General features: G+C 40.6%; 10 protein-coding genes across 14 annotated transcripts in view; 3 read left to right on the top strand and 7 right to left on the bottom strand.

The window, feature by feature from the left end:
• The first annotated feature begins 15,423 nt into the window (after positions 1-15,423).
• Positions 15,424-19,318, top strand: LOC139204342 (uncharacterized). 2 transcript variants are annotated; one of them, XM_070834353.1, is made up of 9 exons: positions 15,424-15,527; positions 16,425-16,448; positions 16,568-16,717; positions 16,848-16,968; positions 17,172-17,384; positions 17,565-17,648; positions 18,135-18,276; positions 18,507-18,669; positions 18,767-19,318. In XM_070834353.1, coding segments are annotated over exons 2-9 (1,110 nt in total). In that variant the 5' UTR covers positions 15,424-15,527; positions 16,425-16,446; the 3' UTR covers positions 19,002-19,318. The 2 variants fall into 2 exon arrangements, with proteins under 2 accessions (XP_070690454.1, XP_070690453.1); XM_070834352.1 differs by having other exon boundaries at positions 15,424-15,563.
• Positions 19,319-20,240: 922 nt separating this feature from the next.
• cspg4ba (chondroitin sulfate proteoglycan 4ba) lies at positions 20,241-44,539 on the top strand. Its single transcript, XM_070833775.1, has 10 exons — positions 20,241-20,392; positions 24,117-24,280; positions 27,162-30,734; positions 31,281-31,754; positions 32,455-32,631; positions 36,863-37,061; positions 38,165-38,296; positions 40,647-40,819; positions 41,297-41,480; positions 42,384-44,539. Exons 1-10 carry the CDS (start codon positions 20,311-20,313, stop codon positions 44,438-44,440), a joined length of 7,215 nt encoding a protein of 2,404 aa, XP_070689876.1. The 5' UTR covers positions 20,241-20,310; the 3' UTR covers positions 44,441-44,539.
• Positions 44,540-59,357: 14,818 nt separating this feature from the next.
• Positions 59,358-72,297, bottom strand: snx18a (sorting nexin 18a). The gene is made up of 2 exons (XM_070833626.1): positions 70,487-72,297; positions 59,358-60,850 (listed from the first exon to the last, which is right to left on the bottom strand). Exons 1-2 carry the CDS (start codon positions 72,012-72,014, stop codon positions 60,597-60,599), a joined length of 1,782 nt encoding a protein of 593 aa, XP_070689727.1. The 5' UTR covers positions 72,015-72,297; the 3' UTR covers positions 59,358-60,596.
• Positions 72,298-77,704: 5,407 nt separating this feature from the next.
• Positions 77,705-177,144, top strand: arl15a (ADP-ribosylation factor-like 15a). Of its 2 annotated transcripts, none has more exons than XM_070833631.1 (5): positions 77,705-78,015; positions 118,172-118,316; positions 119,726-119,785; positions 129,886-130,094; positions 175,190-177,144. In XM_070833631.1, the coding sequence occupies exons 1-5, from the start codon at positions 78,004-78,006 to the stop codon at positions 175,340-175,342; spliced, it is 579 nt and encodes a 192-aa protein (XP_070689732.1). In that variant the 5' UTR covers positions 77,705-78,003; the 3' UTR covers positions 175,343-177,144. The 2 variants fall into 2 exon arrangements, with proteins under 2 accessions (XP_070689732.1, XP_070689731.1); XM_070833630.1 differs by lacking the exon at positions 77,705-78,015 and adding an exon at positions 84,701-84,766.
• A 14,555-nt stretch (positions 177,145-191,699) lies between these two features.
• ndufs4 (NADH:ubiquinone oxidoreductase subunit S4) lies at positions 191,700-212,735 on the bottom strand. Its single transcript, XM_070833664.1, has 5 exons — positions 212,635-212,735; positions 210,097-210,175; positions 193,356-193,528; positions 193,050-193,123; positions 191,700-191,906 (listed from the first exon to the last, which is right to left on the bottom strand). Exons 1-5 carry the CDS (start codon positions 212,715-212,717, stop codon positions 191,803-191,805), a joined length of 513 nt encoding a protein of 170 aa, XP_070689765.1. The 5' UTR covers positions 212,718-212,735; the 3' UTR covers positions 191,700-191,802.
• A 948-nt stretch (positions 212,736-213,683) lies between these two features.
• Positions 213,684-219,897, bottom strand: fsta (follistatin a). Of its 3 annotated transcripts, none has more exons than XM_070833845.1 (6): positions 219,732-219,897; positions 218,366-218,563; positions 217,941-218,159; positions 217,570-217,794; positions 216,755-216,985; positions 213,684-214,797 (listed from the first exon to the last, which is right to left on the bottom strand). In XM_070833845.1, exons 1-6 carry the CDS (start codon positions 219,820-219,822, stop codon positions 214,709-214,711), a joined length of 1,053 nt encoding a protein of 350 aa, XP_070689946.1. In that variant the 5' UTR covers positions 219,823-219,897; the 3' UTR covers positions 213,684-214,708. The 3 variants fall into 3 exon arrangements, with proteins under 3 accessions (XP_070689946.1, XP_070689947.1, XP_070689948.1); XM_070833846.1 differs by having other exon boundaries at positions 218,372-218,563; XM_070833847.1 differs by lacking the exon at positions 213,684-214,797 and having other exon boundaries at positions 214,867-216,985; positions 218,372-218,563.
• Positions 219,898-224,065: 4,168 nt separating this feature from the next.
• itga2.2 (integrin, alpha 2 (CD49B, alpha 2 subunit of VLA-2 receptor), tandem duplicate 2) lies at positions 224,066-240,330 on the bottom strand. The gene is made up of 30 exons (XM_070834065.1): positions 240,233-240,330; positions 238,911-239,034; positions 236,660-236,769; positions 236,263-236,354; positions 235,625-235,739; positions 234,998-235,125; positions 234,692-234,840; positions 234,301-234,451; positions 233,927-234,092; positions 233,680-233,756; positions 233,225-233,363; positions 232,682-232,827; positions 232,418-232,561; positions 231,873-232,076; positions 231,605-231,735; positions 231,277-231,440; positions 230,593-230,744; positions 230,292-230,402; positions 229,824-229,909; positions 228,340-228,481; positions 227,913-227,996; positions 227,745-227,821; positions 227,569-227,652; positions 227,369-227,471; positions 227,166-227,276; positions 226,820-226,930; positions 226,307-226,420; positions 226,087-226,176; positions 225,571-225,687; positions 224,066-224,585 (listed from the first exon to the last, which is right to left on the bottom strand). The coding sequence occupies exons 1-30, from the start codon at positions 240,276-240,278 to the stop codon at positions 224,496-224,498; spliced, it is 3,558 nt and encodes a 1,185-aa protein (XP_070690166.1). The 5' UTR covers positions 240,279-240,330; the 3' UTR covers positions 224,066-224,495.
• A 6,369-nt stretch (positions 240,331-246,699) lies between these two features.
• paip1 (poly(A) binding protein interacting protein 1) lies at positions 246,700-254,141 on the bottom strand. The gene is made up of 11 exons (XM_070834143.1): positions 253,698-254,141; positions 251,690-251,841; positions 251,226-251,423; positions 250,934-251,046; positions 250,588-250,699; positions 249,922-250,047; positions 249,716-249,822; positions 249,377-249,494; positions 249,226-249,280; positions 248,662-248,740; positions 246,700-247,836 (listed from the first exon to the last, which is right to left on the bottom strand). The coding sequence occupies exons 1-11, from the start codon at positions 253,894-253,896 to the stop codon at positions 247,746-247,748; spliced, it is 1,350 nt and encodes a 449-aa protein (XP_070690244.1). The 5' UTR covers positions 253,897-254,141; the 3' UTR covers positions 246,700-247,745.
• A 3,966-nt stretch (positions 254,142-258,107) lies between these two features.
• Positions 258,108-264,163, bottom strand: fgf10b (fibroblast growth factor 10b). Its single transcript, XM_070834275.1, has 3 exons — positions 263,704-264,163; positions 258,660-258,763; positions 258,108-258,299 (listed from the first exon to the last, which is right to left on the bottom strand). The coding sequence occupies exons 1-3, from the start codon at positions 264,161-264,163 to the stop codon at positions 258,108-258,110; spliced, it is 756 nt and encodes a 251-aa protein (XP_070690376.1).
• Positions 264,164-271,974: 7,811 nt separating this feature from the next.
• The window catches only part of LOC139203684 (A disintegrin and metalloproteinase with thrombospondin motifs 12-like), a 17,754-nt gene continuing 13,836 nt past the window's right edge, over positions 271,975-275,892 (bottom strand). Inside the window, exons 19-24 of the mRNA XM_070833522.1 lie at positions 274,682-275,884; positions 273,918-274,070; positions 273,600-273,776; positions 272,949-273,095; positions 272,664-272,817; positions 271,975-272,562 (exon numbers count right to left, since the gene is read on the bottom strand). Of these exons, the coding sequence (XP_070689623.1) occupies positions 272,447-272,562; positions 272,664-272,817; positions 272,949-273,095; positions 273,600-273,776; positions 273,918-274,070; positions 274,682-275,884 (1,950 nt within the window). The 3' untranslated portion in view covers positions 271,975-272,446. The remainder of the gene's footprint in view (positions 272,563-272,663; positions 272,818-272,948; positions 273,096-273,599; positions 273,777-273,917; positions 274,071-274,681; positions 275,885-275,892) is intronic.

The raw sequence follows: 275,892 nt of genomic DNA, 5'->3' as shown, positions 1-275,892 counted from the left end.
TCATAGAAATGGCAGAGTTCGATGTTGGTTGATGCAGTTTGCATCCATTTTTTATAACCAGAACAGGAGAAGGGAGGAGATCGTCAGATAGACCGAGACTGACTGTGGAGAGCAGGAGAGAGACTGATTGGAAAAAGACAGCAACAGGTGAGTGTATGTGTGTGTGTGTGTGTGTGTGTGTGTGTGTGTATGTCTGAGCACAATGTGTGTCTGTGTGTGAACAACCCACATCAAACAAAATATTAACATTCTGAAAAAAAAGCTCTAGCTGCTTTATTTTCCATTTAATATCAGATGCTTTAAGGATTTTAGTCAAGTCATTTTTGGAGTGGTTGCTTTCAATGGTTACTTTTCATTTTCCAATAAGGTACAGTGGTCTCCATAATGAATTCCAGCAACTCTGTACATGCCCTGTATGATCTGTATGATTTATTAAAGAAAGAGAAAAAAACCCTGACCACCAAACCAAGCTCATGGGCGTAGGGGCGCATCAAACATTTGTGCCCAGGGGGGCTGTAACGTGATGATTCGGTCTGTAAGGTGTACGTCACCTATAACTGCAGGTAACCATGGGAACAGCTCTTCTGCTTTGTTGTATATTTAACTGTCTGTAGTGAAATGGAGCTAAACATGACCACAAAGTTTAAAGCTTGTGTGATAAGTTTGGTACAAAAGCAGCACCCCGGACAGTAGGTCAAAATTTCCAGTCTGTCTGTTGTGTGCTGCAGAATGGTAACAATGTTGGGCTACAATTTTACTGTACTCTGCTGTATATCATACATCAACACTGCTAAAAATAAAAGGCAATATCTTACAACAGAGAAGTACTTCTATGGAACTTTAAAAGATGAACCCAGCTTTTGGGTTTGGTGTGTGACCTTGGTAGAACTGTGATTATACACTCGCTTCCATCTGGTCCTCTTGGTTTATTTTTACTCGTACATCCCACAACTCATCCACCACCTCCACATTTCCAAAGCATTAAAAATGACATTTACAAAAACATGACACTCACTTGGTTGCCCTGGTGGCGTCAGGGTTGAAAGGCACTGAATGTCGTCTGCATAGTACCTGGTGTGAGTCTAGCTGGAATCTTCTGTTGCACGTTGTTTTCCATTTTTCTACCTTAATTTCATCATAGTCATCTTTCTACTATTTCAAAGGCATAAAATTAATAATTGCATTTTATCACATTTAAAAACTCAACAGTGACGTCTCTCTTATCAGAAACAGTGTCTGCAAACATGGTGAAAATTGTACTATATTACCAATAGATACACAGTATGCAGACTTGAATTATCAAATTGCCAAAAGCACATGGCATTTTGTCCATGATTATATAATGAAGGCAATATCAGCAGCAGAACGGAATGTGCTCATCAGATCAGATTATTTAGAAAAAAGATTGGCGCGCTTTACACCTTTGTTCTCAGCGACAAAAAGTTTGGCTGCAGACGAGGGTTCCCAGCAGACCCGGGTTATCACAGCGAGTGTGTGTGTGTGTGTTCAGCCATCTGAAAGATACACTTGATATCACACCACTCTGTCTGTCTGTCACGTAATTTGCCATGAAAAGCCGCTCTGACACCAACACATAACTGCAAATACACACACCTCCACTGTTTTGCTTGGGCTTCTCTGGCATGTTTTTCTTTTTACACACGCACACTCACATACAGAGATTCACAGCGCAGTCACCTCATACGCATCACACCACCTCTCACCAATTGGGTGTCAGAGTCTCTAGTAACAGCTGTTTAGTGTGTGTGTGTGGGGGGGGGTGTGTGTGTGTCTATGTAACTCTGAAGAGGTGCCCAGTTATGTGCCTGCTCCTAAAAATGTATGTAAAAACTCAAGTTTCATTTAAAATGCAAAAGAATTCAACATTTTTTGAATAATACTTAAATAACATCATTATGTGAATAGCAGGTTTCCTCTGTTTTCCACTCCTGAAGCTTTTCATTCCTTTTCAGGCTGAAGTTGTTTTGTTGATTTTTCTGTATTGTTTGTTGGTTTGTTTAGTTGCCTATATTCATTATCATTATTTAGCATTTAAAACGCTATCTTGGCTAATACTGCACCCTCTTTAATGTTTTCCAGTGCCTCATGACATCTGCTGCTCTTTTTTTGCGGCGTGTTTATCATTATAAATCATTATTAATATATGTGTGTTTGTATGTTGGGGGAATAGCAGGTTCAGACACCTCAGTCATGCACCCTCCAGCTCTCCATTCTTGAGCTGTGGGCTTCAAGAATTTGTTGATGTCAACATCTCAGTGTACAGATGTTCAGCTCTCTTAGATTTTTTTTTTTAATTGCATATCCCGTACAGTCTCTGTTGGTTCAGGAAAGACAATTTTGGTGTTGACCTCTACTAAAGCTGAAAATGTTGCCATGAAAACCGGATTGTTTTGTCTTCATCACCTTCAGTCCTCAACATGCCTGTAGCTGCATTCACTGACAACAATGTCTATATGGTCATCAAGTGGTTGCACACAATGCTGAGCATCTGGATGAACAGAAAATATCTTAACAAAGTCTGGTGGATTTCTCTTATTTCTGTAGAAAATGTTCAAGTCATTCTGTTTGGATAATTTAGAGAATTACAGAGCACTGTTCAGCCATTTGAAAACATCAACGCTGGCTTTGCTGCCTGGCAATGATCACTTCTGTCTGTTAGACTCTGATATTTGACGATCCCATCTATCACTGAAGAATCGAGACATTTCAATTTCTCCACTGATGGCAACCGCATCCACTCCAAAACAACACAGCCACAACCTACAGCTGTGGTTTGTGGTTTTAGGAAAGGGCTCATCTGTAATCATAAACACAATCAAAAAATCTCTTGAAAAAGACATTTTAATCTCAGTGAGAATTTTGCCTTTGAAGTGTAGACACAAGAGCTCCTGCACTGTTCTTTACCTTCATCAGATTATATTTCAAAATGATAATGGTGTCTAAACGCTGTTCCTAAAAAATCTTTTCTACAGCAGTCTGCCTATGGTCTCCTCTCACTGAGGTGTGCTAAAACTCTGTTTTTCAACCTCAGAAATGTAGGAAGTGGCCGACTTTATGCGAGGCAAGGATAAGAGAAAGTGGATACACAAACAGTAAATTATAGTACACATGGCCTGAGGGAAACTGTTTGCTCGTGCAGTCAACATACAATTGAAAAAACAAAAAAATTTGCAAAGACAGAGATAGCATAAAGTGCAGGTGTGGCCTGAGGTAAGGTATGGTTCAAGATATATGTTGTTAAACTATGATTTATGCTCAACACACTGAAAGTCACACAGAGCTTATACTGTAACTAAAAAATAAGAAAATAAGAAATGAACACTAACTGATCACTAATCAGTAATGATGCTGTAAGATTAGAAATTGAATGCCAACATCATTCAAGAGCATTTTCTTTCCTGATGTGTCTCAAGCTTTGTCACATTTTCTTCAGCAATTTTTCAACTTTCTGGCAGTGTGCATTGCATTGTGGGACAAAAGCAACCATCAACACCATTCAAGAATCAGATCAGTTTTGTGAATATCCTCTTGTGTTTATGTACAGCCAACTTCATCTCATCAGTCAAGTGTGAATGATTTACACACTTAAAAGAAGGCCATGGAATGTAAATATATACATATATATAAAACATATAGATAAGACACTGTTAAAGTCTTTTGTTTGTTTAGATAGCAAATATCTGACGGGTTTATATCTAAAAATATACAGGGTAATGACAGCTAAGTAATTCAGCAAATAGGAGTGAAGAGGTGACGGGTAAATATACACTAGAGCTTAGAGGACATGAGCGACAGGTGTGCAGGGAGGAGCAGGATCAGGTGATATACTGAGGCGGGAACATGCTGAAGGCACGTCCACACCGATGAGGCATTCTTTACTTTTTTAGAAATGATGCCACAAAAGGTACATGAAGATGACCCCTCAGTCATGACACCGCCAAGAGACAGCGCAATGTTTTTCCAAACATTTAATATTTTGGTTTTGTTTGTTTCCCAGGTTCTCAGAGCCGCCTCCTCCCCACCACCACTCATTAGTGCTAAAGGGCCTGTACACCTCATGTCTTCTGCTCTGTGGTACCCATTGCCATGTGTGGCATTTTACAGAAGAGAAGTGAAATCTCACTGAATGATTCCCTTTTCTTAGAAACAGCGACTCTCTTTGGTTTCACTTATTTTTTTTTGTTAAATTGAGTTCTCTTACCTCTCTGTGAGTACTTTCTTGGTATGTGATATGCGTTTTTTGTTGACTGTACTGACATTTGACACCAGTGACACCCCGCAGTGCTCTCAGTTTCCATCTCTCATCTGACACAGGTTTTGGTCTTAAAATATGCATTCACTGTGTTTCCAAGTGGGTCACTTCTAGCTCTGTGGAACTGGACAATTTAGCAATTCACTTATTAAGCTCATTAGGCCAATTGACTGGTTTGAAGGAACTGTAACTCATTCTTGTTGAATTCACATTGTAGGAAACACTGTTGAACATGCTGTGGCCACATAAGCAAGCATGAGGACATCACTTCAGTTACACCTCACAAGCAGATACGTCTGGAGAATCATGATGCTATTAATGGAGTCATACAGTGGATCTCATTTTACATTTACTTTTTAGGCTTTAAGCTGACACACAACTTAAAAAGAGGAAAGGGGGTAGTGTGTTGCCCAGGGGCACTTCACCAAGAACTGTGGCTGATGTGAGGTATCGTTAACCGCTAGGGTTCATATGATTTCTGAATTGACTGGATGACTCCAGTAATTATTGTTGTTGGTTGTTATTTGATCAGAAAGAGTCTCTTGTCTCTATATTGGTCATTTTATGACATCTTTGGCTCAGCTCTACACAGTCAGAGTCATTTTTCATCAGTCTAAGCAAGTGTTTTCATACTTGGGGGGTAGCAAGATAAATCTGAGGGCTTATGAGATGATTAGCAGGAGAGGAAGGAAGAAAAAACATATCTCTGCTACACAGTTGTTACTTTTTCAGCTTTTTCTTAAAAATGTTTTGCCTTTTTCTTGGGCTCCAGGACAGGGGAACTGATGATTACGGGTTGCAAGTAGACATAGCTTTGTTATAAAATGTTGCAGGCAAAACACTGGTCTGAACAGGACTTAATCAGTCCAGTGCCTTTAGCTGAATGCTAATAACAGTAAGAAAATTTGTATCACGTCAAAGAGCAGAGTTATGCTGCAAAGTTAGCACCAAGACCAACACAGCATCTACCACTGCCTCGGTGAGCAGGTCTGCCGCCTCACCAAGGCGCTGAAGGATGTGTGTGCTTCATTTAGGAGGCTCTCTGTGTCACCTTCACCGTAGTAACAGTCAGGTGTCAACATAGTTAAAAATTCTGAAAATGCACAGTGATACTGAAGGCAAGGCAAGTGTAGTTACACAGCACAATTCATACATGTCTGCAATTCCAAGTGCTTTACAGATGAGCAGATGAAAGAAAACAAGTGTGAAAATAAAAGCAAGAACAAAACAGTTCTAATAGTGCATTAAAATAAAAAGGAGAAGTGAATTAGATCAGCTAAAAGAGCAGACAAAGTAAAGAGCTTTCAGTCAGTTAACAGAGAGTAGTTGTGTTTTGAGAGCCATTCTATGTTCCTGTATCAGTGACCTTAACGTGCGTGCGTAGATAATGGGAAATACACTTTTTATTATCGTTTCAGCCAGTTCATTCTTAGAGTAACTAATAGCGAGGAGAATGGATGAAGTTTTCTCTATCTCTGAAAGATAACTGACATTTCAGCATGGGGACTTTTCTCTCTAATTTTCCCACTGCTTGTACAACGTGTACAGTAACACAATCTAATTTCTATTGACGCAGACATTCGTCATTTAACAGAGAACATGCACACAAACCTGAGAATCCACATTTCTTACTTACTTCTTTCTTACCAACACGACAATCCTATTGAGAAACATACAAACAGTTAATTGTTCATCTGTGATTCAATACCAAAAAATACATATCTGGATTCGTATGTGTAAAGAAATCTTTTTACATATGATGTTAATTATCAGCACAAACATTTTCAACTCCCTGAACAGTTAAGAGAACTGCAAAGTTGTCAATTAAAAGAATCACCATACAATAGAGGAAGAACACTGTGTGCCGGGTCACGTGGTTTAAGATTATGAAAATGCACAATGATACTCAAAGTGAGGCCTTATGTAAATGTGTTCCTTTGCCTGGATAAAATTCCAAAGCCATGAGAAACCTCTAGAAAATTCAGCATGTCACAATGAGTTCACTTGTTGGATTAAATAGTTACCTGTGTTTTAAAGGTTTTGCAATGTTCTTATGCAGGATTGGGCTGGGTGTTAATCTCTATCCCACAAGTGAAAATCCAGCATTTTTCTTTAAAAACATGTTTTGCAAAACAGAGAGACTTTGTGATTATACAGATTACTCTGTATCTGTTGACACAGTTTCTCTCCCCTTGGATGAAGTGAGTCTTTATGTCATTATTGGATGGAAGCAGCATGATTACCTGCTGGAAAACTATCTCACTATCCATCCAACGATGCTTACATAGATTCAGATGTGTAGATTGGTGTAAAAAGGACACATTTTTTTGGCTCTTTTCCTCCCAACTGTCATTCAGAGTCACCTGATCTTCACACCTACTGTCACACCTGATCCTCAGTCCCTCAGCAAGCCACACCAGTTTCTCTCAGTTTATATACTCTGTTAGTTTACCCATATTTTCTGTCAGTGTTTGGATTTTACTTTACCAAGTAAACCTTGTTTCAGCCGTACCTGCCTTCCCTTCCCGTGGTTGTGTATTTGAGTCCACGTTTATCAGAAAAGTCACAAAATACACTCATGTTTCATCATATTAGCTCACTAGCAGCATGTCTGTCCACCATTTTGGTCCAGAGTATCCCATCAGCAGCTATAGGATGGATTACCAATAGATCGTTACACACATTCATGTTGCCCGTTGGTGAAATGTAACAACTCTGAAGATCCACTGACTCTAACACCATCATCAGGTCAAAGGTTATCCTCCTCTTTATGATCAGTTAACTGCAAACCTGACATCCCCATCAGCCTTATCTGTGCTTTTCTTTTGCCATTTTGTGCTTATTAGCCAATGTTACCATGCGAACACTCTAAACTGAACTGTGCTAAATATTTTACCTGCCAAACATAAGCATGTTAACATTGTCACTGTGAGAATGTCAGCATGCTGAAGTTAGCATATAGCTCACACTCATTCAGCCTCACAGAGACGCTGACGCATGACTGCAGACTCTTAGTATCCAATATTAATTTTAAATGTTTTGATTGGAGAATCCATTCAACGTTAGAGTTTGCGTCTCTCTCATTTATAAATGTACCTCGTAGCCCTCTGCTCCTTCTGTCATCACCTAACTTCATCTGCTGAGGAAGACTGTAAGATGTGGTTGAAAGCTCTAGAAAAGCTAAAAAATGGGCCTTGAGTTAAGACTTTTTTTGAGTCAAACTTCCGCCCACCTGTTTAGTGAAGTTGGGGTGAACCTGGTGAAACTGGTTGGTCTCACCAAACACCAATATCAACAGACAGACCGATATTGCCATCCCTTGAGCCATGCTGCCACCATGGCTAAAAGAATGATGAAATATGATGTCTATTTTGTGACTTTTTTGGTAAATGTGGTGCAGACTCAAAGACACAAGACACAGATAAAACAATTTGAACCTAGCGATCAACGACGTAGTGACAAAGTGTGCATAGGACCACCTGGGCACAAGGTTGGGGTAGATGGAGTTTTGGTCGGCAAATGATCCAAACTACAAAATATGCATGACTCAGCTTTGTAAAGACTAAAGCATAATTTGCAAGAACGCAGTTTGCTGGTCACCTGATTGCACTGTTTTGATTTTTTATTGGGAGATCACTCTTTGATTCATTATTCTTTTCAGTAGAATGAAATTGCTAATTGAATGTTGAGACAAACCGAGGCTCCTCTCTCTGCACTGGCGGAATTTCATGCACCTAAATGTCAGCATGCCTGAGGCGCAGCTCAGTCTCTAATGTGTCGGTGCTGTCTCTCATTGTTAGCCTGTACAGTGAGCACTCCATGACGATGTAGATCAAAGAGAACAGTGCTGGAGTCATTAATTCGCTCCCCCTGTACACTTCACCAAGGTTTTCGTTCCCATGGGGTTTTGTAAGGAATCTTGCTCCTGGACAAAACAAACGGCCATGTCCAGTTTGAACACTGAAGGCCAAGCCGGAATAGTTTGGTGAAAGTTAAACCAGTATGTACGCTGAAATTATACACTGACATTTTTGTGTAAAAATCTATAAAATACATTATTTTGCCTCAATTTGAAACATAGTGTTTGTGTATTCCAGCTCTACAGTATATGATACTGGTTCAAGCTGTGGAAAGAATGTCTTAAATCGTAGCTGTGGACGCTGCACGCAAAGAGCTGAAAAGCAAACAAAAGGTGCTGAATTAAAGCATACCAGGCTGTGGCTATCCCATATTACTGTTAAAGCAGGTGTGTGTGTGAGTGTGTACGTGTACCTTTACCTTTTAAACAAAAAAAAAAACACCCTGGAACATCGATTAGGTTTCTTGGATTCAAGGACATAAGGGAACTGGAGCCAATCACACCTATCTTTCAAGAGGCCACCATGACAGACGGACAGACAGACAGACAGACAGACAGACAGACAGACAGACAGACAGACTCAGTGAGACTGCAAAGCTTCTCATTTAACCGTCATGTCTTTTGCAGACATTAAGTGAACTTGTGAGCTCCACAGTGAAAAAGCCTTGGTCGGTTGTTAGCCTCAAACCCACAGCCTTCTTGCTATGACTGCATTAATCTGCTCAGGGGTAAAAAAAAAAATTAGCTGCTTGGGCCCCATTAACTCCTTGTTCCTCCCACTTTCTGCTCAGTGTGTGCAAATGTTGCATGCTTTAATACCTCTAAGCCTCTGATTTGCTGTGTGGTAATATGAATACACATACTAAATCAGGAGTATGCACCATAAAACTAGATTTTGACACTGGGGCCGTGTTCAAGACAGGACCACAAGATAATAAAGCAGCCCCCCCACATTAAGGCTTTTATCACGTTGGTTTAGATTTTGTTTTAGTGCAACATATTCCAGGGACTGTATTTTCATCACTTACCTGGCTGGTAGCAGCTTTATTTTTACATGATTCTTGTAAATGATCAGCCCAACATACACAGGACTAACACAATAACACACTGACACACTGAGATACTTCCAGTGCAGCTACAATAAAGTTTGACTCAAATAAATGTGATGTAAGATGTGATCTGATGTGATTCAGCACCTGGAATGCAGAGAAACTAAGCGCAGAAGAGGCAGAAACACCAGTTTATGTATGGTAGATGCAATAGAGCACAATGTAGTCATTTGCAGCCGCGAGACAGTTTGCAGTTTGAGAAAAGAGCACAGCCGTGATCTTAGACACGTAACACACACAGCTGAACTGTGAGAGCGTCAGTCTATTTATATGCAGTTACAGTGGGGATACCTTTGAATTGAACAGTTTGCGCCTTTTTCCATGAAGGCTGTAAGAATTCAAATTAAAACAAAATAAAATGAAATGACATGAGTTTCAAGGAAAGTGTACCATCACACACTGATAATGTTTAATTATCAGGCTATCACGTTTTTTTCTCTCCCTCAGAAGTTCAGTCAAGGCTTTGCCCAGATGCCATCAGAAAAGTGGACATGTATACTTTGTATGTGCAGAGGGGTGACGTTTGCATGTAAGGAGGACATGAAACATTGTACACAGCTTTAGTGTGGCACATGCCTTTTACGTAACACATCCCAGCATGCATTTTTTGTTTTTTTTACCTTCACTGCTCAAGAGCAGTGATTCCTAACCGGGCGGTACTTCTGCAGTTACCAGGGGGCACATTTAAAAGTATACAGTCACTCAACTAATTTGATAAAACATAAATACGCACAGTGTATCCTCACATTCGGTCTGCTGTGACACCTGAACTATGTTGTGAATGACAGTGTGTGAAGACGACTTAAAAAATGGAAACTGTTCGCTAAAAGCTTTGGACAAATGTTTGAAATAGTTATCAACAGTAATAGATAAATTATTGAAATATCATCCAGTTTAACATCATTTCACATGAACACACTTGGAACATTACAGTTGGTGTTGATAAACGAGTATTTGAGCTCATCTCACAGGGCTGTTGGGTAATCAGGCAAAAAAGATTGGCAGCCACTGCTCTAGAAGGTGATCAATCATGTCGGGTTATGAATATTAAGGGGTTTTGAGGGCTGCACTCTTACCTTCTGTTGACTCAGTCAGTGCTGGAAAGAGACATGACGCACTGAAACCTGACTCTTTGCTCTCTGCAAAGAGCGTGGACTATATAAAGACGAAACCGTTGCACTAAGGTACCACTGAACCCCTTCAACCTGTTCGTGCGCATACACGCACACACTCATGCGCACCTACTTCTGATTTATTTGCTTAGTCAGTTTCCCTATCAACTGCCTTATCTTGCCAAACCTTTCCACTCTTTTTTTTCCTAAAGAATGCACTCTTGAGCATCTTTACAGGCTTGTTAGCATTCATCTGGCGCATCTGACAAGAATGGCCACTCTGTTTCTCTCCAATCAATCTGAGGGCCCCCTGAAAAACCGCATCGCCCTCTGAACGGCAACACCTCCGTCTTCGCTGCTCCTCTGGCGTCTGCGGGACGCGGGCGTGATTCTGGGCAAAGGGATACCTAGAAACTGGGTCTTGTGGTCATTGCCAGTTTCCATGGTTCCCCCCTGTCAAAGGGAGGTTCTCTCTGGGCCTGGTGTGTTTGTGAAGTCCCTGTGAAAAGATGGCTCTGTGTCCAGAGGTCCCGAGCCCATCGAGATCAGAATTCCTCTGTGACTCCGGTCGAGTTGGGGTTGTGCAGCACAGCGGATGGTGGGGAAAGCAGGGGGGAGAAAACACAGAAGCAGCATGTTTGGGTCCTGGCTCGGCGCCACGCATCAGTTAGGAGTTCGGGGGACTGAGTCACAGTGGGGGTTCCCAGGGGGGAAGTAAACACGCCAGTGTACACACATTTACACGAGCAAACACACTTTCAGCTGTGAGGATACACACAGGCACAGGTAGACATCTGTATACGTAACACTTATAGAATGCATGCACTCAGTATGTTGTCTCTCATGCCAGTCACAGTTTGAATTCAACATCATTAGCAATGAGACAACCTCACTGTTTGTAGGATCTGAAATATCATTCATTTAGATATTTTCCTTTTTTTTTTTTTTTTTTTACAGTTTGCAGCTTCCCATATTTACATATTTTTGCAGTGTAGTTTACATATGACTCATCTATTGCAAACCCTATTGGCACTCCCTCTGTTATCTTTTTTTCAAGTGAAGGTTTGTACACACAAAGTAGGAACCTCCTGTTGAAACCCACAATGACTCATCTGAAGGAGAGGATGATTAACCCTCCCAAGAGAGGAAATGGATTTACCTTTAATATGCAAAAATGGTTCAAAGGAGACCAGATGCCACTTCACGCCTGACGTGTCTCTGATGAACCGAAACAAACCTGAAAACAAAATTTAATATTAATTCATGTATAATTCTGAGAAGTTTTTACTCATTAATACCAAAATATGATATCAGGCAATTGCTGCACATCATTTTAATTTGAGTCTCTGCTACTCGCAGGGATTGGGATATGTGACTGAACTTGATTTTTAGATTTTCAATAGCAGCAGGCTACAAAAGCTACTTGTATTGGGGCCATGTGCAAAAATGACTCAACCATCTCATTTCAAAGGGACAACCAGTACCACCAGCCTTTCCAGTTAGAGCTGTGCACAAACTCCTGCGACTGATCACTGGTTTTGTCACCTGTTGCAGTAATGAACTGAGCACACCTTGTAATTTTACCAGGACAATTATTTACTTGACATTCTTGAAACTCAATCATCTCTTCTCAAAGACTTGACCTTGAAGGCATATGGTCACGTCTAGTTAAAACAATACTTCAGGTTTTTGGACAATAAGTTTGTTCTAAATACCAGACTCAGTTACATTTTGTGGTATGCTGAAGTAAAGCACATCGTGTCATGAAATCTCAGGCCCCTGATGGCAGCACTGATAATGCTCTCACACATGAGAGCTTGTAAGAAATCTGTTCTTCATACCATCATGATTTTGGCTTCTTGTTTTGATTCAGTATCTCAGTTAGCATGCAACATGCATGCGTTTACAAATGTCTAGGAGAGCTGTGTCACAAGTGTCCCTATGTAGAGGTCAAGCTGTTTTTATGTGTCAGCTACTGTATTTAATGAGTCAATTAGATCATCCAAAAGAAATAGAAAAAAATAAATATACAAACCAACACACAAACACTGATGGAGGGACTGATGCTGGTTTTCATCCATGATACCAGTTTTTCTCAAAAATCTTAAGACGTTTTTTACATTAAATGAATGAAGACAAACAGATAGGTACTTCAGAGCGGTGTGACAGCAGCTGGTGGAGATTCAGTGTCTTGGTCCAGGACGTGTTTGCCGCCATGATGCCCCGAGGATGGGCTGTCCTGTTGAAGGACGTGCAGAGTGATGGTTCACTGTCCTTCCCTGCACCATCCGAGGAGTCACTGACTCTCTGATTTGATCTGAAAGGCTCAGAGAGCAGCCAATATGATGATTGTGACCTCTTGTCACTGATGCTCAGTATTTGTACACTCTCCTTTAATACAGGCCTGAAGGCAGGCGCTGACCATAGTCCATAGTCTTATTGCTTCCCATGTTACTGTAAAATAAAATGAGTTTTAAAACTTTTTCCACAAAGAACACAGTTTTTCACGATCAAACGGCCCCTCAACAGACTCCTCTACACCTACACAGAATATAGGCTTGTGTACGTCAATTGTTATTATCTTAATACCACTATGCATACAATAATTCCCTCAAGGATAATATAATTCTTAAACAGGCATGGGGAAAATGCTGTGAAATTTTACCACAGAGTTTAAAACAGGCTGACTCTGCTCATACTGCCGACTGAATGCCTGACTTTGCACTCACTCAACGGCTCCGTTTTCACTGCGGCTTCTGAAAAAGCACCTGGGCCTCCCCACATCGTGGCAGATGGAGGACCAACCACACACCCACTCGGGGCTGGAGGCTCCGCTCGGTGGGGCCAAACATAACAATAACCCTCGGGCTGGTCAGCACTCGTACGCTGCTCTGCTTTCCATGAATTCGCAATGTTGAATCCAAGGTTTTCCATGGTTATGTCCAATAAAACCTCTGTCCAGTGCTGCTCCACTGACTTCACAGAGGATGAGGATTTAGTGCAAGATGGGCATTAATAGAGCACAGAGGTGTTATAATTGGACATCTATGTGGGGTAACTAGATAAAACAACATCTCTGTTCAATTACTTGATATAGGTGATAACCCAGTAATACAATATAACTATGGTATATAATAGTTAAAAGACTGAAATGTGCAGAACCATTGACATACACACTTTGAGGTGCAGTCCAGTGTCCAGTTCAGCTGTTTTATGTTATTAGAAACATATATTATTATTACTATTATTATATATCTCCCATCGATGTTTATCTTGTGTTTAGTCTCCTTTAATTCTTTTTTTTATTAAATTACTACATGCAAGACATTCAGAAATCAATGAAACTTAAATTCAAGGAGCAAATGACAGACTTCTTCCTCCCTCTGCTGGCCGGATGCTGGCAGTGCTGCTCTCTAGAGCTGCACTGATACATTATTCCTCAGCAGAAGCAGTTAAATGCTACTACATCTGTTACCAACTACCTTTTCTAATCAAAATCAATAAAGTAATCCATTGGATTACCCTAATTCTGACATTACATTTGAATTTACAAGGATCACGTGTACTCATTTGTAAGGATTTGCAGATTATCCGTTGAATTACAATATTACCCCCTTCTCCAAAGTCATATTAACATTAACAAATCTATTTTTAGGTAATGTTTGGATCTCATGGATGTTACATTTTTCAGTTTTAAACATGACTGAGAAATTTGAAAATCATCTCCATTTTACAAAATAATATTTAAATGGATAACTGCCAACTTTGTTAATGCAGTGAGCTAAACAGGTTGAAGGTTGAAGCAGCAGCAGTTTGATTTTTGATTTTTTTTTACTGGAAAACAGCATCAGATAAGACAAAACACATTCAGCGATAGTGATCACTGTGGATTTGGATTGACTTTGGAGTGTCTATTAATAAACTAACTGTGACCTGAACAGTATGGAAACATTCCTCTGCCCAACACTGTGTGAAAAATCCCAAGATGATTTACTTTAGTTTGGCAAGTAGCTGGAGGGGTAAATAACTGAGCACAATCGTGTGTGGACAGCCACAGACTATAAGCACCAGTGTGGTTGATGATTGAATTTTAAAGTTAAGCGTGCCAAGGTAGTAGTTATTACACTGAAGCATTTCTATACTGTTACGAGTAATCAGTATCAGTGTTGGACATATTAGTGGTCCTCAAAGAAGAAGCAGGTCCTGCAGGCCCAGATAGTCCTTAACTTGAACAGCATAATTTTACATGTATTGAATCTGCTACGAATGATTCAGTGATGATGCTTTTGATTTTTACATACCTGCAACAACTTAAAGCTTGACTTGTTATTCAGTATGAGCCTAATTTGTCAACATATGTGAACCCTTGAATAAAACCATTGATTTTCACAAAAAGACAAAAACAAATGCAAGCTTAAGATCCAGTTACTAAATTTAACATGAATGCCTTTTAGTGGCTGCTTTAGTTTCATCTGGTTCACCCCAACTCTGCTGTTTTTGAGCTTGGAAAACCTTAATTTGAGGTCCCCTTGAGCTTTCAATCACAGTCTTCCTCAGCAGATGGTCTTTACTGAAGGAAGACCGTGAGATATGACTGAGAGCCCAAAATGCTACTGAGTGAACCTCGAGTTAAGATTTTATTTTGATTAATTTTTTTCGTCAAATTAAAGTTGTCAGAGTAAAAAAAAAAACAGAGCAGCTGATACACAATCTGAATTTCTGCTATTCACCATGAGTGTATTTACACGAAAGGTGCTCATTCTTTGGCATTTCCGGGGTTTCAGAGCAGAGATGGTGACTATCACAAGACATAAATCCTCCATCTCCTTCTCAATTTCTCAATTTACGTGGGCACCCAAATGGGTACCCAAAGGAATAAATATCCAAAGCTACATTTATCTGTTAAGGATAATCGACATCTTATCAGCGATAAGACCACTCAACTGATGGGATTTATCTCGGACCAACACTGGAAGCTCGCTAGTTTTTACCAAAACGGAAGTTACGGAAGTGAGTTTCCTCTTTTCTCTTGCTTCTCTAAACCGTGTTTATCTCTGGAGGTGTCAGGCCGACACCGGCTAGTGGAGGACAGTCAGGTTGTTCATCCACAGCATCGGTTCACCTCAGTCAACGAATTTAATGACAAACCACATCAACCCGGGACATGGTCTTCGGTATTAAATGCTATAACGCTGTATGATAATATTTTGGTATGTTTACGTTTGCTTCCGGTGTTTTCCTGACCTTTCCTTTGTTTTTACGGGCTAATAACAAGACAAGCTAGCAAACATTTAACGCTAGTTAACCTTTACTGCTAACTGCTAATGTAGCTGCAACAGTTTATCTGTGTGTTTGTTCATATTCAGAGTGGTCTTTACCTCACTAACTTAGCCGCTAGCTTAGCACCGAAATTGTGGACAACAATTGACCACAACACATTTTTATTTGTAGCTAGCTAACAGTTTATGATGTCAAGTTACTGGCCCTTAACAAAGAGTTACATATTTGTGTGTTATTCTTAAACCGAGTAGAAGTAACTAACAGTAATGAAGCTTTACAAATATGTTGTATTGAAGGCCACTAGAGGACACCCTGCAACACATGTAAAGAAAGCTGGACACCACTCTCTAAGTCTCCCTTTATAAAGGCTGTATAAGTTGAGTTTATTAATGATATATAAACCATTTACTCATGCTCTATAGATAAGTCATAAGCCCCAGTCAATAGCTATTAATTAATGGTAACAAGTGTCTCTAATTAGTTTCTAGTCAGGCATCAATGAGCAGTTATAAATGTTGATAACTCAGTAATAATAGAGGCCGTAGGTGTCTCATTTTCTAATAAACCAACAGCAAAACCTAGTAATTCATCGGTTAGTAATTGTTATCAAGAGAGGATGTTGTCATGTTTTGTTATTATAAAATGGCACTGAAAACTACCACCACATCATACACTTTGCCTCAGATGCATTCTCATTTTAAACGCTGCCTGTTGTGTGTCTGATAACAATATAACAAAAGCTACGTTTTCCTGTCACTTACATTGTGTCCTTATTCTTTTAATCTCTGTAGGTAAGACAGTCTGGACTACAACATGTAAGAGCTTTTGAAATATAAGATTTTGAAGAACATTGAGGCCTCTGAAATTACTTTTGAAAGAGTCACATCTTGATACACACATATATATTTATATTTATATTTTTGTACTTTTGAAGGTCAGGGTTTAAATCCCACATGTCACTGCCTGTGGCGGTGGGCTTCCTGTTGGTGGGCCTCCCATACTCCATCTCTCTAGCTGCTCAGTGGATTTATGGCTGGCCCAACAAGCCTGGATATAAGAAGTACATGGAAGCTTTAAAACCAAGGTAATCTCTAAAATATGGTAAATATATTGAGTGTCCCACAAAATATAGTTTGGCCCTGTTTTTTTTTTTTTATACTCATTCCAAAGAGTCGTTTCTTAATCCCCATGTTCATGTTTTGCTTCTCCATCAGGCGAATATACTGTTTGACCAGAGCTGTGCTGGAAACTCTCAAATATCTGCAATATGGGAGACTTTACATTCAGTGGAAGTCGTGGTACAAGAACGACGAAAACCGTAAGCATTATGAAAAGGTGTGTTAAGGATAAGTTAGAAAGAAAATGTGTTTTATCAATGTGTGTCTGCATGGTGAAGACATTTCAGTTAAATCTATAATAAAATCATGACGGTTATGTTTGTCTCAACTTTCACCTCTTGCCTCGACGTCCCTTGAAAAATTGCACTGCAATACCAAAAATATTGTCAAAGCTCATAATTTTGTCTGGACACTTCAAAGGGCATCACATTTGGCCGCAGAGGCAACAAGCTGGACTTGTACCCCCCTCCAAACGTGTGCCGGTCTAAAGATGCACCTGCTCCGCTGGTGGTTTTCATCTACGGAGGTGCATGGGGCTCCGGAGAAAGATCCATTTACTGTTTGCTGGCCAGGCAAATGGCTGAAGAACTGAGTGCAGCTGTCATTTGTCCTGATTACAGCACCTATCCAAAGGTAAGAGCTTTAGAGCAGCACACAGTAGGTTTATTTATTATTAGATTTATTATAGCACATATGTAGTGCCTGGGTGACTGGAATATGAACAGAACCTCTCATAACTCTGTGAACTAAGAAATGTAATTAGAAATGTTACTGTGTTATCTGGACTGACTGCTGGTCTCATCTGATTGCCAGGGGAACGTTTTAGGGATGGTCCAAGATATTGCTGACTGCTTGGTTTGGGCCCAAGAGAGCGGACCACGGTTCAACTTTGACAAAGTAAGAGATAACATGAAGACTTCTTTGGAAATTAAAGGAATGATTCAAATATGATGATAAATCCCACCAAAGATGTAAAACTTCAAGGTGCCATGAAATCATATAAAACCCGCAGGTCGTTTAAGATTTCCTGAATCCATTCCAATTTACCGAAATCCTTTTTCACGCAGAAAATTGTCGAAGCACAGAGGAAAATTATGATCTTAAAGCAATTTCATAGGACCTCTGTACTCAGGGATTAAACTCTGTCATGTATACTTTCTGAAACATTTTTTTCACATTGACCAGCACTAATCCTGACTGTCTAATCTGATTCCAATTCATTAACAAAATGAATTACTGATTTTTTGTTGGAGAACACTGGTACTTACTACTACATACTACTTTATTTATGCTTTAAGATTTGAATACTGACTTTTTTCTTACGTCATTCTGTTCTTGCACATTCATCCAGTAGTACTGACTTCCTTTTTCTGGCTTTTATAGGACAAAATAGTGCTAATTGGCCATTCAGCAGGTGCACATTTGTGTGCACTGACCACACTGTTCCTCATTGAGACAAGAGAGGAGCTTTTCATAGAGGCCAGCAAGCAGAAGGACATTACACTGGCGATAAGAGGAGTTATTGGTAAGGATCACGGCAAGCTTCACTCACAGTTGTAGTTAGGCTAAAGAAAACTTTCATAAATATGTCTGTGTGCCTCTGTGTTGTTGTTCATGCTTTACTTGCTTTAGCTATGACAAATACATTTTTTCGAAATGAGTAGAGCTTTAAACATTTGCTCTTCGTATTTTCATAAAATTGATCACCAGGATTTTGTGTGAATGAGTTTTTTTAATCTCATATTTTGTGGGCAGGTCTGAGTGGGGTCTACAACATCATGGATCATTATGAGCATGAGCAGAAGCGAGCAGTTGAATACGTCTCCACCATGCACAAAGCCATGAATGGAGTGGAGAACTTCCCGTACTACTCACCAACACACTCACTGGAGAAGTTCAGCCAGGACAGTCTGAGCCAGTGAGACAACTATGATGTTGCATCTGTTACTGCATATGTTTAAATATGAATTTCTTTTTTTTTACCGATATTCTTCTCTTCTTGTCATTTCTGCCAGAGTGCCTCCGTTTGCTTTGCTGCACGGGACCAGTGACATTATCGTTCCTGTTGAATCCTCCACAAAGTTCTCGGAGCTCCTCACCTCGCTGTCCATAAAGGCGTCGCTCTACCTGCTGCCCAGAGTCGACCACACCGAGATCGTCACCGACCTCATGGCGTCAGACAGGCACTTCTACCATCCCATCTACAGCTGCATCAAGCAGGAGTTCAGAAAGCTTTTGGGAACCTGCTGACGTCCCATCAGATCAGAAAAACATCCCTTGATCACGAATATTTACTGATTGTGCCACACACTTACTTTGTTTACAGCATCTGCTCTAATACCTCAAAATGAAACATATTTAGCCTTGATTTTAACTTGACTCCTCGTTCACTTAGTAGTTTCTAAGTTGTGATTCCATAATGATTTATATTTCTTCTTTCTTCAGCTGTAAAGCTACAACAGTATTATGAAGTAAAGCACACTACTATAGTATTAAAATACCTCCGTTTTTAGCTCAAACTGTGCTCTATAACATTTCCATTCATTTACTAGCATGTTTTTATCAAATGAAACTTGACCTTAATTTATTGTAATATCTTGATTAACTATTCATTGATTGTGGCCACATTAAACTTACATGAAACAACTGATAGACTTTTTTGTCTTTATTAACTGATCACAAATCTGTCACACACACAGATATTAAACATGCATTTTTTTTGCCAAGCAACAAGTCATAACAGATGCCAATAGAAACACTCAAAATCATCACGTATATTGTAAACTGCTCAATGTTTCCTTTACATAGGGAAGCATAATGATCATTTTTACCACATGCTTGTACTAGACATTTAGAGAGTTCACTGGACTTGACTTAACTGATATGAGCAAAGTAGAAGAAGCAAGCAGCAGGTTCCTTTTGAAAGCATTTATTCTCTTTTGTTTGTAGTCAAGTGGTTTCCTTTCTACAGATGAAAGAAACATACAAATTAAGTTCTGTGTGTCAGAGTCGCCCAAATTATACTGAGCTAAATCTGATTTTTTTGCATTCAAAAAAAGCACAATATTTCCCTCTGAAATAAAGTGGATTAGAAGTATGAAGTAGCAGAAAACTGAAATATTAAAAATTACACATTTCCACATGCTGTTGTTTGGTTTAAAGGGCCAGCAGCACTTCTCTCCCCTTCTTCTTCCTCTGGCTTTTATTTTGAAAACTGTGATTTAACACGCTGCTTTTTTTCCCCCTTTGAGACGAACACACACACACACACACACACACACACACACACACACACACACACACACACACACGAGGCGGAGTTTAGTGAGGACCTACATCGATGCCTCAGTCCACTTCAGGGTCCGCTGCATAACTTCCCCCTCCCCTACACACACACACACACACATACACACATATACATACACTTTCTCACCGTTTTTTGGGGATTAGCTCGGCTGCTTGTGTTTGACGTTCCCGACGCGTGAAGAAGTGGAATCAGGTCTGTAAAAATGTAACTGCGCAGTCCGACAACATTAGCGTTTCCACCGGGAGAAGAAAGATGGACTCTGCCGCGGGGAGGAACAAGTTGTGGCTCCGCGGTCTGCTTTGGTGGTCGCTCCTGCTCGAGCTGGCGTCCGGAGGTAACGAAGCAACTTTCCGACTTTTTTTCTCAATGAAAGCCGACGAGAGATAAAGTTGTTTAATGTTGCAACAATGCACCATTTGTTAATAATGTAACCAAATCCCGACATTGGTCAACTTTGACGAGTTTCTTCGTGGGTTTTGTAGTTTACTGAGGAAATAGTTTGACCCTGAAGGCCACTTGCCGGGTTATTTCTAACATGACCACTTCAATTGCCAAACGTGATCATTTTCCTGTTTTTTGCATATGTAGGCTCCAAAAGCACGTTATGTGTTCTTGTTATGTGTTTTCTGTGCGTGCTGTTGAGTTGCTGCTTCACAGGTCTTTTAAATGTCAACCTCAGTAGCAGAAATGAATAAAATGTGAATGAGGACAGGCTGGTGGGTGTCTGGCTGTAGTGTTGCATCAATCCCAGCAACAGCATAAAGTCATTTAGAGCTTTTAAATATGCATTAGTAAGTCTAATAACATTCCCTTCCATGTCATATAAATGCTGTAGACGTTGGATGTATTTGGTGCACTCGCAGGATAGGCAGTGTGCTGTAAAGACCCCCCAGTGCCCTCACCTTATCACAGGCAGCAGCAGAGATGGGACTGTGCTGCCCACTGCACTGGAAGAACTATCTGTGACAATAGCACACTCAAATGGAAACAGAGAAACGGACAGCCTTCGCTGCGTTCAGACCTCCAAAGGGGGATATATGTGTTTTAGTGAGCCACAGATGTACATTATTTACATCCATGCAGGCATTCATTTGCCTCTCTGGCTGATTTGATCCTGTGCATGTGTCATCTAAATCCAGCGCTCACCCAGTCTTCGCCCCTGGGGATAATCAGGAATTGTTTCACAGTGACTCACACTCACCATATCCTTCTCTGAAAATAATTACAGTATGGACATTTGTTTTACTTGGGTGCATTTCAGAGTGTGTCCACCCTGTGTATTCCCGTAGCATTATAAAACAAGCCCTTACTCAAGCATCCACATCCTGGGCTTTGACAGTGCATCACAAAAAAGAAAAAACCCCAAAGAGGCACTTCAGTCAAGTTGCATCTCCGATTTGTTGTATGAACTGAGGGTGCAGGCAGTGACAAGCACTGGTCTTTTACCCCTCAAATTAACTGTAAGCGGGTGTTCACTAAAAGGTCACTGGCTTTGTTGTTGAAAGAGCGGTTTGTGAGATCTCTAAAAAAAAAAAAAAAAAGAAAAAAGAAATGTCCCTGACGCACAAAAAACTGCCCCTGCAGACACGTACATTACAGAACAACCACCAAACACCTCCTGTTTCTGCCTCTTTGGGCTCACAGTCAGGTGTACCCAGGTACGTTTATGTGCAGCTATTGTTTTCTGGCAGTCTGATGTGCTCTTTCATTTACATACCCCCTTCGATTACAGGAGCTGAGCGTCATCATAACAACACTAAAATACAATTGAGCATGTATGTCCATCCTTGTGAATTTAATTGAAAAAAATGTCATTTCATTCCTCTCGGCCAGTTTTCGGAAACACTTCATCGCCTGTTATGTACACAGAGCCAGTCGGATGAATGAGCATGATGTTTAAATGAGAAAGGACAATAAATCCAGTCAGTCGGACTTCTGGGTCAGAGGAAGGATAAATAATGCTGGATGCTTTGTGCCCGTAAGCCAATTTGTTCAATTCCAGCAGTAGTTAAAGGCACATTACACCTGACTGGTCGATTAATGACAGTTAATTTAGTTGAAACAAACAATGGGAATTATTTTCAGTTGTGCACAGTTGCGCACCAAAGCTCACCATAGTGGAGAATGTGGGATGGGAGGAACCATGTGAGATTCACTGGAAAACGTGTGGCTTCTTGATATGGAGGAAAGCTGGCTAACTACAAATATATTTATTTAGGATAAACTATGAATCTAATGAATTCATCTATTTTTCATTATTAATAAGATAAGTGGATTGAGGATTTGCAAGGATTAGGACTAGTTGGTTAAAAAAAAAAATCCAAATTCAGTTAATTTTAAGTCACTTTTCAAGCAAAATACTCTGCTGCTTTGCTTTGTCTTATGATAGCAAACTGGGTGTCTTTTTGTTTTGGACTGTTTCTCAGACAAAACGTCTAAAGTAAATGGCAGATTAATTGATAATGAAAACAGTTAGTTGTTAGTTGCAGCCCTACAAATGATTTTTGAAATTTTTTGTTGATTGTTGAGAGAAAACATGTTTGCTGAGAGTTAACAACATTGGATGACTGACATATGAACAAACACATGTATACATTCAGGATAACAAAGTTTGTATATAAAACTATGTGGTATACAGTTAAGCTAATAAGAAAAGATCTTTATGGACCCAAAGAAGATTTGATGTTTTACCATTCAACATTGAAAATAGACAGCTTTCAGTCTAGAAGAAGAAAAATGTGTAATTTCCATGGTACAGAATTAGAACAAAAGTAGATTTTTTCTCTCTCTCTCACTCTCTTGTTTGTTGTCTCTCTGCGATCACATCCTATTGATTGATGACTGTATATTGATAGGGCTGAAGGGCTGATTTACACGCTTTACTGCTTTAATTGTGTCAATTTACACTGCACACTCCTTACAAACTGGGTGCATTAACCCTTTTAGGAATAAAAACAATGCATTAACTCACATTAACTGTATCTAGCTTCCCCAGTGAGTCACTCTGGCCCATTAGCAGTAGCCTGTTGTTGCCCTCGGTCATGAACTACAAATTAATCAAACGTGGAATGAACGTGTTTCCTCACACAGGCGAAGACATTTGTCAACCTTTGAATATGCGTGGGTCTCTGGAGCTCATTAAAATCTGAACTGGTGGTGCGCGGGCACGGAGGCGTAGATGAGAAAGCTTCACAGTGCGTTAGCCCAGATTACAGGGTGATGTGAGATGGCTGGGAGCTGAGGTAGAAGAAACAGCTGGGTCCGTCCTCCAAACTGTTCCTGGAACATGGGGCCACAGACAATGTGGGGACGTCAGAGCCTTTCATGTTCAGGTTGAAGGTTCCTGTCAGGCCAGGGCAGGCCGAAACATGTCTGACTCCCTCCGAGCAACCTCCACATCCACTTCCTCAGTTTGTATACAGCTGTTTTGGCATTAAAGTCAAATACCTTTTTAAAATTCTGTTTTGTCATTCCGACAGTTTTGACCACACTGTGAGCAACTTAAAGCTACAAATGAGCAGAGTTTTGTTTCATCCTAAAGGTGGTTATCATTCTGTAGGGAAAGCTTTACTGCATCGTAATTGTACTCTTGTTGCACTTGAATTCATGTAAATAATTATGGTAGAGCACATGAAACACACAACTGGCCCACCAGGAAGGCTAAAGTCATCTTACAGGCATTCCTTTGAATCAGGTGAGGTATAATTTGTGCACATTGTTATAAAACTCTGAGTATGTGTGTGTGTGTGTGTGCATACTCTGACTGTGCTCTACTTGTAAAGAACAACCAGGATGATAATTAGCCTGGCTTTTATATCTAAATGTCACATGTTGGCTATATTAAGACCATAATGCTTGACTTGACTTGCTCTGTGTTTGCTGTATTCACTGCTACTGTACTTTCTGTTCCTGTTCTCTTTGAAGTTTGAGTTGTCTGATGTGAATGTGAGTGTTGAGCATTGATTTAGCAGCCTGCAAAAGACACATCAGTTCTCCCTCTCGTTGTCCATTTCATTTTTGTTTGAAAATCAATCTCTCCCCTATGTCACTCTCTCCAGTTTCCTTCTATGGCGATGGCTTTGTACAGCTCAAAGCAACAGAGTCGTCCAACCATAACACGCTCCGCATTCGCTTCCGAACCTCAAGCACCACTGGCCTGCTGTTTCTCGCTGCCGGCCGGACCGACTGCTTCCTGCTAGAGCTCCATGCTGGTCGCCTGCAGGTGGGTACATCCGTGGCCCCGGCACATGAGCATATGTGCTCAAGCATACATGGGCACACAGGCGCATATATGTATGGGACTACAATACACACAGATCTTTGTGCTTGACCACATGCATGCAAAAGATAGGACACACACACACACACACACACACACACACATTGACTACCTTAAGCTATTGCTCCATCTCAGTTGACAGAGTCAGTCTCTCAACACAGTAACACAAGCAGACAAGCCTGTGTGGTGTGAGCCGAGTGTCAACTCCATACCAGTCACTTCTTGTCACAGTGGAAACTAGGAGATTATGAAAGCAGCACATCTGTGTCTTTATTGTATTTGGGTAATCAAGCGGTCAGTGCATGATTATACTACACGTATTAGCCACATGATTCAGGACTTTGATTACAGTGTAATACACATTTGCCTCCGACTGCCAGCAAGTTAAAGATTTCTTATTATGAAAAACAACAAAAGTAATCAGTGTCCTGCTGGTATGCATCTGTCCTCTGGTTCTGTAACCACCCATTAATATAATATAATGTAATATAGTTCTGCAGCTAATATTTATTTTTATGTATTGATTAATTGTTGGTATAAATTACTTTGTACATAAAATGTCACAGTGTCAAGTGTTCATCACAGTTTCTAAGAGCCAGAATTAACGTCCTCAAATGTCCGACCAATTATATGCTAATACATCAGAATGATATAAAACAGAGCAAAGTAGCAAATCCTTATATTAGATAAGTTGGAGCCAATAAATGTTTGGTGTTTTTGCTCAAAAAAATTACTGAAATTATACATTTTTTGTTGAACAACTAGTCCATTCATTGGCTAATAATTTCTATGTAGTGGTCTTTATATAGTCTTATATCCTATAATATTAAAAGCCTGTTCTTTGTTTTGTGCAGTTTCTTTGTTATTAACATTGTCTCTGGCTGTAATACTGTCCCGTGCAGCCATGTGTCTGCACAGTCACTGCTTTGCATTTTGCTCAATTCAATCATGAGACGTAGCCCTTAAAATCAGCCATCAAAGCCTAGTCAGAATGTAAATTCCATAGTTATATGGTTATTCATAGTGATAGAACTGAAGAACGTGCCAGTCAGTTTTGCTGTTGATTGAGTCATAATGGATAATTGGTAATATCAAACAGTGTGTGTATTTCCCCATTTCTCAAGGCGCTGTGAATTCCACAGTAGAATAAGCTAAATAAACAACTAGGTCTGAAAAATATGAGAAGCCAGCTTCAGTGTTAAGTTCAATTGAAACTGTATGTCAGCAGTAAAAAAGGCTAATATTGCCGCAATATTCATCTGGCTCTATATAAACATAACATGCAATACACATGCAATTCTTCTGTGGTGAAATTTACTACTTATTTAATGACAAAAGAAGTTTACCTTAGACACACTTTTGAGATTTAGGATGGGTTTTTGTCCCGAAACAAGCGCACTATTTTTAGTCCACACCACAAGCCCTGCTGGGAGGATTTAAGGGTGAAATATATATTTTTTTCCTTCAAAACTGCTCCCAAAGCGTCCTGTAAGCAGCTCTGCCAGGCTAAATCAGCATACAGAATGGGCAGATGCACTGAAAGAAGCCTTTTTAATATGCAGACAAGATTCATAAGAAACAGAGGAAGGCTTGAGATATGAAATATAGCTTTTGTGCATCAAACTCGAGAAATCCCTGTGACTCAGCTTCCATTCGTGTTAGATTTTTGCTGTTAGGAATGACTCATGCTGACGACTGTGTTGCATTGTCGTACTTCAGTGAGCACGAGGAGTGAACCGTTTGTCCCTGTTCCTTAAACTGGCACAGGTCACCAAATATTTTTTGTTCACTCGCACAAGTTATCCTCAGGCTTGGGGTCTCATTCCATGTGAGTCAGTCATGAGCGTTGCTCCCTAGAAACCCGTGCATGAATAGCAGGGACTCAGCAGCAAGCCTTGACAAGCATGTCATCTGAATGCAGCATTAGTTTGAGATGGTGACATGATGCTCTGAGGACATAGCTGAAGGCAAAGAGATAATAGTTCTCTTCCTGCTTTAAATCACAGACAAAGCTCACTGTTATAACAACATGTGACATCATGGAATAAGTGGTCTGACTGTTTGTTTTCCTTTCCAGATGTCACCTTCTCCACAGTTGATTATTTGATTCTTAGTCTTAATGTCATAGATTCTATAAACAACTATTTAATGTGATAAAATGAACATTTTCTAAGAATATATTTTTTACCTTTGTAACACAATGTAAATATTCTAAATGTTATATTTTTTAACAATATTGTTGTCATGATCATAGTTAACAGCTGGAACCAGTATATGCATCTTTAAACAAGAGTCCACAGCTACGGTAGAGGCATCTCAAGGCTGTAGTAGGTTAAAGTAGGTAGTGTAGTAGGTATAATGTTCACCGTATTAGTTTAGCATGACTTGATAATGGTACAATGTAAAAAGATAAGGAATCCAAAGCCAAAGTTGTTATAGTTCATCCTGAGTGAAACATGAATGTCTTCCAAATTAAATAGCAATTCATCCAGTGGTTGCTGAGACGTTTTATTCAGAACCACAAACATCAACAAAAAAAGTCAAGCTATCACTAACAGTAAGTCAGCAAGATGTAACTTCTTAGAACCAAGAACGTCTAAACAAAATGTTGTATCAATCTATCAGCTAAATGTTGAGATACTTTACAGAATAAGTGACAACTTTGACCTGGTAGTGGTGCAAAGTGAATGAACTATTAGGTCATGAAAGTCACTTGGATTCCTCCTCTGGCACCAAGGATATGCTTGGATCTGTTTGTGCATTCACTTTTTACTCATTTAATTTAGCAGACTTTGTAATTCACTGTTTTTATTTCTTGTCTTAGCTGAAACTGGACCTTGGGTCGGGGGAGCAAGTGTTACAATCAGAGAGAGGCACCCAGCTCAATGACCTGGCCTGGCACTCTGTGGAGATTCGCCATGTGCAGCACAACATCACTCTGACTGTAGACAAGAATTCTCACACGAGTGCGAAGATGCCAGGCTCCCATCACAGTCTCCGCATTGTAGATGGTCTCTATGTTGGTGGCTCAGGGGGTCTGGACAGACTTTACCTCCCCAGAGACCCGATCGGCTTTCGAGGCTGCATGGACGAGGTGGTTTTCAATGAACATGACTTGCTGTCATCCTTGAGGCCATTCACTGGGTTCAAGAATGTCCACGAGGTGTCTTTAGGTTGTAGTCCCCAATTCTTTGCCACCGAGGAGGACCCTATTAGCTTCTTCAGCTCCAGGGCTTACATTTCTCTTCCAACCTGGAACGCCCAGCAGGAAGCGGTGTTTGAGTGTGTTGTGCACACTTCAGCCAAAGAAGGAATTATCTTGTACAATTCAGCCAGAGAGGGGGACTTTGTGGCTTTGGAGATTCAGGAAGGTTTTCCAGTGGCCATTGTTGGGAAAGGTGGAACCAAAACGGAGCTTCGTTCACTCACATTCATCAACGACAGGAAATGGCATTCAGTCAAGTTGCATTTCAGTCCCAAAAGCCTTGAGCTTACTGTTGATGGAGAGATGGTGAAAAGCAGCATTAGCCCTCGCTCAAGGGGGCTTCAGCTTAAAGGTTATCTTTTCGTAGGAGGTATCAATGACGGCACCAGAGCAGAAGTCAGAAAACTAGGTCTTGTTTCTGTATCTGGAAAGCGTATCAGAGGAGGTTCCTTTAAAGGATGTTTGAAGAACATTGAAGTCAATGGAGTGAAGACGGGTCTCTCTAATGCTGTAGTCACCAAGGACATCTCAGATGGTTGTGAGCCAGAGAAAGAACAAGAACAGGTGACCACTGTGAGTCCATCAAGTGCTCCAGGATCTCTTTTTCACTTGGTGACAACAACACCGTCACTTCACATGTCCACCCTTGCAAGAGGCTTGGACAAAAGGTATGGCTCAAATTTTGTGCAACTCAAAGACCTTGTGGTCCAGGAAGGTGGGCGAGCATCTCTCGAGGCCAAACACATCAAGGTGCTTTTGGACTTCAAGAAGCTTGGCATTCGACAGTCTCAGATTATGTTCCAAATTCAGGAGCAACCAATTCGTGGTCAGATAAGACTTGATGTTGATCAGGACCAAGAGGAGAATACCTTCAGCATGTTGGACCTTTGGCACGGACGAGTGATGTATATCCATGGAGGCTCAGAGGAACCAGACGACTTCTTCATGTTTTCAGTATATTCTAGCAGTAGAAAGCAAGTTCCTGATTATCTGAAAGGCAACAAATTGTACCGGTACAATATTACTGTAACACCCACCAACGATGCACCTGAATTGAGTCTCCCTGAAGGAAATCTCTTCGTCCTGTTGGAGAACTCAAAGAAACGACTCACTACAGATGTTCTGAAGGCCACAGATATTGACAGCAACTACACTGATCTTGTATTCTCTGTTCTTGGAAACCTGAACGCTGATGCAGGATATTTGGAAATTGAAAACAACCCTGGCAAGGCAGTGACCTCATTCTCATATTTAGACTTGGAAGAATTGATTGTGTATTACGTTCACACTGGGGTTCGAAACTCAAGGATAGTTCTTAGAGTCAGTGATGGCGAAAAGGTCAGCAATACTGTGGTTCTAAGGGTCATGGCTGTAGCGCTAGAGTATAAGATTGCAAACAACACAGGCATTGAACTCATTCAAGGAGAGACGGCTATAATTGGTTCAAAACAGTTGGCTGTGCAAACCAATGCTGTGAAACAAATTGTAGACGTCCGGTATGATGTGATCGAGCCCCCTCAGTATGGAGAACTCCAGAGACTGCACTCAAGCGGTGAATGGAGGCCTACTGACACATTTTCCCAAAGACTTCTAGAAAAAGAGCGTCTGAGGTATGTTAGCACTTTTGAAGAAATGCAGACATCCAATGCAACTGATTACTTCAAGAGCAAAGTTAATGTGGCTGCAAGGGCAACCACCGAAGTGCTCTTCCCAATCGCTGTGAAGTGGGTGAAGTACCACCTGGAGAGGAACGTTATGATAGACATGGATAAAGTTAGAAAAGTGACACTGAGCTCTGAGAATATTTTTGCCACAGCTGAAGGGGTGGCCCTTTCGGAGGATGACCTTTATTTTCGGGTTCTCACCACTCCAAAGAAAGGGAAACTCCTGCTCGACACCACAGTCTTGAGGAAGAACTCAACCTTCAGCCAAAGAAACGTGACAGATCTAAAAGTACATTACGAGCTAGTCGACAGGTCTTATGAGGATACAAGTGACAGGTTCAAATTTCAGCTAGTTTCCAAACATGCTCAGTCACAAAACTACGATTTCCAGTTTTTAATTAAAGCTGATGTCAATAGCGTGTTTATAAGAAATGATGGACTCTCACTTCAGGAGGGAGAAAGTAAACTTATCACAAAAGATGAGTTGTTTGCAGAGACTTTGAGTACAAAAGATATGTACTACACCATCATAGACAGCCCAAAACATGGAAAGCTAGCCCGTATTAGTCAGTCAAATTCCAATGCTAGCTACAGCAACATCTTAACCTTCAGTAATAAGGACATATTAGAGGAACGGATAATGTACATCCATGATGACAGTGAAACAACTCAAGACAAGTTCACTTTTGTAGCATCCACCACCCAAGGGTTCAAGACTACCATCACAGAAGATGAATTTGGCTCCAAAGAAGGAACGTTCAACATATCTATTCAGCTACTCAATGACCAAAAGCCGGTACGTGTTATTGATAAAATTTTCCATGTAGTCAGGGACGGACAGAAGTTACTCACCATAGAGGATTTACGTTATCATGATGCCGACTCAGATTTTGATGATGGCCAGTTGATTTATACTCGACGTGGAATCCCGATGGGAGACCTAGTGCTGGTTAATGACACTGCTCATCGACTGTTCCAGTTTCGACAGAAGGATTTGGAAGAGAAGCGAGTGTTGTTCATTCACAAAGGCGTGAGCACTGGCAGGTTTGTGCTCTTTGTGTCAGATGGAAAACATTTTATATCAAGCCTTTTAGACATCAGTGCACATGATCCTTTCTTGAAGGTTGGCAATAATACTGGCCTGCTTGTTCAGAAGGGCCAGTCAGTAACTTTCGCCACCAGTAATTTTAATGTCATATCAAATTTGGACATCAGAGATGACCAGGAGGTCATCTTCAAGTTAGACGAGGCTCCCAAGTATGGAGGACTTTATCGCAATGAAACAAAGGTGGAATCATTCTCACAGGCTGATATAAAGGATGGGCTGATCTCCTATCGGCACGATGACAGCAAACATCTGGCAGACTATTTCAACTTAACGGTGAAAGCTAAAGGTCTTCGACTCTTAGTGAGGATCAATGTGAAGGTTTACCTTGAAAGTCATCAGAGGCCACCCATTGTGCAGCATCACAACACCTTATTGGTGGAGGAGGGAAAACCAGTGAAGATAGACGAAACTAAACTAGAGGTGAGTGTTTCAGAAGAGTGACAGATTGTGTGTTCATGCAAATTTTATTTAGGTTCAAATAATATGATGGTCATTTTGAAAGCCAAAACCATCATTTATGCATATGGCAAGATTCTGATATTGTATTTGTATTTGAAATATCATCATAATTTCTGCCACAAAATTCTAAATAGTTCATGTTTGACCAGTGGTCACCGAACCTTTAAGACAATAATAATGATAAGAATTATAATTAATATATAAATAACAATAATGTGCATACATGTGTATATTATTACGTATTTATTATGAAAATGAATCACTAAACAACCTGCATCTTACGATGTAGTTATGGCATCAGAAGGGAACAATAATCTAAACTATAAAAAAAGAACATTATCCTCTTTTTAAGGCTGCTGAAAGGGTAGAAACTGAGTGCTGACCAGTGTTTGTTTTTACATTTTACAATGATGCCATGTTACATCGACAGCAAATTGAAAACTAAACTTCAGTGACAGATGGAACATTTCAAGTTTAACCACTGAATATGTTTTCTGATTGTTGCAGGTCACGCACGAGGACAACCTGCCATCTGAGATTGTATTCACAGTCAAGTTAGCCCCGTCTCATGGCATTCTCCGGCGTTTTGTTGAAGCGGAGGAGCGCTACATCGGAACTAAACAGTCTCCTGTCAAGACATTTACCCAAGAGGACATTAACAGTGGGAACATCCAGTATGTGCAGGTGGAGCCCAACAAAGCCAATGACACTTTGATCCTCGATGCCACCAACGGGGTCACTGATGTCACTGATATTAGGATGTCTGTTGACATCATCCCACGCCTCATCCCACTTCAGGTCTCCAATTTCACACTGAACGAGGGCGCATCCAAGGCGCTGACCCAGGATGTGTTCAAAGTCACCAACCGACACTTTTCTGGAATCAACTTCCTGTATAGTTTGACTGAGCCCCCGCACCATGGTCACATTGAGCACTCTCGACATCCCAATGTCCCCATAACCTCTTTCACCAGGAGGCAGGTGAGATATTCTCACAGACAGTTGGATTGATGGATAAATGATTTGATTTAGTGTGGCAGTAACACTTTTTTATGCCCATAACTAACACCAAAGACACAGAGGCTATGTCATTTTAGGTTTTTTTTTTGGTACTGCCATTGCCATTTTACATGCTGAATGATTTAGAGGAGTGGATGTTCTCTCAAATTTGCTGAAAATTTACAGGTATTTATACAATGTTTCTAGCTCAAAATGTATTCTTAATGAAATTACTGCTTTGCAGTATTTAGAATAATTCACTTAGACTGGTCAATTGATGGATAAATATTGATTATTACTGCAGTGATGTTTTTTCAAATCTGACCCTAATCTACAGGCATGTTTACAGCGTCTGTAATGTCAAATTCATCCTTTATTAAGTTCATTAAAGAAAAGAAAAAATAGCATTGCCCTGGCATGACCCCCTTTTCACTTCCCCTTACCCCAGCCAGAATCTCTTGACTGTGCTATTTTTTTCCATTGTATTTTTGCTCATAATTAATTTCTAAAATGTTACAAAGCACTAACACGTTTAGTTTTTGTCCCTGTTTGCATGCTGCGTGTCATGTAATAAGAGATGATAGTGACCCAAGTGTCACAAATCATTAGAGTGTTTTGTGCCTCTGTGTTTTGAATGAATTTTTGCAGATCCTGCCTAATAATTTCCATGGTCTTTCATCAGGTGGAGCATGAATTCATTTACTATGTCCACGACAGCAGCGAAACCGTAGCTGACAACTTCACTGTGGTGGCCAATGACACAGGCCTGAGGAAGCAAAGTGCAGCCCAGACGGTGTACATCCAGGTTACAGCTGTCAACGATGAGCCTCCTGTTATTACAGCCAACAGGGTCCTCAGGGTGAGTCTGCACTACAGCTCTATATTTAAACTCTGGACTTTTTTTTTTTTTTTTTTTAACTAGCAGGTCTGGCACCATAGCTTACCGTCAGACAATTTTCATGTGGGCAGTGTTGCAAGCTGCCATGGCAGGCTGGCTGGCTGCATGAAGGAAACTATGTTTGCTATGTGGAGGAGGGTCCAGGGGGGCTGGCAGCACAGAACAGACATTGACATGCATTTGGAAGTGCTTGGGACTTGTCGGAAAGTCTGTTATGGTGATAAGGTTTACATTTTCAAACAAATTCTCCTAGTATTAACATAAAGCACTGCTTTTTTTGTGGGTCTGTTGCAAGCAATGCTGCTTTAGTTTGGGTTGACTGAAAATGATTTCTTAAGCTTCTTATGCATACAAAATAGTTTAAATCAAATGGAAAATAACCCCCAGGCATGACACGGACATAAGGTCTTGCTGGAAGTATGTCGCTTGAATTTAGTCCATATCACAGCATCTAAGTGTTGAGTGACATGATGGCAGGGCCTGGAAATAGCAAACATGTGACCGCCTGGCCTCAGTTCATTTCACTTTCCTCTAACTCGCATATCTCTTCACTATCTGATTATCCAAAGAAATGGTTCTGGTTATTTGCTACCTGTCTGTGAAAAGCACTTCCACTTGCACATGTTTTAAATGTGTTACTCATAAATCAGAGGGACATTGTCGTGTGTGTTGAGCTGTTCTGACTTGTGCTGTGTCAGCTTTAGTGGCTGAAGGTAGGAGAGGTCCAGCTGAAAAGAGAGGCTGAAGTATAGGTCTCTATGCAGCTTTGCCCCAAATGCCTCAAATTCCTCTGAGATCCTGCAGACTCGAGTAAGAGCAACTTCTGCAACGTACTGCAATAAAGAAAACATCGGGAAGCCAGTGGAATTGAATTAGAAAGCTCAGTAATGTTTTTGAGAGGGAGCTTTTTATGATCTTTGGTGATGGTCATTAACAAAGTGGTCTGCTCATACTGGTGATGAGTTCATATATAATCATTAGTCATTATATCACGTTTTACTGGATAGTACGTGGAAGGGAACTGATTTCTCAGTGTCCACAAGGTGGCTCTCTGCCACTTCACTTCATGTTGGATCTCAGACTCTTACAACCACAGAGTCATGTATTCTCGCATATCATTGATTAGATAGTTTGGTGTGTTTTTTAATTTTTGAATCAATGTTTTAAATATTAATTTAAAACGATAGATTAATATTCTACTTATGAATGTTGCCACAAGGATTCATATAAGCTGGACAGTCCTGCAACAAATATCAGCTCCGCTAAACCAAATAAAACTTACTGTTAATGGATAAGTGTCTTAAAAATGCTTACATTTTTTGTCAAAAACGAAACAAAATAAAACAATACAGGCAGAAGAAACATCATCCAGTGAAGCCTAAAAAATCCACTATAGATGTCTTGATTTGTTATTGTGGCACTACAAAGTGACATTTGAAACATTCTTTCTGTTTTCTGAGGTCTGTACCAGACATGCAGAAATAATGCCATCACAGGGACACATGTCAGCAGTCTGTGATGGATTTAAAAATTATTTAACTGGATTTAGGAGGTTAAAGTGGGACTAAAGTTACTGAGTCTCCTGAAGTCAAATTCTATTCTTGTTAGGAACATCTTACATGTTCTTCTGACAACAGGAGGGAAGCTTAAGACCAAGCAACATGTGTAAATTTCCCCATTGTGGGACTAATAAAGGAATATCTTATCTTATTAAATAAAATTATTTGAAAAACATCTTTAAGAGAGAATGTTTATTCTGTGCAGTTAAGATAAAAACTACAAGTTTATCAAAACACCTCAACAGGTAAACAGCTGAGGTTTGGAAGACAAGACTCGCAGGCATTAATAGTGAAATATTAATGAAAAGTGGACCAAAGATGTTAGTGTGGTGAAGTTTGACTTGTCATCTCCTTCACTAAAGCTGAACCTGACACTCCGTCATGTTTGAAGGGTTGATCTCGACTTATGTGCCTCTTCTTTGAATTTGGGAAGCCACACTGATGTTGTTCATCAGATAATTTCCTGCTAGATGAACACACATTCGTGTGTGTCAAGTGTTCTCAGAAGGGGCGGCGATGAGTGTGTGTGGTGTCCCACGTGGTGGGTGGATGTGGCAGCGTTCACAGGTGTTAATTGAAAAAGCACCCCATGTTTCTGTTTCACTTAACACTTGCAGTCAAGTGAGGGGCCGGCTCACTGCCAGTTACACCTCAGCCTTTAATTTGGTCACTTAAGTAGAATTTGAAGGCCATTAAGACGTCAATGTCACCCAATAATTTGCAGTGTGAAAACATAAAACCCACTGTCAGATTCTCTCATATTTTTTATATATCATATGGTGTTTGTTTTTCTATACATCCCTGCAGCTGTTGTGTGGCAGGAAGTGTTTTTAAAAGTGTGTTTTCTTTCTTTCCCCCTACCCTGCAATTGTGATTTCTATGGCATCGCTGACATTTCTCACATTAACCATATTTCAGAGAGATGTCATGTGTGAACACTGAGCCCTTTGTATAATTACCTTTCAGCAAGGCCTATGAAAAACAGGAAATGTGCTTGCATTTGTATAAGAAGGACTGTCTGTAATTTGTCTGGTGTGTAAGAAAACACTCCAGACAATGACAATCTCGTTGTTTTTGTTTTCCTGGCAGCTGTTTTCATCGAAAAAGCTTCCAAAAACTCACTGTTTAGCAGCACAGTCAGACAGACAAAGTTAGCGTCCTGCTGGTGAACATAGTGGAGCATTTAGCTGCTTAACAGCCAGATCTTTCTCCCAGGAGTTGATGTTCATAATTTTAACATTAATGGGAGTTAATGTTAATGACTCCAATTGAAAGCTAATATTGGTTCATATCTTCTGAGTGTGTAAATAATCAATTGCTAGAGGTTTTTTAACCATATATGGTGAATATATGTCAGTGTTTACAGTTTGTTTCCATTGCTCTCAAATGGCCGTAACATCGGCTAATGAGGGTTACGACAAATAGAATTTTTACTCAACCTCAACTCATCCCAGCCTTAACAAAGATACAACAGGCAGCATGGTAATTTTGTTGGTTTTTACTAAATTATGTCATGTCAACCACATTTTAAAGACGTTTGGTTGTGATTTGAAAAGGTGTGCCTTTTCCATGGCAATTACTGTGACATTAAATTGCTAAAACAGTAGGAAAAGCGCAGGTGTTAATAATGAATGTCAAAATATCTGGTATGAAATAGCAGATTCTTTTTTTTAATCATTGACTATTGTGACTATCCAAACCTGTGTGAGGGACAGTGGCAAGTTACGCAATAGTTGCTCTGGCCTGGAGTACAGAAGCGCATCCTTTGTTGTCAAGTGTCTGCACGGCCCAGTAGTTTTGTATTCTGTGTGTCAATGAGTTCTTCTGTTCCTTCGCGTCAGCTCGAGGCTTTTTAAAATTCACATGGAAGCAGGACCTTAACTGTGCCTCTCACTCTGCAGTACATCCAACTGTGTATACAGTCTGCATGGCTATATTTAGTCCTGACATGTCCTTCATTTGAATTATGCTGTTGAATGTGACATACTCAGAGTGACATTTTTCTGTGGGTTGCTTTTGTCTTACCGTCTTTAGGTGCCTCAGTTAGAGATTGTTGTTAGAGATTGTTTTTATAGCATTTCTGCTTCATTGGATGACTTACTCCACAGTGGAAAATGAAGGGAGAAAAGAAAGAGAGAAAAACATGTGAAATAGCCTTGGAGGTGGACTCACACCCACGGCGTCCTGGGCCCATTATATGTGGTGATGAATGACAAGGACACATCATCTGTTTCCGTTGGTCTTTTGTGCGTCTTTCTTCCTTTTTAACAGTATTACATTTGTGCAGGTCGTGGGGTTTTAGCTGCTCTGTGCATTTAATTGATGTGAAAAGCACATGACTTAATTCTGCTCTGTCTTACAGCCAATTTTGTTTAATAACACTTGGATTTTCATCCATAAATGGGAATAAACTTTAATGAAGCAATTCTTTTTGCCCTATCATATAACAAAGTATGTCATTCCAACTATCAAAATAAATGTCAGTCTTGCATTTGGCTGTCAAATACTGCTAGCCTTTACATCATGAGCCATGTCCAACAAAGCATCTCTGTTGCAATGTTTCTTGAGGTCTGGATTTTTCATGTAGGTTTCTGATGGAACCTGCTGTGTCCGCGTCCATCTTGTGTTGTCAGGTTTGGGTGTCGTCAGTGACGGAGATCAGGCCGGAGGATCTGAGAGCGCAGGACCTGGACACGCCCCCAGAGGAGCTACACTTCATGGTGACACCACCCAGCAACGGACACCTGGCCCTGAAGAGTGCCCCCATGAAAGCGGTGCTCAACTTCACCCAAACGCACATAGAACAGGGACAGCTATTATTTGTTCACAAAGGTAAATCCTTTTTTCTATCACTTAACGAAGCTCAGACATCCCACAACACCGGAGAAGACAGAAGAGACTTTTTTTAATATCAGAGCCAGAAATTTTATGTCTCATTTATACAGATGGCATAAAATCAGAAAAGGGAAGTGAAACAGGTGTTTACAGGAGACGTCAAGAAGCCATAGACATATACAGTGGACTACAGTGGACTAATGAAACTAGATGAAAAACAATTGGTAAAATAACACTGATTAATGTAAATAGTAGCAATGGGTACAATAAACTTGTCAATAGAGCTGGGCGATAATTCGGCACTTAAAAAGTAGATTTGTAACTGGTCTTTCTGTTGTCCAAATGAATGATTTCATGCAAAATGCAATTAAAAACTAAAAAAGATGTTTAGTCTGATGTAATGAACAGTGCCAGTGGAACACTACATCGCTGGGACTGAGCAGCAGCCATACTGAAACATATATTAATATTGGAAAACATTTTTTTTTTTGATATTGTGGCATTGATTCTGATCATATTCCCCTATCCTAAATATAACCTGTGATTAATTGCTTCAAATGTGTTCAGCATGATTTTGCTCTCCCCATATGTTTTTAATTTAATGCAGTCATGCCAAATCTAGCTCGAGTGTTGGAACTAGTGTTTGTCGTTCCTTTTGCGTCCACTAGAAGATGCTGTTGACAGTTCCTAATGATTTGATGTCCTTTCTTCTTGTGTTGACTCACAGATCAGGTTTCTGCTTACTACTCTGATTCCTATCTACTTTTTTCTTTGCCTGTACTTGTTACCACCATGAAAGGTTGTAATAACAGTGTTCAAAGGACTCAGCCCATCCTATATGTTCAAGAATGTCTGCTTTTTACACACGTACAAACACTAGTATAGACGATCGATTAGCATTAAGTAATACCTTATTAACAGTTTATCACAGTTTTTAGAGCAGGGTTGCTGATTTGATACTATTAATGTGTATTTTGCAAAAACCAAAACTCAGTTGTTCTTTATTCACTGCAGCACACAGATTCTTTACAACTTTACCTCAGAGGCTCCTTAACAGTGTTTTAGGTTTAATCTAATTTCTTGTTTCATTGTACTTCCAGGTGCCATGTCCGGAGGATTCAACTTCCAAGTCAACGACGGTGTGAACTTCACTCCTAGACAGATTTTCAGCATCACTGCTAGAGCCTTGGTTCTGAGTTTAGAGAAAAACCGTCCACTCAAGGTGTTTCCAGGTAAATCGCCCTCTGAATAAAGCCTTATTATCAAAGGACAACAATTTTTTTTCCCCATTCTCATAAAATGAGATCACAAGAACCTTGGAAGTATGGTCTCTCTTTTATTTTTAGGCTTTTGGGTCATTATGAAACTACACAGCTGCCTCCAAAAAATGAACTGAAACAATATTTTTATCGGTCTCTCAGTCATCCATTCACACAGGCTCTTTTTAGCTGTACTATTAATAAGTTAAGTATTGATTTCCTCTTTTATGTCTCTTTTGTATGGTCTCAGATAAGATTAGATTGATACGATTTTAGATAAGATAAGATTTAAAGTGGGTCTGTGTGTGTGTTCCAAGACATTGCACTCAAATACCAGACTGGCAAATCACCTTAATGTTTTGATATACCGCATGCTGCCTTTAATACTCCAGAGCTAAAAATAAGCTGACTGGGTGTCGTCTGTGTCTGCAAACGCATTTCAAGATTTTGCGCCGATTACCAGTGGTCTGGTTTGTGAGTTAGAGGAAAAGGATATTGTGAGGGCAGCTAGCCGCCAACTGGCACGCTCTGCTGAGCTTCCCAGCCACAGGGCGAGAGGATACTTGAAAAGCTGTGCAACTGTCTGTCTGAAGCAGCCCTGTTTGTGCTTTGTGCCAGGCAGGGCAAAGGGAGGGGGTGAGGGATGGGTGGGATGAGAGCGTTAACTGACAATGAAGGGTTTTGATGGGGTGAGGGCTGACATGAAATACTTTCGCACTGTGGAGGTAAGATTAATGTTTTTGTTCGTCCTCGCGAAGTGCTCCAATGTCTGGGTGCTCTCGGTAAAACTGTGGAAAGACTCCTCACTAAATGGTTGCATATGTCTCATTAACAAACCAGCGTTTACCTGAAAGCACTCAGACAGTAAGTCATTGTGGTGTTGCCTGCAAATACCATGCAAGATTTTCTAAAGTGATTCTTGGGGTGAGGAAATCACTTATAATTCTACAAAAACCAAGTAATTTAATGCAATGTATTATCACTGCTACATGGTCACAGTGGGAGTATAAGAGGAGCATTATGCTATAAAAGAACTACTTTGAATAACGTGCTGCCGACTTAGTCAGAAGGCAGAAATGTTTGTAGTTGTCTTTTGAATGAGAAGTGGAATTAAAAAGCCATCTGGCACGGAGAGGGGGAAGACGCCACGTCGTTTAAATATGGGGATAACCAAGAACATAGTTTAGTTTCCGACCACATACACCCACAGCCTTCACCATTAAGGCAGGACGGCCAAAGCTCTTAACCTCAGACAAGCTTATCTGATGGAGTATAGTGGCGCCTAAATGATATTCTCACTTCCATGTCACTGTATTCTTCTAATTCCCTTTTATCTTTATCATTTTATACATTTATTATTATGCCATTAGGCTCAAAAATGTGAAGTGAGTAATATGGTGCGTTGGTTGTGCAGTGGCTAGCATGTTTCTTACAATGTTTTTTCAGTCACACATTATTCTTATCTTAACTAAACAACTCACAGGGGTTTTAAAAGTATTTTAAGTATTCCTGAGAGCATTTCTACATTTTACAAGTCAATGTGCCGCCATCACAAACTGCTGCACACAACAGTCTGACAATATAGCAAAACCCATCTTGTACAGATTTAGAGCAAGATGGGTTTTCATTCAAAAATGCAAGAAAGCCCATCTCTGCCTCTTCCTCTAAGAGGGAAATTTCCCATGAGACACAGACAAGGATCGTGGGAGTGCTCACGACAAGTGATGAATGAATTTCACTGTGCTTCGACCCCTCTTTCCCTCTATCATTGCCTTCCATCATTTATCAGCAGTCTTTTTTTAGAATCTTCACAATCTTCACAGTGGCAGCAGAGCTACGGAAATCTACGTAATTCATCTTAAGAAGAAAAGAAGCCCTCGGTAGTCAGTCTTCGTCATCATCCACAGGAGATTATTCTCTTTTCATTTTCCCCTGATGGGAGATTTCTTTGCCTGCAAGGAGCTGATGCACTTTGAATTTCTTGTTTGGATTTTATGTAACAACCCGCACTGCAGTTGGACAGTGCTGTAAAAAGTCTGTGATGTCTGCAGTGCAGCTTTAATTTGACACATCAAAGAACTCCCATCGATCTATTCCAGAGCTTGTTTTGCATAATTTGGATTCAAAAAGATGTGAAACTGCTCCAGAGGGGAAAGCTTGCAGCATATGATGCCGCAACACAAGAGTTTTAACAGTGTGGCCACAACTAAACTGAATACCAGACGAGAAAATTTTATTTTGTTGACAAATTTAGTTTCATGAACAATTATCCCAGCCACTTCCTCAGCGATGTTCTCAATTCCTTTTCACATCTTTCCTCCAGGCTCTTCGACACCAATCACCAATGAGTATTTGCAAGCAGTGACCAATGACATCAGCAACACCTCAAACCGCATCATTACATTCAGTGTGAGTCGGCATCCCAAACTGGGACGTCTGGTGATGCGGCAGCCTGATAATTCAACAGTGGACATCACCACTTTCACACAAGACATGGTGAGTGAACAAGTGGAGATCATATCGACACTTTCCTCTCGTTTTAAATGAGAATATTTTAAGTTGAAACACAAGGGATGTGAACCACTTTAAGATTAAACATCTGGGTTCCTCCGTCCATGTGGAAAGTTTCCTGATTTCCACGGTATAAATAATTGATATTCTGCATCCCCACTCAGGAAACTGCTTCTTAAGATGAATGGAACATGTAAGGCTTTTATGTAATCAATTATTTGATGGATTATGATATATATATACAGTTAAAGCTGTGATGCTCTGTGTACTTTATTTACTGCTGAGCAAAGCAGATTTAAATTAATGATGAAATCTTACACGTCCTGTAGTAATGTCTTTAGGATAGTAGTTATTAAACCATCATCAGTTCACTTAAGGGATGGCTGATCTGCAAAATTTGTTGATGTGAGTTTGTTTTGGATGATGGTTTACCTGAAGAACTGTGGTGTTTCTGTACCTCAGGTGGACAGGAAAGAGGTTGTGTATATTCAAACCCCCATCGAGTCAGTGGGTTGGGAAGCCATGGACTCCATGACCTTCTCTGTGACATCGCCACCCACTTCTCTGAACAGCCAGACCTTCAAAATCGACATTTCTTATGAGAATACTGGACCTGAACACAAATCAGTCTTGCTCGCAAACACAGGTATGGACAAGACTCTTTAGCCATGCCAGCATTTCTACAAGGCTGTCCAGTGGTGCTTTGAGCTAAATGCTAACAGGGGCATGCCAATATGCATGATGTATAACACGCTGATGTAAAGCAGGTCAGGATACTGTCAGGACATATTCTTAGTTCTGTGTCAAATGACCTTGTTAGCTTTTATCATATTTAGTAAATTACATCCTGGTTATTTTTAGTCCAGTATAAGTTGACTGGAAGTCGGGGTAATTTAGTCTTGTCTTAGACTAAGAAAGCCAAACTATTTTAGTTTAGTTTAAGTCAATGAAACTGTCGACATTTTAGTCTTTGTTTATCGTTAGATTATATTGAACATTTCAGTCAATCTAGTTTAGCCAAAGTCATTTTTTTCATTGTACTCATTTTTACATACGATTTTATCTCATCATTATCTGATAAAAAACGAGGTTGAATGATTAAGAATGGAATGTTGTTCATTTTGCATATATTTATTGAAATATTGAACAAATGGAAATTTGGACTTAATGATACATGAAAAGTTAAGAGATTATCAAAGTTATTACGATTCATCCTGAGGGAAACATGAAGGTGTGCACAAAATTCCATCCAAGAGTTGTTGAGACATTTCACTTAAAACTACAAATATCAAAATCGTGATGCTGCTAGAGGTGAAGTAATGAGATCACCAGAGTCAGTAGGCTTTGTCATCTGGGCACCATGAATGTCTTAATTTGTTGACAATCTATTTGATAGTTGTTGAGATATTTCAGACAGCCGTAGACCAATCGACCAACATACCTAAGATGTCATGCCAGAGCCATGCCATTAGCGTGGCTAAACCCCACTGACTGTGCACTTGTTTATGCTTTTATTACTGTGGTTAATGTGATGTTTGCTTGCTGCTAGGTGCTGAGGTGACAGAAGGGGAGAGTGTCACCATTGACAAATCCAAGCTGGATGCTACTAATCTGATGTCCAAGCTGCCGACACCTCAGCGGAGCTCCCATGAGGTCTGGTTCCAGGTGACTTCTCTGCCTCAGCATGGTGTCATAGTGGTGGGCGAGAGAAACCTCACCAAGGAGAAACCTAACTTCTCTCAGTTCATCATTAACAAATACGGTATCACCTACAAGCACGACAACTCGGAGACAATACGTGATTCTTTTGTGTTCAGTGCATGGTTAAATCCTAAGGGTAAAACAGCGCAACGCCCTCAAGATGACAGCGATGTCGTTGAGGAGTGTTTTAACATCACAATCACACCTGTCAATGATCAGCCACCTTTGCTAAAAACCAAAGCTCCAAGTCTGAAGGTGGTACAAGGAGATACAGTTGTTCTCAGACCTGAAAATCTCAAAGTTGAAGACATAGACAATCCTCCTGATGATATTAAGTTCTCTGTGATTAGTAAGCCAAACAATGGTTACCTAGCTCTTGAGGGACGTTTGAACGAGTCGACAGTGGCCTTCACCCAAGCCCAAATCAATAATGGAAGCGTCTATTTCATCCATGATGGAAGCTCTGTCTCGGGGGTGTTTTACTTCAGTGTCACAGATGGCCACCATAAACCAATATATAAACTCTTTAACCTAGAAGTGATAGAAATCACCATTTCTCTTGTCAACTATACTGGATTGACTCTGCAGCAGGGCAAGACTTCAGTATCACTGACCCAGGACAACCTTGCTGCTGAGACCAATGGGAAAAACATCACCATTCACTATCAGATTACAAGGCGCCCAAACTTTGGCAAGCTTCTCAAGGACAATCAAGAGGTGGCACAGTTCGAACAGGAGGATCTACAAGCTGGAAGGCTGTCGTACCATATGATCTCCCTTTCCTCTACTGAAGACAGCTTTGAGTTTACAGTATTCACTTCGGAGGCAAATCTTACTGGCCAAGTGTTTAACATAACTGTCACACCATTGATCCAGGTTGGCAAAGGTCTGAGGATTCCCAATGGACTTGCTGTCAAACTCAACACTAGCTTTCTTAATGCCTCTGAGCTGGCTAATATCACAGATAGTGACCCTATATTTGAAATTATCTCCCATCCAAAGTGTGGGAAGGTGGTTCGGACAAAATCTAAAATGTCCAGGAAAACTGTACCAGCTGAGTCCTTCACCTTTCAGGAGGTCATGCAGGAGAAAGTAGCCTTGGAGCTGAATGCCAATATGACAGGAGTTCAAGAGCTAAATGACTCACTTGTGTTTGTACTGAAAGCTGATAAAATCCAACCTGCTAAAGGGGAGTTCCACTTTACAGTTGTGCCATATGACCCAGCACTTTTTCCAACCACAACGAGTCCGATCCCAACCACATCTTCAGTTCCTCAGACGCCAGTCCAGACTTCCAGAAATGGAACTGCTTCACCAGTCCTGTCTACAGCATTCCTCTCCACCCAGCAACCAAGCAAAAACCAGCAAAGGTTCAAGGGACGCAGCCGCTGGGGAAACTCCAACAGAACTAGCATTTTTAGTACGACTCTTGGCAAACCAACACGTGGAACAGAGGACTTTCCCTTCAGGAACACACCAGTTCGTGTAGAGTCCTACCCTCAAAAAACCTCCAATCCGCTCCTGGTTATCTTACCGCTGCTGGCCCTGCTGCTGCTAGTTGTGATCTTTGTAGTTCTGGTTGTCTACCTTCGACACCACAGGCAAAGGAAGCAAAGCACTGCTACACCAAATGAGCCGCCCTCCACTGGTCCTCCAAGCACTCAGTCCTACCAAGGTCAAACCCAGAGGAGCACAACAGTTCCCACAGTGACTGTCACTCCTTTAAACCCCGCCTGCCCTGGTAGCCCAGTTCTCGATCGGTTATTGACATTAAATCAGGGCTCAACTTATAACACCATTGATTCAAACATGCTCATAACTTCTTGGAGCAATGGTTCCCCTTCGTCTTCCCAAATTATTCAAACCTCCACGCCCACTCTGCAGAAGAATCAGTACTGGGTATGATCTTCCACAAACCAACTTATCACAGTATGTGCTGGAGAAAACAGTTACAGGTTTTGATAACAGGTTGAAATATGGTCGTGTATGTAGATGTGGCTAGAATGAATTGGTACCTGTTGCAGGTTATATTCTTAAAGCTGCATCAATCAATATTTTTGTATTGATACTGAATCAAATTACAGTGTCATTTGTACCGTTTCAATCATAGTGACAAACTCAACTGACCCCCAGCTCTGTAGCTATATGGAGCTTTTTAGCCTCATTTATCTCATTGTTTTGGCTTTTACGGTACATTGCTATGTGGTTCAGTTTCACCCCTCTCATGATCACGAGCCCCATTTCCAGCAGCATCAGACAGCACTTCCCTAGTGGCAACCAGACAAAGTTAGCAACGAAGACAGTCAGTCATTTATCAAGCTAAAGAGCAAGATTTTTGAGTTGATGAAGTCTAAACTAGAGCTAGAGAGACCTCTCTAACTGGATGATAATGTTGCTCTGTGTCTGCTAGATGAGTAGGCAATCTTAGGCCATTATACTATATATCAAGACTGTGCGTCTTGTGTTTGAGTTAATCTGCCCTCTAGTGGCCAAAAAATGATTCTTGCAGCTTTAAGGATGGATAAAGAAGAAAACCACAATGGCTGAAGTCCTCAACCCTGACATTAACCAGCATCAGAAGAGCTTTGGGTTTTGTTTGAGTCACACAATCCACTGAAGCACCGGTTTACAATCCAGCACCAACCACTGCTGTATATCGAGTTGGTGGGACAGATATCGTTCACTTGAGCATCTACAAAGTGGTCATCATTGTGGTAAATTATAACCTGTGTTTGGTGCCAAATGTATGTTTATTCACTCATTGTTATCCAGTCTTCATGCACGTTTAAGTCTCTTCCATTATGGGTTATGTTCATCAAGAGTGGAAGATGATGCTGATAACAGCTTGAAACTGTGAATTTCTAAGATGGACACTGGCACAAAGATGTCTTGTCTAATCATTTCAATTGATTGTGCAGATTTTATATTGTTGTCATGTATTATATATTAAAGTATATTAACTTTTTGTAACTCAGGTACTTTGTTAACGTTCATTTACTTCATGTTACCTATAAGGGGGGTTGCATGCATTGCCAATAACTGAGGTCTTTGTTTAACATTACAGGACTGAATATTATGAAATTGACAGTTTTGTCCCGAATGCTCCCATCATGGCTGTATAATGAAATGGGATACTGACTGGCTGGTTTTGTACCACTATGTTTTTGTTTGTTTGTTCTGTTATTTTTTAAAGCCCTGATCAAATCACACAAATCAAAATGTTAGCACTGTTTTTCGTCAGATTTTTATTTTAATATGCACAATATTTATATATTTTCAGAATACAAGCATGAAAAATCAAGGCACTGATCTTGAAGATTACACAAAACTACACTGTATTCTCCCCACAATTCCTTCAGTGATTGATGTTCAAATAGTCTGTATATTCTGTAACCTATTCACAGGTTCCCCTACAGTTGAACAGATTGTCCACCTACTTTTATGGAGATTGAGCAGCTAATCCTAAAACAATCTCATCAGTCTGGTACTTGGAAAGACGTTCTGGGATGAGGCATTAGATATCAATAGAAAAGGACAAATTGTCAGTCTGTAGCTTATTTTAGCAGCGATTTCTAGCACGAGGAGTTCATCTGTCAAAGTACTGACAGACGAATTAGGAGAAATTGAGAATTTCTTTGACTGAAATGAGTTCTGGTATTTATAGAAATTGTTTACCACTGTTAGGCCTGGTTAACTTGTGTCCTCAGATTCTTGACTTATCTGCTGTAGGCCTTGTTTGTTTGACACTGTAATGACGTATCTACTGTAAATGAAAGGTACTGTTCTGACATCTTCTGGTTAGCTATGGGAGATGAGAAATTGCTGACACAGAAAACCGCTGTAAACTTGTATGTTGTGAAATCATTTTGTACTGAAGAGAAATGTCTATCCACTGTGTTCTCATCCGAATGATGTAACCTACCATGTAACAGAAGTATCATACAGTATTTATTTATACCATATTTTTAATAAACCACTTTAAAATGTTTACTAGGAATTACTTTCTTCTGTCATACAGAAGCATGGTGATGTGCGCGTATAACCTTCATCCAAATTGTCCGCTAATTTCGCCATATAAATGCCTTTTTTTTGCCATTTTCTCTGTCACTATAATTTATACTGAACTTGCAGCCTATTGTCCTCCTCTTAATGGTACTTTACCCATTGCAGCAAAAGATACCCAGCACCAGGGGAGCAATTAGAAAAAGATTAATTATCATCATCCCTTCTCGCAGTTTCCCGCAATTACTTTAATTGTGGCTTTCTCACATCCCAAAACAACAAAATCAGCTGGACTTGTCACATGATCTGTACTGAGGTGCTGTATGTAATTGCCAAATGTCCTCTATCAGCGGATACCCAGACGGTAAACATGTAATGTGATTTGGAAAAGCACAAGGATCTTTTTCTGCAGCTGAAGCTGTGAGTCATTCCTCATGACGGATGGTGTCATGTGAAGAAGGCAATTACTCATTCCACTGACCCCAAACGTGCTAAATGCTGGGGACATTAAACATGTCTGTCACGTGTGCACAGGTGTTCATTAAAGATTAAGGCTCATAAAGAGGGCAAACTGTATGACCAAATATGCACCCAGTTCAAGATTTGCACACAATCAGTGCTGGTGTGCTGAATGGTCTTGTTGACAGTAAATGAGCTAATAGAAGTGGAGGGCAATGGCATCACATGTGACTGGCAAACTTAACGCAGTGATGTTAAGCCGGAGTCTCCCAACAGGAGCTTCACTGGGATGATGTTGTTAACCACAATGTCATCATTTATTAAAAAGAAACGCAGCTCAGGACGAACATCATCAAATTGTTCAGTTTATCATCAACAGAGTCAGAGTCAGTAGTCTGACATACTTAGTGCTGGAAAAGATGAACTGAAACAGCAAATACAGCGACGTCTTCATCATCCTCATCTTCACTGTTGACTGACCATTTGTTTGACCAGCTAATGCACTAATGACTCCGGCGTGGATGGCGTGCTTCCAATAATAGGCTCCTTGGACCTTTCATATTGACTCTGGCTATCCATGTATTTCATAACTAACAAGAGTACAGCTCTTAAAATAAAAACACACCACCTTTCCCCTGGCTCACGGTCAGAAACCATAAACCTCGCTGTGGGCCACACCTGAAAAAATTTGTCCCATACTTAAGTAGATTATCGTGGCTACCCCTAAGTTCAGTCCTACTTTGTCAATTCAGAATCAGAATCAACTTCACTGGCCAAGTTTGTTGACACAGACAAAGAATTTGTCTTCTATTGTTAGCCCCTCAGTGCAAAGACTAAACGTAAAGAAAGATACAAATATAGACACAGTGTTAAACAAAGTTAAGCAAGCAGAGCTGTAGAGCAGCAATTTAAAAGATAGATGTAAATATTTGCTTGGTCATAGATCTGACAAAACGGTGGATGTATTAATGTCTAACTGTGCTAGTAAGAGAGTGTACTAATGTACTAACTTAATGGTTAGTTACCTCAGTTAGGGCAGTGCTAGTGTTGTGTCAATGACATCTGTTTGCCAGGTTTGGAAAAAAGAAACAATGCAAACAAAGCTTTGTTGGCAGGTTAAAAGGAAATGGCAGTATGATCATCAGGATGGTGTCTTGGCACAATCAGAATTTCTCAGAACATTTGAGGTTTAAAAAAACTGTGACGATAATGTGGCACAAATTTAAACCACAATATGTAAAGGAGGTGTCAAGGAGGTTTGGAAAATATGAGTGTCTCCGTACTTCAGTAGACACAAGGGAGGGGGATTTTCTCAGTGCATGGTGGGGTTTTTACACGATTTAGATCACCCACTCACTCCTTCACACATAAACACACAAACAAAGATACAAAGACAGGCTCTGTTTTCCTGTACTTCCCCCGACTGAATCCAAAGCGAGCACTAACCTCTGTCCCAAACCAGCCTTGTTTATTTGTGGCAAAAGCAACTCCGCCTGAGTGCTTTCATCATCACAATGCACACAAACTCACATCCTCAGTGAGACCATCCACATCTGTTATACATGACGAGACAGACCGAGCTAAGATTGTCCAGAGACTACAACAAAGTGGCTCGCGCTCTATTTATCGCCTGGAATCATTTGCAGAGATGCATTGTTTGTTCTGTATGTCAGGTCCGATTTACAGTCTTTTATCTGGACAACATGTTATTAAAAAAGGGTGCATGCAGAGGCAAAAGTGAGGTAGATTAGATAGAAATCCAACACTGAATGGCCATGCTCTCACTGAAATATTACACAGTGATGTTAGGGTTCATTTCGAGCTAAATCATAGGGTTTTATTTATCCTATTGACTACATGTCATAACTTTAATAATGAAATCATCATTAACAATACTACACCGAAACCATAGGGATTAATCCTCTGGGCACATTTGTCACTATTTTGTGACAATCCATCCAGTACATATTGAGATGTTTTGTGGAATTTTTAACCTGCTGCTGGCAGGTCAGAATGTCAAGGGGTCACCAAAGTCATGAGAATTCATCATCTGGGGACCATGAATGTCTGCACCCATTTTCATGCCCATCTAGCCAGTAGTTGCAGGGATATTTCAGACCAACATTGCCATCCCAACGCCCAACACATCAAAGAAAGATGATGATTACATATCATTTAGGTATGTATCACAATACATATTGAATCTGTCGTAATCTAAGATCATTTTCGGCTTTGATATGTGCAACAGGTTTGCAGCATGGCCCGTCATCAGACTGAACTTTAACATTAGTTAAAGATATTTTAATTCAATTCAATTCAATTCAATTTATTTTGTATAGCCCAATATCACAACAGTTGTCTCACAGTGCTTTACAAAGTTCACTGAAATAAACAAGAAGTGTAAGGGAACGAACAATCTAATAAAGAGTCCAGCAGTCGATGAGGCCAATGGATCGGTCAGATGGATCAGTCCGAGGCATCACCTGCCCTTTATGACCCTCCTTCTTCGGGAAGGAAAAACTCAAAAAACCCAGTGGGAAAAGAGAAACCTCCGGGTGCACCACAATGAAGGAGAGATCCAGCTCCCAAGGACGGACAGGCTGTAGCCTTGGACAATGCACATCCATTGGCTGATGGAGAACCACATCAGCAGAACCAGGACCAGGATCCACAGGAACCAGAGAACCACATCAGCGGGACCGGGACCAGGACCCACAGGAACCAGAGAACCATATCAGCAGGGCCAGGACCAGGATCCACAGGATCCACAGGAACCTAAGAGATGAGAAAGCACAGAAAGGCTCCGGGGAAGATAACAAGTTAGAGGCAGACATTTGGCTGACATGAGACATAATGATGGCGAGGAAGAGGAGGATAGAGAATAGAGAAGCAGTCTAAGCCTATAGCATCTATTTTACATCTCTTACAATGGGTAACATTGTGTTACATTGATAAATCAGTAGACGATGGTAATAATGGTCATCCAAACTGGCACAGAATGGGGGCTGAGCCCTCACAGTGCATGCATACAAACATGACTGATATGTACGTCTGTGAACAAAAGTCAAATTATAGTCTGAAAAAGAGGAAACTTGTGGAGAAAAAAACGCTGACATCATGGTGTTCAGAGTTACAAAATGTGTGTGTCTGGCAGGAAAAGGTCACATGTTGGACACTCAGAACAGAGAGGGCTTAAATTATCATTTTGGAAACTGTCTGCAAAACACACACAGTGTCAGGTCTGGCCTTTTTACACAGTGTTCAGTCCACCCTTTAAATTGTGGCATTGATATTTAAAAGTGAGCTCATACGGGTTACAATACAACTAATCCAATTTCCCAGTGTATGTGTGAGAGAACCTGAGAAAGGCAGTCAAAGAGAGGTTATTAGTCAAGATGAGTCCTGCCCTCAGATATTAGATCGCAGATTGATCACTGTAATTTAGGGGTTAGTAATTATGGGGCAGAGGGTTACCAAACAATAGCACCCCGCAAGACAGGACTGAGAGAGACAAAGCAGCTTTGCCTCATTTGGTTTAATAAGATTCCTCACAGACAAACCAAGATGGTTAATTAAATCACTTCGACCCCCAGTTGCATTTTACAAAGACTATTTTTCACTTCTAAAAAGACTCCCTTTTCTCTCCCTCGTCCTATAAACTGTTGCAAGTGTAACGATGTCTGTGCATTTGAAGTGCCACTAATATATCATCCGCAAAGTGTCATTTAGTTTATCCATAAAAGCTAATCAAGGCACGTAAAATACTGCAAAGGGTTTCAGAATGTAGCGCGCTGGTGCCGAGAGCAGAGCTGCTTGCCTTTTAGTAGAAAGCACTGTTGCGCAAATGATGAAGTAAAACAAAAAGCCACCCTGCAGTCTGGCTTATTTTGCTTTCTTCCCAGAGCTCTTTACCCAAGTGGCATCAGTATCAGCGGCTGTTTTATCTGCTGCTAAACTGAGTCCTTGTGCATTTTTCATCCGCTGGGGCAAGGATTAGCTGCTCGATTCATCGACAGGCTTTTCTCTGCTGTTTGGCACTGAGCAGGGCTTTCTCTCCGCTCCGCACAGGGCTGATGTGATCTGACATGGCACCAAAAAGAATCAGGTCATGGTCATGTTGAAAGTAATATATGACCAGGAAAACTATGATGTTTAATCAGCTTATTCAAGTGTCTCTTAGGGTGGTTTTGCATGTGTAAACAAGTGGTAATGGTCCTCAATTAGGTTGAGGGATTTTTGTCATTTTAGCGACACATTATAGTAAATGTATGTGACAGCAATTTATAGCAAACATTATGGATCTCTACATCCATTTTCTTCTTTTGACTGGTCTTTGTAGTACTGGATCCTCAATTTTGGGTCATTCGTTGAATTTAGGCTGTAGCGGTACACTATACAATGGTATCAAAGTGGTTTTGGATAAGTTGTTTTGCTGCAGTACATTTTAAAATGTGCTCCAAATAGTGTTCCTGTGTCTTGCCTGATTCTGAATCCTGTAACTTTAAATGCCCAACAAATTACACCTGGAACATAAAGCTAGAATCCTGTTTTTCCTTTATAGCCTTAAACTAGCAATGCTGGTACAGGCCGGAAATTCAGTTTTTCACTTTGCTTTGCACTATGCACTACTACCCTTCTTTTAATGTTGTACTGTACATGATTTTAGCCTCCTTCCATAAATTCCATTTAATTCCATTTTTATGTTCAATTTCTGTCACTTTAATGTGAAACACTTGATGCATATCATTCCCTTGTTCTAAAACACTTTGTGCTGCATCTCGTATTTGAAAACTACTCTACAAATACACTTTCCTCTTTTTATTATTAGTAGTATTAGTATTATCATTATTGTTGTTGTTATCAGGTTTAGACCCAGTCAGTGTTCCTAATGTAAGCATCTGACACACTCATTCACATAATGAACCAACACACATACATACATGCACATGTAGTCAACTCCCACGTGTCCCACTTTCCATTGATTTCCATTGAGCAGGAGCATCATCAGACGTCATACATCAGCTGTTTGGCCTGATGTTGTGCTCTCCCTGAAGCCCTGCTCCGAGTCACACGTGAAGCGTACTCTCATCAGTCACTCACCATTGTTCAGGGTGGATACCAAGAGGAGAGAAGTGCTGTGGCAGGACTGTTGACAAATATTACTCATCATTCCTTTAATTCACAAATTCAGACATTGATCTTGATCATCTGTAAATCAGAGAGGTGTGAGCTTGTGAGCAATGAACCTGTACAGTAGACAGTGTGTGTGACAGAGGTCAGAACACCAGCAGCCCATGTCAGCTGGTGTATTTGATGACTGGTCGACTGCGGTCTGCGGGTGGCAGTGGACAAAGCTTGTCAGTCAGTGTGTGTGTGTTGAAGAGAAAGTATGTACTATGAGAGAGAAAGAGTGTGTGTGTGTGTCTTTGTTGTTTTATTTTCATAGGTATGAGAACAAGCAAGTCACATGGAGAAAAAACTAGTAAACTAGTTTGCAGGTCTCTTTAAGAGGCCAGTTTTATGGTAAAAATGTACAAACCCCAACAGAGATCCTGTCCCTGTGCACATGGTGTCATGACAAAAACTGTGTTTTTGGGTTACTTTTTTATATTCAGCCTGCAAGAAAAAAAAAAGTACTCAGATTGGTTCTATTCAGTCTTTGTTCCCCCAGTTTAAGATGGAGGTGTATTAATATTAACTTTTTCAGGTTGTTTGTGACTTGTGTCTTCCCAGTGCCGATGACTCAACCAGTCATTTTGGCTTTAGATTATCATTAAATATCTCACAATTACAATATAATTTCAGAAAAAAAAACAGATCAGCTCAAAACAGAACAGAGATGAGATATTTTATTCCAGGCACTGATGGTCTTGATAGGCAGCCAGCTCTTCGCTGCCAACCTACCACCGTTCAGTTTGTTTTGAAAACAAGAAAATACTTACCTTGAGATATATGACAAACGTTCAAGTAGTTCTATCCCTGAGTGAAAAAATAGTTTTCTGAGCTGGGGAAGTGGCCTCTTCTCTTGTTGTTCTTCTTGTTTATTGTAATTAGAGCTATAAATGAAACTCTCTGATGGGGGAGGGGGAGGGGAGAATGCACATTGGGCCACAAAGACAAAAAATGTGTGTGTGTGTGTGTGTGTGTGTGTGTCTATCTTGGAGGGCAGCCAGAGAGGTGGGGGTGGGAGGGCAGTCAGCGTTTTTTTCAGACTACATGAATGAGGCCCCACCGGAGCGAGCTTCCTGTGTGAGGGCTATAAAAACAAAACCGGGGCAAAAGACTGCAGAGTGCTCCCACATTCCTGAACATTCTGGCAGGTACAGGACACACAGCATGTCCTCCTCTCTTTCCTTGAATAAATAGAAAAATACAACAATTCCCATGATGCTTTGCCATTGATTGAAAAAAAAAAAAAAAAGCATGCAGATGTATGTTTCTAAAGGTCAAGGCTGTACTGGTAAACACTTTATACATCGGATGAAAAGACTAAAGCCCTGTTGGTGGTCTGTAGAGGCTGTCATGTTCATTACATCCCATAGTACAAAAATGCTGCACAGAACTCACAAGAAGTATCGTCGATTATATTTCTGTTCTTAGAGTGCTGCCAGTTATGTGGCTGAAAATGTAAGGTAAATAAATTGTACCTAGTTCAGACCGGTTTATCCGCTTGAGACCATTCATGCCTCCAGCAAATTTCTGCTCATGAGATCATTCAGTGCCTCGTGTAAAGTTATTATTTTGTCCAGAGGGTGGTGTAACAGGAAACAGCATTGAGTGTCCAAAATGGTGAAGGCTCATCCTCTAGGGAGCATGAATATGCTGATAAAACGCTGCAGCAATCTGACCATACGATTTGGATATTTAGGAAAGGTCAGGGAGGTCATAATATCAACAGCAAATTCATTAAAAATCAGTTTTTGAGTGTAACTCAGCAATGAAAAGATAACTGAGACAAGTCAGAATAACCTTATATATCTAATGAAATCGTTTTTGTTGGCAAAAAAAATTGATCAGACATCTGAACTTACAACAGCTGTCACGTACTGTATTCCCTCTGAGTCCGATTAAGCACAGTGCAAAATTAGATTTTTGACAGCAAATGTGATTTTAGCCTGAAATAATGTTTTATAAGCAGGGTGTAGCATGTCTGAGCCTTTTCCAGTACTCGTCCGGGGCCTCGTCTCCGGGAGTGGGCAGGGCGCTGCCATGCTGAGGTCAGTGGATGATCTCATGGGAGCTGCTGACCAGGCCCACATGTTTGTCTACTCACGCTTCCTGCAAAACCAAGAAGTGCTTGTAACGCTGCTGTGGGCTTGTCTCGGTTGAAAGTTGTTGTCAGCGGGTTTTCTGTTGTTTCCCACAATGAAATAAAAGTAGAGTAATGATTTTTCACAAGAAAAGTCATGAATAAGAACATTACAAGAATTCAAATCAACAAACTATTTTGGACTAAACACGCTGGCTGATATTCACTGAGTGGGAAGTGTAGTTCAGTGGTGAGCAGTAAACTTCTGGCCAAGCGGTGTGACCCCTTGGGAACAACATAAGCGCTTGTTAGGCTTAATTAAATTTCAGCAATCACACGCTTTCAGTTTCTTTTAAAAACGTGACAGAGGTGAAACATTTCAGGCATGTTGCGTGCCAAAGCTCACAAAAGAAGCCGACAGAGCATTGATGCAATCTTTGTTTTAAAGGAGGAGATAGTGTTTGACCTCACTGTGAAATCCTCAGCTGTCATAAAGAAACCACACAGACCAAACTTTCTGGTTACACAGACACATGAGCTCAGGTCTTACAGGAAAGAACATAGCTGTCATTTTCCTCACCTGTTTAGACACAGTGTGTCAGTCGAAATGTCCTAATTTTCTTCTTTGAGTATCACAGATGTTGAAGTGGAAGATTATGAGCTTGAATTTGAAGTTTCCAGTTAACGTTCAACCAATGTAGTAATATTTAGAAGATTAAGGGGAAGTGAATCGTATAATGAAATATTCACTGGGGGCAGACTTAAAACAAGTCTCAAGAGGTGGCAAGGAGGACAAAACACCCCGCCCCTACACACACATACACACACACACGCATACAAGGGATTGTACTACTGGGACTGTAATGTGAAGCAGGCGTTGGAGGGAGTGGTTCTGTGTTTTCTCCACAGAGAATGAGAATCTGTGCAGCCCAGCGCCTCAGCACTCAGTATCCCTCCTGCTCCTGAGCATGTCAGCTGTGTCGGGACAGGGTCTCCCCTCCGCCTCAGTCAGTGCAGACTCTGATCAAAGGCCAGCACAGACCCGGCTGTAATTGAAAACAGATCCAGCCAGAATCCCCCTCCAGCAGGAATATGCTGAGTACAGGCAAACGCCTCACATTCCAAAAGCATGAACTCTGCAAAAAAAAAGGGAAAAAATCAGACAGAACAGAAACAGCACTTGAAGTTTGCTTCTGCCTTGCATGTGCAGACAAAAGGAGGAGGAGGAGGGGGGGGGGTACTTTGTGCTAGAAAGCTTTGGACCTGCAATACATGATTTTACCTGTCTCAGCAACTGCAAACAATCAACCTGCATGCTATCATTTAGTGAGCAGGTGCTTTTTCAATTAGCCTTCATTTGCACTTTATGACTTCAAGTGTGTTTCCATCGGTCTTCATTAACCAAAATCCTGCACAATGTCTAACATTTGTATCAGTTTCATGATTTAAACTACAATCTGACTATTTAAAGACACTTATTCACTGTCTTTCATATGTCTCATGTCTCTGTGCTTAGATGGCTCTGATTCATATTTTTCTATTAACAATGGATCACATGACCACTAATATGTGAAAGAGGCTTGCAGCGACGAACACACAGGGAACTATCACCCGACTGCAGTTTCCTTCAGCTCTGCAGAACTTTTTGAAGTTTTTCATCTTGTTCTTTTGGGTTTTCCTGTGACCAAATGTGCTTTTCTTGTACCTTGCTTTCACTCATTCTGACCACAAATGTTACTGAAACAGAGTTAAAAAAAAAAAAAGCCCAATTTCCTCAGTGTTATGAACAATATGAACAAGCTTAAGTTGAAGGAAAAATACCTTCAATAAACAACTCTAAATCTACGCTTGACCAGCAGCGTGAAGTCCTTTACTACCACTGCAATGAGCAACACCAGACAGCAGCTGTTTCAACACACCGTGCTATAACATGTTCAGTTTTTCTGACCTGAAATATCGCACGGCAATCTAGCACAGACCCATTTCCTTTTAAGAGAAATCCTGTGTTTGGTTTTGCACTTCCTCTTTCAATGGAGTAATATTACAACAAGAAATCTGTGGGATGAAATCTTTGTGGTTTGCCTCAGGGCATTTCCTGGCATTATAATGTAACATTTAATCAGCTGAAGCAATGAGAGGAAGCCAGGGTCAAACTCGCATTAGCATTTAGTGTGAAATTCTGTCATGGGAGTGCAAGTGCTCTAAAGAGGGAGGTGATGAGTTGAGGGCGTAATGGTCAAGGACAGCAGATGTGATACAATGCGCAGACAAGATCTAAGCAGAAATCAGGGATTTTGAGTGTCAGTGAGATGTGTTTGACGAGCCCAAACTCCCAGCTATAGAGGTTTTTATCCCCGTTTCGTTGTTTCACTGAGGAATCAGACCTGTGTGTTGCGCAAGGAGGGTGCAACAGGAATAGGGAGTAATCTACACAAGGATCTCGAGACACTGACTCAGTCCTTATGAAAGCAATATGTGGTCAAATGCGGCGTCAGTGGCGGCTCATTTAAGGAGGAAACCCTGTTCTCTCAGCTTCTGTTTTTCTTCTCAGTGCCAGCTATTAAAACTGAAAACAAACCCATTTCTACATTGAGAAACGTGTAAACAAGTCTTAAGAAAACAGAAAAATAGTCAAGCAGTCAAAAATTGCTGAAAACTGCTATTCAGCTATGATAGAGATGAAAATACGCTGTTAGATTTTTTTTTTTTTTTCCTTGTGTGAGCAGTAAATGAGCAGCTGGGAAAGGGTTCGGTCAGATTTTCTCATTTTTTTGAGGTCATCACCACACTGACGACAAAGATACAGAATGTTTGTGGGTTACATTCAGTGAATTCCAGAGAGCCACTGCGAGTCCAAAAGCAGGAGAGCCAAGGCTCGTAGGAGCAGTGGTGACAGCTTATTTTGGAAATGCCATGACTGCTTCGATTACAAACTCTACCACAACAAATCCTCCAGAAAATCACACTCAATCTCTTGTATCTTCTGTGTTTTGGCCCTTCAGTGATTACACTCGTGTCATGCTCTGTTATCATGCCCCCCCCCCCCCAGCATCTGGAATGTATTTTCTGGCGCTGCTTTTGTGGCCGTGGGTTTCACACACTTGACGTTTGTGTCTGTGGAATGTGGTCAGCTGCTGACACTGTTCCGTTTCAAGAAAAGAAAAAGCACTGTTGTTTCCTGCGTGCTAGACTGTTGTAACTAAAACTTAAACCTTCCCCATCCTTTGAATAACTACACTGCAATGAAGATGATGACTTACTGTAAAACATTTACACTGCATGGTTTCGCGTGACATTAAGCAATGACACGATGTTGCAGAACCAGAAAAAATCCTGTGATGTTATTGTTCTTATCACACATGGATCTAAGAATGTTTTAATTACAATCGTTCACAACAGTCATATGGAGCAATAGTAACTGTGTGTAAACTAAACCCCTTTTCTAAGCTATATGTGCCTAATATTTATCAGTTTCACTAATTCAGAACAACTAAAGCTTAAGGCCGGGAAGAGCATGAATGTAAAAACAGGAGCACCCATTTCCCCGGGCGTTGGCAGTAATGACAGAAGGCCGGAGGGGTGAGATCGCTAACGGTCGTGTGCATCTTGTCGAGCTTATGTGGAAAATGAAAACCACAGACTACAAGTGAAAAACAGAGAACAGGAAGGAGAAAGGAGATGGTGGGAGCTTGCACTTCCCAGGTGGACTTAGCGCTCGCATGACAGGATATTATTGGCCGTGCTAGCGGTGTAGCTCTATACAGATGGCAACAGCCAATCCACCACTTTAATCCAGCCTGAAATATGTTTAATGGATGGTTTGCCATGACGTACAGATGGTCATGGTTCCCAGAGGGTGAACCTATTGACTTCCCAGACAAGAAGAAAAAGAAGAAGAAAACCCTTGCAAACATATGGAGAACATGAAAACTCCACACAGAAAGGTTCAAGGTTCAAGATCCTGAACATGGTAAACATTCTACCTGCTGAACACCAGTATTTTAGCATTGCCATTGCAAGCATGTTAGCATGCTGATATTTGCATTCAACTCAAAGTGAAATTAAAGGGCATCTCTTTTTCCCTCAGGAAATGAATGTGTTAACTTCACATAAAGAAACTATAATGTTTGAGACAATGTCTTGTTCCATTTTATCACATTGCTGAGTAGTATCGCAGTACATTTAATTAATATAATTTTACAATTGCCCTCAATTAGATATCTTGACATGGGAATATGCAGTACGATAGCTGTGGCAGAAGAGGACCGAGCAGAGGAGGTGCTGATGGATAATCTCCTCATGGGGACATATTAACATATAAACATATTTACAGAACTGGATGGTTGCTTCTGAAGGCCCAGTGGTGATGAAAGCTGCCGCTATCTGTTATCTGCAGCTCACCGTCACATCTGTCAAACTGGATTCTAATCGGGCAAAAAAGACTGCTTGGCCTCACAGTATATTCACATCAAGATAGTAAACAAAGAGCCAGCCTTCGACAAACCTGTTGACGGGCACAGGGAGAGTATTTCTGACAAATCAGACCATCTGTGCGAGGAGAAAATGTTATTTCTGACAGGCACTGTTCTGCATCTTTATTATTTTGGTTATAGGTGGTGATAGCAGCTAATGAGAACCACTCCTTGCTATTTTTGACCTTTCCTGTTCACTTCGTGTTTACTGTCATCCGCTCCACACTTCTAACAGTGGCCAGATGTCCCGGACGGCTGGCCCGGCTCTGCGCTGTCAGCAGATCTACGTGCCGAGAGCGAGCTGAGCATGAAACACTGACACGGCACACCAGCCCTCCAGGGATGCAGCCAAGGAAACCTGCAGAGCCGTATGGTTTGCTCTCTTTGTCTTTCTGCTGTTATAAAATGGTAAGCTGGCTACATTATATGGGTCGTATAACTTGTGTAGTTTTAGTGTCTGAGACACTTTGAAGGACCGTTAAAAAGCAAATTAACTTGTCAGCACATAAACATCTTTTACTGGCTTTTTTCCAAGTTGTTCACTGTAATCAGGATCATGCTCTGGACTGAGACATTTTTAATTACAGATTTAAAGAACTTGACAAAACACACGGGACCAAGCAACAGCTTTCAGTGAAGGAGGAATTTATTTTGTGTCTCTGCGTCTATGTTAATGTCTTCATGATGCCACCAACATCATAAAGGTTAAAAACAGCAGTACAGTTGAACTGTCTAGAAGTGTGCTATTAAAAAGACTGCATTATTAAAACAGGTGAGGAACCCTCTACCCTCCAACAGCCTGCTTCTGAACACTACCCCAAAACTAAGCCTGAAAACCAACATTTTGCCAACACAAATTCAGGTATCCGCCATAGCAAGCATCCATTATACACGTCCCTTAAATTCTGCAAGCTTAAATCAGCCCCTGTGCTGGCTGTGCCATGAGCAAGGCATGGGCTCCTATTGTCAAAGCAGGTAATCCTCTCTTTATCCTGATTTTGTCACTCTGTGAGTGTAGAAAATCACTTCTGGGGCCACTGGGGCAGAAAACGACACAATCAAACAATATTATTTCCCATAAAAGACACTGTCCTCGTTCAAAGCGCAGTGATCTTTTTTTTTTAAAGACTGCAAAATTTGTAGCTTTGTAAAAACAAATAGAATATATTTCTACATTTACAGTATATAAAGCTTTTTAGTAGCTAATAACAAAAATGACCAGAGAGACATAATCAGAAGGCACAGCGAGACAGTGGTGACGGTGGCTGCTCAGCGAGGAGACTGTAAACATTTTGTCCTGTTTGTCCAAACAGAGATATACCAGGAGGGGCTTGAGTGTTTCCAGAAGGCAGTGTGTTCAGTGGAGCATCGCTGCTCCTGGAGTGGCAGTCACTTAAAAACAGTCGGTTAAAAACAGTGTTTTAAGGCTAAAAACACTTAAAGTACGAAATCTTGCACCAGGTCTGTTGGCAGCAGCGGATACAGGGTTCTCTCTCTGCAGGTCATAACATTGATTAGATTTAATTCGTCCACCCTTCAGACCAAGTGGTGCACCATCATTATCATTGATTCTCATTAAATCTAAAGGCATTAGACTGTTGTTTGTATTACAAGTTGGCCAAACTTCATTAAATTACACATCCAAGGACATCCAGTCCCCCAAACAATGTGGCCAACACACACAGTAACCTGGATTTGGTTGAAATTTCATTGTTACTGGAGCGTAATCTCCTTGAATGTCCCTCCCTGCTGGATGAACAGCATTCAGCAGTATGTGGTACTGGCTGCTGTTTGCCAAAACTGGCAGGCCGAAGGACGAAGGAGGTGCACGGTCATGGATCACCGAGGTCTGAGCCAACGGGCTGAGACGAGCGATCTATTACGCGTTGTCGTACTTCTGCAGAGCCTCCTCTAGCTTGCCTGTGATTTTTTGGAAGAAGGCGATCTGCTGCTGTAGGTAGTGCTGCATCTGTGTCTTGAAGTCGCGCACGCGGATCTGGTGGAAGTGCTGGATCTCTGCCAGCGTGGCGCAGGAGATGATGTTGCAGCGCTCGTTGATGCCTTCCGCCTGTGCCCGGTCCATCTTGCCCTCCTCCACATGCTTCTGGCTCTCCTTCACCTTCGTCAGGGCTCCTGTTTGGGCATGAGAGAGCAAAAATTATAACACATTTTTGGTTCTTATTCACATTTATAATTTTAATGCTCAAGTACCTCATGAAAGTGTGTGTTCTACAAATGGACAACACCAACATTATTTATTAATCAATGTTCAATCAAAGAGGAAATCATCCACATACAACCTCAACAAGCGTGGGAAAACGTTCCACAAGTAGGCAACGTGTTAACGTTCCTTTCTTAAGACATGATGTTTATTTCCTTAAATCTGATTGATTGAACAGACGTCTGACTTCCAGGATCTTTCACAGGAAAGTTAATTAATAATATGAATATTCTGTTAAGATTCAAGAGCACAGCTTGACAATGAATTTATAACTCTAAGGAACTGGCTAAAAATAGTCTGATGAACAGTTTGTTCCAAACTCCCTGAGAACCAGAGCAACGTCTGTGTCTATAGTTAGGGAATGTGAGGGGGCCGACTCTAAAAAAATCTATTACGTTATGTCACTTTAAAGGCCTTTTCAAAACAACCATTTAAGGGGATTTTACCGGCTGTTTGATACCATCTACCAACGATTGTTGGCCATTTTAAGTTCTTAGAATGAACGTGGACAACTGCCTACCAAATGTGAACAAGTCTGATTTGTAAGACTTGGCTATTCTTTAATGCTGATGTCATGTTTAAACATTTCACCATTTACAAAACCCCTCCCCTGAACATCAACTGTCCAATAACAGCTTAGCGACCATCTCTAGGCACAGCAGGCCCGACAAGCCTCTGACTTCTTCATATGTTGAGATGATGAACACGGGAGCTGCAGTAAGAGAAATACTCTATACAGCTGTATAAAGAGAAGACACACACTCAAAATTGTGGAGTATGGATGGGTTAAACAATGTGTTCATCTGAGCACGAACAGCAAATGTTAGCAGATCCTGCTGACTACCTTACTGCGGAAACCTAAGAGTCCTTTCCAAGGCCAAAGAGTTTTCATTGGCTCCTGGATGCTGTCAGAGTTTAGGCTAATGCTCTGTCTTGCTCCTTATTGAATTTTGTGCAAGCAGAAACTAGAGCAACAACAACTGAACTTATTATCCAAGATATTCATGCGTTCACTGGCTCCTTAGTTAGACCTCATCCTAAAAGCCTTTTCTCTCGTAAAGTTAAAAGTGAAACACACAGTTTACAAGTATGGTTAAAGCATAAATTTGACTATGGTGCTACTTGTACTAGCATATAAGCTAAGGACCCACACTGTGTTATGTTAGAATAAGAGTGATCCAGCATTTTTCATACTTAAACTGCTATACAAGAACAATGCTATGCCCTTTTTTTTTTACCATGTCTGACATGAATCACCAACTGGTCGGGACGCTGACTTTTTGCCTGTGACATGCAGCCTAAACCTCATTTGTTTAGCACAAAATCATGTATGTTGCCATCGAGAGCCTATTGTAGACCTCTTTCCCAGGATTGTCAGTTTAAAACAAGTCAGTTAGACAGTGTTTTCATGAGGCTCATGTTGGCTTATTTTTATTTCATTTCTATTTAATTTTGTCTGAAACGAGGGCTAATTTTGAGTGGTAATGGTATGACTAGGGCTTAGCAAATTGTCATTTGACGCTTTCTAATCCTTTGACACAAATTTTCCATCATTGTCATTTGGTGGTTATTGATGAGTGTTAACTTGTTTTTGAGTTCAGCTGTTGGATGACACTTTGACCGCTATGGGTGAATTCAAATAAACCATGACATGGTCAGACAGCGCCTCTAGGTGTAATCTAACAATACAACTACATCTTGCAAGAAAGAAATCCAGCATATCACAGTGATAGAAGAGCATAATGAACATTTTCTCACACCCAAAACACCTCAGAGTTTGCACTCTGCCAGTAAAGGATATTTGCTGTCGTCACTGTGGTGGACTCTTGTGGCATCATAGCATCGACAGCATGGTTTACACAACTCCTATTATGACACATATCAACTGTCACTGTTGCTGCTTGCTTTGAAAAAACACATCTGCATAGATTTGCTGGCTGCAGAGCCATACTGGTGCCAAAATAAGAAATTAGCCTACAACTTTCCAGACAGATGGTACGATGAGAGCAGAAGGCAGGGTCAAAACACCAGGAGCTCATGACAGATGACTTATCATACTGCTGACATTTTCTGACCGGGTAAAGAAAGAACTGTCATGAGCAATAATATTAAGTCAAAATGCAAGAGAAACTGACAGGATATGACCTTCTGTCTGATCTAACTGCTTAAAAATGTCACATCTGGTATCAAAGGGGACAACAAAAGAAAGAAAAGTTTGGTCTCTGACATAAATGCCAATGTATGTGTGCTGTCATTACTGATGTGTTTCTTAGGCTTCTTGGAACTTGTTCTTGTCAAAAATGATTTTCCAATATGCAGCCTGATGTTTAGGCCGAAGAATGGAAGACATTTTCCCCCCGTTTTATTGTTCACTTGTTACTTCTCTGGGTTTCAGGTAACTTCTTCTCAGTGTTTAGGACTGCTGCCTGAATGAGACAAGACAAGGTTCATAACATGTTTTGACATTTGGTAGATCGATGAAAAATTTATCCAGAAAATAATTATAAAAACTGAATTATATGATAAAATAGCAGATTAACTAAAAAAATAATTACAGTTGTAGCCCAGGGAAGATTTAAATGAAATTTGATGCAGACCCACTGTCTTGGGTCCTTGTTAATCAGAATCAGAATCAGAAACAGAATTCCTTTAATAATCCCCAGGGGGAAATTGCTTTTTGTTACACATAGCTCCAAAAGAATAAAAATAAACTTCAAACACAAAAGTAAATCAGGTGAGTCCAGAGTCCAGGGTCCTCTCCTCTCTGGTGAAACAGTTCCCGTACTGGATGAAGTTGGGCAGTGCCTTTGCCATGGTGACATGGTTGAAGACAGAGATAGCAGTGAGTGCACTCGGGTGTAGAGTCTGTACCCGGGCTATGGCGGAGTGGATGACGTCACACGCCGAAGTTGGGTTGGCAGAAGGAGGAATGTAAACAGTCACCACAACAACATGTGAAAACTACCGTGGCAGGCAACGAGGACGAAGACCAACAGCAAACAGTTCAACGTCCGGGCTGCAGATGCGCTCCTTGATAGTAATATGAGCAGGATTGCACCACCTGTTGTTCACTAGAACGGCAAGCCCCCCTCCTTTCCCTTTACCGCTCCTGGTGTAATCCCTGTCGGCCCGAACAGTTTGGAAGCCACCAATGGAAACATTGTCGTCGGGAATGTCCTGATGCAGCCATGTCTCCAAAAATCACACCAAACTACACTCCCGGTACTCCATCTGACTCCTGGCTAACGCTGTTAGCTCCTCCATCTTGTTTACCAGCGATCTCACGTTGCCCATAGTAACGATGGGGAGACAGGGTTTATATTTCTTTTCCTTCGTACGCCTCCGTTGTCTCCTTCTGGTTTCTCTCCTCCGCTGGTTCTTCTTTCCTCTGCAACCTCGGTGTGTTTTCCTCCACAATTCTTCTGGAATTTGTGAAGATCTCGTGGTCAAGATGCCAGCAGGTTTCAGAGCGATCAGCTGATCACTCGTGTAGCCAAAACGGCTACCAACGGCTACCAACGGCCATATGTTTACTGCACCAGGCAGAGTTAAAGTACTACTTTCACAGCAAAAAGATGACAAGAGCTCTCTCCACCAGCATGTATTGGAGAGGGAATGTCTTAAAAACATATTACCAGCAAAAAAAGTAAAACAAATAATTAAAAAGATAGTTAAAAGTAAGAAAAAATAAGAAAACGAGCAGGAGCAATCGTAACAGGCAGCATATACTTCCGCACATGCGCACTGGAACCAATGTGGCAGAGACAATGATTGGCTCAATGATTTCAATCAGAAACCAACGCTGACGTACTGTACGTAGGTCTGATGTTATAGAGTGATAACACTGACATGTTGTAATCTTTAAAAATGACACGGACAACACGCAGTAAGGCAGACAATGTTATCTCAGAGCCCTGGCTTTAGGACGGAGTGTGAAGGTGAGATGTGTGCCCTAAAGACATGTGGCAAAACTTCCTGTATTGGCCTGTCATGGGATTTTCAGGTCATTATGTGAGCTTACTCACTCAGTTGAAGCCTGATTCAGCCTGCTTGTTTCCTGAAATGATTTACTGACCTAGCCCTGCACTCTTTTGGCTTCTGTCTACCCTTAAAGTTAAAAAAAATACTTAGTGGCTGCCTTTTTCTTTACAACTTGCAGCACACAACGTGTGAAGCTCTAGATTACACCACAAAATATACTGACAAAATCCCTCCAGCAAGACGCGTCTTCGCCCTTCCCCCCAAAATCTGCCCAGTTTGCCTTCTGGCTGTAGTTCTTTCAGCTGCAGTTTAACCCAGATCTTTGAAATTCCTCTGATGCACAACAGACTGAACATGACAGAAAGAGAGGCAAAGATAACGGAAACAGATGCAGGAGAGGAGGGGGTGTGGCGGTTGGGAAAGACAAGAGACAGGAACAAACACAGCTGTCCACAGGCTTAAATGCCAATCCCAAAGGTGTTTACTGTACCTTAAAGGTCTCTGGCTTCCTGAGTTTTAAAAGCCCACTAATGGACTAAGGAGGAATAATTGTTACCATGGAGACTTTGTGAGAAAGGCAAGAGTTCAGTCGCAGAGGATGGTGTCAGCAAACTGCAACATACAGAGCCACATCATTTTCACAGCTGCTGCAGCTAAGCTTTGCAGGCCTGCTGCAAAAACACAACCACCAATAAGAAACTGAGTCTGTCAAGTAGGACAGCAAATACTGACATGTTTCCAGCGCCGAATGCTGAATGTTTTCTCATTTAATCACTTGTTTAGTCTATGAATTGTCAGCAAATAGTGAAAAGTCTTCTAATTGCTTACTTTGTCCGACCGACAGTCCAACACCTGAAGATGTTTCATTTACTGTCATGAGTGATCGACAGTGTGTGGGAGCATTGCTTTAAAATCTATGATCCAATGCGCCTGTCTGTCCGTCTGTCTGACCTGTCTCTAAATAAATGATGAGAGCAAGATTTCATCACAAAAGAGCCTCTTTTATGTTATCAAGTCCTGCTCAATTGTATCTGCTGTCTTGTTGTACAATCACTGCTTCTGCATGACAGAAAAATACTGGAGACCATCAGTATTTCAGATACATAATCCTGGTGTGGTAATATGGAGATTCAAGATATGGTGTTTTCTGATTACTGCCCAACCCCAGCATCATGTAGAATGAGAAAAGAGGTTTGTAGCATACAGTGTCACAGTATAAATGAGAAAAGGCCTCTGATGAGATCCCCCCCGGGTGTAAGGAGGTGGCACCGAGCCCTCCCGTACTCACTGCAGGCAGCAGCTTCAGCTCTTACGTAATCCTTGGTTACGCAACACCGAGCCACTGTGAGCCTGTGACCTGGACGACCAGCGGCAATCCCCATCTCATCCCCCCCACCACCTCGGTCATCCATTTGTGCATTAGAGGACATTTAAATAGCCTGAAACAATATATGAGATAGACCTGCAGCGTTTGCACTGGAGGGGCGTCAGCTAAAAGGCTGACTTAGCAGGAGCAGGTGCTTTCCCTTACTTGCCTGCCATTGTTATTATCACTTGGTGTGGTGATAAAACTGTGGCGAGATCGCAGAATATTCAACGCTTAGAAATGTGCTGAAGAGATGAAATTAAGAAGGGATAGAGTAAGCATAAGTCAAGTCAAAATGGGGATAAAGCAAAAAAGCATTACACCAACGTCCTTACTTATGAACTTAACCTTGATTCACTGCAGATATGTTAAGATTATTTTCTCTCTTCTACTGGATTTGAGCTCTGTATGCAGTCTATGCTTTTAAGCACACTGATTGATTTAGTAGAAGCAACAATTTTAAACTACTGTATGTGAATGTGATTGAGGACTTTCCTCTTTGCATTTAAGTTCATCAGTGTGTGCTCTCCCCTGAAAATAGTCTATTTTGTCAGCCTGATAAAGAATCGTTGACGTGTGAATAAAAACATTATTTGCAAACTTGCTGTAGGAGTGGGTGGTGCTTTATTATTTTAGCTAATGTGATAATATGTCCTTGCCTAAAGTTAACAACTCAAAGAAGCACTGCAAGCAAGATCAATATTATCTCACTGAGTGAGTGTTTGAACAAGAACTTGCAGCAGCATAACTGGATGCATTTCAGTACGTGACATTTGCTGTGTGATAAAAAAAGAGACGTGTTTTCACCTCTACAAAAGCTGCATTTCAATTTTAGTTTCTTCGCTTGCAAAAACAAATGTAGCTACTAATCGTCCAAAATAGAGCCAACCATATTTTTGGATAGTAAACAGTGAGCATTTATGAAACCCTCCTCCTCCCTTCCTCTTTCTCTGGAGCCTGAAACAACAGAGCCTAATGCTGCCCAAGCCACAATATCACATTAGGACAAAAATACAGGTGTGAAAATAAAGGAATATGGAGCTCAATATGTTTTTGAAAGCATCACCAGATATTATGTCAATATCATGAGCTAGCACTGTCCCAGTCGAGCTCCACGCTAATGGATAATGGGGTCCCTGAGGAGGTGGAGATCGATAAGGTGATGTTCACCGTCCCTCTGTGGGTTGGCTCACATTTCACTGGTCGCCTCCATGAGGTCAAATAAAAACCTGCCTGGTGTCTGCGGTCCTAATGAGACAGATATAGTTGTCTCAAAATAGAATAAGACTGACAATCAATGCTTTGGAAAGTCTCTCACAAAGCCACCCCAGCAGATAACCTCTTCTCTAAAGGTTAATGATGAGATTATTCACCTCAACTTGTACTTTTAAAGCTAAGGTTAGTATCTGGCTGCACCAAAGCATGGCTAAAGCACTGTTCATCTGCAGCTGACCCTCTTGGCCCAAAGAGTTTCTATGTGACCACGACTGCTGCGGAGATCTGTACTCTGGTTTATGACAACAAAGGATGTGGCCTTGCCTCTCTTCAGGTGTCTAACTGGTAGACGACAGCAATAAACTTCTCTTCATAACAGAGGAATAGCACTTGTGGACATTTCCTCCACACATTTATCAGGAAAGGCGTATCAAAACCGAGCTAGGGCCGGATACACGTACACAGGAGTGCAAAAAGGAAGTATTTAATGAAATAGATGAGAGACTGAGCGAAAGGAAAAGGTAGATAAAGGGCCAGACAAACTCGGAACATGCACTTGGCTGCTGTACTTTTAATCTTGCAGCTGCACTGTGGTGTCTTCACACAATGATATGCCAGTGAAATTTGAGCTATCTGTGTTTAATTAAAAAACTTTTCCACATATCTTTGTCCATAATCACAGTCATTTCCCTGCAGTATTAGCAGTTCTGAATGGTTAACATTAGGCAACATAAGTAGACTGTGGAGTATGAATGTCAAGTACCTTTGCAGTGGTTATTTGCATTTAACACTACCAGGAAACATGTAGGCGATTTGAGTTACGAGCGACTGCTCAGTTGTCGTGAACTTTTGCAAATATTTAATGTAATGCAGGCGCATTAACTAATCCGATATATCACATCGCTACCATGCAGCATAATAAATTTTAAATATAGCTTCTTGTAGACACTAGCAGAATATCTATATATAATATATATCAGGCCTTGCAGTACAAGGGGTTACACAATGATTCTGCTTTTTAAAAGAGAATAAACTGGGGTAAATTTGTATTTTTGGTCTTCTGCTTTATCTATAAATAGAAAGATATTAGTAATAGATTATTTGCTTTAATAATGATTACAGAGTTAAGGAATGCAAGCATGTAAAAAAAACTGGCTCAACTTGACTCTGAATAAATAGAGAAACTAAACCGCCTCAGTCTGCCAAAAAACACTATGAGATCAAAGCAATTTTGGATTCAGTGTGTTGCTCCGGCTTCCCTGTCAGCTCTGAAGCACTGTTTCACTGCGTTCTGTCAACTTTTCTCAACGCTGTGCCCTCAGCAAGGTCTTCCATGTGCGGTATCAAATAAGAGTTTCTTATCTGTGGAATTAGGCTGGGCTTATCACACCAGACTGCATAAATGGCTGTGTCACCTTATTTGGGCTGTGTGCGGCCTACGTGGCAAACTTGATTTAAGCTGACTGGGAAGTTTGTGTCCCACGGCAGCCTAAACACAGTCTGTTCTGTTTCCCCAGTGTTGTCTATTGTGGAGTGAATGCGCCCAGTGTTTGGAGGGGACCCTAACGACAAACTGAGGTGACCAAGGAAAAGGTGGGGAGTTAGCACAAGTCACCAGCAAAATGCTAATCTTAAAAGTCACTTTGGAAAGTTATAGATTTGAGGTCACATTGTAGGTCTGCATACCTGGTAAATTAAATACTGGACACCACAGGGGGGCTCTGGCTGGCGGATAAAAAGATTATTTTCCCACACTGATCTGCGAGCCATGAGATTTTAGTATGTTAGATCTCCACAACTGGACATAATGCATGGAATGAGAGGGATTAGCGTGTATGGGCCCATGTCCTATATGGTGTCCTACATGGCACTGTTTCAGGTAGAGGTCTCAATATCCAGTTGTCAGTAAAGATTTACCTTTCATGTGATTTAAAGAGAGTTTCCACATATAAATGCTCAGAAAACACTCCAGTTGAACCAGTTGTGACCTCCATGTCCGATTTGAGCTGCATGTTTATCATTTTCTCCATCTCATCAGAGGGAAGTAACTGGGCCACGTTCTCACACGTGGTAAACGTGGTGAGAGTTTCCCTCTGAACACGACTGCTACAACGCTCTGCCTCTTGCATAACAGCCTTGCTTCTCATGAGAGGGACATTTTGGCACACAATGAGAACAATCATTGGGTTAGGGTCATGTAGGAGGATGGCCCAGATTAGTCCAGCATTGACATTCTGTGCAAAGACTACAGAGCATGTAGACAGTCGGATTCAGCTGCAACTGTTATTTAGCGTCAGTGTTGTGATCTTGCAATCGACAAGCCAGGTAGGACGTTCTCCGTCCCCAGCGCACTTAAATACAATACTTCATCGGAAATGGAAAATCAAACACAGCCATGCGGGTGCCGCCCATTTGGCTCAGCAGGTGGGACTGAAACATCACACGGTGGCAATAAATGTTCATGGGAGCATTAATGAGTGTGTAGATTCTAAGAATACATTTTTCACATTTATTCTGTCCAGCACCTTGGATTTATTGTGTTTGGACGTGTGCGCTTCCACAACCTGTTTTACAAACAGGAGAAGAAGCAATGTAAATCAATATCCCAATGCAAACACTGCCTATTTGCTTGGCAAAGAGACATAAGCTATAGTGGTAACCTGACTGCTGTCTGCTGTTGACAAGTCCAATAATTAAAACTGCCTGAAATACATTCTGTTATTTCTTTAATGTACTTAATTTTGTACTTTACAACCTGACTGTACCTCTGCCAAACTTGTGGAAAGGGAGATCGGAAAGCAGATTTATGATCTCACAGGTACCATATTGTTGTATGAGTATATGTAGTGAACTTTAACTTGAATGGAGCACTGGGATTGTGAAAAAAGAGTTTTGTCTCCTAGTGTTGTTCTAAGATTTGAATTGTGTGTATCATTGATTAATCAGTGAAAAATGTATGTAATGTTGGTGACTGTTGTTGTTTTACCTTTCTGGACGTGGATGATGTCTGGGTAGTTTGCCAGGTGTCCTTGGTACAGAGCTAATAAATCCATGATGGGGTCGAGATCCTTGCTGGGCTGCTCAGCAAAATAGTCCCCAATAGCTTCATACGCCTCCCCGGTGAAGGAGATGGCCTGGTTGAGTCCAGCAGAGTACGGTTGCTGGTCCATTTCAAAAGCTTGGCTGAGGACTCTGAATGACAGTCCCACTTTCTGATACTCCTTCTTAAAGCCACTGATCTGCTTGCGGGCAAACTCGTTGACAGTGGCGTTAAGCTGCAAGGTGCTGTCGTCCATCCTTTTGGTGAAAGTCTTGAATCCGTCTATTTTGCTCTCGACCTCCTGGAAGTCGAGCGGAGCTGCAGGGGTGCTGATAGTGAGGAAGAAGTTGGCTCCTACCATCTCGTCCTTCTCTGCCTTCCTCTTACCCTGCTTCCAGGCCTTCTCGTCTGTGCTATTGCAGGTGAGGAAGTGCTGGAAAACATCACACCGGGCCAGGACAGGGTGGCTGGTCATGTGGTTCATCCACCATATGAGGCCTTTCCTCCTCTTGGAGATGAAGTCCTCCTCAAAGCGCCCAGTGGCCTGCTTCTCCGGGATGTGGGGCACCGAGATGACGGGAAACTTCTCCACCAGCCGAGCGTAGAGCCAGTCAAAGTGCTTATACCTCCTGTTCACCTGGTTCTGTGTGTGGGTGGGCGTCAGCTTATAGGAGATGTAGCTTTTCATGCCCTTGAACTTGGTCTGTTTAGTGGGGTCGTCAATTGTACAAGCGAACGGGTACGGGTTCTCCTGCCACTCAGGACCATACTGACCCAGCACCACGCAGATCTTATCCCCATCCTTCACAAAACCTGATGCCTCGCCGAGCACAAACGCCTCTCCTCCGGACTTCACAAAGGTTGAAAAGCGGTTCAGATTTCTACTGACTGTGGCGGAGCTCTTTGCTTGCTGTGCGCTACCTCTCGACATTGAGGCTGTTGACACTCTGTAGGTGGATGGCCCATTGCCTTCAAAGTCGTGATACCTCCCTCCCACAGTCCCCGGCTCATCTGCAACAGTTGAGCTGTCATCCCAGTCGTCATCCCAGTCATCATCGCTCCCTTGGCTGGGCTGCTGGTAAAGGTGCTGCTGCTGATGTGGAGGCTGTTGCTGTGTGGGGGCCGAGAAAGTGTTGAAACCAGGTGGGGACGCTTTAGAAAAGTTCTCAACTTTATTCTGAGGCTTATAAGAGCCGTCAAAACCTCCAGATGGGATGTTGGCGTATCTGGAGTCAGGGTAAGTGTCCCCAGATGTGCTGCAGCTGTTGTTGTTGAGCGTGGAGGCGGCGTCGTTCCTCAGGATCTCCACGTAGGACGCGGGGAACAGTCCCCTCTCCCCTTTGCTGTTCGCCCCCTCAAACCAGCCGTCAATGTCCTGCTCGCTGTACAGAGTTAGGATTTCGTTCTCCCTCACCGACACCTCGCCGGGGTTTTCCGAGTTGAAGTCGTACAGCGCCCTGGCTCTGAGCGCCATGATTCCGCACAGCTGGAGGGACAGCGGGCTAACTTCGGGCTGGCTGACCAGGGCAGGAGGGAAGCGCAGCGGGCAGCCAGGCTAGCTCAGCCAGCCCAGCCGAAAACTACTCCTGAAACTCCGCGTACAAACTTTTCGCAGTGTGAGGAAACCCTGTTAGAACCCCGAAAAACGGGTCGAAAACGGCGCCGTTTAAAACCCGAGAGGCTGCAGCGTGTGAAACTGGAGGTATTTTCAGCTTCGACAACACCAAACCGAGCTCCTCCGCTCTCCCTCCGATCCCAGCCGGACGCTTTCTGCCTTCACCCGCTGCGCAGCAACCGCACGTCGACCAGGCTGAATAATCGAGGGCGGAGCTACAAGATGCTGCAGTCCTCCCAGACAACACAAATCAACCGTCTGTCAGGGCCGCAAGAAAGCTGCGAGGAGACTTGTTGACTGCTTCTTTTCCCCAAAACACAACACAGAGCAGCCCCAGCAGCGTGCCGGGAAGGTCTGCGGCACCAAAGAAGAGCTGTTTATGAGCAGAGATTATTACAAGCCTGCTGATGTTCACAAGCTTTGACCAGGATTTAAGAAAAGACTCATGCACATGTGCAAGGAAATGACTCCAGTTTTAAGTTGCTCTCAGTGTGCTCCATGAAAAGGAAGACAGAAATACATACAGTTAAAAATTAGAACGACAAAAATAGATATAAAACTATTATGCATATTCAAGTAGGTGGAAAAAATAGTAGTTATCTATATATCTATCTGTGTCTTGCAATAAGGAGGGTTATAATGTTATAATGATTCATTTGTATGGTTGGTATGTTAGAGGGTGTAGTTTGTGATCATGTTAACATGATTTAGTCCACCCGCTTTAATATCAAAGAGGGTAGGCTAAATAATGGAAATACCAATGCGTATAATGCAATACAGTCCAACAGCACCACAAACTAAATCCCTCAAAGTGACCATACAGCTGAATAGAAACCTCTCTACAACATAAACTGAACATCATAAACGCCATGAGAGGAGGGTTCATTGCAGGGCTGCTGCATTAGACTAGATTAAGTCTAATGCCGCAGCCAAGTGTTGCTGTAAATTGCAAACAAATATAAGCAGTGACAAGGAGCACGTATTTAACACAGTGGACACACTGGTTACATGTGGCTTTTATTGATAAGAGGAGTTTGTGTCAGTGGTGGGACATTAGAAAATTACAGTTAAATATGTTTAGTTGACTACATTTCAGAGCCAAAATATAAATACACACATTACAGCCATAGTTACTGATTACGTTTCAGAGCAAGATTATCCACAAAAACTTTCTTCACTTTTGATACATCAAGTACAATTTTCTGATAACTTACATACTTTAGTGGAAGGCAAAATGTTTTACTTGTGAAAGAGCGTGACATACTTGTTTTACCAGATTTGATTTAGTTAGAATTACAGTTCTAGATTTTTAAAATCTTTTTTTCATATTTTTTTATCATGGAGGTCATACATAGTATGTAAAGATCTACTCACAACACAGTGTCATTAGCTCACTTACAATGGCAATTCATCAAGTTAATCAGAGCAAGCCTGGTCTTCGTTGACTAATATTAGTGGCCCATTTTCACCATAAATCCTTACATTTCTCCTATTACATTTGAGTACTTTAGTCTTTCCATGATTTAAATGTCATGAACAAGTTTCAGTCAATCTCCTAATGTTGGAGCATCTGGTTGTAACAATTTCCCAGTCAGGGCTTTCTTTCCTCCAACAATTAATATTCTGATTAAATATTCATCCATTGGATGAATACACGCTCTTCACAAATATGGATAGGAATGCGGTTGATGGTAGATTGGGTGGTTAATCTGGTATCTTGCCAACCTTTGTCATCTCCCATCATCTGAAAGTCATATATATGAATCAGAATATATCAGAATATGCAGACATCATGTTGTCTGATGATACCGTTATTATTGATGCCATATTGCTGTTTCAGTTTAATGTTATGTAACCAATAGTATATAAATCACTGATCTAAAGATACATGAATGCATCTGTTAGTCATATAGGCAGCCAGCTATTCTGTCCCAGACATGATTATCTAAATGTCTTTATTCAGCTTTAGTCTCTCAGTTTGCACCAGTAACCCAGTAAAGTGTGCAGCTACGGGACACACACTGTCATTCTGTCTTGTGTGAGGTGAATGTGAGTTTGCTATGAACAGCAAATTATGAATTAATAGATTAGCAATTAAATATTATAAGAATGCAGTTCAGTTGAGATCCATATTGTCCCACTAGAGTAAATTCTTTTGCACAAATGTCGCATAGAAACACACAATAATGGGTGAAATGGTTATTTGATGAGATGCATTGTTGTCTGTAATTACAGGAAACTTTTGTCATGAATCCGTCTAAACCCTGCAGGTCAGGTTGTATTAGTTCTGTAGCCAATATCTTAAAATTAGATAGAGATTAGATAGAGGTCACATTGACCAATTTGTGATGCCACTTGAATGCACAGAGGAAATAAACGGGTGATTAAGAAAAAAGTAATAAACTGGTGATTGAGAATAAAGAAATAGGTCCTTGAGTGAAGATGACTCTGACAGTGGCCAGGATCCGTTTCAAGATGATACAAGTATAATTTTATACTGATTGTTTCATTTTAAAACAGTTTAAAATCTTATAGTTTAGACATTCATGTTAATGGTCTAATGGTGCAATAAGGATATGACTTACTTCAACAGCTTCAGGGTTGGCTGTCCTAAAAAAAACTGAAATTAAATCTGTTTTATGGAGCTGCTAACTCACAACCATTGCTTTATATGAAGAGTCCCATGAATCAAAGCAGTGTCTTTCACTGTAAAGATTAGGATTTTTATGGCATATTTACAAATATTGCTTGTAATAGACCATAAGAATAACACAAAATCACAATTGAAGGTTGTTGTCTTTTAATATAGACATAAAGACTCAGAGTATTCAATTTTATTTACTCAGAGATAGGTATGTAAACCCTAAACCACCCATGATGTGTATTGTTGATATCCTGTTACATCAGACCATTTCCCTCAGGAAAGATGAACACAGAACATCAGGCCATAATGATGATGTGCCCTTTACTCTGGTAGATCCTGCCCCCTTGTGGCTGTGACGGGACTTTTTCAGAAGGGATGATTATGAATTTACTATAATAAATAATATCGATATCGACAATAACAAAAATAATAAAAAGTTACAATTTGGTTTAACCATTATTAAGAAATGGGATTGCAAAACTGTTGTTTCTTACAGCTTAAATCTTTCAAGAATGCATATGACCTTAGTGCTATCACATTTTTCCCTAAATGAAGCAATGGCAATGGAAATTATGTTTTATTTATGTAGCACATTTTATTACACGTAGAATCAAAGTGCTTTACATTCAAATGCAAACATTAGAAACAGCATAAACATGAGCATAAATATGAGCAACATACTTAAGCAGAGTGCAGAATCAATGATGCTGCATACACCCAACATATATTAACATCAACACATACAACACAAAAGTGCAACCATACGAGCATCGACACACATATACACATACATACATACAGAAATTACCAGTAAGCCTGTGAGAACAGAGTTTGTCTTTTGTGTTTGTTTTTAAATATGTATACAGTTGTGATGGACCTCACATCATTATGCAGCTTGTTGTAACTGAAGGCATCCTCACTGGGCCTGGATCTTACTCTGGGTACAGCTAGAGCCAATGGAGCCAATGAAGAGATTTATAAGCAATGATATAACATTAAATATGAAATGTTAGTTATATTTCATTGTGCGGCTTTATAATCATGTAATTCATGGCTCATCATTCATAGCTCCTGATGTGTGTGCATGGGAAGAAATGTAAATCCCTTTGGATAAAAGCCTCTTCCTAATGAATGTACTGTTTAACCACTGCTTTTTACCACCAGAGGTCTCTCCTCTCACACTGGACCGGCATCCTGAGGAAAACAACACGACCATATCCAATTTACACATGCTTAACTATTATGCATATCAAAGTAAATCCAATAAGCCTTCTTGTGTCTTCAGCATCATCCCAACCTGTCAGACCTGCGCAGAGGACATCCAGTTACACCTTCCACTTAACCGTGTTCAGTGAGAATTCCTTTATAGCACAGCACATGAAATATTGAAGAGGAGTGTGATCTCTGGGGAACAGGAATTACTTCAGTATGCAGCTCGCATCCCATTAGCAGCCTTGTGATTTATACCATTCCTCTAATCAGGATGATATCACAAAATTGCTTTTTTCAGAGCTCTATGTTTGCCGCCCACCTCATAATTCTTGATCATTTTTGTCTTTTTCATTTAGTCCTGTCTGATTTGATGACTTTCCAAATAGAGTATTAATGGGAGTGATAAAAGTGAAATTAGCACTGTCCTGAAGGATGCCATAGAGTTAGTAATACTGTCATACCTTTTCAGTTTACATTTCTTTTATGTGGCTCATTTTATACAGCAACAGAAGTGCTGTTCTGACACACTGTATACATCAACACATCACAAGACATTGTGCTCAGTCTTTGACTTTGAACTGTGTTTGTGTGCTTACTGTGTCATCCCATTTCATTCATTATGTATTGTATAATGTAGGCGTGTTATGTCAGAGGCTGCTGCATTTTGTGCTGCTTCAAGATTTATAATACAGTACTGTGGAAAACTGCAGCTACAGGAGTGTGTGGGCTCAAATGTGGGATCAAATTCACCACACCAGCGTACTGCACCACTAGTTGTGGAGTCATATGTATTGCCCCCAATACATAAGATTATATTACTTATACAGCAACTTTTGTAAATTCCTTATAAAAATTAACTTTAGACCCACATTATTAATCTTGCTTCGAAATAAGCTCTTATTGAAAAATAATATAATAATAATATTCAAAAGATGCTATACAAATAAGATAAGCAACGATCAGATATTCCTTTATTAGTCCCACAGCTGGGAAATTCACAGTGGTACAGCAGCAAGTGAGAAAAAGTAAACTAACAGCAAAAATAGAACTTAAATAAAAACAATGAATAATAATAAACTAGTGGACAGAGATGTACCCTAAAAAAGTATGTACAATTTAAACAAGATGAAGTATAAAAATAGTGACAACGTGGGGGGTGAATATATTGCACAGAATTATGTTGTTCTGAATAAAAAAATATTGCAGTTAATATACATACATATGAATAAAGTTTATTGTACTATGCCATGTGTTATACATATATAGGGTGCACAGGTTATATGTGAATAAACGCGTATATTCAGAATACTGCTACAGCGGTGCCATCTCTGCATTATATACGAGTTCACCTATTGGTATTACATCACCGATAAGGGGACGTGACAAAGTCTGTCCTATTGGGCAACGTTGGAGAGATATATTGATACAATGATAATATTAATCACAGAAAATTATTTCTGCAAACCAGATCAGATGTCCGCTGATTGGGAATGCCCACATAATATGCAGAAAAGTTGGTCTCCAGGAAGACCGTTTCACCATCAGTTCCTCCTCAGAATGAAAATAGCCACCATGTGTTTGGTCATGTGACCACGTTACGTACGCAGGACGACGTGCGTGACGTAGCGTTGTAGGCTTCGCTAGTTTCCTCAACCAAGCAACTCAACTGATAATTGTGTGATAATAACTGGAAGTCAGCCGGTGGTCGAGGGGCAGTTTATCCGGGAGAAAGCCCACAAACACAGCGACCTTCGTCGTTACAAACAAACTCGGCCGTTTCTTTGGTGAAACCGGTCTTATCAGTAGAGAGGACGGCGGAAAAACCCTGCTTTAAAACCCTCCAAAGGCTGGTTTTTATTTTGCTGTGGCTGTCGAAAGGCGGGGAATACAAAGCGACGTGTGGTCAAATCCATTACATTTTGGACTCATTCAAGCAAAAACGGAATTACCACAAAGCCAGTTCGTGCTGCGTTGACTGGTCGGCGATAGTACATGGATTATCTGGTGAGTAAATGGGTCGAAATCCTGTGGTATTGGTGTACTCCCATCAAAGACTGGTCCTAACGTTTGGTACCCTGCCAGTTGGGCTGCTAATCAGACTGTGATGTCCCCCAGGTGTGTGGCCGTCATTAATTCACAGTAGGTGTAGTCCATGATGGCTTTTTACTAATGTGGCAGCTGTGGCTCCTGCCTATCAGCGTTGTGTGGACAAGGTCTAACTGGTTGACCCAGACTCCGATCTGTTTACACGTGAAACACGATAACTAGCTACACTCTTAAATTACTGTTGGCTTTGTAATGTGACATTAAGCTTATTGTTGTATAACTTTCACAAAACTCACTGGTGGAGCTGAGGATAAAGCTGCACTGTGTGTTGGATTAGGCTGCTTGGACCCACTGGACGTGAGACACTACAACTATAAGATGTTATTCCCCTGCATATCTGTTATACCTGTGGCTAAAAGACTTATTACTGTCCGGCCAACTGTGCCAGCTTTTAGCCTGAGAGATTATAGTCTTTGGGCCTTTGGGCCTTTGCCCACATTGTAGCGATGGGATGGGTGCTGCTGAAAAAGTGCAACAATAGAGAGGAAGCTGTAACTGAAGGCTTTCCCTGGGAGTTTATACAGTCAGAGGAAAACAGAGTACGCGGACATTGTGCTGTCATCTCACAAGGGGGACAGAGTGGCCGTGTGAAATGCAGAGGAACTTGCCCACCCAGTGTTATCAGCTTGTTTATAATGGGCCTCCCAAGATGTGGGACCTAAAAGGAACTTTGAACTTCTGCTTCGTCGAGGCGTTTCTTCATTCACGATTACAAGGTCCCATCCGACAACTGGCACCAGAATAGTTGTGCTATAGTTAATGCAAACTGATTAATGTTCAGCTTGCCTGTGGCTTCTGGCCTTGGAGTTGCAAATCTTGTGGGAAACAAAAGAGGAACAAAGTGGAGCATTCATAGTGTACTTGAGTTATTCTGTAATCTCAGTTACTTAGAAACTTGGTTAATAGAAAGTTGCTGGTACCAAAAGTACACATGAGGCGATGTAGTCAAAGGGGGAGCACACTCGTGACATGAAATGATAGAAAGCTATTTCGCTCTCTGCTCTTTTTTTCCTCTTTGCAAACTGCAATAAACTACAGCTGCTCACATTTTCTATATGCTTTGGTCAGTTTTGTCCATGTTAAATTGTTAAATCTTTGCGTGCACACAGAGAGGAACAAATTCCAGTTTGCTTGCTAGAGGATTTAAGATTTTCTGTGGAAAGCACAGCTGTAACTCTGTGGACTGTTGGTGCAGTGTGCTTGGCTGTCCTCTGAGGTCAGGCACTCAATAGGCGCAGGGCCTCCCTTCCTGCTGTGAAACACTAGAGACCTGGCACAAAATCCAGGGTAAAACTATGTCTCACTCTCTTTCCTAAACATCAATAAGAACTTGTTGCTAAACCTTTGCTAAAAGATGCTAATCTTATCTCCTGTGCATGCCTTTAGTTGAAATCAGAAGTTTTAGAGCAAGTTAGGCCTAATAGGGTATTTAGGAGGAACGGAAATTTAAGCACATAATTATTGCACACTGCTAGGTAATAACTATGGTTTGAATTATGACTTAAGTCTGTGGTGGATTCTTTTTCAACTGAGAGCTGTAGCATGTTGACGGACTGTGCTCCTGCACGGTCAGCGTAGTGTTAAAAAAAACCACACAAAACGACAGCACCAACAGAGGAATTTGGCGCTAGCTGTTGCCATGACACAACCTTACCAAATTACAAGTGCCCCGAGTGGCCAACTCTTGGACCCCAACTCGCTGCAGACTTCACCAGACGGGACACAGTGAACGTGTTGTGAGTGACACTGAAGAGAGGGCACTTGGTATGTGAGAAAACCAAACTATGGCTGCACAAGAACACGCAGCATTATTCTCCCGAGGTTTTACTGTAGCAGACACTACTGTTGTAAAAAGAGACTCTTTTTTTTTTTTTTTCATCGTCTATTATTACTTAACAAAACTGTTATGCCTACACAGTCGTACTTGCTGCATAATTTGTCCTCATTAATGGCTGCAGGCAAATTTCCAGCCTGTAGTCTATTTCTCACACCACATTTGCCTTTGTTGACCAGCTATTTTGTCTCTTCACATGAGTGAGTTAAACCCCGAGGTGGGATGACATTCAGGTCATTTTTGTAGCACTGCCCTAAAGGTGGCCATATGTGTAAAGACACAAAAAAAATGTTCCAGCGTCTAACAGCCAGTATGGTTTTGGTGGAATTTAAACTATGCCAAAGATTCGGTGATGACAACCGCCAGGCATTGACCTCTAATGATATGGTAATGATGGGTGTGACAAACGGAGTAGAATGAATAGAGCTTCCTCTGCTAATAGGCTCGTCCACACTTCTCGTCATCTGGCGCATGCTCAGCAAGAATGAAAGGGAGCAAAAGGGTAAAAATTTTCTCTTTTTTACAGGAAAGACTGATTATTTATCTACTCATGTCTCCTCATATTGATTCTACTGTTGCATTGAGTGCTTTTTTTTGGCTTGACTTTGTGTTGCACTTTTCCTGTTAAATGCTTGTCATATATTCCCATGATGTGGTGGATCTGTGTTTTGGTATCTGCATTCAAATTGGAATGATTTCAAAAGCTCACCCATTTGGTTTTCCTTCGTCTGTTGTGAACACATGCAAGTGAATGAATAACATTTGGTTTAAGTGGGACTACTGATGGGAAACGCAGGCGAATGGCTAAAGCTTTTTCTGTACTAGATGATGTGTAACTTAGCTACATTATGTCAGGACTACACCTCACAACTGAATTTCAATTGCAGTTGTCTTTGCAAGAAGCAGACTTTCTGAGCACTTTAGTTGCTGGCTAAGTATTCAATTCTTGTGGAGCTGGTGAACAGTATTTCTGAAAAGATAAAACCTTTTAAGCACCAGGTTAACTACAAGCATCAACTGAGACAGCAGTTATCCAGCTGTCATTTCTATTAATAGTTTTGTCAGGCTCAACACCTGTTTTCACTTAGTTTTGAATTATTACCCAAGCTGCCTGTCACCTGTTTGCTTTGTCCCTTGTTCATTTTTTTTTTGTAGTTGTTGGATGTAGATTGGACCACCATGAAACCTTCTTAAGTGTGACCTGGTTTGTGTGTTGGATGTTGAAAGTGTCATGGTTGGATTTGTATACTTTTATTGTTAAGTTGAATAAAAACCGACCCGGGATGATGCTTATTATTAAACAGCCGTTGTTTATCCATCACATAAAATACCAGAAACATAGTGTTAGCAGGGTGGGAAATTAGTATCAGCCACCAGCCAAATGCTGGTAAAATATGAACGTGGCTGATAGATTTCAGAACATTTATCTGTTAGTGGTGGTTAGATTTGCACATTTTAAAAAGTTAATTTCCCATCCTTATTATCTACCATTAATCTTATCAGCATTTTAGATAAAAAAAAAAAGATTCTTTATTTCCATCAAGCTCATTTTTGGCTAGATTAACATGTGCTGTTAATGTGTGAACATGTTCAGTTATCCTTGAGACATCTGTACTTCTTACACTGTCCAGCAGTGAAAACATAACAATTACACTATGACATCATTTTTTAAAATTGAGTACAATTCATAAGTAACAACCAGACAGACCCCAAAGCTTTAATCTGCAGTTTGTGATGAAGACACATCCCCAAAATAAGTAAACAAGCTAAAGATGATGAATATCATTGAAGAACCATAATTTGAAATGTGAGATTTCCTCTGATGTTTGCTCTCATTATGCTGAATGCTGTTTAGTACTTGGTGCCACTGGCTTACTGGAGAAAACCGTTCTAAGGACTAAGTATGCAGCATTTTGGAAACAAATGACTTTTTTGAAGATAATTTTCTGGCATTATTGCCTTTATTTGAAATCAGACAGTGCAGTGGCAGACAGGAAACAAAGAGAAAGGGTGGGGCATAGAGGGCAGCAGCCGAACTGGAGATGCTGTGGTTATGTGGTATGCGCCTTAACCATTTGGTAACCGGGATGCCCCGTTGTTTGTCCAGTCAGCACTAAGATCACACCTCATGAAAATACATTGTACTTAGTAGAAGCCTGCATGTGTTTTTGGCTGACCAACTGTGTTTCAGAGCAGATCTCCTGTACAAGGGCACACAGCAGGCTGTAGCAGATTGACGCATCATTATTGAACTCAGAGGAAAGAGAGCTGATGGGACGTTCTTGGCAGCATATGAGTGCAGCTTGCTAGCCTATGGGATGCAAGGCTGGTGTTACTTTTCCTGTCAGTTTTGACCCCTATCTGACCGTGTTCCACACCTCGCTGGTGCTGGCTGAGGTCTCCAACAAGCTCCTTTCAGTGGCAAATAAAAATGGCCGATTGTTGCAGATAAGCACCAATGGCACTCAAAGTATTTCAACAATGTTTGTGCTTTTTATATGTGGATGGATATAAGGCTAATCATTGACTTAATACATTGCTGAGAGCTGGCTTACTAAAGTCTCAGTTTGAATGGCTGTGCAGTGATGTTTACCTAAAGTTTGGTCAAGTTGGCCACAGCTCCTTAAACCTGCCCTTTTATTTAAACTGCATATCATCCTGCAGGAGGGATACTTCATGGACTCAATCAATCATGTGCCATCATGTGCAATAGTTGTCAAAGGTTTACTGTATACCCTCAATTTCATTTTATTTATCCGCTTCTTGTTTACATTTTGTACTTATTTAATTTAATTTATTAGGCACTATTTCTCTGCTTTTTCACTTGAGACACTTTACACACTTAGAGACACTTTACACTTTGTACTTTGTATTCAACTTTTGTATTGTTGTTTCAACTTTTGTATTGTACTCTGGCAAAATAATTTCCTTCGGGATCAATAAAGTTGATCTTATCTTATCCAACTGTAATGTGAAACACCTTTCAGAGCACAACAGCGTTTCTGAACCCCCGTTCCTGATTTTAACCTGCAAGCAGCATGTCAGCCAGGTTTTTGTGCCTACCTGCTAGCTCACTGCAGTGATTTCCTCGTGTCTGTGGAGAGTGCTAGTGAGTCAGCATTGCTGTTGGAGATAAGGGAATATTTATGGGGTTCCATAATGCTATGATCATGATCAAGCACATGCACTTTAAAGTCTTTTTATATTGGCATCCACATTAGTTGATGGACCATTGCTCTAATGAGGCATTTGTGAACTGTTTTCATATTTTCTTATTGCGTTTCATTTTTTCTCTCTCAGGCCTTAACCTCTCTTATTGCTTTTCCTCACTAGAAAAACAAACAGTATATTGACAGGTGGAGGGATTTTTTTTGTCAGTGGTTTATTATTCTTTTCTTATTTTATTTGAAGAGTTGTGGGATGGGCCCATAAAAGTCATAAGCAAATGCATTTTGATAAGCCGAGTCTTATCAGTGACTCAAGGCTTTTATAGGAAAGCATATCTTGCTGACCTACAGTCAGACTGAATAAACTACTGTAGAACCAGCTTGTTATATGCTGCCTTGTCACATAAGGAATGCCTTACAAAATAAGCTATGTGCTGTACTGTGTATGACATGTACTGTGATAAAAGGTGTTTTTTTTTTAAACCAGATGACAAACCAGAACATATTTTGTTTTGAGATTGATGACTGGGAGGACAGGATTTTTTTTTAATAATCTAAAATAAATGTTTAAAGTCTGCAGACGATACACTGAATTGTGTGGCAAATATCTTCATCTTAATTTAATCTGTTTACCTACCTGTAAAACCAAATTTGATATAACATACCAAATTGTGATGTTTTCTCTCAGCCTTTGAATTTGGAATTGTAACAATCTGATTAGAGCGTGTTTTACAACGCCGAAGACAGTGACAGAGCTCTTTATTTTCAAAGTTTAAATTACTTCAATAGCAGTGGAATCCAAACATACATTTGTTTGCTTACAGGCACAGTGAAGATTTAATTCTATGTTGTATGCAGTTGGCATTCTTCAAAAACTAAGTTGCCACTTAGCCTAGTTGCATTGCAGTCAGATACTCCGTATTATAACTGCAGTATGAAAGCAGGTGGCACCAGCAACTATTACTAGACAGCTGAGCTGACCAAAACAAGCTGTTAGAATGTGACTCACAGTTCTTCCTGAGCAGGCCGACTTCCGACAAACATCCCACAACAGTTATTGAAATCCCCATGACCGCTGTAAGCTCAAGTGGTCGATCCCTTCATCCTCCTCCATACATTGAAAGCAGTGGTTTTCCTACTTCATGAAGCTGTGCGTACAGTATGGGTGCAGTGTGTGGGTGGGTAATGGTGACTAATCCAATTTGCAGTCTTATTCTGGATCCCTAGTTGTCACTGAGCCCTTAATCTTTGTGGAGAGAGAGAGAGAGATCCTCACAAAGTAATCTCAAGCTTGTGTCTGTCTTCTGATTCTTGTGGCAGATTGTTGTTTTTTATCTTTCTATGAATGAAATTGGGGGAGTAAACACAAGACAACCTTCAATCCTTCATATCTGCAGCCTCACAAAATCCCTCTGTAAAGCTCAGATTTAAAAACAAATGGCTTGGCCGCTGGCAGTGAGACGGTGAAGGGCTGGACTCATGTTGTTGACCTGACACTGTTGTGCTGAGCTACTCCTGATCCTCCTCCATCCATTCACTTACTCCAGAGGCTCGCCTTGTTTGTTGCCGGGGGTTACGCTTGTTGCCGAGCACAATGTCGGAGCACATGCAGCTGTCCCTTGCCTTGTGCAGGATTGGGCTTTACACGGTAAGAGAAGGCACGACGCCGCTATCTGTTTGTTAGAGAACAGCAGGGAGGTGCTGTGTTGTGTGTGTGCTGGATTGAACACTGTCAGTTTCACCATGGTTTAATCTTTCCTTGTTGTGTTTTGAAACAGACACTGACCAAGCAACAGTGGCTGCTGCTGCACTGTTGCTGAATGGAGAGTACGCTCCGTTTCATTCGAGTAGGTGTTCACGTAATATTAAGGTGGAACAGGTGGAAGTCAGTACAGCAGGATGTAAATTAAACCTAGAGAACAAGCTGTATTTGAGTAAAGGCAGTTTCTCAGAGAAGAGAAACAAAGATAGATGAGATTTTTTTTCCTGCAGCTCCTAGCAACTGGCTTGGTCAGTGGTCGTACTTCAGTCAGTCTTAAGTACAGTGCAGTTATGAATGGCTCTATGAATATTATGCTACAGAGGCAATGGTGGAAATATCATTGAAGTTGTTTTTGTTTTTGCTGTGACACTTGTGTGAGAGTGGCTAAAAATGAATGTTTAACAACACTGCAGCATTAATCTGTAATAATTAACTTAAATGTGCACTCAGCATTAATCCGTGTGGTACTGTAATACTTTTTAGTCTGAAAAAAATCACTTTAAGGCCTTTTTCTGATTTAGTTATTTTTGCTACATGTTTTAAAATAGTTGTATTTTAACTATGCTGATGACTCATGTTGCGTATTGTCAGGTCCCCTGTTATTCTCTGACCAGCTGGTGAAGCTTTCTCAATGAACAGTAACAGAGAGGCTTATTTTGAAAGGGGACTGTTTACCAGTAAACTTGTGCACAGCTACAGTGCGTGGCCAGCACAGCCTAACACAGTACTGTCCATTACTTGTATTGAAAAGATGGGTAATAAGCAGCCATTGTAGAAAGACAATTCTAAAGATATTAAAGATGCTGAATGCTGATAATAATAACTATTGCTGGAAATAACTATGTTCAGTGAGAGTTTGGCAAACTATTGTGGACCTGTTGCACCAATGGCACAGTTACCCACAAATGGACGAGGTTGCATTGAATTCCAGTTGCGGACTGTCTCACTTAGGGCCCAATGAGGTTTTCTTCTGCGTCTAGCTATCATAACTTGCCAGCTCATTAGTCAGTAGGCTTCATCCTTTGAGGACCACGAATATCCGTACACTATACCGACAGACTCTAGAGCTATGGTCCCAGTGTGACAAAATTACTGGTGATATTAACAAAAGTAAATGCAATAGTTAGTTATAGCCCCAATTAGCCTTGGAACATGAATGAATTTATAGAACTATAAAAATTTGTATTATATTATAGTTTAAATTAACCTAGTCTAAGTAAAGTCAACAGGCAGGAATAGTATAGTGGGGTACAACATTAGGTGCCTTATCATGCTGTGGTGTGCACCACAATGAAGTTCCAACCTCCAAGGTTGTCCCCCATAAAATAACAACATAAAATCTTGATGAAGTGAAGAATTGTCATCTTTAGATTAATCTGAAACTTTAAAAATCAATGCATTCCAAGCATACAAAATTATGGTCAAATCCACCCAGGATCTTTGTGGTTTAGTTAGTTTTCAGTCCCTCACTAAGAGAATGTGGGATTACTGAGTGCTTAAAATGGGGATCAATATAAGACTACCAAGGAGGAGTTCAAAGGAGTGATTGTTTTTATTGGCTTGTGGGCATTGGGATTCAACCCCCTGCTGAGTCACCACAATATCCTGTACAGTGGTGTGCAGAATCAAAGCCCAACATGTGTGATGCTGTGGAAGAGGAATGATGCGAGCCATACCCAGGGATGTTTAATGTCTGCAATACAAATTTATGACATTATTGTGATTGAAAAAAATAAATTTCTGAATTCAAAACCATCAACAATTTAGTATTAGACCGTTGACCTTGACAGTGGTGGCGATACAGAAAGAGGTTGGCCTGTGTCACAGGGAAAATCAAGAAAAGCTGTTTTTGTTTCTTTACACTGGCCTAATAATTTACTCTACCAGTCATTTCACACCAGATTTACAGTATGCTTTTCTGTTTAGACTCATAGTCTCCAGCTCTAAAGTGGTTCAGTATGATCAACAAACCACCCTTGTTATGACTGGATATAATATCTCTGTTTTTGACGCTTTGGAGTCCCCCATGTTCCCACTGTTTGTTCTCTGAAAAGTCTCACACTCATACTCTGTACACAAAAAATAGAACAAGAGACAGCATATTAAATAGCATATTTTGCCAATATTACACAGCACTTTTCAGTAACATGTCAGTAAATCTGTCAATCTGTAGCAGAGGACTGGGAAAATTGTTGGTGTGAAGAACCTACAAAACTCACTGCTTAGTAAGAGTCAGTCCATCCAGCACCATATCCTGCCTTTTAGCCTATTATTGGTTTCTGTGTCCAAACAGACATGTGAAGTGTTAATCTCATTCACAAATTGGCAACACTGTGAGATTACAGTGTTCTGAGATATAAAGGAGGTTGCCATTGCTCTTGTATTATTTGGTACAACCCCAGAATGATGCCAAATAGCAGCATTTGCATTTTTTGTGGATTTGTCGATATCGATTCAGCAGGAGATTGATTGATTTGCTTCTCAGTAATTAATCAGAAGAGCATGACATTATGTTGGGGCGAGAAGCCAAAATCAGAGTATTTACAAGATAGTTAAAGTGAAGGCAAAAGCTTTATTAATACTTCTGCATTAACAGGTTAATGGTAGCTATGCTGTCTATCACAATGAATAATAATAATAATAATAATACATTTTATTTATAGGCGCCTTTCAAGGCACTCAAGGACACTGTACAACACACAGTTACACACAGTTAAAAGTTACCGGTGAGCAGCGGCAGCAAGTCGCGCCAGCGTTCACTCGACCGGAAGTGACAGTGGGGGGGGAAGTGTGGAGGAAAACGGGGGAGAGAGAGGGGAGGAGAAAAAAACATGCGACACCAGACTGTACTCATGTGGAGTGCAGTGTGGGACCGGTAAAAAAATAGAAATATAGTGATGATTATCACAATAGATGTCAAATGTCATTATTTCTTTCAAGTTGAAAGGCTGTTTTTTTTCATGAAAGTTGAAGAAACCAGATGGTAAACTGTGATTTTAATTTAGTCTTTCTTGTCAGAACATGACAAACATTTGCCAAACAGTGGAAATTAATCAAAATAATGTCAATAAACAGACAAAGAAATCATATTTCTGGTCATCCCAATCACTGCCCAACCCTCCCAGGGTGTTGTGAGCGTGTGACCATATGAGAACTGAGAAACGGCTCCATTTAAGAACCAGCATCAAATCATCCAATCCATCGCAATCGTATGGCTCAGAGCATATCCATTCCTTTTATCCATGCCGACATTTGGGCATTCAAAACATTGATAATATTTGAAGAATGTTTGAGTTCACAGTGACTATCAAGTAGTACTATTCCTCGAAATGCACATCCCTAGTGACAACAGTGCTAGTTATAATATATTATTTACTATATGTTATCAATTATAGTCTGAAAATAATGATTTAGGGTTAGGGCGCTGATAGAGCAGTGTGTAAGGTGTGCATGGCAAGTGGTGGAGTGAAGGAGTGGAAGAGAGAGTGAGCAACAGAGAAAGTAACGGAGAATGCAAGTGGAGCTGTGGCAAAGTTTAGCTGTAAATGTACAGTTTGTGAGGACACAAGGCTGCTGCTTCCCAAGAACAACATAAAGCTCCTTTGTGTTATTTTGCTGGCAGCTACTGGAAATGTGACGGGGTTACCCCCAAAGTAGGAAGCTGAGCAGAAAAGGCCAACAGTGGAAACACCAGAAAATATGCTGAAACATTTTTCTATGCAACATGAGCTTAAATTCCAGGAATGCCGTATATTTGGCACTCTGCACATGAATGCCACTGCTTCCCAACCAAGCTACAGAGGATAAATATCCTTTGTTTGAATAACATCAGTTATTGCAGGCTAAGCAGGTTTGTTTATTTAAGTGTATACATATATATATATATATATATATATATATATATACACACACACACACACACACAGTTAGGGATATTCGGCTTTCAGGTGAAATTTCAGGATGAACCTAAAATGCATTCTAACCTTTCCAGGTGAACTTAATGTGACCTTCTCTAAACTTTTGAATGCACATGTCCAACTGTTCAGTGTTTCAGTACTTTTTGCACAAGTTGCTGTTCTCTAACAAGAATTCACAACAGGTTTGATCCATGAACCGACCAATACATTTCCTGCTTCAGTTAGAATTGGTATTTAAACAGTCCTCCTCATCATGCTGTTCACATTCTGACATCATGAGTCCAAGACGACACCTAACAATTGATCAGCAGCACCTCGCCATTGCGAGGCTTCAAACAGGAAGTCCTCAGACGGAGGTGTTCACTGAGCTTAGAGGGTCACAGAGTGTCATCAGGAGGTTGTAACAGTGATACAGAGTGACTGGAAGAGTCACAGAAAGGAGAGGAGTGGACGTCCTTTGGCCACATCCCAATTTATTGAGACACTGAAATTTTTTTGTTGTGGTATACCTACCACTGTTGGTAGATTTTCTTTCAATAAATTGTTTAAGATGAATAAAATTACCATTGCATGCTTCTACTTAGATGCCCTACTTTCATGATATAATATCACTGTAGCATTCACTTTTTACATTTTCCATATATTTCACCTGAAAGTCGAATATCCCTAACTTTTTGTGAGTTGTGTGTGTGTGTATGTGTGTGTGTGTATATATATGTATATATATTTACAAAGAATGTTTAGATGAAAACAAATTCTGTAAAGATATTCTCTCATTTCATTTACTCAAGGTGGTGACAGACACTGAGTTCAGACTCAAGAGTTAATAAAACAGTTGCTTTGATGCTAAAAACCTGTGCAGGCTTCTAAGTGACCATGTCTTCTGGGCACCATAGCTACTGCTCTTTGGACCCTGTCCTTGCAGGATGCCTTAACCATTAAGGGTCTAAGTGACAGTATTAGGCACTTGGTGGTCACCTCATTATGTTATTAATGGGGTGGAAAATGGCCGCTCCACTGATTTGCTGGCTCTGACCCCCAGGCCATATCATTCAGACCAAGAGTCTCAAGGCTGGTGCGTGCTTAATTTGGAAAGAAACCTGATGGAGTGCGCGTGGTGAGAATGGCCTAACTGAAGTTAAAATGCATATTGGAGCCCTACACAAGGTTGCACACAACCTAAAAGCTGAAACAACAGTGATGCCGTAGCTACTGGTTGAACAAAGATGAATTAGACTGACCTGTCAGGTAAAGAGAAATTGTATTTATTGGACAATGGTGAGGGCTGATTGAAAGCTGTATATTTTTATTACCAAGTTTTATCTCAGTAACTTGGCAGACACGAGATTTTTTACATTTTTTTTATTTAGGTTTGCAAATAATAGGTGATGGTACACTCTCTATACCAATGATATTGAAGTTGACAATTCATTGAATTAAATGACTCATGTTAAGCTCAAGGTTATAGATTATGAAAACGGAAAAATGTAGAACCGTTTATCTTAAAGTTTTGTGTTATGTGCAGCTGCCACCACAGTAGTAACACCTGCATCCTCCTTACCATATGAAGATAAAATGACGCATTTTTAATACAGAATTGGAACACATGCAATTAAATTAACAAAATAGTCAAGTGATTGCATCTGATGAAAAATCTTTCATGTTTTAACCTTATTGCAAAAAAATAACTGCTGTACATTGTACTGCTATGCAGTTGAACTTTACTGTTCAAAATAAAGGAGTGTGCTGTGCAAGTTTTTCACTTTCAGAAGTATTGCAGAATACCAGTGTCTCTATCATTTTACTCGATCCATATTTCAGTCTCTTGCTGAAGGCTGTGTTTGACACCTGAGTAGGCAGAGTGTTGTGAGGATGTTTTGTTCCTGCTTGTCTCCTGGGTTTCTGTGCTGTGTCACTGCATAGGGCTTACCCTTTTCCTGTTACCACAGGCCTGATTGTTTGTCTCCACTCGTCAGCTGTGAGCAGCCACCTCCTCCTCAGAGCTTTTCATACTGGTCGAGCATCATGTTTGTTATTGTTCCCAGCCTCTCCTCTGTTTTTGTCTTTTCTAAATTAGCCTTTGGGGTTGAGATGAGATCACAGTGGTGCAACAGCAATCCTTTACTGTTTTCAGACAGTCTCAGTATATCATTCATGCTTCTGATCAATATTTTTATGGATCTGCAGCATAGTAACAGCTGGCATTGCTTGAATTTTGTGCCTTCTGCATTAAAATTAATATCTCCCAGTGATTCACAGAAACATGACATCAAAGGCTGGACTGATAATGGGTGCTAATAGCTCTTACAGTTATCTTATCCGTAGCACTTTTTTTTTTTTAAACTGCACTAATCTGTTGACTTTGTGTTTTCATCTTTGTACAGAGTTCAGCTCAACACTTCAGCCCAGCTCGAAGCTTAATAACAGGATAGCTCCTGTACCAGTGTTATGCCTGCTTAGTGTTGAACAGATAATTACTAGACATTGTCAAATTGCTACAAAAAGACCCCTTGGTGAGTGTACAAAGTGGGGAAAAACAGTTCATTGACTATGGAGCTCGTTGAGCCGTGATATTAAATTTCTGGTATGAACAGTTTCAGGTGTAATGTAATACACATGCAAATTTTCCAAAACAAGGGCACGTTTCTCTTTCTATTTAAATGGCAAAGAAAACAGCTGCTAGTTTTGTGCACTCCACTGTGCTGTCTTATTTCAAGTAGGTGTGCAGCAGCTAGGCTAGATATATAGTAATGTTTTTAAATTCTTATAACTTGTTAAAAAGTAATGTATGGAATGCACTATACTTAAACATATTAATAAGTTCTAATTGGCACATTTTCAAACTATTTATACAGAAGGACATTTTTTGTCATTTTACAAGTTATTCCACTGTCTGATAGCTATTTCATGGGCAGGATTACAGGTTGGCCACATCCTCATGTGAAAGCACCTCTGTTGATGCCCCTGTCTCCAAGACATCCAGTCTCAATGACTCAAACACCATGTCTGTCCCAGCAGCAGGGCCTCTGTTGTGAGATTAACTTGATCTTTTCTCACTCTGTAGAGAGAGGAAAGAAATACTAATAGCAGTTTTAGAGGAAATCCCAATACCTACCACTGAAACTGTTGTTAAAAAAAGTCATCCTGTTTTCAGGAAGAGGTATTTTTAGCTCTCTTATCTTGAGATACCTCAGGCGTAGAGTGTAATCCACTCGTCTTGTTAAGACTTTATCCCAATGATCGTAACACAAAATGTTCTGTATTATTTTTACCATGTACAATGTACAGTAAATGTAATTTACATGTTTATCGTTTATTTGATTGGAACTGTGTCTTAGTGACCCAGAAGGCTTCAGAACTCAATGCAATAATGGGTTTAGGTTATTTTCAAGCCCTTGGGACTCATAAATCACAGAGTTATTGTTTTTGTGATGACAATGTCATAGAAAAGTTTCTGCACAGTAAATAAACAGCGTGTGGGCAGCATGCATTTCCAACCTGCTTCCTTTCTTTTGAAAGGCAGGATGGGAGCAGCCATTGCCCCATCCTGGGCCATGAATATCCCACATTTCAAAATAACCACAGGACCTGGTGGGATGATGATTGAGAGATCACCGAGGTTCACCCACCCACTATCGAGCACTGCTTCCTAAAACTCTGCTGCCAGCCCTTACCGGTTTGTCTTGTTGCGTCAAGGACATTTTGGGAAGGAATTTGGCTCTGGTTATTTGGGAAACAACAAAGAATAACTTCCTGTTTAAGATGTATTGGCTGACAGAGCAGGGCGACGCCACACTTGGCCTTTGTGTACCATGTATAGCAGGAACTTGTAGCAGATTTTTTTCAGGACTACATCCTTATTAGAAGCATGTATTATGCTGTAGTCATGCCCATCACGTTGTAAATGTTGTGGAGTTTATGAACTATTCTTTTCAGAGGTGTAGTTCCACCAAGCAGTAGCTACGTCTTAGCAGTCAGAATATGGGATAGATTTTCCATAGGACACGACCAAATTGGGCTGTGCCATATATGATACATATCGTGTGGTGATAGGAAATCCTGTATTGTTTCATATTATGCTCCATCGTTTATTTTGCTGTGTTGCAAATAATAGTTTTTACAGCAATATTTTTTGTCATTTGGACGATGCTTTTCCTTCCTCTGCACAGCATGAATGCAGGCATGACACTTGCATGAAGGCAACACAGACACACTTGGAGGAGAGTGAACATGACACCGAACAGCATAATTCCAAACAGGAGAAGGACCAAGACAAAATGAGGAGCTGGTACCTAAAAGAGGGGCTACCTGGTGGTTTTAATATGAAAGGTCAGACACAGACCAGAAACTGTACTTTTCAAATTATGCTGCAGACCGGTCCCCACAATGGGCTCAAAAATGTTTTCTATTTTACCTTTTTATGTTTCAAAAATTAATAGTTTATAGTTTCAATTGAACTAAATTAAAGGTTCTAAATTAAAGGGTGGTCAAAGTGGTCATCTTATATAAAACATTTATATGAAAATATGCTATATGCAAAAAATGTGTATCATTACCTGGATATGAACTGACCCATGTCCAAATATGAGGTTTTGGTAATGTCGCACTGTCAGTGTGTAATCAAAGTGTAATTGAAGCAGTCAGACAGTAAGTAGCAGAACAAATTTAGGGGAAAGCAAATGTTTGGAGGGTAAACCGAGCAATTTCGATAGAATGAAATAGCAACAGCTCTGTAGGGAAAGTTGTTAAATCTGTAACTGCAACAAAAGGGAGGGGAGAAGGGAAGCAGGACAGAAACATGCAGGACAATTAAGGTATGTTCAAAATGTGCATGTTTATAGTGATAATATTAAATTCTTGGAGCATCATCTTCTAAAGACGGGCATGGATGGCACCAAATAACTGCTTCTGCCTAGAAAACTGAGGAACTATTAGTTAGGAGTGAAAACTCTTTCAGATGTGGTTCATCAGGTTAGGTTGACAAAATTATGGCAAAAATCAGATTTGAAGTTGGAATTGTTTTGATGCCTTCAGGATCTATAGCTGCCAAAATTTAATCTTGCTAGAGCTCTGCCCAACACATGAACTACTTATAAGGCCTATTAATCTTTTATGAGTTCTGATGTCTTTGTAAATCCACAGTGCAGATGAATAAAACATTAACAACGTATGTACATTTCCCCTGGAGCTAGGAGCAGGGCACTGTGGCTACCACAACACTGGTGATTTTAAAAAGCTAGTACCCCGTGGGATCAAAGGAATATCTTGAAATGACTGATGTTTTCAAGGCAGCGAGACGATTTCTTTTGATCTATTAAATCAAAACAAATGGACGAAAAACTTGCAATGAATAATAGTTTGTGTCTGATATGGTTTCTCCCCCCCCCCCCAAAAAAGCAAAAGTTTAATTACTTGATTAAAAGTTTTAAAAAGTACATCTACTATCCAGAATCTATAAATATGCAAATGTTTTTAATTTCAAACGTTTAACTGCCAGACCTAAGACATCCCTTGCTTGACTGAAATGTCTGATGTCACAAAATCATCTTGCACACACGTCTTAAACATGCTAGCAGATGAAAACCGTCTTCTACTGTGGAAAACTCCTACTCATACGTCCTTCTGCACAGTGAAGGTCATACATCCCTGTGAGTAAGCCAAACACATTGTTGAGTGGAGAGAGACTTTAAATGTTGTTGAAACAAGTAGGTTAGATTACAATTAAAATGCGGTTTCAATACGAAATTTGTATTTGTTAGATCTTTTATGACATATAATCATTCATCTCTTTACACGCTGTATAAGTGTGTTCTGCTGGCCCATATTTCTGAGGCCTCCCTAACAATGCCCTTGAATGTGAGACCTCTCCCTTTAGGCTTTTGTTATGAGACGCTTTAAAGCGTCTTTCTGTTATACAATAGTCTTTGTCCCCATGACATGACAAGGACCCATCCTTACTCTGAGCTCAGGGCCTGACGCACATATTGTAATATGCTTATCCTCAAGACATTGTAATACATGAGTGGGCTGAAAATTCCTTTAGTAATCCAAGCTGGAGGGCCTCTTTCTTTTTACCATCAGTCGTTTTGGTTTGGTCACTGTTAAGCTCCAAACCAACTGAGTTCATTTTTGTCTAAATGGAAACGGTGACTACGTCTTTTAAAAGCAACAGGAATTGTTTTTGCATATTTTTTTTATTTTATTGAGCATTTAGGTTAAACCTCAGTTTGTGATTTATTTAGTCTCTGTATTATAATCAGTGATAAGCTATAGACAAAACAAGTGATTTTAAGATGCTACCTTGGGTATTAGAGATGTGTGGCTGCCACTGGATAAATGAGGAAAATAATCGAGACAAATCAGATTCATTGATAATGCAAATAGTTGTTTGTATAGTAATTGTAATATTGTTGTGTATAAACTGAGTCATCCCTGAATTACTCAACTGCAACGTGGTTGCTCAGACAAGGAGAAATATTTGCTTTTCACCCTTCAACCTTCACAGCAATCATGACCTGCCAGTTGACACGATTAGCTTGAAAAACACTAGCACTGTCAAAATTATGTTAGGCGCATCCAGATGCAACGGCAGCAATCCGTCGTTCAAACTTAAATCTGCAATTTTTTTCTGCTGTGTTTCCGAAACATGTGAAACCTGTTGTCACAGTCACGGCCATGCCTCCAGCTTCTATTTGTGTTTATTGTGTCTCCTGTGCATCACTGTTCGTGTGTCTGTATCTGTGTCTATGAAGTTAGCTTTGCATAATAGGTTATTGGCCCTGCTGTGAATCTGCCTAATCTCTATTCATATTTCTCAGTTAAACAATCATACTCTTTTCTCCCTTGATAATTGTTTGCATACATATTTGGTGGGTTTCAGTGGAATAGGTTTAAATGTTTGAGAAGACGTCTTTCATCTGTTTGTGGTTAATTGTCATTTGATCTAACAAATTGCAGCTGGCGCCACTCTTACTGTTGTTGTAGGTTTTGTGTGAAAGCAGTGTTTGACCATACATTTTTATCTTGGAACCATTCCACAAAAACAGATATTGATTCAAAGTGACACTATTTTTTTCCCTTGGAGTCAGTTACCAGTTACAAGTACTGTCGGATAAGTACTTACCAAATGTGTTTATAGCTGTAATTGTGAGCATTTTCTGTGACATCAAGAGCAGTTGATGGAAACAATGGTTACAGTATGTTATTTAGATAACTTTGTTTCATTTGCCATATTTCCATTAACATTATGTGAGCTTTGTCTTTTAAAGGTTCTGTCTCAGTTGTGCCACTCTAAATGATCTTGACATGTTACTTTATGTTTATGTGAGAAACACTTAAGACCACTTAAATATTTGAAAAGACAGTGACTTTTCCAGCTAAATCTTTTATGCTTAGTGTATCAGAGCCTGTACTCCATCCAGAGAAAACCTTACAGGAGCTCACAGTTCTTTTTGTTCAGGTAAATTATATTCCTTTTGAAAAGTACTTGTATTTAAGACAAATTTTAATTCTATGGATTAGACATTGAGTGCATCATGTCATGTATGCATGAGACCAACATATGTCTCACTACAGTCATTACTGAAGGGCTTGCATTTTCTGTGCCCATTGTTTTGGGTCTGTCTTACAAATTCTGTCCTTGATACCCAGGAGTGTGTTTAAAATTTGTCTTGAAAGGTGTCAAGGAACTGAAAATAAGAGGAAAGGGGATGTTTGCTCATTGTACTTTCGTAACGCCTGTTTTATGCGGATTTGTGATCCAACCTTCAGTTCATGGAGGCTCCATTCACAATAAAATCATGTAAGCAACTTGATTTAAAATGTTTGATTCAGAAAGAAATTCAGCTCTTTCTAATAAATCAGTCAGGGGATAAAAGATGTCATGTACAGTAAATGTTCCTACTGATTACTTTCTATTTTTGGAATATCTATAAACCTCTGCACATGTTCATCCACTTGAGATAAGATGCCCTTGGAAGACGCTTCATGTATTCTGTCATTTGCAGCTTTAGGGTGCATTGGTATGCTGATACGATTGGTCCATGGTCCACATAAACCTTTTACCTTGTTGAATTAAATAAAACCACAATTCCCCAAACAACAAAACCTAATATCTGACAAAGCTCCCAACAACACACTGACGCTCACATTGCAATCAGCTGAAAAACGAAGATCTATAGGGATCTGTGTCTGGAGGGGTTCAGGCCTGGAAAGATGGCTCCTGCTCTTGGATGGCTGCAAAAGTGCAATGAATATATGGCGTGCTGCAAGTAGTCCAGGAAACTAGGACACTTTTATATACACATGCGGAGTTGCAGCAAGATGAAGCCTCATTTGTTCACTTTTTTTTGCAAAATGATATCAACAGATTTTAAATTGGTTTTCTTAGTTTAGATTATTTTGAGGCAGTTCTGCTTTATTTAGATAGGACAGTGGAAGAGAGAAGGAAAGGCAGTGGAGAGAGAGGAGATGACGATGAACGGCTGCAGTAAGGACTCAGCCTTAGTGGTTTGTGCTGTACCAGGTGAGCTATTGGGACACCCCTCATAGTAGTAACTCTAATAGAGACTTCAGGTACAGCCACAGAGCCATGAACAGTCCTCCACCTAATGTTTGACGGTGACTGTCAGCACCACAGTCAATGCAATCTCTGAGGGACGCCTAATTATAACAATGGAGCTGGTGCAGATCATGCTCCAGTTACTATTTCTGACAGCTCTATTTTGCAGCACGTACAGTGATGTGAAAAAGTATTTGCCCCCTTGCAGATTTCTTCTGTTTTTGCTTTATTGTCACACTTACATGTTTCAGATCATCAAAACAATGTTAATATCAGACATAGATGACCTGAGTAAACACAAAAAGCTGTTTTTTAATGATGATTTCATTTATTAAGGGAAAAAAGCTATCCAAACCAACCTGGCCCGATGTGAAAAAGTAATTGCCCCCTCCTTGTTAAATCATGAATTAACTGTGAGTTCAATTTCACTTGCCACACCCAGGCCTGATTACTGCCAGAGCTGTAGAATCAAGAAATCACTTAAATAGACAACATGAAGTAGGCTGAAAGATCTCAAAATGCAACACATCATGCCCCGATCTAAAGCAAGTCAAGAACAGACAAGAAACAAAGTTATTGACATCTATCAGTCTGGAAAGGGTTACAAAGCCATTTCTAAGGCTTTGGGACTCCAGCGAACAACAGTGAGAGCCATTATCCCCGAATGGAGAAAACATGGAGCAGTGGTGAACCTTCCCAGGACTACCGGCCCACCAAAATTACTCCAAGAGCGCATCGACGACTCATCCAGGAGGTCACAAAAGGTCCCAAACAACATCTAAAGCACTGCAGGCCTCACCTGCCTCAGTTAAGGTCAGTGTTCATGATTCAACAATAAGAAAGAGACTGGGCAAAAATGGCCTCCATGGGAGAGTTCCAAGGTGAAAACCACTGCTGACCAAAAAGAACACAAAGGCACATCTCACACTTGCTAAAAAACATCTTGATGATCCCCCACACTTTTGGGAAAATATTCTGTGGACTGACAAGACAAAAGTGGAACTTTTTGGAAGGTGTGTGTCCCGTTACATCTGGCGTAAAACTAACACAGGATTTCGGAGAAAGAACATCATACGGACAGTCAAACATGGTGGTAGTGTGATGGTCTGGGGCTGCTTTGCTGCTTCAGGACCTGGACAACTTGCCGTAATTGATGGAACCATGAATTCTGCTCTCTACCAGAAAATCCTGAAGGAGAATGTCCGGCCATCAGTTTGTGACCTTAAGCTCAAGCGCACTTGGGTTATGCAGCAGGACAATGATCCGAAGCACACCAGCAAGTCCACCTCTGAATAGCTCAAAAAAAAACAAAGTGAAGGTTTTGGAGTGACCTAGTCAAAGTCCGGACTTAAATCCAATTGAGATGCTGTGGCATGACCTTAAACAGGCCATTCATGCTCAAAAACCCTCCAATGTGGCTGAATTAAGACAATTCTGCAAAGAAGAGTGGGCCAAAATTCCCCCACAGAAATGTGAAAGACTCATTGCCAGTTATTGCAAACGCTTGATTGCAGTTGTTGCCGCCAAGGGTGGCACAACCAGTTATTAGATTTAGGGGGCAATTACTTTTTCACATAGGGCCAGGTTGGTTTGGATAGCTTTTTTCCCTTAATAAATGAAATCATCATTTAAAAACTGCTTTTTGTGTTTACTCAGGTCATCTTTGTGTGATATTAAAATTGGTTTGATGATCTGAAACATGTAAGTGTGACAAAAAAGCAAAAACAGAAGAAATCTGTAAGGGGGAAAATACTTTTTCACAGCACTGTATATATTAGGCATCCCTAATGAAGTCAGTCACTGCTATACCTCAAGAGCAAATTCAGGTCTTGTGAACTTTTTAAACAGCACTTTTTATAGAAATGCAATTGTAAACCTCACAGTTGTTGAGCAGGAGCTCCTGTGTTGAGATGAAAATGTTACACAACACTTTGTGACCACATGATAATGTGTCCATTGAAGCCTGTTCCCACCCCCAGATGTAATCCTCTTTGATATGAGTGATGAGAGAGAGAGAGACCCAATCTCTCAAAAAGGGGTTTCCTCTTCCAATTTTTCTCAATGAGTGAAGATATTTTTGGCCTTGTGTGGAGGATGTGTGACAAAAAGTGTATTGTTGATGTGTGCATGGACATGCCCAGATTCATACACCCACATTTAATCATCTGTAAACTGTAGGCTTCCTTCTTAATGTATAGGTAGTTCAGGTTTAAAAATAATCCCTGCACTGACAGATTGAAGTCATCACACAGTGATCTGCATCCATCCAGCTCAACCTTACATGGATGTTTATGGTTCTGATGACTAATGCCAGAACTACTGAAATATGCCATTAATTGCCGAGTCAGATTCCTGCTGTTGGGACCTTTTACTGATTTAAATCAAAACATATTGATAATAATTGATATTCAGTAATAATTTAGGATTGTTGGAAATGAAGTTTATATACCTCAAAGCAAGGTACTAAAAGAGGATTGTTTTAACATTATTACTGAAACTTGTGTATCATCAGCACTAGTATCAAAAATGTCTTAACCATATCAAGCAATAACAGTGACATGTATAAATAGTACTTCCATCCCTAGTGTACCCTAGTGTGCGTCCAGGCCAGTACAAATTGCAAATGTATTTATTAGCATTTTGTCTTTGTTTGGTAAGTGTTGCCTCTTTTAGAAAAACAAACAGTCCTTTAAGAAAAGAAAAGATAAAGCATGTTGGACTAATGAAAGGCAAATTTTTGGCACGATGTGACGTATGTAGATCAAATGAGATCAGGAGCTCAGGTCGTCACTCTTTTGGGTTTGTGCTTGTTAGATAACACTGAACACCGTTGCTAATGCAGGATCCACAGATCCGATGTGCATCTTAACTTCCCAAACTGGTTTGATATGTTTGAGCTGCTGATTCAAAGAAAGGGTGATGGCGCCCTCTGTTGTTCTTGCACAGACACCGCTGTATCTTATTCTCCAGACCTTGATGTTTTAAGCACATTGCATGCTGTCAAGAGGTACCGCAGTCTCTACTAAAACTTCAGCTTCAGTAGCCTTTTAAGCAGGAATAAGTAGGGAAGGGGGTCTATAGGGCAGGGTCACAGATATCCATCCTTTCTAAGTAGCACATTTTAGTCTTGCCTTTAATGGTGATGTAAGTTAATAAGGGTTGGGTATCGGTCAGAATTAAATGTAAGCAGCATTAGTGTTAATATGTATGACAGTCATCACATTTATGTGTTATCGAGGTCTAGAGTTAAAAATGAGGCCTAGATATTTGAATGGCTGCATTTTTTTAGACTGCTCCAAAATCATTTCATATTGCAGGGTAGTACAGTGGGATATTGAATCAAAGCACAAAACAAACTAACATAGACAAAGAGCAAAACATCAAGCAGTTATCTAAAAACATGTCTATAAAAATCTGTCTTGAAGTGATTTAAAGGGCTTCTATGGTGCTTTACACACAAGGAGAGTGGGTGCAGTTCACCTCACTGAAATTCGGGACTTGTGTAGATACAAATTATACACACAAAATGATGAAAAAGATTTGTATACTCTCAAAAAGCTACCTCAAAACTTTATTAAATGTGAAGAAGGGCTAACACAAGTGCTTAGAACTAGTAAAATCCTCACCTCAAACTTCCATTATATGGAAAGTTACTGTCCTGATGAGCAATTTTACCCCTTTTTATTTGGAGATCATGTCTGGAGAAAGCCAAAAGATGTCTTAATTCCATAACATCTGTAAGGGTATTGTCATCTATTAAGTTGCTGTTATAGTCCATGGTTGCAGTGTGTAATGTTATTATGGCCAAGAAATATGAGACAACGTTGACAACTCATCTGTGCAAATACTTCTCTCATGATGTTCCTGCTTTCAAGAATGATAATTTGCCTTTAAAAGTGACTTGACAAAGTCAGGAGTGTTTTTATGAGACAAAGGTTGTCTCCCATGTCTTCCAAAATGACTGGATTTACTATTTGCACAACTCTTATGGGATGTCGTTTAGCACAGAGTGTACATTTGGTTTCCAGATCCCCCCCATCTGTCAAAGAGCTTGAGATTTTGTCTCTTGAAGAGCAGTCTAATATCCCAACAGACGCAGCTCAGCACATGAATGACAGCGTTCCAACACCGATCGAAGCCTCACATCATTGTTCAGCATGTGGTTCTTTTGTCTTTGGAGGTGTTAATTAGTTGCAGCCGTAGTGGTAACCATTCACTTTAACTTTTTAAATTCATTGGTAAGAGTAGTACAAACTTTGTTTTGTATTATTCACTGATCTATGAATTATTTTTTGATTTTAACTTTTTAGTTAAAAAAATAAACGCTCATCTTTCCTTCAGACTGCTTATGTTTTCTTTTAATTAACAGCTGAAAATCCCAAAGGTGTCCCAGTTGTATAATGACAGAAAACTGAGAAAAACAGGAAATGCATATATTTGAGAAGCAGAGAATGACAATGCTTTTACTAAACAAATAACTTTTACAGTGGTCTGTCATGAAATTATTTTCTGTCAATCAACCAGCCTATTAACCATATAACAACACGTTTCCCCTCTTCTTACCACCAACACGCTTTAGAGGTGAGCACACTGGCAACAAAAGGACACAGACTTGACAGCAGAATTCTTTCCTGATGAGCTCTCAGGTAGTTTGAGCATACTTGTGTCTGAAGGTTGCCACAACCTGACGACATTTTAATCTGAAACCATTGCTTTTGAAGCTGAAAGCTTGCCTTGCACAAAAGGAAAGCCTCACTGTTGTTTAAGTGTATCAAAACTGGTTGATGGGTTTAGAGAGCTGATGCAATAATGAGATTAAACGAAACTTAATTTTGTTTCTTTTACAGCACACATTAAATTCACACATGCGTCCTCTGGGTGGAGCCATGCAGTCACTGATCAGCTCATCAGCTCAGCGGCAAACTGAAGACATACATTTTTTAGAATAGTTTCTCCTGAAGCAAACTGTATTTTCTCTGTGAGTAGTGTGTCATATAGACTGTGTCCTACCTTCTGTAACTAACAACACACAGAGCCATAAATTAAGTTTCGGAAGGATGGACTTTTATATTGGTACTAGATTAGCACAGGCTGCTGGATGTACATCTTAATATATACCATGCAAAGCAAATCATATGCTATTGTATTCAAGGGGTCAACTGAGGTCACTTAACCCAGGAAAGGAAATTCCTTCAGTCTTTTCTGATAAATATTTTACATCAAATGTTTAACTGTGGTTTGTTTTAAGAGGCATTAACAAGCATGGTCATAAGAGGATGTATAGAAAACCTCTGGGCAGTTGAGAGCAAACTGAAAGTGGTGAATTTTTTTGCGGTGTTTGAGGCCATGTCACTGCATGCAAAAACCACATCAAAGAAGTGCCCAATTTAAAGGGTTTTATGTGATGAAAGTCTGCTGTCTTTTGTTCTAGCTTGTTTATTGTGTGCGATCATTTTCACTCTTTTAAACCTTAACTGAAAGGGACCAAAAACATATGAACTGTTTCAAAACCGTCTGCGTCATTGATGATTACACACTGAAAGTATTTTCCTCGACTCTATTAAAACCATTAACCTGTGGATATTTTATTGTGCCCTTTCTTTACTTCCTCTTGACACCAGATTAACTTTACCTGGGGATTTCACAGAAGTATGTCAAGAGAGATGACAAGACCTTGATAATGCAGTCTGAAATCAATTCCAATTATTTTTCAAAATTACAAACACCTTGACATCAGTTGCTTTCTTTCATGTTATTTTCTCTAAATCTCTGCAGCACTTTCTGACATGCAGATATTTTCCCAGTCCCTTGTCATACTCATTCATCCGTAATTGGTAGGCTGGATGCTCTCTCTGTGGTGAGGCGGGCCTCTCGAAAGGCTTATGCTACCTCTGAATCAGGTTGCACTGTGCAGTGTCATAGGTAGGTCTGTGATGGATCATGGCACAGTTGGCCTCTGTCTGTTCTTTCCTGTCTTTGACTAAGTAAACGTTTCCCTCTGTGCACAGTCGTTTGTGAAAGCTGCTTTGCGCAATACAGCGGTACGCACATCTATCCATCAGCCTTGGCTCTTACTCTCCTTGTGTGTGTGTAGACGTGCGTGGGCCTTTCTCAAATTTGTCTGGTGTCCATCTCCTCTTCCGGTAAAGTAGGATTTTGTTTGTAAAGTGGAGTCATTGTTTTATATTCTTTCTGGATCACAGCAGGCTGTTGCACAGTCTCACGTGGTGTTAATCTGCTCTGTCTTTTGTGCAATTATTTATTTTGTCTTTTACCAGAGGCGATTCCACAATGACTGTTTATAAAAGGCAACAGACACATTTATCCGAATGAGTCAACTATGGCAGCTCTTTCATATTGTTATAAAGCTTATTTGCCACTTTGTTTAGATGATGTCACAAGTATCACAATTTAGTCAGAGGATACTAAGCAATGTGGTTTCAAGATACTGCTTTAGAAATTATTTCATCGAGACATTAAGAATATTTGGGCATCCAGTAGGTGTCAGGATAATGCAGAGAAAACATCCATTGAAAAGGGACTTGGTGAAGAAGTGATCACATACATACATGAATGATATTGGTTTTACTCTTTGCCTTTTTGATTTTGATACCTTTATAGGTTATACTCCAAGTAAATCTCTGTTTTTTTTTATTGTAAAAATTTTATTGTGTGATGCCACTAAAAGGTTAGCTGAGTTGTATTAGTATAATATATTGACTTTTATGCCTGTCCCTGTGAGGAAGGAGGATGGGCTTGGATGTGATACGGGTTTTGTCCCCTTTGAAGTAGGAAAGACATGTGGAGTCCATTGGCTTTAGTCAAACGCTCCCTGTGTGGGATTTAGTTGTACAGTGTCTATAGTGGTAACCTAAACCCACACACGTTTCTCTGGTTCAGCCCGTAGCCTTTTCTATCTTCGCCATCTTTCACACACATGTACACTGCAGTCAGAAAGTATTAGAACAGTGACACATGTTTTGTGGTGTTGACTCTGTGCTCCAGCACATTGGATTTGAATTGAAACAATGACGATCAGCTTAAAGTACCGACTTTCAGCTTTAATTTGTGGGTTTGCACTGGCACATCAGTGTGTGAATCATGGCACCTTTTTATTCTACCAATTCTAGGTCACATAAAAATGGTTAATATAAGTTCCTTTTTAGACACCGTGTATCTTCCCTGGAAATAATGTTGTGTTGATCTTGTCTAATGTTTGGGATCAGTGTCCTGATAGTGTCCTAAATTTTGTGGATTATTTATTAAAAGGGCTGCAACTGTTACAGTGCTCACCTTATTACACAGCCTTAAAGCTGAAGTTGGGACCATAATCTCAGTCATTTTTTATTTAAAATCCAATGTGATAACAAAATGATGACAAACATGCTACAGTCCCGTCTGACTGCACTGCATACACAAATACAGTTAAGTTAGGTGCTGCTGAACTGCACCCCTTCTGTGTCCCTTGTCAATGCTCAGGCCTCAATCCAAAGCTCACTCCTCACCCCCATATACACCATATAACACCTGTACATAAGACAAGCACATGTTTAAGAGTTATTTCGGAGATAACTATTTAAGCATGTCGCTGCATAATGTTGTTGCCAGTATCAAAAGTGCACACGACACCTGTATCACATGGTGAAGGAATAGAGTTCTGCTCCCACAGCTTGGGTTTGGACCACTGGAGGCCACAGTCTGGTTTTGATTTACTATTACATAAGCACTTTGAGACTGTTGTTTTTAAGAAGTTTGCTTTGTAGGGGGAAAAAAAACTCAGGAAAATAAAATAACAATCAAGACAGCGGTTCCAAAAGCAAATGTCTGTAAACAGTTCTCTGGCGGTGTTTGATCGGTTTTCACTGACAACGGAGAGCATTTTATCTAGCCACCCCTCAAACCCCCAACAACCCCGTCTCTCCACAATTAGTGGGAGGTGAACGGGTTTAGACGGAGGGTTTGGGGGGGAGCTGGTTAAAATTGGCGCCCATAACAGTCCCCCTACAATGGAGAGGACCCCCTCCAATGGTGGATAAACAATGTACCTGAACCAAACGGCAGCCAGTTATAAAGGCATTTGCCAGGGAGACACAAACGAGTGAGGATGGGGTGAGAAGAGGTAGGTGAAAGTGGATTTTAGGTTTTTGAGGCTGGCCCTACAAAGAATCCGCCAGTCACAACTGAGGGGCCCAAAGCGTGTGATTATTAATTACTGATGGCTTCCCAGCCTTTGAAAATCGGGGGGCCGCAGACATCAGATGCATGGAAGAGGCAGAGGAGCGAAAGGCCTGTCATTACCATCACAGAAACAATGTTCGAATTTGGCTGTCATGCATTTTTGCCTAATTGACTGTTTTGATGCAGGTTTTTTTTTTCCATTTTGTTTTTGAGGGGGCACTGATGCCCCCTACTCTCCAGTCTTGATGAGGAGAACTTGGTGGGCTTTCAGCTTCACCCAGCAAGAACCTTCCGGAGGTTCTTTGATGGCAAGAAAAGCCACTGGAGACCTCAGGGGCCTCATTGGCCTCCATTTATGTATCTGCACCATAACACTCCATTTCTGATTCCTGACAAGAAATGAGTGAGGAGGAAAAGTAATGCATGAAAGGCATACAGTGTGTGTAAGTGAATGTATGTGCTATATGGAGTGTGTGTGTGTCTGCAGGGTGGTACTTTTTTGTGTGTGTGTGAGGCTGCAATGAAAGGGGGAGGCCATGGACCCACAAACCACATGAGGGGTCTCCTAATTTGCATAATTAACTGTTGACACTAACTGTGCTTAATGAAGCCCTATTGAAGTCATTGACCCTTTTACACAGCCAGCCCCTGGGAATGAGACAGAGGCTCCTTCGGAAAAGGTTAAAACAATGTGTCTGGTTAACTTCCGACAAACGTGCCGAAACGCCCCAAAGTCTTAAAGATTCATGCTCAATGGAAGAGGTTATGGCACAGAACGACCTGCGATTTCCCAGACCAAAAATACCACCAGATGTTTGGCTTAGGTGTCTCATCCTTCATTATTAATTTTTGTTGTGTAACAGTATCAAATAGTGTAATTCAAGATCAGTAATCTGGTCCAAAGAACCTTGTACAAATAGTTTTAATTTTGAGGACATGGTTATCTTAGCAATAGTGATTTCTTTTGCGGTCTGAGATCTGTTTTTGGAAAACAATGTTACTCATACAGTTGCTCATTTAAAATGTTTCTGATCTCCCACTTAGGTAGCCTTAATTGTCTCCTTATTTCCTTTGTAAGGACATACAGCAGGGGATAACACAGCAATTAATCTTGTGTTTTAAAGCACACATGGAAAAGCAACACTTTTCCATGTGTGCAATGTGAATATTTCCCAAAAGACCATTTGTTAAGTATTTATGGATCATGTACCTTCCGCTATGTTATAAATAAGGCCTGTAGCATATAGTATGTAAATGAAAAAACAGAGACTCTGGGATTATGCTTGAATTTATATATTATAGATTTTGTTGTGTTTGGGGAACATGTTGTTTGGGTTTGCACATGTAAATCTATTATTAGAGAGGGGTGGCACCAGCCACTATTTGGCCATTAAAACGCCAGAAATCAAGTGAAAGCCAACAGTGTTTAAACTAGAGGTGTGTGGTTAGTGAGGGCTCTGGCCTCTGCCTCTGTTGTGAAAAACACACTCAAACACTGACAGACCACTTAGTGTATTGCTGTGATCCCTTTATACAGCCTTGTAAATAGGCTCATTCACTGCTTGGTATTTCTGTTAAAAAAGCAGTAAAATCTGAACTTCATTTACAATATATTTAAGTTTATTAATTAAACATATTCAAGTCGCAGTGAACTGAAGTGTAGCTTCACAGGTAATATTGCCCACTGTAATGTGAACAATATAATATACATTTCTTCATTTAGCTCATCTCAGCACAATTGATCTCTTTGTTTACTTTTAACCACATGTATTCACTGATACAAGGATCCACACATGTGGTACATTTACCTCTGCTATGTCTCAGACCTCACACACCTGTTCATACCAAAGCATACCGTGGAGATGTGCAGACTCTCTGAGGTGGTCAGGGATGGATGTAATTATGTAGTATGGTGTGAAGGCATATGTCCCTGACTACATTGGTAAACTGCCTAGTCAATTTTTTGGGAGTGTAGCTCAGCAGACCTCCCAAACACAGTCAGATTGAAATTAATTGCTGTAAAGCCATAAAAGCTATATGCAAAAGTGTGTTTTAGGTGTTTTCTACCCGCCACAGTCCTCCGTAGATAAAAGCAAATCTGCCCACAAGTGGTCACTCAGATTCCACTTCACACCTGGCACTAGAATGCGTCTCAAATGCATCAGTCTCAACTGGACACAGACCCAGTCCATCTGGATACGAGACACTGAAAAGATCCTCCTTACCAGTGAGGACACACTGTAGCAGTTGCACACATGTATAGTTTCACCTAACTGTATGACTGTAAGTCTCAGAGGCACCTGTGGAATATTATGGAAAAGAGATGCACAATAAAAAAGAGAGTAGCACACATTTTGTGCACACATTTATTTAAGAGAACAATTTTAAGACCCAACTATATTTTGAGTTGCAATTACCAGACAAAAGCCATCTGTTACGAGCTGTCAAACGTCACAGCACTGTAAATTTCACTTCCAAAATCCAGCTGTCTTTGATGTGTTCTGACTAATTTCCTCCTATGCTGCTGAAACCACTAGATGCTCCCTTAATGTCTAACAATACTCAAGGGCCATGATCCTTCTTCCTGAAAATGTCCCTCTGTTCTCTTCTTGACGTCACTGTTTGTGGTTTGCTACTATTAATGGCTTTTCCACTTTGTTGGTCTTAAAAGCCTCCAGAGGCCTATCTACCATCCCTGTTCATGGTTTGTAGAACAGAGGGATTCTCTCTCCATGTCTGTAGTTTGTCATAGATCATCAAAAAACAGCTTTTCTCTCACCTCCCTCTTAATCTGCATGCTTTGACGCGTTCAACAAGGTCATTGGGGATGTTGTGAATGGTCATTGTAGGCCAGCCTTGTTTGTATGATGGGACGTCACACTATTAAAGAATCAAAGATTTTCCGTACCCTATGAGAATCTATTTGCATTGAAAAGGCTTTTCCAGTTTGACCCCCCCCACCCCCTAACTCATCAACCTAATTTTCGGCTACTGCACAATGTATAAAAACAGATTTATTGTTCGGTTGGTCCCCATCAGGTTTTTTTTTGTCTCAAAGGGGCCTAGAAATAGTTGATGGGGAGGGGTCTTTCACATTTAATGACAATGTCTCGAAGCTTGGAACTTTCCCACACTTGTTTCAGGGAGAATGGGGGCCCTAAGATCTGTTTTTATCAAAAATTGAGGTAGTCGTCGATAGATAGATAGTTGCTGTATGAAAATGTGCCATAACTGATGTAAGTGGGGCAAGTGCCCTCCCCATCCACCCACCCTTTTTATGTCTATGAGATGGGGCGCCCCCCACCCCCCTTGGTTCTTGCACAGTGGTTTCAGGGCCTTCAAAAGGGGGCCCCTCAAGCTTTGATCCTCTACATGGGTGCGGAAAAACATCTTTTTGCCCTACACTGTGCCCAGGAAACCAAGGTTTTTGCCGCCGCCGTATGCTAATGTAGCCAAGCTAATCACCTTTCCCAGTTACAAGATTTATATACCATAATGGCTCCCAGTGGTACCCCTCAATTCTGTGGCCCCCTTATCTACCCTCTGGATGTCCCAGGGAGCAAAGGTGTCTTATGTCTGTGAATGCAGCTGCCTTGCCACCACCTCACCCTCTTGCTTTCTTTTACAAAAAGAGGGCAACATGAAAACAGTCCTGTGGGTGGGCCCCTTAATGCTGTCCCTCTCATTCTCTACCTAATGTACTTTTCCAGTAAATGTCATGAAACACACAGGAGCTCCAAGGTAGGCTCCAGACAGATAAATGTGTCGGGGGAAAAAGCTGTGGCCCCCAAGTCCCCTCAGCATGTCTAGTGGGCACGCTGCTCAGATTATATTTCTCAGTATTTTACCCATCATATGGGCGAGTACCCTCAGTGTCACCAATTTCATACAGTGTTCATTGTGAACACATCCCCATCTATCCTTCCGTTTCCGTATGCTTGCTTCTTTTTCTTCTTGTTCTGTTTTAATGGTGTATAATGGTGTTTTATGGTTAATGGTGTTCTGAATGGAACAAACATGGAGTCCGTGCAGTGCTGGCTGAACCTGCAAGAGCTCTTGGATCTGTCCCAGGTTCTCCTCAGGTGAACCCTAGTTCTGCTTGGTGAGAGGGGAAACATGTTCTTTCCAATAAAAGGGCAGTAACTCAAGAGAAAATCTATTTTTGTTCAACTAAACATGAGTTGTGCTTGGAGATGAAGGTGAAATATGTAGGTGCTTACTAGTTCAGGTATGAGACTAAAAAAAGCATCTCCACACTCAAATCTGTGCAACACCATTTTTGGATTTGAGCAAATGTAATTGTTGATACAAGCTTCAGAGAGAGAGAGAGGGTGAGAGGATGCTTTAAAACTTTAAAAGGGCAGATTTTGGTGTTGAGCTTCTATTTGGGATATAATTGCTTCTCTTACAAGATGCGGTATTTTGTGGCCTCTTGTATTGTAACTAATGTATTTAGAATAAGGATTCTATTGTACAGTAATGTTGACAATAGCACCTGAAGATATTAGTAGAGTACAGGAATATACTCCCATTGCATTACAAAAATAATTAAAGCTGGTCATTGTTCAGGCATATGAAGGTCAAAGTCTTTGCAGTAGCTTTAGGAACAGTGCACTTTGTACTTTGTGTTTGTGTGAGCATGTGAACCATAGCAGCGGGCACTTACTGCCACATCCAGATGGTGCTGGAAACAAACAGGGCTACACTGTAGGACCTCTCAATAGGACCGTCTAGACTGGTCCCTGACCAGACAGATACAGCCTCCCATCAAATTAGCGTTTGTCAGATTTATGGTAATGGTCCGCAACAGTCTTCCTGTCAGTGACATCAAGATTTACAGCACTTACACCCCCCCCCCACCCCCCCGCCACACAAATACACACATACACGTATACACCATCCTCATCGGGAGCACTCCCTTTATCCCACTCTCTCCTGCAAAATGCACCCTCCCCTGCTCCATCGCTTTTCCATTTCTTACCTCCTGCTCATTGCTACTGAACAACTCTTGCCCGCCACCAGCCCTTGTCTATGCAACTGGGAGAAGTTGTGAAAGTGGGTGTGTGTGTGTAGGTTGGTAAGAAGGCTGAGACTATGGAGTCCCCCAGTCTCCTTCTCTAAATGCATCACAACCCCAGTGGAAAAAAAAGACCCACTCGGGGTGGCAAAACCACCCAAGCCCCCTCTGCCTCCCTAACAATGGTTTGTGTCAAGGTTTCCTGTTAATCCTCTGTGATGAAGCTCAAGTGTTTTTGGGGTGAAGGGTTGGGGAGGAGGGTGAGGTGGTGGTGCATAGAAGCTTAAGGGGGGGTAGGAGCTCAATTGGTTGGTGTAGTTTGGGGGTGACACAGAAATACTCAGTGGTTAAGAGTTTATATGGTGAGGAGGGGATACATTATTGATAGTGGTAGTGCAGCGAGACTGAAGGACGGACTGAGAGCCCCATGTATGTGGGATAGCGTCGCCCCCTCTTTCATGTCGGCGTTTTTGGTTGGTAACCCGATCTCTGGGCCCTAGCACTAGCGAGCCCAGTGGGAAAGGCTTCCTGACAGATATCCCGTCCATTCTCAGCCCAAATGTTTTTCCAAGGCTGCTCTTCTGCCTTTGATCTGGCCTCCACCTCAACCACGCAGGGTCACAAGCTACAATGTTATGCCAGATAGGAGAAGGCCAACACTGGAGCTGCTTACTGAGAATGGGAAGAGAAGGCGAGAGAGGGAGGCAGGGGGGGTTGCTCTAGGCTGTTGTTTAAAAATCTTCCCCCATAGTCTAGACCTGTGTTGGTTGTCTCTTAAAAAGTGGACTTTACGCTCCAGATGGTCAGTTGGTCCCATCACCTCACTGAGTCAGATGAAACTCCACCTTGCACCTCTGTTCCTACGTAGCAGGCTGTACTCGTCTAGTTTCCTCTTTGTTTTTGGAGCACTGTGTGATGAAACTGATTCTTGTAGTGATTGATGTCGTGTTTCAGGCAGGTTAAGATGTCCTCCTCACTTACCTGAAATGCCATAGTTATGGAGCTCATTGCATTTTAAAAAAACTTTTTCTTTTGTTCAAAATCCTCAAGTTTTTTTTTTTTTTATATTATAAGATTAGAAGATGCTAATTCAGTTACAGTAACTGAGTAAACCGCAATGCATTGCTTCTTCCTTTTCAGTGCAATAGTTGCAGTATGTTCCAACAGAAAGCCGGGGGGCGCTCTAACTTCACTCTGTGGCTTTTCTCTGTGTGTGTTTGGTGTGTGTGTTCTCCAGCTTGTCTCCTTGTCCAGACACCTTAGCGTCAGGGCAATAGTGTTCGAGCTCTGAAACGAGGGCCAGACAGACAGAAGTGGGATGAATGAATTGGGTAGCGGGGGTGATGAGAGAGAGAGAGAGAGAGAGAGAGAGAGAGAGGGAGAGGGAGAGGGAGAGGGAGAGACTTCAGAATAAGGGGATGATGTGCCTGCAAAACAGTGACAAGCAAATCAGCTTTAAAACAGGGCCTCCCCATACACACACAGACACACAGGCATAATGGGTTGTGGGTTGTTTCGTCGACTTAAGTAAGACACGGTCTACTTCCCCAGACGGGGATGTTGAGCTGGTGCAGACAGGGTCATCTTATTGCTGTATGTCTGTCATTTCAGCCCAGTAGGTCTCTGTGATATTGTGTTTTAAGATGTCAGAAAGTCAACAGTAGACATATTCAACATTCACTGCATCAAAAACATTCCACACAACTGGATGTTCATTGTCGAGGCATGGAATGGGAGTGACGCTTATCCCCCAAATGTTCCAGTGTACTCTTTCAGTGTGTCAGTGTCTGTGTGTGTAGGTGTCTGTGTTTGTACAGGGATCTATTTCTGATGCAGGGGTAATGAATGGCACCTGTTTAGTGTCCTTAGTTGGCCATCATTTTTGAAGTGCAGTAAATCTTGTATTTCATCACCCGCGGCTACAGTTGAAAGTGTGTAACAGTGCTCACTGCCAAATCCGCATTTTGTTTGTTTTATCTTGCAATGAAGGTTTTAAGAAACCAGTCAATCATGCCTGTAATGACAAGCACCTCGCCTGCACCCTCAGGAAGGAAAATAAGCTGCTACATGAGGCGAGTGGTGGCAGCGGTGGTGGTTAGAGGGCTGATGGAGGGGTTGAGCTGGTGTTATCAAAATATCAGGAGGACTTGAGCAACGCAAGGTCTTGGTCTGAAATCTGTGCAGAGTTATGAAGCAGAATGAAGGGTGGTGGGTGGTTTGGTGTGGTGGGGACCCAGGCTTGAAGCCGTCTGTGGTTGGCGCGGTAACAACTAAGCATGGGAAGAGTCCAGTGAGAAGCCTTGTGTGTCTAGCATGTCTCTCTCACCCCTTAACGAGAATGGCATGCAGTGCGCCCCACACACCCCCTTCCCTCACTGTACTGAACCACACTGTGTCCCACCGTGCACCCCCCATCCAGCTTCAAAGCGGCAAATAACAACAACAACTGAAGGGGGAGAAGATGAATGAGGATGAATGAATGTGCCCCTTCCATCCCCCCCTTTGCCCGTACACCCCCTCCACCTCCCTTGCTCCCCTCTACCCTTCCTTCCACCTCTGACAGGCCACCTTCCTGCATGCCTTCGCCGCTCCCGCCCTCCGCTTACCCCTGGTTTTGCAGGCCTGTGTTATGACTGTGGCCGGTGTGTATTACACACATATCTGTTAGCGCCGCTCCTCCGCCGGGACGCCCATATAAAGGACTGTCATTTCCAAAGGTCAGGAGTGAGCCCTGCACACAAGTGTTGTCCCGACACTTGGTCTGGAAAAATAAAAAGGGCCGGCTTGCCCGTCCGTGTCCTGTGTCTGTCTGTCTACGTTGGCTATGACTGCCAGAGGCAAGTGTCTCTGTCCCTTCCCTTTTCTTCTCCTCCTCCTCCTCCTCCCCCTCTTCTCTTCTTTCCTCTGCAGGCTCCACTGTTGTTGGGAAATGAAGATACCCAGCTTGTGTAAATTGGCAGCCAAGGAGGAAGTCATGGTTTGCTTTTTGGTGTGCCTTGCTATTGGAAATGCCGGGAGGTAAATGTGATACCTCAGCTTTTAGCAGGCATTATTGACTCATTAGCACCATCGCTGCACAGAGTGCAAACGGTTCAACCATATTAGTTGATGTGTAACCTACCTTTCAAGAGGAAGTGTGCCCCGCCACGGGCATTTTGACCAAGGACATGACCCACTGTGTTTTTATTCCACTCTGTTTTTGTTGTTGGTGCACATGGTTTGTGTGTGTGCGGCTCACAATAAACAAAGTGTACTGAAGAATTAGGCTGGTTGTGGGTAGGCAGCACATCTACACTAAATCTTGGCAACAGATTTCCTTTAGCCATAGTTTCCAGATTAACACCCATTTTTTCTGCAAAATGTCGGCAAGCTGTAAACTCAGTTCAGGTGACTCAGTTATCAGGCACTCGCTCCCTATAAACCAGAGCACTATAATTCTTTTTTTTCATGCAGTCTTGTAGGAATTTTTGGTGAACTCCCAGATTGTACAATATAATGATCTGATGAATGATTTCCATCCACTGAACACCCCCCAGTTTACATATGCCTCATGTGACAAAGTACCAGCACTCCAGCACTCAAAACTATGTCATATTGTTTTTATGACTCCACCATTTGATGTTCATTGTTGTTGTTAAATGTCTCTATGACTCAGCCTGACATGTGGTATTTTTGGACACATTTTTAATAAATCACCAGCTTTTGTGCCCACGGGGTTAAATGTTACCACCTTCTTCCTGTATTTCTGTGAAATGTTAGTGTTGTGGCTGAACTCATCTACCTAAGCAGATGTGTATAATAAGTGTAGAGTTTGTTTAGTCTGGATAATGTTAGCCAAACATCTGGATAGACACAATACTATGTAATGACCCTAATGATCCCAAAAGACTGCTAACCTTTTCTGGGCAAGATATTGGATTAATTATGTGTATTCTGTGTATTCCAGCAACAGCATTAGTTGATGCTACACACCTGTTGAGATGTTTTAGCCCTGTGTAGAAAAGTACTTGTTACTACTTGTTATTACTATTATTAGCATTTATATATGATCCTAAGCAGAAAATCTAAATGTATCTACATGCAGCATATCACTCTTACAGATTACGCAGTCAGTATCAAAATACACCAGGAGTATTTATAGACCATATGCTGCATCCTTTGACGACCCCAATGTTAAGTAGTTATTTCACAATTGAAGCAAGGAGAGAACTACTCAATAGAAACTAGAAGCTTGTTGGGGTACCTCAATTTGGAGCATGCTGTCATACCACTGCCCATTTTCCTGTCCTGTGGTGTCTCGGCAGTAGCCAGAGAGTACGAGAGTGAAACACGAACTAGTCTGCTGCGGTGGTAGCGGCTTCCCTCTAACCCACATTTATTACCTCTAAAAATACAAAGTGGTTTTCTAAAAAGAGCCTGGCTCCTGTTCGGTCCAACTACGTCAGGTGAACATGAAGGGTTATGATTCACTGACAAAATGGTTTTCCTCTGAATTTTTCAACTCTAACTGAACCCCTCAGTTTGTAGCGGCTGAACCCTGTTCTTTGATCTTTTTGCATGCACTGTCCAAAAAGCCATGGATGTCATGTGTTGACAGTATGCAAATCAGGAGTCACTTGAGGTCAGCAGGCTCCATGGGGGTGTTAGTTTGGCTGCATGCTACAGCATTTGGTATCACTTTGGCCATTGTCCGAAGTTAAGCATTAGAGAAAAAATAACTGCTATAATTATTATAATAAGTATAATAAATGGTCTCTTTTTAAACTCTGAATAGGGGCCCACCATCATTTACATGAGGTTAATGTTATTAAGTTCAGCATCTGTGGAGTTACAGAGCTGCTCCGACCCACTGTTTCATAACTACTGTAGTCGTCTACAGCAGTCGTGTCCTCAGCTTCAGTTCTTGTGTGCTTGAGCTCTGGTTTGCTGCCAGAAGGCCAAGTTATGTCACCCATTAAATGTCTTGACATCTTTGTCAAATTGGAGGCTGGGGGGGCTGTGTTCCTTCTTTTAAGGAGACATTCATCTGAAAAAATGCACCCTGTCTTCGGTGATATTTATATTCAGCAGTGTTTCTCATTTACATAAAGCCTAGCTAATCAGCTTTCACAACAACAGTGAGGTAATGTCTCGGCAGGTCTTTCAGGGAAGCACAATTAAAACATGTTCAATCCTATAAGAGGCAGCCAATCAATAAAGACTAGGATTTTCAGACTTTTTATGGAGAGTGTTTTGGCAAGGAGTCTCAAGGTTTTTCTATTTTTTTTCTTAAAGATTGCCCTCTTTTTAATGCACAGGTGGCCTCATAGTAGTTTAATGGTGGCTTTGATAAACAAGGAAGTAAAGCTGATAAGCCTGCATAAGCACATGTTTTTCTATGTGACAGTACATGCAAGAATATTTTTATAACTCAGACACTTCCACCCTGTGTGAACGTAATGTAAATCACTCAAACAACATTTAGGGAACTGTTGACTGCATATGTTGAATTCAATTTCCAGTTTTAATTTCAGCTGTTCGTCTGGATGCCATGGAGATTTATGGAGGTAGTCATCATCGAGCAGTCTCATTTGAGCTCTCAGTCTCAGTGACACAGCACACTGGCTCTTAGATCATTGAGTGTGTGGTTGACAGGGGAGGGGCATGTTTTAAGGTAAGCAAAGGCCGTTGGATATATTTGTTTTTCTCCTGTGAGCCTTTTGAGCAAGCGCTCCTCGTCAATCTTGTGCTGTCAAAGAGGGCCAGAGGTGGGAGCTTCTCTCTCTCTCTCAGGGACCACTGTGTACACATGGACCCCAGGGTCAGGCCCTGGATGCTCCTTTGGTAACTGTTGTCAAATCTGCACTGTACATGCACACTGTCTGCTCCTACATAGCCAATGAGGCAGCAGCCTTCATGGTTGCTTCCTTTGTCGTATACACTTGGTCTAGTAATAATTTTATAATGGAGAAGTAATAATTTTATAAAAGGGTAAGAATCATCCAACTTGTAGCTACTCATAGCCACTCCAGTTCTTCCATCTCTCCTTACCTCAGCCTATTGCTTCTTCTGAAAGATCAACTGTCAACTCAGGAGATTGACATCTGAAGAGCAGATTTCACCCTCTGCAGAAATCTTAACATGTAGCTTCAGGGAAGGTAGGGGGGGGGCGAGGCAGCAAGGGCAGAAGGTAGCAAGAAAAAGAATAGAGTGACCTCATCAAACCAAGTTTTTACATGTGTTCCCCTATCTGATGCGCGTGTGTTTCTGATCTTACCGTTTTTCTGGAAGAGGAGAATGTTTCCTGTTTGAGCAGACTGGCGGGTTCACCAAGGAGTCGGGGGGGTCGGGTTGCTGAGCCGACGTCTGGTTCTGTTGAAGCAGATTCCCCACATCTCCATCAAACAGCACCTCTGTTTTGGCACTGCTCTGAAAACTGACCCTGGTGGTCACTGATGTCTGGGGGTATGCGGAAGGACTGAGGCTGCAGCACTGCCGGCTGCTCTCTTGTTCCCCTCCAATTTGAAAGAAGCAGTGGCTGCATCTCATGGCAATCGTTGCGAGTCTGAGGAAGACTCATTTTGCTTCATCAATCACAAGACAAGAAGTGAGCTGCAGTTAAAATAAATACTTCAAAAGAAATTGTTAATTGTCTTGTACTAAACCTAAATGTCAAACATTTGCCAAAAATACTTGAAGGTTAATTCACAATATTCGTTCATCCTCTCATTTGTTAGTATCTGTGGTCTACGTCTTTAATGGCATGCCCAAACACACCTGGAGAGTGTGCGCACAGATGTGGAGCAGTTTTTTTCCTGTCAGTCTTTGAACAGAGTAGCAATGTGTTGAACAGGGTCGTCCCCTGACAAGAGCAGTATGCAACCTTGTGTTGATGTTCTTCTACCTGAAATGTGATATAGTAGGTGAGAGAGAGAAAGAGTGTGTGTGCCCTGCCTCGTCCAGACTGGTTCCTGTCTTGCTAATAAAAGAGATCTCTTTTTAGTTTTGGATACTGATCTCTCGACACACGTTTAAAGATCTCATTCACGGTTCACACTGCGTTTGCCCCTTAATGTCTCACAGCAGGCCCTCAGTCCCAGGCCGTGATTCATGGAGTGACAGGTCTGCCTCTGGCCGCCATAAGGGCCCAGTCAGACGGGGTCCCACACACACACACACACACACACACACACACACACACACAGACACTGCAGACAAAAACATGTTGCGCCAGTGCTTAGATGTATGCAACACCCCCATTCCCATTTTTTTTCAAGTGGATTTTTACTCTACGAGACATAAATAATCTTCTGATTCTATTCTTGTCATTGCTCATTCTTTTTTTCTTTTTTTTAAACTATTTTCTGGTGGAACCTGGTTAAACATTTTGCTCCTCTGACATCTTCAATCTGGAAGTGTGTCATTGACCAGTCCTGTTTTTTTGACACGTAGAAGCGTTTCCACTTCATCATAAGAAGCTGAAATACCCATGAGAATTTATTCCAATATTATACACTAATATTCACTTGAAGAGCAGAACTTGTGACTCAAAATGGACAATCTTAATCACTGCATTGCCCATCCGAGGTCTGTTTGGTCAGTTTTCCAACACATTCATTGTTGTGTTTGTTTTGTTTCAGTGTTTCCGGGCACTGTGCTGTAAAGGACCCCCGCCGCCAAGACCAGAGTATGATGTGGTGTGCATTGGCCTGACAGGTGCTGGAAAGACCAGCCTGCTCTCACGGCTCTGTAGTGAGGGCAGTGACGGCATCGTACCTACAACAGGTATGTGCACATGACATGAATCAGTAGAAAAGAGCATTTTTTTAAATGATAATATGTGTACTTGGATAGAAGCACACACCCCCCTCAAATATACCCATCTCCCTTCCATGTGCACTTTAATGTTTCAAGAACATGTTGTCCTCTGGATTAGAATCACAGATAGATAATATTGTCCAGGTATTACAGCGCTCCAATAGGGGGAAGCATGTCTTCAGTATGTCTTCCAAAGTCCAGGCGCTCATGCCAGAAACTCTCTGCTGTATCTCACCAGCCAATACTCAGCTTCTTTCTTCTAGTCAAGTGGGAGGCTGGTGATAAGTATGTCCAGAAGAGGAGGCTTTAGGGTTAGTACATCATTCTCTTGGTAGTCAGTGCTCTGCTTTCCATATACACAACGCAATCCCCAAAGGACACAGACATTCCCATTTCCTCCCCTGGCTTTGTCAGCAGTGGCTTTGAGCTGTTGCAGAAGTCCCATTTTAGATGTAGCCATTGTGCACTTTCACCAGTAGAAGCTAAATATAAAGTAATTCCCAAATGTGCTGCCTGTAACTGTTGTGGCAGGGGTTGGTTCAAGGGAGTGAGCACCTGTCTGCGTTGGCCACTGAGTAGGCCTTAATAGATAAATTATAAATATAAATTATTTTGATGTACTGCTCTGAAATAAGATTTAGCTGTCAGCACCGTCTGTGTCTGCCAACATCTACAGAAGGAAGTTGATGAAGAACGATGAGGGGGAATTCTCTTGTGTTCTCCCCCCAATTCTTAATTCATGATTTTGCACTGTTGTAATGTGCTTAAAAGTCACATTTAGCAGTTAATTCAGATGTTTAGAAAATCATAATTTGTTGCCTCCTCCAAATCTCCTCCCCTTTGTGAATGTTTCCAGGAAAAGAATACCCACCAGGACAATTTAGCATGATTTCAGCAACATTAAATATTTTCCTCCAGTGGGTTCCTTTACTATTTCCCATCATATGTAACCACAGAAACAAGCCACATAATACATAGTAGCGCTTTACACACAGTTCTGTCCTCCACTAACTCCAACTTAGAACAAAACACTTTTCTGTTTAGCTTCCCTTGTTTTTCTGTTTAGCTAACCCGGACCACACAAAGTGTTATTTTCTTTTGTTTTTACAATACTAATATGCTGTTGGTCTTCTTTGTGTTAACCAGCTGGTGGTTTGGAAAAGGTACACCAAATATCCTGGGGAAACTAAATGATGAAGTGGATTTTTTTCAATCAGATTTTTAGCCATTTTCTCACTTTTAAAAGGAAATCCAGCCAACATTCCTAAAAGTTGACTCTTTTCACTCCTAACATGTGCTGTCCACACACATACACACACAGGCGCACAGTTTCGTAACGTTGTTACAGTAATGGATTTTTATTTTTCTCCTCTCAGGTTTCAGCATCAAAGCAGTGCCATTTCCAAATGCCATCTTGAATGTAAAAGAACTTGGAGGTAAGAAACGCATGCCCAATCTTAGCCTGTTAAGTTTTCAGAATTTGATTTGACAATCTCCTCATTTGTCATGTCAAACTCACAGTGTGAATCTGTGTGGGGTGAAACCGAGTGGCCCAGCAAAGACATTTTTTTGTGGGCCAGTGCAGATGTTAACAGGTTCATTGGCTGCATCCTTGCAGTGAACTTCAGTGAAAATCTGACAGAGGTTTTGGACTGAAGACCTGCATTAAAGAACACACCACCTTTTTAAATATACAATTGAATATGTACTTAAGAGTATAACTGTTTACACAATTAACTGTGTACACCATGGATGCAAAAGCATGTTTGTTTTTACCTCCAGTAGCATCACACCTTTCAGTCACAGACTGACATTTGTGTACAGACGTCAGACCTGTTAGTGTTTCTTTGAAGTGGCTGTACAATCTGCACCCTGTTATTCCTGGAAATGTACAGAACTCAAGGAGGCAGTTTAATAAGCACAGATGAAGTGGAGATATGTTATCAGGCAATGGGAAGCTTCCAGTCCTTAAAGGGATAAATCACTGCTATCGCTTCTCTTACAAGCAACTTGGTGACACAAGTTAAAATCATTTATTTAGTTTTCTGAGCATTTTAGACACATGACAGGTGCAGTGCATGTTTGACAGGCTAGCCCAACCTAGCCTCCTGAAAAGATGAAAAATGTACACGCACAGACACTAGCACACACACAAAGAGGCACCAGAGGACCACCAACGAGGGTGCTACCAAATTTGGACAGAGAGGATTAGAGGGTTTTCAAAAGAGGTTTTTCTGGATTGGTTCAGAGCCAGTCTGGTGGGACATTATTGTGGTTGGAAAAACACTGGTCCCACGGATGACACGTTTGATTTAGACAAGTTAGTAAAGGCTGCCACCACAGCAAAGGATGATGAAATCTGTTCTCTCTTTCGCTTTGCTCCCCTGCTTGGACCCTTACTCCCTTGCTCCTTTTCTTGTAAATACACAGAGCACAAGAATTTGAGCGATTTATGGTGCCATCCGTTATGGATGGGTTGGAGAGGGTAAAAACAAGCACGTGATGTTTTGACGCTCCTACTGACTACCTTTTGGAGCGCAGCATCGAGTTTAGGTTTTGTGTCTGAGGTGAAATGTAACCCTTTTGTTTGGTGAATGGAGGCATACTCCTCTAACTCCAAATGTATATGACGTAAATGTGGAGTCAGGAGAGTTTTTGCTCTTGCATAATGTTCCACTGGACCGTTTTCATAATGAGCCTTTCTGATCGTTTTCTTATTAAACCAGCCCCTTTCCGCACAATTTGTATCTTACTCAACACTTCCCCTTTCTGTCACTATTCTTTTATTCTCCCCTTTCCCGTGGCTTTAAAACAAGCAAACATGCCTGGTTTGGTTTTATGTTATTTTGCACTGCATCAATGATGCAGAAAAATGATACAAGATGTGACGCAAAGACATCAGTATTCCTGACCCCAAAAAACTTGTTTTACACAATACCTTTGTGGCTTGTTTTCTTCACTGAGCCTTGACTAAGGCAAGGAAAGAAGTGCTTGCTGACAAGCGTGAAGAAGTGAAGTACTTCCCATGTATTTCCTTCCTCTCCCACCGGAAAGCCCATTGAATGTCATTGAGGTATTCTCCCTGTACAGTAAGAAATAAACGTCTTGCATATGTAGGTAGCCTTAAGTGCCAGAGATCGTAAAAGACCATTTAAGGTACAAACGCTAATAAATTAACTATTTGTCAGTATGGGCTTTTTGGTAGAGCAAGCAGAGCAGTTAAAACACATGAAATACTTCCTCATAAAATCCCAAGCCTTCACGCTTTTTATATGCAGTTATTCTATCCTTGCTGTTTGCTTGGCAGAGTAATCCTGATTATTTCTCAACCCATTTCATCTGGGGGACAAAAGTGGTTGAAGTTGAACAGGAAGAGGGTACATGGGGAAACAAGCAAATGAAAAGGTCAACACTTTGGCATGCAGAGAAATCTTGCATACAGCAAAGAGAAGAGAGTGACCCTTACATGGTACTTTGAATTTGCTTAGTGGCCAAGTCTCCTCCCTGCCAATAAAACATTTCAGGCTGTGAACCCATGTAAGCATAGCTGACTCACAACTGTAACTTGTATTGTTGCTAAGCCTGGTAATGCATTTTTAACTCTCCCCGCCTTGAGCGCACTGGGCCAGATTGTCATAAGCGCAAGCTGTCCTCTTAAACCAGAGGCACAAAGCAGCTTATGTGCTGGCAACCCTGATGTATGGTGCCTGTAATGATTCAGACGAGCCTATATGTTTGTCCCACTCATGCATTTGTCATTAAGGTCGCTGCTTCCTTGTTTTCATTTGTCCTCTTTCTCATCTTCACGCCTGGGTTTTGTTTTCTGTCTCTCCCTTTTGCCTCCCATCCCTTCCTCTCTTTACCACTGCTTCCGGATTGTGCTTTTATTTGTTGCCTCTTTTTTGTCTCTCCTTTTGCTCCTCTTTCAATCTTCACTCTTGCCTTGCTTATTGATTTATACACATTGTCTGGCCTTGATAAAGCAGACTGCCTAACAGTCACTATCAGGCAGGGCTTGTCTGTTCTGTCATTCAGTTTGTTTACATGTTTATAAATGACCTAGTTAATGTCAGCAGTACCCTGATTTCATATAATAGTGTAAGCGAGAAACCCAGTTTGCTTAATTGAAGTGAAGGATCAAGAAAATGATTAATACAGCTAGATTTTTCCTGGAGAAGCTTGATTTCCTGGTCATATATAAATAACAGGTTTTCTTAGTGGGTCTGTACATGAGTGCATTTCCATGACAAAAACTTAGAACAAGGAAAGTATCGATGTGACAGCATAGTGGCAGGATGAAAGATTATTAAAAAATCATTAAATCCAAAGCCCATCTGAACCTTAAACTGAAAGAAGTCTAAATATATTGGTTTCCACAGCTGAACGGCAGACTATTTGGAAAAATCAGGCATGTGCATGCTTAAAACAAGCTGTGTGGTCTCTCACTACAGAGCCCGTCCTCTCTTAGAGCCGTCAGTTCAAATGCTCCGCAAAAAAGAAAAAAGAAACACATTAATCAAGCCACAGTGTCACATATCACTAATGTATTTAAGAAGAGAAATATAAGTAGACAGTGTTGAAGAGGGTGGAAAATCACCTTGTGCTCCATCATAGCCTAAATATGACACCAGCACAGTGAGACAATATCACCTGTATGGCATCTTGTCTGTCTTAGAAGTAATCTGAAAGTTTAATCAGGAACCAAATGGATACCCAGAGAGAAATGAAGAGATGAACACGCTATTCACTTAAATCAGCAGGCAGTAAACCTGGATATCAACACTGTAAACTGAAATTGCTTTGTATGCCTCTGAATAAAGTTTAATAATAATAAGCCTTTATTCAGATGGTTGACATTAAAAATTTTGCATCTAGCGATCTTGAATCTGGCAGGCATTTTGCTACCCAGCTGGTGCCAGGTATGGGGATTAGGTGGGAAGGGCACCTCCAGGGACACAAGGAGGAATCTATTAACTGTGTGTGTGTGTGTGTGTGTGTGTGTGTGTGTGTGTGTATATGTCTGGACAGTGACATGACGTCAGGTCTAGACGGGCCATTTCACAGTGTGCATTCATGCCACACAATGACAGCTGATGAAGAGGTGGCCCTAATAATCACCACTCGTTGCTGTTGGGGCTTTAGATTTTAAGGTAGAGTGACGGATATTTGCGCATGCAGTGTTCTTGTTTAAATAGTATTTGTTACTTTACAATACTTTTTTATATTCCAGTGTACTGGAAATCAGACAAATTACAATTAAAGATGTTTGCTTCAGTGTGCTAGTTTAAAGGTTTATGTGCTTTTATTTGTAGATGTGTGTGTATGTGTATGAGGCTACATGTGATGCATGCAGTGTATGTAAATGTGATAGGTCCATCTTATCGTCCATTATTAGTCCGTCATGTATACATACCGAGAACAGGAGGGAAGATGAGCAGGATGCAAGAATATTGCAGGACATTTACCAGCAGAAGGAAGTATGTGAGCGTATCTCAGAACAAAACCACTACATTGTAGTCATCGCAGACCCAATATGGTTCCTATTACTATCAAATAAGACCGCAGTGAGTGATACTTTGCCCAGCAGGGAAGCTTTTCTTTTGCATAGGATAAGACCCGACCAAAAGTAAACTAATTTTGTAAATTGTCATTTGGGTTTAAAGCAGATGCTGGCAGTCACAGACTGTTCTGATTTTGGAGTTCTGAGGACGGACATGTAACTGATCTCTATTTTAGGCCTTCATTCAAGGATATTACCCTGTTTGATGTTAGGTTTTTTGTTGATACTGGGCAAATGGTGCATCACAGACACTATAAGGGGCATCCCATTAATATCTTGAAAGTGCATTAACCAAACCAGTTCTTGAAGGTGAAATATATAAAACATTCAAGTAAGTTTATTTTAACAATATAACTGCAACGTGTCTATGACAATGAGGACATGTGCACCTGATATTATTACACTGGCACTGCAGCCTACATGGTTTAGTGATAAAATAGAAAGGGTGTGGTGATTAGTCATTGCCTTTTCAACTTGTCGGATTGTTTCTTTAACTATAAAGGAAGGACTGTCCGTCTTTTCTTCTCCGTTCTCAACAAACATTCATCCAATCTACTACAGACTTGGTGGGTGTGTAGCTGTGAACCCAAAGGAAGTGCAGTGTTTAGTTTGAAGTTGTTTGGACGGAAAATGTTGAGGATGTCGTCAAAAGAAAACATTTAGTGGATCTTGATCTCTCCAATATGGCGACCACAACACCGCCTCTCCAAGATGGCGACCTCTCTACCTCAGAAATGTGTGCATCTTTCGAGAACTGTTCATTCAATCGACTTGACACTATTTGCTAATGACCCAAGGGAGTGCAGTGTGAGTGGGAAGCTGATTGGGTGAACGGTTTCGCGAATGCTGCAGGCAGCTCTTCCATTGGCCAAGCAATCCATCCGCTGCAACAGACACGCCCCCCTGGCAACACTGAAGCAGCAATACCGGGAATTAAGCAAACGTACATGCTTTCCAAAAAGGCAGGTGATACGAACGGGCATACGCTTTGAATGGGCACTGTACTAGTCACTATAAACAGCTGTGTCAGTCACAAGCTCACCCAGTGGAAAAGAGGGGTTCAGATCGAATGTACAGTAATGCAACTTATTTATTCCACAAAGGTGCCACATTTCTGTAAACCACATTTGTCAATTATGTGCACAAAGGAGATGAGCTGATTTATATTTAAGGCTAGGCCTCACACAGGAACTGTTTACTTAAAAATGGACACTGCTGAGACTGCAGGTTGATGGGTGTATCAACAGCTGAAGTGTTTTCCACCTCAGCTCCAGCCCAGCTCATTCCTCAATGAAGTAAGCAAACTTTATTACCAGAGGCCTCCCTCACTAGTCCCAGCGCTCCCTCCCATCACCATTGTAGCTGTTTTGTTCAGAGAAAGAACGCTGTCTGTTTTTCGTTAGGGAGACTTCAAAGAGGGTTGCTTTCAGTGTTTCAACTTTCAAGAGTGAAAAAAGACCTGATTAGCAACATGTTTGCTTTTTGTTCAGGATAAAAGTTGGCAAAAAGCGTGAACGATGGGAGGCAGAAATATAGAGAAAGTGTTCAAGCTGACTGTGAATCTGAAAACATACCTGCATCGATGCCCAACAACAAATACAACAAGCCTCAACAGTAGCCTAATTTAAACCAAATGGAAATATAGGGTAGTAGGTTTCAACTATGTTGACTCATCTTTGAAATATAGACCATCGCAAGCTGTTTGAAATCGCAGAGGAATTCAGAAATACCAGCCAGTACACACAACTGAAAGAGAATATGAATTCAATCAGCAGACTATCTGCTTTTAATTTCTGCTGTGTAATTGCTTACTTATGTTTTACTGGCATTTGCCTTAAAGTTTGGTTTATTAACTCATAGTCACACTTGGTTACAAAAAAATGTGATGACTGAAACATTATTGCCACTTGTGTTTGTGTAACCAGTAGATGCAATCTCGTTCTTTTCCCATCCCACTTTTCCTGTACTATAAGCATCATGACTTTCACATAATCAAAAAAGTGTGTCATTGTCTGTATTTTCATACTTGGTTGAGCTTCACTTCTTGTCCCTGAAACTCAACCCCCCAATCCCTCAACAAAATTAAACTTACTAGACCTCATCAAATCCAACTGAAATGTCTATACATTTGCACATAAACAGCCTACCTGCCCCACTTCTGAGTCAGCTTCTGTTCCAGAGATGGAACATGATGCTATGGTTTTATGATCATGTTTTTATTGTATGTTTTTATTTTATTCATGGTTATTAAGGTACAATATGTACTACTCTGCTTGTCTCTAAATTTGAGCACTTCATCGTTTTAGCAAAGACATAATTCTTGATTAATTCATTGTTTTTAATTGTTTCCAATTTCAGAAGGCCCAAAATGACATCTTCCGACATTATTTTTTTGTTTTTTAAACAATAGTCCAAGACCCAAAAATGATCAATTTTGCTGCCATGTAAGACAAAGATAAACAGCAAATCATCATGTCACAAGTTAAAAGCTGGACCCAAGTATTGTTTGTCATTTCTGACAATAGCACTGTTAAGTGTTTCCCATAAGAGTGGCCCACTGGCCTGTAGCAGTTGACTGTGCATATGCAATGAATCAATTCAATTCAATTCAATTCAATTTATTTTGTATAGCCCAATATCACAACAGAGTTGTCTCACAGTGCTTTACAAAGTTCACTGAACTGAAATCATCGCATGTCTACGAAGCGTAGCACATACCTTTATGTACATACAATAGAGTCATTAAGATTCATGTCTCTCAGACCTCAAACCATGCATAAATGTTAAACATATATATTGTATGCTCTATATTGAATAAGTAATTACACTCCTTGTTTCAGCCTGTCTTCATTTGCTACTGAGGGCTAAAAAAGTCTTGGTTGGTTGAGTGAATGAATGAAGGAGGGCTGGGTGAGGTGTTTTCCTCAGATCAGATTTCTATTCATTTGATCCTAAAGAGGGTTACTGTCTGACATTACTCACTTGTTTTTTCCACAGTGTTATATTGTCAGAGATGTTGAAATCAGGGTCTTGTTCAATATCTTTTCTTATGCAGAGGGCAAAAAAACACGTTTACAGCTTTAAAAAGAAAAAAACCCACTGAAACACTGTAGAGAATCTTTCACGTCAAGATATTTCTGGGACAACTGTAGTGAAGTTTAATAGGATAACCAATCAACAACCAACACTAGTGGTAAACAAGTTTTTGTTTTTTTATCTCTTAAAACTAGAAAAAACATTTTGTATCAGTGTTTAACAGCTCAAACAGGAATTGAATCCATCTTGAAAAAGCAAAAGATACCAGTTTCTTTTGCCAAGGGTAGCCTCAGTAGACACTTATGTAATGATATGTTTTATGATATTTCTTCCTGACTGGAAATTGTTGCTCTCTTGCCATTACTAACACGATAACTTGCGTAGTTGCTCTCCGCAGCCACACATCAAACCAACATCTAAATGTATCAATTCCAGACAAGTGAGAAGGATGTTGAGAGCTTATGTTGGGAAATGCAAGTTTTAAAGAAGTAGACACCAGACGTTTAGGGAACATGCATACAATAAAAATATTTAATTGTAAATCTTGAAAGTGTGCAGTTGTGGGTGCAGTCCAGAAGATTGTTTAATAAGTTGATAACAAAGAGTTGTATGATAATTCGGATCCTCTGATCATTTCCCAAACTTTTCCATGGTTCAGACAGATAATAGAGCTGCCAGAGCCATGGATTATTTCATTCACACAGTCAAAACCCATACTAGTCATCTGTTTTACTGACATGCTGTTTTTACCTTTCATAATCTGCTGTTAACTTTTGGCTGATTACATCAGAGTAAACTTTAGGTATAAAACTTGTTTTTGTATAATTACAAGCCACATATAGAGGATATAAACAAAACTGTTAAAGGGCAGAAAAGCAGAAGGGAAGGGAGAAAAACAAGCAGCAGAATGAGGTCTTACTCATGGTGCACTTATTTCATTAATGATATGTAGTAGGGCTGCCAGCATCTCCCAAGAATCATGACGTTATGTTTGGAAATCCTCCTGTCAGACCAATAGGTGGCAGAAGTCGCCAACGAGATCCAATGAGACGTGACGGACATTCCACCATTTCCAGGCAAAGATGAGAGAAACTTCCTAGTCAATCTCTCAAGTGCCACTTTGTCTGATAGCTTTCCACTCCAGTGAGAGGTGTGAGTAGAAAGAGCGGGGGAGGAAAGAAAGAAGGGAGGGAGAGCATGAGGGAGGGGAGGTAAATGTCACCGAGAGCACTTCGTGATGTTTAAACATTTGCCAGCCTCACAGTTCGTCACTTCTTGGCACTTACCTTACTATGAGCAACAATAACAAAACAACAGTTCACAAGATTGCAAAGGAAGTAACCTCACCAGATGGAGGAGGATAATTTTAACCAGAGAAAGTACAACCTTGTAAAAGCAAATGCATGTACTTGCGTATGCAATGTGATAGGACCCTTTGTAGTTGTGTGTATGCGGTGATGACAAGTTTGGTAGGCGTGCTGAACAAACATTAGAACCATTTAATGGAAAACATGTTGTGAAAGGGACAGCATTCAGCTGAGTGAATAAAATGTAATTGAAGTATAAGAGCAGAAGACATTGTATCTTAAGTTACAATAGCTAATTCTGTGGTTTGTTGTTTTTCCCAAGATATTTTTTCAAGTCTGTCTTTTGAGTTGGTCAGTTTGTGTTAGTCATTTACAAGGATTCTACTAGTATAGTCACTAGAGAGGAGCAAGATGTCCCAGTGCTTAAGGAGCATGAGTAACACTGCATGAGTGGAGGATATGACTAGCATGTCATGGTTTGTGGTGTTCAGTGAGTTTGTCAGCATCAATGAAGAGAGGGCAGAAGCAGAATCTGTCATCTGGCAGTCATTCCCAACCTAAAGAAGTAAATGTTTTAATCATTTATTTATTTTCATTCAGTCAGTTTATGTACTGGATAGTAATATGATGAGAATTTGCCATAATGCTAAGTAGAATCTTTTCTCACTGCTCAATAAAAGGAAGAAAGGTTGGAGATGTGCTTGTAAATGTATGATCTTTTCCAGATATAGAGCACTGTAGGTGTCCCGTTTGCAGGCAGGACATCCACCCTTAGTTTCTGTTGAAGCTCCACTACACACCATATTTAAACTATATATGTGTATATATATAGTTTTATATATATAGGTACATAGGTACACGACTGAATCATTTTGTGAGCGTGTAGGTCTCTTCCTCAAAATTCCTTACACTAACAAATAAAGTTGCTTTGAACTAAACCATTGTGAGCAGACATTTTTGCTTCAAATTAGCACACAAAAAAGGAACCATATGTCGTTCACTGAACTGTGAATATCGGTGTGGCCTTGAAAATAAGCCCAGAGTCCATGCAAATATTCCAGTCAATATTTGTGCTGACTTGAAGGGCTTTGGAGATCACTTCTGTATCTTGATGAACTTCATACAGCGAAGCCCAAAGGTTGAAGTGTAACTCATACTGTGAGGGTTTCACTTTTAAAATAGTTTGTGTTATGATTATTTTTCTTACAAATGATTGAACACCTTAGAAAACATTTACAGCAGTAATTTGAAATTAAAACAAAAAAAAATATTGAAATATTAACAGAAATATCTATCTATACTGAAAATCTACGTTTTTTTTTTTTAATGCAGCATTTTGATTTTGCATCTGACTTCTAATATTCCAGGAACAATTTCTGTTTCAGTGCTTTCTAATGTACAACAATTTTGTTTTAAACTCACATGGCTGCAAACGATATTAATAAATTATTTCATAGAAAAAAAATGTTTTTGTATTGGAGCACATCTATTTACAAACTGACGAGATTATTTTTTGATGAATCACAGCCTTTGAGCTGTTGGCTTTTCTGTCGGTTTTTCACATGAAAACAGTAGTGGTAGACAATGACTACTCCTAGACGTTGACACATTCATGCATTACATCTGTCTGCAGGAGCTGACAACATCAAGAAATACTGGAGTCGTTACTACCAGGGGTCACAAGGTGTAGTCTTCGTATTGGACAGTGCCTCGTCAGATGAAGACCTTGAGGCAGCACGCAACGAGCTCCACTCGGCCCTGCAGCACCCGCAGCTCTGCACACTGCCTTTCCTCATCCTGGCCAACCACCAGGACAAGCCTGCTGCAAGGACGCCAAACCAGGTAACCTAACCCGTTTACAGTGCTATTGTAAATTTATTTCCTCCCATGCATCTCCAACGTCCATTAACTTCTGTACATCTGTACAACAAAGCAATGCTGCTTCCACAGCTTCATGTAAGATTACATGTCTGTCTCAATCAAAAAAAAGCTGTTTTCCTTGTATTCATTGTTCCCCCTCATACACATGCTCACCAGTAAATTGTAAGTATACACATACACATGGCTTGTCAAAGTGGGTCTTTTCACAGCTTACCTCTAACTGCAGTGTGCATCATAATGACCTTTGTAAAGTTGGCACTACATTCAGACTCCTAAATTCACTGCTTTCTAGTGGTTGTGGTGTCTGGATGACTTTGTGATGTCACCTGCCACCATGATCTGTATCCGTCCGTCTTTTAAAAGCATCAATTTGTTTGTCATGTTTTTGCCGTAGTACTCTGGTTCTTATTTAGTTCCGGTGAAACAGCTATGTGAGCTTGCAAAATCTCACAGCATAGTCTGCTGTTGAAATGCCCGAGTCCTTAACGTTTTGTCATGATCTTTTGTAATTGCATATTTCAGAGCCACCATATTATCAATAACCCATTATACCAGCAATCTTAACACAAATACTTAGCATAAATATCTGGGACTGGCCATCATCGGTGTGGGGATTCTGAATTTTTTTCAAATGTAACAGGATTATGATCTCAGCTCACTTTTTGAGATACATTCATCTATTTCACAGGGATAGAGAACATGCAGGGCATCTGCTTCCAAGATGCTTGCTTTTATCCTTGCCGGTAAATGGTCCATGAAACAGCTTTTGGGCTCTGGAACAGAGATTCCCTCAATTTCTTTTTTTTCCCTTTATCTCTTTCTCTTCATTATAAGTTATAGATTCTACTGTTATTTGCTGTTTGTCAGGTCAATGTTTGGCATTTACTCTTCAAAACTGAAAATATGATTTATGAATATTTCTCCAAGTCAGTTCATGTCATTTGACTATTACCCTGTGTGACTAGATTGTTTTAGAAAACATTGGTATCTTAATTTAGAAGACTCTTTAATCTCATCCTCATTCTTACAGAGTTGTCTTTATGGCTGCAGACTTCATATTGTTCTCTTCTCATCCTCTCTGTATACGGACTGAGTAGGAGGCAATGTACGTCTGACTGAGCAGCACTCTTTTTTTGTTCTAGTCGTTGTTTTCCTTTTGTCTCGAAGAACAGTTTGCCACTCCACCAACAGACAGGCTGTAATAGTTAGAACATAGTAGAAATGTCATGTAGTAGTCATGGAGTAGTAGGTCATGTCACCACCTCCCCTCAGGACAAAATTAATCACTGCTGGTGGTGGCGGAGATGCAATACAGCACAACCAGGATAGTCAGTCTCTCTCTCTCTCTCTCTCCAGTTGGAGTAGGATGTTATGGATACCATTCCCTGTGCAGTGCCCACTCATGCTTTAAAAACCTGGAACCTCACTTTCCTGCACACTCACAAAATCAGACACACAGAAACGTACACACACACACACACACACACACACATCCATAGTCTGCAGAGGCCTATTAAATGTTTCTGCAGGATATCAAAGATGGATGCCTGGAGAGATGACCATCTGCATTTCCACCCTAGACCACCGGTGTTGCTGTTCGTCAGTGATGTGACATCTGCAGTGGGAAATGATAGAGAGAGAAGTTCTGTACCAGATTCTGCTGTCATCCAAAGCGAAAGTATTTTAGAAAGACTCATGGCTCCACCTGAGTCAGTTTAACTAATTGGCATGGACTGGTTGCACTACAGCACAAGCCAGAAACCCACTAATCTTATTGATATTTTAAATGGTAACTGCTTGCTTTAAGCCCAACAACACTGGTCCCTTTGTTGGCCTTCATAACTTAGCCAATTAATCCAATCTGTGTGCTGCCCACACTTGTCCACTGGTCTTTGCGTGACATGTCCTCATCATCAGTCTCTGGAAGTATTGACTTTTCTGAACTGTTTGCAAACACTGATGACATGTGACACTGGCTTATGGAGATGGAGGGATGAGATATGTCGCCTAAAGGCCTTTTATCACCGTGTTGGCAGGGCCATTTCAGTTCATGAATGACTTGCATAAAGCCAGCTGACCGGGGTGGCTGAGGAAGCTGATGCTATTGGTACAGTTGTGTTCACACTGTTTCTACTTCTGTCAGCTAAACATAATCGGGTATATAGACAGTTATGCGTTGTACAGGTTAGTATTTGTCTACACTGTTGCCCTCTTTCTGCACTTACAGTGGGGCAAAAAAAAGTATTTAGTCAGCCACCAATTGTGCAAGTTCTCCCACTTAAAAAGATGAGAGAGGCCTGTAATTTTCATCATAGGTACACTTCAACTATGAGAGACAAAATGAGAAAAAAAAAAAAAATCCAGAAAATCACATTGTCTGATTTTTAAAGAATTTATTTGCAAATTATGGTGGAAAATCAGCATTTGGTCAATAACAAAAGTTCATCTCAATACTTTGTTATATACCCTTTGTTGGCAATGACAGAGGTCAAACGTTTTTTTTAAGTCTTCACAAGGTTTTCACACACTGTTGCTGGTATTTTGGCCCATTCCTCCATGCAGATCTCCTCTAGAGCAGTGATGTTTTGGGGCTGTCGCTGGGCAACACGGACTTTCAACTCCCTCCAAAGATTTTCTATGGGGTTGTCCTTTGACAGCTCTTTGGTCTTGGCCATAGTGGAGTTTGGAGTGTGACTGTTTGAGGTTGTGGACAGGTGTGTTTTATACTGATAACGAGTTCAAACAGGTGCCATTAATACAGGTAACGAGTGGAGGACAGAGGAGCCTCTTAAAGAAGAAGTTACAGGTCTGTGAGAGCCAGAAATCTTACTTGTTTGTAGGTGACCAAATACTTATTTTACTGAGGAATTTACCAATTAATTCATTAAAAATCCTACAATGTGATTTCCTGGATTCTTTCCCCCCATTCTGTCTCTCATAGTTGAAGTGTACCTATGATGAAAATTACAGGCCTCTCTCATCTTTTTAAGTGGGAGAACTTGCACAATTGGTGGCTGACTAAATACTTTTTTGCCCCACTGTACATGAAACACACAGAAATTCATTTATGCAGCTTGCGGTGATTTCTTATTTTCAGTCACCAATATCAGTTTCTTTCTCTCTGTTTATATATGACAAGCAGGCGATTTATGAAGTCTTAACATGAAATTTAAAATCTTCTGACAATGGTGACAGACATTTTTGATTAAATAATTTAATCCCATGGCCTAATAATACACTTTTGTAGAGTCTCTAGGGTGTAGCAGTCATAGTACTGAACTCAGCTGTGGGTACAAAAGTTACTCTTATTTGGCATGGTTTTCTATGTGTGTGTGAAGTAACATGTTTGTGTGTTTGAAATTACATCGTCATTATGAGTGTTACCATGCCTTTGTGTGCATATTATCGTCTGACTCACGGCTATGTCACTGAAGGAGCTCAGTGTTCAGTGACTCATAACCAATCTTTGCTAAGATGAAACAAGATTTTAGACCGACTATGAAAGAAATTCACTCGTCTCTTACATTTTGTTTACTTGCCTGTTTGCTGTATGTCAAGCTCATGAACGAAGTAGTAACCCATGCTTGTTCTCATTAATGTCACTCTAGCTTCAGGTGATATTGTGTGTCACACAGTTAAAAATAAAACAGGGAAAAAAAAGGTAGGAAAATAGTAAGCCAGCTCAACCACTGGAGAGTGCAAGAGGGCAGACCCTCTATATGTTAACCAAACATTTGCTCAACATCCGCAGGGTTCTCTTCCTGGAGTTTATTTTCATTTCTCCCCAGGTTCTCATGCTATTGCTTTTAGTTCACTTTAGAAGAGCTTTCACCTCCGTTATGGGAATTTGCATCCTGCAAATATATGTTAAGAATAAGACAAGCTATGTGTCTTGTGATAAAACATTATTTAGCATGCTGACGCAAATGAAAAACAGGTATAAACCCTCAGAGATTAAACAACTTACTTATTATTAGGTAAGGGAAGGTGGTGCTGAAAGGCTCTGTTTAGCTCAAAGTGGCTTTTTGCATTCCCATGGGGTACTGTGATGATGGCATATCTAAATATCTGTGCCCCTGGTTGCAGATAAGACATTTTAAAGATTTAACATTTTTCCCCTTGCAGGGAGAAGATTATGTAAATATTCTTATCTTTTTGTTTCTACACTACCCACTACTGTCCTGCCACCAAAATGGCAACACTAGCTTTATCTAATTAATTGTTTGTGCCATATGTTTTCTAAGCATATGACAGTCTTCATCTGCTGTTAACAGCCATCACATATCATCACATAAATGATTACTAAAATATTTGTTTCCTAATTGTAGATTAAGATTTAATTGTATTTGTAATTATTAACAAAACTGAGAGGGTCTTGCTCGGTGTGCTGACTGCTGTGGTATATAGTTCCTTAGGCTGCTAACTTGTGTATGGTTTGTCTCCAGGAAGTTGGGAATATTTATGTGTTCACATTACTTATTGATACAGGTTGTCAAAATGCCCTACTGTAGAGCTGAGATGCTTAATATTAAATGAAAATTATACTAAAAGTACCAAGGTACACGTCACAAACATTTGGGAAACCACTCTTAGCACTAGCAAAGTGCAGTGTGTCTCCTCAGTTGAGCATAAAAGCGCAATTAAAGATATGGCAGTTCCTATTTCTAAGATTTTATCATCCTTAGCAGCAGGATTTTTGGAGGCGTCGCAGCAAGGCCTCACAGTGAACCCTAAAAAATGTCAGTTATGTACACTGTGTCCAGCTGCACCTCTGAAAACACTTATCAAATTCAATTTCACTCATTTATTTAGACTGTAAGAATGCGTAAGTGTGCTTACACTGTGAATTACCTCTCTGATTGACTTTGTTGCATAGCTGCTTTATCTGATTGTCCTGAAGAGTTAGCGTATGTTACTGTATATGATATATGAGATACTTTATGCTTAAGTTTTTGTGTTCTCATTTTACACATATACGCCACACAGTTGCTACATTAAAACGGGATGTTTTTCTATTCCCAGAAACCTGTTTGTAAGTCCAAGGAAAGTAGGTTAACATCGTTAATGTCATCTATTGCACTGAACAGTTATTTTCAGCACGTCCTAGCTCCCACATCAAGACCAGAAAAAGTGTGTACATCAGTCATACAGCTTCGTCTGTTTCCACTGGACACAAATAATTTCACATGTGCATGCATCCTTTAAAGGTCTTGCATACATGGTGTATGCTCAGTATGTTATGTCTGTTTCATTATTTATTAGAATTTCAAATAGCTTTTTCCTAAGTAAACAAGTCCTAGTAAGGGTCAGTGCACATTGCTTTGAGATGTTTTGGGCCAGTAGAGCGACTTCACTGAAGCTTTACACTGTTCAATAGGTCATCACTAGGTTGGGAGGGTAACTGTTCAAATACTGAACATTTTAGAGAAGCTGATTTTTTTTCTTTTTCGCCTTGTGAACTGGAAACAATCCTCTCTATTCTTGGCCTTTATATTATGCAGATATGAAAGCCAAGTCATCTGAAAGTAAATTGTTTAAATAACCAACTACGACATTGGAGAGATGCAGGTAATGAAAAAAAATTTTATATCCTGAGTGACGGTTGTAATAATGTTTAGAATAACTGTAATCTGTAACACTTTGAAAATAATCCTTTCAACAAAAGTCCTAACCTTTGATCCACCATAACAATTTGCTCCGGAAAACTCAGTCTGGTCACATCCTTAGTAATCCCTTTGAAATGTTTAAATGATTTAAGCATGTCTAAATGTTTATTAGACAGGTCACTCTAAATTAAAACAAGAAGTCGTGCGTAAGGTTTTGTATATACCATATGTGATGCATGGATATAATGCGGCAGTTCTTGCCATAGTACTTTTCAGACAGGACTTTGCTTTCATGGGGGACCCTGTGACGTTGGGAACTGTCTTCAACCTCTTTGTTTTCCAGGTGCATATGTGGACATGATGGGATTTATTCAGGTGTCCTTACACTAAATTTGATGTGCCTTATTTAAAGGGATAATTTGCTGGTTTTCAACTGGCTTTGTATCATTTAATGTTGATATTATATGCAAATGTACAATTTTTAACTTTCCTCCATGTTGCTTGCACCTAATATATAGATAAAATGGTTTTGACTCTGACTCTGAATCAGTAGTGTTTGGGAGTTATCTGTATCTGACAATGCATAAACTGCAGAGGAATTTAAAGTAAAGTTAGAATTAAGAATAAAATTCTACAAAGGAAATGATGCAGTGATGCATAGCTGTTTGAGGTTAACAATTGTAATTGATATAGAAAATGGTCAAAATGGAAGATACCTATATAAAATTAGGACTTAATCTGTTCATCAAAGTGGCTGTTGGAGTCCACAGAAAAAAAAAAATTCAGAAATTTTTCTGAACAAAATTCTGACTTCTAACTTTCTGTTTCATAATTTGCTTTGAAATTTTTGTCATCTGGCAAACCTGAAGCCTCAGTTGTCATTGACATGCTTCGAAGCTGCTTTCCCCAAATTATTAACATCCCATATGGAATTTAAAAGGATTGTGTATGTAAATATGAAAGCGGCCATTCCCCTGGACAGTCGTTTTTATGGTGTATAATGTTACAACCATCAGTGTGTCTGTCACTGAAAGGCTTTACGTGAACTAGATAACAAAATAAGATTAGGCGCACAGATGAATGAAATTATATACGGTTGCACAGTTTCATCGGACCAAGTAGACAACTGCACTGTGCAAACGTCTCACTGCTGACCCCTGCCACTTCCTGCAATTGGTTTCCGTCAGAACTTTGAAAACCTCTGAAAACAGCAGCTGCATTACACGTTCTTGCTTCTTGTGAATGTTTGACAAGCACCACCCATGAAACAAGCCCAAATTGAGTTGGTCTGAATTCTATTGGCAGCTCCTCTGGCGATGACACTATACACAAATGACGTCTCCGTGTTAGCTTTCTTCTCACAGCAACCACTCTGTTGACAGAACAAGGTGGCTCATTTCCTCAGCACACACACATGCTTGCATTTGCTAGTGCTGTTTTCTGGGGCACTCCTTGTTTACGGTGTCACGTTAGTGACTTAGGGTGTTTCTGGCACTGCTAGAGCGAGGGGTGACAGAAGGTGGCGGTGGGGTAGCTCAGTGGACCTGTTAAGGCCTCACTGGGGCCCTCTGTGCTGGTGCAAGTGTTTTTCAGGAGCAGGGTGGGTCTGGAGGAGGTAGAAGGAAATGTGGGACAAAATTCCTTGTTGACATCAATCTCCTGCCGTTGGGGGGCCCAAGGAAGCTGGGGAGGAGCGGAGGGGAGGTCACCCTGTTGATATAACACCTCAACAAAGCAGGACTGTTTGGATGGATGGGCCTAATGGACTGCGTCCACGAGGGGCTCTTGTTTTAGAAAATGCTGTCAGTGTTAGTGGGCAGAGGTAGAGGTCTTTTTGGTTTTATTGGTATTGGTGTCATCTGAAGGAGAGATAATGAAAGTGATGATGCTCTGTATGAAGAGTGCAAAAAACTTGAGAAGAATAAGTCTCATGTGGAAACAGGGAGAGAATATAGAAAAGACGGAGATAACGAAAAAAATACTGTTAACAGAGGAAAGAGGGGGAGGCTGCAGTATCTAACCTTGAGAACCATGACGACAGCTCCCCTCCAAAATTGAAGACAGAAGCAGTGAAACATTGTGGTCCCCAAAGTCCCCAAAAGGCTGAACTTGAAAAGCACGCTCTCTCTTTCTCTCTCTCTCTCTCTCTCTCTCTTTCACACTCTCAGTCCTTACTCATTTACACATGCACTCAAACTCAAGTAAATCCAGTCCGGAACAGTCCCGTTATGCTTTAGTCCAATGTGAGGAAAACAGTGCCTGGTATGAATTGGAGCACATCTGCTTTCAGTGTACCAAAGCTAAATCTGATGTTGCTTATGCATTGTGACAAAGTAACACAGAGAAGCAGCCATTCAAATGCGTCATACACTTGCAGGGCATTTTCTGCGCCACACCAATGAAAACAATCAAGTGAATTACAGAAGGTTGGTGTTAATTGTTAGTGTGTTTTTAAACATTGCTGCAGCTCTACTTGAGCTCTTCTCTGTTTCCAGAAAATCAAGGCAACTGTACTAAGAGGGACAATGTGTCAGTGACCGATTTTCACCTCCTCACCAATGAGCATGCAAACAATCATTAATCATCAATTTGCCATGTTTTGACAGAAACAGACAGGCAGACACACACGTACACTCAAACACGCGGGCACATTGACACAGACATTGTTTGTTTCATATATGTCATGTTTTCTGCCATCAGCTGATCCTAGTAGGAATAGTTTTTCTCACAAAAGCAATATTTTCTCTTTGCTGCTGTTGACCGCTGTTGACATTATCTCAAGCCAAGCTGAGAGCATCTGCTCATTTGATGTCAAGACCTGCATAAACAAACCTTTTTTCTACAGTAGGTCTCAGGGAAAGCCTCTCACAGGTTCAGTTCTACTGTAAATCAAACCATCCTCGCCACAATTTTCTAATTCTTTTTTTTTTTTTTAGAGCACAAGTGTTAAACTGTAAGTTATTATTATGACTTCAATTTCTTTATCAGAATGCCTACACTTGGACGGTGATATAATTATTTTGGAATAGCTGTTGAATGACTAGATGAGAGTGGAAGTATTGCTGTCACCAGGTGTTGTGGCCTTTTACATTCACTTAAACATGTCTGCATGTATGCTCTGTGTTGTAGTACTTCTATACTGTGTATATGTCATGTGAAAGGCACACTCACACAGAGAGGGGGGTGATAGACAGTGAAAGAAAGCATTACACATATCCTGAAATGCCATCTGATGAGTGGTGAAGTGAGACTTTGCATCTGCACTGCATAGATGAAGTCACTGTTGGCCAAGCGCCGTAGATTTAACCCTTCATTTACATGCTCACCGAGTTTTACGCATTCTGCAATGTGGTGCATATTCTTTATTTTCCTATCTGCAGCTTAACTATGCACTTACATTTCTCTTCACATTTTTTGTCATATTTATTTAAATCTAAGCTTGTAGAGGGACTCGAGTAGACTTGTGCCAATTGGATGATCAACAATTAGTATTTCCTACACAGATAAGACAATTTTATCAGAGCTAAGATGTAAGATGTATTCATGTAACTTTAACTGTATTGCTTTCAGAAAGCTTAAAAGTCTGATTATTTCAAAGCCTCGTCAGGCTCTCAAGATGATTATTCAACATTTGTATTCCAAATCTAATTATACCGTCAATGATTTAAAGAGGGAACAAATAATTTAATAAGAACTAGTAAAAATACCACTACTACTACAACTACTACTACTAAGAATGTTATTAAGGTAATAAAATAATTACTGTAATAATGTGTTTATTCACCCATAAACATTATTCATAATAATCACATTTGGATAACAAGTCACTTTATTATTTCTAAAACATATTAATTCATTGGACAACTTCACATTTAAATGGTGCTTAAAAGTGAAAGTCCATGTTGGCATTTCACTGGCGTATTGTGATGAAACTCCCACTCCCTCCTAATCGTGCCACCCCCTAGAGATCAGATAGCCTCTAAGCAATCTTGAATAACCATGATTGGATGATATGAAAATAGAACTGATTACCCAACCCTAGAGTTCAGCTATTAAAGGAGATATTCTACATCATGTTTGTTTTGGATCTGTACCATTATAAAGGTAAAAGTATAAAGTTGTTTGTGAATTAATTGTTTTTTAGGTCTTAGTTGACTTCTGGAAAAGAGGGCACACCAGTTTCTTAATAAAAGTTTTCTCTCTCCTCTTTGCCCACAACTGCAGTGACGAGATTCCATCAGTTCCATTCACAAAGCACTAAAGATGGGAAGTTTCAAATCCCAGGCCTCTTTCACTTTTCTTGCTCTTTTTTAGCATTCATTCATCTGCCTGGCCATGCTTACTCCAAACTTTTCACTCCACTCTTTTCACAACATTATGGTGAAATATTGGCTATAAACTGTAACAGTTGTTTGACTCTTAGAACTCTCTGTCAGAAATGTGACAAATGTGCCAGTGACAAATAGTCTAAGTCTGTACCTTGTTCTATAGAGTAGACATAGCTTTACGTAATAGCAGCACCCACGGGGTAATTCCTTTATGGTCTGTCAACCCCTGTGTCATTTATACTTTGATCTTTTTCCATATCCTCCTTTCTCTTTCCTGACTTTTAAACTCTCGCTACAAGTTTGGTAGCCTTCGCTTCTAAAAATGTTGAACCAACTCCATTGTGTGAAAATGTTGAACTCACTGGAAGGAGTGTTTTCACCAACCCCACAGCTGAGTAGATTTCTCTGCAGCCTGTTCTGTTCTCCTGTGGTCCACAGGAATGTGGCTCACACAATAATGGAAAACCCACAACCATCAAATAGTTTTTCCCATGCAAGAGGTCTCAGTTGACCAATGCCTGCGTGCCCCTTCTGGATACACACAATAGAAATCAGAGAGCACTTGCACAGCTGGGGAGGTGAAATAGATCACTGTATGACAGGTGTGATTGCATGTTTTTGCCAAGTCTTATAATTAATGGACCCATTGTGTCAAGGGCTGTACTTTTAAATATCCCATTTTTTATTTTGCTTTAGTATCTACGCATGTCTAATAATTTTAGATATGTAGTGATAACACATCATTAATTTTAAAGTATTAGTAAAGTATTGCATTTTTTCTGTATATTGTCGGACCCTGTCCTTTCACAAATGTCCTCAGTAATTTCACGAACACAGGCTCACCAGAGTAAACTTGTATTTACTCACACATTTCTGAGATTCACACCCAATTAATGGAGATGTTCTGATCAGTGACTGGTGGAACTGTCAGTGGCAGCTATAGGTTAGGCCACCGTCAGAGATTAAGAGGGTGGTTGGGTCATGGTGTAGGGAAGTAGTTAGGCAGCCTTTTTGTCTCTATTATCAGGCTTCCTGAAATAAAGTGGGTGGAGTGGGGGCATGGGGGCTGGGCCGGGCTCTCTGTTTGATCATTGATCTCCATGACCCCATTTGAAGGGTCTTAATCTCTCAGTTGACCCCTTCAAGGATTTTTTTGAGGAAGGGTGACAGGGGTGGATGTTGACTTGGAGCTATGAAGAGTGCAAGGATGCTGTGGGGAAAGTGATGGGGGAGTTTTTCCACTTGAGGGGAGATGCAGGGTGTAATGAGCCTGGAAAGTGTGTGGATACTCACGTGAGCACATGTATGCAGAGCTGAGATATGGAATTTAGTACAAGCTGTTTTTAATTTTCTGATTGCTTAATCACAGATGCTCAAATCTCAATAATTTCACCATCAAAGTTCACCCACGCTCAAGGTGGTGCAGACCTTGAGTGTTGTCTAGCACAAACATGCCTTTTCTGCACAGAGTGTTTGTTGTGCAATTCCCGGTACAAACTGATCTGCGTCACATTGTTTAGACAAATATGCTGCCTCATTTTTCCCCTTTGGCTTAACTTCCTCTCAATGTAATTTGAGTTGTAAAAGTGGGAGTAGTAGAAGTAATATCATTATACTTGATGAAACAAAAAGGCATTTATATCCAGCTGGTATAAATGTGATTTTCTGTCCCAACCCCACTGACTTAACATGAAGCTTTCCTCTAAGGATGTTCCTCCATCATGCAAATGTCTAACTCTATCCCCAAAGAAGATTTAAGGCTAACTTTCCTTTAGCCTTCGTGCCTCAAGTCTCCAAGGCACTACTCTCCATGACAATAAGAGGATAACGCTGTCTCTGTCTTCAGGGCTCAAACTGAATGTTGTGACAAGACAACCAGACTGCACCATTTCACATACATCTTCACCACAATTGAACCGCTCTATACTCCAAACCATTGGTTTTGTCCGTATTTTCATGATGGTGCCATTTGACAATGGTTTCTGTGGAATATTGCCATAATGTGTTTTTGTCTTTAAAAGTTGTATATTTACTTGTCCACAAGAGTTATCCATGGATATATGTTCTTTAATAAAGGATGACAGTGATGCACCATTTCCTCTCTTCTTGTTCAACAATCTAAAGTGAGTCAAAAGCACACTCTATGACTAATATACCCATATGGATTAACACCAGGTATTTTTCAAAAATCTTTTTTTTTTTTTCAGAGTTGTATTTAATTTTTCAAAAACAATATACTGAGTATTTGGTAAGAAAGCTGATTTTTGATGAGATGATGGCGTCATTTACTCTTGTCATTGTATCAAGTGTCTTGTATCAAGATAAAATCCAGGTGAGATTGAAGACACTTTTCATTTGCACTTAGTCATTTGTGTCTCTTGGCCAGATCACAGATCTGCTCTTTGGATTCCTAGGTTACATGCTAATCGGGATTGGCCCCCATCTAGTTCTGAAAGAGCTGTTAATGCACCTGAAGCTGTTTGGTATCTGCCAAAAATACCAGAATAACTTCTGTCCTGTAGCAGTTTAGTTACAGCAGAAAGCTTATCTAGCATTGGCTAAGAACTATCTGTAACCTAACACAAACACACTAATGAATTGTGTTTCTGAACTATGAGTACGACAAAGGTTTTATCATCTTCAAAGCCACAAAATCACCCCACTTCATCACCTATACAGATCAATGCTCTCTCACCCAACACATCAGTGAGTTATCACATGGATGGAGGAGACAGATCATGGATGTATACAGAAAATCTTTCTCTAACTAAGAAAATCAGTGGCCGTTTCCAGAGACTGCTTACTAATGTAGTTACCCAAAGGGAAGAGTAACGATTATGTATGCCTCCTGGAGAGATGCGTTTACACGTTTACAACATCTGGCTAGAATGCATCTCAACCCACCTCCAGAGGTGATGATGCCATGAACAACAATGACCAGTTCTTTTGATGCAGTTCCAAAGCATCTTTTATTGTCAACTTAAATATGTTTGAGTCCAAACTAAACCAAACCGCCACCCAATGTTAGTATATTAATTGAAGTTAGGATAGTGACAGGAGAAAGGGCACAACTATGTGTCATGGACCTGATTTTTTTCATTATCTTAAAATTGTTGTTGGATAGCAAGATTTTTAAAAACACCCAAATACAGTGAGTCAAATACGACTTTGTAGCAGAGCCAAGGACAATCAAATACCGAGATCAAGAACAATTAGTACAGTGCATTTTGAACACACTCTTTCTTCTACCAGACTTTGATACATGACTCTTTAGTTTAAAATCACTAAAGCAGATTAACATGCTAAACACTGACTCAGGTGGTCCATTCGATATGATTACAGGGAATAACCCAAACAAAATTGTTTTGAAACAAGTTTTATTTGTGATGACTTCTGAGAAAAGAAGGAATTTGCAGCTTGCTTTCTTTTGATTTTTGTTTTGCTGATATAAATCACAGTTTTGCGATACAGTTTGAGGTCACCACGTTTCCATTCTTTGTAACTGCGTCTTCCCAGTGCAATTAACAACTGATGATAAAGTGTTTTGGTGCAGTCTTTATTTTGAGACTTTCATGTGGATTGCAAACATCAACCTGCTTTGTAGGGAGAAGAAACATCATGACAGGAAGAGCGAAGAGAAGAAGAGATGGGAATGTTTTCATTGGAGTGTCTTTGGTATTCAGGCCAGATAATTAAGTCGCTCTTTTAACTTGTCTCTTCCTCAAGACCTCCAGATGCGCCTGAGTGTTGTCAGACAAGGTGTGTCGCTCTAACACGTCCATCCATGAGCAGATGTGCGGATGTGCTCATTTATGCGTGCACCCGTGGAAATCAAACTGTTGTGTTGTACATCAACAAACCTTTTTGCCATAATCTCCCTTCCTCGTTGTGTCACACTCCCACACACACTGCGGTGTTATGTGGTCAATTCACTGCTCACCCTCAGGAATGCAGCTGCACTCTGACTACACCACACGTGGATACACACATACACAGCCGCTGTGGTCTCCCTCTCCTTTACTGTCCTCAGCTGGAAAGGTTTAAAAAAAAATAACCTATACAAGATCCCTGGGAAGGAAATGGATTTGATGTGAAGAGGAAAACCACAGTGCTGTGAATTGTGATAATGACGAACGGGACACTTCCTGGCTTCTTGTTTTGAGGGGAGATACTGATCTCAAGCAGCGTTACCTAAGATACTCAGTGTAGCCAGGCAGAGAGATTACACTGACTAGGCTGAGGAAAAGCGAGAGGGCCGAGGAAACACAAAGCTGCAAATGAGAACGTCAGTGCCCCAGACCTCCCCTTCTGCTTATCTCTCTGCCCATCGTCTGGGGCTCTTTTATTAGCACACCAATTGTATCCAGGCCACGGGTTTTGCCTGTGTTTTTATACATAGTTCTTCTCAGCAGGCATGCTAGAACACAGTCTTATCAATCTTCCGCATCAGTGATGAGAAACTGATGGACAGCTTCAGCCCTTTTTCATATATTCGAATCATTTCAGCTCATCTTGAGAAAAACAGTATTGTGGTTTTTTTTGCTTTTAGGCCTGAGAGGCAGTGATCACCAAATATGGTTGGTAGTGCCTTGGTAATGTCTCTCTGTTAACCCTCTTCTATCAAAATAATTTGGGGGTACCCTCTCTTTCCTGTACATCATTATTGTCAGCCTTCACGTTTATAATTGTCATTCATTGTAGCATTTTTTTGTAGCGATGTGTTGGGGGGTCGAAGTCTATTTGGTAACCACAAAGTGATGTTGACTGCTGTTTGGGTCTTCCATGTGGTCTGTCTCCCTTTGCGGATATTTACTTGAAGCTCAGACTCAGCATCTGTGAGGATCCTTTTTGTCGTGTGCAGCAAAATTGAGGATGATGGATCTTTAGTTCTTAACCTTCACAATTTCCTGTCAGTTGTTCATAGAGATATTGAACTTTTTTCATGTCACTCTGATACATTAACACTGTAAGGTTCAGTCAGCAGGGTTTTCTTCAGCTGTCACAAGATTTGATCCAGTATTAAACATCTGCATAACATTGAATGTTCTATCAGAGTTGTTGCTGCATAATGCAGTTCGTAAGGCTGTATGTGTTGCCCTGATTTCCCATGCATACTGTACACTCCTACAGCAGACACAATCACATTGATATAATGATGCTCTGCACTCTGTCCAAAGCCTCCGCGTTTTAGCGTCTGCATTCCCTCATGGCACAACCACCTCCAGATGTTATCCTCCTATACTGTACCCATGTACATTTTCTTTTTTGAAAAGGCAGGGAACCCTGGCTTGGGTTGGATTTCCCCCCATAAAGCCACTTTATTTGCCAGTGTTTTTCATCTTCAAAAGACTTTGACATGGAACCCCCTTAACAGTGCATTCTGGATAAAGCATTAAGGGAACCAAGCCTCACAAACAACTATTTCCCTGTCATAAAAAGACAAATGACAGCTCGGGATATATGACTGTGTAGTTTTATTAAAAGCAAGAGAGAAACTTAACAGGTCTATCACAAGGCCGACACATCTTTAAGGTACTTTGCAGAGAGAGCATACTAGTAAATGTGTTACTCATCATATAGTGACTGTGATGAATGCATTGGTGTCTGATCACATATTAGACCACCTGCTTGTGCCTCAGTCTGACACTCTGCTTGTATCTTAGCTTCAAATCATCCTTTGTGATTAATTAATACTAATGTCAGGAAAGGCACATTTTCTACTGCTGCATGTGGACTTGAGCCATTACTAACGATTGTTAATATTTGTATGTAAAATATTTTTATGTTTTTTGTGTCTGCACATGTATGTTTGTGTGTTTATTCAAGAGTTGCATCTTTGTTTTGCTGTCCATCCTGCAACCAACTTACCCCCTGTGATGGTAGACATGACTGATCTGTGGGCTTGTCAGGTACCATCAGTGCAAAGCTGGTGCCATGTGACGCCTCCGGTGGCTTGCCAAAAGCTAATTGTCCTAATTGGCGAGCGCCAATCCTGTAACAAGGCTTTGAGGGGCGACCCACAGACACAGATGAAAGCGCTCAGATTTGTCTTGTGTCAAGGACTTGCGTGTAATCGGTGCGTCCACTGACCTGCAGGCCAGGAGGGCAGGATCACAGTGCTGTGGCCAGTCTGTGTGTGGAGAAGGAAGTGGATGAGGGACATGAAGGATCCATCCACTGGGTTTCCAGACTTCAGTGTCTGGAGATTAAAAATAACATTATTGTAACTTTTGCCAGAAACTAATAATAAAACTAATAGTTTCATAAAACTTAACATAAAATACAGAAAGATTTTAATGGATCTTTTTGCAGGTTTCATTTTCACTTTTGTGAATAAAATTTCTCATGCATTTACTCAAGAATATATGCGCACAAACCTCTATAAAACATGGCCCTTCCATAGACCACTTCCTTAAAACCAAAACATTTCATTCCCTGAATTGTGTGCATTGATGCCCTATGCTTTAGTCTGTGGAAAACAGTGGAGTGCATATTGTATAATCCAGTCTCAGGGTTGATAGATGAGCCCATAAACCAGACAGAAACTCTCCCAAGGGCTTTAACAGTCACCAGGTCATTTTACTTTTGCAGCTTTAGTTGTCTGATAGCCTTAGCTTGGGGTAGAGGGTGGGGGATGTTTGGTGTCGGCTGTCTACAATGGAGAATCGGTTTAAAAAACGATGAACATATGCCTGTCTTTGTTCCTTCAGCTGTTTGTTAATTGTCTCAAGCTCATTCTAACGGGTGTAACATCCAATTTCCAAAAATCCTTTAGTCAATTTTCATACTGTCTGGAAACCTGTTACGGGTTTTTACATAGCCCTCAGAGAGCCTTGTGCAGGATTGTCTGTACTCATAAGTACAAGTCTGACCAAAGACATTCAGTTGGCCGTGAATGTGTAGAGAAAAAGAGATGCTGACCTGATTGGGAAATACTGTCTGACAAAGTGAAAGATGCTCAAAGTCTGACAGCCATGTACATGTTTAAAAGATAAGACCGAAATTTTTAACTCAGCTCTGCCAGATAACTGAGACAGTGGAGCTTTAGCCAAGACTCGGATGAGAAGTGTAATTTGTAATTTTAGCACATTTGAGGGCATTCACCTCCATTATTGATGAATATTGTAAACAAACCGCCTCAAATCATGTTTAGACCAAAATTTTAACGCAAGCATTCTGACCCTGATGCATAACTGGAAGTTGACCAGTGTGCATACACATGGGCATTGTGTATTACAAATCACTCATTCTGTAATAGTACAGTATATTTAACAAACTATATCAAAGTTAAGCTGAAACATTTAAACGTATGTTGTACACATTAAATTTAAGGGTCAATGGTTTCATGACTGATACTATAGCTTGTGATCCTGCTCAGGTCAGAATGGCACTTTCTTTTTGCTGTTAGGCAGCCTGTTTGGCACTTTATCGAGCATGTCCAGCAAACACACACATGCGTGCACACACCACTTATCTTTCTGTTCCTCATCAGTTCTCTTTAGCTCAACAGATATTCAGGGATGGATTACTCTTGACTTTCCCGATAGGGGGCAGCCTAGAACCCAAATAGTAAGTTACTTCACTGAGTTGGGATGACTCGCATGAAAATCATGGTGTCTCTGAGTTGCTTTTGTTGTAGGAGTTGTAAATGAACACAATGATGTCTGACCTCATCCCAGTGGATTAACTATTTACCAGTCTACTCTGTACCTAGTTTATCTTGTCTAGTCATTTTACAACTTCTGCAATGTAGGTGGTATTTTGCTCTGAGTTACTGTGATATACTGAAACTTAGCCAGAGGGTTTTGCAGTCTTAAATAATAACGGTGTGGCTTCACTGTACTTTACTGTATTGGCTTGAAAGCATGTTACATTTGGTCACAGATTAAAGAAACCTCTGCTGTCAGTGATCTGGAGTTTTGGAAGATTTAATTAAATGTTGAATCTAAGTGATTGAAATGTATTTTACTACTTTCCTTTGTACTGTAATCAAGTGTGAAATACAATATTACTTAATTATAGCTGATTTTTTTCTGCATACCTGGGTTGAATAATGTCCGGAACTTGATATATCCCTGTACCCCAAATCCATTCATCCACATAATACAGACTTATTTTCACTCAACTTGAATGGCAATGGTTGTATATTAAAATGTAACCATGCAGAAGAATGAACTATCAGTCAAGAGTGCTGGCTTTTTGTTGCCATATGCTGAATGGAAAGAAAGATCAAACACATCTCCCCCTTTGACTTTGTTACACCTGTGACAGCTCATGTTGGTGGGGTTAAACTGTGTGCGCCAGAAATCAAATGAATGCACAGAATACTTGGCAAGTCACTCCTCCCCAGTGCAATGTAGCTACATGAACATGTAAACTGTCTGAGTTTTGCAGACATTGCTGCAGGGCAGAGGGAATTACACTGTCACACAGAGGATATGGAGCTGCCGTGATATCCTCTTGGCACATAGTTGAAGACCATCCAGGTGGAAATTGGTATGCTCTGCCAAGAGGGAGGTGGGGAGTGAGGTAGTTGCGTGGGAGGTGCTCATCTGCATTGGCAAGCATTGTCTTTCATGTAAATAGTATATGACTTTACCTGTTGTAGCTGTCAAAGGGAGAAGAGTTGGTTTGTGCTGTTGGGTGTGGAAACATACAGATGTTGAGACTTGTGTGCATGTGTGTCAGGTTTTGCACACCTGTACATTTTTGAGATGCCAGTGTTGTAATCTTGCCACACAGCGGGAACATGTGTTTGTGTGAGATTTAGTTTATATCTCTGTGCTTGTCAGTGAAAATAGGAGCAGGAGGTTTGCAAAATAATATTTTCTCTGATTACACAAAGTAATGTATTCTGATGACATTTAAAAAAGGCCCATAGACTCACTGATTGTGTGGCTTTGTGTTTTTGTCATAGTTAAGGGTACACAACTACTCAACAAACAAAAAGTCACTCAGAACCTCTGCAGTTATGCTCAGTTTAGTATCTGACTTAATAAAGCTAGTTGCTGAATAATTTCATTTTTAATTTGGATTTTGACTGAAACTATGTGAACGATAATAGACACACTAAGTAATGATAAAAACAGCTTTTTGTCTAAGCTGATTATGCACATGAGTAAAGCTGGAATGATGCATCGATCGACAAAAAGATAATCTGCAACTATTTTGGAAATCAAATAGGCTATTTAATTTTCTTCTCAAGCAGAAATGCCAAAAAATATGACTCTTTGAATGTGAGGATTTGCTGTTTTTCTCTGTTTTATTTCATTCTACATTTAATATATTTGGGTTTTGGACTGTTGGTTGTACAAAGCAAGACATTTGGAGATGTTAGCACGGGCTCCAGAAAACTGAGATGGACATTTTTTAGATCAAATGAATAATCAATCAGTTGAGAAAATAATCCAAATAATTCCAACTCTATACATGAACTCCAGTACACTGCACCTTGTGTTCCTACTACATGTAAGTGTACAGGAAGACAATGGGAAATGCAGAGCATTACAGTGGCACTATGATGCACAGCTGAGGCCCCTCAGCAGGTAAGGTAAGCTCAGCAGGATTGCATGGTGTCACAGGAAATTGGAGGACTGCATTTGAAAAAGTCTTCTAAATAACTATAAGTTGCTAATGATGGAAAGTTGTTAATGATAGAAACACAATTTTTTTTCCTCATAAGCGTAAAAGATGGTCTTGTAGTGTTTGTTTACTTGTTTTGCTCAATAAGAGTGGCTGTGGTTCCGGAAAGGTAATAAAGCTTTCCTGATTCTCATCGCTGAACAACTTAATCAAGTTATAGACTGAATCATTCATCATATTAGTGCAATATCTAAATAATATGCAAGATGATTGAAAAACATTCTTGCACTTAATGGCCACCATTCATAATGGACTTGGCTGTCACAATGCTGTTCTAAAACTAATACAGCATCAAAAAAGAAGCTTAATGTTTACATCTCAACATCAAATACAAAGTGGGTTTTCTCATGAATTTCAGTCTCTTGTCATAAACAGCATTCTTTAATTGTTATGCCCCCACCAAAGCTGGTAAACTGCCACAGCAACCCTGTCTGCACACATGCACCAAGCCACATTTAATGGCTCTGAAAAACGTCTACCAAAAATGGAAATGTGACCGACAGGATTTGGAAGCCAGGTGTCTTGAGCACCACAAGCCTGCCTGGATATGATTAAAGCCGCAGCATTATCTCAAACATTCTTCAAGTGAGATAACATATCATGTGAAAGGGGTTACTGAACCGTACTGACTACTGCTTTCTACTCACTGAGTGTGTGTGCCATTAACCAGTTCTCACATCATTTCCCGGGGAGAGGTCCGTAGGTTTTGATTACAAATAATGAGAACGGTTTCTACACTCTGAAAGATTGCGGTCTATGAAAGAGTGTGGTCTACTTGCATGTGCTTTTTGTTTGCATTTGCCCAGTACACATGGACCCCACACACCTTTTGGACGAAAATGTGATCTGTGTCTGATATGCTATTTGTATGATTATTAATCCAACCACACCACATGTGTTTATGTGCTGTCTGCATGCTGTCCACATTGTGATCATGTCTCTCTTGGCATGCAGACCATAGAAAAAAGGTGTTGTGAACAAGATTAGACAAGGCAGTAGACATGATACACTACTGCCTTTTTAACTATTCATTGTTGGTGCAAAAGGTGATTTGGCTCAGACAGAATAAAAACAGAGTTAATTATTTTCGCCTCCCTTACTGTTACATGGATAAGCAGTGAGTGAGGACTGCTGGCAGACAGGATACGTGAGAAATGCTTAGTGGAGTGAGAGGCAGAAGGTTACAAAGTGTAAGAGACTGTACCAACCAGAAAAATGACAGCATTAGACATCATTTGATAATTATCACTACAGAAGAAAAATAACCAGCAAAAAGAGAAGACAAAAGTCAGCAGACATGCGTTACTTTGAATATTTCTCCTGATATTACTTGGAAAATTCATGTCTCAAAAAAGCAGATAATTTTTTAAAAATCCATTATGAATCTACTTTGTCTAATCTTTATAGTTCTTAAGATGTGAACACTAAAGAAGCTCCTGACTTAGTAACTGAATTTGGGTCCTTGAACTATTTAGACTAAAAGGTCCATAATAGAGAGGATCTGAGGAGCTGGCGAGTGAAGGCAACCGCCAATGTCAGCATTCTTCCTTTTTCCTAAACTACTATTTAAAGTCAGTCTGCATCAATTTCGTCTCCTAAGTCACTCCCACACACATCTCATGCCTAACTGTCACTGTTTGTAGTGTATGCTGCGTTGGGCAGTTTCACTGTTGCAGCTCGATTTGCGTATTAATCGCACCCAATGACAGACGAGTCCCCTGGGCTGTCTGAGCCACATGAGACGGTCCTCCTCAGCTTCCTGTGTTCTAGGTTACTCTCCCAAATTGCTTGAGAGCAGAGTCAAAGGAAGTTAGAAAAATATTATGGCATTATTACTCTAACAGATAATTTAAGGTTGAGTAATGTCTTAACTTCACCACATCTTAAATTCAAGTGATTCACCAAACAGAGCTTCATAGTCACTTTCATTCACAAAATATCAACAAAAAACCAGTTGATAGCAGCTGTACAGTTTAAATGCCTACAGAAAGCAACATATCATGGCGTGTCTTCTCAACATATTCGTACCTCTTTCATTCTCTGATGCACTGCAAGTGATATGCCTCACATACAGTACAGCATCTTGTGTATTTAGGTTGTGACTTCCACCAAGTTTGACCTTTTTTTTTCTCCACAAACTTTCCCCTCTGGGAACCATTCGATGCTGTTTGTTGGAGCTGATGTGGGTGGTGTGAGCCATGCAACCCTGCCACCCTGCTCCAGTGTCCTCGTCTGTCCCTGTCTGGCCTGCCCACCCCTCCACCTCCCTCCCACCGTGTCCTTTCTGAGGGCCAGCTCCTCTGAACCCAAACAACAGTTCCATTTGTTTTGCCAGGGCTGGGAATGCACTCAGCCATCTTTAGCTGTGTTTCTGCCAGCCCCACTGGATGCCAAACCTGTGGACCTTACTCATATGCCAGCTCTTCCCTTTCTTTTGCTCTCTCTCACTCTGTCTGCCCAAGTTTGTGACAGTGCCAATGTCTAAGTCAGTGGTGAAGGGTCCTGAGAAGGGACCATCTGTGTGGGATGTGATGAGTGAACCTATTGCACTGTACACGCAACTGCACCACAATCAAATTAGACGTTACTGAAGCCATATGTTCTATATTATTACTTTGATCTGGTAACAGTCATAATATTTTCCTTTTACAGTATTCTACAATTTCTCATTGTCAAAACAAGTTAATTTCTTTTTTCATTTTTACAGCGATAGTATTTCCATACTCGACTGAGCCGAGAACCAAATAATGAATGTATTTTTTCAGCTATTTGCATTTGAGCAGCCACTGCTCATTGGAGACAAATAGGCCATGGACTAGACATGAATGCCTCATTGCCCAACACTCCTCCATCACCGTTGTGTGTGAGATGGATGAGTGAGTGTATGTAAACACTGCACAGGGTCCCAGTGCAGATCCAATGTGGAAATCTCCGGATTGCTCTTGAAGGACTTAAAAGAAATGCAAGCCGCTGATCGCAATCGCTCAGTGTCTCAGATCCAGTTGTAACTATCACTTCAAACAATCCCTGATGCTGAATTGTTTAGTGAGGAGTGCAGAAGTTGTGGATCAGAGCAAATGAATAGCAAAGTTTATTACTTACTGTTTCTTAAACAATGAGTTTGATCCACCAAGAGCTGATGTTCTTCATGTTCATGACTCAAACACCGCTTAAATCTTTTTCTAGATTTTTTTTATGTCAAATTTCAACATTTCAGATTCAGGCATACTAGTGGCATCTCTGTCAACTTGACTTGGCTGAGCTGAGTGAATGAAGAAAGGGGAGTAATCTGCTCTGTCTGGTACATTACCCATGAATGAGGCCTGAGCACGTCAGGGGACTCATAGAGGATGCACTCTGGCCTTAGGACACAAAGAGAGGGCATGGCCAGTCACTTTGTAGCACTTAAATCCACCTCTTCTGCTTCCACACATCATTCACCTCAGTCATTCCTTGGCTTTTTTTTTTCATTTTGTTTTTCAGACTCATATCATATCCTCAACAAGTGCCTGACCCTTGGCTGTTCCAATGCTAATACTTGTGTGCTTTAACAATCAAGATGAGTCTATGAGTTATCTCTTAGATAGCTTCGAAAGCTTCCTGTGACCTCAGGTACCCCTTAACATTCAGGCATCTTGGGGTAACAGAGAAATTGATCAAAATTAACCAAAGTACAAGAGAATCTACGTTCCACAATCCTGTTTTCCCCCTTATTTTATTTCATGTCATCTCAGCTTTTCTTTTCCCCTGACCTTAGTGCCAAAACAAGACCAGACATCACCGGTTGTCTTGTCCCATGAATCTTATCTATGTTAGTGGGCAAACATTTTGTAAACAACTGGCCATTTGATCCCCATGCCCCATCTCTCTCCACTTTTAGAACCAAGTGGCCCCTTAATGGGGATCTCCCGGCTGGCATGGGTGTGTCCAGACTTGTCATACGGCCTTAGCCCCCCCCCCCCCCCCCCCCCCATGAAGCACTGAGATGTCTTAGAAATGGATATGCTCATATTTCAAGTAAATTGGGCAGTGTTATCCTCTGGGCCTTATTCTTGACAACAGTTACCATGTAGGAGATCTGATTATAGCCCCATACTGGTTGTTCATGGCTTATTCTGTGGTTGATGATGTCAAGAACACAAGAGGTGTCCATGACCTCAGTACAACTGGTTTATGTGCCTGGCTTAGTCCACGGCACCAGCAGGTAGTGTAGGGTCTGCACACCTCTATCTGTGCATTATGATCTCATGACATGTAGCACTACACTGACTTTCGTGTAAGTTTCCTTGATCTGCCCCTTAAGTGTATCATTACAGGTGATAAAAATGTCCCAAACTTCTGTAGATGAGAAAAATAGACACAGTAGTAATGATAAAAAATTATGTAGCAGGGGTGAAATAAAGTTATTGATGAATGATCAGCTGTAATTTGGGGCACGAAAAGAATCCATGAACTGCTTTGATATTGTTCCCCTTGCAGTGACTGAGTGCATGTGATGCCAACTAAATCATAATAGCATGGTACTTCATAGTCCAAAGTGGGTTTGGTTCTGCACATAATTGTGTAATTACATTTTTTTGGCATTTTGATGGGCAGCTTTTGACTGTTTCAGTAGATCTGATCTGCCTTAAAAGTCCCATATTATGCAAAATGCACTTTTTAATGTCTTCTCAACAAACAAATGGTTCCCTGATTTGCTTACAGACTGTCATAATCTGAGGAAAGACTGTCCTCTCTCTGTGTCTCTTGCTCCATCTTTCAGTAAATGTGTGTGAAAACACACCGTTTAGATGGGGCTCCCTTTATGATGTCATAAAGGGATCTTTGGATCACGTGACCTCCTCCAGCCCTTCAGCAGACTGACTGTCCCCACCTAAAACCAACTCCCAGTAACACGTGGACATTGTAGATGAGAGCAAAGCAGCAGAGTGTTCTGGCAGAGGCTGAAAACAGCTGCAGCAGCATGTTTGTTATGAGAAAAACGTTGTGTTTTTTGAACATTAAACCATGTAAACCTGTTCTAGTAGGACCACCAAATACAGGTATGAACTTGAAAATGAAAACTTAGAGAAGATGCATCCAGACGTTTGCTCTCCAGTGCAATACGACTGCAGCACAGACACTGACTGCAGACAGCATTGTGTGGGACTTGGCAGACACCCCCTGAAGCGTCTTTTGAAAAAGGTTACCTTGTTTGCCCCTTGAGCTATTTTCGCTCTGCCTCTCTGTCTGGACTCGCCAGTCTGTGAAAATACTCCTCACTAACCTTACCTCCTCCTCTCTCCCTCCCATCTCATGTCTGTCATGACATCACCAACATCAGGTATCCAAAGCAGACAGCAGTAAACGGGGATTTGTTTAATAAGCATTATTAACACCTGCTTTGCAGCACATTCTTGATTACACGGTGTAATGGGACAGGCACTTCAAGTAGGATTAGTCGAGCCTGGGGGCCTACACCAGAACCTCAGTCCTACTCTTAAATGCAAACATCTCTTAACTCAAACAGAAAAGGCTGTGGAAAAGTCTATTGTAACCCAGCTCTATGTGTGATCAACTTGTTTAACTATACACACTATACATGCTGTGATCTACCCTGTTAATATATTTATTTTTAAATTGTCAAAAAGAGCAAAATTATGGCTTGCAAGAATAATTCCTCCAGAAGCCAAAATCTGTATGTAATGAAAACATTGTAGTTAATACTCCCATAACACACAGCAAGTTAAAAAGTGTGTTTCCATGTTTTTTCTACATCTTCTGAAACAACTGAAGAGAAGTTTGCTGATAGTGAAAACTGAATGTTTTTTTTGTTAAATAACTCAGACATACGTGCACTTTAACCCAAGTGCTGTGAAGCCAAATGGTTTAATTGTCTCAAAGACACATAAAAAATCATCTTGATATGACCATGTGACTTGTTTAAAGTAATTCTGTGGTGATTCTTGCCTTTGCCTACCTCCGGCCTACTGCAGTTATTTTGGAAAAAGCTTACATAGAACTCTACTTACTTAATTTGTGAGACTGTGCAAATTTCACCAGAGTGCCATCTGCGTTTGTATTTTAAATCATTTTGAGGTGAACTTTTTCTTTAAATTATCACCACCTCATCCAGAATGTGATCAAAGTATTGCTGAGCCACTGTAATGTATATCAGAGTCAAAATCCTAATGACGTGTTTGTTTTTGGTAGCACATGTTTTGTCATGCCCAATGTGCAATTAGTCCTGTTGCTAAGTGCAAATATAAAAGGAAATCTGTCTTGTTTCCCACACAGAATGTTATTCTTTCCAGTCCCCAAGTGGGTGGTGGTATTTGTTGTCAATTTTGCCTCTTAAACTGTGGGCATAGCACATAATTGTCTCTGTACCACCGACATGTACCAGATTTTCAAAACCACCTTTTCATCCTTTTTTATCGTTGTGGATACGTGAGCACCGATTTGAAGCATTTCCCCCGGTGTGCCATGTTGCATTATAGCATGAAGGAATTGTGGGCTGGTAGTGTAGCTTGTTTTTGGTGTTGGTTGACAGAGTGGATTTTGGAAGCAGGCACGCATGAGTGTTTACTTTATTATATTTTAATGAAAAATAGGTTCTTTTTATGTAACTCCAAATTACAAAAGCAGTTTACGTTAAATAAGGGAACATGTATCTCTGCATGCATTCTTGTTGCACGTGGCATGTTATGTCGGTCTAGTCACTGCCCCTCAGGTTTAACCAGTGTGATTGTAAGGGAATAAACAAAATGTCTCGGGATATGACTAAGCCTGCTAAGACCTAATGGGGGGCTAATGGTGAAATGTTAAAGGTCTGTGATGTGATATGACCAGAATGACCCTACGAAGGTTAGCTTGCAGGGAGTCTGCCTAATGTCTGCACTCTGCAGCAAGGCCAGTCCTCAGCGCTGACATCCTCTCGGAACACTGTGCTTCTGCCGATTAGATTCAGACACATACTGGAAGTGAATCAAATGATTTTGGGTGTTTCAGAAGCAGCTGTGTCATAGCATCAAGATGAAGGCTGCGGTAGCTCTGCTTTCTAAGGATGTGGATGCAGACACACAAACGGGATAAATGTGGAAAAGTGATCTTATTATTAAAGTCCAGAAATCCTTTATTTTCCAATATATGGACATGACATTGAATCTTTTTTCCTTCCTGCACTATTTAAATGACTCCTTTAGTGCCTATTGTGCCAATGGGGCTTTCCGCTACACAAAATGTATAATATTGTTTCCTTGTTTCTTTGGTAATCCTAGCCTGTGGAAATATAGAACCAGTTTTAACCGGTGGAAATAAACTGCCAGTCACTGACAATGGAGAGGATGGCATTCCAACTCTCACAATTACTGCTGAAATCTGTATACATCCGGACAATGGCATGTTTAACGGAAACATTTATGTGTAATGATCTCTTGTAACTGAGGCCTTTTGAAGTTAAGCACGAGTGCTGAGGGCAGTTATTGTTTACTTGACATGCACACCAAACAGTTGTGCTCACACCTCCAGTGGAGTCACTTCACCACAAAGCATCAGTGGTGGAAGAAGTTTTACAGTTTCCTAAGTAAAAGTATCAATGCCACATTTTAACAATAGTGTGTTTCTTGCATTCACACTCTTATTTTAGTAAAGGTATGTTAAGTATTATCAGGAAAATAAACTTAAAATATAAGAAAGGTACTCATTGTACTCATTTTATTTATACTGAAATGGGCTTTGTCATTGTAATATTTTATGGTATTAAATTATTATTGATACAGTAACATGTAAGCAGCATTTTAATATTCTACTTATTTTAATGTAAAGCTAATTTTACTAAAAAGTTACAGTGTACTAATGCATTGTATTTTATATGCAAATTAACTAGTAACTAATACCATATAAGTGTAGAGGAGGAAATTTGCAATATTTCTTCCTGAATCATAGCGGAGTAAAAGTGTATTGTGTAGAATAGAATTAAAATACTAAAGCAAAGTACAAGTAACTCAAAATTGTACCTAAGCTCTTTGTTACTTTCCACCACAGCAAAGTATCTTATGTATATTTTCCACAGTGTTTGTTTAGATGCAGACAATACGCCTGTAGTGCTTTGTTGCAGTCCAACTGGTCTGAACAGACAGACCCAAAGTGTCTTAATAAAGAAAGCTGAATACATCGGAAAGGCAGCCAGATAATGAAAAAGAACAGCTCTTTGTGCAGCTAAATAAGCCACTGCCAAGATTTGGAACAGCTCCAACTACCACAACAATGTTGCTCACTCAGCAAACTATTCTTTATCTGCTTTGATTTGATTTGACTTTGATTTAGTAATTTATGTTCATTTGACTCTCATCCAAAATATACTAATTTACTCCTCACGGTGACGGCCTCTTCTGCTCCCTTGGCGATAATTTTCAGATAACAGAGATCAGCTTTCTCAAGACTTCCTCCTCTGCTACCGAGCAGGCTTTAGCTACTGTAAATGTTGCACAACAATATATACAGTTACCTTCTAATGGTGATGTTTTGTTACCTTCATAAATGCCTGATGGATCTCATGAGTCATTTGATAGAAATGTTGTACATGTTATGAATTGACTGTAGGTGTGAACAGCATGTGCAAAGACATTTTTTGTTTGTTTACCAGTTAACTGCATAAATGCCACTGAAACCAGCCTAAAGCTGTATTATTAGAGGTCAGTTTTTTTCTTCTGCAGTGGTTCTGTAGGAACTAGTTGAACGCAAAAAACCTATTTCAATATATCACAGACAGCTTCCCTGTTTTCTTTTGTTTAATACACATTCAGGACGTTTGTTTAACCAAGTTTCCACGATCCTTGGGACTGGTGATAATGATTTTGTGCTTCCCAGCATCGCTCTGACAGTTTGTGTTCCTAACAGAAATCTCAATTAAGTGATAGTATAATTATCTAGTTTAGACATGTGGTAGACTCACTGATTCATTATTAGAGAAGAATACAGACACCATTAACTGGAGATGTTTCTCGCTGTCATCATTTTTAGAGGTTCACTAAGGTTTGTCTAAGACTGGACCAGTGGCACTGTACCATTGATTTCTATTGTAACAGTGTTAAACTTTTTCGAAATTATTGTCACCATCATACAGGAATTCAGGAGACCCCAGATTGCCACTGAATTGTTTGGTTGGCTCTGCATGCAAGAAAGGGGAAATATCACATACAAATATTGATCCCGTGTCTGCATCATTGTAAGACTCGTGAAAACACATGAAAATCCAATGGTTTTTTTTCAATTCCCTTAAAGTACATAAATCAGTTAACATGCTATGTCTTTTCCAGAATCACTTTCTGTTTCTGTAAGAGACAATGTACGGCGATAAAAGATCTTACAATCAGGTGTTGTTATAGCACCCCTCGGCCAAACAAACTTACCAGCACATAAATATATAGAGCAGTCCAGAAAATAAATGAAACAAAACAATACATAGGGCTATGTTTTCAAGCCATATCATAATTGCGTTATGTTTCTGTGTTCTGTTCTTAACCTAGCTTCAGCACAGGAAAAACCCTGCAGTTTCTTAGAAACTAAGACAGAGAAAAATAGAGCTGTGTATACTAGAAGGTAGGGGAGTGATGATTCATGGATCTGAAGTAATGCGCTGGGCTCCGTCACTTCCAACAGCTTGTACCAGGCTGTGATGTTATTAAACTAGAAGTTTAACATCTAATATAAAGATTGCTGTTGTTCCTGCCTTCAGTGTGATTCTCAGATGTTTTATTCAAAATGACGTCCCTCAGTGGACTCCATTTGTCTCTCTCTGTCTGTCTGAGAGTGACAGCTCACACACTTGTCACATGTAGCCCTTTGCTCGCTCAAAGAAAACACAGACTTGGCTCTGTGTATCTGCTGCTTGCCTGCCTGCTAAAAGAGTTTGAGCACTGTAAACATGTTCTTTAACGCACTGTGCTCCCCCCTAAACATATTGACCAGCTCTTTAAACTCAAGAAAAGCCTCAAGATACAACCGCACTCAATGCCCCATGTGATCAGTTGAATTACTGTTATGTTGAATTTATATTTAAATTCTTGTCCTACATATGCACTGAACTCCCAGTTGTCACCATAGATCTGTAGTTTGGATTATGAACAGCAGAGTATCACAGAGATAGATTTTGTTTTCCTTTTGTTATTCTGTCTTTGAAAATGCACGGTTATTAAGCACCTGATTTTCATGTACGGGTGAAAATTCCCAGAAGTGTCTCCTTAGTACTTTAGGGATTGACAACTTTTTTAAGGATGTGTTCTTACAAGCAGTTCCAAAACTACAGTGATGTTAGAACTGCAGTCAAGTTTTTCATCAGATTAATGTGTCTCATTCTAAGCATAAATGGAGATGATGACAAAGTCTAGACAGACATAGGTGACAGCTGGGTAAATGGAGTCATAGATAGAAGATAGATAAATTGGTTGCTGGATAGGGTGACAGATTGGTTGATTGATCAGAAATGCTGTTGTAGTAATGGACAAAGTTAGCAAAATCAAGTGTGACTTTTTGTTTGAAATATGACGTGTTTCTTTCCTAGCCACATAACGTTCTTACTCACCCTCGACAGGTGGTAGACATCCAGATGGCTACTTGAATGTTACATCCGATAGACCACTTAGCCATTAATTAGTTCATAAGTTCTCTCAGCATGTTGCACGTAGGTAGTTACTCTGCCAAGTATGGAATGTATTGCTGCATGTCCTACCCTGCACAACTTCTGGAGCGCAGCACATGCTGAATCTTGCCTGCCCTATTTACATCTTCAATGTGTAGTGCACTAATGTGATCCAAATGTGAGTGGGTCCCTAATGATTGTTGGCACACAAGTCTGGCAGTTATGAAAATGGGTAATTTATTAAAATTGAGGGTTTCAAGATGATTTATCTTGCGTCTCTCACAATGACAGGCAGCATATATTTATATCATGTTTTGGTAACCACGGCATGGTACAGTTGGAATTTCTAAACTTTGACTCTTTTATGAAATTCATTAGAAATGTAATTCAAAACCACCAGATTGTCTGCCAAGGGGCTTGAATGTTGTCCTAAGTAGATGTAAATACTTTTTAGAAATTTTACTTACAAGTTCACTTATCCTTCAGTGGTTATCAGCACAGCTTTAAAATGTCATAACCTTGGGTCTAAGATTTGTTTTTCATTCTCAAGATAATATTGTGCCCCTTCTTCCTAAAGAAATCTCAGGGATTTTAGATTCCTCATGTAGCTGGGACAGTAATTCTATTTTCAGTGTCCATTTGCAGTCACTTGACATTGCAGAAAGTGCAATGATAACTTTTGATCAAACTGTGTTGGGAATAGTCCAAGCCGGAAGTGGCTAGTCAACCACTGTCCTCTGTCACATTTTGCACATGGTGAACTTGCAGGTCTTGGCACACATTGGGTGGTGGCTGTGCTCAATGACTCATGTGGCGCCCAGTGTCTGAAACTTTCGTCAAACGTCTGGCACATGGTGTGTGTGTCATTGTGGCCTGTGACGCTGGTGGCTCTAAATTCCCCAGTGGCTGCTGATTGGTTGTGCAGAGGATGAGGCACAGGTAAGGGCCAATCAATGAACCTTAAGAAGGAAACAACACAGTGTGAGCAACTCCGTTACCAAATGGCTCTAACTAACTTGTTAAGATCATCCTTACAATACCTTGCACTTGCGTCATTACTGAGTGGAAATGTCTAATTATTGCCAGGTCATTTAGAATAATCAACAGGATGAAAGTTGTACGTCAGTCACGAATAAGAAGGTTAAGTGATGTTTCGTTTTTCGAGTTGAAGTGTTTTTCGAAAATATTCCCTCCTGTTCACTTCTTTTTAACAAGGGTGTTCAAATGTTTAACCTTTTCATTTTTTACAGATTACTTTATTATGTCTCAGTAATTTAGAAGAATATTTTCATTATGGCTCATTTAACCAGCTGAACTCATTGAGTCAGATCTCAAGAAGAAAAGAGAGACAGAGTACAGCAGAAGAAATAAAAACGGAGATAAGACACGCAACAAAAAGTCACACACAAACACATACAGTGTTAGAAACAATTTATGGTATCTCTTAAAAAAATCCAAAAGGATTCGTTTGTTACTGCAGTAAAACATTTCATCAGTCATAATAGATCAATGTCTCGATCACTAAGCAGAATTCAGTCATGTTCCGAATTCACAATTGTTGTTTTCACACCAAGCAGACAGCTGCCTATGATATGACACCACCACGGCCCTTTGAAAAGGAAATTTTCGATCCAGTCACGAGTGTGTGGTGCTTTAGTGTATGATATAATGTCAGATGCCTGTTGATTGGCTGTCTTTATCACCACAAGTCGTGATGGGTCCTGATGTGTGTGTTGCATCCTCCCTCTGCTTGTTTTTGATTGTCACAGATTGTCAAAGAAATGCTGGTGATATTAAAAGGCCTGGAGGGGGGCATGTTGTCTAGGCCATAAACACTGATAATCACGATAAAAGTGATGCTATGCTCAACGCTGCACAGCATGTCACTATTGCGTCGGCTTGCCCTTTGTTTATTCACATACCTCATCAACGGAATAAGCTCTGGTCAGTGCTTAATCATCATAAGGGCAGTCTGTGAGCTCTTACCTCTCAAAGTCTTTTCATCTAGATTTAATCATCAGTAGTAAGCATTCAGGCCCACCAGAAAATCAGTAATGGTTTGCTGCAGCCCCGTCAAATGATTCATCATATGCCAGTATCCTTCAGTGGGTTAGTTTGCCTTAGGAGAGTTAAGTGATTTTGCAAAAGTAGAAGTGAGCCAATATAATCTTTCTTCTTCTCTCTGCAGAATATAATTAAGAGAACTTCCAAAAGTGCTCATTGCCAATCTTGTAAAGATGAGATCATTGTGCATTGTCAAATCATTTTTATCAGCTAGACTGCCAAAGATTGGGACTAATGAAAACTGCAAATTGAATGCAGTCGACATTCTTTTTGAATTCTGCTAATTTCCTGTTAAAACCTTTCTTCAGGATGCCAAATACTCTAAACTTTAAAGGTCCAGCTGCTGCATAAATATTTCTGGTGCAGAGTTAAGTCACAGCATCAGTAGAGAGACCACCATAGTGTTTTCATTGATCTGGGGAATTAACAATCTATTTTATTTTAGAAGGGGGAAGCATCAGATGTTCAGCAACATCATACGCAGCTGGGTGGTTTTAACTCTTTATGTAGTTTGACAGGGAGTATGCAGAATAAACATAAAGAGTGAAATTGTAAAATACCTCTCATGTCATGATGGTGTAACTGTTGAATATTTGTGCAATCGGTGAGATCAGATTCCCTTCCTGTGTATGCTGAGTGAGCAGATGAGACTGATGGAGGTACTTAGGGGGAGGACAGGGGATGAACAGCAGGAAAGCAGACAGGCAGAGAGGGAGGGGGTCAGGTGGCGTGACTTTTTACTCCGCGGCTCACTGACCTTGACAATGGAGCCACAGCCAGCGACTCGGATAGCTCTCTCCGATAGCGTCTCTCTCTCACTCACTCTCTCTGCCTCGCTGTCTGTTTCTCTCTCTCTCTCTCCCACACAATCTCTTTTTCGCTCTCTTTCTCTCTTTCCCTTTCTCTCTCCTCCCCTCTCTCTCTGCTTGCTCATAGCGAGTCTAGCCTGCTGGCTGTGACAGCCAAAATGCACCACCACCTCTCTGCTGCAGCTCACCCCCTCTTACCTCACGTCTGCTCTTTTTCCAGACAAGCGGGTTTAAAAAGTCAACTGCGTATTGAGCCGTCTAGACTGAAGCCGGTCAGCAACCAACCCTCCCCACCCCCAACTCCCCTCCCCAACCCCCTACTTGTGAGTTGCTGGCTACAATGGAAAAACGGATGAGGTGCAGGTGACCTTGTTGAGCTCTGTCCCTCATTTCTAGCCAAGTACAAAACGGCTCTATGGCCACATTATATAAAAATATTGACCACAATGTAACAATACACTGAAAGGTCAAGTTGGCCCTGGACATGTTGACAGCCTGAAAGAGCTGTCCTTTTATTGTAATATTGTAGGAACTATTCACTGATGCAATGAGGAGTAATAATACCTATTGCTATAAAAACAGATGATGTGCGCTACCATTTCTGTGTTTAACTCCCTTCTGAATGCATGAAATTATCATTTCTAGCATATGAATATAAAATGTATGACATTGTTCTACTGTTTACATACAACCAAGTAAAATCACACATGCCTCTTCTTCTTTACAAGGTGTTAGCCTTTTAAATGAGGGCACACTCTTGCCAGATAAAGTACAAATGGCAGTGTCAGAATGAACTTTCCCACTCTGCTGCTGCCTGTTACTCTTTTGATGTTTGGTTTTATGAGTAATTTTTAACTTCCTGATTTGGATGCCAGTAGCAACTAGCTGAATTACTTAAGGTGTGCTTGGCATAATTGTGGTTCATGTTATTTTTTCACGTTATGTTACAGTAAAAGTGATACTGTATGTCTGCTACATCACACTAAATGAAGGATCACACAGAGACATTTCCAAACAGCACAAATAGAAGAAGATACAGTTAGTAAGTGTGTTTTCTGTTTCCTTCCTGTCAGTTGATGAGGTGAACTGTATGGCACCCCGAAGTGTGACATTCCATGTAAAGCAGCGCGTGATAGTTTTTTAAGAGGTGTCTCCAGCCAGCCAGTGGCCGTGCCATGTGCAGTGAGATGACTCTATCCTCTCTGGTAAAACACAGCATTGGCAGCTTGATTTTCAACAGAACATTTAACTGTTGCAATTAAGCTGTCTTTAAATGCCACAGTCTGCCTTTCAATCTTGTGTTACACTTTACCTTGTCATTTAATAATGTAACTTAATACAGACATGTTTAGAAGCTGCCCAACAAATCCTGTCATGTTTGCAGTTCTTGATCATTTCTATAACCTTGGGGTTATGTGAGTGATGCCACTGGTATCACCAGTATTTCTTGCCAGTGTGGATAATAGGAATAATCGTCCTCCAATCCACAAAGTCTGTGATCTCTGTGAAACACTTTCTGATTCTTAACAACAGAAAATTGCCTCTGAAGTGACTGGAGAGTGAGCAGCACTTTTGCATTTTGCATGTGGAACAGAGTGCCTGACTTCTGTCTGGTTATGACGTCTTCTCACGGTGCTTGGAAGGAAATGAAGTAACAGGAAGGTTGTCACTTCTACTGATGGTGACCAGAAAGTTCTTGCAACTGTCAGTCACTAATTATTACATTTGAAAGCAGGACAGAGTCGGAGTGTGGGACAACATATTTGGCAGAGAAACTCTAAACTTTATATTTCCATGCAGTCTTGCTAGGTGGCCTCATGTCAGAGTTGAGTCCAGATGTTTTTGCTAGTAAATATATGTGACTCCTTCATAAATGGTGAACCACTTTTAGAGGTACTGTAGCATACACTTCCATAGTGCCTATTAGCCTCTGTTTGGTGTGTGGTGTGTGAGTGATTACACAAAAAAGGACTGCAGACCCTCAGTGTCAAGAGAGATCTCACAGGCATGTACCCAGTCCTTCATCCATCCCGCCTTGGGAGGCAAGGGTTGGAAAACCAGTCAAGCAGCACATATTGATTACCCTCTAGAGAATGTGTGCTAGACTTTCGAAGTGCAATATGTGAAGCTACTTAGAAACTTCTAGTTTCTTTGATGGTTTATCTCTCTGACATCTTTGTCTATCCTGCTAGTGCAGCTCTCCCGCCCACCTTCATCCCTGCTTTCTTTCCTTTTCCCACCCATACAGCCTTTCTCATCCTGTCATCCCAGGGCTGGTGGTCTGTCCCTGTGGGAGGTTAAGGGGCACCGTGGGTGAGAGGGCAGGCGGCAGGTTGTGTGGGCACAGTGCTCCCCTTTTCCCACAGCCCGCGTCAAATGCTGCTGAACCTTGACCCCAGTGGGTCCTCACTCTCAAAATCGGTGTGGAACGCAATTCAGCCAGCCAGACCCTATTCAGGACTGGACTTCCATTGGAGGAGAAAAGAACCCCCCCACCCCCCCTCATCCCAATTGTGGTCAGTGCCCTCCCTTTGTCTGCTGGTCAAGCAGGGTCGGACGACCGGCCGCCACTAGCCAGGACAAGACTTCCGAAAAGCCTATTCAGCATGTGATTTGACCCCAGGTTCCACTGCTGACTCACAGGGATCAAACGCTGGGAATCTCTGGAGGTTCTCTTCCATGGAGATTTTCATCCATTGAAATTTACCCTTTTGGCAAAACTCAAAATGACTAATGATTTTTTCTAAAACTTCCTTGATGGCATTACAATGTTTTACAATAGTGAGACTTCTGTAAAGGTTTCATCCAGGCTCTACAGAAGTGGTTAGGGAAGACTTCTGTTTCAGTCTCCTTTGTTCTTCACTTCTTAAATACCTGATTGTTATTGAGTTGATGCATAATTAACTGAAAAGGAAGGAGCACATGGAACAGCTTTCATCCTTGACAGGATAAAAATGTTTGTCAATGCTGGGGCGGCTTTTGCTTTTGCCACAGCATTGACTGTACACTCTGATTACCTGTTAGTGATTAAATCCAGAAGCAATTATGTTGTGGAGGGAATTAATAGTGCATAAGAATAAACACATTTGCTGAAGTACATGTCACTTTTGATACAGAGCCCAGGGAGTACTGTTACAGTGCAGATACATAGAGACAATGTAGCTGAAATTTGTTTAATCCACATAACACTTAATTGATGTAAATCACGATTAGTAAAAGATAGACACAGACTTGAAAGGGCTAGAGAAAGTGTCGTGGACAAACGAGCCTTCATGAGTTTCTTCATGAGGTTTCGTGAGATTCTTTGTTTACTGAATATTTTCTTTGTTTTCTGATTAGTCTGCCTGATACCATTTACTGTAAGAAACCTTTCTGTTATTAATTTACAGAACACACGCAAACATGTATTCATTCACAAAGAAACTAAGTGAAGATGCTGTCATAATAATGAATGGGAGGAGGTATGCAAGGCAGAAAATGTAAGAAAACACAGGAACCTTGAATTTCAAATATGATGGACCCATGGAATACGAGGCTGTCTTTGTTTGTCAGTGTGAGAGAAGATGAATGTGTGTGTGTGTGTGTGTGTGTGTGCAGACTCTAACTTGATGCATAGTTTAAATCTTTTGCAGAAGCGAAGCACTTTGATTGTAATGCCGCGTGCTGTGAGCTAAAGCGGGGGCCTGCTGCAGCTTTAAAGCTGGTCAACTGTCAGGACTGGAGCGTGAAAGGGGGGCCCCATAGTGAAAGGGGTGGAGGGTCCCACTAGGGGGGTCCTGGAGGAGGAGGGGTGGCTTGTAACGGACCTCCTGGGCTTTGAGGGCCCTCTGTGTGGACTGCTACAGCAAGGCGGCTCACTTCACAAGAAGAAGAGAGGGAGGGCGGGCGGGAGGGAGGGAAGGTGCTGGCGCATTGGCCCCTGCAGCAGGGAGCATGGGCAGGACGCCAACTCACCAGTTCAAGTCCCACAGACCAGATGTTCCTTGTCAGGGAGCTCTTGGCCTTTAATAAATTGAGTTACTGTAAATCTGTAATAAGGCAAGGCAAACATGGGCACCCCTCCTCCCCCACTACTCACACATCCCACATATTCTGCCCTCATAGACTGTTCTTAGTGTCCTACAGGTCAACCCCTGGTGAAGGGGCCATGTATGAGCTACTGAACCTGCCAATTATTTTCCAACCTACACAAGATGACGGATGTTTTTCTTCCCCTTTGCCCCCAACCTGCGCTTTAACTACAGAAAATGTCATTCATGTTTTGCGACTGTAACATCACCAGGTTTCTGATCTTCAGCCCTTGATCTCTTTCAGGGACCTGACCCACAGAGATTGTTGATGTATTTTGAGATGTTATGCATTACATGTATTATTATTACAGAAACCTGTGGCAATAGGTGGAATAATTTTTCTTGTGTGGGCAAATGTGCTTATCAAGTTGCCCTGTTTTATGTGCCAAATTTTAAGGGTCCAATAACTGTTCCAATTACTGATCCAGTTCCCAGTAGAGCTTGGCGATTGGTTTCCCAATCACAGTACTGATAAGGGTGTTGAAATACATTGGAACGTGTGCTCTGCAAACAAACACTGCATCTGCTGTTGTCACTACCAGACTTGAGACATGGTTCATTTACCCAGGTAACAGCAGCCAGTGTTTTGGGAAGACAACTGATCTGCTGCAAGAAAAATAAAAATAAATGCCTCTGTGCTACCGAAGAATGTCCCCTGTGCAGACCTGCTCAGATTTATAGTGCCTCTGAGGATGGCTCCAATCTGGCTGTGGTCAGTTGAAGAGAAGTATACCGCAAGTGAATCACTTTGAACCTGCGCTGAGGGAGACCCATGGTCCCTCCAGAGTGGAACAGGACAGTAAATTTAAAGGCAGCTCAGTTTTTGCTCTGTGACGTGGGGACGTAAGTCTTAATTTGTTGCCTGCCGAATCCCCTGGTCCAACACTTCTACAACTGTGGCTTGGTTCCAGGGTGGTCCCAACGCTTTTACCTGCTGCCTAGGCCAGGATCGCTTTGACAGCATATTGAAGGACTAAACTGAAAGTGCATATCCTTGTCCTTCTCTCACTCCCTCTCTCCATGCTCAGAGTTTAGCTTTGTGGTCCTTGTATTATATTTTTTGTCACCATAAGTTCCTTTCAATTTGTGCTCTTTTTCATTTCTAGTTCTGCATGAGTCTTCATACTCTTGTGCGCACCTGCAAACAACCATAATGTTTGATGGTGCTACATCTACAGAATTTAAAATATTAATGTTCTCAACTGTGCGCAGCTCCTTCTTGTTGGTCTTTGGTATCCCTGAGTTGAGTGCTTCGTCTGCAGCCTCCTCCAAAACGCCAGTGTATTTTTAAAGACAGGAAAAATTTGGAAAATTGGAGGAAACTGCACTTTCTGTACAATGGCAACATGCAGCCTTTGTGAGACAGAGAGACATCACATGTAACTTTTCCTGCTTTTGATGACCTCTAAAATAACCCTCCTGTGTGCTTGCTGTAGATTTGTCCACAGCACCCACTATAGTGTGGAGAATTGTTGCTGATATAAGATGAGGCACGGTTTGAACCATGCTGAGCCTTGTATACCCATCTGTCTGTGCTGTGCCACCTGCTAGCGATCCTAAGAAAATTCAGAGGGGGGGTCCTGAAGTCCTCACTTCATGTGATCTAGAAACAAAGGTGGTAGTGTCATGTGCCTCACCTACAGCCAAGACTTTCACTTAACAGGTGATCATGTCATTATCTACCTTCTGTAAGGCCCACGGATAGTAATCCCCTCCGATGGAAAACCTTGGGTCCTCTGCCCAAGGTGTTACAGCCTTTTCTAAATAGGCTTTAGGTTTTACTCGCTGGCCAGTGGGCTGTTTCATTTGACACCTCCCACAGTTTGTGGTGCAATGTTTGTTTTTTCACATGCTTCCCAAGTGTTCCCCTCCAGGCCCTCTCATGTCTTTAAGGCTCTTTAGGTAAGCCGGAAAAGCAAACAAAGGCATATCTATTATATGGTAAGTGGATCTCACATTACCCTCCCATTTCAATGCAGTCGCCAGTGTGGGCCACTTTCCAAGTGACTGATATTTTCACAGGGGCCAACATGTCAAGGGATGGTGTAATTGATTGTCTTGGATATTTGAGTATGCCACTTTCCCTAGTTCAGAGACCCCCTAATGCTTCCTTCTCCAGTTATATAGCTTACTCGTGTGGTGAGGTTTTGACACATGACAGTGAAGTAGGATAGACATGTGTTCATGCCACATATTACGACAAGGGCATTGGATTGACTGAGGCACCATTATTTTAAAGCCAATACTTTACTAAAAATCCCATCTAAAATGCCTAAACGTATATATGTAAAGTGTGGCCACTTTCTGCTGCCTTTCCCAGAGGTCACTTTATGCACACATATGCTCTTAAGTAGCCTTTGAACAAAGGATGTTATTTTTGTTGAAAAATGATCCCTGCTGAAGTTTATCCAAATGAAAACCTCAAGGCTGAAATCACTGGTTCTCCAATGAGTTTATTGAGTAAAGCTCCCCTTGCTCCACAGAACAGTTTTGATAGTTGCCCGCAGGAAAGCAGTGTTTGCAGGGTAACATATCTGTGTGAGTAAGTCTCTCTATCAGTTTCTTTTTATGTTTTGGCTTTAAACATGGCTGAAAGGCAAACTCTTCTCGAGTGAACGTTTCCTGTTCTTCCTTTTATGATCTTATTACTTTAACAGGAAGAGATTATTAGTTTTATTCGATATCACTGAATTTAGTTTCGATATTTTTCTCAGACTTTTGGAACCTAAGGCAACTGCAAAAGCCAGACTTGTCAAAAAAAAAAACGTAGATGAGAAATTGAGAGTTGACAGCGCAGGTCATTTAACTTTCTTTTACGATACTGATCTGCTGTAGGAGTGTATCCAACAAACCTGCATCTGTTCCATCTGGCTTTGCTGTTAACCTCTGCAAGAATGCTAGAACTGACTTTAGATTTCCCAAATACATGTACATAGCACAAGACCATTGAACCACAGCAAGTCTTTTTATCAGAAAGATCCTGGACATGGCATGTGAACTGCGAGTATTCTATTGCCTTGGCCCTCTGCCATTGCACCCTTGAGAAAGGCACTTAACCTGAATTACTCTGCAGTAACTCGACCGCCACAATGACTATAGGGAACAGACAAAACAATGAGAATGCTCCATAGAAATTTTCATAAATTTTGAAGTTAATACATCTCCACTGCAAACACGATAAATGTGGATCATATTAGGCTGCATGGTAGTTAGCGGCATTTGTCAGCTGTCTGTTTACTATTAAGTGTCTGCGACATAATTCACATGGCACGTTTTGTCTGTTGAGCAAATGTTCCCAGAAACTCTGTTTCTCTCCACAATTAATTATTTTATGTGACTTTATAACATTATAGATATATAAAAATGTATCTTCTTAGTCATCTTTGGAAACTTTTTGATGATGCTGGTGGTATTGATGCCAAAATCTGAAGATACTATCTACTATGAACTATAAATAACTTCCTGCACCATGTACATATAATAACTGCGCATCTTTGTCAAGGAGCCCAGCAGTCCAGAGTTTGGATTGAATATCCTAAAGGTGTGGTTTGATTTAATCTTTATGCTACCCCCATGTGGGATTGGTAACCTGTTACGCAGTGCATGCTGCAGCTCTGGTTATGAGTATACATAGAAGTACCAGGTTAAGGAAAACAATGAAATAAGAAGAGGGAATTAATTTTTAACTTGACTTTGGATTTTGATTGTGCTGATTTTAAGACAGATTTTTGTTCAGTTTTTCTTTCTTTTTCAATACAATCTATAATTCAAGAATAGAGGCAATATGAGCACCTGCTCTTTAGTTTGAATCCTCAATTTTATTTTTAAGCTGAATACCATTGTAGAAGAGAACATATAAATTTATTTGTGAGGGATATAAATTTGTCAGGGGTTTTCTCACATGTATTCTCAGCAGCCAACATTATACACCTCCATGACTAGAACTTGGCCTCAGGCATCTTTCTCTTCTCTCTCATCCAGTCAGTCTGTCTTTTTTTTTTTTTTGCCTGTCTGCCTCCCTGATGTGTTTAGTTGTTCAGGAGGCCAGAGTAGGGCTCTGCTGGCAGTAGACAGCTGCCAAAGCTCTTTTTATTCTACCAGGATATCCTCTTGACTTGTCATTATGCCAACAGTGACCATCACATGGTGTAATCTGGCATAGGTCAGGGAGCAGCTGAGCGCACGTGCCATGCATGCCCATCCACTGTCTTAAGGAGCCTGAAGTAGGCTTGCCAGGTTTGGAGCTTAAGCTTAGCTGACTAGCTGTGCAGTCACTCCCTTCAGACACCAGGTCATACATTTTCAAACCTAATGATAATGTCAAATTCAAGACGAAAGTTAGGAAAATTGTTGTTATTTCCAGAAGAAGCGTACAGTCTTGTTGGCCAAGTGTATTTTGGTATCCCACACATAGCCTGGATACCTTTTTGCAATAGTAATTCAAGGAATGTACCTAGAAATTCTTTTACATACATTTTCCCACCCTGACAAACTTGCCTGCCTCACCTCTTCCTCATTCAACCATTAGATCAGTTGCATACTTGAACATCAATTTATATCCTCCATCATCAATCAATTCATCATCAGATCTTCTTATGTGAGTAATTGCAGTTAAACACAACTGCAGGCTTTTATTAGGAAAAAAATTCTGTTGAAATATTTACCTTTATGTTAATGTAGGTGGCCATTGTTCACACAGTAAAACTACAATGCCAGCAGTCTCCTGTCCATTAAATGAGCCTCCTGTATAATTTTGCAGCATTTTTAGCATTACTACTAAGGGCATTTCAAAATACAAATCAGGTCCCATCTTTTCGTATTTAGGACCTGAAAACGGGATTTAATCAATGTGTAGTATGCCAGATCTCGAATGAAGCCTAATTTGGTTGACATATATATACTCAGCTATATACATATTCACATTCACCACTCTTCCTAAGATCTGTGACCAGTCTGTGACAAATAATCATGTTGATTAACATATATAGAGGCAGACAAACACTCACACCTACGAGTAATTTCACCAATTGTCACCAATTAACTTTGGATTGTGGGAGGAAGCCGGAGTACCCGGAGAGAACCCACGCTAGCATGGGGAGAACATGCAAACTCCACACAGAAAGAACACTTGTCAAACCGGGATTCGAACCTGGAACCTTCTTGTTGTGAGGCAACAGTGCTAACCACAGCACCACCATGCTGCCCTTCATGTTGATTAGTTATTCTAAAATAAAATACAATAATGCTTAATATAATTGTCTGTAATACAAATACGTGATAAAAATTAAATAGAAAATCAAGCTATGCAAGTTCTCAGTCCACTCTGCACCTGCAACTAGAAGGTTCAGAAGTCACTGAAACTATTCAGGCCTTTTGCCAAAGAGTTCTGCTTTCCTGGATTTTATGGCTCTCCACAACATTATACCCTGGTGGCTAACATGGATGAATTCCAGCAGAGGGAATACAGTTACCCCAGACATAGGTGATTAAAGATTTTTTGACACCCTTATGCATGTATAAGCCGCTTTCTCCCATGCACAAGACAAGGCCCCCGGTCTGTATGACCTAGAAGAAGCTAGACTGGATGACCCAGTGGTCATCCTAGGAGCCATCTGGCAACCCATGTCTTGTGTGGCTTACCCTTCCCACTGCCTCACGCAATTCCTTAAGCAAGCATAAGTGTGCTTAGGAGGACTTAATCTCAGAGAAACTGGTTTGGGCCACACTGTTGACTGCCAATGTGGATGCACCCGGCTGTTAGGTCATGGGGTTCCTTCAGTCATGTAACACTGAGACAGTGACTTTAGCGACGCACCCTGTCCGCCTGTTGTGTGACTAAAATCTTTGGACTGGATACCTTGTCAATGTAATGAGGCCTGTATGAAGGTGTTCATACCAACTGGGTATTAAGTAAACGGAGGATTCTTAGGTATTTCAGACTACTTGTGTTATCCTGACTGCACAACTGTAAAGCTGCACTGAAAACTTGATAAGTTATCTGGTATCGTTGGTAAGATCAGTTGTCTGATAAGATAGAAGGTGTTTGCCACACTGTGAGATGCCCCTGGATGTGTTTTGTTGGCCTGCGAGGCAAGGAGGGGAAGTGAGAGAAGCATGAGCCTGTCTGCACTTGCACAGAGGTCACTGCTGGCCTTTTGACTGCCTGCCAGTGCAGGGGCCAGAGTCTTCCAGAAGAGGGCCTTGGCTACAGGCAGACAAGTGAGCCAGACAGCCAGACAGGCAGCCAGCCGCATCGTCTGCAGTCTAGGTCTGGGGCTAGAGCCCGGACTAGGGCAGCTCAAGTTACCCAGACAGATTTGTTAACACTGTTTGGGTCCGCTCGGCTTTCTAGCCAGGCCTCTGAGCCAAACGCGGCTGAGGTGACTTAATCTGTCATTAAACTCACATTACACCCGGACAGAGACTCGGCTCGGGCAGAGACAGCGCTCACTCTCCCACTCACTGGCATGGCTGGCTGGATTTGAGCAGACACAAAGAATACCCCCAACACCCCACCCCCAACCCTCCTCCTCCTCCTCCTCCTCCCCATCCTCTTCATGCCACACACCATGGCACAGCTAGACAGCCCAGCACGGTCTAGACAAAAGCAATTTCACTTGAAGTTGAAAAGTCATTTGACTGTGTGACGGGCACCTGTGTGGAATTGGTGGTGTTTACAGAGTGCACAGATGCATTTGTCTTCTAATACTGGAGAAGACCTTTTCAAAATACAGAGGGTATCTGCCATTGTGATTGTAATAATGTGTTTCATATTTCTAGAAATATGTAGAAATACTATCTGAACATTAAACAGAATGTGATTAAAGTCATGATTGCTGGTGATGAAATGTTGTAAATGTGTTCACAGCATTGGAATCTCTGTAGTGATTGATGAATTTCCCATTAACAGCCTGTGACCTTTAGCACACTTTAGCTAACCAATGTGAAAACCTGATTACAATAATTCGTAAAAGAAACCAAAAGACTGCCTAAATAAGTGTTCATGGTGTAGTTCTGTTGCACCAGTGACATGAGTAGGTTTTTTTTTTTTCTTCGAACAGGTGACGGTACACATTTGTCTTTGTGCATTCCTCACTGGCTATCAGACAAACAGGAGGAGATGGCTGAACTTCGCTCACGTCAGGCAAACGAAATTGCTTCCATTACTCTCATCTTGAAAATGTCAGAAACCCTAACAACCTGCAGTACCTTCAGTGGAGGTCTAAGACATTGTTTCCCTCTGTTGAGATTTGTTTTTACGTAACAGCTGGTTCTGGTTCTCCCTCCAACCTCTCTGCGCCCCCACTGTCATGAGCTGCTAAAAGCCAACATATGAGCTTTACAATCAACTGTTACAATGAGCAGTGCCAAGCCAACATGCCGCATACAGTATTTATCAAATAAGAAGACTGTTTCTTTTTATTTATTTTTACTTTATTTTATTTATTAACTTTGGTTGTGCTCAGGATGCAAAGCCGGGTTTGGAAAGTTTCATGGATGTGCCTTCATGTATTTGTGAGTGATTATGTGAAGGAAAACCATTATGCATGAAAAACTAAGTGTGGATAAGGATGATGCACAGAGCTCTGGCTTTTTTGTCTTGTTAATATTCTGAGTGTGAGTGTATCCTCTGAAAACTGTGATGCAACAGTAAAACCTGGGCTTTTCTTACACTTTCTTACACACACATAAAATTACAAAATTATAATTCTGGTCCTCACCTCTGTGTGTCTGAGTCCTAAAATGACCATATACTGGTCTAATCTTTCATTCCCACCCGTTTCTAGAGCACAATATATTATTTCAATATATATTTCAAATATTTTGCCCATGTAAATGTGATTGAAAAGGATGCATTATACTAATCGGTTAATATTGAATGTTTCGACTGACCACATTCTCTGATTTGTTGGCAGATCAAGAAGTACTTTGAGCTGGAGCCACTGGCCAGAGGGAAACGCTGGATCCTGGAGGGCAGCTCCACCGACAACATGGAGGCAGTGAAGGAGATCTTTGGTCAGTTCATTAGCCTGCTGGAAGACAAAGACTCAGAGCCTGCAAGGATATGATGCTAACGCTGCTAATGCTAAGAGACATTAGCGGCTAATGACAAAGAAAACACCACATCCTGCTGGTGCCCATGTACACACACTCATGCACAGACACAAACATGTACACACAAGAGAATACAGCAGATGTTGGCCTCTGTCTTTGAGAAGTGTATAGTATGTTATCCTTCGTTCACTGCACTCTCATTTTTGAAATTGGAACATCCAACAGTCAGCCACTACAACCTGACAGAGGAGAGCTGCCATTAAACGCACCCAAAGTAAAGCGGTTTGTCAAGAAAAATCATTGAACTTTTCTAGAAACGGAAACCTTGTTTACTACTGCCTGTGCCATTGTGATTAAACCAGTGGCATGTGGGACATATGGGCCTTCTGTCAGTCTTCATTGGACACTAACACACACACTCACTCACACACAGACACACACACATACCGTCACACACAAACTGGAGCCCAGGTTGTCTGTAGATATGTTTAACATCTCCAGTAATTACTTTACAGGATGTGTGGGTGGGCACTGTTGATGTTCTTTCCACTGAGAAGTACTGTACGGCTGTCAAGTGTGCTTCTCTTTTTGACTCGGTAACAACGAATGTCGTTGTGTGATTGGAGTGCATAGTCCAAAGCCCTGTGTTATGTACGGTAGTTACATATTGGTGTGTCACACCGTGTCTGAATATCTAATCTGAATAGTATAGTCTGAGTATCTCATGGAGTATTACGTACATGCAGACAAGCATATTGCTGTGTACCCTCCTGTGCAGCCATACGCAAGTACTACTAATCATGTGACTAAGTGCTACGTGACTTTATGGAGACGTGAATCTGTTTAGAGAAAGTGGGATCAAGTCTGAATGCTTTTATAAATGTGCAACTTAGGATATGTTTTATAGCTCTGTATGTTAACCTCGTAGAGCTGCATTCAGATTTTTTATATATCATACCATACTTACGAATTCTTTCAAATCAAAGACCAAAAAAGAAAAAAAACAACCGCGATGACTGACCGGGCTGGATGTAGCCACAAGGTAGAGAAATGTGACGGATTTAGTTTAATTTCAGTATTAAGCAAATGTCATGTTTGTTTTTGTATTTCTACACTCTAAATGTATTTTTTTGTTTTGAATTTGACATAATCCCTCTCTCAACACTGGCTAGCGACTCCAGTCTCCCATCAGGGTGGAATACAAACTCTATCAATCAGCCACAGCAACAGCTGCATCTGACAAGTCCCTGTCCGACACCCTAATGCCTTCCAACTGTCTGTGAAGACCCCTCCCTGTCTGCTGTTTATCGCGGACCCCCACCCCACCTCATCCCAACCTGTTCCAACCAACACTGCCCCTCCACTCCAGCTCCGCTCCCTGTCCCCATTACTGCTCGCTGGGGTTTTTATCCCAGATGCCATGTTTCAGACGGGCTGCCCTCGTGTGGACTCCACACCTCTAAAATGAGACGTATTGATTGTGCCACAGGTGTGTGCGGTTTTCCCCAAGATGTGCTTCAGTAATGGATAATGCTCCTGCCTCCTCCCTGTGTGCTTTGTATTTTTATTGTTGATTTGTTCAGTATTTTGTCAGGTTTTTAGAGATTTAATCACTTTTTGTACCTGACGTGAGATCTGCCAGGTAGTTTTTTACAATCTGGATGGGTCGTGCATTCAGTCGCTTGAATGCAAAAAAAAAAAAACTGGACTGGACAAATGTTGGACTTTGCATAACATCTGCTTACACATACGTTTTAAAACATTCACTTCAGTCTGTTCTTTTTTTTTTTTTGTATTTTTGTTTTTATTTTTTCAATCATGCATTTTGTCTAAAATGGCAATTAAAGTTTTAAAAATTGAAATATTGTCTTAGTTGTTATTTACATTTTGATTTCTTTTGTTTGTAAAAATGTTGTAGGAAAATATTTTATATTTTACATCTGAGTGTCGCGTTATGAGAGCATGGACAGTTTCTAGGTTTGTTAAACAGTATATTCTCAGAATAATGACTGAGCTGTGTAGCTCATGTTTGTAGCGTTTTATCTGTTTGTGAAAGTAGAAATTTAGTCAGAGCAGGTGTGAATTTGAAGACTTTGTTCTTAGGGCGGTAAATATTTGTTCAATGTAACATTCGTACTTTGTGTAAAGGCATGAAATGTTTGAGTTGAATGTTTTCACGTTTCTGGAAACATTTTCTTCACAATGTCTCTGATTTGTGATTTAAGGTGACCGGTGGAAATGTGAGACACTGGGAGATAATCTGGAAAACGCAGATGAGCCAGTGGAGGTCGAGCCAAAGTTTAAAAGAAAAAAAAAAAAGGCAGTCAAAGTCAAAGTGTAGCAGCAGAAGAAAGTTTTGAGTGGAAAGTTAACCGAGTGAGACAGGAGTTCCTGATAAATATACTCTAGTCTGTGCTACCTCTGCCTCCCCTTTTCTTCTTCTTTTGCCCTTCTTCCATCTCTTTCAAATTAACCGTGTGGCTTTAATACAATGTGTGTCATGCAGGTTGCCCTGGCGACTCTTTGATCCTGTTTTCCAGTCTCTGCCTCTGGGGCAGACGTGCTTCTCTTCAGTCTGCTGCACACCAGCTCTGGAAGCTGCTGCAGCCCACAGACAAACCATGGGTTGCTGCGCTCGTCTCGCTCCCCCCTTTTCTTCCTGTCGCTCTCACTTTCTCTCTATTTTTTTTTTTTTGAGTCCTCTCTATCTCTCTCTCTTTCCCTCCTTACCATCTTTTTCTCCCTCAGGTTCTCTCCATCTCTCTCTTACTCGCTCTGCTTCCCTTTGGTCACGCCAAAGCAGCCCTCCCTCAGCATGGGCATCCAGGATGCCCAGGGGAAAGGAAGAGGCCAGGACCTCAGCGAAGCAGCCCTCCCGGGAGAGAAAAGAAAGGCAGGGGACCTCTCTCTCTTCCACTCCTCCTCACTTTCTCTCTCTGTCTGTACAGTTAATTTTATTCCCCAGAAAAAGATGCAGCCAGTCCTCTCCTCCCACACTTAACCTTTACCTACTCTACCTGTTTAATTGATGGTGTCTGGCTGTGTTGTTTTTTCTTTTGTCCTTGCTGGCAGCAGAACCTCAGTGTGGCTACAGATAAGAAGCTGCAAAGTTATATTATTGTTGTTGTGTAGTAACACAGTCCAGACTTTTAGAATCTGTCTGTTTTTTTATTTACATTACCAAGCAACAATAACATAGACGTGATGTTTACTGTGATGGATACAGTTTCTTAAGAAACTTTCAAGCCTCTGCAAGTTGATTTTTCATAATTCACTAAAATGAATGGTAATTAATGGCTGCCTTGAGGGGAGGAAAAAGACTTTGGGAAATCTAACAAACTATGGCAAGCTTAACTGTTGCCAATAATATAAGGAGAATGTGTGATTTGTAACAAAAGGGCGAAACATGCAGGAATGCCAGCGCGGTCCTTTTTAAGATCCCCCATGTAAAGAATGACTGAGCACACACACAGAAATGTAACCCACAGCACGCCGTAGAGCTTAAGCCTGCTAATAATTCTCCACCGTGCAAAGCTGCAGCCTCCAGCGTAGTTTATTAATCACTTGTCTTCTTGGCTTTGATTTTCTGATATTAAGAGTGTTGCATTCACGTCATTACTAGCCGTCTTTGCTTTCACAGCTTGGGTGCTTGGGTACCGTGTGTACAATACACAAACATCACAGTCAATGAGAACACTGGAAATTTTCCATCGAGTGTGGATTGGATTTAAACATGGGCCTCATGTTCATTTGAACTCTTCAGGACTGAAAATCAACACTTTTACTCAGTAGAAAGTAGACTGACCGCATATAACGACCTACCAGAAGTATAAACAAATGCGATCACACACACAACAAAACGAACCGTGTGAGCTTTGTGAAATGCAAATGCGTGACCCGACAGGGGACCTAACTTTCGTTTACAAGACAAACAAAAGCAGGCTTGTTTTCTTAAACTCTGCAAAGAATGCCATTTTCTCTCTTGTCTTCTCCCATCCAGTGTGTGGCAGCTTTTCTGCTGATAAGACCCCGCCAGGAGGTGCAACAGATGTTACCCTGACATCCATCTGGGCCTCGTACCCCTGCTCTGCCTCCCACACCCGATGCTCCACGCAGGACACCCCACATTCCCGGCCCCTCACAGCGAGGGGTTGCTCCCACAAAAAAAAAAAAAAAAAACTGTCTCCTCCTCAGGATCCTGAAGCTGTGACGCAGCACAGAAATGAGTCTTGATGCTGAGTTCGCTCATGTTACACGTTTGCATGTGTGTGAGTGAGATACCGGTCAGTTATCAGGCAGGTCCTCTGGGTTCATTCGAGGTGTTTCCTCTTCGTTTCAACACTCTCCTGCCTTCATGAGTCTCTCTCCCTCACACACCCCTTTGAAAAACAAACACAAGTGACGTAAATGCATCGATGTGATGTAAGCTGGTGAGGAAATGCTCCCTGGACCAAATAATCATTTCCAGATATGAGAGATGATGGTTCCAAAGAGTCACAAAATGTGGAGCACTTTGACATTCATTCATGTCACTTCACATATTTTAATTCATTTGAATCGAGCAGCAAACAGTAGTTTTGATTATCAAGGCCTGACAGCCAAGTTATCCAGTCAATGTCAACCTCACACATTGATTTTATGTTAATTTGGTGGATTAATAGTCACAGAAAAGCAGCTGTGAGTGAACAGATTCATTTGTAGTGCCCGGACCATAGTGGTGGCAATAGTTTCAGACTCTCTTCGCTTAAAATTAGTTTAGATGATTTTAATTAATCTAAATCTTTGTAGATTTATTAGACAATCATACGACACTGACATGAGGTGGTAGCACATGTGATGCTCTATAAAACTAAGTAAACAAATCTAGTCAGATATTTGTTACAGTTATTAAAGCCTTGCCTGATTTTTCTCTTCTCACCAGCTGTAGCCGGTGATTCCTCGGACCCGACGTCCCTGATGCTGCATGTAAGGGCGGAGGAATCCCTCCCGTTGTGCATGTGATCCTGCAGGTTTGTGGTGCAGCTGTAAAACTAACAAACGGCTCAAACCTGAGAGAACCTAACAGGTGACACCCCCACCACGCAGTGAGTAAGTGCACTCTGCAGCAACATGCTACAGTCATCATTACCGTTAATTATCACTCGACATGATCTACTTGATTTTTCCTTCAAGGTGCTATATTAGTCACTTAAGGGTTTTTGTTTTCTTTTGGACTTGAGTTAAACCCTGGATTAAACTTTGCTTCACCTTGGGTTGGACTTGATGTAACCTTTGGTTTTCATTTCTCCTCTGCACAATATTTCAGTCCCATTATATCTGATATAAAGGTCATGATAAACAAGCACATTTGAGTCAATTAAATTAGTCTGAGTATATTTAAGTAATTGAATCAGAAGTGGAAATTGAGGATATTGGGCACCAGACCAGACAGCTGCCACAGTCATTTCTTTCCAATCAATCCTATTAGTCTAGGATGACTGCTAGCTCAGACTTTCTCATTATCACTCAACATAACTCTTTTTCTTAATGTAAGAATCCATAAACCCTTCCAAATGTTATTTATATTTCTGGAACATATTTGACCTGCTGAAACCTGTGAGCTGTGCATCTCCAAACCTTATTCACTGATTTATGAACCACACAACTTCACAGAATCAAGTCTGAAAAACTGCAACCCATGCACCACACTCGATGTGAAGTCTCACAGATGACAAGAAACCTAATCATAGATTTTCTGTCTTTTTATGTCCTGCAGATGTTCTGGATCAGTCTCTTCGTCTGATCCTAAATTAGACTAAACTATAGCTCTCAAATAAATGTAGTTGACTAGGAAGTACAATATTTGCCTCTGAATTGTATAAATAGGCATAAAATGGAAATATTCAAGTAAAAGTATGTCAAAATTGTATTTAAGTCTTGAAAAAATGAACTTAATTTTCAACACTGCCTTTAAAAGCCTCTCAACTTGTAAATTTGCTGCAGAGTAGTTTTGGCACCTCGTCATCTTTAAGTTAGAGATGAGATGGAACTGATATGATCCTGCGTACGTTTGGATATTAAAAGACTTCAACTTTTGTCTTTGAAAAATTGAGGAAACCATGCTGTGCAATTCTACTCTGGCCCTTTGTGGCCACCTAAACGCCTCTTGTTTTTTCTGTGTGTTTGAATGCCTCGTCTGTTGGGTGACTTCCGTGGGATTCCAGCAGGCTTGTCACTCAGATTGTTTGTCCTGGGGATGAGATCTGTGTGAGTCCTGTTTCTTTTCCTCTCTGCTCGGCCCGAGTGCTGATGGAAACCCGCATCCCAGGTGGCCCACACATCAAAACAAGAGGGATCGCGGCTCTTGGTTTTCAGACAAACATCACTCACTTTCTTTGTTGTCTGAGGGACAGGGGGCATGGCGGTTTATCTCCAGAGGATCTCCCCCGCTATCGCCTTCCACCAGCCCACCGCCCCATCCCACAGGAGCCGCTAAAAGCAAATGTCAGTCAAGGAGAAGGCGTTGCATTCCTTCAAGAGGTCAATTAGTGGTGGCCACTGAAGGATCTGTTGCTCTGGATCTGAGAAGAAGACTATTTAAAAATTGGCTTTTCATGATCATCCAATCCAAATACAGATTTATGTCCTTGGCGCAAAACAAAACCACACTGGGTAATTTTTCCTGTCTATTTTAAATCCGTCTTTATGATGACACCTCGGTCACGTTGCAGTCCATGTTTTGAAGATAACTGCCCTGCCCTCCCTACATACCTACCGCATACAGCCCAGTTTAGTCTACTGTGAGTTATTTGAAGCTGAGTCTGATTCACAGTGTGCCGCATATGAAACCTATTGCTCTCTCAGGCTGTGTGATGGGGGGCCCAGTAGCAGCTTGCAGTGGAGCGGCTCCTGACCCATCTGTGCAGGTGATTCCTGCTCTGGCTCTTCCCCTCCAGGTCTATAAGAAGCACCGTGTCTAGGGGACTTTTATGAGCGTGACCTTAACATGCCCGTCTCAAGTGGTCTAGACTCAGCGATCCCCGTCCCACTGATGGCTATCAGACTTTTCGCCCCTTACTCACGATTCTGTCCCGTCACAACTTTCTCAAGTCGAACAGACGCGATGCTTTGGTCGAGCTTTTTGCGGACTTTGTAGAATTTACTGTCACAGCCCTGAAAAAGAGGGAATAACAAAGTGGAAGGCTCTGACATGCACCAACTGTCTCTGCAGGACAATCAGATGAACATGTGCAGAGTACAGCTGTGGCTTGATGTCACTCTGAGAAGGTGGCGAGGCTTAATGTAATGCAGGCGCACTTGAAATTCATATCAAGATGTAGTACAAGCATCAAGGAGGGGCAGATTTGGGTGAAAAGTTGTTGAAGAGAATGTTTTCAATGAGGCAAGCTGAAATTACATTAGAGCTTTGCCCCAAGTGCCATTTTACACTAATATAACACAAGCAGCATTTAGTTCAATGACTGTTTACACTCAGTTTTTATGAGCCTTGGCCTCTGATAACTCCTATAACAAGCCAACGGAGTGAATGTTTGTAAGGAGCCAGAGGTGATTAATAAGTTGCTAATATGTAGTAAATATTTAATTGTTGCCTGTAAATTTAGCCTTTTATATATTACGGTCCAATGGGTGTGCTGCGTGGCACCGAGCCAAACACTGTAGGTGGATTAGCGCATTGAATCCAAACAGTTTACGGGGAAAGCAGCTCCAGTGACGACACTATGTGGGCAGCTTGCAGCTCTCAAAATACAAACGTTCCGTGTGAAAGCGAAAAAAAGGAGAAAAAGTGAGTCTTTCACAGGAACAATCTAGTAAACACGGTCACTGCGTAGAGAGAGAACACCTGTGTTATACCAAAGTTTTGGCACAGAGCAGATTGATCACTGCCGGAGCCATATTTGGTGGAGTGCAAATTTAATGTCGCCTTTAAGCAATGACGAAATGCACCCTGAGTCAGGCAGGAAACTGCAAAGTCAGTCACAAATAAGATCTGAGTGAACAACAGAAACAGGAGAAGGTGAACAGCGTGGTGCTGAGATGATTCAGCTGTGCTGGAATCGCAGACTGCAGAAACAAACATGGGTTGCATAGTGGGAATAAGCTTAGAGCTGAAGCCAGAAATAGTGTTTAAGGTGTTGAGGATTAGGGTTAAATGTCAAAAAGGTCAAGTAAGAGACCAGTTTAGATTGGCTTAGAGAGGTCAACTGGCAGCGCTGAGTCTTTCTATACTTTTACAGTAACCAATGGTGTTCAGTGCCCAGACCGGCCTGCTTTTTCATTGAGGTAACTCCCAAATAATGTAGTTTCTTGTAAAAGTCTGTGGGACTTTTCATGATTCTGAATATTCTAACTTACCATAAAGAAAAATCCACAGCGATAAAGCCCCAGTCCACAGATTTATTTTAATATCTCTAAAACTGATGAAGTACAGGACAAATAAACTCCTGGCTTAAAAGCAAATGTATAGAAGTAAACGGTCTCCATGTGAATTCCCTTTTGAAATGTTAATTTGAGAATTATGAAATGTCTGCAGTGCAGTGGGATCACATGGCAGTGCTGTTTACTGTTGTTCTGAGGATTGAGCCTAAACATCCTCTAATGGGATTTGCTAATAGGAGAAACCCAGCAGATGAAAATGTGTCAGCTGTCTTTACCTGCCATGAAGTACCTCACTGACCAACTGTGTAGTCTGGAGTCTCAAGTTTGTAGTTTTGTCCCAGAATATAATTTGCTTGTTGCCAAAGAGTTTGGGTTCCATTGTAGCTGCATGTTAAAGGTCAGACTAAATAACCTGATTACAGTTTCATCAGGTCTGTGTCAGGTTAAGAGTGCAGTCAACAGCCTCATATTATAAAAAGTGAATGGATTATTTGCTGTAGACTGGCCTTAGAGTCATGATCACTATGTCCGTAGTTAAAACCCTTGACATCCACTTTCCTTTTACTCTTTATCCTCATTTTTCTTGAAAGCGCCTGAAAACTCGGCTTCAAATATTCAGTATTTCTCACTTTGAATATTCATGTGGAAATAGGCAACAAAAAACATTTTACAGTTCCTCAGAGTTTTCACACCACAAACTCAGATAATGTAGATCATTGAGACTGTGAATGTGGCGTTTGATCGTTTAAATATTGCTAAATCTGGATTGGTGCACACACATTTGTGACATCGTTTTGTCCATCTTGGTACCGCCCACTTTAGACCAGTGAAAAGCTGTGAAGAAAAAAGAAAAAAAAACTTTGTTGGGAAGAGCCCACCACAAGCTGATTGAGAAAACAGTTAAAACAACATTATTCCACACTGACACGTCACATTTATACACACATACTGTATTCAGCTCTTCATCTAAACCAGCTTATATGATGTTTTTATGGCTGCATCATTCGTTCAGACAATATTGTGAAAGTCTTGTGCAGGGCTTTGTACTTACTTCAGCCTCATAGAGGAAGCTAAAAAACATGAACTCTAAATGTGGGTATTGACAGCAGTGGTGGAATGTAACCAAGCTGATTTACTCAAGTGCTGCATTTCAGGACAGTTTTTAGGTTCTTGTACGCGAGTAATTCCATTTCAAGCTACTTTATACTTCTATTTCATTACATTTTAGAGGAAACATTAAACTGTTTACTCCACCACATTAATTTGACAGCAGTAATCCAATAATATAATATATAAAAAGTGCTGTGCAACAATCACAGGCAGCATTTTTGCACAATTGGGTCACTTTTGATACACGAAGTGTATTTTGCCAATAATACCTGCATACTTTCACTGAGTAATCTTTTACATGCTTTTACATTATAATTATAGGGAATCTTCACAGTATGGTTTTGCTTCCTTCACTCATGTAAAATATCTAAATATTTCTCCCACTACTGATTAGCAAATAAGACGGTTATAGTGCAGCATAGATTTATTTTAGTCACAATAAATCACTGAATATTTGCTATAATGTAGTTCCATTAATTCTTACATGTTATTTGTATCATTTAAGTGATTGATTCATGCTTTTAACATTGATTAATAACCTGCTGGTCATGTCAACAAAGTAAAGTGACATTTGGATCCAAACAACGGTAAAATCAGTTCTAAATGTGTAACAAGCAGCACAACAAAACCGCACACAGAATCAAAATGAACAAACTGAGTTTAATATTTAATGGCTTTTTTTCCCACCTGGACAAAATAAAAAGAAATGAGCTGCTGAAAGTTGAGGGAGTGGCATTCTTGCATTCTCCTCAGTCCGTCTCTCCTGTTGCTGCCGGGCGGACAGCCCCCCAGCCCCTCTGAATCCGCCTGGTTCACATACACAAGATTAAGTAGCAACAGTGACATCCAAGACCAATCGGGCCACCCAAGAGAACCGCAACCAGCCGAGAGGCTGTCAGAGCCCCCTTTTGCAACATTAATCTTCAAGCCTCTCCTGCACTGCCAACTCACATCTCCTTCAAACAGGACAGGGAGGTAGAAAACTGAACTTTTCCCTCCCTGAAGGTTTTCTCCTCTCCATCAATTAACTCTTTGGGGGACAATTCATCGTCACCCACCATGTGCCAGACAACTTCAAACACTAACAAAATGAATTGCTTTTCCAGACATTTTTAAAACTCGCCTTTAATTTAGCAATAAGCAGATTAGTGTGGACATTAGTCCAATTTATAATCAGCCTTAATGCCTTCACAAAGACATGTGAGGCAGAAATTACATGAAAAATTCTGCTTTAAAGTGATTTATGCCAGAGAAAACTACATTTAACTTGTCTGTTGAGACATTTCTATGGTCTGTTCCACCCATTAATAAGATGTTAACATTCAGCGATGGAATTTATCTTGGACGTCGGAGGGCCGTTAAAATAGACATTGAGGGATCAGCACGCTAACTGAGCTACTTTAACCACCTCAGCTAACCCTTTTGTCTTCTTTGCTGACCAATAGCATCTTTGATCTCTCTCAGGAGGATAACTCCTGAGAGAGGATAACTCCTGAGAGAGACCTGAGGGGCAAAGGGGGACGTCGCGCCATCTAACTGTGTTCCTTTGAAGAGAGCAACACTGAAATCAAGCAGCATGCCTCAAATACTTTCTGCTAGTTTTCGGTGAGACTCTTTGCTCACACATGGCTGGAAACATAATTTATTGTACGTACTGATCTTCTATATTTTCCTTCTCATCAACAAGCTCCATGAAAAGAACAAAAACTAACAATGAATTGATCTTAAGTATTGTCTGTGTGGGAACTGCAGCTTATTTTGAATCAATCCCACAAACACTGTCCTACTGCTGTAAATACTCACAAGAGCTCCAAATGAGTATTAATCCACAGCTGAAAATAGTCCCCAACAAATGCATTATTTACTCATGTTTGGGTTGTGTTTGCTTAAAACTACAGTGCCCAGGTGTTTCACAAGATCGTTTCTATTTTTCTTTACATTAAAGTTTTTATCAGTGAGCTCTTTAGAATGATTCATGTTTACAAGAGGAACCATTGGTGATGAGCCTGAGTAACACAGACAAGATAAGGAAGTCAGAAAGCATGAAGAGACAGACGGTCTAACACGTTGTTGGTTTTTGGCCTTTTGATTGGATTTTTTGACAATAAGAAAAATAAAAAATATCAGCAGCCTTATCCTTTAACGTGTGTTTAGAGTGTTCGTTTCCCCAAATGAGAGCCTGTTATTTTCTGACTTACCTCTTTTCATATCCAACCATGCAGAATTGGATTTGAGATATCTGTCTCTTCTGTCTATCTTTGCTGTACCCCACAATCCAAAAAACAAACTCTTCACAATTCAAAGATATTCAAATATTTATTTTCATTTCTGTTATAACAGTTTTCATTGGAACTACTCTCTATTGGAAAAAAATAGTGGTCAAAATGGTCATTATTTCTGAAAGAAAAAAAAAAAATCTTGCTGATAATGTTCTCTAAATGGATTTTTTTTAATGTGTTGAGCACCACAAGGAATCATCCGCCATCCATAGAGACTGTTTGTAAAGGGGTGTGTTCAAAAAATACTTTGCAGGTAATTGGATGAACCATCTGTCTATCACAGTCCAACCAATCAGATCAGCGACCTACCTGACGCAGATAAAACTCTTGCTGAAGCCAGTCGGGAGAAACGTTGTTCTTTGCTCTTCTTTCAGTGAAGAAATGTTCTCCACTTCAGATGTAACTGATTCTTCAGCAGCGTATGAGCGAACCTCTTTATGAGTAACCTATGACTATGAGTAACTTCTTGCTGTCATCACACCTAGACCCTGCTCGTTTCATTTGGCCGACCTGCCTGTCTTCCTTCGTACCTGCCAGCCTGCAGGTACGCTGCAAGTGCACCCATTGCACATGACCGGAGACTTCCACAAGGCTAAAAGCTCGCAAGCTAGTGAGTCGCAAAAGAAACTGTGGCCAAAATTTAAATTATGTCTCAGCGACAGACTATCCTGAGTCACCAACTGAGCCAATGGTAAAGTTACTTTTGTGATGGCTGTTTTTCTTGTGTTTATATGATTGTGTCGAGTTTATTTGATAGGCTGAAAAGCTAAAAGAGGCTGTCAGTCAGCAGTAGTGCACAGAGCAGCTGAGGGACCCGGCGGTGGGGGAGTGGCTTTAGAGGGGAACTCTGAAGGGGAGGGGGTGGGACATTTTTGGTTGGATACTTTCATAGTAAGTATAGCTACGCTTGCTAGTTCCTCCAACGTTGCAGACTCTGCCTTTAAGTAGAAAGTACCACATTATAAACAGTGTAGGTGATCACATTGTTTCATCTCATTTAGATGAACTGACCCTTTTCCAAAGTCTCAAAGCTTGTTGTGATTATTTTGAAAAAGCTTCAGTGCATAAAAATCTTAAAATGGATAAAATGGCAGAGCTGTTTTTGTTGTCTCGCTGCACTGAAGATAATAAATGATGCAAGAATAATAAACTGCACACTTCAGGTAAACAGGTTCTGTTCAGTGTTGCCTGCTACGAGCTTTTGTTTGGATAACCAGAAGTCATCATCAATCTGTGATCTGCTGCCTTCAAAACAAGCTCCAGTCCACAGTGTGTGCTGAAAACACACACACACACACACACAGGGAATCAGGGTAGCGTGCATCATCGCCTGAGTTGGGGAGTTCACAATGGTGAGCGACCACAGAAAGCAGGGATCATTAGGGCACCGTGGGCCAGGAAGCTGCTTATGTGAGTGAAGGTGTGTGTGTGTGTGTGTGTGTGTGTGTGCGCATGTGCGTGTGTTTGTTATTTAGAAAAGCACCATTAACAAATTGTGGCAAGCATTCAAACTAACACTTTCACATCAGGTCTTCTGTCCAGCTGCTGAGTTAAAGCAGGACACACAGCTCGATCGTGGCCTGTGTGCTCTGCACCAGAGCGTAGGAGTATTCAGGAGGCTCAACTCTCTTTCTAACAGAAAATAAAAACAAAATATGATGGATGAAGATTTCTTCTGCAATGGAAAACACCTTTTGTACAACCAGAACTCCTACATGAGTTTGTTCTGTTACTATCTGGATGTTTTTGGGGTTTTTTTTAAGGGGAATTTTATTTTTGCAAAAACCTTTTCCACCTGGGAGCCACATTTCACTTTCAGCTCTATAAAATTTGAATGCACGATTGAATGAAGTGTAACACAGATTGTGGTTTTTTTCAACTTGACCCACTTCTGACATTTTTATTGTATTTTCTAGCTGTTGAGGCTAGAAGAATTATTACTTAATCCATAAAACAACATTGTTAGTGGCTGAAAACACTGTAATAATGAGCAGGTGCTACACCGTATGTTGCATACACTGCTCGTGCTAAGTCTCCAGATCTCCTCAGCACAGTTGGTGCTGTGTGTAAATATGTTAAACTTGCTCTATACAGTGTGGGTTAGTAATGCATGAACTAAATGTCTTTAATCCTGTTTATATGTGGTGATTAACTGGCAGGCAACTGTGTTTGTATCCAAACATAGAGCTGGTTTAGATAGATGATAAATAAATCAAGTTGCCACCTCAATACAGTGGAGGTAAATGGGATCCCGTCCCCTTCACAGCGCTTTCACAGCCACCCTTCGAAGAGCAGGGCCATTATTTCCCATAAATGTATTCACAGCACAGCAATAAGCACTGTGTTGATTTTCCACCAGGCTGATCACCGGAAATTCAACACATTGACCTCCACCAAATGTTTGCAATAGGATTATGGCAATTTAACTCTACAGAACCACAGAGGAAAAATTAATTTTGTACATCTCTGAATCCCCTGAGTTATGTAAATCTGTTATCTGATTCTAAGGAAATATAAAAGACTAAGAGGATATCAGGTTAGAAAATAAAGAATGATCATTTTTACATTCCTACGTAGTCTGTAGCTTCCCACTGAGCTGCTTTGTAGGATTATGTGCTGCTCTTCATGTTTTCATTGGGACAATTTTTTGTTAGGCAGTTGAAAATGCTCATAGCAACGTCTGTGGAGACACTGATTCTGAAAAGAGATGTAGGGGTTGAATTAGTACGTTTTCATTGCTGTGAGCACCACAAACATGATAACATTCACCTACAACGTACTGAGGTGGCAGCAGAAGTGTCGGAGACAGATGTATAAAGAAAACTATCTGCATGTATGATATCACCAGGGGCAACTAGGAAACTGTTTTTTGTAATGCAGTTGACGCAGCCCTTTACGTTCAGTCATAATAAATTAATCAGTTAGACAAGAGGGCCTCTTGTTATCAACAAGTAACATCAATATACTTTAATATGTCTCCCTTATAGACACATTATTTACCTGCAAACACCAGACATGTTGCTTTCTGTGCTTGTGAAACTATTAGTGTATGGTGCCAATTCTTTAAACCAGCGTTTATGTCCTGACTGATCACAGCGGTTGTTGTATTGCTGATATTTGCTATTTAATGAGGATTCTGAACAATGCCACAGCACCGCCATCCTCATTTCACATACATTATTGTGCTTATAGGCCAAGACGGACGGAATGCTTTCAACTTTTATGATACAAAGTTGTGCCAAGAGCGTTTTTCCCGGCTGCTTTGCTCCGAGGGGATTTCAAAGGAGGAAAGCAACACATGCTGTCATTCATGTCCTGCTGTTCAGATGGACCATTACGCTCATATCAGATTGGCTCTTTTGATGTGCCGAGTGACAGAACAAAACAAATAGCGAGCGCAAGGCCGTGAAAGATTTGCAATGCGTTGCGTTAATTAACGAAGGGCTATACCAATTAGGCGCCCATGATTGGTGTGTGAATATCAGTGCAGTCACGCAGTTTAGGGCTGAGCGCAGAGTAACACCACTGTTTACTGAACACAAAGACAATAAACAAGCACTCGCAACAAGTACACTGCCAAGTGTGAATAGCAAAGCATTTCAAAGAATTTACGGCTTTTCTAAAGATCTCAAATTTTTTTTATTTTAATCGCTCATTGGAAATAAGATTAATGGGCCTTTTGTCATCATGTCCTCCATATAAAACATGTCCACATTAAAAGCACTCTAATTTTCCTGTTTTACTATTTTCTTCACCATTTGGAATTTGACTATAAAACTGGAATATCTGAAAAGGATGGCTAGACTTCTGAACCCGACCCAACCAAACCAATAATTTCTAAATATAGGATGGTATAGTGTAGAGCTCCATAAAAGCATCAGCTGAATGTCAGAAAAATGTATCTGCAACTATTTTGAAAACTGATTAAATGTTTTAAATTATTTCACAGGCAAAATGCAGAACATTTCTTCATTTTAGCTTCTCATTTTGAAGAATTTGCAGCTTTTCTTGTTCAGACAAAAACAATTGAAAGACGTCACATTGGGCTTTGTGAAAGTGTGACAGGCCTTTTTCCTCCTTTTTTCTGACATTTTATTGACCAGTGAAATGAGATTATTCAAGAAAGTGCTCATCAGGTTAATCACTCTAGTATGATGTGGTTCATTGTTCTCTCTGTTTAAAACTTCCAGATAAATGGTACAGAAGAAATTTTAAAAAATCCCGTTAATGCTGCAGGTCTCATAAAAAGGTAGTGATGGTAACCTCACTGCACAGATGTTTTAGGAAAAAAAAACAAACTGTTAAACCTTGTTCAGTAAATACTGTTCCTATTTAAATTCCAGTTGTGCAGCTCTCCTAACAGTAAAACAATTCAGGTAACGGGATGGAAACAAACACTCACACAGGAAAAATGTCTCTGATGTTGGCCTACAGATATATTTATCCCTGTGTTTAAACGGGTTCTAATTGTAATAATATGTTCCCCTGTGTTTTCCCGTTGCACAACTCGACTCAGAGAACAAACACTTCATTAATCGAGTGGACTACATTAGGTAGTCAGTAATGAGGTGAATGTTTGAAGAATAAAGCGATAATGACCCAAATGTTTGGTTCACACGTATATAATTATGCATTTATTGACAAGAATGATGCAGGTCTGCTGTGGGACAAACTGAGGTCAAGCTAACTAACAGGTGGGTGTCTTCAGTTTACTTAGCAGACCTCCTGGTCCTCTTGTCCCAGGAGAAGTTTGCTCCGTAGGATTTCACCCGGGGCTTTGAGCTCCTCTTCTCTGTTATGTCGTAGCTCCACCCTGAAGGAAAAACACCGGAGTAAGCGATGGGGGCGAGAGCGTCACGTATATTCACTTTGGACGAGTTCCAACCACAATGAGGTGTTTTGTAGACATCAACAGGCTGTGTGTAGTCAGAACTGCACTAATCACTTTCATGGTGCAATAAACAGAGTAAGCCAGTTTCCTTTATTTGGTTTCAACAAACTTTCCCAGATGGTTCAGTTCTCTGAGTCGAGGAGAACTTTCTGTTTGGCGCTGCTAAAGAGAAAACTACATCGACCACGTTCACCTTTTCCTAACAAAGGACCGTTTTGAATTGTCTAATGGCCTCGTTAACCAGTCTGAGGTGTTGTCTTTTATTATTCTGTTTTATTGCATTGTCCTCGGGTGAGTTTTACTACCATCACCTGATGGCAAAACTAGTAAGCTATGAATCTGTGAAAAAAAAGGATATTGTAAGTATCCAGAGAGAATCATGGTCTGTGCAAGAAGGGTTCATCTTCAAGAATCTAATTATTGGTTTATCTTTCCTGAGAATGAACTGCAGCATATAAGCATATTGAATTTCTTACATATTTAATGTACAGTTTATCCACTGTATACATTATTATATTTACTATATAATCTCTATAAAAATGTTGTTAAAGAATACCACGAATGTTTACAGTTACTATTCAGGATGGCCGGGTGCTCTGGTGACTGACTCTTCAGACTAGATCAAAGTACATGTTGATCCTGATGGAATCTAGCTACTCCTGCACAGACTGAAAATCACTCTCTGAAGCAGTCAATGCAACAAAAATGGCATCACAATCCTCCTGCTAACAACAGTAATGTACTACTCATAACAGTGCTACTCATGTGACTAATAAACATCTTTAAATCTGCTTAAATTGTGTTCATTCAAAATTGAACTTACTGTCTAGCAGTCCCATCAGTTCCACTCAATTCAGTTCCACTGATTTAATTTGGGTGAAACTCAGAGGGATGCTGTGTGTCACTACGATGTTGTATCATTATAAATACTGAGCTGATTGGCCATGATTAATGGAGGCATCACATTCACTGTTATGTTGTATTTCATACAGAAGTCTTGCTTTAAATGTTATGGTTGATGTTGCGTCTAAAATCTTAGATTTAGAATTCTTAGATTGTTTTTACCATTTTTCTCAGCAAAAGCAATGGCCTCTTCCTTGGAGGAGAAACTGAGCAGCATGTTGGATAAGGGATCACCACTGAAAGGCAGAACAAACGCACAATGGTCACATAACTGGAGGCAAATATCATAAGAAATGTTTTTTTGATACAAAATTAAAAAATAAAAAAATAAATTAGACTCATTTGTGATTTTGGGCAAAATATAAACAAAGCTTAGTTATTACCAAAAACCATTTGCTGAAAGTAATGGCGACTCCTGAGTCCCCTATAATATAATTATTTTAAAAAAGACACAAAAGAAACTCTTACGTTGAGGCCCAGCCCATCAGGGGGTTCTCCCAGCGCTCTCTGGTATCAAAGTCCATCTTCCACTTCTTGGTGCTGTTGATCCCCGACTGCATGGCAGATTTGGTGGGCACAAAGATGTGAACCTTGCGTGTTTTGATGTGCTCCTCTGGGACCCCTGTGAGAGTAGTGATGTCCTGAGGGATGGACAGACAGACAGACACAAAGCACATCCTACAGTAAGAAACTGATGTGGACACAGACTGGAGAAGAGCAGGGACTATTTCTGGTGGCTGTGAAAGATTTAAAATGTATACTGTAGTTGTCCATAACCTCATTTACAGGAAAGTTCTGTAGTCAAGTTTTAACGACAGAATAATCAATTATTATAAAATGTGTATCAAGTATGGAGAATATTATAGAGCATTAATCAGTGCGAAATCTTTGTAAGCAACAAATCCTGGAACGTAGAAGATGGTTCAACTGAGGAGTCAAAACAAAACCCAGGAGCAATAAAAGCATCCGAATGATGTTGTATGAAAAGAACAAATCGACAGGTTTTTGCTCTCAGACCAGCCAGCGGTCTTCCACAAGCATTCTGCCTTTCATCTGATTTGATGACTTACGCCTTTTTCTTTCCTGGCAAAGAATAAGAGCTCATGCAAAGATATATGCATGTGTTTGCTGAGAAAGGTCATCTGACTGTTAGCTTGCAGGTGTTAAAAAATACAACTTTGAGCTCTGACAATGTAATCTTAGTGTCAGAAAAATGGGGTTAGGAAAATCTTCAGTGGCTATAAAAAGTACTTACGTAATAAACTACTTTATGTTTTATATTTTTGTACTTCGCATTAATCTGTGGAGATTTATTCTTCGCTAATAAATATCAGGGTTGAAAAAATCCCAAATACACGTTCATCTGTCAGGAAAACAATGAACCATGAAAAATCTGAGGAGTGAATGCTTTTTAAGTGCACCGTAAAATAAACTCAAAGTTTGTGCTTTCATTGTTTCTGTGTCTCTGAGGGCATATTTGCCTCTGCCAGCACAACTGTAACAACTAGATATGAATCTTTCCTGTGCTTTAACCTGTCAGAATTTATCTTTGATTTATTTTATTTCTCCTTTGAATATGTCCAACGCTGTTCAACAGGCTTTGTTCTTCTCTCAGTTAGCCGCTTAGTTCAGACTTAAAATTTGCACACAATGTTCGTTTTTTTACTTTAATAAGAGCATTATTAAAACAAAAAAGAAACTAGAGGGAACCATCCTGTAGCGAAGACATGTGAAAAGGTCCATCCTGGATTTAAAGGACAAAAAATACAACGGAGGAAGAAGAGTATAATAGCCAACCTTACGATGTTTTTCGTAAGCTTTTACATTGAGGTGGATGAAATTAATGCCTAATACTTGAGGTGATTTATTCCAGACCATCGGAAAGTAGGCCAGTGCGACAAGAGGAGGAGGAGGGGCCTTCGGGTGTACTAAATGCATATTCCTGAGCAACTGGAGCCCCTTCAAGCTCCTATCAAGGATCTGGTCCAATTCTTCAGGGAATTAGCAAACAAGCAATGGGAAGTCGGCGACAAAACACAGACGAACCTCCCAGCACGCAGGCACCAGCCACCCAAGACTGAGGGCTTTCCAGGGCGCTCTCCTTTCAGTACAAGAATTTTACACATTTCAATGGCCATTACAACTTCAAAGAATCAAATTTTCATCATTGTCTGTCATCTGCCAGTTGATTTGTAGAAAGGGGGTCGTTTTGCATGAACTCCACACAAAAGCCCGCCTTTCCTTTGGCAAAGGAGCTTCCAATGGTATTTAAGCCGAGTAAATTACAGGTCCAACTGCTGAACCACTGCTCGTTTCAGTGAAATGTCTTTTGCCATGCTCAGAGGCAAGACCAGACTGAATTTAATCATAAACAAGATCTGCACATTGAAAAGATTGTTAAAATGAAAGGGAAAGGACGAACAAAGGGGGAGAAAAAAACTTCACAAGTGCTTGGTAATTATTTCCGGCTGCCCTATCTACTTAACCTTAACAATTCCTTCTTGTCACAGAGAGGAAGAAAACATGTTCTCTTCACCCAAAGGGGGTGGTGGTGGACGGTTCATGACACAATAACACACCAAGACAGTGTGAGAGAGCAACAAAATGGGATGCCAGCCTTTTTGTTGTTGTTGTTTTTTCTTTCTCATGTTGGAGGCTGGAGCAAGCAATCAAAATATTTTAAAACATCGCTTTTTGCAGGATATAAGTTTCCAATGGATAATGTTCAAAATGACTGTGTTCCAAAAACGAGGGGTAAGAAAAACTTCCTGAGAGTTTTGGAGAAAAGACAAGGCCCATTAAAATACTTTGTACACAGTGAACCATATCACATTTGGAGTTGTGAACAAAGGGGGAAAAAAATCATGTACAGAAAATACCTTCTGAGTTGAGGTAAATCAAATTTGCAGTCAGAATCATTTAGCAGCTCTCTGGTCTGGTCTGGTCTGTTCTGGGCGAAAGATGCATGAAAATCCCTCTCCGAGACGCATTAGAAATGATACCCTTGGGATTAGCAGGCCAGACTATGGTTACGCGTATGTGCGTTACATAAACCATAACTGACACATGAGGCCCATGTATGGTAAACTGGTGCAATAATTTGTCCAGATGTAGCAGACCTTAAATCACATCTTAGGCGTGGATGAGCACAAAAGGTCCTTCATGAATGAGGGAGGATGTGTCAAAACAAAAGCTCTGCCAAATCACTGAAAACACTCTGCTCATTATCTGGCATTGTTTGCAAAAATACGAGTCTAGACTTCTATGATACTTGCATGCATTACACTGAAAGCTAGGAGGGTTATCGGCATAACAGACTCACCCACAATACCCGGATTCACAAAGGGAATGATTGTGGCTGGAATGTGGTGTGTTCCCAGGAAGACTAGAGAGGGCCATCACAAAAGGAAAACCCACACGGTGGGCACTTTTTCTTCTGCCATGTACAGGAAGCAAAATGAGAACTATCAAGTTTGACACTATTCACAGGGCCTTCATGGGGCCCTACAATACCTGGCTGGGCAGGCAGAATGCCGGGCTTAAGAAAGGGGGGAAAAAGGCTGGCAAAGTCTCCGTCACGTGAAAGCGTGTCGATATTTCTGACACCTCCAGGCTACGTGCCAAATAAAGAGCATAGGGGCTTGTCGCTGTGGGGCCACTGGGCCCACCAGAATGCTGAAAGCTGGTACCCCTAATGCTCCAACAGAGACCCAAGATGGAAGATTTCTGAGTAAACAAGATCCAAAGCTCTCAAAATGCTTAAGTGGATATAACGAGATATCAAAAAGCAAGAATAATAAAATGAACGTTACTCTAAATACGCACACACACATATCAGTGTTTGTACGCTGTGAAATGACAATAAAGTTGCATGTAATCTACTTGAAAAATAGTTTTTGTGGAGGTGAGTTGTGATGCGAAATGCCACTAAATCAAAACATTTGTGGAATGATTTGTATTCAGATTAATGTGAATGAAACAGATGTTTTCCATCTTGGTATGAATTTCTCCATTCACACAGGCGACCTTCGGTGGTAGCCATTTTTCTGGTTCTTGCACAGGAGGGTGATGTCCTTGTTCTTAACCCCACCTACAAAGCTCCGACTGGCTCTTGTTTTTCAAACCAGGAAAACAGCTGTCGAAGAGCAAAACACCAGACCAAACCAAATCGCTGGGAAAAAAAATGGAGATGTGGTGGGAAGAAACCACTTTATTCTGTACGTGGTTGTGTTCTTAACTGTACTCTTAAACTGTCCTCGAACCACAACGGCCACCATATCATTTAGCACATCTTGTCAATTTCAGATGATTTGCAGGTGAATGTCCACATTTCCTGCAGCTAAAAAGTGGTTCTTCAGGAAGGAAATAATGCTTTTAGATTACTCTTTGAGAAAATGATTAAGCAAAGCATCACAAATCACACAAAAAGGCTTTCTACCAGACAGTTTTGATTAAAATATCAATTGCATGGGACGGTTTGAATGGCGGTTCATACTGGGGTGGTTGGAGTGTCCAGGGGTTTTGGCAAAATGTAGATGAGGACTTGAAAAGAGAGTATAAGGGCCTTGTCTTCTGAACACATTACTGTTCATTCACTTAGTGAACTGAATAGTCCTGTCTTTTTTCATTCAATCACTTGATACTCCCTTTGTGCCTATTTAGAAAAAGAGGATTATTTTAGACCTAAAATAAACCATAAAAAAAGGAAATTCACATCTGTTCTTGCAATGATCCTGGACGCCTCAATTATTAGTTGTGAAAATGATCTGCTCTCCTCTAAACCAGAGAGGTGACACTGAGACACAAAACACAAGGCTGCTATATTGATACAGACAGTGGAAACAACAGGTTTACATGTTTGTCTGACTTTCTTTTTTTTAATTTCATAACCGACAGTCTATCAAAAATTGCCAATTACTTTAACATTTCATTCATTTAGTTATTTAATAAATCAAAAAACCCAAATATTCTCTGGTTCCAGCTTCTCCAGTGTGAGGATTTACTGCTTTTATATCACTGAAAACTGAATATCTTTTATGGACTGTTGGTCCATTTTAAGACGTCACCATGGGACATTTTATAGACAAACCAAATAACCAAATAATCCCAAAATATCAATCAAAACTTAACAGATTCATCAATACTATAGTACAATACTATCAATACTGAAAACAACCATTAGCTGCAGACATGTTTTCTTCCTAAAGAAACAGTTCAAATACAGGGTGAAATTGTCTAAACACACCGGCGCAGGGGGTCATATTTCTAAGACTTGTTTGGGTTTATAAATCTAAACTGAGGTGCAGAGTGTGTTTTCCTGTTAGTACAGTAACCAAACAGAAAAATAAATAAACAAAAAAGGACATCTGTGCATGACTGACTCATACAAAACATTTCTAGCGTCACTGCCACACTGTTATGCGTAACGGTGGACATCGTGACATCCATGACACAACTCCACGGTCCAGCCTATCATAGCACGAACAGCCATAAGCCAAAACTGCAGCTCGGCAGCCAGGAGGGGTCAGGAGGTCAGCCGAGCTGAATCATGTTGAGTCAGCATGTGGTGAAACCCCAAACACATCACCCTTAACCCCCCACTGTCCAGCCCACACCCAGGCTGAGGGCCTCACTCATCAGCCTCCGCCGGTTCCCACCTTCAGACGTCTTTGAAGTGGAGAAAGCGTGCCAATTACTGATTGGACATAGGGGGCGTCTCTAATAGAAACAAATATTATGTTGCTTGCTCATGTGTGGGAGTGGTTCTGCACAGGAGAACAAGAAGCAGCTGGCTCGAGGGTCATCTCGAATCTCACATTACACATACCGGTAAAACAGAAAGGATTGGGGGGGGGGGTCCTTTATGAATATGTCGAATGCAGACAAACTTGTTTGTTTGTGACACCAGTTCAAATGTCTTTTTATAAGGAAGATGCTAATTAATATTGCCTGTAAAATTGTATTTCATTGTAACCTGAATATCCAATGAGTTCTGGGAACATTTCATAATTTAAATAATTAATAAAAAAATCGTCTACAGATGAATCACTGATGAGAATAATCATAAATCGTAGCCATAGAATAGTTCACCAATAGTACACATTATTTAGTAATGCGCATTAAGACTATTAACTACCGATTAATCATAGTTTAATTTATGGAGTGTCATAAACGTGCCCATCACTAGTTCCCAGGCCCACGGTGACTTCATAAAAAGTCTTGTGTTGTCTGACTAACAGTCCAAAACCAAAAAGACGCAGTACACATCACAGACAGCTCCAAAAAATTATTCACATTGACAGAAGCTGGAACCAGAACCAGAAAATCATTTTCACTTAAAAACTTACATAAGTGTTTTATCCATTATAAAAAATATTTCTAGTGCATTAAGTTATGTGAATTTCACCCAATTACATTAGGAATTGTGATATTAGCTTTTTGTAGTTATGATCACCCACAGTAAACAGAAAGCAGAGACAAAAAAAACACATTTATGATAGTGTCACTCTATAGTAAGTGTAAAACCAGAAAAAGAGCTGCTGGCTTACAACTAATGAATAAATGGAAGTGTAGGCAAACAGAAGAAGCAAGCCTTTTTTTATCTGCTCTGCAAACAACACTCAGCAGCTAGACACTTCCTAAAACTACCCAGCGCTGACAGGGCTGAGGAGTCCTCTTAAGAGGCTTAGTCTCTATGGAAGAGAGTGTTAATGAATGAAATACTATTTAGTGGATGATACATAATAAAGCCTCTTGTCTGGCACTCTTCAAAGACCAACATCCTCTGACCCACTACAACAAACTTGAGCTGAGAGATTTTTTTTGCATAAGCACGCTGTATGAGAGGGCAACCAGACAAAACAGACACTTAAGTTGTCTATGTGCACGGGAGGGAGGAAGGGTGGGAGAGGAGGATGAGAGGGAGAGGATGGGGGGTGGGGTGGTGAATGTGGTCTGCTCTACTGTAGGTCACTCTGTGTCTGAGGCTACACCGGCTTAGAAAATATACACCCCTGTACGGCAGACTTAAACTGCTTGTACTAAATATATCCTCATAGTTGGGATGGCTGGATTTTTATTGGGATTCTGTGTCTTTTTTGTTCTACATGCTGATTTTCTTACAATTTCAAGATGTGAAAGCAAATACCAGTTTGAGGTCGGAGTAGTTGAGGGCACTTTGCCCAATGACACTCTCAAAACACATTCAATTCTGCGGAAATGGAGTTCTCAAGTGTCACAAAGCAAACTGGCGTGTCGAATTGAAAATAGCCCTAAAAGTGCATGAGATGATCCTGTGTTAACTGGCTTCCTTTAGGTGACCTCTGTATCAGGGAATTTCCGGATATTGCTGGATGATAAATCATGACTAACAGGCTCAGGATATTTCAATCTGATTTTAATTTAGGTCTTTCAAAACAACCAACAACCTGCCTTTAGAGTCAACTACCTTAGTGCAATCAAACACCACATCTTTAGTCCAGATGTGATGTTACTTGCCATGCAAGCACTGTGCTCTTAATTTGCAAAAACAAAACAAATAAGAAAGCCAGAAATTTTAGATTAGAAAGCTCAACATGCCAAGAATCAAATGGTCCTACCAATTTAATACTCTTTTCCTCTCCTCATCTTCCTCCCTCCTCCCCCCTCAATTCCCCACACTCTAATAACTGTCCTCCTCTGTCTCGTAAAACCCTAGAGCCTTTAGAGAACTCTATAACAATGCTTCACAAGCGCTTTAAGATTATGGTGTTGTCTTTATGTGGAGAGAGGGAGAGCACTTGGCCACGGCTGAAGCAGGCGTAGATGCTCAGACACTCAGGCCTAAGTGGGACATATTGTATTAAGGTATACTGAGGCAGCTGTTAGGGTTATAGCTGCAGTTGTTTCTGCAAAGGGACGGAGAGTAAAGCAAAGGCCTGGCTCTAATTGAGGGAGGTCGCAGACATTCCGTGTAAAGTTGTGTATCAGTGGCCAGCCAGCCGAACCCTGGGAGCTGCCCAGCATGCTTAATCAAACAATAATTACAAACAAAAGCAGGTCGGCATGGGCACTCTAGGGAACAGCTTTGGGCACAGGAACTCCATCACGCAGGTCTTTCTATTTGGCATTACTTCTGAAATTCAGACAATGCCTTCAAAGTTTTGTACACATAAATCTCAAACTTTAAGCAGGTTTTTCATTTCTGTGGGCTTTTAAAGACAAGATATGAAAATGGTCAAGATCCACTCAAGTGCAGCAACACACAATTGTTTTCATTATTCCATCTAACTAAAATATCCGGTCCATAAAATGTCAGACAATAGTGCCAAATGCCCGCCACAATTTCAAAAAGCTTTAAATGATGTCATTAACTATCACATTAAAACAAACAAAAGCAGCAAACGAGCAGACATTAGAAGCATAAACTGGGAAATGTTTTGCATTTATGCTCTGGCTTTTAAAAGGCTTTTAATGTGAAATAGCTGATTTTTTTTCTGGCCACTTGGGGGGGGAGTGGAAAAAAGCTGCGAATGGGCCTGTCATGATAGTTATCGTTATAGATGTGACCTTGATTGTTTTTGCTGACCTTGTTATTGTGCATTGTGTTTATATTCGTGTTTGTTCACAGAAGAACATCACCAACATTTTAGGCAACATGTTGCCAATTTCCCTAACCATTATAAGACTTGAGGGGTGCGCCGGCGCATTTTTTCACAGTGTCAAAGTCGAATTAACAGAGAAAACTATGCTGAGATTTCTAGTCATGCTGGTTCTGTCCTCTCATCTTCTCTCTGTTGTAGTTTCGCCGTGGGCGGAGCTAAGGCAACTCCTCCACACATACACACACTAAGAATGGACTTATTCTTGTATGGTTTCAAAACCACACTCCACATCTCCGTTATGGAGACATTTTGCGTTTTAGCCGAATGAGAGGAAGGCCATTAATGTGAACAAGCCACTATTTGTTTAAAAACAGAGGCAACAAAAAGTGGTTGTACAACTAACCTAGAAGCTCACCTTCATAGCCCTCCTGTCCACGAACTGGGGAAAAAAACCTTCCAGACAGTTGGTATTATTTATAACTAACTCATAGCTAATATGTTGTTACTTTGCACTTTGTTGACAAAGGTCCAAAACACTGAGACACTGGATTGGCAGTATATTGCCTGTTAGGGAATGAATGACTTTCTATACCCCTGTGGCAAATACTTAATAATCAAGTGCAAAGAGTCCACTTTATATACTGTTTTGTTTTCATTGTTTTATTTCATTTTCTTAGGATATTTTCATATATATTCAAATTTTTTTCACATTCCATATGTTCATATTATTCTTTAGAATTAAAAGTTCATTGATCTTTCAAAGGGTGTACTTCCGTTATTGTGCTATGATATTATCATTATATGAGTGACGTAAAATGGTCTTAAAATGACAATTACTCAATTTAGTGCAGTTATTTCTGAGACAGTATACATGCCCACCTGAACACATGACCCTTTAAGTTGATGCGGCAAACTTATATCACATCCATCACATTCGGAGTATAACTTTCATTCATTTGCAGATATTTTTCTGCCCATCTGGCAAATGTAAATCCAATATTCACTCTCCTTTTAGCTCTGGTTTTTGTCTCCACGAACATCTGAGGAAAATATCTGGCTCTTTCGCTGATAAATGCCCCATTATCTTAACCAGCTGTTAAGCTAACCTACTCGTCCAACATCGCTTATTTGATGGAAGCAGCAGCCGGACGCTGCTGAAAGTGAAACTGATGAGAACTGTGAGAATGAAGCAAAACAGTAAAGTTGCGAGCTGGGAAAACTAAACAATGAGTTAAATGCTGCTTTAATGACTAATGAATTGCTTATTATTTTTCTGTCTGCAGGTTCCAGTAAAAACGTTCATAAATCCTATTCATTGGATTAGTTCATGTTTTGACCTGCAGGATATTCTTGCCCTTCATAGCCTAAATTTGCCTGTAATGGAGATGTCTAAGCAAACTGCAGAGATGCGACTTCCTGTAAGGTTTGCATTTTTTGGATAGACGAGAACTAAGGACAAGATAATGAGTGTCACACAAACATTCAGACAGAGTTTTTGGAGCGCATTCAAAATATCATTTGCCCAGGCCAAAATGCAACATCATCTAAATGAGGTTATTCAGAAATGTTCACTACAGAACAGGCGGCACACCACTTTCTGCTCAGCCTGCTCAAGAGAGACAGCGTGCAAACCCTGCATAACCCCTCAGTGGATCGAGACCTCTGTTTGATTGGTGTAACCAGAAAGCAATTCACACTTATTGACAGCCTGATGAATGACTAGCGTGCTGACATATGCTGAATGCCCAAAAGGGAGAGTGCTCTCATTGCCCTCTTCCATGTGAGACGGAGACCACTGTGCTGTAAACAGCTGAGGGCCTCTCTTTTTGGCCTGTCTGGGTGAGCATTAGAGTACTTCCCGCCGTCGCCAGTAACAGCATGCCACAAAGGAACCTCTGTGGCTGACAACACTGAAGTGGCCACTGTCTTTTTCGTGAGTCTCAGGGTGTCTCACAAACTTTTTTCCATGCAAGCTTCTTTTCTTTCACCCCCTCCCCATTTTTTAGAGGCCCTTTTTTCCTCTCCTCTGCCGTTCCTCTCAGTGGCCCCTACTGAGAGGACAGAGACAGACACTCCGCCCAGCCAAAGGTTTGTCTGCCAGTATGGTCAGCTTTGGTCTGGAACAAAAGCGCACTGACGCTGCCCACACACAGCAAACCCCCCCAAACAAGTCCACAACAGACTCCCACATTCTCCCCAAACTCTCTCTTTCTGTGATATCTCTTATCGCCTTCGTCTTTTAATGACAAAGCATTCACTTCAAAGACTCCTCTTTGTTTTGTACAGTCAGTACATTGCTAACCTTGGCCATGCATGCTCATTGCTGTTTAGGCTATGCTTTAACACTTAATGAAAGTGGCACCAAATACCATGTCTGATGAAATATAAAGCTAAATACAGCTGTACCACATGCTTTGTAGGAAAGGCAATTCTGAACAATGACTTCATAGTCACCCGCTGGCCTGTGAACTAGCTTCGATTACACATTTTTAACTGAAACCTGCTCTTCAAAGTGCTGTCTGAGACACTCTGTGAGCCCGAGCCACACCAGATGACAAGTGTAAGACTGCTCACAGAAAGTCATTAAACAAAGCCACAGATGTAGTCTTCCAACTGCTAGGCAAAAACAGAGAAAAATGCAGCATTTTAGCTGCATAGGGATTTTAATCATTCAGTATGCTTACATACACATAAGTACTTTTGTTACAGACAGCTTTCTGCAGTTACATTCACAAACATTTTCTATAAATTGAGAAACTTGGTTTCCATAACTGGGGTGGGGGATTACATCTATCTGGTTTTCCCAAGAAAACTTTTCCTAGACAGGCATGATTTCTTGATTGTCATTGTATAAATTTAATAATCAATCACTATGTTTGCATCTACCAGATTACATTCTTGATTGTTTAATGAAGAAAACTGTTAAATGGTTTTCAAATTGCTTGTTTTGTTGGAAAAATGGTCTAAAACCACATTCAGTTACATGTTCTGTTAATACTGATGTAAAAGAGAGAAAATCAGGAAATCATCACAATGGAAATGTTGCTTGAAATATTGTTTTCCTATGTGAATGTATAGGTATTCAAATTCCACAAGCTAAATCAGAGTAATTATCTTCCAAAAGTGAGTTGACCAGACTTCTGTAGTCCGCTCCTCATTTCTGCTCGAGGCCACTACTATTAGCAGAACGCACGTGAATATCCAACCAAATTACCTAACATTTCTGGTTCTGCTGCATCGGTTTTTGTATTTGTATTTTTTTTTTCATTAAAGAAAGTCTGACAATGTCAGGAGTGTTCTTTGATAGTTTCACTGTCCAACACTGTACAAAAGAACAGCTGCAATGCTTAAGATAAAGAGAATCAGTAATTCTAGACAAAATTATTCTCTTGGGTTTAAAAGTAGGGCTGAGGGATTAACTGAATTCAAATCAACATTGCGATGTAATAGTACGCAATTTTTAAATCGCAGATAAATTGCAGAACAGTGGAGAAAACGTGTAAAATGCTGTGCACCACCTTTGCTGGTGGCAGTGCTACCTTGTGTAAAAGGCCTCGTCAGAATCAAACACCAAACAACAAGAGGTGACTTTCAAGTCAAAGGGGAACAGTATGACGATTTTTTGAGTTTAAAAAAATGCTCACCAGAGTCAGGTATTGTGCAGAACATGACTTGCTACTGAAGCTACAACACAAGGGAACATTACAAAATCTGTTCTAGCATTTAAAAATGAAGACGTGCATGATGATTGCTCGACTAAAAACCAGACCACAACCTGGCAGGGATCACTGACCAAAAGGTTTGAGAGCGTAACTCCTCATGAACGAGATTCAAAACGACACCACAAAATGATCCTGGCAGAGCAACAATTCTTGTGCACTTTAGTCTATGTGGTTTGTTACTGATAAGATGTCATAAGTATTTTTCATATATGAATGCTCACCCCAGGGCTCTCGTTCGGCAGTAGTCATTAAAAAGTTCTTTTAAATTCATCATAACACATAGGCCTGGCCTACATGAGAGCAGTTTATATGTTGACTTTATTTAGTATTCAGTGTTGATCATATTATAGAACACTTTATTGTTTAAGTATAGTGAATAATAGAGATAAAGACCTTGAAAAAAAAAATGCATTCAATCGCAAAATTCCATATCATTCAGCCCTATGTAAACATTATCAACTGAATAACTGATAACTGATTCTACTTTGTGACAGTGAGAGAGTATGACAAAAAGGACCGTATGGAAACATGGACTTTTATAACGAGTGCGAAACCTTTGCAGTATGCATGTTATGTCATGTCAATAGAGGCAATGCAACATAAATCATTCAAATTGTCCCCCCGGCTTATGTTGATGCCAAACAAAGAACCCTCAAGCAAGTATCAAAGTCTCCACACCTCCTCAACAATGAAATAAAGCACTCACGTTACTGTTAAGGCTCACTGCCAACATTCAGTCAGGCTCAGTGGAGCTAAGATACAACACCGGCACACACAGTACGGCAATACAGCAATAACCTCACTCTTAGTATCACCTCTGTGATAAAACACTAAGGAATTCAAATACTGGGTCACATCAGGATCAATCAGAAATCAGTCTGTAATAAAATTTTTAATTAAATTAAAATAAGATTTTAAAAAGTCAAATTTTGATAGTAGATATTCCAGATATTCTTTTTTTTTAAATTCTCCTGCTAACGGCCTCCCTCTTGATAAAATACTTTGCAGATATAACTTGCCAAAATGTGAGTTGGAAATGGTTGACTGACCTGAACTGATTTGTTAAAGGTCCCATATTATGCAAAATGCACTTTTTAATGTCTTTTCAATATAGATGTCGCCAGTGCGCCTAACTGCCAAACTATGAGAAAAGACCATGCTCTCAATTTATCTCCTGGCCCAGTTTTCAGTAAATGTGTGTGAAAACACACCTTTTAGATTTTGCTCCCCTTATGATGTCATATGGGGATCTGCTGAACATGTGACCACCTCCAGCCCTTCAACAGGCTGACTGTCCCCATCCACTGAAAACCTCCTGAGTCCACCTTGCTGTCCGCCATTGTTTTTCCTCACTAACATAAGCTCCTGGAAACACGAAGATATTGAAGGCAAGAGCAAAGCTCACAGATAGTTCTATTCTTCCAAAACAGAGCATGCAGATAAAGGCTGAAACAGCTGCAGCAGTCATGTCTGGTATGACAAACATTAAACCATTTAACCTGTTCCAGTAAGAGCTCCAAACACAAGTATGAACTTGTGAAAGAGCATAAAATGGGACCTTTAATGCTGATGCTCCAAACGAATATAATTGAAAGCAAACCCAAAGCTCAAGGTTAAAATGTGTTTTTGCTAAACATGTTTTAGACAGATGTTGATTCAACTTCATGGTTATTTCGGAGGCTGCAGTTTGTGGCTACGTAGAGATGGTTTAATTATCTAGTGTGTGCTCACTGATGCAGATGGGGTCGACAAAATATTAGAGAAAACACATAAAAATTGTGTATTGTAACCTGACTGTATATTAGTATGTAAGTGGTGGTTTAGGCCAGTGGCGACACCATAAAGTACAATGTCTAGGGAAATATGTAATCAGTTTTAATTTCTTATGGATTCCATTCTATTTTTTCCATGGCATATTTTGCATTTAAATTTTTTTATTTATTTTATGTTCTTGTTTGTCATCAGTAAGATTATCAAAACATGTGGCGGATGAATAAAATTGCAACAATTTGATAAGAAAATATAAAAAATGTAAAGAACATTTATTAATCAAAGGAAGTGCTTCAAAGCAATTAAAACACAAAACACTGCATCCTTTTGCAAAATGAGCTTCACATCATAAATGAAAACTAATTGTTGCAAAACAGGCAGAAGTTATGGAACTGCTTGATGAGGTAGGCCTGTGCGTTTGTCCATTCCCAGTCTTCCATCTTTCACAGACATCTCTGTTGAAGTACATGACTGTCAGCCTCTTTGTGTTCAGCTGAGTGAGTGCCTGCCGCTTATCTGTGAGTAGAGTCTTGTATTTGCTAAAAACTCCTCTCACAGTCGACTGAGCTGGCTGGGAAGTAGATGTGGGACACTGCCACCCCTGCAACCCTTGGAAATCTCACGCTCATGCCCCTCCAGTATTCAGCAAGATCCAAACCAGGTGTGAGGGGCTCCCCAGGCACACAGTGCTAATAGGCAATCCATTCTTTGCTAAACTCTACTGATGCGTTTGCCAGGGTTCAGTTGTGCGTAGGCTTCAATCTGCTCTTTCATGGCTGGAGCCTGCCTCGGACCAGACATCTTAACCGGCCGGTAGACCTTGTTCGCTGGATGTGTGTCCCAGAGCTTTGAGAACTTTGTGAAGGCCAGGTGGAATGCATCCTAGAGCAGCTCTCTCTTCTCTCAAATCCCCATCTTTCTCGGTAGTGCATCTGCTTTGGCACCATAACTACATGTTTTTGTTGTTTAGTTCACAAGGTAGGACCCCAGATCCCACATTACACTGTGTGTAGAAACTGCTGTGGGACGTTGGGTTCCTTCCAGGATTGTCAGAGCCGTCAACAGTTTGGAGCAGCCCTCATAAATGAAGGTCAGCTTGACAGTGGGGGCCTGCACCTTTTTCTCTTGTTTCCAGCAGGCTGAAGATGTTTGTGACTACCTGGGATGATTCATTTTCTGCCAACATAACTCTCTGTACAGATGAACATGCTCTGCATGTTACTTCACTGTCTCAAACTAAGTTTTCCATCTGGTATTCGCCAGATTGGCCTGCAATCTCTCTTTCATGTTGTAATCTCTCTTTCATATTGAGGAAGCTCATCCGTCATATTTACTTCTTTCCGACAGATCTCACCCATGTCACAAGAGATGCAACATCAGAGAGGTATCTGTTGAGCTGCCACCTCTCATCCACCAGATTGATGACATGGCAGAGACAGGTCACATGCACACTGTTGGGCATCACACCTTTCAGAATCTCCCTGTATGCTTTCAGGCATTAGGCTGCATTATCTGTGACCAGTGTCCAGACATCATCAAGGTTCAGATTATTGCTGTGAGGGAAGTCCAGTATTGCTTGGGAGAAGTTTGAATTGTACATCTCTCCTTGAAAATTACATCCATCAGAAAGCACTGGTCTTCAAAACCTGCAATAAAACATAAAAAGACTTAACAAAAATTTTCCTTTAGGTTAAAAAATAGTGTATTTTAATTTCTAATGATGATTAGATAGTTCATAATCATATAATAAGTCTAATTCCTAGTCATTCAAAGATCATCCAAACATAAATAATATGCAAATGTGTGTGCAATCATTTAAGGGGACAATTCACGATAAATGCATTACAACAGTATTATGATACTGGTTATTGCTTGACTCACTTACCAATAACGGTGTTCAGGATGCTGCAATCTTGTGTCAGTTGTTTCAGCGACAGTTATTACCAATCGATCTTCTGCAGGACAGCATCAATACGCTGCTCGAACACGCAGTGGGTCTGACGGAGGCTACTCAAACGTTTGTGGAAAGCTCCTCTTTGTTTACAATGACTGACCAGAAACACACATAGCGGCGACTATTTGACTCCACACATAAAGTTTTCAACAAACTTGCATCTTGCATCCACTGATGTGGTTGCACTTCTGACAGTTTGTTGAAAAGATAAGCTCTTGCTAGTACACTGCCTCTCTTGGTTTTTGATGTGAGATTTTGAGTGTAGGTGGACAACGCACATATCTTTAAGGGTCCAGTCAATTGAATTGGCAAAATGTACAGAATAGTCGTTTTCCTGACTCATAGTAGTTGTTTGGATTTGGCTCTGCTCTAAATTTCGCAGTTAATGTTGAATTCCTCAGTTTTTTTGGACGACTTAGCCATTTTAGAGGGCCTCTTTGTCATCACTGTGTGTGTGTGTATGTGTGAGTGTGTGGTGAAACACCAACACAGAGAGCTGAGGACAGAGGCGGCGTGCCCATAAATGACACCAAAACATACCGGCATAGTATTTTTTCAGTTCATTCAGCTTAGATGCTGTGAAAAAACACTTATAATGGTAGGGAAACCCTTAAGTTTTATAAATTCCTTCTATATTTTGGCAACTTCGACAACATTGCGTGTTTTTCAGTCGATTCCATTGTTATTATTAAGTTCCATAATTCTGCATCTGCATCATGCTAATGATACGGTCCTAAATGTGGGTATGTACCGATTACTCGTAATGAGCATGAAGCTTATACGTTCTGCTGCTTTGTTCAGGCTTATGTCCAATGTCTGAACAATGATTTCAAAAGAAAGCTGAAGGTTAGAAACATCTAGGAATGTACATTTCAAGCAAAAATACTATTTGAAAGTCACTGTGATTTATTCGAAGATTCTTCGCACATTGCACCTCCACTGACTTGTCACCAGAAGTCGCGAGGAGTGTGAAGAGACAATTAATGGGAGCTATGAACATGTACAGAACTACCAATGATAACAGTTGCCATTACCATCAAAAAGCCCACTGTCTAACGCAAACTCATTTTGGCAGCCGATTAGGAGAGTCTTTTAACACTTTTTCCAGGAGGGTAATTGGAAGACATTAAATCAGACCAACACCAATCCGTGTGTCACGTTGAACAGGGAGGGATACTTACCAGTTTCTCATCAACTGTAATAAGTTGCGTGTCTTGTCCTGATTTCTCTGCCAGCCTCAGTGTTGATGTGCTTGTAGACCTACAAAACCATTAGGTAGACATTACACGCAGAGCACAAACCATCAAAGGCAGACAAGCAACAAAGAGGCAAATCACATAAACAAGTTACTCTCTGTAAACACTGACTATCTTGGAGGAAGCGGTGGGGCGAGGATACATTGAAAAGGAAGAGACAAGGAGGGAATCCCCCCCGCCACCTATTAGTTCTGTCTGGTGAATATCTGGCAGACTCTCGCTCTCATTCTAATGACGGGACGTGCTTAATGCTGGCTGTGGTCAACTGTCAGGCGAGGACTGTGTAGCTCTTTGTGAATGTGCAGCCGTGTCCTGTCACAAAACAGCAATGCGCCATCATGGCTCAGGCAGGGAAGGGCTACTCCAGATAATTGCACCCCAGATAATCACAATTTTACATTTATTTCAAATGTATGATTCACATCCTAAGAATTCCCCCTGCACGCTCTCAGATACAAAAAATCTAGACCGCCATTGTGACCAACACAGCTACAATTTCTGGTGTAAATGTTCTACACAGGTATTTAAAAAAAAAAAAACACATTTTGTCATCGTTTGAATGGAGCAATGTAGATTGCATTCACTTGCAGAAAAATATGTAACAGATAACAGGTTGTATCAAATGAAAGCTGGATAAAAATGTTAATTGATTGAAAATGGAGAGATTTTACTTCTGATAACTGATTTATAGTTTTACACATTTACCAAGTAAAAGTGCCAAACATTTGTTGGTTTCAGATTCCTAAACATGAGTTTTTCCATTTCATTCTATTATAAATTAAATACTTCTGTCTGATAATCAGATAAAGTAGGACAATAGCTGAGCAAACACTTACTCAAAAGGTGCAATGACAGCTCAATCAATAAAGAAAATAGCTTTTAGTTGGAGCCTCAAATAACTTAATTACTCTTCAAATGAGGACCATGAGGAGCAGTTTGTTCAACTATTTGCTCAACTGTTGCTCTTCCTTTTCCCTTATTTTACTACACGTTATTTCAAAAGTCAACTTTCTTAGCCAACAATCTGTCTTAGCACTTAAGAGCATCAATTTCTTATCATCAGCATCTTTATTAACTCACATTTATGCCGTAAAGTGAATTCCTAATTTTCACTTGGACAACATTATGTATCTTTTGGGTGACCAATGCAATCAAACCTGTCATCTATTATTTAATGACCTCATCCTGTGCATGATGGGGCCAATGTACAATTATAAAAGCAGAGAGGTGCTTTGTGTAAAGTGAATGTCTCAGTCTTTCATTCTGTGAGGCAAAACAAAACCTAAAAGTTAACCAAATGTCTGAATATATACCTTCCTGCAACATACATTTAGTATGAAAAACTGCCCTGCCTTAACGTTCACCATTTGAGGAACATCTGCGACTGCTGAAGAGCCAATTTGAGCTTGTAATGTTTTAAAGATAATGCATTGTTAATAATGTACGAAACTTTTATGGGGGACCATTCCACTGTGGCCGGCCGGCTTGGCAGGCAAAAATCACTATTTGTGGAACAGAATACATTGGAGGCTTTTGCATTAATCCATTAAGATAAATCATGTTCAGCTGTTCTCTGCTAGGCCACATGCTTAGTTAGATACTGACAAAATAAAATATTGCAATATTCTTGAGTCAGTGCCTCAGAAATTTTGGCTGACATGAGTCAAAATAAGTCGAACTTAGACTGGAAAACCATCATTCAACTGTTATCCAGCCATTAACAAAATATTAACTGTATCAAGTATTTATGTTCCCAAGAAGTATGATGACTAAATATAGCCCAATGTGCACATTGTACACACATTATGAATGAAACTGAAAAGAGCAGTATGTTTCCAGTAATGTAATACGTGGGCCAAAGTGTCTGTTACTGCAAGATTAACTGTGTAAAAACATAATGAGCGAAAACTGGTATGTGTGTTGTTTTGATGCTAAATTAGTCGTTAGCTTCCTGGCAGCCACCAGGAAAATCCCTCAAGTTGACAGGAAGGTTAGCCGCTGCGTTAAAGTTAACTGTGGTGGGTCACTCAGTGATATTATGAGGTCTGTTATTAAATAAAGTCCCCGTCTCGCTGAATATTAGTGATGGTATGCAGCACGTGTTGTGTGGAGCAGTGAGCAACGCTTAATTTCGTTAGCTCTAGACTAGCTAGACCTGAATTAGCTAATTAGCTGGCTAGCCGAGTGCAGTAAGGACACGGGATAACATTGACATTAGCGACTAGCCCAATTACTTTAAAGACAAAATATGAGAGCAAGAACGTAGTTACATATATAAACTCAGATCTAATGCCCAATAAAGACTGAAAACATGCTTTATTTAAGTGCTTTATGCTTTCATGCTGGCTAACTAGCCTGTGACATGAGGCCTCCTTACTTCGTCTTTAGTCGATTTTGAGTTAAATATTAACACACGTAGCACACGTGAATTAAAAAACTAATAAACAATTAATGCGGGATTACCTGATAGGCGTCAGGGCCAATTTAGAAGCTGCTTTAACGACAGACAAACGTCCCAAGCCGAGAAGTGACATTGAGGACGCCATGATTGTTGTCAACAATGACGTACGGCAACCGCGAAGGAACAAACGGTACCAGTGGGTGACGGAGACAGCTGGAGGACCGATGCCAGCAACTAAAATTACTTTACTGGGATGTGTTACATACAGGGAGACATGTCCAGACATATCTAGCGTCTATTTAAACCACTGATGTTTGTTTCACATCACAAATAACGATGCTGATGGTGTTAATAGGCAGAAACTCAGTACATCCAGAGGAATATGTCTTTGCTTTTGGCTTCAAGTAATTGCTTCACACTCCTAGAAGCTTATATTTACATTATGTCTTTTCTTCCTTCCGTTTTTGCCTGATAATAAGTGTACTGTGTACCTATCAAATTAATGTTTGGCTAAAATGTGGTACAAATATGACTCCATGATTAATAAATTTTAACTATTTAGCTAAAACTGATAAGCTTTCCCATATTGTTATGCCTGTTTAGATGGTTTTGATGAGTTCAGTTGATTAAAAGGGTTCTCCTATCTGATGTTGCAACTACTTTTAAGAAAATGTAAATACATATTCACAGTTTATGTTTTGATTATAGGGCTAAAACATTAATATTCACTGTACTAGATCTTCTACTACAAGACACATAAATGCATTTGTTTATACAGTTTCATGTGTCAGTGTTTTATTGGAACATGGATGAATACCTTTAACAGGACAAGTATAATTTCCCATAACAACATTGATAATTATATAATAGTGTAAACAGATTTGTAAAATATCTGATGGTTGAGAAATGATTTTATCTCAGTAGTATACAGTATATTACTGCATTACCTAAATGTATACTGTATGTATGGCTAAAAATTTGGTGTTTGAGTTGAACACATGCGTTGATATTTAATATGTTTAACTGCACATTATTCACAAATCAATAATACAACAGAGTCAGAAAAACGTATAAGGAAAAAAACCTTTTATTGTTTCACTCTTCATATCTGTACAAATACCATCAAACTTTGTATGTACATATGACATTTACATAAAAAATACAAAACTATATATTCATAACAGAATTTTGTATTTCTCTTGTGATGTTTGAAAATAAAAATGTATTCTGAGAAAAAAAAAACCCAAAAAGAAACAAAGTGATGAAGTGTGATATAGTGTAGAGTACTGCAGTACATTAGTCCTATTTTAGCTCTGCGAGAGCAATATGGAGCACATTGGCAAAAAGACAGCACACAAATGTTAATGGCACATTGTTTCCAAAATAATCAAGTATCGTCCAAAACTTACCTCTGCTCTAAGGTGTTGAGACAAAATAAATGCTATTGAATAATGTCTAAAGATGTCATCTCCACGTGGAAGCAAACCTAAAGGGCTAAAACTGATGCGTAACCACAAAACAAGAAAAGAAAAACAAATGGCTCTTTTTTCTCTTCCATTTCATCACTGCTGTGTTGCAACTTTTACAATGCTCTTTTGCAAAACCATTGAGAGGATCCCTTTGGTCAGTTATTATGAGTTGTAAACAAACCAGAAACACTTCTGTACATAAAATGATTGATATATTCCCAATAAATAAACACACAGCCTAAACATGCATTTACGTATGTGTGACATAAACATCTGTGATAGAGATTTGACAGAAACAAGCAGATTTTTACAGCTCAGGGAATGCAATTTACAGCTTGTAGAGGACTTACACTTACACGGTAACATGACAAATAAATAACACTGCTTCTCTTTGGACAAATATATTTCTTCATGATAAAAAAAGAAAGTAAAAGGGACATCAACAAAAGGGGGGAAATGAGTGGTAACACAATATATCATGGTAGATAGTAAGCCTGACATTGTAAATGTATATAAATTATAAAACACGAAAAAAGTATAAATAAACATCTAGCAGACTGAACTATATGTATACTTCCTTTTTCTTTAAAAAATAAATAAGCATACACATAATGTACAGTATGGACATGATTCCTTGCCCTAGGACTGTTCCCCTAGTGATGGGGGCCTATCCATCCAGTATAGAAGATATATGGACATAGGCCATGTAGTCTGAGTCCTCATCTTCCTCATCCTCCTCCTGGTCTTCTGTAATGGCTATGTGGGAGAATATACGGTAGCTGTTGTATGAATATGGACCACAACAGCGCAGAATATCACTGAATGTTCTTTAAAAAAAAAGCTCACAGCAAAGCCACTGGCACACAGTCTCCCTTTTGTTTCTTTTTTTTGTGTGTCTATGTTTATGTTTATGCATCTGTGTGTGGGTTTGTGTGTTCTTCTGTGTGTGTGTGTGTGTGTGTGTGTGTGTGGAGGGATCTGTGTGACTTGGCATCAACAATTACTGTGGTATCCCCAATTATGCAACTGCCATTTACATAATCTAGCAAGTCAGGGCTGCAACAAGAGAAAAAGTGGCATGATAGAGAAGGGGTGGATGGGAGGTTGGGGGTCACAAGGTGGGTTGGGGGGAGGCTGGGTGGTGGGTTTGGGGACACTGGGGCTGACGGGTTCCAGTGGCTCGGGTCTCTTTTGGGCAGATTCCTGAAAGCAGACACGCATAACACAGAAAAGTGCTCTTGTGTTCTCGGATTTGCTAGTTTCTTTGCTCTGGTTACTATTTTAATTTCTGGCTCAAACGTACAGGGAGGGAGGACTCTGTGTCACAGCCTGGCCTTAGCAAGCAGGTCGGAGATCATCAACACAGTTCTGAGGTATTTTCTTTTCTTTTTACAGAGGAGATTTACATCGGACACAAAAAAAGCACACAAGCAAGAGCAAGAGTGACGTTACAAAAAAGAAAAAAAACAGGCAGTCCCTCATTAATCCAAATGGATTTGAAATTTCTGATACATATTCTGGTAGACAACACATTCACTGGAAACAGCAACAATAAAAGTTAGCTTATAATTGTTAACTTTTCTTTTTCTACTGATGAGACGAGAGGTAAGAGAGCATGGTTCTACAAGCTTCCTCCTGCACACTATGAAGTATCACATTTATATTTAGCTCATGAGGTGATCATAAAGTTGGTCCCTTGGATTCCATTGCATACCTTATAGGCACATCACATTAAGGTACTCAGCCTGGAGAAAGAAACTATCAAGGAGACATTCTTCTACATAGCATCTTGGAATGTAAATTTGATACTTCCTTGAGGCTATTGCTCAATTTGACGGTTTATCCGAAGATTTGCGAGCGCATGAATGGCTCTACAGAGAAGTAGTCCACATGAATATCAGTATTAAAATCCATCGTCATTATCACTAACATGGCACCAATGTTACAATCACCTTATGCACATCATATGAGTATATTTAAAAGTATTCTGTTCTTATTGACATGTTGGCAGTGTGGTGTATGTCACAAGAGGCAGTGCATTTTGAATTGATTGATTACAGCCAAAAGCAACAAAAAGGAAAAAAAAATACAAAAACACAAATATACCATTACGATGAAATTAGCATTGTAACCATGGAATTTACAAGCTGTAGAGATATGATGACTATCATAAAAAGAATCCATAACTGATTAAAAGAAACTGCATGTGAATTTAAGGCAACCTGCTCCTGCAGGTCACTAGCATGACCATAAACTGAACTATACTTTTAAATGTCAGGATTGTTCCACTGCAAATGAAATTAGTCTCCTTTATTATTTGTGTTAGTTTAATGGAGTTAGCTTTTCCCAGACTCTCAGGTAGAGTCTGGTGATAGACAGTATATTTCTGCTTTTTCATTCAACTTTCTGTTATTTAATTTTGCAGAAGAACTGGAAAAAGTCAAATAAAAAAAAATCCAACAAGAACACAAGAACAAAAGCCAGCGACAAAGACAACGTCATGCAAGTACTTCTATTCCCAAGTCCTTTCTGCTTGCTTAAGCTGTGCTTGGTGGTGTGGCTGGGGTGAGGGTTTGGGGAAAGTTGGGATGGGGAGCACGTTCAGGGGAGGTTTTTGTCAGGGAAGCAACATGGAATATTGTCTTTTGCTTGGAGAGGGATGGGGGGGGTTTTGTTTCATTCTTTTCATATTTTGCTTTTGTTGTCTACTTACAGTTGCAAGATCCCGAATGCTTGACTTCCAGCAGCACCCCCATAGAACAAGCAGCTTGCTTCATGGCACATTCACTGGGATATGTGGTGTTGTCGCTGGCACACACCGCCTCATCTGTCCTGCTCTCCGGACAGGTCTCATCGCACAGCGAGCAGCGGCCTCGGCTCATCCGAGCATCCCACAGACACTTTTTCCCCGCGCTGCATTGGATGTCCTCACACGACTTGGCCTCTAGAAGGAGAGGGGAAGAAATCAGCACAGGGGAAATCTTTGATTAGATGGATTATGACGGCTGCTTTTCAAGCAGGATCAGATGACTGCTGAGTTTTTGGAGAACTAAGCAGGGGCTAAAAGTGAAATCCTGTTTTATGGTGTTAGGTCTTATGGCATGGAGCAAACAGTCATGTTTTAATTAGCAGTTTTAGGACTACACATGACTTAGATTGACTGCTTTCGGAATAAGAATCCATCTGACTCAAATATTAACTTGAAGCATGTCTTCACCACTCCCCTGTTCCTGTTCCTGTTCCCCTGCTCTCTTTCTCCCTCCCCCCTTTTCCCATATGGGATAGTGCTGCCAACATCAGGAAATAATAAGATGTCTATCATTTCTTGAGCAAACACAAGCAACTACCAAACACTCTCTCTCTCTCTCTAAGACCCCCTCCTCAGTGGAATGTTGGCAAAAATGAACAGTGAATAACTGCAGAGCTGGCCAGGAAGAAAATGCACTCAGACAATATTCAGAGTCAGTGGCTGGAGGCGCTCTCAAAGAGGAAAGTCTCACACTCTCACGTCTCTTGTTGCGGACTTACTGATGCATTTTCCCTCATATGCCACTCCAATAGATCTGCCGAGGAGACAGGTAGCTCTTCTCAGGTGACACGCGCTGGCATAGATGATCCCGTCGTTTCCACACAGGTACTGCTCAGGCGACGTCACCTCGGGGCAAATCCGATTACACGTCACACAATATGCGTTATTTGTCTGGTCCACGACGCACGTGGAGCTGCCGGGGCACAAGACGTCACGGCACGTTTCTGTCGAGACAAAGAAATCGGAAGATTTTGTGAAAAATGACACCAGTTGCAAGAAAAATAAGAGCAAACCGCCGAATTCTTGGCACACGCAGCTTTGAAAACGTGGAATCTCATAAGTGGGCTAATTTACCATAATATTTACTTACTCTTGCACTTTCCCTGGTACTGCACATCCAGGTCCGGGTGGCCTTTACATTTAGCCTTCAGCAGTGCGCATTCGTCTTTGTAGGTTTTTCCATCTGAGCCGCAGACAGGTCCCTTCCAGGTGATGTTGGAGCAGTCTGGTGCGCACACGCAGCGCGGCTTACTTCTTCTGTTCATCTTGCACCTCTTTCCAGGTCCACAGTCAACATTGTCGCAGGTTTCTAAAATAAAAGCTCCGTGTTATGTGATGCTAGTGGGGGCTATTTTGGCCTTGTGCGTAAAAATGTTCATAAAATACACTTTAAATACACACTAAAGGGATCATTTACCCACTTTGGGTATGCGTAAATTAGATCATCACTGAGATTTATTAAAAAGAAATGATTGAGGATGTGTATTATGAGAAAACGAAGGGAAATGAGTGCACCTCCACCTTTGCAAGGTATGCAATTGGGGGCTCCGCCATTGAAGATCATCCACCTAAAGAGCGTGCTGTTGGGGACGTCCTCCTCGGTCCAGGACGTCCCCAGTCTTCCACTCCGACAGCACTCCTCCCTGCTCATCCCGGGCATGTAGAGCACCTGGCACCTCCCGTTCTTCCCCTGCTGCAACCAGCAGTTCCCAGCTGTAAACAGACAAACAAAAAAAAGCTCGAATGGCGCATGTTGCACGTCTGAAACCGCTGACCCAGACGCACTAGACACACACGCAGCCCGTATTATCCGAGACGCTCCCTCCCTCCCTTTCGCCCTCCCGGCAGTATTTTGTCTGATTTTTAGCGAGACTGTTAACACTTGCCTATCCCATCTGTGACTGACAGCCCTTACAATGCAGCCACAAACCAAAAAAGTAAGAAGAATCTTAGGAGGGGGGGTTGTTCTTTATTCCTAGAGCCTCCTTGTTGTCACTGGACAGAAAGTGGAGCGTCTAGACAGTGTTAAATAGCAGCCAATCTCCTTCAGACAACCACGGTCTCTAGCTGAACACACCACCGTCTCCAACGACGGTGAACAATATCCCAGACACGCACCCACCAGACAATGACTTGCTTATTAAGAAACCAGTGAAAAGTTTCTTTTAAAGGTATGAAAATAAAAGCACAACAGTTAACCTATGTCTATGGCACAAAAATATCCTTTGATCCAGACAACAGCAGGATGTCTAAACCGACACAGACACACATGACATCAGGCTAACTGTCCATGAACTGGTGTGCTGCTTAAACTGAGCACATAACTGCAATATATCTATTTGAACTATAAGCTCCCAACCAGAAGATGATAGGTGCAAAAGTATCCAAACTAAAGATGTAAAATTGCAAAATAAATAAATAAAAGCAATTTTTGTACACAATGCTGGATGGCTGCGTGCGGGAAATATATAAATAACACGCCCATGAACTCGCAGGGGATATTCTGAACTTTGTTACAGGTTTGACGACAATATATAGTGAGAGGCAGAAAAGTAACAGAACATGCTCAGGTATTGTGGAAAGCTGGCGCTGCCACCAACACGGCGTGGCGGCGTAAGTGTGTGTGCGCCTGGCGAGGGCTGCAAAACTTGCCATATAGTCTCACTTTGAAGTGTCCCATATGGCACCTGTTTTATGAACGCTTTACGCACGCACTGTCTGACGAGGAGAGAGTTTTATCAGCGGGAAAGAAAGGGAGCTCACTTTGAAAAGTTTCTCAGTTGCAGCAAGCATTCGACACTCGGGCGCGTTTTGTGACTGACAGCAGTCGAAGTTTTCCAAAAACGGAAAGAATACAAGAAAATGGATGAGGAAAGCTTACCTTGAACTTTTTGATGTTCCATAAGGTGACAAAGCCATATGAACAAGAGAAAAATGCCCGGGTGAAGGTGGTGTTTCAGCATCCTAAACATGATGGAGAGGCAAAGTGAACTACGTATTTGACACAGGCAGCGCAAAAGTAATCTGCTTACGGTGGCAGTGTTGAATAAGTGTCAGTCTGAGAATGCAGCCTCTCTTTTTAAATCTATAAGGGGTCTCGGGTAGACTGTCTCTGGTGGGCGGTCTCCTCTTCTGTGGGGGTGGGGAGATTTTTTTTTTTCTTACCAAAGTTCTTTCAATCCCAGTCAGGTGACATCGTTACAAGCAACTTTCTCTTGCCACAATAATCAAAGAATATGAAAATAGGTCTGAATTTGTAATAAAGCACCACACTTAAGGATTAGGCGGCTTTGCTGTCAAAGTAAAGCAAACACAGCAGATCAGACAAAACGTATTAGTGGACAGGACAGGAATGTGGTTTTGATGGAGAATACTAATATTATTGTTGAATTTCAATCGTTTTAGTTTTCTCACCACGTTATGTTAAAGTAACGGGGACAGCTCGGTTTTACGCACAGTTTGGGTATGCGCCTTTAAAGCCATAATAATAATACTACTAATAATACTACTACTAATAACAATAATGATAATACTACTACTAATAATAACAATAATAAAGGCCATTAGTCTTATATAAAGGCCTTCATTAGTTTATAAACAAATAGGCCCACAGCCAACATACTTATCCGGGCATACTATCAGTCCTTCAAATTAAGGGTACTACTTGGTGGTAATTGATATTTTTTCCACCAACTGCAGACAAAAGTGTAAATCTTTTGATGAGAGTTGCCTTTTGGAATATATCCGAGCCCAGACAATAATAGAATTCATAGTAGTCCGCAGCCGCACTTCTAATATTAGAACAGACAGTTGTTTGGGTTTCTCTCCCGGGTCAAGCTTTTAAATATAATCAAACCTGTTTCCGAAGAGGCTTCAGACAGAGGAGCGGGGTGTTGCGTTTCATTGAATGAAACACACACACACACACACACACACACACACACAGCTCTCCACTCACTGACGCACAGGCTGAACCTCCTCAGAAGTCCTTGCGCGACCTCTTCAGCGGAACTCTGGTTACAGCTCTCCAGAGAGAAGAGCAAAGTGTCTGCTGTGTGAATCAGACACCAGGGAGTTAATTATCTGTCGGCCAGGAAGAAGACATTGTAATCTCGTTTTTAATCCCAGTGAAAAACCACTCAGGTGTCTGTACAGAGACTGCACTGGAACGGTGTGTATACTTGCTCTAAATCAATCCATGTCCTACTACAACCAACGTGCTCATAGAATATCACTAGTCTTTTGTCTCACATCACAAACATCTGAATATTAGAAGCCATAACAGATGCACAGGAAAGAAATGGGTTTCACAGCAAAACATCGACATTTCTGCAATAATGTAAACAGAATTTACTATTAAAAAAAAGATCCAAATCAAGCTGCAAACAGGTTTGTAATGCTGGTCTAATTCATGCAGTATACAAAAGAAGATCTAGCAGCATTATTTTTTGTGATCCAGTGATGAAGTTCATACGAAGAGAAGGTCCAACCGCAGAAGAAGAAACAGAGGAGGACAAGCACGATGGGTTGATTCTGAGCTTTACAGGACCAGCTAACAGATCACATACTGGCTGCTCTAAATTGTAATCAGAAACAGCAGTCAGTTTAGAGAGTCAAGATTAATGATGCAAACACATTTGAAATAATCTTACATACCCAGAATATGCATCTATTGGCACGTTTGGTCCTCCTGGCCTTTTTTGATCATCAGTGGCAAATAAACATTTTGCCCTCCTTGTGATCCAGTTTATTAGTGATTACAAATCACCATACACCATGCTTGAAGTACATACAGAATGGTTATTTTACCACAGAAAAAGCTGATTTAAGTAAAGTTGTGATGATATGCATCAATTAGACAATGCAGTATCATGAAATTTTAGAAATGCCACACATTTGGATGCACACATTTCATGTAATGAAAGCCAAGACAAGGTGTCCGTAGTCTGTAAAATGAGCCGTCTGAGGGGCAAATATATACTAGTCTCGTGCTTAAATGCCACACTTGCGGAGGTCTACTGTTTCATTATGTTATTTTTAATTTTATCAAGCAGACTAAACCATTTGTTCATGAAAATTGGATGATGAATTTTCATGTTTCCATACATCCCTTGCAGTGAGTCAAGAGTCTAATTTCCCCATGAATGACTGTCTGTTGGATTAGTGAACAACCATATAACCATGTGTAAAAACCTTAAAGAAGTAGTTTTTATGACAATTCTTGTTCAGAAGTTATCGCCATATTAAAACTGTTGCAAGTCAGCATCTTTGACAATTGCCTCTTTTCAACAAATCCATGGTCATTGTTCTCTTGATGTTATGTTTGGCAAATCATTCAGTGTCTGGTGTGTGTGATTTGTGAGATCAGTGTCTTTGAAGAGCTGAAGCTGCCAAAACATTTCCTGACATGAGAATACATTTCTGCCCTGCTGTATCAACTTTAAAGTGCTGGTTGTTGTCCTGAAGCCATTAATGGCATCAGCAGAGGGCCAACCAGTGTTCCCTGTCCCAGGCTCAGAGCTGACGCTGCAATACTGTGTGTCTGTAGCTACTCCAGACTACCACACCGAACATAAGTGACAAAATGTTCAAGTTTTTATCATCAAATGAACAACTGAGTTCATGACAATCCTCTTGCATCTTTTAAAGTCTTTTAAACAGTCTTAAAAAGGAGTCACAATGAAAACGTTATTTAATTCGAGATTGGGTAATGCTGAAGGTCTTACAAAGTGCCAAAAAAGACCAGCAGATATGAAATAATTCCTCATGACGTCATTTTTGATTTACAACTACTTTGCAGCAATTTGTGAGCAATCATGCAGAGTCAGTTATTTGGCTTTAACTGCAAATCATCTGCAAGAAACCCCAGAGGGATGAATTTACAAAGGTGTTCGAGCACTTCCACTGCATCTCATTTCATCAACTATTTCCACATAGCTCCCAGTACACGTATACATAGAATCCAAAGGCTGTTTCACAACACTGTTGTGCATGAGTAATTGTGTAACAGAACAGTTCAATCATTTATCAAATTCTATATAGTCCCTCCAACACTGAAAGCTTGAGCCCAGGCTCCCAAAAAATATGCTACTTATTAAAGACAAACAGCATATTCCACCTTGCCAGATCGAAAGAAACGCTAAAGACCCTGCTGGGTGCTGGAGCTGGCTCGTTTAAAAGGAAAACAGTCAGAAACACATTCCAAAACAGTCCAGGGACAGAGCAAGCGAACCGCTGGAGAAGACGACAGTCAAAAATGTGAGAGGAAACTAATTCAGTTTGAGGGAGAACCTCGATTATAATGACATGGAAGGATGTGGTCCAAGTAGGGCTGCTTTGCAGGGTCAGGTTCTCCAAAGGTGTTCCCGTGAGAGGAGAGAGGAGGCAGGACATGAGTGGATGAGTGAAACACAATCCAAAATGGGTCATACATTATCATGTATTAATTGACAGTAATGTGGAGTGTTCAAGTCATCAACAGAGCAGTGAGAAAATAATGAACAGTTCCAACATGTCATCTATACCATGCTGCCATCTTGTGGCAAAGCTGTGCCAATACACCTTTACATCCAGCAGGATTATCAAGTCTCACAGACGTCACTGCAAGTAAAAACAATAATACAGACTGAGTGTATTTATCTGGTTGCTGCTTTTGGCAACCACCAACCCCGATGCTTTTCTGAGTATGACTGTTCACTCTGTAGTGAGCAGTGTTTGCACATGGCGAACACAGTGAGTCTTGTTGATGTATGGGATTCAGTTTTTTTTTTCCAATAATATTGATACTAATACTAATGGCAAACATTTGCTGGTTAAACTGCTTTTCTTTGTCTTATATGACGGTAATATGAATATCTTTGGGTGTATGTTGGACAAAACAACATATGAAAATGTTGCTAGCTAACCTGGAAAACTGTGATAGGCATTTTGCAAAACTGTTTTTATTAATTAATTTACTAATTAATTAATTATATTACTATATTGTCCAGTTCAGAAAATAATGGTCAGTTGCAGCCCTGAATAATTTGCTACTAAAATATTTATATCTGACAAGTTGTGCTACTAGTGGTAGAAAAAAATCAATAACAATCAGCAGCAAACAGCAAAACAAATAGCTACTGCATGGACCCATATTGCCACCACTCTTTTCATACATAAAACCCAATATGGAAATCACATTTGTATCTTACAGTATATACAGTACGAACACAATCTTCCCATGATGATATCAACAATGTTAATACAAGAAAAGCCCTGAGTGCCAGAGATGACAAAGGCAAAGGCAATGCATAACTTGGATGCCTTCACAGTATCAAACTCTGTCATCTAAGGCCTAGAAAAAGTATATGGTTCTGTCATGTTGGGAAAAAATACAGTTTTTACATTTATGCAAAGTCAGTGCAGAACAGCAAATAGTCGATGTACAGTCCACAAAGCTGAAAAATAAAGATTAATAACAATGTTCCACTGTAAAAATGAATCCCAGTTATCCACAATCTGAATAGCTTCCAATTCATCAAAATGCCCAACTTCCAGTGATTGGGCTGTAGTCCATTTGCCCTTTACAAGAGCCAGTGATAAGTGCCAGTATCCACACTGGAAACAATCCAGTGAGGAGAGAAGGTTTGCAGGTTTTCTCTCCAGTTCACAGCACTTCATCGACATGTGCGTGGCTCTGCATGTCGTCATCAGCCTCCTTCTGAAGCTGCTGGTACTTTCTTTTGAAAAACCCAAACTAGACAGTAAAGACATTCAGTTAACAAGCAGTTCTAAGAATCTGTTGTACAAAAAAATGTATCAATAAAAAAATTATTTTTATTTATTGTATAAAAGTATTTTACAAGAGATTCTGGTATGTACACTGTTGCCCATAAAGTTGGAATAATTGTTCAATACCCCCAATTTTGTTAAAGCCTGAATACACAGTTTGCAAAGGTTAATTGTGGTTTAAGTTTCACTGTGATATGTTTGGAAGAGTTTGATCAATAAAGTTGAGAAGATATCCACTTTATTTATCAAGAATAAATCACATTGTCACAATCATTTCATGAGAAGAGGTAAAAAACATTTTATTCCAACTTTATGGGCAACAGTGTATTATGAATTATCTGTGAGAGTATATCCATAATGCACTAAAAATGATGATTAAAAATATCCTATTTTTTAAATATCCATGTATGTATTGATTAACAGTTATTTTGATAGTTCATTGAATGTTTTGAAACATTTTGCTGAAAAAAACCCCACCCAAATTCTCTGGTTTCAGCTTCTTAAATGTGAATATTGTCTGGTATATCTACTCCTCTGTGTCAGTAAACTGAACATCTTTGGGTTCTGGACATCATCTTGGGCTTTGGGAAACATTGACCGACATTTTATGGACCAAACTACAATCAGTTAACTGAGAAAATGATCAACAGATTATTGAATAATGACACCAATCGTTAGTTGCAGCCCAAACATTCAGTAAAAATATTGCATTCTGTTGCATAGTAGATTGCAATAAGCAAATCAAGTTATACTTTGAATCTATAAATGTAAATGCAAATTTCTGTGAAAACACTGAGCAGGTTTATTCTCCTTTCTCACCTCGGCAGAGGTGAGATGCTCAAGTTAACACATTCTCATTGAGCATGTTTCAGCTATGTAAATCATTAACATGAAGTTTCTCTTTATGTTGATTTTTTTTTTTTTACACCAAAGCATAGACACACACTTACCTTCCACAGCAGTCCAACAGCCAGAGCCAACAGCAGCAGTCCGGCAATGACGCTGCCAACGATCACTCCCACTGGAACGTCAGCTTTCTCTCCAGGTTTACTGACTGTCACCACCACCTGGGCAGCAGTAGGACAGCAGACGGCTTTACATGGTCTGTCTCACTCAGATATGGCATCATTGGCAAAAAATAACCATCCACTTTACACCACTAGACTATGACCACTGACTCTGACAAAACAACATGATAAAATGCCTAACTTTACCTGCATTTTGCAATGGAAAGAAAAATAATCTTTTCTTTACTGTAGAACATTCATGTGACAGGTCTTATGTTTTGGCATATAGCTTTTACATACAAAAACTGTATACAGTATACCGATAAATCACAATAAGTGTTTAAAATAAAGCTGAAGTCACTTTAAGTTATAGATAATTGTGTGCAATATCAGAAGTCTTTTCTGCCATCAATTTCTTTATGTGAGGCACCAAATCAAAATACTGAAATGCGATCTTACTGGTAGCTCTTTGAGGCCAATAATGAGCAGGTCAGGGATGGACGTCTCAACATCAACACTGGAGATCAGCTCGACGGTCTGATAGGAGGCCTACCATGATAAATGTATACAAATGTGAGCACTGAAAGCATCAGCATGAAATCATTAATCAATCATGAATGGCAATAAAAGCAAAAAAAACAACCATTATTATAAAATGTGTTACTGAATATATGTTTACCGAAATAAAAGTGCCACTCCAGATCCTTGTTTTAACTTTCACAAAGTAGTCGCTCTTCGCTTCAGTGTCTTTGAGGATGCATTTTATGTACTCGCATTTTGCACTCTTGCAGTCCTGTTAGTTAAAAAATAGAAATACAATAGAAATTAAAATAAAGTATTATCTGAAGATATTCAACACATACAAAACAACTTTGAATAAAATCTATAAATGCAGTTTGCAGCTTTAGAAAAAACATAAATCTACATGAATTATGCATCAAATCACAAATACATGAGAATACAATAAAATCACCTGTGTGCAAAATATCTTATCATGGTATCATATAATATGTTGAAGAATATACATCAGGTACCTCATGTGCTCAGTGTGAAGGTTTGGATTTGTGCTTTACTAGCTTCTCTAAGATACAAGCGTAAACACTACAGGAGAAGATATCGCCTAAAAAAACATCTAAGATAGTTGACATTATGTAGCTAGAGAGAGAGATGCACGTAAAAAGAAGAGACCGACCAGTTTCTCTGTGCCTCTGAGGCTCTCCTCAGAGAACGACACTTTGGGGCTCTTCACACCGATCTTCAGGGGATCAACCAGGCTGCTGGAATCACAGCTGACAGAACCCTGCTGCAGGTGGAGAAGCCTCATGTCATTTATTGTACAGATATCACGCTCCAAATCATACAGTCAGTGTCAGACTTGGTTAACATTTGCCATAAGGTTACCACAGACTACTGCAAACTTGAGTGTCTATAATGTTTTAATTACAGATGTTAGACATTGCGGATTAGGTGACATTTATGAAATAAAACAGTTAAACTCTTTAAAAAGCTAAAATGGTATTTAGTAACTGAGTACTCACTGCCTGTGTGTCCACATTGGTAAGATAGAGGAGCTGATTTTCACCTTTGGTGGTCATTGGCAGAGCGATGGTCAGGTACAGGAGGCTGACAGGGATGGTACCTGTTGAAACCTTTAGATACAATTTGTTTTAATTCATATATTTTTTTAAATATATCTAGTCAGAAATCATTTGATGTTAGGAGACAGAATCATTTATTGCACCTTCACTGTAAAGTTAAACTCCGGGCCAATGTCCTCTAGAGATTTTACTGTTGTGACCACTGGGATGTTAGCGTCTGCCACGTAGAAATTGATATTTGACTGCCTAGGACAAAGAGACCATAAAAATGAACACTTTAAGACATTTGCCATCTTCAACTGCATAACTAAAATTATAAGAAAGTAATAAACCGTAAAATCACCTTGATAAAACAATCCCTGCATCATATCGAACAGGAACGGCAATGTCCACTTTGTTGTCTGCTGGTCTTTCCTCTTTACTATCACTGTAAGGAAAAATCATACAGAACATTATTACATGTCAGTAATCTTATCTAAGAGACAACTCATCAATGAATCTCTAATTCATTCAGTGTACCTCTTGGCCTCAAATTTCACCTCGGCTTTCTTCTGCAACTGATGAAGACTGTATTCAAAATTGATCTGAAATTTCATCTGTAATGAAATGACAAGATGTTTTGCATGACTTCCTGTCATTAGTCAAACAAAGAAATTTGAAACAGGATTTTCGTTTTCTTGCACTTACTTCTTGGTCTTTCTTTAATGCTGGATATCCCACTTGGCAAGTGACAGTTTGTGCTTGTGTTGAGGTGCATTTGACTTCATCCGTCTGAGAATGCAACGGTCAGAATATTATATCACTGCTAGACTGAGAAGGCATCACCATAAGGCTAAAATGTTTCAGTGTTATTCAAATAACTGTTCACCAGCATAGACAGAAACGTACAGACAACATTTATAAACTTTACACTCTTTTTTTTCTAATTAACTGCTTCAGTAAATGTTGAAAAATGTGTTTAATGCAATTCTTTTTAATGTATGAGAAATTAGGTGACCATTATTTTGAAAAATCTTCTCAAAAAGTTGATTTAAGGAAGAATGTATGACCTTTAACCTTGAGGATCATGTCAACATAAACTTCCACTTTCCAGTTTTCAGCCTTTTTCACTCACAGGAGGAAAGATGGACGAGTAGTACAGGTTGTTGGAGTACGTGGCCAAGACCTGAGTGTTGTATGCGTTCTCCTTTTTGTTCCTCACAGCAACCTCAAATGACAGTTCTCGGTTATTGCCGCTGACCAGAACGGGAGCTGAGCTGCAACACAAGAGCTCAGATTACTGCACTCTGCATTCACGTGATTTCATTTGTGCAAGTCACACACAGATTTAAGGAGCACACACACGGTATGAGTATTTGGAGTAAGAAGGAATGGTCAAAGTGAACTTTCCACTATTTCACAAACACACGGGATCCACTGTGAGCGGCAGGTGATTTATTCATCTTGTTGAGATTGTTGGTCTTCTTTAACATCTATAGACGCAGGGAAGACACGCAGCAGCTAACACTCAAGTTATCTAGGTGAACACTATTGTATCGGCCTCTGCCTTAAAATGCACAATACAGCATTTATATAGGAAAGGATGGCAGGACCTTCCTTTGGATTAAGAAGCACAAAATAGACAAACAGCCAAGTCTACAAAAATGAAAATCAATAGCGGCTGCATGTGTTTGAATGTGAGAAAGTACTTTAGTTAGTGTTGTATGGTCTCTATAAAGTCCTTGTTCACATCCTTTCATCTGAATGAATTTACAGAGCTTGTATCACCCAAACAATTTTTAGTCCAAGCTCACAAGTCTGACCACTTTATGAGCTATGAAGTTGCTGTATAAACTGGAAAACTTCTATTTGTGCAGCTATTAGCCACTAAGGCAGACTCATAAAATAGAAATAGAAATTGCTGTGATGGTTGTTAGCAGGGCAGAATATTAAATATAGGATTGTTCATTTTGCCAAATGTGTTCAACTATTCACACAGTTTCACATTAAAAGCATTCAAGATTTCTTGATAACATTAAATATTCGCGATCAAATAAGCAACACTAAAAAGTTACTTTCTTAGGTATTATCCATTAAGAGTTATCACACCTCAGTCACTGCATCAGGACTATGCTTTGTTGTCTGACAACACAACCACACAACTTTCAACTGAGTTCTGCCCGCCTCAAACCATTGAGAGGAGCACAGATAAAAACACAAATACCAAAGTCTCTCAAGTGAAACAACCAAACTGCTCTTTCAGCCAACATTTTTTTATCTTTATGTACTGTAAGGCTGTGTTGCTCATGCTGCTGCCTGAAAAAATTGGTTTTCGGGGGCCTTTGAGCTAATCGCCTTCCTCATTTCACACTGACTCAGCAATGAAAGACGCAGGCTTCAGTTACACACAGTATTATATTTACTTTCAACCTCCACTCTAAATTATTAACCCGACAGCATCACCGCACATCAAGTAAAATCATGAACCAGAGAATATTCTATCTTTACTTCAAGACTGTATACTTCACCTCTGATACTGTATATTGTACATCTAATTTACAGCACATATGACGTGCTATATCTTGTGCTGTTCACGTGAGACAGGTCAGTGATTCTCACCTGGACGCCTTTGTGTCTGTCTTCACACTCAGCACCAGATCACTGACGCACACTTCATCGGAGCCACAGTCTTTTGTAAAGGGGATCTGAAACAATAACAGAGCAGCAAATTCGCCGCAGGATGCTGCTTTATTCTTCAAAGGCTGGATTTTCAATAAACACCTATTCTCCTGTAATCTCTATTGATTTGGAAAAAAGCATAACATAAAGGAAATGTATTATATTTTTACTACATTGGGTGAACGTCACTCTTGTTGTTGAGAAAACAAGTGGCGTGTAAATCTGAGAACCTGCGTGACTTAAAGAACCACTTAAGTTTTAAAAGCCAGTAATCATCACAAACCGTGTCATTTGAAATGACTGTGCAAACACCTCTGCAAAATAACAACCACAGAGTCTTCTGTCACCTGGTCTGTTTCCTGTGGATCTTTGAAGACCATAAACTAAAACAAATGAAAAAAAACTTACAAAGAACTGCCAGGCATTTGGAGAAAAGGTATCAAGGACAGGGTTCACATCTGCATTCTGCTGCTCGATTTCTACTTTCAGACTGAGGGAATTGACAAAGTCTGGTGCCTCCTGTTCAAGAAACCACATACAGACAAATCTGGAGATTATTATCAAAATACATCATACTTATTTCGGAAAAAAATTATGTAATGCCTCCCATCAAGGTGCTCATAATGAAACACAACATTCATTGATGCTCTTTAATGACGGCACACAACTGAACCATAAAGATGCAAAACAGGCGATTTTCATCTATTACCTGAACATAAACCTGATGCTCGTGACATACAGGCGTAGATGATATTTTTGCTTTTTCTGTGAGGAAGCGTTCGTTGTTTTTAGTGAACAGTCCTCTTGACGTCACTCGTGAAGCCTGCAAGTCAGCGTCCAAAGTCAACATGTAGGATATTTCTGAAAGAAGTGAGAATAGAGTGATATGTGACACACTCTTTGACATCTGACTACACAAATGTTTTTCCAGAAAATTATCAGATTCCGATTAGAATATCTTTAAGCAATAAAGAAACATTTTGGGTAATACGCTGAGCTTTGCATAGGACTGGAAACATGGGGAAACAGCTAGCCTGGCTTTGTCCAGAGGTAACCAATCCACCTACCAGCAAACTGCAGTTTGTCATTTTTATATCAAGTTTTAAAGGTGCTGGTAGACAGATTTTGTTACCATTTGACAGAGCAGGGCTAGCTGTTTCCCGTTTCCAGTCTTTGTGTTAAGACATAAGACATAAGAGGTTTTATTGTCATTGTACAACTATTAACAGCATTACAGTTAAGCTAAGCTAACTGGCTGCTGGCTGTAGCCTCTTATTTATTGTACAGACATTAGAGTGGTATTGATCTTCTCATCTAACTCTCAGCAAGAGAGCAAATTTAAGCGCATTTCCCAAAAGTAACAGGAATCTACTTAACAGGTAACCAGATTTACCGATGGGTCCAATGGGGTTCTTAGGCCTGAATGCAGCACTGAAACAGACGTTGGTGTTGAAACATGAAAGCTTGCGTCCACTAATGTCGCAGGGTTTGTTGAAAATGTTGATTTTATCAGGGTTGAAAGAAGCTTTAGATGTGACAGATGCAACACCTCTGGACCTGAAAACCAAGTGCAGCTTTAAATTATTACCAGTCTTGTAAATTCCATAAATAATGGGAACATTTACAGAACTAAATACATAATTTATTCTTTCATTCTACTTCATCAATCATTCACACTTTATTGCAGGTTATAAACTGTGATGGCTGAACTCTAAGCTTACCAGAGCTGCACCACTTTTCCATATGCACCAATGGAAATGTCTGGGAGTGTATCATCATTCAGATCTCTGTAGCTATCGAGGGACCTTCCAAAATACTGCAATTGCGGATCCAGTTTTGAACCAAGGATTCTCTGAAAAAGATGATCAACACTCTTGTTGTTACAGAGTTTAATGAGCTTAATGACGTGTTCATCATATGAGAGACATGAGTTTAGCTCCTAATGTACTGTACGCCCAACTAAAACAAAAAAAAACATCCTCCCCGTACCTGTGAGAATTGTTTGTTTAATGTCTTCCTCTCCCCATTGTAGATGTAGATGGCACCTTTTCCTTTGTCTTCCAGTGGGGATCCAACTATAACATCATTGTAGCCATTCAGGTCCAGGTCCGGAACGGCGGAGATGGCCATCCCAAAGCGTGCGTTCTCGGTTGCAGGCGGACCAATGAGGAATCCCTGCTCGTTCAGTATACCCTTCAGGTGATAAGACAGAGAAAGAATGTGGAGCAAAATGTCACAATTCAAATGTCTTTTTTAGTAAAAAGGCAATGCAGTTAGGGGTGTTTTGAATTTTCTGATAAATGAAATATATCAGCTTTGAGAACATCTTTTAGAGTGCACCCACTTTTTGTACCAACCAGTTCTGACAGACTTCCAAAATCCTGAAAGTAAATTTAATCAGAATCTCTCTGTGATTGTCATAAACTGTCTATATCTATGCCTCACTGTAAATTGTGATGATCATATCCTTGTTCACTGTAGCTCAGGAAATCCAGAAGACAGACGGTTACTACAAAAATGTTGCTAATTTTTACCTTGGTGACGGAGAAGAGGTAGACCCTGCCCTCTTCTTTCTTCAGCTCGCTCATGAACATGGGCGCACCAACAAGCAGGAGGTCCGTCACCGTGTCTCTGTCCACATCCAGCGAGCACAGGACGCTTCCAAAGTATGACCCAATCTAGATCGATAATTGAACGCTGTTTACTGACCAGATATATTTGTTTGTCAGGCTACACACTACATGTATACGGTTGGTTCCTGGAGACAATGTGAATACCATATCCTCCACTGTCAGTACCTGTTTCCCTCTTTCTGAATCTATGATAGTAGCTTGCTTCTGGGCGTTGACTGTGTAGACAATAACTTGTCCAGAGTGGTTGGATCGAGGTGCGCCAGCCACAAAGTATTCTATGGACCCATCACTCAGTGTGGTGACAGAGTAACCTGGAAGTAATAACAAGTAACACATGTAGTGATTGCCTTTGGAACTTGGGAGTGGTAAAATATAACAAAGTGCAGTTACTCAAATATTGTACTTGGGAACATTTTGGGGATATTAACTTTTACTTTGCAAAATTTTCAGAGGGAACTATTGTATTGGGCATTAAGTGATTCCACAACAATGTATCTTCTAATAAGAGTGATATCAGGGTAAGTTATGCTGCCTCAACAGGTACAATACTTATATGCAGCAGAAATAACAAATCAATAATACACAAAAACATAGCCACAGACATTTACTAATACTTTTACAGTACATTTTTCTGCCCTTTTCTTAAAAAATGTTGTACTTTCACTTAGGTATTATCTGTAATGCGGGACTTTAATGGTATATGCCTACCCAGTAATGAGCTGTGGTTTCTGTCATGGAGTGTCCCCTCAAAGGCTGACAAAGGTAAAATGTCGACTTTTGACCCTTTTTGATGGACGACGGTCCCACTCCACCCGTAGGCTCCCACTGCTCCCAGCATCATCACATCCTTAAACAGCACAGGCCAAAGAGCAGTCAGCAGATACAACACAAATGCCACTGTACTGTAGATCAGAGCATTTATATTTCGGGTTGGGTTACAGAAACCACATATTTTCAGTATCAAAGGTAGTTGTGTTTCCCATACAAACCTAAAAAGCATCAGAAGAAATTCGTACTGAACTTCGTTTATCACATTTCACTAGTATTCACGGCAATAACCCATTTTTTTCTGCTGTGCTTATTTGACTGCAAATAACACAACAATAACTTGGGTCAATCTTGCTTTGTTACAACTGTTTTGTGTACAAGGCAATACTCCGTACCTGTTGGCTGGAGTAGTGTGCGCTGAATCCCACCTGGGACATCTCCATCTTGAAGTTGTCGCCCCCTTTTCCAGTGCCTTGCGGGAACAAGAGCATTGCGTTCATACCAGAGTCAAAAGCAGATCAACAAAGATCTGACAGAGTGCAAGATGTGCATTAAAAACAACACATTTTCTACTGATCTCTCTTGGGATCTTCAGCTAAGACTGTATGACTGAACAAGCAGGGGAAAATAAACAATACGCACCTTCTATGTTGAAGATGCGATTGCCTAATGCTCCGGTGATGGTGGAGAGGGCCGCCTCCTCTGATACATTGAAGAAAAACTTCTCTGTGGGTGAACTGGCAATGGATTTGATTTCTTTTATCAGGTTTTCTGTGTTGATGTTGTTTCTGTTATAATAACCAAGTACCTGAGAAAAAAAGAGGAAACAGCACAAATTCTGGATTACAAAGACAAAAAAATGTCTTGGTAATACTACTGGCATATCAAAACATATGCAAAAGTTATCTTTTGGCACGGGAATGGAACAAAGATATCCAGTGCTCCAATAAATACAGATTTAATTCTTGTACAAAATTTACAAAACACTACTGGTACTGTACACGATCATCACTTACAGCGATTGCAAAGCGGGTGATGCCTTGTTTCTCACAGTCGGCAATGACTGTATCTCTGAAACTCTTGTCATGAGACTCCCCATCAGTGACGACCACCATTACCTTGGCAGCTCCTGGTCTACCGCCTTTACTTTGATGGAAACCCCACTGACTGAAGAGCGCAGACACAGTGGACACTTTTAAGTTACTATTTGTGGTTTAATCACATTGACATTTTAAATAATTACTCAATTCTCCTCAGGTATCAATAAAAATAGAAATGTCTGATAAACAGACAAGACAGATATAAAGAAAAGAAAGCCAAGAAATCAATCAAGCAATCAAGCATAGTAGCAAATAAATAAATACATAGATATATACAGATAAAGAGCACTATTACTGCCACACAAACCTGGCATATTGGATCGCATGGAAGGTATTGGTAGAGTGACCATACATTTGTCTGATTGCGGATGCTGCTGCGATCACCTGGTCTTTGGTGTTATACTGATTCAGTTGGAATTCAAACTTGGAATGAACAGCATACTGAATGACGCTGATCTGGCATAATAAAAAATGGTGACAAAAAAAAAAAGCAGAGAAATCTGTCAGTAATGGCAAAAAGACAACAAAAGTAACCAAGTGAATTATCTCGAGACTATCCCCTGCTTCATGTCTGATTAAATTTCCCGTTATGGCTAATGAAACATGATGTCACCTGTGTGTTTTTGGGCCCAATGTCAAGTGCAGGTATTAATTTCTGGAGGAACTCGTTCATTGGATCCCAGGGATAAATGCTGTTGGAACCGTCCAAAACAATCACGATGTCCATGGGCCCTCCACATGCTTCAAGTGTCATCAGCGGCGTCATCAGAGGTGACATATAATAATACATTTAAGCAGCAGTGAGGTCATACCCTTTACATCCCTGATGACTATTTTCTAATATTGTATGTGTTCATATTTATTCTCTACCTTCCATGCAGCTGCTGCCTTCACTTCATGCCAATACAGTACAAAACATTTACAAATAAAACATTCAGGAAGTGACAATAGCTAATGAAAAGCAGAGCACTGATGAACTATGCTCAAACCAAGAAGACAAATAACAGTTAACAAAATATATATAATAAATCAAACTCGACCATGCCTTGCATTAAGAGTATCGCTTTGTTCTGTAAGAGAACAAAGGTGCCTGTAAGTATTAACACATAATGATATAACATCATAACACACTGTGTGTCACTGCGATGGATTTAAAGTATCCTGATATTAACTGGAACCTGTCTTGAGAGATATCAAACTATACGCAGCTCAAAACATCTGTGATCACATAAGATCTTACTCTGGATGGCAGGAGAGAAGGCAGGTTGAGGCTGAAACAGGGGGCTCATTCTTGCACATATTCCTGGGTAGAAGTCCTGAGTGCCACACTGCTGCCCCCAGAGAGGACCGCACATCTGTATCACCGCAGAAGAAAAGACTTGGAATGGAGGGTTTGTCACTGGCTTTAAAAGCTTCCACTAAGTTCTTATGTTGCTGTTTAATAGTGAATTAAAAAGTGCTGCTGTTTTTATTTAGTAACACAAAGGCCTGGCAATACTTCCTGCTGCAGCAATCAATTTACTTGACTGCTGACATACTTCCTCCCACCTAAAAATTGCATTTTGATATAAAGTTCAAAGTAAATCATGACTTGACCAGTTCAGGATATGTTGCTACATCGCCATGTGTGTCCATGTTGTGATTACAATATTTCAGATGGCACTTAAAGGCTGCGATACTAAACATTTTTCAAAATTAAGAATATTCATCACCTTTACCACCAGTATCATAATAACTTATGAAATGCAAAGACAAGATATGTCTATAAGAAATATGCACCACTTTAGATTGACAGACACAATCTGCTAATGTCTGAAATAGCATGTGATAGCATCTTTTGTGTAAAACACACACACACACACACACAAACATATGTACCATCAAACCATTGACTGCAGGCATCCGGATAAGAGTCAAACCCAGGCACATGTTGCTGTTGACGTTTTTAACATTTGGGATACTAACAGAATCTGTGGATAAAGACAAAAAATTAGCTTTTACATTTTAATTCAGATTCTATTCACTAAATCTTGAGTTTACATAATGTGTACAATTATGATGGGTTCAACGTATTAGTAAAATACATGCTTTGGTGGAATACTCTGTACTTATTATTTGTATCATTTTCTTTTTTTTTCCAAAACAGAAAAAAGCCAAATGTCTGGAGACACCCCGGGTGTTTTAAGATGATGCATATTTTCAATTCTGTTCAGGCATTTTAAGTACATGGCCAATGTTTGGCAGGGAGGTCAAAGGTTAAACAACAAAACCTTACCTTGAAGATTGAGCTTGTCACAGCTGTTTCTGGACCCTGAGACTGGACACTTGTAAACATCCCCCTTCCTGTTTCGACTGAAACCACTCCATGGAGCACTAACCAGGAGCCTACAGAAAACAACAAAATTCATCTCTTCCCCGCTCTCATAAACATGAACCATAAGGGTAGCAGTATTTGAATGAGATGGTTGTGTTAACAAAAACCAAAGTAATTTAACTACTTTACGCATATGTCGAAATAATATAGGAGGCAAACATTGCTGCAATTAATTCATTCATTATTTAGCCAATTGTGACACAACAAATAAATGAAAATATACATACATATGAGTCTGTATAATTCAACAGTAAATTTGTGTTGTCTTGTTCTGAGCAAGGGCCAAGAAATCAGCCATGTCATTTTTTTCTTACTTGCAAGATTCCATAAATTTCCATTGAAATTATTAGCTTCAAACACTTTTTCCTCACATCACAACATTAAGATGCTGCTTGCTGTTGTTGAAGCAGTTACGTAAGATTTCTACATTTCTCAAAATTGAAAGCCACCAGTAACAGAAATATGTAAGTCCAAATAATGCTATAAGGCTAACTCAAACATCTGTATAGCTTCAAGATAGTGTCATTTCCTCACAGTATCAAACAAGTCACAATAGGTTGGACATATCGCTCTACTTTGTTACTCAAGAGGACAGGAAACAGGGTGTATCACTGTTGCTTTCCCATGAACTGCTATCAAATATAGTATTACTTCCCCCAGTTACGCAAATGGGAGACGGTGAGTTACTTTATGAGACTGTGAGTCAGAGCGCACAGCACATACAGCACACACCTCCAGACATCTCTGAGAGGCTCAGTTACTCTTTAACTAAATGTTCCAAATGAGTGAATTAAGGGGCTTTTTTTTTTATGATTCTCTGAGTCTCTGCAGATTCACAGGAATTTACCAAAGACGATGTTATAAGATTCAAGAATGTACTGCAGCATCATCTTATCAGTAGCTACAATTTTGAATTTAAACTCTCAAATATCAGTATCAGACGCATAAATCCAGTTGCAGTTGCGCTATAATTATCAACTGTTGAAAGTTAAAAAAAATACTATTTCCTGACAGTCATGTAAATGAGAGAGGTTGCTTTGACATACAATAAATGCTAACATCAGTATGTTAAAATGTTGGTTCTGAAGGAGAGGTCAAGGGATGAGTATCATGAATACAGAATTTCAAGGCAATACATCTGGTAGCAGCTTAGATATTTCAGTCTGGACCAGAGTGGTGGACTGAGTGGCCAGTCGACACAGTGACATTGCCTTCCCTAGAACCATGCCACTAGCATGGCCAAAAACAATTTTCATTCCCTTCAATTTAAAACAAAATGATACAGCTGCACTGGGCACAAATGAAGAGACATTTTGTTTAATAATGGTGTCTGTTGCAAAAATGTAATGATTAGTCCACAATTTGGAATAAAGAGACTGAATCTTGGGCTCCATGTTGCCAACAGTACAGGCCAGTGGAGATACAGCAGTGTAACACTGTGAAGAGTTGTTTACATACTACAGAATACTTAGATGTAGCTGACCAGGTACTTTACAGCAACAGACCTTCATTTGCAAAATGAATACTCCTACAAGGAAAATTCTCCACAGTGTGACACAAATGCACATATGAGCCTAAAGAGCTTAAAGAAATATTAGAGTAAGGGGAGCTCAAAAACTTGCACAGCCTCTCAACCCTGCAGAGCATCTTTAGGATTAGGTACAGGGATTTATTTTGCCATGCACACAGCTGTGTGAAACTGATGGGCAAAGATAAAACAAGTCAGGCACCTTGTTGAACCTGGAATTCTGCCTGTTTCTGTGTACAGGCTTGTACTGACAAGGTGCATCTACAAAAGTGACTCACTGAATGCGTATCTGCACTTTATTTGCTTCAGAGTAAACTGATCTCTGCATGATATATATATATATAATATATATTCTCTGGATGCCATTATCTTTCTTGCCTTTATTGCGACTTTAAGGGCATTGCAAAAAAAATGACATCTACATGAATGAGTAACTGAACACCACTTGAAAGCTATAGCATGTGGACGGGACACAGTTTGTGATGGAAAAATGGATAAAAGCACTGCTGTCTAGGATTTCAAGAACAAAACATTGCTATAACCAATAATCAGCTTGAAGGATAAGCAAGAAAATGACTCTCCATTCATTGAACAAAATCCTTGAGTGATGACTTAAATTCATACCATTTGCCTTCATGGTTTGTCACTTGTTGGACTGTGTAGCCAAACTCTTCCTGCGCCGGTCCACTGAAAATCTTGGCACCTGCTGTGCCAACATTGAAGGACTGCGAGTGCCAGATTCTGTCAGCTGATGGAGGAGAAACACGAGGTTGCATGGCAGCGACACTGATTAGTTAGACACAAACTAGTTATAGTATAGCATAACAGCACTTCAACACCCTGTCGTACCTACTATACCTACGATAAACAGTGCCAACCAGATTACTTTGCATTCTTGTGTTTGTGTGTCTAAAAGCTCAAAGCATAATTATCATGTCTTTTGTTTATGGGATGTTTGGTGTCTTATCTCCAGCTACAAATTCAGCCATCCAGACTTCCTCCTTTGAGTCAGTTGGGTGGTTTTTGTGACTGAATCATACACTTGAAAACATCACATCAGTCTGACTCATGAAAGCAATGCAAACCCCTATAAAACATGACAACACATTAAGGTCATACTTTTAATGAAGTGTTGAAATTTGTGGTAATACAAATTGCTCGTGCCGGAATGGTGTGTTTCAACATAGACACAAACCACCTTCAAACACAGCCCTCTGAACCCCCTCAGGACATGGAATTTACTTGTCTAGCAGTGAGTCTTGCTGCAGTTGAAGACCCACAAGCCCATACAGGCAGTGCACAGCGATTAGCCTGCCTTCCCCTCAGTCAGCAGGCAGAGGAATGTGGATGGGTACTGGACTTGGGAGACCTTCACAGGCACACCCTCCTGCCAAGCCTGTTTACCTGCAGCACAAGGTAGCACTTTGCCCCTTCTTGGGGCTCTGCAAAGCCCATAACACGTGAATATTTCCTTCCATTTCATAGATAAGGAATGTGCATATGGAATAATTAAAAGTCTCTGTCTTGCTGCTGCTTCACAGCTTCCACAGGTTACAGAGCAAAACGTCGAAGAGCACAAATTGTGTGACTTTTCCCCACATCTGATGCACAGTGAAACAACCAATCCGCTCTTAGTTAATCCATGTGGGTCGGCTGGGGATCGTGCGCAAGATAGCAGAGGAAGAAACGCTGCAGGATCATGTGAAATATAATTCAAAACAAAAGCTCATTCAGTAAAAGGGACTACATGCTGAGCGCACACATCTCTGCTGCTCCCTAGACATGATTACAGCGTATGGAAATGTTTAGCAAAGCTATAACGGACGACTTCATAAACCTGACCGGCTCCAGTCTTATGAAAACGATATAAAACCTTCGTGAGAGGACCGCGTCGCGCAATGGAGAGAATAACAGGTTCAAAGTCCAAAAACAAGTTCAGTACTTACTAATTACTACTACAGTGAAGAAGATATTCCCCCAGAAGAGATCCATCGTCGACTTTATCCCATTTGTATGAGGTGATTAAATGAAGCCACCGCACTTGTCAGAGTTGAGACTCCGCAGCGCACAGAGTCAGCGCTGACGCACCGGATACACCTCCTAAATATGGACTGGTGCTCTTCCTCTTACCTGCACGTACAAGATCCTTGTATCGTGAAAGTGTGTAAAAGTGAGGTGTGTGTTACAGTCTGGCTGGGTAAACCAAGTTAAGGGCCTGGAAAAGAGCCTCAGACAGATGAATGTCATTTCAGGCTTAAAGCCATTTAATGCTTTAAAGATGAAAGGTGAAATCTTAAAAACCAAATTTAAGTTCAAAATGGAAGCAAATTTAAGATAGATGCTACTAAAAAAAAAAAAAAAAAAAAGTCCACACCCATCAGCCTTAATCTCTTGTGATTGTCATTCCACAGGCACAGCATGAGTGGACAAACGAGACTTAAATCAACAGAAGTCAAATCAATCAATCAATCAATCAATCAATCAACAGTTAACAAATGAGAGTTGTCTAATTCCCCCATCACCCTTAGAATTTCTGTATTTGCAGCTCAGTGAGGAGTTGTGGTTGAGACAAGAATATCTGAAGAGACTTGAAATATCAAGAACCTATAAACTGAAGCCCAAACAATAGAAAAGTCTATTTTGAGATCTGTTAGGAGGATGAGCAAAGCCTTTTTTCCTTCACTGGAAAACACTGGTAAGACCTTTCATTGGATCAAGTGTTATACAGAGACTGTAAAAGAAATGGGCAGGGCATGGGCAGGGCGGTGAGAGGGCTACAGGACATTTCATTTTCACTGAGTGGTCTCATTCCATCCAAAAATGCTGTTTTGGAAAGAGCGTTGTTTTAAACTGGTGATTGTTGCCTGATACCCAGATAGATAATTACATCCTCTGATGTCATATTGTTTTGTTAGCAAATAACTCAAATCGCACATGATTATTGTAAACAATTCCATTATTAGAATTAAAGGGAAACTCCGGGTTACTGTTTAGTACTCTTTGGAAGTTTGACTCCGCCTCTGAAAACTAATGTATAATGTCCTCTGTGGCTCCGGAGGAAGTCTGAAGATAATAACCCCGATGTCATCGTCTCTTTTTAACAGAAAGCTTCATTGTGAACTGGGGTTGTGGAATTTGAAAGATGTGGGCATTTAAAAGGAGGGGAGCGTCAAATGAGAATATGCTTTTGGTTGCATTATGGGAAATATGGGGTGCAGTGTTTTTGAGCTTAGCACCTACAAGGGAGTTAAGGTCTCAGCTCCCACCGTCACGATAGAGACCAAATGATGACAAAAATGTATAGATGGTTATACCTGCAAACAGGCCCATTACAACCCCCGTCCTCTCAGCAGGTGGGAGTAGAGAGCCTTGCTCAAGAGCACATGATGAGAAAAGGGCAAGAACTGCTCCTTCACTTCACCAGTGATTCTTTAACTGTTAAACCACCACTGCCAAATGTGCCTCTTGTGAATCCGCCAACTGTATAAAGCTGCAATACTAAATCAACAGATCACCTCTTTACACTTTTAACCAACAAAACTGGTTATAATGAAGTAATTTAGCCGTTGGACACTGTGGTATGGCTTTGAAAGGCTGCTGTTGTTGTTTGGTGTAAAGACTGAATGATTTGGCCGAACTCATGTGCCATGAGGTGTTTGAGAGTAGATACCTTACTTAATTACTTTGTTGGAATTAGACCAAACTTGTCCCATACAGTGAGATATCAGTATTCCCTTTCCCTCTCTCCGGCATTTAGACAGTTTCACTCTTTCTTGATGTTTCTGTATTTTGCCGTAATTGCTTGGAACCAGTGAACACAGGAGATGAGTTGAACTTCATTAGCTATCTCCACCATTCCAAGTAGATCACGTCAGATCTTAAATCACAATTATGAACATAGGCGGACCCTTTTAGTTGGCAAACTTTAAGCTTTCATATTCCTGACCACAAAAACTCATTAAAGGCTCCGGCAGTAGTTTTCAAACTCAAGCTTACAAATCTCTGTATTTAATGCGAGAGCGCTGAAAAGAGTTGCGAGGAAAATGCAAACCTAGTTCATCAGTTAAAGATGTTGTTGCTTGAATTCCTGATGCAATTGTAACACTTTAGGAGTTGAAAAATACCGAAGCAGTAAATGATCTGTATCAGACATCAGTGTCCGGATACACAGTGGTTTTTGGGGAGGAACAAGAACCCACGACCCTCAGCTACGTGATTCAGTTAAGATGACTCACTAGGTTTGGATGGCCTGGAAGAAACAACGTACAAGCTTATTCAGCAGCTGACCCCCTACACCCACTCCTCTTTTTGTGCAATCGTGATTCGTGTCTGCTGAGCCAGAGCACCTTGAGAATTTAAAATGAACCAGGTCAAGGATTTGTGTGGTTGTGATGTGGAGCAGTTCCTGGAAAAGGCTGCTCTTCTTTTCTAATTTGTGCCAACAAGACTTGTTCACTAATTCACTATAGACAAAGCAAACCACTTCTGGTAAGTCCCTCTCCCTTTAACAGGATGCTGAATTCCTTCATGTGTATACATTATTTCACCAACAACGGAGCTGAGAGTTTAAAGTAGCTTGCTCTGTTAAACCATGTTTAACAATCTAAGGAAGGATCTTGAAGCAGCAGAGCCTGTGGTCTATTTTCCTGTCAGGCCCCAACATAATGGAACAGTGTGGGCACGTCATTAAAAATCCCCACTGAGGAGGAACGTGAATCATTTGAAGTTGGTCTGGGTGTTTGGTGACCATTTATAATCACAGGATACTGTTCATACTGAAGGGTCCATTCCCTCTACATTATAAAAAAGAGAATTTCACACTTGCCTCTGTTGGCATCTTGCCATACAAGTAGTTTTTCTGTATCTCTTCAGGTTTTGACATACCTATCTCTGAGCCGTCTTCCACACACTTAAATACGATAGAGGTGAATTGAATGTCTTTTGTGATGCTCACAGAATTTAAAATGAAAAAGGAAAAGATCCAACAGCAACATGCCTTTTTACAATAAGTCTTCCCTGTTACTGTGGATACAAACCACAAAACACCATCAACAACAACATTTTCATCAATCTATTTTTCCCCCTGAAAACATACCGACAATGCATTTAGGTCCTTGTTGCCTCTCTGAGGTAAAGGACACATTCTCAGCACTTCCTCAGTCTTAGGTTCAATCTCAACAACAGAGAATAATCTGTGAACATTATAAAACAGTGATTCAGCGTCACAGATTTCAGTCACTAGAGGTTTCTGACGAACATACTCCCATGAAGAAAAACATTGCTGTTTCTTTGTTCTTCTAATTCCACTACTTTTAGTAAAACCACATTATGCAATATATGCAGAGACATGAATACAGATACAGAAACACACACACACAGTTCTGGGTGTGTGGACTGTAGCATGGAGCTAATCCCTCTTTCACACCCATCTGCTGACCAATGGGAATCTAAGGCCCTGGTTTTCCCTGTTGCATTGTGAGCCAGACAGTCACATCCAGCAGGCTCAGAGGGGCTCACGAGTCAATGACTGCGCACAGACACACTGGTAATTTGACTTGTGGGTCAAGTTTCGGTCCTGTCACATGACCAGAGATTTTTGTTTGAGAGATTTGTGCAGGTGCATTTCCCACAATCCTCAAGAGAAGCACAAAAAGCGAAGACTGCAGACTGTTAAGTCATGAGTTGGCAACCAGTGGTTTGCAGATACAGATATCATCCCTGTGCAGCGTGGGTGTCTGGGGGATGGCACACACATTAAGAAGACACCCACATGCAGATTAATGTTGGATCTATTTTCCAAATAATGATAAGACCAGATACGGCATGTAACACGTACGACTGTACGACGGTCTGCAGTGACCATTCCTTTGTAAGTGCCACAGCTACTTGCTGGCAATAAAATGAAGACCAACTGGTGGGAAAGTGTTGGTCTTTCATTTACAGTAGTAACAATTGGCAGATGCTCACAGTCTACTTGAACTCTCTTGAGAGGCATTGTATTCTCAAGTGCAGTGAAACAGTACACTCAAAATTTGAAATTATGTATTAAAATAAGATGGGAAAACCACATGAAAGCATGCTCCCGAGCTTCAAATGGTGTCCCACTTTCCATTTTATTTTTGACACCCATTGTGTGTGAAGGGGTGACATGCAACAACGGCTGGAACCAAGATCGCTGTGGCTATATGGCACGCATCTTACATCTCTGGACCACCAGGATGCCTCGGTAGACTGTACCGCTGACCGACATGAAAGAACTACAGATTGTGTCAAGAGGGCAGAATGCCACATTCTTAGATGTAATCCAAACTGTCTTTCAATTTCAACATATGGTTAGCAACAAGAGTTTCAAAGCATAGAAGAACTGCTTTATTGTAGCAAGAAAAATAGCTGTGGTGTGTCACTGGGGTTAAGGGAATGTCATGGTAATACTGTTTGTCATTCGGGCCACCACTAAGAATTTTCAAGGCCTTTCTGAACAAACATGACAAATCTCTGACATGGCAACAAAGACGCTGCTGTAGGACCCAGGGGAAGTTTGCATTCTTTTGCACAATTTAAACAAAGTAAATGGTGTAATGATTCAAATATGAGGATGTGGTGGTAGGACAGACAGGCTTGAGACTTGGGGTTGCCATATTTAATGTTTGGACTCTCAGGGGTTAACCACACTGTTTCTTTGCTGTAACAGATCTATGATGACGTGGTTGTCTTGGCTGTGTAAAGTATGCGTCACTAAGTTAACGCCAGCAGTGTAAAGATATGTTAATCCTTCACTCGATTAGCAAGATCACAATGGAAAACTGCTCACTTAAAATGCTGTATTCAGAATTTTGCTTAAGCTACAGTACAAACAATTTTAGATAAAAAGTTACTGAAGCACCTGAAGTTCTGAGTTAAATCATGACCGCTCCCTCTTCACAGTAAGAGACACTGATTTTTATGACATTATTCAACTTGGTCACCAGGTGGTGGCAAAGTCTTACATTTAATGTGCAGAAACACAGGTTTTAACATGATCTTACATTAAACTCGAATGTACATGTTGTTATGTATATATATATATATATATATATATATATATATTACTATTAGTAGTAGTGGTATTATTTGTATCATTATCATTATTATTATAATATAGTACAGCTCCTCACTGAGTGTACATGTTGTTACATATTATTGTTGGTAGTAGTAGTAGTAGTGGTAGTAGTATTATTAGTATTATATAATACAACGCCTTACTCTGAATGTACATGTTGTTATTATATATTATTATTAGTGGTATTATTATTATTATTAATATTATTAATTAAGACTCTGGACTCACCTGGTGCAATAATTTGTAATAATAATTTTTAATACATCATCTTTTATACATACTTTATATATTTATATTTTTACTATGTGTTTGAAGTTTATTTTTATTCTTTTGGAGCTGTGTGTAACAAAAAGCTATTTCCCCCTGGGGATTATTAAAGGAATTCTGATTCTGATTCTGTTTCACTTGCTCTTTTCATACCTAGAACTCGATGAATCATTTGTTTGGTAAAATTAGTCTTTTCAAACCTCAAGAAAATGAACTTTAAAATTCCATCCAAATACTGCCAATGTTCACCCACTACACAAGCTCAGATGGTTGCAATGCTGCAAACTGGGGTGTAGTTAAGAATGAGCACTGGGGTATGGTAAAAATGGGTAATGAGAAAATAATGTATTCAGTAATAAAAACCTAATTACAGACCTTTCAGTCTCAGTAAAAAAAAAGTTCACTGAAGGACTTTGGAGCAGAGTATAGGATTAGATTATTACCATTACTACTATACCTATGGCACATTCACTCTTCAAACGTAAAGCAGCTAAATCATATTGTTTCATGTCAAATTATCATCAATCACTATCAATATTCCAAGTATGTTCTGAAACCTGAGAATTAAGTGGGACCTCTTTTTTCATGAAACAGTTGATTATAAATCAGAGAACCAGACTAACTCTGCACACGTTACCTTACATTTGTATAGGCCTCATTTAATCAACTGCAACATTACCAATTAATACTTAATTTCTGAAAAGTGGTGCACAGGCACAAAGTCACCAGATGATGGCAGAGTTTGTTCAGACTGACTGGTTTCTGGGTAGGACATATTTCTGTATTCAATACAGCCACTTCCAAATAAAATCTAATGTACTTTAATGATTACTTCAACGCAGCTTGTATTGAATTTCAAATGTACTAAGTTGTTCTGGTGTACCTTATAAACTGGAAAGTTAGTGTAACTGTGTCTACGATCACAATTAAGTGACATCCAATAATATCTCTAGAGCGAAAACATTAGTGCGGCTGTACCAAATACAGAATGTACCTCACCATATACTTCTGTTAACTTCAAAAAGGCTCAAACACAGACCCAGCAAATAAAATCTCACATTATAAAGACTTTATTGCAGGCAAACAATACCATAAATAATATTTACAAACTATAAAACAACATTCCTTTTTTATGGGTTCCATGGATTGCTGGTAAACAGTCTCAGTCTTGAATAAGAATTAATTGTTTTTGCAGTTGAGTTATGTCACACAGACTGCTGCAAACTGCAAGATGTGTAGATATTTAAAGCTACATTCAGGAAAAAAACTGGACTTGGATGCACTGCATTCTCAAAATTTTGAATCACTTACTTAAAACTTAAAATCTCCTAAAAATGTTGATTTTGACTCCAGGCAGAGATAAGAGAGAGATATAAAGTGTTCTCCATCTTCACTCCCTTATTTGTGACTGAACTTCCAGTGCATTGTTGTTTTATTAGTGCTACAACTGCACAGCCTTTCAGAGCTCCTGACTGCTTAAGTGAAGTGCAGCCAGATTAACAGGTGAATCGCCTCCAATATGGTGTTTAATATTGATATCCTGACAAGAGACACAAATTCACAACAGGGGAGATATAGGCTGTATGTGCACAGTATATAGTATGTAGTAAAACAACCACCTCACCCCATCTACACTGTAGTTTTTGGCCAGTTCTTTATGCATGGGGCATTCATTAAAATGTAGGAAATTATGCACACAGTTGATGAAATGTGTCTGCCTTTCATAAAGAACTCTAAAAAAATCCACAGCAAACTATTTCCCTGTTGGCATTTAGTTTAGGCATAAAGGAAAAGAAGTTTCTGAAAGAATTCAACACAACAAAGAAAGAACTTCCATGTCCAAAAACATCTTAATACCTTAATATTTCAACCAATTATCCCGTTGATTGTCCCCTGTTTTTAAATCAACACTGACTGAAAAAGTGTCAGAAGTGCAACTATGAACAGCTCTTTTTGTTAAAATGCTTGTTTGCAGTAAAATAAAAGTTTGAACCTATCTGATGCTAGTTTCCTTTGCTTGTCAACATTCCAGCAAGTTGAGTGGGGAAAGTACAGTATGTGCCTGTTGAGACTCACAGATTCTCACTCTCACGTCATTGTTGTCGTTTCCTCTCTGATTCTAAACAAAAATTCTCAAAAGCTTCTTCAATCTCAGGCTCCATCTCATCTTCATCTGACTCGTATCTGTGAACGCAAGAAAACCAGCGATTTAGAGCAACAGGCTTTATTTATTACATCCTTAAGTTACGTATTCCTGAAACTATAGATGGTTTGTATAACTAATATTAACATAACCTACAATACATGCAAGTAATTACCATTTATATGACGCACAAAAACTCAAACTGACAGACCCACACAAACACGGTTCTGAGAGAGAGGATAGGAGAGAGCTAAGCCCTCTTTCACACCCAACTGCTGACTACACTGAATCTGAGGCCATGATGACCCTGTTGCATTGTGGGCCAGTCAAACACATTTGCCAAGCTCAGGGGTCCATAAGTCAGTGGTGGTCATATGACCTGTGTGAAGCTGCTATGCAGTCACATGATTGAAGATGTGCCAGCACAGATGTATTGTTGAACCAAAATGAGACCTAAAATGATCCCGACCCATTACTTTAACTACAGAACAGATTATTGTATTAACACTTCACAATCATCTTTTACAGTCAATTTGCAACTGTACACATGTGCACTATAGATGCTCGTTTGCCAACAAAACTGACGTTTTTGAAATAAACCAGACAGAAATAATTAAACCACATTGGTAACTTGTTTTGTTCAGTGTGGAATTATTCTGAGGGTCATGCAGGTTCAACGTGCCACCGCTGCAACCTCTGAATGTACAAAGCACATGGAGATACTGAGGTGGCTAAACTAATGTTATGCTACATACAAATACCATTGCAGCTGTCTGCTCAGTCTGTCCACTATATAACCAATAAACAAATGCACGCAAATATCATAATGCAATGCAATGGTGTCCATTTCTATTATATGTACTTACTCTTCATTTCCATTTTCTCCATAAATATCATGGAAATAGTCCTGCCTGTCCAGGATCTCTTGGTATTTCTCGGCATATTCTGTAAAGAAAGAGAGCCAGACATTCAGTAAACATTTTTTACTTTACTAGTCAACCACATATCATATTAATACACAGTTCTGTCTGCATATTGCTTCACTTTCCATCTGTCCATTTTCACATCAGAGACCTGATTTCTTTACAATCAGCAAGAATTTGTATCACCAACACTGATTCCATATTGAATTTTAGCCTTGTATTACAAAAGAACAGATTAAACTGTGAACGTGACTGATAGCATGTAATTTTGAATCATTTACCTCTGAATTACTACAATATACATATAATTAACATTAGACTAATCAATAAGATTATAAATAGCTAAACATTTACAAAAGCCTTTATTTTCAGGCAAATAACAGTCCAAGGGTATGACATTTAACCCTAACCCCAACTTTACAGAAACCACTTAACATTATTATGTTTTTTTTAATCCATCTATTACCATGCCTGTGATATATTGCAAACATGCTGACATAGCCTCACCTGGGTCTGCAGCTGTAAAAGGGGTGCCATCCTCTGTGTAGAAAGTTGGCTCATTCTGAGAAGAAAAACATGAAAAACAGAAATAAAGAGACTGTAAGATATGTAGAATTAAAGAAGTCCAAATGGGGACTATGGTACATTTGACACTCACCATGAAGTAGTTGGGGTCGTTGTCAGGCGTGGCGTTGCTGGCTGCTGCAGCGACACGGACTCTTCCCCAGTCACTAGATCTCAACTCTACTAGTTTCAGAAGCATCTGTCTGACGTCCCTGCGGAGAAGCATGCTTGTATCAGAAAGTTTTAAGCACTACATCTATGAGGGTTTTACTCAGAACTATTCTACTTTGGTGGCACTTCAGCCTTTTGCTAGTTTATGGCTGGTGGTACCTGTTCCTGACGCTGATTATAAAGCAGCATCTCAGACGTGTCAAGCTTTTTAAAATCTAAAGTTACTTTGAGTATTAGCCTTAAGCCATATTCATATGCACACCTGCTGCAGTTGGCATCTAGTAGGATAGTTTCTATTCTTTGTATCAGTTTTTCCATGTGTGGTTTTCCATTCTCTTTCCATGCATCTTCCAGGACAGAGCCAGTGAGCTATAAATGTAAAACACATTCTGATTACTTGCCAAAATAACAGAACTACGTGAAAAGCTTTCAATTGAAATCTGTGGAAATAACTGAGTGAGTTAAGACCTTGAGCAGTTTGACAGCACAGATGAGATTTTCATCCACAGGATGGCTGAACAGACTGTTCATCAGGTCATTCAGAGCAGAGAGGAGGATTTCTGCTCGATTTGGAGGTCCTTTTCCACTCTTTACCTGAGCAAACAGATTGTCAAAAGCAGCAACAAATGACTTCCTGACACAATGCCAAGTAGTATTCTGGTGTTGGTGACTTCCTCTGACAACTACAACATATAAAAAAGGTGCACGGCTGGTGAACAACAGAAGTGACGCAATACAATGGAGTGCCCCACCAGCAGTAGCACCCAACACCCTACGTCTGGCAGCTATCTAAGAAGGGTGCCTTCATAAAATGTATATGGTTTGGCCTGTTCCACAACTGTCTGTCAATTTAGCAAACACATTTAGCAAGTACAGTGAAGTACCACTAGGGCAGCATGTAGGCCCTCTCAACAGGGTCACAACCTGCAGTAAGCACTGCCTGCGAGTCTAAATGCAGGGTCCGGTATAGACTAAATAAAGGCATAATTAAGTGATTTAAAAAGGTGCTGTGTAAAATGTAATAAACTGATCAAATAAATGCATTTACACAACTTTAAGGATGATATTATAAAGCTGTCTCAAAGAAGACCTTATATACACCAGAAAGCTGGGAACGATGGTAAAACCTCTTACCTCCAGGTTAAGATAGAGCTCTCCAAGAAAGAGCACAAAGGAGTGGAATTTCTTCCTAGTCTCTGCATCTCCTCGAACAGCCACATCCCTCTGTTCAAACTCTGTTCGACATCTACAGCAGAAAATATTCCTCCTTTTTAATGGCAATTTGACTGAACAATGATTGTTCATGCAGCTTTGCATATTGATCTATTGGTCACTCCTACATCATCTAATAAAACAATCCTCCTCACGTTTCAACAATATAATCATCAGAAATGCGTATTTAATGAAAAGTTATGGGGAATTTCTTAAGATCTGGATACGAACCAATGTTACATCCAATAAAAAAAAAGAAATAAATCACCTTTTCAGGAGCAGCTGACGAAAGTTGCCGCTTGGTGGGCTGATATTAAGGTGATGGGATAAGTAGTTACAGAGCCTGGCACCCGTGTAAGAGAAGTTAGGAATAGCAGTAGACTGCAATGAAAAGAAAACTTAATAACCAGTGTGGTAAGTTGAAAAATTGTGCATTTCATGAGATACATGCATATATATCTATAATCAATGTGTATGCTGTGTTTAGACAGGTTAGATTTAAAAATATTTAATATTTATACAAAAAGTAAAATGAGGACTGGATATGTCCCCTCCAAAACCTGTGTGTAGATCAGTTCCACCAGCTCATTCAGCAACTCTTCAGTAGTGACCCAGGAATTGAGCATGTTAGTTATGTATTCAGTATCTGACTCAAAGGACCCTGGTGACGAACTCAGGTGGCCAAGGAAGTCTGTGACTGTGTCAGCCAAGGTTGGTTCGCTATAATAGCCTTCGCTGTCATCATAAAAAGTAGAGTCCTATAGAAAAATAACAAAACATGAAAAATTAAATAGAAAAGTCCAGAGCACTTTGTCATTCTAATGCAAAATGTCATGTATCACATTAAAATAAAAAATCTAAATGTATGAGGTATTCTCACCTATATAAATGCATTGATGGCTGTGCTACTGTCCTACTTTACATCAAGTTTATATCAGAAAAGAAGATTTTTTAAAAAAAGAAGTGTTTTTAAAAACACAAATAAAGAGTAAAAAGGCACAAATTGTGTTAAGGTTCCTCTTACTTCATACAGGTTAATTCCAGAGGGGACAAACTCTGGGGCACTGGCTGAAAGCTTTGATGACTTGACCAAGGAATCCAATTCATTATTCCTTCTTGAGGCAGACGTACTGTTGGCATTTGCACTTTGTTGGGGTTTACTCGGTCTTTTAAATTCTGAAAGAGAAAGACGAAAGATGTTCTGTTTTTGGTACATGTGACACAATCATCCCACATGGGTAAATTCTCTTTCGTCTTTAAAATAGAGAGGTAACGACGATACTCCATGTTGCTGTTGTAAACCATTCAGTCAAAAACATTATTCTTTCAAAACAGATCTCAGATATATGAACATTTTCAAAAAGGCTGATTTACTTCCTAGAACAGGTGGGCACTGCACTCCTCAGCAAACTGAACTCAAAGAGGAGTACATTTTGTTTATGTTTGGGGCCATTTTCTGCTATGGATTTCGTGAACAAGAAAGTGCTCACAGTAGAAAGATGCTGTATCAGTGTTGTGGCACAGGAGCATCAGCTATATCAGCTTTTGGATACACAGACAAGACTTGTCAGTCAGATGAGTTAACTAAAACCTTAGTTGGTTTTAGTCTTGTCGGAGTTTTCATTAACAGTTGTAAATAGTACATAATACTACATAGCACCTATCCTGCAGGTGCTATGAGAGACTACTGTTAGTCAAGAACAAAGACGCAATACAGCATAGAACAATACCAAATATTTTCTACTGTGCAGGACAAACTACTGTGGTGCTGTGAGTATGAGTTTCAAGCTGAACAAATGTTGGCAAGTGTGTGCGTGTGTGTGTGTGCGTGAACCAGCCCCCCGCAGCTATAACTCCTGCATGTGTGATACAGAGAGTGATGGCTGACTGGTTAAAGGAATTCCTGGCTCTGTTATGTTTGCAACTGGGAGCCTGAAGACGTTGTCCTGATGGAAGAGCCTAAAACTCACTGTATGAAAACACTGCACAAACACACATCACACCATGCCACAACGCTGGTCGCAGCAGTGCCACACCCCCGGCTTTCCAGACTTATTATTTAAGGTCCTACAGCAGGAGCAGCTGGAGGGAAGTTCACAAGGAGCAACACATGTAGTTGGTTGGCTGTCATCTCAGAAATGAGTACTGGGTCACACTGGCTATGTAGTAACTGTAGAGGTGGAGTGATATGTTTTTCATAAGCAAATACCAATACATTTTCCAGAAAGTGCTGGTTGATTCTGTGTGCTTTTGTGAGGCTCTTAATACACATGCAGTTTTAGCACAGGCTTTGCTTTTGCAAAGTAATCACGTGGTTTTGATCATTACCATAAACTTTTGTTTTGTAACAGCGTTGCAAAGTGTATGAAGAGACATAGTCGCAAGATGACAATAGAGCTTCCAGTTGTCCTAACATTGCTTTCGCTCCGATAAGTTAACAGTTTTACAGCTAGTTACCACAGAATTGTTGATTGCATTGATTCATCTACACCGTGAGCCTTCTCCTTTTTACTTTACTGCCCAACTCTTTGGTCAGATATGGAGGTGATGATTCCTCCCCTTTGCCCTGCGTTGCTAAACGATCTATTAGCCACAGCCTATGTTACCTCTACTAACTCATGCTGTAGCTGGGTAAGACCGCTTTCACTGTGTGTACGTAGCCAGTCAACTATGTGATATCTGAGTTGTAGCTTTATTTAGATGCTCCCTTACCTCACTTGAAATAACAATCCAGCAGGTGCATGTCGCAACGCCAAAATGCTAACGTTAGCTAACATTAATAGTATTTAGCAGCTAGTCAGCTAATGACAGCTCCAGATTTAGACTAGGTTAAACGAGTTAGCGCAACCTCACGCGCTTCTCACGTGAAAGTGGGAGCCAGAGGGAATTTAGTGGTTACTTTTAAGTTCAGGCAAACACAGTTTTGGCCTTCAGGGACCATGTCAGCGAGCGACATTGATATGAAATCGAATCTGAAAGTAGCTAGCTACCTTAGCTTAGCTCAGTTGCCGTTAGCCAGAAAGCTTCCCTACCTCCAACACCCATGTCGCTGGCCGCGCTAATGTTGTTCTCGCCATAAGGCGGGGATGTCCGCGGCTGCCTCAGCGGCTCCCTTTGGTTGAAAAGTGTGGTTTTAGTTTCACCATCTCCAGCGGCACCCCCCATCCCGTGGTCTGCTGGTAGGTTTCGGGTTCTCCCTGCTCCGGGAGCTCGGTCGAAATTCTCGTTCATGACTGCTCGTTTGTCAGCCTCGACTCTCAAAGCAGCATCGGAAAAAGATGAAGAAGCTGATCGCCGTACCAACTGTTTTTACCTTTGAGTACTAGCAACTACTTCTGTTTTAACACAACAAAACACGCCCTATCTCTCTTTCATGATGTCTTGTTCCCGGTCTTCTTCTTCTTTCCGATTTTATGCGATTTCTTTCTCTGTCGGGCAATATCACAGTGCATACACAACTTCTTGTGGCCACTTCCTTTAACAACAAACTCGCTGTGAGTGATAATCTATGAGTGTCTTATATCAAAACACAAAGGGCTCCCTCTAGCGGCGCGGAGTGGGAACTGGAGTAAGGTGCAGCATCAAAATGCAGCCCAGTCTCATCAGTGGTGGTGAGGTTATTCAGATTACTTACTTAATTAGATGTAGAAATACCACAATGAAATATGCATACATAAATGTCCTGCCTTCATATTTCTACATAAATTAATAGGGGAGAGAGGGGGTCAGGGAAGAAGGCTGGTTATGTATTTCTTCTTTGTGCTGAAGTGTACATTTTGTGGGACAGCAAATGAGTCTTTTACCGTTTTTCCCCTTTCAGAACTATTATAAAAATGACCAATAACATTGGGGAAGCTCTTGCTTTTTGTTTTTGATAAAATGAAATTCACCCCCTCGACCCTAATAGTGTTTGTACAGTCCCTTAAAGTGCATAATTATTTGTAGAAAAATGTACATACACTATCAAAAGCTAAAGCACTCCCTATGCAAAAAATAGCCCATGTGAGTGTTATGTTATTTATACACTGTATTACTGTATTGTTATATGTGATGCTTACATGTGCAAGTAGCATTTTACTGTGGTAATTGATCAAACTAGTGCTACTCGAACAATTATTGGGTAATTATCAGAAGATGATTTTATGTAAAATGCAGTGGGGTGGAAAGTAGAATGTTTAACCGTGAAATGTAGTGATATATAAGCCAAGTACAGGACACAGACAGGCGTGATAAGGTGAGGTGAAGAAGGCGGCAGGATAGGAACACACACACACACACACACACACACACACACACAGAGTATGGACTAACAGGGGATATTGAATAGAGGGAAACACACAGAAACACAAGGGAAGATACTGGGGCACTGTCGTGGCTTAAAGAAATGTAAAATTGTAGAGCACTGAAGTATTTTTGGTACTTTTGTAAAGATTTGGTTCCTGACTGTCATTCAATATAAGCTGCTATAGGGAGGATTTTAAAAATTCTGTGGTCATAATGTTAAATTCTCCCAGCAACACCCCACCTCCCTATGAAAAGATGTAAATTAAATCTGTCCACAATATATTCTGTATCTGTATTTACACATTTCATGCAGTGACACTACACTACTAGATCTCTTTATTTTAGTTTAACTGGTTTTGCCTTCCCTCACAGTCACATTTAGAAAAAAACTGTTTTTGCATTAAAAATCTTTTGTGAAACGTTTGATTTTATATGAACTCCTGCATAACTTATAAAATCACCAAATTTTCAAAAGTTATATTTTAGGACATGAACTGTGTCTGCAGTGTTAGCTACTGCTCTGTTTGTGGGTTTAGTTACTTGTCTGCACAATATGAATGCATTATGAGCAATGGTATGTGTGGTTGAGTGGGTTAAATAGCCTCATATTGATTTATTGAGTTGGATGATTACATTTAAGTGATATAACAGAGACACGTTTATGTATCCCGGACAAGATTCTGGACGTGTGCTGGACCCCTCAGAGGTGCCTCTCTCCTGGAGCACAGTCAGTAGCTGCCCACTACAAACATGTGTTGCACCAGACCTCTCAGTGTAAGTATTCATTAGTTGTTGTAGCCTCCAGTCATTTTCCACTTGTTTCCCAAAGCTGGATCACATTATGCCACAGAGAATTCCCATGCCAGAAATGTGGAGACCCACTTTGATAAAAGATTACTGCCCCTATTTTCTGTTATTGCTGTTTTTTCCCCCCCATGCCAGTGACTTGGAGGGAGTTCAAACATTCACAAGTCTCAGGAATGCACGAGATGTCAAATGACGAGGATTGGTGTTGGGGCGCATACTCATCACCAGGGGTTTTAGATGCAAAAATGTGTAGTTTCATGATTCATCAGTAAACATAATGTAGATTACATCCCTGGTGGTTTATTGACTGCATAATTTGGTTACAGAGCAATTAAAGACAAATCAAAGAAAATAGTTTGTGGTGTAGTTTAATACCAGAAACCAAATTAACTCTCCTATTGCGTATTCTTTCTTGCAACTCTAGTCCTCATTAAGACGTATAAGTAAAGCAAAACAAAAATCAAAACACTCTTAAAATACTTGAAGCGAAGGAGTGCTTCTAAATTGTTATATTCATTCAGAAATTGCACCCAATCGCCCTTAATTGAATTGAATCTTGATCTTAGGTAACATCTAAAGGGTTATCCTCAGGGCACTGTTATGAATCTGGCCTCAGAGGTGCTGCAACCACACCACATTGCACAACCACTTGAGAGAGCAGAGGAAATGTAAAAGACAGTGCCGTGTATGGTGCAGAGATGCTCATGAAATAACAGTCCATATGTTGCCATTAGCCCTGACTGTCATGGTGGAATGCACTGTAGCATTCCTCAGTATTAATCAATCGTCGCTGTGATTTTTTAAATACCATTAGAGGACAATATAGAGAGCTAGAGCTTAAAGAAATGCTTTCCTGTACTCTGGATTCCTGTAGCTGAGCTTTCATTGTTTACCTTCCAATCTGGAGACACATTCATGGGCCAACTCGAATGATTTTTGGAATGAGGACAACGGTTCCTCACAGTCCGTCTCTCACCTTCCTGCCTTCGTCTCTCTCCCAATTTTTCATGCCTTTGCTGAGATGGATGTTCAGAGAGGCGGGATAAGAGAACATGAGGCCCGGAAGCCTGTGGTGTTAATGTTCTCCCCGCAGTCTTTTGATCTGGCATCAAGGCAGCTGCCATTGATTAGTGTGTTTGTAGATGATTACTGGGGGAAGTGGGTGGTCAGACACAGGTCATATCTCTCTTTCTCCCTCATTCACATTTCTGCCTCCACACACACATTCAGCCCCCCCCCAAAAAAACCTATTAGCTGTAGCGATGCAGATCAACATGGCAAAGCTATTTTCACATTTTTGCCAGTGTTATCAACAGGTGCTTTAGCAGCTATCATTACTATTCAAGCCCTCCTGCGATCGGGGAATGTTGCTGCTCCGCAGTAATGGGGAGATATTAGGAAATGATGTCAGCATCCATTGGCCATATTAGGCAAGTTACCTCCCTCCCATTTTGTTGTGGTCTGTCTGTATGTTTCCCGTTTGTTTGGGAACTAATCATTAGTGCAATGGTTGCCACATGGAATATCTGGCTAGGCATTAATAGTTGCCTTTTGTCCCTTCCGACCTCAGAGGGCCAGATAAGAATAGACTTAGCATGACCCGAACCATCATCAGGGTCTCCCACTACTTGTGAGAAAACTTATCCTTTTCTTGCACTTCCCCACCAGTAAAGTCACCTTTTTGTGTATTGAGGAAGTAAGACAACTTCATTGCAGAGGAGAAAAATGGTATTTTATTTTCACATAATAGAGTTCCTATAAAAAGATAAGAATGCAAAGGAATGCTTGCCTTGTAAGTGTTCCCCTCCAGTTAAATATTTCGCAAAATAAATAAATCATTACAATACAGTCAAAACACAGTGGTTAAGTATCAAACATTTGCTTTAAATGTGTTGTATCTTCTATTATTTTAATGCTGTCTCGATAAATTGACTGATCCTTTCCCTCCATTTTCCTTTATGCCGCAGATTATCTGGTATCTCACAGGAGAATATGGATTATAAATAACATCTTCAGATACATCTGCATCTACCACAGTTCATTAGCAGGGACAGTATCTTCTGCGTTGTCCACATTACACACATACTCCAGTTGCAAACTGTTTGGCACAGAAAAAAAAGGATAAATATTGCATCCCGTGCCACAGAAAACACAGATATCATCTTCTCCCACCAAATAAAGAACACGATCTCAGTCAAAGTCAGGAGCAGAGACCATATTTATGTGTAACAGTGTTAGTGCCTTGTTTCCACATGAGAGCTTTCGCAGTGAATGTCTTTATTTTACAACTTCTTCAATATTGAAAACCTCTCTGTCCAGTGCTGCGTATCCTCCTTCTCCAGTTGTCCAGTTTACACCATAATTGGAAGGAAGTGGGTAGCCGTGTTCTTCCTGCGGGTTTTCTTCCCTCTCAGCGGCTTTCCATGGACATTCAGACCGACAAACATCTGCCGCTTCTTGTTCCTCCACTCAGCTGACGCATATGTGTTGTAGCCATTCTCCTCAATCCGTTCCTTCAGGGTGCAGTCGACACCAAACTCTCTCTGTAAAAACAGTAGGTATCACGTTTCAGTGTTATAACCCCGACGTGTGAGGTTAAGGCAAAGTACAGATCATTTTCTTGTGCAAATCCATTGTGGTTGCACATAGTACTTGTTTATTTACTACTCCTTAATCTACATTGCATGTTTTGCTTTGTGTGCTTGTGCAGAAACTGGAGGGCATTTTGAAAATTGCATAGTTCTGCTAGAGGTTCACACGTGTGCACGCTGGCCTAGTTGTAATTCAGAGTTGACCCAGCAGTTACAGAAGTAAAGATAAGGCCTCCTTTGATAGGGACAGAAGAATCTAACACTATCTCTCTCTCTGGAGCATCCAGATTGACCCCTGACCAGGATACTAACCGCTCCGTACAGCTCTCCCTTCCTGCTGATAGCCAGATAGTAGTTGCTGTTCAGCCCTTTGATGGCCACCACTCCCACGTCCACCGATGTGATTTCCAGAATACCTAGGATTCAGCAAAAAGACGGTTATGTGTCAACATTCAGAGTGATCATACGTATCTCGTGTGTCGTTGGAGCAAGTAAAATGATTTTTTGAGTAATTGTTTTGTAGCAATTTCAGCTGAACTGACTGAGAAAAACAACTTTTTGATTATTTTTTCAAGTCATACAGAAAGTTAAACTCTGAGGACAGATGAAGTAAAGGTGAAAAAATGTTTTACTGTCTCATAGTTGCTGTAGATAAGAGATTAGAACGATTACCAACACGGCAGTCACAGGCCAACCACCAGAGAATCTAAATCCATAAATTCTTCCTGAGAGGAACTTATGGGTAACAACATATTGCATGCTTATTTCAGGACATTTTCGTATGGGAACGCACAGCGTGGGAATTCTGTGTAAGGTCATAATTATTCTTTGAGCACATTTATCATTTCAGTGATATTATAAAGTTATTTTACAACCTACACCTGTGTAACAGATTCCAGCTGTGCAGGCCATTTAGTCTGAAAATTAATGGGTGGATACCGCAGAGATTTTCAGGTTGTTTATGTCGTGTTTGGTATTTATGTTTCCAAGTCCCTATACAAGTAATTCAGGTTTCTGACAGGCTATTAGAGGGGCTAATTTATACCCCAGTTAACAAGGGCATGTTTTTGCTGCAAACAGCTGTGGTTATTTGTGTGGTCTCAGTATCAGAGGTCAGAGAGATATAACTTCCTAATGTGTCCTTTGACCACAGAACCCACTTGTCTCGTCTTCTGCTGGTCTGTGTGTGTGCGTGTGTGAATGAACCTCCCCGGTTCCCATGGCATGTTTGATTTCATGCCTCCCTCACTGACTTCCTTTCCCCACTTCCTGTGAGCTGTCGTTATTTTATCCTGATAAGCACACATGTGTGTATGCACACACACGCACACACACACACACACACACATTCAGACACACACTTCAGCACGGGGGTGTGAACTCCAGAGAGTCGATGACATCCTTTAATCAGATCAGCAGCCCCTCCTCTGTCTGATGACTGTTTGTGTGGCAGCCTGCTCTACCGTCAGACCCACTCACCAATGGCTGGGGGGCCTCTGAAGCTGCCAGGCTTGTCCATGAGTGGACAGTGGAGGATGCAGGTGTGCCCCCAAAGAACAATCGCTCTCTTAAAAATGCAGCAGCTTCTCTCCTCGTCCATGAGGTCTTGACTGTATCAGTATCTAGTTCAAACAGTGGCACCTCGGGGCAGTAAGGTCTGAAGCGGCAAGGTGGTGGTGGGGACTGTGACACAACGGCCATTGAAGATCTGAGAGGAGCTGGTTTCTGTATGGGATCGGGTGTCGGGTATGGAGTGAGGATGTAAGACAATCTATGGCAGTCTCTGGCTGCTCTGTAAACATGGGAGGGATGAAAGGAAGGAGAACAGAGGAGGACAGAAGAGTCATGACAGTGAGACTGGGGGTGGAGTGAGGATTAGTAAGGCTGTAATGATCACTGATCAAAGTCAGCCACCGGAGGCAGGGGCGAGACAGGTTGTATACACACACACACACACTCACACACACACATTCACTAATGCACTTGCATTCACACAAAGTTAATATTGTAGCAGGTGAATGCGCACTTGCACACAACTTGCACACTCAACCTGGCTGCGAAAATATAAAATCTCCATTCACTGTTCTGTGAATGCTTAGTTTGGCCCACAAGTGGAGAGTAATGAGATTATGGCTGCAAGTATGGAAAAAAACCATCACAGAAAACATGCTCTTTATTCAGCTTTCCCCAGATTACAACATTAAGCCTTAAATGTGACAACTATGCTTTGTGTGGGGTAAATTTTACAAACCACACATGCAAAACGTAGCCTCAAGTCAGCCAGCCAGCTTCAGCTGTTAACGTGGGGAGACAGCAGTTTTTCTTTTGCATGCTGGTTGCTTTTTCCTAATGTGTGGCTTATTTGATACGCTCTGTTTGGGGTTACAACAGTAAATGGTGCATTGGTTGTGGAATGGAGGCACACAATGCCAGTGAGAATTAAAGGTGGTTTTTCCACAGTGGGATGCCAAAAACTATGTGCTTTGCAGCTTGTATTGTTATTCTTTCTCACTCCAACTTTGCTCTTTTTTTAAATTAATGTTCCGGGGCTGCACAAAATAACATTTGGACAGATAAGGTAGAATGTACATTTTAATCGATGCCATTAACATGCAGAAAAATGGTGTGGAGTGAGGCGTAAATCAGGATATATAGTAATAACACTTGATAAGGACCACACTGAGTGTATTTACATAGAGGGGATATTTGTCTTCTTCCCCACCTCAGAGAAAAGCTATACATCTCTCTGCTCAAGCCTCCATAGCAGCACCATCTGTTTTTTTTCCCCACGCAAAAGGCCGCTCCTTTGATTAAAGGAGATGAATGTGCATAAAGACACACACTTACACACACGCATTCACATATACTATATACAAACACTTCTTGAGCCATGTCCACAAGCATCTCACACACATGGCCTGGCCCCTACAGCACAGAAACGCAACTGGTGGCTGACACAACACACACACGTACATTTACACACATGATCTCGACAGGCTCACCCTCTCACACCATTATGTGGATAAATAACTAAAACCATCGAAGTTTTTGGCTGCATCATATTTAGCAATATTTCACTAGACAGTCTGAGCTGCTAGTTGTCTATAAATTTAAGAGAGTTCAGCTGTGAATCATAGATATTTTAATTAGATACTTAGGCCATGCAGATAGCTACTTCGCTGACTTTAACATAATATCCCTCCCTTTCTCTCTGCCTCTCTGTAACCTCAGCGCAGGCTCCCAGCGGGTTGGAAAGCCATGTGGGACAGTTTTGCGCTGGCATCCCCATAAATCTGTGGGAGGCTGGATACTGGCTCTTTAACAGACAGTGAGCCGGGTCTTCGCAGGGCCACAGGCAGCACCCAAAACCAAAGCCTTCACATCCCATACAGCTCATAGATAAATCTGGATAAATACACAAATCAACCTCATGTAAAATTTTAAATGCAGTGTGCCTTAGCCTTGCAACGTCTGGCTGGGGAAAAGGTAAGCCGTCCACCACTCATCGCAAAAAAACTTGATATTTTGTCACTTCAAGGGACCATCGAGGCTCTACAAAGGACGTCAGCCTTGGGATCATGTCTAGCCCCAAGGGCCAGAGCAAAGACTGAAGCTGCTGTTGTGTAGTATCCTTTACCGTGAGAACCTGATATGAGGGCACATAATCCACACACAGTGTCCCCAGACCCCCTCAGGACACAGCTTTTTGATGGCACCACCATTGATACTGAAGACGCACGGCTTTGATGTGGTCACAATGATGTTCAGCCATGTCATTCATGAACTTGTACCTCTAGAGAGTCCGTCGTGCTCCCTTTCACCTCCCCACCGGATGCTCAATCTGCACTAACTCAAACTGACTTTTGAAAAAGGCAATACACTCCTAAAAATAAGAATTTGTGAGTCAATAAAAAAGAAGACGGAGGGGTAAATCATCTTCCAAACATACATTAAGTGTAGGGTGAATTCACACACCACTATTATGATAAACTGGGCCAGACTTCCTTACACCACTTCAGTTTAACAACTTAAAAGAAACCACTGACAAAGGTGGCCGTAAAGGTATCAATGGTGTAATATGGTCAGTAAATAAAGTTGCCTCCGTCATGACCTTGTCAAAACAAACATCTCCCCTGACGTGCCTCTCCTTGCCATTTCCCCTAAGTCACTTTGACTGAACGTGTGGTTTAGCTCTCCCATGAGGAACATTAAAAGCTTCCATATAGCTACACTCAATATGGGGTTGGGGGACAGAGGAGAGAGGAGGAAAAAGAGCATGTGAGAAGGACATAGATGTATGTGTGAGTGTGTGTGTCAGTAATAAGCGAGCACATGTGTCGTCGTTGGCTGCTATATGATCGCACACCCACTGGAGCATGTGAGTGCCCGCTGGCTGATAGGCACACACACGTAGCTTGGTGGGAATGCTGGGAGACTACTGAGAATGCTATTTCACTGACTGATAACATACAACATGTAATCACTTTAAAGACGTGTTTCTCCAAGGGAGCACGTCAAACTGCTTTAAACAAATGTCTGATCTGTGACTGAGGGTATGTAATTTGCTTGACGCTGGCTGAGCAGGCGGGCAATCTGAGTGGGAGAGTGAGAGAGACGCAGACACAGAGGGGCAGAAAAAGTCTAAAAGCATCAATGACACTGACAACCATACCACCACCCCCCCTCACCCAAAGCCCTGTTCTTCTGTGGTTGTTATCAGTGCTGTTTACCCTGGGCTGTGAAGACTGCCTGATAATAGCTGGGTTATCTCCCCCTGCTCCTTTTTAAGCCATCTGAGAGCTACCATCACTGTGCTGAGTGTTTGGACAGGGGAGATATCAGTGGGATGTCTGGTTTGAAACAAAAAGATGACTCTAATCGGGGATTGCTTCATCCAGACTACCAACCAATTGGCACACTGGTGGTCTTTGGGAATGAACAAAGAGTGTTTAAAAATTCTGAATTAAATGCAATGTTTACATGAAGTTGTATTTTTATATATCCAATTTATGTATTTGTGATTTTTTTTGAGTAAGGCAAGCTGTTTGTCTGAAACAATGAGTACCTGATCACTCAAATTAGAAATAACCAAACATTTAAGAGGGTTTGTAAAAGCATTCAGCAGGTGCTTTTTGTTATGCGTAATATATTAATGCCTCAAAATCCAAACAAGGCGATAATTTTGTTTGCAGAAGTTAAGAGCCATGATTTTACACTAAAGGTTTGGAAGGGTTAAGGTTTTAGCTCAAATGAGCCTTGATTCAGGACACTTTTAACTTTTGCGGCCACTGCAGAGACTGGGATCATCTTTGATTCTCTCTTATTTGGATATTAATCTACCTAGTGAGTTACTTACTGAGGGGGTCATCCTTGCTCTTGGTTCCATTGACCTTTCCATTCTTATCGATCCTCAGGAAAAACTTCTGGAAAGAGAACAGCTTCCTCCTCCGTATGTCCCCTTGGAGATGACAGTAGCTGCGCACATGTCTGCCCTGTGGTCCCCCAGTCCGGCCTAGGGGGACCCCAGTGGCCCTGGGCCTCGAGACGACCTCAGTCTCGGAAATATTCAGTGGAACCCTGAGAGTTCGTGTATTGGCGAGCCTCTGTCTGTCTCTGCGGAGCTGCTGGCAGGCTGCCCCGGGCAGGCAGAGGGACAAAACCACCAGGGCAACCAGGAGCGGCAAAGACAGGGAGGAAAGCAGTGTTGATGACCTAAGTCTGGAGCTAATTCCAGAGCCAGAACGAGCCCCTAACCCAGCCCTGGAGCAGGACGAGGCAGAGGCAGCCTTACTCCCTCCAGCAGCCCATCTGATCATGGTAGTGTGCTGTGTGGAGGACTAGAGGCAGCCTCAGAGCCTGGGACATGCTGCTGGGGGCGAGGATATGCTGGGAGGGCAGGGAGGGGAGCCCTCCACAGTCCAGAGTAGGCGAGATGGTCCCCCTGCAGAGTCCAAATAATTCAACACCTGTATGAAATTCTTAGATTTCCCTCTGAATTATTTGATAGTATAATGACTGTCCAAGTCACTGTGCTTTGAGCTGATAGTCCACTGAGTTCTCTTCTCCACAGTTGAGAGGTTTTAGGCTGGTGATCAGAAAGTTTGCAGTCCAAGTCTGTTTTGGAAAATCAGTCTGAATGCACAAAGATTATGGAAAAAACAAAAGACCAATTGCTATATGTGTGTATTCCAATAACAAACCTGTTTTTCCACTTTCCTTCCGTTTGTCTAATTCTCTCTAAATTGTTTGTGAAATTTTCACTATTACTCTTGGCTGCTCCAGTGTGACCCTTATATTTCCAGGCAGTTACTCATTTCAACAACGAAAAAAACAAAAGGAAAGAAAACAAACTAAAAGAGGAAGAAGAAAAGAAAAAAAAGTTCACTGATATCCAGGTAGAACGTCTACTATGCGTAAAATTCCATATAGTTCCAGTGAAACCAAAAAAAGAGTGCACCACACAATCTACCTGTCCGATAGCTGCTACACTCCACACGTGCAGGAAAGCACTTTCAGATTTCACTCTGAGGAGCAAAAACAGGATTCAAGACTTAAAGAGGAACGTGGGTCAATCCAGGCGCATGTCAGATAATCCATCTGTCCTGTTCTGTTGCCCTGCTCCTCTCACTCGCTCCTCATTTCTCTCCCTCTCTCCCTTTCTCTCTCTTTCTCTACCCCCAAATGACTCCACCTTCATACAGCATCGAGGTAACGGTCTGGGGAGGTCTTTTCCTTCTGTCTCAGGCTTGAGTCAGAGTTGTTCGCCTCCTCTCCGTTAGATCCTTGACATGAGGATTCCTGGTGTGATCTCCTCACCTGAAGGGTGATCACAGAAAATGACTGTGTGTTGTGTTGTCTTGTGTGTAGCTGTGTGACTCTGTTGGTTATTTGATCCCTCCCTACTTTACTCAACTTCCCCTCTCACATATGGGAGCAAGTACTGCTCTGCATGTGTGTGTGTTCATGTGTGTGTGTGTGCGTGCCTGCATATGAGCAAATCTAACTTATGAGAGAGGGTGAGCGGTGATAGCAGGGTTTATTTGAGTAGATGCAGCAGGGCAGGAAGGAGCAGACTGGTTGTATTGGATCAGTCCCTAGACTGTGCTGATGACTGCTTTATTGGTTCATGTGGTGGTCCTGTTTTTTTTTACTGTGTTTGGCTGCAAAAAATGGGGTCCAGTTGTATTTTCCTTTTAGTATGTCACGTTAATTTTTGTTATCCAGCACATATGTGTGCCTGTATGGTTGAGAGTGAAGGAGATAAGAATCACAAATTGAAATAGACCCACTTATTACTCATTAAGATGTGATAATCCTGACAAGTGGCCAGCTTCCTCTATCTCTTCAGATAAAAATCATATTAAGTTACTGTTGCCGGTTCCAGTCTGGATGCTGGCTTATCACGGCCATCTTGCTAAGGCCTCTCTCCTTCCCTCAAGGCACTTTATCGTAGTTTGTTATCTCTCCTGCAGCGCTGCAATGCAATGAAGTTCTCCAGTTTCACTCACCAGACCCCCGCCTTCCTCCGTGACTCAGGTGTCTGCAGGGCCCTCAGCCAATGAGACTCTCTTTTACGAACCATGCATCATTTGCTCCTCAAGGCAAAGCAGGCGCAGGATGGACAATGTCATAGCGGACTAGACAACAATGTACAGTATGTGCTGTGAATGTGCAAAATATTAGGGATGGTGACTATTCACACGAAGTACCCAAATCCACAAATCCATTTAAAAACTTTAACTATCGTTGCTTTTATTGATTTTTCTCATTTAATCAACACCAGTTACACATGGGGAGGTGCAGAGAAGCAGAGATGACAGAAACATTTCTGTGTTTTGACATAGTGCAGACGTGGTCTGTGCAAATATGCAAAAAGAAAAACAAAAAAAAAGCGAACAGCTTACAATTTATGTGTCTATAAAGCTGATAACAATGACCAAGGACCATATAGTAACATTTTTAACAATCCACTGTGATAAACAAAACTTGTGCTGGCAGTCTTATCTATTCTCACTGATCCTCGTGTCTTTAATGTCGGGGTCTGTACTGTTCCCTGCTTTCCTTCCCTTAAATCCTAGTTTTTAGTGCCTGCTTTAATGTCTGTCAACGATCTACAGCCAGAGCAGCAGTCTGGTCCTAACTCTGGTCTTGGCATGGCTTTATCTGGGGATACAAACAAAGCAATCTTATCAGCGCTTCCTTTGCAGCGTCCCTTCCCACTGTGACAGGGGAAACAGAGCTGGAAGGAGCAGGCTGCATTTATATTGATTATTGTTGCAGGAATATTAGTGAAGTAACACTTTTTCTAGAATCATTTTTTGCATCGCTTATAATGACCTCCACTTAACCTAAATGATACTTGGCTTTCCCACTACAAATTATTTTATGTACATTTTTTAACTATATTCAAGGTTTTTAACTTTATGTGTATATATACTTTAAATACTATATGTCTTTATCTGCTACAATATATCATGTGTCTGCAACCTATATTCTATTTTTCTTCTTAAAAATCTTTCACTGAGGTTAAATACTTTGACCAATTTTTAGTGCCCTTTGACTTTTGTGATCTTAGAACAAGATCGTTTTCCTGCAGTAAATGAAATAAACTAAACAAAAATAAACTGATTTTAGAAAAACCTTATTTTGGGACAAATACACATTGAAGGCATGGGTCGGATTCTCAGATCCGGGCTCAGAGAGTCAGGAGCCTAAAACTGTGCAGATGTAGCCGCAGTGTTCCGTTCCACTGAGTATTGTTCTCTGTAGGTGCTTCAGAGGGATGTAGGCGTGCAATGATGCCAACAAACTCGCAAGATTTGCAGGATTTCTTTAGAAGCCAAGAAGCAAATTCTTTGTGAACGTAACCGTGCCCATGTTTTTTTCTCCTAAACGCAATATAAGTGAGATTTGCAGGGTCTGGAGATGGTCTCATCTCCCTCCCTGCTCTCCAGCTTTAGCATTTAGTTTATCTTTATAGATCTATCTTGCTGAATTGCATTTTAAAGTTCAAACCAATAGGCAATAGAACAGACAAATGTGCCTCTGATCCCTCCCTACAGGCTGTGGTTATAGCTGAGTTCTTATGCTATTCTCAAAAACAAAAACATAATTACAATAAAGGCAATGAAAAGTCAAATACCGGAAATTTATACATGTCAGCGGAGATTTGATTTCACACACTATCAATTGCCAAAAAGAAAAATGAATCAAGGCAAAACACATGAAAATATTTCTTTTATTCCTTTTAGCTTGCAATGTCAGTGAGTTTTACCAAAGAAAAGGATTTATTTTTCCCACATTTGTCTTTGGAAAAGTGGTAAAACCATCAGGTGTTGTTTGTGTTGTTCTAATTTAGATTAGTAGGGTGTTAACACAGACTGACCTTAAGTCAATATTTATGTGATCACATTTGCATTTAGTTTGAGTCACATTCAAACACAGGAGCATGTTAAACAGGAAAACAGTAGTTTGTTGATCATTCAGGGAACCGCGTTTGTATTTGGTATTGAATTTAGAATCCTGTCTGCAAAAATTAGTTTTTAGGACAGTTTTAGAAGCTAGCAGCTTTAGAAGCTGGTGGCAGTGATATCATTGCAAGGGAGGAAGATGGACATCGACAAATGATATTGGTGGCTTACCTCAAGATTTGGTTGAGGCAAAGATTATGGTGCAGCACTGTGATTTATCTAAATCTGCCTGTGTAATTTGGTATTTTATTTTTATTACTTCAATTTTTTATGCGTTAAAAATGATTTCTCTGTGTTTGACTATGCATTAAAATTCTTGTTGTGGTTTATGGTTTCGTGTTTTGTGTGAAGCACCTTGTAATCATTGTTAGAAAAGTCACATAAAGTGTGCAAACTCATTGTCTAGGAATGAAAATAAGTCACAGAAACACCTGTTTTTGGTCAAATTAGAAGTGGTAACTGATGAGGTATCATACCATCACAGAATCTACCAACTGTGACTTCTGTTGACAAAGTTTGAGTTTCTCTGGCTTCCATCACCTTCTCTTCAGCAGATTCAGGCATTCGGGAGCTCACGTAGTCAAATTGACATACAATAAAATGGACAAATAATAAATAATAAAAGACATAAAAATCAGTGAAGTGAGTCAGAATGTCAGATCGCTGCTGAAACTTTGCATTTATTCTAACATAGATGGCATTTTGCAAGCAGTATCTCAATTCTGAAGCTGTGGTTTGAGTGTAAAATATTATGTCAATCATGTCAATGTCTTGTCTGTATCTGAAGTTGGATTTTGGCTTGTGCTCCAGAGTTTGTTTAATCCTGATCTTTGTGGCAGCAGGTGGATCCAGTACTGAGTACAATCTGTTGTTTTGTCTGTTCAAGATACTGTACCACATTAGCAAGTTGAACTGTGGAAATTCACCTTATTCATGTCATGTGTGTCTGATTTTGCTTGGCCTCACTGTGAGTATATTACCCCCTCCCTTTTGGTACACTATCATTAAGCAGATGTTTTACAAAGAAAAGCACCTCAATCCAAGTTACTTAAACTCAAATCCATATGTGGTCTATGAGGGACTCAAACGCACAACTCACAAACAACCATACTGACCTATGGGAACCATGTGTGCGCCTGTCTGTGTTCCCTGGGGCCCGCTCTGTGTGTGCTGGGTCAGAGCAGGCCAAGGCTTTAATAAAGGAACAGGCCTGGTACAGAGATGCCAGTCTGACTGCCTGGGGACATGCAACCTGATGGGGTCCAGATGAGAGAGCCACCAGACTGGACTTCTACCTCCAAACCTACAGCCAGTCGGTGCACGGATTACGTTCCTCTGCCTTCGTCCTTGAGCCTCGCTCTGGGTTTACACTGGGATTTGAGGGGTAAGATGCCAGATTAAAGTAACATTCTCCTTTAATGGTACTCTAAAGCTTTTCAGAGATCACAGGAAAATGTGTCACCTCATGTTCCAGAGACACAACTTGCGAACACATGCTCGCCTCATACTGGAGGCCTCTTTTTCATTTCTGCTGGTCATCAAACGTAAATATTTAATATGTTCCTGGCCGTTGTGTTGGGGGGTGTCTGGTAACCTACAAGATGAGGTTGCTGTTTCCTGCTTTACGGTGATCAATAGATGTTTGTCATGTTATCTTCCACGTCCTGAGCAGGCGCTTACATCATCCTCCTCTGTTGAGTGTCAGTTTCAGCAGGGCAGAGGAATTTACTTACAGGTCAGACACTGGATCAGCTGATCCGCACTGAATTGTCTCTCTCCGGGGAACATGAGGTGACAAAGCAATAAATTTGACAACCAAACGTTTTACTATAACAAGTAGGATAATAACATGACAATATCTATTATCAGAGAGGATACATTTGTCAACCACCAGGGATGTTGTTACACTGTTTCCTTGGTAGCAATCCCTTTAATATCTCTGGGTTTATTAGTCATCACATCACAAGTTGTAAACAAAAAAACAAATAATGAAACCTGAACCAAACAACATAAAAAAGTAAGTAGGAGACTGTACCTGATACCCTGTATCAGATATTCAATTTACTGGATTAACCAAAAGCAGATAATCTTAATCTTAGATAAGCTTTGCATTTCAGATGTATGGTATATTAATTTTGTACTATATTATGATGATGATAATAATAATAATAATAATAATTAGTATTTTGTATTTACCACTTACCTTCCCATCAGGCTTTGGAAGCAACATCTGTTTGCTACTGTTGGCATTGTGCAAAGAAAGTCTGGAAAATCTACAAATAATGAAGTAAACATTTAACTATTGAATCCAAAACCACAATTGTTTGGCAGTAGAACACTTAAATTGTGCTGCACAAGCCGTTAAGGGTAATTTTATGGCAATTTTTGCCCTTTTTAGAGAACAACCAGTCATCAGCCACTTATCCTGGTTTGAAAACAGCTGAAATTGAGCTCAGCCAGTTTGTTACACTGACATTCACACACAGCGATGTTTCATGAGTCAAGAATGAACTATTCCTTTATGAACAATACCCAGATGACTTGAACATTGACTTCTTGTTAGCCTGCTCTATAATGTGCATAATGTGTGTGTGTGTAATGTGTGAAATGTATAAAGATTGGTGGGGAGATTTTAAACAAATCTAAGTTATAAAAGAAATGTTGTTTATATTACCTCTCTGCTGAGAAGGATAAAGCCACCGTGAAGTCAGAATCAGAAATGTTCTCTGATATTTTCAGGCATTTCCTGATTTTGAGCTCAAGCGCTCCTTTCCATTGTGCAACTCTACAAATTAAGCAACACTCAATGACATAAGAGAACAAGAGATGTGGTTAGGTAATGCAACTGGTTGGTGTTGCTTCGTCATGAAAACACACACACACACACACACACACACACACAGCTGGTTTTTAGGACATGATGCTCCACATTGACCCAGTGTTGTGTTACTCCTTCCATTACTGCTGACTAACTCTTGGTTTTTGAATGATAGCAGCAGGATGCAAGGAGCGGGCAGCGTCCGTCCGTGTCAAGTTATCTTGCACAGAGGAGCTTGGGAAATCTGGGCCAGCTGAACCTGATCCCTGAAACAGAGCCCGCTGCTGCTGATTCTGGTGTTACACATCCAGCAGCATCTGGCACTCTCAGGCGAGAATGACCTTGCTGACCTGAGAAGTCATAAAGCATAAGACCATGATGAAAAGAAAAGTATGACATGCTAGCTAATATATGATATGTTACTCTTTATTTGCTGTGCATATTGCAATATCAATTTCAGTTTACACCAGGATGTTCCTGGCTTCAAATCTGAACAGGATAATGGATTTCAACAATGTTGGGATGGTTGAAAATCACTCAGTCAAATCCACATGCATCACACCAACACAATAAAAATATTCAAAGAAAATTTTATTTCATGCCTCAGTTACAAATTCATTTAGTCACAAACGTCTTTTATCGTCACATTTATTGATGGAGACGTGAAGTACAAAGCGGTCAGGGTGGTGTACCATATGCACGACAGTGGTAATGCCTGTACAACATCATACAAACACAGCAGCCATCTTTACAGGGACCTGAGAGGGATGACCTGCAACACCTCTTTCTCATCGGTCAGTCTCACACCAGAGAAGCACCACAGGTTCGACTGCAGATCTGTGCAGGTTCTGCAGCTGATTTAATTAGCGTTGACATTCGGAACAAAAATGAGTAAAGCAGGAGCTTGTACCCAGAATAATGTAAACACACAGTGCCAGCTCTGAGAACAAAACCACAATTCAAGCAGAAAAAAGGCAAATTATATGAGTAAAAAAACACAGAGATTATCATCACTATTAACAATATAATAAAGAGGTCACAAAAAAATTCTTTATTTACATTCTGTTTCTACCAGTTTACTTTGAAATAAAAATATAACTGGTAACCTCACAGTTAAGCTCACTGTGAAATCATCAGCACCATGATTATAAAAGTACCTTTGGCCCAGAAGGATACGTGCTATAGGTCACAATTGTTTTTTACTGAATAAAGATGGTGAATACTTTACCTTGTGTTATCATATGTGAGTCGCTCTTGCGCTGGCTTGAGCTTTTGTTACTAAATTGCACTTCTTGATGTTTTATTAATTATTAGTAATCTTACTTTCTTATGTTCTTGTTCGGTATGTTTTGACTGAAATGTACTTTGCACCCATTAAATTACATTCGTTTTGCATGTTGTCCTTGTGCATCATAAACTGCTGCCAAAGTGTTTTAATAGAAGACATTTTAATTCTGATAAGCATTTCTGCTTACCTCGACATAACTCAATGACCATTAAGCTCTATCACTTGTGACAGTCGAAATATCTATTCATCTTCAGTGTTTTGGCTCGCCCTTTCTTTTCTTTCCAAGCTAAATCTTTCAGTGGAAAAAGTTACATTAGTTACGAGGTAAAAAATAATTATAACATAATCTTAGTCGACCCAGTTTTGTTTGTGCTCATTAGGATGTGCTTTCTGTAGTGTTGTTTGGTCTGGACGTGTCAGTCTGTGGATGGTATGGCTTTATGCCAGTATTGCATGTGAATACAGTAAGTATTACTGTAGTTGGGATGTGTCCATTGTAATTGATGTGTCTGTGTAATCCTGGTTATGAACCACAGGTGACACAACACTGTCTTTGGACCGACCTGAGAGAGCAGCGACCCAACAGCTTCAGCTTGTCACAGAAGCGAGAGGACATGGTGTTCTTCTTGCAAACTGGACCTGTGTAGGAAGTGACACGACTCAGAGGTCAAAGGCCTTGAAAAAAACAGAAAAACAAAAACAAAAGACATACTGTATTGCCATAGACACTACATACAAACCTGTGTTGGTCTTGCATTCCTGCATATTGCACTTCCTGAGTGTTTCTGGTTTGGAAATCTTCTCACAGAGGCTGTTTGGCATTACAGCCAAATCCCACTCACTCACACACTTGACTTCACGCTGCTGCTGACCCCCACCACAACTCACAGAGCACTATAAAGTCACACACAAAAACAAACAACTAGTCCACATCTGTAACTATTACAACTGCCAGCCTAATTATTTATTGCGAACAACAATTTAAAAACGTCCTCAATGCCTTGAGGAAATCATTTGTAACTGACCTCCTCCCAGTCCTCAGCCCTCCAATGAGTGCAGGGCTTTAGACTGCACGGCTCTGTGCTGTTTGGCCTCAGTGTGGTGCTACAGCGATGAGGTGCGGGGCAGTACACCAGTCGCTCCCTGATGCCTTCGCCACAGCTACCAGAGCACTGAAAAACACAAAAGGATTTAAGGTTTTTGCTATGAATGGAGCAAAAGAGCCAAAATGGAGCCAGTACATTTGCATCTGTATAATATGGGACATGGATGTGACAGTATTCATAAATGTGCACTTTTACACAGGTGAATTCTTTTCACACCGATATAGCAGCTACATCGTGAGACAGAACAGCAATAATTCTGGTCCTCGGTTGATATGGCTACTAGAAAATGGGATGAATTACATGTGAATAACTCGTGCAAACAAAACACAAATCATCTCCATATACAGCAGATCAATTAAGAAAAGGTTAAAAAAAATCAGCAATTTAGGTAACATGTAACAGTGATAATAATTTTCAACATTAAGGAGTCAGTTCCCCCAAATTTCTTATAAATCTTAAAATAAACCCAGGCAAATAAAGGCTTAAAAATATGCACGATACCACATGAGGTAAGACAGAAAATAAACATCTATGCAATATATAGAGATTTGAAGTGTATAATGGTCCTACCGGTCCCCATGGTGATATACTCCAGGTCATACAGGGCTTACGGGGGCAAGTCAAGGTGCTGAGGGGTCTGCTGGACACAGCTTGACAGTGGAAAGGTCTGAGGGGACGTTTACTCTGAGAATCGACACACTGGACATCACGATGCCTCCTTCCCACCACTGCACAGCTATCTGGACACTGTGGGTAATATCACAGTGCAATGAATGGCTTCAGAAATGCATGACAAGGGACAAACCCATTTCATCATCTGGAAAAGTAACATTATCATTAAGTGTGATTATCGGATTCAGTGACTGGAGGAAATCTAACGTTACTTACCTTGCTCCAGTTGCCACTTTGCCAGGTGGCACAGGGCTGCAGATGACATGTGCGTGCAGGCTCAGGTCTCTTCATGTTGGCACAGTCCACATAATTCTGAGAGCTGCACGCGACCGTCCTCCATATTGCTCCAATCCCACATGTTGTTGAACACTAGGGGAGAGGGTTTTTTTCTGATTAAAACTCATCTTGGGTTTATGTTTATTGGGTTTATGTATGCACTTGGGTGGCTCACTGATTAAAGTGACATGTATGGCAACAACAAGTAGTCGATAAGTAGATGTTTTAGGAATCTCAAAAACAACAACCAGAAATCCTTAAAGGACTGTACCTGTGGCTTTGCATGTTTTACCCTGATAAAAAACTATTTACTTAGAAATTATCAAATTAATATTATACTTTTCCCAACATGTTTGCTTATTCTTTGTCTTCTGTCTTAACATAATGCTTTTGGACAACTCCATATTGACCCTTAAAACCTGGTTTTAGAGAGTTTTCACTCCCCCTGACCAGCCTAATTTCCATGCAAGAAAGTGAATTAAAACTTAAAAAACAACCGAAACAAAAGGTTCACTGGGATAGGTTATGTAAATTTCAAGTCTTTGCAGGTCAGTTTTCAATTTCATAGCACAATGCATAAAAAGTTATGGTATAGCTTGAAAAATGACCAGGATTAACACATTACAGTGCTAAAACATATAAATGTAACAGTATGGTATATAAGAGGAGGCTAATATGGTAAAAAAAAAATTGTCTGTTCCCACCTCACTCCAGTTTCCTACAACCCAGAATATATCCTTGCTGACCGGCTCTCTGGCCAACAGGTTGCTTTTGTCACTGGTGGAGCTGCTCACTGGATTTTGTGACCGCTGGTTTTGGCTCTTGGGGCGACTGCCTTTGGACCAGGAAGAGGGCTTTTTAGCTCGAGTGGAAGAGCTGTCTTTCTTGGGAGTCGCAGAGGGTTTCTTTAGTTTAATAACCTTCACTGTGGGCTGGGGTGATGCTGCAGTGGTGAATGGTTTTCTTGCAGTTGTGGAGGAAGAGTGTGTTGTGTGGAGGCCAGGTTTGGACGGGACTGGGGTGTCCTTGTACATGGGAGTGGTAAGCGGAACTCTGTGTGTCCAGTGGATGTATGGATTGACACGAGGGGTGGTGTGGGGGTTGGAGAACGGATGGTGGCGAGTGGTCTTTGTCCATGTTTTAGTACTGGTGTGTGGGGTGGAGTAGGTGGTGGTTGTGGTGGGTGCTTTGGTTGTGTGCATGGTGGGTGGACTTGTTTGTAAAGTGGGTGTGATGAGTATGTGTGGTGTTGGTGTGGTTGTTTCAAGAGGCTTTTTGAGTGATGTAGATGTGGTAACATCCAGGTCAATAATCCCCTCTTCCTCCGTTGTCCTGTCCTCCACTATATAATCATATCCTGGTGTATATATCACCACATTTGGCGTACTTCCCTCTTCTCCCTCCTCCCTCTCTTCTCCCTTTTCCTTTTCAACACCAGTTGCTTTTCTGTCCTTTTCAGCAGAATTGGCTTTGGATGGGAAAACTTTCCCTCTCTTATCCTCATTTTTCCTCACTTTAACATTGAACTCAAAATCATCGGTGGCTATGATTTCAGGGATTGTGGTTTTAGGGGTTGAAAGGGATGTGGTGGTCGGGATGAAAGCAGTTGTAGTTTCCTTGTTGGTTGTTTTCTTCCTCACAGTGACAGCAGCTGTGGGTGCAGCTGTGGTGCTAGTGGGAGCCCAGGTTGTTGGAGCAGGATGCTTAGTAGGGTGGCTCTTAGGTGGGAAGATGCGGCGGTATTTAGGAGGAGGCCCGGGACGTCTACGAAGACTTGAGTTAGGGCAGCTCTGTAGGGCACACAGTGATCTGGACCGAGGTTTGGTTGAGAGGTCACATGTCTTCTTGGGTGCTAGTGCACATGTGACTGTGCGTGAGCGAACACCTCCTCCACATGTGACTGGGCACTGCAAAG

This window comes from Pempheris klunzingeri, chromosome 7 (genome assembly GCF_042242105.1).
Source record: "Pempheris klunzingeri isolate RE-2024b chromosome 7, fPemKlu1.hap1, whole genome shotgun sequence".
Lineage (NCBI taxonomy): Eukaryota > Metazoa > Chordata > Actinopteri > Acropomatiformes > Pempheridae > Pempheris > Pempheris klunzingeri.
This window is presented reverse-complemented; position numbering and strand designations above follow the sequence as displayed.

Coding starts and splice junctions, on each gene's coding strand:
- LOC139204342 (XM_070834353.1), top strand. Junction 16,969..17,171: donor ACCGTAAGCATTATGAAAAG/GTGTGTTAAGGA, acceptor GACACTTCAAAG/GGCATCACATTTGGCCGCAG. Junction 17,649..18,134: donor CACGGTTCAACTTTGACAAA/GTAAGAGATAAC, acceptor TGGCTTTTATAG/GACAAAATAGTGCTAATTGG.
- fsta (XM_070833845.1), bottom strand. CDS start 219,822: ATGTTTAGGATGCTGAAACACCACCTTCACCCGGGCATTTTTCTCTTG. Junction 218,160..218,365: donor CATACCTTGCAAAGGTGGAG/GTGCACTCATTT, acceptor CTTTTATTTTAG/AAACCTGCGACAATGTTGAC. Junction 216,986..217,569: donor ATATGAGGGAAAATGCATCA/GTAAGTCCGCAA, acceptor CTCTCCTTCTAG/AGGCCAAGTCGTGTGAGGAC.
- arl15a (XM_070833630.1), top strand. CDS start 84,713: ATGTCGGAGCACATGCAGCTGTCCCTTGCCTTGTGCAGGATTGGGCTT. Junction 84,767..118,171: donor GCAGGATTGGGCTTTACACG/GTAAGAGAAGGC, acceptor GTTTTGTTTCAG/TGTTTCCGGGCACTGTGCTG. Junction 130,095..175,189: donor CTGCAAGGACGCCAAACCAG/GTAACCTAACCC, acceptor ATTTGTTGGCAG/ATCAAGAAGTACTTTGAGCT.
- ndufs4 (XM_070833664.1), bottom strand. CDS start 212,717: ATGGCGTCCTCAATGTCACTTCTCGGCTTGGGACGTTTGTCTGTCGTT. Junction 193,124..193,355: donor CTGATGGGCTGGGCCTCAAC/GTAAGAGTTTCT, acceptor TCTGCCTTTCAG/TGGTGATCCCTTATCCAACA. Junction 191,907..193,049: donor TGCTTTTGCTGAGAAAAATG/GTAAAAACAATC, acceptor TTTTTCCTTCAG/GGTGGAGCTACGACATAACA.
- cspg4ba (XM_070833775.1), top strand. CDS start 20,311: ATGGACTCTGCCGCGGGGAGGAACAAGTTGTGGCTCCGCGGTCTGCTT. Junction 30,735..31,280: donor TAGACGAAACTAAACTAGAG/GTGAGTGTTTCA, acceptor TGATTGTTGCAG/GTCACGCACGAGGACAACCT. Junction 31,755..32,454: donor CCTCTTTCACCAGGAGGCAG/GTGAGATATTCT, acceptor GTCTTTCATCAG/GTGGAGCATGAATTCATTTA.
- paip1 (XM_070834143.1), bottom strand. CDS start 253,896: ATGAACGAGAATTTCGACCGAGCTCCCGGAGCAGGGAGAACCCGAAAC. Junction 250,700..250,933: donor CGTCAGCTGCTCCTGAAAAG/GTGATTTATTTC, acceptor TTTCTGCTGTAG/ATGTCGAACAGAGTTTGAAC. Junction 248,741..249,225: donor TTTTACAGCTGCAGACCCAG/GTGAGGCTATGT, acceptor CTTTCTTTACAG/AATATGCCGAGAAATACCAA.
- snx18a (XM_070833626.1), bottom strand. CDS start 72,014: ATGGCGCTCAGAGCCAGGGCGCTGTACGACTTCAACTCGGAAAACCCC. Junction 60,851..70,486: donor CATCATCCACGTCCAGAAAG/GTAAAACAACAA, acceptor ATGCCCAAACAG/GAGCCCTGACGAAGGTGAAG.
- fgf10b (XM_070834275.1), bottom strand. CDS start 264,163: ATGATCAGATGGGCTGCTGGAGGGAGTAAGGCTGCCTCTGCCTCGTCC. Junction 258,764..263,703: donor GAGCAAGGATGACCCCCTCA/GTAAGTAACTCA, acceptor GCTGAATCCTAG/GTATTCTGGAAATCACATCG. Junction 258,300..258,659: donor AGGGAGAGCTGTACGGAGCG/GTTAGTATCCTG, acceptor CTGTTTTTACAG/AGAGAGTTTGGTGTCGACTG.
- itga2.2 (XM_070834065.1), bottom strand. CDS start 240,278: ATGGATCTCTTCTGGGGGAATATCTTCTTCACTGTAGTAGTAATTA. Junction 233,757..233,926: donor TCGCATCTTCAACATAGAAG/GTGCGTATTGTT, acceptor TGTTCCCGCAAG/GCACTGGAAAAGGGGGCGAC. Junction 228,482..229,823: donor ACAGACACAAAGGCGTCCAG/GTGAGAATCACT, acceptor CTTGTGTTGCAG/CTCAGCTCCCGTTCTGGTCA.